Here is a 288,358-nt window from a genome sequence, read left to right as displayed (position 1 = left end):
AGAACTGAATCCTGAGCAGGTCCCTCCAGTAGCACGCAGACAGCACCAACCAGAACACAGCCAGCAGCACGTACACTATGCACATCACCATGTAGAACTAGAGAGAGGAACAGGAGGAGGAGAACAAGAGGAGAGGTGGTCTTTATTTACCAAAACACCCTCTAAAATGTGTACGTGCATGCATGTGTGTGTGTGTGCTCACCATCATGAGTGGCCATTCTGAAGCAGATATATAGTCATGGGGACCTTGCATACTGATCTGCACTGGAGACAGAGAGATAAACACCATATTAGACATGACCTTATTTCATCATGGGTCATATACCGTACTGTAAATTACTGGAGAGATAGAGAAACACCATATTAGAAATTATTTCATCAGACTTTACACACAATTATTACATAATCGTAATTATTTGAGCTAATTGCAATTATTGTTGCATAATCGTCAATCGTTTCCATGTTTCTGCTTTTCCCCCCCTAAAATAGCAGGTCTACAAGCTTATAGATAAACAATTTCTGTATTTTGTAGATTTTGGGAAAGAAAAATATATATAACAAAATATTAAATGTGTCTGATGATTTCTTTGTATATTTTAAGTTATTTGTCATATCATCCCTGTGCAATTTGTGATTACGAAGCCTAAAAGACAATATTTGACCAGACACCAGATGAAACATTTTGTGCCAGGTGCCACCATACAATATTTGTGTTAAAATATATTAAAATAATGTCAATATGTCAATCGACCCCCTGGAAATTATTCAAGGAGAACCACTGCTGTACTGTGCACGTGCGTGTGCGTGCACACTCACACTGCATGCTCCAAGGAATGGGTGTTGGGCCTGGATCGGGGGCTCTGCTCTTGTCTTTAACCTCCACGATACGGAGAATAAACATGTACGGCCCGTCCTCCCAGCTCTTTGCTACCTGGTCTGAATGAGGGTGTTCCCCTGCCATCTACAAAACACATACACACAGAGTTGGAATACACAGTGACAATAGACAAGAGGCAGAACACACAGCTGCGTTGGCGAGGTGTAAGGAAACAGGACAGGATACCTGAAGAAGTAACAGCTTTGATGAAAGAAAACGTTAAGATATCAATTGGCTCTTTTCATTAGGATGAAGGTTCTGTGATAGTGTTTAGTTTACATGAGCCATCCATGAAGGGTTAGGTTACAGTGTGCCATAAAACAGCAGACATTTTGTGGACTCCACAACCCTGAGAACCACTGCTCTACAATGTTCAGTATATCAAAGTTTCTTGTGTTGTCTGTTGGGAGCATAGCATCTTTATGCCTATTTGCAAACCGGCACTGGTTTGTTCTGGTTTGTTCGAACAAAATGTTCGATGGAATGCAATGAAATCAGTGAGAGCCGGCAGGACAACAAGCTTATGAATAAACACTATCTCTTAATGATTGCAACCGTTGTTAAATAAAACAATCTGTGACTGACAGATCGGTGAGATCCAATCAGGGCGTGTGCAAATCTCTGCCGCGACCCGCCCCTCTAGACCAGAAACCTAAGACATTAGCTCAGCCTACATACAGGCTAGAGGCACAAATGTCAAATTAGATTTTCCAACTGACTTCAGTTCATTCGACAATATCTGACAGGTCACATTCATTACAAAATATTGTTTGTTCATGGTCCAGTCGACTCAAAGTCAAGATTTTGATATAAATGGTGTGTTATTCGAAAGACTAAATCAGAAATTGCTGTCAAAATGAACACTGGTCGGCTCTCATTCTATTCAATGCATTCCGTTGAACATCCCAATTAGCATCCGAGTGCCTCTATGGCACATGCTACGGGGTAGCAACACCTAATTCTTCACATTTCCTTGGGTTTCATGAGGTGGTATGACAGTGAGGCTGTATGCCATAGCAGTCCATACCTTGGGCTTTGGAGGCTGCGGCACCACATCTCTCCTTTTCCTGCTTGCAGTTTTCCCTGTGACAGGCTGAGAGAGAGACGGCAAGACAGGAAGAAACAGGATATGACTTACTTATGCTGCGGTCATCATATTAGCATTAAGACACGGACATGTTTTTTTCTTAAATTTTAGTTTGCCTACAGTACATATCAGTTGAATGTGATGTGAACAACACATTAATTACATTAACATTTTGTATCGACATCATGCAGGTTTCAGCCATCAACAAACACAGGGAGTATGTATGTATGTATGTATATACAGTAGATTAAGCAGTCAGTTGGGAGGGAGAAAAATATGTTAAAAGCATTGATACATACTTGGTACTCTGGTTGTTCAACATTCTTTATGTCTTGCTGCTGATGTTTTTGAATAGTATTGTGTATATTTGTCTATCATAAATGTTTTAGATCACTCACCTCTTCCGGTTGCACATCTGTCAGCATGGTGGGCGGGTCAAACTCAAGCACGCTGAGCTGAGGGGAAAAAACAACAACTGTATTGCACTACATGTTTGCGAACGCAGTGAGCCACTTACTATGACAGCAAGGGCTGAATGTCTGTGTGTGTGTGTGTGTGTGTGTGTGTGTCTGTGTGTCTGTCCCGCTGTTACACCACCCGCCCGCCACCAGAGGGCGCAGCTGTAGCACACACACACACACAGGGCGCAGCTGTAGCACACACACACACACACACACACACACACACACACACACACACACACACGAGCTGCGTTCGCTTCCCGCGTTTGCGCGTCTTACTTGTGTATATGCTATATATCAGTGGTTCTGACAACACACACACACACACACACACACACACACACACACACACACACACACACACTAAGGCTGTCCCCGAACATTCGGAGGTTCGAACGTTCGCTCGTTAGGGTTGGCACTCGAATCTTAATTAATGGGCTTGAAGTTTGAACCATTCGTTTTTTGGTTTTTTTTTTTTTTTTAACTCGAAAATAAATCCCACTGTTGGAAATATCTTGTCTTATTAATACTATTTTGGATTTATATAGGCTTTTATAAGATTTAGATGTACGTGTCCTTAACCCTTATTTGATAGTCTATGCAATGTCGCATAGGATCTATTTATGAATTGCAGCCTGGTTAAAAGCACTCGGTTCGGAGCTCGAAGGTTTTTTATTTAAATTAATTAGAAACGAATGGTTCGGATATTCGCTTGAAAATTCCTGCCGTAATTCGAGTCCTTAAAACAGGGCTAGGGTAACACACACACACACACACACACACGTGTTTTTGTTTTTTTCTAGCATCTCAACTAATGTTCATGAGTGCATGGTTAGGCACCTTTTATATCTTATCTAAGGCACACTTTGAATATGTAGATATGTTGTACTTTATACTGTGGTTACTTTGCGTATGCCCCGTTTGATGCTTATGTATTGTAGCAGCATATGACGTCAGGGTATAACTGGTACAACTAGCTCTCAATTATGACGTAATAAAGATGTGGATTAAAGGACCCAATGCCAGGGTGTAACTGGTTTTCGATGGTGACGTAATGACGATATGTTTTAGTGTCGGGAAGATTAAAGGTAATGCCCCTATGTATACATGTATGTAATCTGACACCACTGCCATATCAAGCACGTAGCAAGTAGTCATTACGTCATACGCTCGCACGGCGCATACACATCGAAGCACTGGACGAAAACTATTACTTGCGCGCTCTGCTTGCGCAAGTAATAACTTCCGGGTATGATGATGATGTCACGCACATACCCTCTGTTACAGTATACTACTTATTGTCATGGTTTGTGTTACCAGATCAGGGTTGATGATGTTGGAGGAACAGTTGATCAGGGGGTACTGGTGGAAGACGTAGAAGCCACTTCCTCCTTCCTTTATGACGTCTGTAGACCTGAAGTAGCTTCCTACCCTCTGTGGCTGCAGGGAGGAAAGCAGACCAAAGCACATACTGTACAGTGCATCCGGAAAGTATTCTTTTTACCACATTTTGTTTTGTTACAGCCTCATTTCAAAATTAATTAAATTGGTTTTTTTCCTCATCAATCTACACACAATACCCCATAATGATGAAGTGAAACTGGAAAAACACATGTACATAAGTATTCACACTCTTGACTTAGTACTAAGTTGAGGCACCTTTGGCAGCAATTACAGCCTTAAGCCTTTTTGGGAATGATCCTACAAGCTTGGCACACTTGAATTTGGGGTATTTTCCCCCTTCTTCTCTGCAGATCTTCTCAAGCTCTGTCAGGTTAGACGGGGAGCGTCGCTGCACAGCTATTTTCAGGTCCTTCCAGAGATGCTCACTGGGGTTCAAGTCTGGGCTCTGGCTGGGCCACTCAAGGACTTTCACAGAGTTTTGCTAAAACTAATCCTTCGTTATCTTAGCTGTGTGCTTGGGGTCGTTTTCCTGTTGGAAGGTGAATCGTTGACCAAGTCGGAGGTCCTGAGCACTCTGGATGTCTCTGTACACTGCTCCATTCATCTTTCCCTCTATCCTGACAAGTCTCCCAGTTCCTGCTGTTGAAAAACATCCCCACAGCATGATGCTGCCACCACCAAGCTTCACCGTAGGGATGGTATTTTCCAGGTGATGAGCGGTGCCTGGTTTCCTCCAGACGTAACGCTTGGCATTCAGGCCAAAAAGCTCTATTTTGGTTTCATCAGACCAGAGAATCTTGTTAATAATGGTCTGAGAGTCGTGCCTTCTGGCAAACTCCAAGCGGGCTGTGACGCCCGGCTGTCATGTGCCTTTTATTGAGGAGAGGCTTAGGACTGGAGGAAACCAGGCACAGCAAAAAAATCATTATCCACTTTCTTCCTCCATCCTGGATACTGGATAGCATTAGCCTGTCCTACATTTACTCTGTTTGTTTACACACCACTGGGTAGCTACAGTAGCTAGGAAGCACAACAGATCAGACAGATTCAGCACCTCGATTAGAAATATTAAACATATTAGCACGTTGACCATTTGCTATAAATAACACCGGCTGTGTAGATGACAGCAGAACTTGAAGCCAGAACAAAACAGAAGAGAAAGGGTCTTACATCAAGTCCATCCAGTTGAAAGACTTCATCAGAACAATGGGAGTTCCTGAGATACCAGGAAACATTCAGCTGGACAGGAGAACTGCCACACGTCTCTGACGTCCCTGGAAAACACACACAGGTACACAGTGGACCACTAGCTTGATCATTATGAGCCTATCAGCTGTCAGTATAGGGCCGTAGGAAAGGGTTAGTAGTGTCAACACCTTAACACAAAGGCTAGTGGAGCCTGGGATCTAACCGGGGACCTCCCAAATCCAAGACCGTTTTACCACTGCCGCCCCAGAGCTGAGGTCATCTTGTTATATACACATAGGGCAGGGTGATATGACCTCAAATGTAATCAATATCATTGTAAATTTCAAACTTTTGCCTCTATTGCGATTAATGAATGATAAAAATAAATAAAACGTGAAAATAGCAGCTCTATATGTTCAACGCATTGCGATGTAACAAGTTGTGAGCTTGCAGATCGCCTAGTTTTTCATGCATCCATTGCACAACAAAGTATAATACAGGTGATTAATCAGACAAATCGATTTAATCGATTTCTTTTTAATCAATCAATTACAATATTTTCATGTTGATTTTCTCCAAGAAAAAAACTATTGCTTCTCAATTATCCGATTAATCTACATGAGCAAGATGAAGGCAGATATTGGTTGAGTTCTAAATTTCGGCATTGATACATTTTCAGTCAAATGCCCAACCCTACTCTCGTTATAGAATATATATACATACAAGCACATACATGCACACATACCAGACCGACAGACATCTCAAAGGTAAATATTGTACTTTTACTCCACTATAATTACTTGAAAACTTTTGTTACTAGATAGTAGCTTTGTAGATTTTGATTATTATTACAAAACTACTTATATATCTGGCAAGTTGAATATTGACGATCTATAAGCTCACAACCTTGTAGATATGCTATTTTAAAATGACTTTTTTCAATATTAATTTTATAGTTTATACATATGTAAAAATAACCACCGCTCATCTGCTGAAAAAACTTAAGTGAGGTGCTGGAGTCAAAGGGATATTAAGGTAAGCTCAGCACACTATCAAAGCAAAATAAATACTGTGCGCAGATCTGAGCAGAGCTTCCCTTTCTTTTTGAGTGGTGCAACCACTCCAAGGAACAGCTTTGTCCCTATGGGACTATGTTACTATGGGACTATGTTACTATGTTTAGAGTACCAATAGGGGGTGCTGTTGCACCACTCGCTTCAGACTGGTCAGATTTTTCTCATTATAGTTTATACATTTTAAAACTGGGACCTTCTGCATAATGAGTACTTTTTCTTTTGGTAATTTAAATATAAGTCAATACTTTTATACTTTTTTAATAGGGTATTGATACTTTTACTTAAGTAAAAAAAATAGCACTTCTTCCATCACTGCTTACCTTTGAGTTTGATGTAGGTGTTGTTGAAGAGCGTCTTAGTGAAGAGGAAAAACGACTTGTGTAACTTGAGTGTCTCCTAAAACACAAGTGACACAGACAGACTGAATCATCACACTTAAGCCTTTAGCTGCTGTTCTACATTAGTTTCAAATTAAATGGAAGAGGAGAGACATTTTGGGCATTAACCATGGAATTAGAATGACCATGTAGGCCGGGATTAGAAAATGATCATCAGATGTAGCCAGTCACAAACCATTAATTTCTAGCAAATACAGTCTGGAATTTGGCCAACACTTGCTAATTTAAAAAGCAGATAAAGTGAATGGTAAGAAGAAATCACAGTGGAGAGCGCACAGAAGCAATTGTACACAATTTCTATATATTACATACTAGAATTTCGCGGTCGCTTTGCGGCCGCTCATCCCAGAGTTACGTTGCCGCGCACTATGGGAAGAAGGAAATTGCGGGAGTTGACTCCACATGTAGTAACGGATGGGTTATTAGTTATTATTATTATGTGTCCTTATTAGTGATGTAAGCACAAGTGATTAGACTTGCTGGGCATTTCTGCCTGACGCACCTCCGACGGTGCCATGGTGCTGGCTGCAGGGTCATCAGCCGGGAGCCACCCTTCACAGATGTTTCGCTCCATTAATCCCGGAACATCTCTGGGTGGTGGAGCAGCGACAGGGACGTCTCCCTGCCGCCCCCTGCAGCCAGCCGAAGGATCCTTGTTCTCCCCACACTCTGTCCCAGTGTTATTGCTTTTGTGGTTGTGGAATGAGTCCCAAGGGACTATGCATGGCAGGGACGTCCATCTCCCTGAGTCAGGCGTGGGCTGACCGCATACCACAGCATCTCAAGGTGGTGAAATATAGCAGCAGGAAAGGTTCCCTACTGCCCCCTGTCTACGCTCCTTGTTTTCCCCACGATTTGTCGTTTCTCCTGAGCCATAACCAGAAACTTCCTTGTTCTGCCTCCTCTGCCAGGACTTTGAGGGCATTCTTCAGCTTGGAGCCTTTGATCCCAAGGGACTTTAGTAGCCGCTGGGTGGATGCTCCAGTGTAGCCTCTACACCCGACTTCCACTGGGTATGTGAAGGCTCTCCACCCTGCTTGTGAGCACTCACTTGCCAGCTCTGAATATTTGTCCCTTTTTCTCTCAAAGGCAGCCTCCATTCCCTCCTCCCAAGGAACTGTCAGCTCTACCATAATGACTGTCTTAGTAGAGGTGGACCACAACACGATGTCTGGTCGTAGAGCGGTTGTGGTGATCTCTTGCGGGAACTTCAACTGCCGGTCTAGGTCAGCCCTCATGTTCCACTCGCTTCCAGCTGACAGGAGGGACTGTGGGCTCTTGGTGATGCTCCGCGGCTTGCCACCTTGCTGGACAAACTGGATCGACCGCTCTGCTGTTCGTGAACTGGCGCCATTTGCTTCTATTCTGCGTACTTCCAGGATTTCAGCTAGCTTCCGCAGAACGCGATCGTGGCGCCATCCATATCGGCCCTGCGTCAAAGCCACCTTACAGCCAGAAAGGATGTGATGCAAGCTTGCGTTCTGGGTGTCACAGAGCTTGCAGGTCACCTCTGTCCCGTACCACACATGCAGATTCCAGGGACTGGGAAGGGTGTCGTATGTGGCCCTGATGAGGAAACTCAGCCTCGCTTGGGGTATTCTCCACATGTCGGCCCATGTAATGACCCTGTTGACTACGGCCTCCCAATTGGTCCATCTCCCTTGTTGCTGTTGGCCCACAGCCTTGATCATATAGCTCTCCTCTTCCATTTTCACCACTTCTGAAACCACAAGGTCTTTCCTTTCCTTCTTTGAGGCTTTGGACCACTTTGTGGGTGCTGTTCCCCAGCCAAAACCAGCCCTGCCAGACTGCACTTGTCCTACCATTTCCTGATGTTTCAGTCGGCCAATGGCCTGGTCTACTGTCTGCATAGCATTCCATTTACGTCCAGTGCGGACTTGGACCTTGGCGTTGCGGACAGTTGGATCAGGTGAGTCTCTCAGCTCGAACACAAGCCTCACCTTCTCCTGTTTGTAGCCCAGGCTGATGGATTTCAGTGGCAGCTTCAGGGTGGTTCTTCCAAACAGAGCTGTGTTGGAAAGGCATCTGGGAAGGCCCAGCCACTTACGGATGTAATTGTTGGCTTTTGAATCCAGCTTGAGGACAGTTGTGGAGGTGATATCACACAACTTCAGGGGCCACATCAAACGATGGAATAGGGTGAACTGGTAACACCAGACCTTGAGTTTCCCTGGGAGAAAGCTTTGGTCAATTTTGTTCAGGCCGTCCAAGAGCTGAGATGTGACTGAGGCAGCCATGTGCTTGTCAGACAGGTCTGCAGTGTAAAGCCTTCCAAGGCTCCGCACAGGTTCATCAACCACACGTGGGATTTCCTCACCATCCACTGAGAATGTGATGTTGTCATTCCTGACTCCTTTCCGGATGGAGAGGCTGCGTGACTTGGTAGGTTTTATTTTCATCCGAGCCCATGCTAGAAGCTCCCCGAGTCTTTTCAGGAGTCTGGAGGTGCACACTGCTGTCTGGAGGAGAGTGGTGACGTCATCCATGTAGCTCCGTAGGGCCGGGAGTCGCTGACCTGATTGGGAACGGACTCCTCGGACCATCTGTCTTCCACCAATCAGGATGATCTCAAAGGCTATTGTGAAAAGGATTGGAGAAATGGAGCAACCCATTGCTATCCCCTTCTCTAGCTGGTGCCAACCAGTTGAGACCTCCTGAGTTGTGTAGCAGACTTGGAAGTTGTTAAAGTAGTTCACTACGAGGCTCTGGATGCAGGGTGGAACATGGAAGAAGTTCAGTGCAAAGCTGATGAGTTGGTGGGGAACCGACCCATAGGCGTTTGCGAGATCCAACCAAACCACGTGTAGGTCTGCTTTGTTGCGCTTGGCTGTCTGGATTTGCTCCCAGATCATAGCAGAGTGCTCCACGCAGCCAGGGAAACCTGGGACGCCTGCCTTCTGACAACTAGTGTCGATGTAATTGTTTGCCAGAAGGTAGTTGGTCATGCGCTTTGCCACCACAGTGAAGAAAATCTTCCCTTCCACGTTGAGCAGGGCTATGCCTCTGAACTGGCTGATGTTATGAGAGTCTTTCTCCTTTGGGATAAAGGTCGTGATTGCCCTGCTCCACGCTGATGGCATGGCTTGGGTTTTCCAGGCAACACCCATCAGCTTCCATAACAGTTTCAGGAGTCCAGGACAGCTTTTGAACACCCTGTATGGTACTCCATTCGGGCCGGGTGCTGATGCAGCTCTCGCTCGCTCAACCACCTGCTTGACCTCAGCCCATTTCGGGGGAGTGGTGTCAAACTGCGAGGAAGGCTCAGGTGGCTGAGGTACATGGCCTGGTGATCCGAGGGGGTTGTTCTTTTGGCTGTCGCTGAGCTGAACTGTGATGTATTCCTCCAACTCCTGTTCACTGGTCTGCAGTGTCCCATTCTTCTTTTCCTCCAGCAGGCCTCGGGCATACTTGAAGGGGTCCCGGGAGAAGCTAGCCCTTGCTTTCTCCTTGCGGCTTCTGCGTTTCCTGATCCTTTCAGCTCTCCTCAGGTGTGCGAGTTTTACTTTGATCTGGTTCCACAGGTTCTTCAAGCCGTCTTTATCCTGGTCATTGGCTTTTCTCCATTGTTTCCGTAGGAGGCGTCGTTCCTTTACGAGCTGGAGGATTTCCCTCTCCCGTCTCCCGATCTGTTTGGGAATAATCCTCCTCTGGGGCATTTCTCCAAATCGCTCTTTGCCTTCCTCGTAGATGATGTGTCCCATGATGTTCAGTTTGGAGGTTACGCTGCCTCTTAGCGTACTTTGGAGGGTGGTGCATAGATTATCATCGAAGCTGCTCCAGGATTCTTTGTCATTGGCTTTTGGCCACTTGACTTTGGCTTTCCGGATTAGCTTCTCTGGTGCGACTCTTGTGGGTTCGCTGCTTGGCGTTTCGTTGTGCTGTGGGCTGTGCGGTTGTTGCTGCACCTCATGCTGGGAAGGCTGGTCCTCCTCTCTCTCACCAGTTGCAATGGTTGGATCAATAGCACTGTGGTGCTCAACCTGGCTATGATTCCTCCTTGTCTGATCTGCTTCTGCAGTGCAAGCTTGCATCTGGTTGCGGCCGCCGCCGCATTTCATCTTCCCCTGATGAGTTCGCAGGCCCCGGTAGGTTGTTACTTTGGCCCACCCACAGCCACATTCTCTGAGGATCTTCATATCGTTCGTGATTGTCATGTCAGTCGTTTCCGTGTTATCCGTCCTGTTTGGTCCATCTTCCATCCCGCCTCTCGGTGGACCGCCGGGCTGTTTTTTCCTTATGTTGCTCGTAGTTGAGTTAGGGAGTCCATGAAGCTTGCTTCACAGACATGTGGAAAGGACATGTTATTAGTGTAGTGTAGTCAACACGTTATGGCTCATACACACTGCCCGGTATTTGCTCCGATTATGCTGTCGGGGAGCATTTTTGGCGCTGACCGACAAAACGGCTGATCTGACGTTAAGCGGTGCCCAAAAGGTAGATCAGGATCTACCAGTATAGATCACAAAGGCTTTGCAGGTAGACCACATGACATGGCCCTAAAAATATATATAATTTTAATATAAAAAACGATTTTTGCATCTGACGCTTGAGATGACTTGATTGATTGATATAAAAAGTAGACCGTCTGAAAGATGTGAACACACCAAAACACATGCATGACCAACGGAACAGAAGGTGGTGTTGTTGAACAAAGAGCTTCAGATTTGCTTGTGTTATATTTTCACTCCAAGACAAGAGTAATTTTAGATTTAACTGACAAAGTAGCTGAACTACAAGTTATAGTCCGCATTTTGAGGACAGATCTACTTAATTGCTCTGATTTTCCTGTGGACTGTGATGTAACAGTCCACAAATTCCATATATGATATTACAATTTGCCAGCAGAGGTCTGTGCAGTCTGTGCAGGTGATTCTTTTTCTAGGTGTTGGAGTTTGGAAGTGCTCGCTTTCAGTGAACGTCCTGCTGCCACCTGCATTTATTATGTGCAAATTAAAAAACAGGTGGTACGCAGGGCCATTGCATGATATCCAATGAGCACTTCCAAACTCCAACACTATTACCTGCAAAAACTTTGACAAAAGTAGCTCTTAACATGTCTACAGTGGATTAACACTTTGCAGATAGAAAGAGGATAAGTCATGCTTTAAATAGTAGCGGTTATTTTTAAACGGGCGTTTTCCAGGTATTTCGTCCCGGATAGAGAATTTCTCACAGTTCCCAAGTTGTTCATATTATTAGCCAAGAACAGTAGAGATATTCTCTCCTAAATGAAGTGCACATTCACATAATATGGGATGAATAAGTCGTGGTTAGACATAACCAGAGAGATATTGGCCATCTGTCAAAAGCTACAATATTTGGAATAGTTTTGGGGGCTTTGAACTGACCAAGTTATCCATGATTATTAATTAAAACAAGTACCGTTGGGATTTCAATTCCCAGATGAAAGCGAACTCCGTCCTCAGTCCTCATGCACACCTAGCAGGCAACCAATGCCCAAGCACCGGGCACTAGAATGCTCGCCTCAAAACAGTCAACTGGGCGTACAGGCCGAACTGCTCAGCCTGGTATTCCTAAATGTAACCTAAAACCTACAGTATGCTTAAACGGTTACATCTGACCTTTTTCCTAACCTTAACCTCAGTAAAACAGTGCCAACAAAACCTAACCCTGTTCCTAAACTTAACACCGGTAAAACTATGCCTAACCTTAAACTTATTTCTTATCTTATTCTCAGTAAAAAAATTTATACAAGAACCGCCCCACCTGCCCAGGCGGTGGCGTAACCGTCTGGGCACCCGACTGGTAATCCAGTCGCAGTGTGCCGCGGGTTCGACTCCCGAGCCCGACACGGCCTTTACTGCATGTCTTCCCCCATCTCTCTCCCGTTTCCTGTCAGCCTACTGTCTGTCCCTTCAAAAAAACAATAAAAGGCGTAAGCCGCAAAAAAATATCGTAAAAAAAAAAAAAGAACCGCCCCACCGAGCAGTTGGCGTGAGGTGACAAGTTGGCGGGGGAATAAAATAGGGTGAGCATGTTTTAAGGCGAGCCTTCCAGTTACCGAAGCAGCTGCCCGGGCCGATTGTCTATATAGGAAAAATTGCCTTTTTTATGGGTACAAAATAATTGTCAAACCACAGCTGCTCTGTCCACCCTGATTCAATACAAAGGTTATGTCATTTTGTTTCCCCCTCCTGATATGAGTGGTAGGCTTATACTTCATTGTCAACAAGAATTAAAATAACTGTCGCAGTCAACTCAAAAGTCTTCAGAGTGTAATTGGGTGACATCCTAAAAGGCATAACAATAACAAATGATTGTCACGACTGAAACAAATCGTATTGTATCTAATCTAAACACTGAATAACACACAAGCAGATGGAAGCAAATGTGTTTCCTCAACATTTCAGAAAGTTTACATTCCCCACCCAGAAGAGAACTTCCCCCAGCTGAAAACAGCAAGGTGCTCTTCAAACGGTTATACAACATGTTGAAATGGAAAATATAAATATTGCAACCCTGTGCGAGATCTCTCTGATAATGATTGGGGAATAGAATTAGATAGTTCCCATAAGCTCTTGCTTAAGTTCTTTCTAACATCCGTTATACAGTATGTCATATATTACGAATGATGTGTTAGAAATAACATGCTGTCACTGTGAATGTTAGCATATATTATTAAGTCACAGTCAGTGACTGTTATCAGAATAGAATGCTATGATTGTATTACCTAGCGCAATTACTGTATGTATACCAATCACAATGATATTCGAATTGGTGATTGTATTTGTTATACTGTGATTGGCATCATCATATTGTACTAGCCCAAGATTTAGAATTGTACTGCGATTTGATAGGAGCGGCTGTTAACAACACCAGAGAGCCGAGGCAACATAAAGACAGCCATTCACACGGACGGTTAATAATTCAAAATAGTTTACCGGTATGACTATGAACAAATGTGAACAAACCGGTGTATCCGATTTGGATGAAATCAGATCAAAATGAAATGACGTCTTCCGTCGCCGTGGAAACGGCGTCTTCGGCGCAGATGTTCTAACGGCGACAGAATGCGTAGCTGTCCTCGCAAATGCCACTTTTTTTCTTTCACAATGCCAACACATACCCAATCCGTTATCCGATCCGATTCTTGGGCAGACGGACACTCACATTGCGATAGCCGCAGATCAGTGTAAGCCTGGGACCGAGGCTACTCAGGCTAGCCGTATGTTTTGTTGTTATTAAAACAGGAAGACAACCCCGTCTTCCTGTGACTGTCTATCTCCAACAATACTATAGCCTGGCTACATTTTAGAAATGCACCTATCACCATTGTTGGAGTAGCCTATAGTATGCAGCCCATGTAATGCGTAAGCAGCGTAACAATAAACGCATCGATGAATGAATGAATAAATAAATAAACGTTTGTTTCTGACGGGGTTCGAACTTTCTCCTCCGTTTGTCGGCATAAAGTTCCCCAGTCATGGAGCGTATGCCTACTACATTGAGCCATTCTAGCCATGACATTTTGTAATCATAATCAAATCATAGGTTATAAAAGAAGCCATCACAACTCAAAACGAACTGGGAACTAGATCAACTTGAAATCTCTTTCGTCACACCGATTTCCAAAACGGCTGTTTAATAAGCCTACAGAATTGTTTTTAACATCACCATCTCACCATCATCACCTATATAAGTTCACCTTATGGTAATTAATGTTATACAGGCCACATAGAAGTAGTAAATATGATGCATGATAGGTTAAAGTAACAATTTCTTTATAACATGACCTAAATATGCCCAAAAGCTACACTGACGTGACTTGGTCAGTCAATGTGCTCCAAATTATCAAAGCGAATGGTGTTAATGTTTCAGTTTCACACATAATATTCTGCCCATTTAAAGCGTCAAAATAAACGCATCATGAACGGATGACTGAATAAATAAATAAATAAATAATTGTCAACATCTCACAGGATTCGAACTCCTCCCAATGTCAGCAGGAGCACACCAGTCTGAAGCATAGCCCAGTGTGCCATTATGTGCACTTCATCTCTGAACAGTAAATAACTCATAGAGTACAAATCCAGTTATCACAACTCAAAACAACAGACAACAGAATAGATTAACTTGAGATATCAACACCACTGAATGACTGAGGCCCCTGGCTCCTCTGTCTATAGGCCTACCTTTATTCCTTCTATCCCAATTTCTATTTGGTCTTTGGCATCGTTTTTGTTTTCAAAAAGCAAGATTCTGTAGGCTACCATGTTTTTTTAAATATTTTATTTGTTCTCACTTTCTGATTGATTGATTGATTGATTGAAATATTTATTTAACAGTTTGCAGAAACTCTGTCGTCGATCCTAAGCCATTCCAGCCTGTCAATGGGCAGGGGTGAGGTGGGTTCTGGGGGTGAGGCCAAGTAGGAGCCTGACCTGTTTTGGGAAGTCTGGAGCCTAGTTTGGCTGAATGTGTCATTTCCAACTCTATTGTCGGCGCATGGAAACTAAGGGCTACTAATATATACTATTCTCTGCCTATCGGGACGTAACTCGGACGGCGCTGAGTCGGGTCTGGTGGCCGTCGCAACGCTCGGCACGGCGACTCGCTCGGCTAGCGCCTCGCTCGGCGGTGCCTCACGTGGCTCAAGGCCACCAGACACGGCGCGCCTCCGTCATTGACATCAGTGACATTATCACATACTGAAACACTGAGTATGCCAGTATACCCATATTGGCCCTGTTGAGGTGCCGATAACAGATAGTGTGTATAGAATGGCGCACGTTGCTTCTGACTGGTGCACAGGTGCTGACAGTTCAAAACTTCGAATCCCATGATGAGAGCCTTTTATTTATATTAATCCATCCGTTGATGCGTTTATTTTGACGCTTTAAATGGGCAGAATATTGTGTGTGAAACTGAAACATTAGCACCATTCGCTTTGATAATTTGGAGCACATTGACTGACCAAGTCACGTCAGTGTAATGTGGCTTTTGGGCATATTTAGGTCATGTTATAAAGAAATTGTTACTTTAACCTATCATGCATCATATTTACTATTTCTATGTGGCCTGTATAACATTAATTACCATAAGGTGAACTTATATAGGTGATGATGGTGAGATGGTGATGTTAAAAACAATCTGTAGGCTTATTAAACAGTTTTGGAAATCGGTGTGAATCTGCTGAGATTTCAAGTTGATCCAATTCCCAGTTCGTTTTGAGTTGTGATGGCTGCTTTTATAACCTATGATTTGATTACGATTACAAATTGTCATGGCTAGAATGGCTCACTGTAGTAGGCATATGCTCCATGACTGGGGAACTTTATGCCGACAAACGGAGGACCAAGTTCGAACCCCGTCAGAAAAAAACATTCATTTATTTACGGTATGTATTTATTCTTTCATCGATGCGTTTATATTGACGCATTACATGGGCTGCATAGTTAATGTATGTGACACATATGTTTACTCATAGTTGCATTTATAAAACGAATTGTTGTACATAGACAGTCACAGGAAGAAGAGTGTCTTCCTGTTTCTCAACAACAATCACAACAACAAAACACAGGGCTAAAGGGTGTGCAACCACAACGCAATGTGAGTGTCCGTCCGTCTCCCCGACGCTTCTTAATCCAAACCAGAATCAGATCGGTATGTTTTGATAAGTTGGCATTGACGAGGACAGCTACGCAGTGTAGGGTCCGTGTAGGACCACAATGGAACATCAGCCGTTACTAGGACGACGGAGACGCCATTTCAAGTTGATCTGGTTTCACGTTAATCTTTGTCACCGGCTTCCATCAAGCGAACTTTGTTTACATGTCACATCATGAGTGAGTGTACACAGTCTATGGTGTACACACAACCAAGGCAGACAGACAGTAGCAAACGTTAATCGGCGGCAATGAGTCTTTCTGCACTATAGGACACACAATTAAATTAAGGTTTATATAAGAAATGATAACGTTGAGCTGTGTGATTAAAGCTATAAAGCTAACAACAACAACACCAACACTGTAATGCCGGATGTGTAGCCATGCTACGTGTACGTCAGCACCAGCGACACACAACAACGCAGACAGTCACACATCGTCCCCGACACCACCGTCCACGACACTCACGCTATTGACGTCCAGGACCCACTTGCCCGGTTCCGAAACGGCATTTGACGTCCCGAGAACACCCATTAGAAGCAGCAGCAGCCTGGCCCAGCACACAGAGCTCGCCATTTCTAGCAGCCGCCAGCCAGGAAACAGCGTCCCCGGAACACAAATCTAGCAAATCGAGCTAATCTAGTGAGCTAATTTAAGACTTCCGGTGGACGATCTCTTCAAAATAAGAGTCCCCTCTAGAGTATTGAAAAAAAGTTTAATTTGCACATTAAAACTACAAATTAAGCATTTAAATGATGCTATATGATGCTATAAGACACACATTATGTTTCTGTGTAAGAATAAGTAATTAAATCCTTATAATAATAATAATAAAGTTATCTAAATGGATAAATGCTATTCACTGGAGTGCATGGACTTTATAAAGTGGACACTGGACAAAAGACGGCTCCGCAAGGCAACTATCTGGACATACCCACGCGTTCGGGGAGATGTCCTATACCACACCCCACTCTCCGCTAAGCGGGAGAGGTGTGAAATTCACAGCAGCAGACCTTCTACTGGGGTCAAGGGCCAAGGCTGACAAAAAGTACCGTTTCCGGACCCAGAATGGACACTGGACAAAAGACGGCTCCGCGAGGCAACTATCTGGACATACCCACGCGTTCGGGGAGATGTCCTGTACCACACCCCACTCTCCGCTAAGCGGGAGAGGTGTAAAATTCACAGCAGCAGACCTTCTACTGTGGTCAACGCTGAAAAAAGTACCGTTTCCGGACCCAGAATGGACACTGGACAAAGAGGCCTCCGCGAGGCAACTATCTGGACATACCCACACGTTCGGGGAGATGTCCTCTACCACACCACACTCTCCGCTAAGCGGGAGAGGTGTAAAATTCACAGCAGCAGACCTTCTACTGGGGTCAAGGCTGACAAAAAGTACCGTTTCCGGACCCAGAATGGACACTGGACAAAAGACGGCTCCGCGAGGCAACTATCTGGACATACCCACGCGTTCGGGGAGATGTCCTGTACCACACCCCACTCTCCGCTAAGCGGGAGAGGTGTAAAATTCACAGCAGCAGACCTTCTACTGTGGTCAACGCTGAAAAAAGTACCGTTTCCGGACCCAGAATGGACACTGGACAAAGAGGCCTCCGCGAGGCAACTATCTGGACATACCCACACGTTCGGGGAGATGTCCTCTACCACACCACACTCTCCGCTAAGCGGGAGAGGTGTAAAATTCACAGCAGCAGACCTTCTACTGGGGTCAAGGCTGACAAAAAGTACCGTTTCCGGACCCAGAATGGACACTGGACAAAAGACGGCTCCGCGAGGCAACTATCTGGACATACCCACGCGTTCGGGGAGATGTCCTGTACCACACCCCACTCTCCGCTAAGCGGGAGAGGTGTAAAATTCACAGCAGCAGACCTTCTACTGTGGTCAATGCTGAAAAAAGTACAGTTTCCGGACCCAGAATGGACACTGGACAAAGAGGCCTCCGCGAGGCAACTATCTGGACATACCCACACGTTCGGGGAGATGTCCTCTACCACACCACACTCTCCGCTAAGCGGTAGAGGTGTAAAATTCACAGCAGCAGACCTTCTACTGGGGTCAATGCTGACAAAAAGTACCGTTTCCGGACCCAGAATGGACACTGGACAAAGAGGCCTCCGCGAGGCAACTATCTGGACATACCCACACGTTCGGGGAGATGTCCTCTACCACACCACACTCTCCGCTAAGCGGGAGAGGTGTAAAATTCACAGCAGCAGACCTTCTACTGGAGTCAAGGCTGACAAAAAGTACCGTTTCCGGACCCAGAATGGACACTGGACAAAAGACGTCTCCGCGAGGCAACTATCTGGACATACCCACGCGTTCGGGGAGATGTCCTGTACCACACCCCACTCTCCGCTAAGCGGGAGAGGTGTAAAATTCACAGCAGCAGACCTTCTACTGTGGTCAACGCTGAAAAAAGTACCGTTTCCGGACCCAGAATGGACACTGGACAAAGAGGCCTCCGCGAGGCAACTATCTGGACATACCCACGCGTTCGGGGAGATGTCCTCTACCACACCACACTCTCCGCTAAGCGGGAGAGGTGTAAAATTCACAGCAGCAGACCTTCTACTGGGGTCAATGCTGACAAAAAGTACCGTTTCCGGACCCAGAATGGACACTGGACAAAGAGGCCTCCGCGAGGCAACAATCTGGACATACCCACGTGTTCGGGGAGATGTCCTCTACCACACCCCACTCTCCGCTAAGCGAGAGAGGTGTAAAATTCACAGCAGCAGACCTTCTACTGGGGTCAACGCTCAAAAAAGTGCTGTGCCTTGGGGCATTGACATGAAATCACTTTCTCTACGCAAGCTAAGTCAGGTCAAGGAGTTACCTCTAGCTTTGGAATGGGTGTCACTTGTGTGCGTTGATTGCATCTGTCTGTGCATTTATGCATTTGTTTGTCCTGACGAAACTTGATTATTTCTCGACTGTTTATTTTCTCGTATGACACGACATAGAAACTACTTGTGACTACTGTCTTTGTGTGCTGTCGAGCGGATGTTCTTTGCATCAGCTCAAAGGTATAGCCTGCTGTGTCATTCGATTCATTTGTCCAGATATGCCATTTATGATCTTTAAGGATGTACAATGACGCATATGGTGGCCTGTCGAAAAATACACACATACTGGTCAAAGCATACTCATTTTGGTGGTACAGACAGGATAAATTGAACGTTTTTGGAATTTTTGTGCCAGCTCTTAACAGGAGAAGTAAGGTATGTGGGCTGTTAATTACTTCATATGTTGATAAGCTCTTTTCCTGCTGACATGTTTCACATTGTTCAGATTGAGCAGGTAATATTTGTGCAATAGTGTCTAAGATGCCTTTTTGTGACACGTCAAGTGGCTGCACTATGAATTGTGACATGTTCTTTGTAGATGGTAAGGCCTTGTCACCACATTGAGTACAACTATACAGACTAAGACTTTTCAGGCAAAGCAGGTCATCTCCAAGGAAAGGAGACCGAAGTGTGTATTCTACAAAGCTGTTTAATATGGTGCATACTTCTGTCCTAGAACATTTCTGAGACACTAATGACACTGATGTGTTGGCTAGATTGAATTTCTCAAGTTTCCGTCTAAATGTTGAGTCCTGCGCTGCTGCTTCTTCAAGCCGTGTGTGACATTTTTTGATAGCAGATGTCTGTTGTAGAAATGTTAGAATTGGTAATGGTATAGCTTCACACATATTGTCATTTAGACTTTCATTGCATAAAACCACATCATCATCATCTTCTTCCAAATTGTCCTCCGTTATTGTTCTGTTAATTGCTTTCAACTGTCCAGGCACAGAATGTACAGATGTCTGTATGTTTTGCTTGAACAACTGTGTGGACACCACACATACTCAACCAAACTACTAGTTTGTGTATAAAATCTAATGGGTCATTGTGCATTCCTAAGGCCAAGTAAGATGCTATTCACTAGTTGTTGAGTGACACCACAGATTGTTTTGCAATCAAATGTGTGACCTGGATTTTGAAAAAACGCTTGAATGAGACCTGCTAAATTCCCCGGCATAGATGACAACTGAACCATCGAAGTAGGTGTCAATGGTTTCAATTTATCTTGTACTACTTGTAGATGCAGTATACCCACGCGTTCGGGGAGATGTCCTGTACCACACCCCACTCTCCGCTAAGTGGGAGAGGTGTAAAATTCACGGCAGCAGACCTTCTACTGAGGTCAACGCTCAAAAAAGTGCTGTGCCTTGGGGCATTGACAATTATTTAATTAACAAATTAAATAACCTTATTTTATTCTGAAGGTAACCGGATGTCTTAAATTAGCTAGCTCTCAGACAGGAAGTTCTAAATTAGCTCATAAGACGGAGCCAAATATCTGTCTGAGAGTGGAGCCTGCCTGGCAAATGACATGGGGGGGTCCTTTTTGTGGGCTTGGCCGAAAGTGGGCGTTACCAAAAGGTGGGTGTGGCCATGGCCGCCAGAAGTCTGTCAGATTTTGACAGCTTCAAATTAGTGTTAAACATAATATAACCCAATTGACTCCAGTCCTCTCTGTTTAATATATCTATAATGAAACTATATAAACTATGCATATACCATGAAGTGCTATGACTACTAGCTCTGGTCCATAGCTCTAATGCGTTTCATTTAGAGCTATGTTACTCTAAACTTCCCCGCTCGCATGAATGCAGACCAGCCTCTACTCTTTGGCGTAAATAAAAAGAACGTTTTTGCTACACATAAAAACAAAGGCGAGTTGTGTCATTAGAAAGCCTACTTTGGTAATTGGTTCTAGTTCTAGTGAACAGAAATAATAAATAAATAGACTTGGTAACCTAACTGTAGGGAGTGCAAACACATTAAAGAACCTGGGGGTTATCATCTATGAAAAGGCAACACAATGAGCAGAAAATAAAAATGAACCATGTAAATACAACAAATTGAGCAGAGCACTGCAGGGAGTTGAACCCCATTCCGGTAAACCAGAAGTACCACAACCAGTGCCTTGGTTTTTGTTTTGTTTTACGAGGTCCATTCGTTGAAATGTAAATTTTGCATTGCAACGGTAAAGTAATTTCACAATTGACATTGTAGGCAATAATTAATAACGGTATGGCACCAGGCCAAAGCCATGGGGATAGAGTATATGTTTTGCACTCTGAGTGAGTGTGTGTGTGTGTGTCCGTCAGTTTGTTAACAGCTAATCTCCAGCACCATTAACCCGGTCGATGCCAAATTTTGCACACACACTCCCTGGATGCCAACGATGAACCTCTGTCCCAAATTTTCCAGAACGGCCTGTATAGCACCACACATTTTTGTATGCCCTCCGAGACTATGGACTATAGCCTTTCGCTTTTCCGCGATTTAACCTTTTTTCAAATCGTGAACAATGATGAAGAATCGCGCACTATAGCATGCCACTTAATGACCTTGGGGTCATCAAGGTCATTGATATTGATCAATAACCTTGAGCAGTATAAATGACCTTCAATAAGACTAGTAAATGACCTTGACCAGTATAAATGACCTTGACAAGTACAAATGACCTTGACCAGTATAAATGACCGTGACCAGTATATGACTGACCAGTATAAATTACCTTCATGAGACTAGTAAATGACCTTGACCAGTATAAATTACCTTCATAAGACTAGTAAATGATCTTCACCAGTATGAATTACCTTGACCAGTATGCGGTCCGTGACCATGGACTATAGCCTTTCGCTTTTCCTTGATTTTCACCTTTTTTTTAAATCCTCAACAATGATGAAGAATCGCACACAATAGCGTGCCGCTCAATGACCTGAGACCATGGACCAATGAACCATGTAAATATAACACATTGAGCAGGGCACTGCAGGGAGTTGAACCCCGTTCCGGTAAACCAGAAGTCCGACACCAGTGCCTTAGTTTTTGTGTTGTTGTTCATTTACAGGTCCAGGTGTGCATACGCATGTGCGCCTGTGCGTGTGTAGGTGCATTTGTGCATGTCTGTGCACGCTTCAATGACCACTGTTGGACCCCATGGGGATCAAGGACCTCAGGGAGCCACCCATAATTCACAACGGTCACAGCGAACTCTGTTGCATCACAACTGGTGGCCAACAGTCGTAACCAACACCGCCACCGACCCACAGGAGAATACCATCGCACAGTGGTATCAGACCAACCACAATCAGCCAGCCCTCAAACCAAACCCTTCGACCTAGAAGAACTCGAAACTGCAATGGGAAAGTTGAAACCCGGAAAAGCAGCAGGGATTGATGACATACTGGCAGAAATTATACAGCACCTGGAACCTAACGCAAAGACCTGGCTCGTAGGGATGCTGAATACATGCATGGCACAGAAAACCATCCCTTCTGTCTGGAGAACGGCCAAAGTGGTTGCAATCCCTAAACCTGGCAAAGACCCATCATCCCCAAAGAGCTACCGACCCATTTCCCTCCTCTGCATCACCTACAAGAGAGGCTGCTACTCCAACGCCTCATGCCACTCATAGACACCAAGCTGACTAAAGACCAAGCTGGTTTCCGTCCCGGCCGCTCCTGTGCTGGACAGAGCTCAACCTCACCCAACACATTGAGGATGGGTTTGAGGGAAAACAAATAACTGGAGCAGCAACTGGAGGGCGAAGCAAGCACGCAGGCAGCTTGTGCCTGCCTGCGTGCCTGCCTGCCTGCCTTCCTCATGTGGAAGCTGCGTAGTTGAGTTTGTGTGTGTCTTTCTTTTTCTGTCTTTCTTTCTTAGGACGAAGATCAAGGTAGACGCCGTTGGAAGGCTCAACACAAGCCGATGCCCCTAGAGATCCATCCCAAAGCTTCCCTCAGGGAGCCCAGCAAGCCAGCTAGCCAGCAAGCCCGCCCAGTCAGCCAACGCAGCCAGCCAGCTCCGCCAGTCAGCCAGTGTAGAAAGTCAGGCTGCCAAGCCAGCGCACATCAGCCCTTGCAGTCAACCATTGTAGCCATACCAGCCTTGCTCAGTCAGCTCAGCCAGGCCTCTCTCGAGGCCTGGCTCTCTGTCTGCCTGGCCCGGTCTGCCCCGCCCTGCCTTGCAGCAACAGAACCAGCCTTGCTGGCAAGCCAGCCAGCTCAGAATACGAGCTCAGCAAGCCAGCGCAGCTGGCAAGCACGCAGTTAGTCTAAACCAGTTTCAGACCGGCAGGCCAAGGCAGACAGACAGGAAGACCGAGGCGCCTAGGCAGGCAGACAGGCCAGGAAGGCAACGAAGTGCAGGCAGGGGGACTATCCGGCCTAAGGCTGCGCTGCAAGGGTTGGAGCCTGGCTTGCTCCTGCTGGTCTGGGCTGAGTGGCTGTGGCTGCACAGTAAGGCTGCAGTAACCTAGTCTGGGCTTGTTGCTGCACTGGCTTGCTCAGCTCGCATTCTGAGCGGGCTGGCTTGCCAGAAAGGCTGTTTCTGTTGCTGCAAGGCAGGGCAGGGCAGACCGGGCAAGGCAGACAGAGAGCCAGGCCTCGAGAGAGGCCTGGCTGAGCTGACTGAGCAAGGCTGGTATGGCTGCAATGGCTGACTGCAACGGCTGATATGCTCTGGCTTGGCAGCCTGACTTTCTACACTGGCTGACTGGCGGAGCTGACTGGCTGCGTTGGCTGACTGGGCAGGCTTGCTGGCTAGCTGGCTTGCTGGGCTCCCTGAGGGAAGCTTTGGGATGGATCTCTAGGGTCATCGGCTTGTGTTGAGCCTTCCAACGGCGTCTACCTTTATCTCCGTCCTAAGAAAGAAAGACAGAAAAAGAAAGACACACACAAACCCAACTATGCAGCTTCCACCTGAGGAACCGAGACGCGAAAAAAGAACTGAGCGTCACTTGGGATGGCCACAAACTCTCCAACCATACCCACCCCATGTATCTTGGAGTTACACTGGACAGGACACTCTTCTTCAAAAAACACCTGGAGAACATAAAAGCCACGGTCAACACCCACAATGACATCCTGTGAAAACTAGTGAACTCCAAGTGGGGTACCACAAACAATCCGTGCAACTGCCATGGCCCTGTCTTTCTCTACAGCAGAGTATGCCTGCTCAAGCTGGAGCTGATCACGTCACACCAAATTGGTCGACACAGCCCTAAATGACACCTGTCGCATCATCACGGGATGCGTCAAGACAACACCTGTCCCTGTCCCAGCACCTGTTTACATTCGAGGGTCGCCGGTCCTCTCGAACGGAACAGTTTAACGTCATGCCCAGGACGAAAAGATATAGAGAACACCAAAATGACAAATAACAGCAGGAAGGCATGGGCCACAATCCACCGTCTTGGCAAAGACCACACCACCCATAATTCACAACGGTCACAGCAAACTCTGCTGCATCACAACTGGTGTAGGTATTGGATGGAGTCCGCACACCACAGGTATAAGAAAGACGTTCTTTATTGAAATACTGACAACGTTTCGATCTATTTGATCTTCATCAGGTCATGTGTACACAAAACATACACTTTTATACTAAGGGAGTGCCCCCATTAAACAATCAAAATACCACATTGTGGTGCCCCTCCCATCACTGCAGGTGTGACACGTCAACCCTGAGTGAGTAGGTGGGGACTCAGACATATTGATGTAAATATAGTCTGTTCAGAAATTTTAGTGCCTCTCATAGAGCTTGTAGGTGATGCAGGAGGGAAATGGGTCGGTAGCTCTTCAGGGATAATGGGTCTTTGCCAGGTTTAGGGATTGCAACCACTTCGGCCTTTTTCCAAACAGAAGGGATGGTTTTCTGTGCTATGCATGTGTTCAGCATCCCCACAAGCCAGGTCCTTGCGTCAGGTCCCAGGTGCTGTATCATTTCTGCCAGTATGCCATCAATCCCTGCTGCTTTTCCGGGTTTCAACTTTCCCATTGCAGTTTCACGTTCTTCTAAGTCGAAGGGTTTGGTTTGAGGGCTGGCTGATTGTGGTTGGTCTGATACCACTGTGCGATGGTATTCTATGTGAGTCGGTGGCGGTGTTGGTTACAACTGTTGGCCACCAGTTGTGACCAAGACCGCCACCGACCCACAGGAGAATACCATCGCACAGTGGTATCAGACCAACCACAATCAGCCAGCCCTCAAACCAAACCCTTCGACCTAGAAGAACTTGAAACTGCAATGGGAAAGTTGAAACCCGGAAAAGCAGCAGGGATTGATGACCTACTGGCAGAAATGTTACAGCACCTGGGACCCAACGCAAAGACCTGGCTTGTGGGGATGCTGAACACATGCATAGCACAGAAAACCATCCCTTCTGTCTGGGAAAAGGCCAAAGTGGTTGCAATCCTTAAACCTGGCAAAGACCCATTATCCACAAAGAGCTACCGACCCATTTCCCTCTGCATCACCTACAAGGCTATATGAGAAGCTGCTACTCCAACGCCTCGTTGCCACTCATAGATACCAAGCTGACTAAGGACCAAGCTGGTTTCCGTCCCAGCCGCTCCTGTGCTGGACAGAGCTCAACCTCACCCAACACATTGAGGATGGGTTTGAGGGGAAACAAATAACTGGAGCAGCATTCAGAGATCTCTCTGCTGCCTACGACACTGTCCAACACCGCACAATGGTCAGGAAAAGCCTCCTCAACAACAGGCGCTTCTATGTCCAGTTAAATGATGGAAAGCCCAAAAGAACGGCCTCCCACAAGGTAGCGTGCTCGCCCCCCTCCTTTTCAATATCTACACAAACGACCAGCCACTACCCAATGCCTAATGCCAGCATTTCATCTACGCTGACAACCTCTGCATTACGACCCAACAAGCAGACTTCCAGAAGATTGAGTCTGTCCTTGAAAGTGCCCTCCAAGAAATGTCAAGCTACTACAATACAACCACCTGAAACCCAACCCATAGAGAACACCTCACACACACATAATTTCCTTTCGTGGCTGTTTACATTCGAGGGTCGCTGGTACTCTCGAACGGAACAGTTTAACGTCATGCCCAGGACGAAAAGATATAGAGAACACCAACATGACAAATAACAGCAGGAAGGCATGGGCCACAATCCACCGTCTTGGCAAAGACCACACCACCCATAATTCACAACAGTCACAGCAAACTCTGTTGCATCACAACTGGTGTAGGTATTGGATGGAGCCCGCACATCACAGGTATAAAAAAAAACGTTCTATATTGAAATACTGACAACGTTTCGATCTATTTGATCTTCATCAGGTCATGTGTACACAAAACATACACTTTTATACTAAGGGAGTGCCCCCATCAACCAATCAAAACACCACATTTTGGTGCCCCTCCCATCACTGCAGGTGTGACACGTCAACCCTGAGTGAGTAGGTGGGGACCCAGACATATTGATGTAAATATAGTCTGTTCAGAAATTGTAGTGCCTCTCATAGAGCTTGTAGGTGATGCAGAGGAGGGAAATGGGTCGGTAGCTCTTCGGGGATAATGGGTCTTTGCCAGGTTTAGGGATTGCAACTACTCCAGCCTTTTTCCAAACAGAAGGGATGGTTTTCTGTGCTATGCATGTGTTCAGCATCCCCACAAGCCAGGTCCTTGCGATAGGTCCCAGGTGCTGTATCATTTCTGCCAGTATGCCATCAATCCCTGCTGCTTTTCCGGGTTTCAACTTTCCCATTGCAGTTTCACGTTCTTCTAAGTCGAAGGGTTTGGTTTGAGGGCTGGCTGATTGTGGTTGGTCTGATACCACTGTGCGATGGTATTCTATGTGGGTCGGTGGCGGTGTTGGTTACAACTGTTGGCCACCAGTTGTGACCAAGACCGCCACCAACCCACAGGAGAATACCATCGCACAGTGGTATCAGACCAACCACAATCAGCCAGCCTTCAAACCAAACCCTTCGACCTAGAAGAACGTGAAACTGCAATGGGAAAGTTGAAACCCGGAAAAGCAGCAGGGATTGATGACCTACTAGCAGAAATGATACAGCACCTGGGACCTAACGGAAAGACCTGGCTTGTGGGGATGCTGAACACATGCATAGCACAGAAAACCATCCCTTCTGTCTGGAAAAAGGCCAAAGTGGTTGCAATCCCTAAACCTGGCAAAGACCCATTATCCCCAAAGAGCTACCGACCCATTTCCCTCCTCTGCATCACCTACAAGCCTATCCCGTCACACCAAATTGGTCGACACAGCCCTAAATGACACCTGTGGCATCATCATAGGATGCATCAAGACAACACCTGACCCTGTCCCAACACCTGTTTACATTCGAGGGTCGCCGGTCCTCTCGAACGGAACAGTTTAACGTCATGCCCAGGACGAAAAGATATAGAGAACACCAACATGACAAATAACAGCAGGAAGGCATGGGCCACAATCCACCGTCTTGGCAAAGACCACACCACCCATAATTCACAACGGTCACAGCAAACTCTATTGCATCACAACTGGTGTAGTTATTGGATGGAGCCTGCACACCACCAAAAAAAAGAAAAACAACATACTATAGTATGCCCTCCGTGACCATGGACTTTAGCCTTTCGCTTTTCTGCAATTTAACCTTTTTTCAAATCCTCAACAATGATGAAGAATCGCGCACTATAGCGTGCCACTTAATGACCTTGACCAATATCAATGACCTTGAGCAGTATAAATTACCTTCAATAAGACTAGTAAATGACCTTGACCAGTATAAATGACCTTGACAAGTACAAATGACCTTGACCAGTATAAATGACCTTCACCAGTAGAAATGACCGTGACCAGTATATGACTGTGACCAGTATAAATTACCTTCATGAGACTAGTAATTGACCTTGACCAGTATAAATGACCTTTAGAAGACTAGTAAATGATCTTCACCAGTATAAATGACCTTTAGAAGACTAGTAAATGATCTTCACCAGTATAAATGACCTTGACCAGTATGCGGTCCGTGACCATGGACTATAGCCTTTTGCTTTTCCTTGATTTTCACCTTTAAAAAATCCTCAAAAATGATGAAGAATCGCACACTATATAGCACCGCTCAATGACCTGAGACCATGGACCAATGAATGAAATACAACACATTGAGCAGGGCACTGCAGGGAGTTGAACCCCGTTCCGGTAAACCAGAAGTCCGACACCAGTGCCTTAGTTTTTGTGTTGTTGTTCATTTAAAGGTCCAGGTGTGCATACGCATGTGCCCCTGTGTGTGTAGGTGCATGTGTGCATGTGTGTGCACGCTTCAATGACCACTGTTGGACCCAATGGCGATCAAGGACCTCAGGGAGCCACCCATAATTCACAACGGTCACAGCGAACTCTGTTGCATCACAACTGGTGGCCAACAGTCGTAACCAACACCGCCACGACCCACAGGAGAATACCATCGCACAGTGGTATCAGACCAACCACAATCAGCCAGCCCTCAAACCAAACCCTTCGACCTAGAAGAACTCAAAACTGCAATGGGAAAGTTGAAACCCGGAAAAGCAGCAGGGATTGATGACATACTGGCAGAAATTATACAGCACCTGGAACCTAACGCAAAGACCTGGCTCGTGGGGATGCTGAACACATGCATGGCACAGAAAACCATCCCTTCTGTCTGGAGAAAAGCCAAAGTGGTTGCAATCCCCAAACCTGGCAAAGACCCATCATCCTCAAAGAGCTACCGACCCATTTCCCTCCTCTGCATCACCTACAAGAGAGGCTGCTACTCCCAACGCCTCATACCACTCATAGACACCAAGCTGACTAAAGACCAAGCTGGTTTCCGTCCCGTCCTGTGCTGGACAGAGCTCAACCTCACCCAACACATTGAGGATGGGTTTGAGGGAAAACAAATAACTGGAGCAGCAACTGGAGGGCGAAGCAAGCACGCAGGCAGCTTGTGCCTGCCTGCGTGCCTGCCTGCCTTCCTCATGTGGAAGCTGCATAGTTGAGTTTGTGTGTGTGTTTCTTTTTCTGTCTTTCTTTCTTAGGACGAAGATCAAGGTAGACGCCGTTGGAAGGCTCAACACAAGCCGATGCCCCTAGAGATCCATCCCAAAGCTTCCCTCAGGGAGTACAGCAAGCCAGCTAGCCAGCAAGCCCGCCCAGTCAGCCAACGCAGCCAGCCAGCTCCGCCAGTCAGCCAGTGTAGAAAGTCAGGCTGCCAAGCCAGCGCACATCAGCCCTTGCAGTCAACCATTGTAGCCATACCAGCCTTGCTCAGTCAGCTCAGCCAGGCCTCTCTCGAGGCCTGGCTCTCTGTCTGCCTGGCCCGGTCTGCCCCGCCCTGCCTTGCAGCAACAGAACCAGCCTTGCTGGCAAGCCAGCCAGCTCAGAATACGAGCTCAGCAAGCCAGCGCAGCTGGCAAGCACGCAGTTAGTCTAAACCAGTTTCAGACTGGCAGGCCAAGGCAGACAGACAGGAAGACCGAGGCGCCTAGGCAGGCAGACAGGCCAGGAAGGCAACAAAGTGCAGGCAGGGGGACTGTCCGGCCTAAGGCTGCGCTGCAAGGGTTGGAGCCTGGCCAGCTCCTGCTGGTCTAGACTGAGTGGCTGTGGCTGCACAGTAAGGCTGCGGTAACCTAGTCTGGGCTTGCTGCTGCACTGGCTTGCTCAGCTCGCATTCTGAGCTGGCTGGCTTTCCAGAAAGGCTGGTTCTGTTGCTGCAAGGCAGGGCAGGGCAGACCGGGCCAGGCAGACAGAGAGCCAGGCCTCAAGAGAGGCCTGGCTGAGCTGACTGAGCAAGGCTGGTATGGCTGCAATGGCTGACTGCAAGGGCTGATATGCTCTGGCTTGGCAGCCTGACTTTCTACACTGGCTGACTGGCGGAGCTGACTGGCTGCGTTGGCTGACTGGGCCGGTTTGCTGGCTAGCTGGCTTGCTGTGCTCCCTGAGGGAAGCTTTGGGATGGATCTCTAGGGGCATCGGCTAGTGTTGAGCCTTCCTATGGCGTCTACCTTGATCTCCGTCCTAAGAAAGAAAGACAGAAAAAGAAAGACACACAAACCCAACTATGCAGCTTCCACCTGAGGAACCGAGACGCGAGAAAAGAACTGAGCGTCACTTGGGATGGTCACAAACTCTCCAACCATACCCACCCCATGTATCTTGGAGTTACACTGGACAGGACACTCTTCTTCAAAAAAACACCTGGAGAACACAAAAGCCACGGTCAACACCCACAATAACATCCTGTGAAAACTAGTGAACTCCCAAGTGGGGCGCAGACCCACAAACAATCCGTGCAACTGCCATGGCCCTGTCTTTCTCTACAGCAGAGTATGCCTGCTCAAGCTGGAGCCGATCACGTCACACCAAATTGGTCGACACAGCCCTAAATGACACCTGTCGCATCATCACGGGATGGGTCAAGACAACACCTGTCCCGTCCGTGCCTTTATGCGCTAGCCGGCACCTCCCCCCGCACATCAGACGACTGTTTAACGCTCAAGATGAATGGAAAACACAGGAGATAGACAGTGAAGTCTGGAATGAAATGATAGAGAACACCTCACACACACAGTTTCCTTTCGTGGCCGTTTACATTCGAGGGTCGCCGGTCCTCTCGAACGGAACAGTTTAACGTCATGCCCAGGACGAAAAGATATAGAGAACACCATAATGACAAATAACAGCAGGAAGGCATGGGCCACAATCCACCGTCTTGGCAAAGACCACACCACCCATAATTCACAACGGTCACAGCAAACTATGTTGCATCACAACTGGTGTAGGTATTGGATGGAGCCCGCACACCACAGGTATAAGAAAGACGTGATGCAGAGGAGGGAAATGGGTCGGTAGCTCTTCGGGGATAATGGGTCTTTGCCAGGTTTAGGGATTGCAACTACTCCAGCCTTTTTCCAAACAGAAGGGATGGTTTTCTGTGCTATGCATGTGTTCAGCATCCCCACAAGCCAGGTCCTTGCGATAGGTCCCAGGTGCTGTATCATTTCTGCCAGTATGCCATCAATCCCTGCTGCTTTTCCGGGTTTCAACTTTCCCATTGCAGTTTCACGTTCTTCTAAGTCGAAGGGTTTGGTTTGAGGGCTGGCTGATTGTGGTTGGTCTGATACCACTGTGCGATGGTATTCTATGTGGGTCGGTGGCGGTGTTGGTTACAACTGTTGGCCACCAGTTGTGACCAAGACCGCCACCGACCCACAGGAGAATACCATCGCACAGTGGTATCAGACCAACCACAATCAGCCAGCCCTCAAACCAAACCCTTCGACCTAGAAGAACTTGAAACTGCAATGGGAAAGTTGAAACCCGGAAAAGCAGCAGGGATTGATGACCTACTGGCAGAAATGTTACAGCACCTGGGACCCAACGCAAAGACCTGGCTTGTGGGGATGCTGAACACATGCATAGCACAGAAAACCATCCCTTCTGTCTGGGAAAAGGCCAAAGTGGTTGCAATCCCTAAACCTGGCAAAGACCCATTATCCACAAAGAGCTACCGACCCATTTCCCTCTGCATCACCTACAAGGCTATATGAGAAGCTGCTACTCCAACGCCTTGTTGCCACTCATAGATACCAAGCTGACTAAAGACCAAGCTGGTTTCCGTCCCAGCCGCTCCTGTGCTGGACAGAGCTCAACCTCACCCAACACATTGAGGATGGGTTTGAGGGGAAACAAATAACTGGAGCAGCATTCAGAGATCTCTCTGGTGCCTACGACACTGTCCAACACCGCACAATGGTCAGGAAAAGCCTCCTCAACAACAGGCGCTTCTATGTCCAGTTAAATGACCAGAGGAGTAAATAGAAAGCCCAAAAGAACGGCCTCCAACAAGGTAGCGTGCTCGCCCCCCTCCTTTTCAATATCTACACAAACGACCAGCCACTACCCAATGCCTAATGCCAGCGTTTCATCTACGCCGACAACCTCTGCATTACGACCAACAAGCAGACTTCCAGAAGATTGAGTCTGTCCTTGAAAGTGCCCTCCAAGAAATGTCAAGCTACTACAATACAACCACCTGAAACCCAACCTATAGAGAACACCTCACACACACATAATTTCCTTTCGTGGCCGTTTACATTCGAGGGTCGCTGGTCCTCTCGAACGGAACAGTTTAACGTCATGCCCAGGACGAAAAGATATAGAGAACACCAACATGTCAAATAACAGCAGGAAGGCATGGGCCACAATCCACCGTCTTGGCAAAAACCACACCACCCATAATTCACAACGGTCACAGCAAACTCTGTTGCATCACAACTGGTGTAGGTATTGGATGGAGCCCGCACACCACAGGTATAAGAAAGACGTTCTTTGTTGAAATACTGACAGCGTTTCGATCCATTTGATCTTCATCAGGTCATGTGTACACAAAACATACACTTTTATACTAAGGGAGTGCCCCCATTAAACAATCAAAATACCACATTTTGGTGCCCCTCCCATCACTGCAGGTGTGACACGTCAACCCTGAGTGAGTAGGTGGGGACCCAGACATATTGATGTAAATATAGTCTGTTCAGAAATTGTAGTGCCTCTCATAGAGCTTGTAGGTGATGCAGAGGAGGGAAATGGGTCGGTAGCTCTTCGGGGATAATGGGTCTTTGCCAGGTTTAGGGATTGCAACTACTCCAGCCTTTTTCCAAACAGAAGGGATGGTTTTCTGTGCTATGCATGTGTTCAGCATCCCCACAAGCCAGGTCCTTGCGATAGGTCCCAGGTGCTGTATCATTTCTGCCAGTATGCCATCAATCCCTGCTGCTTTTCCGGGTTTCAACTTTCCCATTGCAGTTTCACGTTCTTCTAAGTCGAAGGGTTTGGTTTGAGGGCTGGCTGATTGTGGTTGGTCTGATACAACTGTGCGATGGTATTCTATGTGGGTCGGTGGCGGTGTTGGTTACAACTGTTGGCCACCAGTTGTGACCAAGACCGCCACCGACCCACAGGAGAATACCATCGCACAGTGGTATCAGACCAACCACAATCAGCCAGCCCTCAAACCAAACCCTTCGACCTAGAAGAACTTGAAACTGCAATGGGAAAGTTGAAACCCGGAAAAGCAGCAGGGATTGATGACCTACTGGCAGAAATGTTACAGCACCTGGGACCCAACGCAAAGACCTGGCTTGTGGGGATGCTGAACACATGCATAGCACAGAAAACCATCCCTTCTGTCTGGGAAAAGGCCAAAGTGGTTGCAATCCATAAACCTGGCAAAGACCCATTATCCACAAAGAGCTACCGACCCATTTCCCTCTGCATCACCTACAAGGCTATATGAGAAGCTGCTACTCCAACGCCTTGTTGCCACTCATAGATACCAAGCTGACTAAAGACCAAGCTGGTTTCCGTCCCAGCCGCTCCTGTGCTGGACAGAGCTCAACCTCACCCAACACATTGAGGATGGGTTTGAGGGGAAACAAATAACTGGAGCAGCATTCAGAGATCTCTCTGCTGCCTACGACACTGTCCAACACCGCACAATGGTCAGGAAAAGCCTCCTCAACAACAGGCGCTTCTATGTCCAGTTAAATGACCAGAGGAGTAAATGGAAAGCCCAAAAGAACGGCCTCCAACAAGGTAGCGTGCTCGCCCCCCTCCTTTTCAATATCTACACAAACGACCTGCCACTACCCAATGCCTAATGCCAGCGTTTCATCTACGCCGACAACCTCTGCATTACGACCCAACAAGCAGACTTCCAGAAGATTGAGTCTGTCCTTGAAAGTGCCCTCCAAGAAATGTCAAGCTACTACAATACAACCACCTGAAACCCAACCTATAGAGAACACCTCACACACACATAATTTCCTTTCGTGGCCGTTTACATTCGAGGGTCGCTGGTCCTCTCGAACGGAACAGTTTAACGTCATGCCCAGGACGAAAAGATATAGAGAACACCAACATGTCAAATAACAGCAGGAAGGCATGGGCCACAATCCACCGTCTTGGCAAAAACCACACCACCCATAATTCACAACGGTCACAGCAAACTCTGTTGCATCACAACTGGTGTAGGTATTGGATGGAGCCCGCACACCACAGGTATAAGAAAGACGTTCTTTGTTGAAATACTGACAGCGTTTCGATCCATTTGATCTTCATCAGGTCATGTGTACACAAAACATACACTTTTATACTAAGGGAGTGCCCCCATTAAACAATCAAAATACCACATTTTGGTGCCCCTCCCATCACTGCAGGTGTGACACGTCAACCCTGAGTGAGTAGGTGGGGACCCAGACATATTGATGTAAATATAGTCTGTTCAGAAATTGTAGTGCCTCTCATAGAGCTTGTAGGTGATGCAGAGGAGGGAAATGGGTCGGTAGCTCTTCGGGGATAATGGGTCTTTGCCAGGTTTAGGGATTGCAACTACTCCAGCCTTTTTCCAAACAGAAGGGATGGTTTTCTGTGCTATGCATGTGTTCAGCATCCCCACAAGCCAGGTCCTTGCGATAGGTCCCAGGTGCTGTATCATTTCTGCCAGTATGCCATCAATCGCTGCTGCTTTTCCGGGTTTCAACTTTCCCATTGCAGTTTCACGTTCTTCTAAGTCGAAGGGTTTGGTTTGAGGGCTGGCTGATTGTGGTTGGTCTGATACCACTGTGCGATGGTATTCTATGTGGGTCGGTGGCGGTGTTGGTTACAACTGTTGGCCACCAGTTGTGACCAAGACCGCCACCGACCCACAGGAGAATACCATCGCACAGTGGTATCAGACCAACCACAATCAGCCAGCCCTCAAACCAAACCCTTCGACCTAGAAGAACTTGAAACTGCAATGGGAAAGTTGAAACCCGGAAAAGCAGCAGGGATTGATGACCTACTGGCAGAAATGTTACAGCACCTGGGACCCAACGCAAAGACCTGGCTTGTGGGGATGCTGAACACATGCATAGCACAGAAAACCATCCCTTCTGTCTGGGAAATGGCCAACGTGGTTGCAATCCCTAAACCTGGCATAGACCCATTATCCACAAAGAGCTACCGACCCATTTCCCTCTGCATCACCTACAAGGCTATATGAGAAGCTGCTACTCCAACGCCTTGTTGCCACTCATAGATACCAAGCTGACTAAAGACCAAGCTGGTTTCCGTCCCAGCCGCTCCTGTGCTGGACAGAGCTCAACCTCACCCAACACATTGAGGATGGGTTTGAGGGGAAACAAATAACTGGAGCAGCATTCAGAGATCTCTCTGCTGCCTACGACACTGTCCAACACCGCACAATGGTCAGGAAAAGCCTCCTCAACAACAGGCGCTTCTATGTTCAGTTAAATGACCAGAGGAGTAAATGGAAAGCCGAAAAGAACGGCCTCCCACAAGGTAGCGCGCTCGCCCCCCTCCTTTTCAATATCTAAACAAACGACCAGCCACTTGAAACCCAACCCATCAAAAACCCAAATATGCAGCTTCCACCTGAGGAACCGAGACGCAAAAAAAGAACTGAGCATCACAAACTCTCAAACCATACCCACCACATGTAACTTGGAGTTACACTGGACAGTTTAACGTCATGCCCAGGACGAAAAGTTATAGAGAACACCAACATGACAAACCCTACACTTAAACCCTCTATATTTAATAAAAAACAATTCTGGACAGGAATCCTGTATTGCAGGGGTGCCCAAAAGGTACATCGTGATCTACCAGTAATCACAAAGGCTGTGCAGGTAGACCATATGGCATGCCCCTGTATATAATCTATCACTTGAATTAAGGTGACTTGACACCAGCTCAAATGTTGCACACAAACATCAGTAGCAAAAGTACAAAGTTATTTTGACAGTAATAATTGCTATAGTGTGTGTTCAGTAACAGGAATATTCCTGTCTCTCCAGCTCTTTAATAAATAGAAAAGGGTTTAATCAGGAGTTGTAGTAGCCACAGGATAATCAAAGCGGTGGATATTGCTCTTGTCTTCATGTCTTTATGTATGTAAATTGTCTTGTTGTTTGTGTTATGTCAAATGCGTGTATACGTGTTCTGCATATACTTGGCTGCTGTGTTGCAAGATAATGGGAGTTACTGATACTATGGGACTGAATGGGAGTGAAAGGGAGGTACTGTTACTATGGGACTGATACTATGGGAGTGCATGGGAGTGGATGGGAGTGAATGGGAGGTATTGTTACTATGGGACTGATACTATGGGAGTGAATGGGACTGAATGGGATGTACTGTTACTATGTGACTGAATGGGAGTGAATAAAAGTGAATGGGAGTGAATGGGACTGAGTGGGAGTGAATGGGAGGTACTGTGACTATGGGACTGTGTTTAACAAAAAACTGGAGAGACCGGGAGACCTCTGTTACTGAACAAACACTATAGCAATGATTTTGTCACAATATAGAGCTATTTAACACTGTTACTGAACACACTATAGCAATGATTACTGTCACACTATAGAGCTATTTAACACTGTTACTGAACACACTATAGCAATGATTACTGTCACACTATAGAGCTATTTAACACTGTTACTGAACACACACTATAGCAATGATTACTGTCACACTATAGAGCTATTTAACACTGTTACTGAACACACACTATAGCAATGATTACTGTCACACTATAGAGCTATTTAACACTGTTACTGAACACACACTATAGCAATGATTACTGTCACACTATAGAGCTATTTAACACTGTTACTGAACACACACTCTATAGCAATGATTACTGTCACAATACAGAGCAATTTAATTTAGGTAACCAAATTGACCCCAATAGTAGATCTTTACACTCTCAATAGTTCAATTGTTGTTAAGCATCTGCTTAATTTCCAAAAAACTACACAATTAGAGAATGTAGAAGATTGCTACTTTTGATCCTTGGATTATATAATGCTGATTGTAGCATAGCGATAGTGGTTAGTGACTGAGCTTTGTTAACATGAGTGCCCGGGATCGTTTCCCACCAATTTCAAAGAATGTTTGTTGCTTCGTGCCAATTTTCACAGAATGTTTGTCCTTTTACCTACCAGACAATACTCTTCTCACCTCTAGTCGATTATTTATTCAGCGTTTGAGCCACGGACCAACATTTGAGGCCATCTAGTCTCTCAGACCCATTTGAGCCACTGACCACCATTGTGAGAGTCTATTAATGTGAAATGGTGGTCTGTGGCTCAAACATGTTATCACTTTTGAAGTTACTTGTTGTGTTTAGATATGTAAATACTACTCTTTAAAGCCGTGTTTCGGTAGTCGAGTGGGTACTGTCGACGGTTAGTAAACATTGAGGCCGGGCATAGTTGTTTATAAACCTTCGACACTAACCATTCGGCTACTGAAACACTGTTTTACAGTTTCGTACAAACATCATTTATAAACATCATAACAAGTAACTTCAAGTGATAGACGTTTGAACACACAAACAACAACAGCGTTAAGTATTAAATAACATTTAATCACTTACTTGCTCCGAAGACGGACCCGCGATGGTGACGTGGCACGTTCCAAACAAACACTGACCAAACCTACCTCCACGCGTCTCTTCCGTATTTGAGGGCGGCGGCACTTCCTTCCGGTGTGAGGCCACGCCCGCGAGATTTAACCGCGAATCTATTGTAGTCCTCTTACGTTACATCCGGGTCCCTTGGTCCCATCCGCTTCTAATGCAAAATAGCTACATATGAACGCGTGAATTATTTTTTTTTACAATAACGTTATTTGTCAGAAAGGAAGCCATTGAGGGTTAAAATGGGTCTTAATGCTTCCAACTCATATAACTGTCACCAACAACACTTTTAATGATATTACATGAAGCAGACAGCCCTGTGATGAAACCTTTAGCATTACACTGTGGTTAATACGTTTTTATTCACAATGGAATGTTATTGTACTCTTAATATATCATGGTGTAGCACAGCACAGTAGATTCATATTTCAATCGATCTGGGATGTTAAAATTGTGCAAAACTCTGTTCAATGAATGGCCTCTTCTGCTACATTAAACATTACTAAACATTAAACGTTACTTATACCTGTTATTGAGACTCCTATAGAGCATGTTGACATGGATAGCTTGGTAGTAGTATCTCTGTTAGTTAATGCAGTTTGATTGATTAAATTAATAGCCTATTTTATTAGACAAAAATGTAGAACAGTAGTGTCATAGAGTGGAAAATGCCATTTGGTTTAATGTCACAGAATGCAGTGCCACGTAGAGCAGCATGATAAATGGTTAACTTTATAGTGTGTTCAAAAATGGCAGATCTGCAAGTTCAGTGTCTTGAATGACATGTGCTGTGAGTTTGCATATCTGCTATTGTCCAGCATAGGACCGTTGCACAGTGAAGTATAAACAAGGCTTTAGGATTTATAAGTCGTTTTTAGAATATAATAGAATATTCACTCCAGTGAATTGATTGATTGATTGAAATATTTATTAACAGTTTGTAGAATTTACAGTACATTTTAAGCACAAACTCAATACAAAGACTGTCAACTGTGAGTGGACGACCCAATTAAGCATTACACTTGTTTACAACAGGGTCCACATTGTTCAATTCATCAAAACATTTAAGGACATACAACCATTTAGAGACATACAAATAGACATTTCTATGTAGCTAAAGAACAGAACAGGAATTCATCATATGGGAAGCAAAAAAGGGAAAATATACAAGCACTGGGAAAATATACAATATACAGTGAGGGAAATGGGGTGGGGGGGTGGGGGGGATTCAGATTTTACAGAGGCCAGTTTCGAATTGCAGCCATCCGTAGGTGCCCTTTGAGAGCGGTTTTGAAGGAGTCAAGGGATTCACATGTCTTAATGACTGTTGGTAGGGCGTTCCACATTTTGGTGGCATAGGAGCGAAAAGAATTTAGTCCCTTGTTTGTGCCGAATCTGGGTTGTACATGGTTTGTTGCACTCCCTCTGGTGTTGTGGGTGTTTGATTGATTGATTGATTGAAATATTTATTAACAGTTTGTAGAATTTACAGTACATTTTAAGCACAAACTCAATACAAAGACTGTTAACTGTGAGTGGACGACCCAATTAAGCATTACACTTGTTTACAACAGGGTCCACATTGTTCAAATTCATTGTGGACTTCGTTTACATTAAGGAAGTATTTAGACAGGTACATGGGTATCTTGGTGGTGTATCGAATCTTGTGGACCAGACCCATTGCAAGATGCTGTACTCTGTCGACGACCCTAAGCCAAGCTTGTGAACTTGGAGATCTATCTGCTATTTAAAAAAAATAAAAAAAAGTATTGGGGGGGGGGGGGGGGGGGGGGGGGGGGGGAGTGACAAATGTGGAATCTGGTATGGGATGGGGACTGGGGTGTCCACAAAATATTTGTAGATGTATGGGTGGACAAATAGGCCTACCGGTACATGGCGTTCCTTGACATGGAAATGTGTGTGAATCAGTAGTTAAAAACAACATTATGAAACAATAGACAAGTGGAATTTCTGAAAAATGTGAATGTTAGAGGCATTTTGGGGTAAAAGTGGGGAACCAGGGTATTTAACATTAAATAATGTTTCTCTAAAGGTCTACTAAACCACAGTCGCCTAAGTGTAACCCTTTAAATAGCCTATTAATAGCCTTTAAATAGTAGTGAAGTGATGCAGTTTGCACTTTGTGGAGATTTAAACAGCCACAAGATGGCAGTGTTATACATGGAATTACAGTCTGCCTGACTGCTTCCATAATAAATCTTGTGGCTTTGCAGTGGTTCTCAAACTGTGGTCCAGAGACTCCAGGGGCCAGCTATATTATTGCGAACGCAGTGAGCCACTTACTATGAGACCCTGCTGCTCATGTCTGTGTATGTGTGTGTGTCTGTCCCGCTGTGACACCACCCGCCCGCCACCAGAGGGCGCAGCTGTAGCACACACACACACACACAGGGCGCAGCTGTAGCACACACACACACACACACACACACAACCACACACACACGAGCTGCGTTCGCTTCCCGCGTTTGCGCGTCTTACTTGTTGATAGATACTGTATGAACCTGTGTGATAGTGAAACAGCTGAAACTCATGTTTAACATCAGTGGTGCCGCACCTTCTAGACGGCTTGCCCAGGCACACACAATGAATGAATGAATGAATACAAAAATAAAGAGAGAACAGATCTGCTATTTTCACCAAATATATACCCTGGAGCAGTATGGGTTTGCGCCCCAGCCTGCATCCTCCGTGAGGAGGAAGCCCAAAAACCTTCGATGAGGCCTTTAGGAGGGCCATTCGAGCCGCAAGTGGAGTCTGCAGCACTACCGTTGCCCAGTGATGGAGCCTGCAGTACCATTGTGGCTCAAGAATCCACCACTCCTGAATGAAGTGTCTGGTGCTGGGCCTGGGAGTCTGGTGCAATGCACAGGTTCCTAACAGGAGTGGACCTGGTGAGACTTAGGAGGGGCCCAGACAGAAGGCAACCCAGAGAGCCTAGTCCCTCGACATACCAGAATTGTACCTCTCAGTCCCGGCATAGTAGTTCCGGAGTGGTTCCAACGGAATGTGCGGCCCTGTCTTTCCCTATAGTGGGTCTGATCGAGTTGTAGCTACTGGGACGTAAGTCGGGACTTGATCATAGCAAATTGCAGCTAGTTGCCATCCTGCCATTAACTTAATGGCAAGATGTGTGCATATGGATTGAGTATTCAAACATTGATATTCTGACCATTTTGTGCACCGGTTTAGAAGATAGAGCCATGTTAGAATTCACGGTTATTTTGGGGTATTTCGACCATGATTTTCCCTGGGGTCATATTTGCCAAGAACAGTTGAGATATTCTCTCCTAAATGAAGGGCATTGTGCATACATATCTTAGCCAGGTCCTCTACTAGTATCAATATTGGTCACAATAGGGCCAGTGTGTACTCGTTTCAAGGTGCCACGAATGAAAAGCATAGGTCAGTATTATGTCAGCACTGTGTCTCAGTTACAATTTTGACAGTAAAATTCTGGATTTAATAGTCATAGTCTTTTAACTAAAATGTCAGTTAGTTCTAGTAATTATAGTAATCTAGTAGTTTTAGTAATCTGAAATATTTTAGTCTAGTTTTAATTTACTTAATCTACAACTCGACTGAGTGATTTTACACCGGCGCTATAGTCATTCAACAGTGGGCATTCATAGTGTGTCTGTCTGTATTGGTATTCCGAGGCCAGTCTATGACATCCACTGTCTATGATGTCAGCACTGTGATGTCAGTGCTGCGAGGTCAGGCATTTCCATATTTGGGAAAAACCTGGCACTCAGGGAGTCAGGAGTGAAATGGGCACAAAGTATTTTGAGGCCGGTCTGTGACAGGAGTCTATGACTGACTGTGACATATACATGTCCATATTTGGGCATAATCCAAGCACACAGAGAGACACACACATATGCAAAGCCACTGACAACCTCAACTTTACATAGTCGACAAAGGGCATCTACACAAATTGTGTGACATCACTCGTGAGACCAGAGTTCAAGGTCAGTATATAAATTGTCGCAGATTGGTTTTCTTTCTGGATCTTGTTGAGAAGGAAGACAGTAGTAGTTGAAGGTAATATTGAACAGCTGTTGCGCCTGAATAATGGAAACGGCAAGGTTGGAACACAGAGATGTCGACTTCAGCATACTGATGGCGACCGATTCTTACAAGGTGACGCATTACAAGCAGTACCCTCCCCACACCAGTAAGGTGTACTCCTACTTTGAGTGCCGCGAGAATTGGACAGACCCCGCCAAGAACAGAAAAGTCAAGTACGATGAATCCGTCTTCTATGGACTACAGTATATTCTCCACAAATATCTCAAAGGGAAGGTTGTGACTCCAGAGAAGATCCAGGAAGCCAAGGAAGTGTACAGAGAACACTTCCAGGATGATATCTTCAATGAGAAAGGCTGGAACTATATCCTGGAGAAACACAATGGCCACCTGCCCATAGAGATCAAGGCTGTCCCCGAAGGCAGTGTGATTCCTCGAGGCAACGTTCTGTTCACGGTGGAGAACACAGACCCAGAGTGTTACTGGCTTACCAACTGGGTGGAGACCATCCTGGTCCAGATCTGGTACCCCATCACCGTGGCCACCAACTCCAGAGAGCAGAAGAAGATTCTAGCCAAGTATCTCCTGGAGACATCTGGGAACATGGAGGGCCTGGAGCACAAACTGCACGACTTTGGCTACAGGGGAGTGTCTTCGCAAGAGACTGCCGGCATAGGAGCGTCTGCCCACCTGGTCAACTTTAAGGGAACAGACACAATAGCTGGCATTAGCATCATTAAGAAATACTATGGCACTAAAGATCCCATGCCTGGGTTTTCCGTCCCCGCTGCAGAGCATAGCACCATCACAGCGTGGGGCAAGGATCATGAGAAAGATGCCTATGAGCACATAATGAAGCAGTTCCCCAGCATTCCTGTTTCCATCGTCAGTGACAGCTATGATATCTACAATGCCTGTGAGAAGATCTGGGGGGAGGAGCTGAGGAGTGTAATAGAAAGCCGTGGTGCAGATGCCCCCCTGGTCATCCGACCAGACTCTGGAAATCCTCTGGACACGGTCCTGAAGGTCTTGGAGATTCTGGGCAAGAAGTTCCATCCCACTGAGAACTCTAAAGGTTATAAGGTTCTACCTCCGTATATCAGAGTCATTCAAGGGGATGGAATTGATATTAACACCCTGCAGGAGATTGTGGAAGGCATGAAGCAACACGGATGGTCCATTGAGAATGTAGCGTTTGGTTCGGGAGGAGCTCTGCTGCAGAAACTGTCTCGAGATCTGCTCAGCTGTGCGTACAAGACTAGCTACGTGGTCACTAACGGCCTGGCGGCCAATGTGTTCAAGGATCCGGTGGCACAACCTAACAAGAGGTCAAAGAAAGGTCGCCTGTCCTTGCACAGGATGCAGAGCGGAGAATTTGTAACGCTGGAAAAGGGAAACCGAGACCTTGGGGAGTACGGTGCAGACCTGTTGCAAACAGTGTTCCAAAATGGAAAAATCATGAGGACGTGCACGTTTGATGACGTCAGAGACAATGCCAAGCTCACAGATAGAGATATTGGGCTTCCCGGTGGTACGGCGGAAAGTGTCCTGACCCCCACCGTCGGTTTGAACCCTCCGCGGTGCATCCCGCTCTGCCAGACGCAACAACGGACACAGCCGGCAGGAGAGGGTGATCTCTGTCTGGTGACAGAGAGGTGTCACACTGGTGACACCTACGGCTTGGTCAGGGCGCCTGTTCAGCAGGGAGAAGAACTCAGTCGGCTAGTGTGATCCTCTGCGCACGTTACACCCTCTCTGTGTGAAAGCCCCACTGTCAGCTGAAGAGAAGCAGATAGTGACTTCAGAGGGGTCACGTGATAAAAGACACACTTCACATGGGTGGGATTTTTTATACTGGTTAAATGGAGGAAGAATGTTGCCAAGCAATGACGGTGTCTATCAAAATAGGTGATGAGCATAAACCACTGGGGACTCCGGTCAATGTTGTGTCCCTAACATGATCAACTGAACACACAGTGACTATGTGTGTGGGGAGTGGGGACATAAAAAGAGAAAAAGAAGGAACGGAAAAGATTTAAAAAGGACGGTAGGGATGCAACAGCAAATTGAACTAATCGATTGAATCGATGATAAAAAAAATGATAATAATCGATAATGTAATAATGTAATCGATCAATAATCTCTCCCTTTTTGGCATGCCATTAGATTAAAATATTTCCAAATTTTTAAATAGCTGACCTACAAGTTTGCGCGTCTCATTATGATGCATTGTGTGTGACAAAATGGGGAGGGCTTACCTAATTAATCGATTTGTTGATCATAAAACATAATTTCTTTTCTAAAAAGACGTTGCTTCTCGATTATTCGATTAGTCGAAAAAGTAACAATTGTCTATAAAATAATTGATTGTTGCAGCTGAGATGAGCCCTGTTTGTCTCTGTACATCACACATGTAACTACAATCTGTCCTGTCCACATTGATGTTTTTCCCCATATATAGTTGTGGCTGCTGGGGGGAAGTTTCTCTATAGTGTTATAGCGTGTCCATTTGTCCGTCTATAATGTAAGGGGTGGGACACGTGAGCTTGTAGCCTACATTGGCTATTTCCCTATGACATCACATTTCACTATGGCCTTAATTCTGCCAAAAAGAAATAAATAATAATAGTCATTTTATTGGTCTGACCATCCATCCATCCATCTTCAACCGCTTATCCGTAGTCGGGTCACGGGGGCAACAGCTCCACCAGAGCTCCAGACTTCCCTCTCCAGAGCAACATTAGTGACTTCCTCCTGGGGGATTCCGAGACGTTCCAAGGCCAGTGAGTCTATGTATTTCCTCCAACTGCGCCTTGGTCTGCCCCGGGGTCTCCTCCCAGTGGGACGTGCGTCGAGGACCTCCCTAGGGAGGCGCCCGAGAGGCATCCTAACCAGATGCCCGAACCACCTCAGCTGACTCCTTTCCAGGCGAAGGAGCAGCGGTTCTACTCTCGAGTGACTGTACTTCTCACCCTATCTCTAAGGGAGATGCCAGCCACCGGTCGAAGAAAACTAATTTCGGCCGCTTGTATTCGAGACCTTATTCTTTCGGTCATGACCCACACTTCATGACCATTTTCTAAATATATATACATATATGGGGACAAAAACATTGCACGTACGTTTCTCGCAATGTCTTGTGCAGCTTGCATGCTGATATAGCTCAATTTGTGAAACTATTAACACATTGACATACACGCGCACACAGACCTGAATCTCCACTGTGGCTAGAGATTCAGGGGCTGGAGCTAGGCTAAGTAAAAAATAAATAAATCTAAAATCTATTTTCAGAAATAAAAAAATCACACTCATGAAATCAATGATTCACATCACATTCTGTGCTCAACCAATCAAATCATCACTATGTGATGTGGTACACACAAACACACAAAGCTGGGCATAATACATTTCAAACCATTTAAGATAATTTTAAGAATAAAAAGCAATTAAAAAAAATCACACTCATGTGAAGTGTCATACATCATCATACATCACATTCCCGTGCTCAGCCAATCAAATCATCTCAAATTTGGTACACACTAACACACAAAGCTGGGCATACATCAACTTAAAAAGTAGGCTAGTAAACATGTAGAGCTAATAGTTTTACTAGCCTAGTAAAAATATCAGTCCCCCACAGGAGACATACTGTAGCAATGCAGTTGAGACGAATAACAGTCCAAGTCCACACTAATTTTCCATAATGTATAAATCATAGATAAGTGGTCAGGACAGCTAGGCCTTTTCAGGGAGGGGTCAGAATAAAGTATGGACTCGGACTGTTATTCGTCTCAACTGTTTGTCACTTCATCTACTGCCACCATCTCTCAACTGTTTGTCACTTCATCTACTGACGCCATCTGAAGCGCACAATCAAGAGTGCTCTTTTCCCTTCGGGTTCAGCTGGGAACTGAACTTTCAAGAGATTAAGAAAAGGCCAGACACGTTGCTCTTGATTAGGATCGTATGGACAAGGGTAGTCTACCCAGGGATTAGGGCGGTTCAGGCCATCCCTCGGAATGGTCCACAGAATCTCCAGATTCCCGTCCACCGTTTGATCGTCAAAATACAACATCTGGTCAGGTTTGCTCTTCTTGTGTTCTTCCGGGACCTTGTCTTGATCAAATTTGTCTTTGCATGCTTTCATTAGGAGTTCCAACGGATTGTAGTTGGGCTCGCCGAGGTCGTAACATGGGAAAGTATCATGAGCCATCCTGTAAAAGTCACCAACTATTTCTTGGGTCGGGTCCTGTGGGTCTGGCCACATGTAGAGAACGTGTACTTCAATCCTGGCAGTCATCGCGTTCACGCGCCGGTTCCCCTTCGGTAGTATTCCTCGGTTGTACTGCGGCTGCTATATGTATACACAGCGGATGTTCAAATACAATGCGTGACGTTGACTCTGACGTCAAAACCCTCTAACGTCCGTCGTTCTCCTATAACGACATACACAAATACAGTATAGCGCTCTGTTTGACCTATCAGAATGCACTGATTGACATATCAGAATCAGTCTCTGTGATCTCAGGCCCCATACACACATTTCAAACACTCTGTGTTGGGCCTGATTCTTCAACGCGCTTCCGCTTATATATTGACGTGACGCTAGCGGAAAGGCATTTACGTGGATTTCCCACATTAATTTGGAATTCATGAAAATGGCCGTGAACTTGACGCTGCCTTTGGTTTGTCGGAAATTCCGCTAAATCCTCCGCCACCTCTTTAGGTGGCGGAGAAATTTTCGGAACCATACACTTGCGTATAGATTTATTCAGAAGGCTTTAGTCTTCATGCTGAATCAATAAATTGTTCCCAAATCTCAGATAAAATATGTAGGCATGTGTCCCCAACATATTGGTCATAAAAAAATGATAGCTTATATATATATATATAAAAGCCGAGTGCACTTGTATGCCTTTAATGCATGCATTAGGATATTTCTATCATGCGCGATTGGGGCTGCTCACTTGACAGCTTTCTACTCGCAGTGCAACGCGTTGTGAGCTTGTAGATCGGCTCTCGCGGACTCGCTGCATGTTAAAAAACAAACTCACAATTATAATAAGAACATAGGCCTGGTTAGTGTTGTATAGTTAGTGAGTCAGTTCTCTGACTGTCGGTGTGTGTGTGTGCGTGTGTGTGTGTGTGTGTGTGTGTGTGTGTGTGTGTGTGGGGGGGGGGGGGGGGGGGGCAGGGGGGGGCAGACAGCAGCGTGCTGCCGATCCGATTCACATTGGAAAAAAATAGAAGACCACATTAGCCTAATGAATGGCATCAGCGTGTTTGAAAGTCGGCCAGTCATATCATAGTTTTAAGCCAGCTCACCTGCACTCGCACTTGTTCACAAACATGACGGGCAGACTTTATAATAATGTATATTATTGATATTGATCACATGCATGGATGCCACACACAGAATAGTTTAACTCACTGGATAAACTCACTGGATTATAATTTCTTCAGACAAGAGGATCCCAGGCCTACGAGGTAGGCCTATAATTATTCACTTATGAATGTATAGGCTACTGTTCTTTATCGCGCAAACCAGTGTCGAGGGCCCATGCCCCCCTCCCTCTCTCTCTCCTCTCTCTCTCTCTCTCTCTCTCTCTCTCTCTCTCTCTCTCTTCACCACCAAAGCCTCTTGGTGTGAGTGAGCACCCGCCTTGGTCCAGAACTTAATTAAATAAATTATAATTATATTGCTTCAGCGGAGCACGCACCGTTGTACATAGTTTGTACATATATAGTAGCCTACAGTGGTAATATACAATGGTGCAAAAACGACATAACATAAAAGCCCTAACTGTCCTGCTCCTACATGTGTAGAATTATTAAATTAATAGAGTGCGGGCTATATTCATAGCAGTGACCGCGGCTGTAATTTCTTTCCAGCAATCATTTTTATTGTAATTTGTGAAGCCGCTATATAGTCTGCGGCTGCAAAGCCTTTTTTCTTTTTTTGACAGACGGATCTCAGACAAACTGCTGTCTGCTGAGTCATGCTTGAAGCCTTTTATGGTACGATATGGGGCGTGGATCTATGCAGATGAGGTTGTCGGTTGCTTTTCCGATCACTTTGCACCCGCTGCATTCAGTATGACATACACCTGCGATACGCCTGCGAACCTGTGGTACACACCACTCTCTGAATAACACGTCATCTCAACTTAGCTTGATCGGACGGATAAATACGATATCTGTTTCCGCCACCGTTACACTCTGGCGCATTTCGTTTTTGAAGAATCAGGACCTCTGTGTTTACTAGGCAGAACACAGCCATCAAACACAATGTTTGGTCAGACTATGTGACTCCCATTGGAAAAGCATTGTGGTGGCCATTAAACACAGACAATACACAGTGTGTTTGATATGTGTGTATGAGGCCTAAGAGCGCTGCCCATTTGAGCGGCCAAGTGTGGCTTTGTGTGTGCCCTCCTGTGACATCATGTGGCAGCCATTTATGTGGGCTTTTTACGGAACACTTTATTCTGTGTAAACTTTTTAGGTCAAGTCAATGGCAAAATACATTAACTATGACGAAGTGGGTGCCACAGTGTGTGGCACATGTGACCGTGACGTCATGTGGCAGTGGCAGCCAAGTCTATGGACTATGATGACATTCATCATTTTGAATCTTTCTCCAGCGTGTGGCTTTGTGATGTCCCCCCGTGACTTCATCCTCATACATGGTCATCATGATAATGCTCCGCTCACCTAAGTATAAGTCCTTTGACCTTTTCCAAAGGAATTTGGAAATGAGTCATTTTCCAAAGATAACTATTTGTTATTGATAAGTGTGAAGATGAAGCCACTGAGGTGTTCTGTTCGCAAGCTATGGAGTCGATCTAAGACTCTATGATTGATTAGCATGAGGCCGATGTTGACACAGCTGTGGAGCTCTATGGAGTCCTTTTTCAAACAAAGTTCTGATTGATAAGCGTGAGAACACTCAGGTGTTCTATAGTGACGCAGGTTATCACAGCCCCAAAATTAGTTTTCCTACAAATCAAGTTCTTAATCTGGGAGATAAGTGTGAGAATAACAAGCTGAAGTGTCTGAAGTGTCATTGTATGCTGAAACAGCTCTCAAAGTCAGTATGTAAACAAACACAAACAAAGTTGATTCAGACAAGCATCACCAAAACTCATACTGTTTTTTGTTATATAAAAATAAAAATGTTAACTTCCTGTTGATTTTACGATTTGAAGATGTGGATCTGGGTCCACGGCTCCAGTCCGGGTTTTCTGTTAACATTTTTATTAAAAAACAGTATGTTTTGGTGATGCTCTATAATATCTGAACCAACTTTGTTTGTGTTTGTTTACGTACTAAAAAGAGTGACTGAGAACTGTTTCAGCGTACAATGTAAGTCAAAATGAGGAGCATATTTTTAATTATCAATTTCTAATCACTGGAGCAATTATTTTTGATTTCTTGTCCACATTTTGTCCTCTACATCAGTGGTCCCCAAACTTTTTTGGCCGTGCACCCCATTACCTCCTGACCTAGCTGACGCACCCCAACACTCAGTCCCGTTGTATTTGGCTGAAAATTATACATTTGTTAATATGATTATGGCAAATAATACCAGATTGTCACTGCACTGCACTGTCTGAGAGACATGCAGCTGCTGTATACTTTATATACCATAAAACCACCATTACCCCTTTCATGTCACGTACCCCCTAGAGGGCGTTTGTGCGCCACACACGCACCAGAGTTTGGGAACCCCTACTTTATACATTCTGGCGCATGTCATAATAACATTCTGTGAAAATAGGCTTAGCACTTATCTAAGCTCCCAGATTGGTTATTCTCACTCGCCCCTACTAATACTACTCCTATCCCTAACCCTAACCGCATGTGAAGCCACATAGTCGTAATGGTATGACGGAATTATGGGCAGTGCCCACTGGACTCCGGTCAGCAATGTATATAGATAGTAGGTTTTGAGTGATTAACCTGTGTCTCAATAATGCAGGCCTCAACTATCAATCACATTTTACAGAGTGAAACTTGTATCATAATATATAGTAGTAGTAGTAGTAGTATAGTATAGCCTACACCTACAGTACCCATTCCCAAAGAAAATTACCACATGTACAGTATGATGTGGGCCCAGGTGTGCCCCATTCGCACTGATGATCCTGTCCAGCTCCACTCTGCCAATAATTGTTTTCCAGCTGCACCCTGCCAATCCTGTGAGTCCCTACAACAAGCAAAGCAGTCAGGGTCATCACAGGGGATTTAATAATTTTGCAAGGTATTGTATGTAAGGAGTTTTGATTTAATATGTAGGTAGAAAGAAAAATTCAGTCAGTTAATTACATGCTAAATTTATTTACCAAAACTAACAGAAACATCAAACAATTTCATATATATTTTTACGTAGAAATATTGATATTATTTGGTGCATTGCTTATGCCACTGTGTATGAGGCCAGCCTGATATTGTTTTGGGGCTTTTATGCCTTTATTGATAGGACACAGTGAAGGTAGACAGTAAACAGGGAGAGACATGGGAATGACACACAGCAAAGGTCGTCAGGATCGGGACTCAAATGTGCCTATATGTGGTATGCCTGGACCGCTAGCCCAGCGGGCGCCCCTTTTGTAGTTATCCTTGAAAACAAACTACAAATCAGATTAGGGTTTTCATTAATTCCAATTTGAGCCACAATTATTTCAACAGAATGACGGCCACGTGTGAATGGTGCATTTATATAGTGCCTTTTCCAAGGATTGTGCACATTCACCCATTCACACACACATACACTGATAGTGGAGGGAACCATGCAAGGCCCCAACCTGCTCATCAGGAGTATAGTCTCTTGTGGCCAGACTGTTTCATATATAGCATTCGGAGATTGTGGAATAGTCGTCTTGGCTACACGTGACGAGACTACATCAGGAGCACTAACTCTGGGGGAGCGTTTCCCAAGCGGCCACTCTACCTCCTGAGCCACTGCTGCCCCACGTGTGTACAAGGGCTCCAGGAAAAAATGGTCAAGTACAAAGTACAAGTGCCATACATGAGCCCTACGTGACCTTGTTCTTCATGTCTTCATTCTTCTGCTTGGCAGAGAGAAAAGTAAACAAAGACGCTTTTTCTCAATTAGTTTGTATTCTCTTCTTCCTCCCTCTCCCATTAGTTTGTCTCCTCCCTGTGCTCTTCCTTAACAGTGCCTTCCTTTTCTCCTCTATTTCCTACACTTCCTCCAACCTCAGGAGTTCTATGATATTTATGGCCCCCTTCTCTTTCTCTGTGTCTTTAAACTTGTCTTCTTGCAAGAGGGGCCTTTCAATCAGCTCATTCTTCTCCTTGATGAAGGTCTGGTTCATTTCCTCCAAGGAGGTGAAGGTCAATGGATCTTCGGACAACGGTTCACACTGGGCTTGAGTAGATGAAGATTGAATAGTGAGGATGTCTATGCTCTTTGATTTGCCAAATAAATGCTTCTTCACCCGCCTCACAAAATGGGCACTTTTTCCTGTCCTATCCTCGTTCTCATAGCTGAAGGAGTAGGAGCTTGGCATGACATATCTTTTCTCTGCAATGTCCCTGGCACTGCACAGTGGGGTGCCCGGAACTTCGTACGTCTTATGAAAGTGAGAGTAGTCCACCCTGTAATAGTTCTTCTCCTCGAAGAGTATGGGCTCGAACCGGTGACCCCAGAGGATCTCACTGGCCAGGTAGGAGCTCCGGCACTGCGTGGTCATGCCAGTGGCCTCCACCATGCCCTCCAGGATGACCACTATTTCAATCTTGGACGTCTTCAACTCCTGCATGCTCATGTCATAGAAGGGGCTGTCCTTCTCAATCTCATGGACAATTATAATTGGAAAGACCAGAAGGATGCGGTCAAGTCCTCTGTCAAAGCCCACATCTATGTCCGTCTGGTAAAGGGGGATGTACTCCCCCTCAGCCGTGGTGCGGGATCTCAAAAGTTTCGCCTGCACATGTGCCTCAACCAGTTGACTCCTCCTGAGGTTGCCCACACGCCACATGAGGCACAGTTTGTTGTCCCTCATAGCCACCGTAGCATTGTGACTGAAAACCAAAGTTTCATTCCTCTTCTTAGGCTTGGCTATCTTTGCCATGACAGCGCCGATGAAGAACGCTTCAATAATGAAGCCAATTAAGCTTTGGGAGACAACAATGAAGACAGCGACTGGGCACTCATCTGTCATGTACCTGTAGCCGTAGCCAATCGCCGTCTGAGTCTCTAGGGAGAAGAGGAAGGCAGCAGTGAAACTTTTAACGTTGACAACACAAATGTGGGCATCACTTTCTAAGTCCCCATGGAAGATTGCCAGCAGCCAGAAAACATAAGCAAAGAACAACCATGACAGGACAAAGACTAGGCAGAAAATGATAAGCAACCATCTCCAGCTAAGGTCCAAACATGTGGTGAAAATGTCAGCCAGATAACGCTGGCCCTTTTCAATGACGTTGACAAACTGCACATTACAGTTACCAGCCTTCTTCACAAATCTACTTGGAGGCTGGTGTCGTGTGTGCAGCAAATTGACGGTGCTTTTGCCGTTTGGAATGGCCGTTGTGGGAAGCATCATTCCGCACTCCTCGCTAAAGTGATTTGCTCACACACTTCCCGTCGCCTTTTGTCTGGGACGGCGGTGTATGCTTTGGAAAGGTTTCTTGAAAATATGTTGGTAGATTTGAAACAGTAGGGTAAACACCCAAACGGGAATGCTGTTGGGAGAGGCAGCTCTTTACCTTTTATCCTTTACCTTCAGCACCGATCAGTGCTCAATCTTTACTTACAGTAGTTTTCAGTTCTAACACATTTATTGATATATTATCCCCAACACTAGTATTTTGATGATGTCATGATTGCTGTCATGATTGCTATGGTATCATAGTAAAAGAAAATCCAATGCTGTGACTGTGTCCGTGTCTAATCTCGCAAACCACCGCATGTCTTATTATTAGACCAATGAAGTACCTCTCAGAATATTCTTCACATTGTTTCCTACTTTGAAATATTTTATTTTTTCAGAACTTTAAGGTAATTCCTGAAGTCAATGGAGAGACAAATAACTCCATATTTGGAAGACAGTATGACGTCACATCAACATGACATCACTGTGTCAATATTGTGACATCAGTTCATCAGATGTCATCAGATGTAAGTTCACCCTATGTACAGGGTTTGATTTGGGTTATGCTTGCTGTGTTTGGTAGACAGTAAACAACATGGCCTTGAGTCTGGTCCGGCTGATCGTCCCATCCAAAGCAGCCACGTTCAAAGCGGGGACAGCAACACTACGGACGGCTGGTATCCACACAAGCTCAGAAAGAAGTCTGCGGTATGGCTGGTGGGCCTATGCCCTGGGTGAGAGGACAACACCAAGATTCAATGAGTTCAGTAAAATCATCTCTGTTGATGGCAACCTGGCCTCTGGGAAAGGGGCACTGGCTCAAAAGCTGGCAGACAAGCTGGGCATGCTCTACATGCCCGAGGCTGATACGTTCTACTTGGACAAGATGAATGGAGATAAAGATCCCCTCCCTGTCAGGTTCAACGGGATGTGCAGTTTGGAGAAGTTCTACACAGACCCCAAGGCCGCTGATGGAAACTCCTACAGGCTGCAGCTCTGGATGTACACCATGAGACTGCTTCAGTACTCCAATGCTGTCGAACATTTACTCACCACAGGCCAAGGAGTAATCTTGGAGCGGTCTCCCTTCAGCGACGTTGTCTTCCTGGAGGCCATGTACAAACAGGGTTACATCAGGAGGCAATGTGTGGAACACTACAATGAAATCAAAGGCATCAGCATCTGTGAGTTCCTGCCCCCGCATGCGGTTATCTATGTGGACGTGCCAGCTGAAGAAGTGCAAAAGAAGTTGCAACAAAGTGGAAAGGCATATCTTCAGAATGTGCCTCTATCATATCTCATGAGCATAGAGGACGCCTACAAGACATCATTCCTGCCCACAATCGGTGAAAATGCAGAAGTGCTGGCTTATGATACAACACAAGCACAAGACATTGACAAGGTGGCAGAAGACATAGAATATCTGAAGTTTGACAAAGGACCTTGGCTAGAGCAGGATGATGTCACTTACCACCACATGAGAATTCTGGTGGAAGACAAGCGGAAGGTGTTGAGCCTCGTCTGCATACCAAAGTTCCTGCCAGAAAACACCATAGGGGCTCATGAATTCGACCAAACCTACTACGCCTATAGATCGCTTCCTGGAAAGAAGTACGCACTGGGCTACAATGCTGACGTAGGGGACAAATACATCTGGCTGAAATGAAGGTGTAGGTATGATGACTGTGAATCAGTGATTCTCAAAGTGGGGTCCAGCGACCCTCAGGATTCCTTACCTTGAGGGGGTTACAAATTGATCCCATGTGTACACTCTCAGAGTCATGGAGGTCCTTGAAATGAAAAGGTTTGAGAACCACTGCAGTAAATGAAGTGACCCATCTGTAAGCTGGAAGGTTACCAGTTAGATCCCTGGGTCCTACATCAAATCAAATTAATCAAATTCTACATTGATGACATTAGCCAAAAACGTACATAATATGTACATAAACAACAATTTCACGTATACATTAACTCAAGTCTTTATTTATTTTCCATTTATGTACATTATTTAAGATGATCAGGGCTGTGTGGTATATTGTAGTAGTATCGTTACTGTTATTGTTGGTAAAAGAATCAAGCAGAGCTAACACAAACTTCCCGAAATCGACCGGAGCATGGCTGAACACTGTACAATACATGTATTTAGGCAACAGGAGTGATTTGGTATGACGATTCGGTATGACGCATTTTAATATTGTTGCCGCCGGGTAGAAACCTTGTATCTCCAAATTTAAACGTTTTTTTTTTTTTTTTTTGTGAACGAATGCCCTACTTTGTCAAACTACAGTGTCACACAAAAGTAGCAAAAATAGCGGATCTACAACCTCACGAGTCACAAGACTCGTTGTTAGCTTGTACTTCTCTATTTTTGCTATTTAAATAATAATAAAATATAAACGTTCTGTCTTTAGATTTTATAAATATTGACCCAAGGAAAAGTATTAACAAGAGCTTATTGTATGACTAAATAATAACTCCATTGGAACACGGGTCCTTTCTTCCATTTCCTGAAAAGTAACATTTTTGGACATTCAACTAAGGTTTCCAGTGAGGGCAATATGCTTGTCAGTCTTTATGTAGTCATGTGTAGCAATGATTATTTTTCCCTTTTCCATATTGTTCTGGCTGCAACCCAGCATAACATAATCAAGCAATCTCAGAATAAAATCTAAATGGCTAAATGGCTTTTGACATGGAAGTGCATTTTCAACAATGACTGATTTGATGCAGATCTGAAAAACATTGAAAAACTGTTTATCAAGAAAAGAAAGAGAAGAGAGAGAAAAAAAAGTCTGTTTCTGCACTCTGCAGACTTCTCTTCCTCCATTAGAACAGATCATTTAGTTCGAGCCAGGCTTTTATTGAGCCCACTATTGAGCTTTTTCTATTCTTTTGTGGAAAGACAAAGGTGACAAATTCTGAACAGAACTGGTATTTTATTGGCCAGTTACTAAAAACAACATAGAAGTTACTTAAATTGTGACAGAGTTTGTGGCTGACCACCATGTAAAATGAAATGAAGATTTGCAGGTATCAATAGAATTTTAGACCGACATGGTTATGCCAACGCCCAACGTGGATGATTGGATTTATTTCTTGATCGCCTTTTGTCTTTCATGTTTAGACATGACGTCATGGGCTCAATAACAGGCTCGACAAGCCCAAAGCTAATTGATACAGAGACAAAATAAATGTGTTAATGAGTATGTAATGGGCTCTGGTTTTGAGCTCCACCCCTTAGTTCTACAAGCTCATGACATGAGCTTGTAGAAGATTTTGCTATTTTAGGAAAGCAAATTAAATTCTGGTAGAGATCTTCAGAGTTAGTACTGTACTACCCTCGGAAACCCAGACGTTTTATTTCCTGGAAGAAAGTAGGCTACTGTACCACCTCCTGAGCAGGACTCAAAGTTCTGAGAACCTTATCTGAAACAGAACCGTAGCATATGGAAACAAATCCCAGAACCTGTGAACTACGTTTCACGGCACAACACGGTTTGCTTTAGTTCTTTAGTTGAAAAGAGCTGTAGAAACAGCTGCTGTGTGACCAGAGTTGTTTTGATCGGACATAAATGTAAGTCTCTCCATCTGTCTCCAGTGTTATTGGACCTGATTTTTAACCGTGATCCTTAATAACCACCTTCAACCTGGCATCCCGATTTTGTGTCATTATAGGCCAAGATAGCCTGATGAAGGCTGCATAGGCCGAAACATTGCTGTTTCCCTAATAACGTTTTTTCACTGCATTTGAAGACATTGTGCGGCTGTTCTTTTTCATTGTCGGGCACCTTACCCTCTCCTACACACCTGTCGTCTGTAGGTGTGCAAAAGCCTTGCTTTTTATTGTGTCATTATAGGCAAAAATTCTCAAAATATTTAAAAATATATATATTCAAAGATTTCCAAAAAATAGCCAATCTACAAGTTCACGACACGTCACATCATCGCAACCCATCTGGCACGTTGTGTAGCTTGTAGATCGTAGTTGAGCCATTCTTGGATCGTATAAAATAGAACTTAAGGTTAAGATCATCGGGAGAGGGAGATAGAGGCAACACAAATTCAACTCAAAGTCCTGAAATCGATCTTTTCAAGCGGATCCGAGTATCTCTGATGGACTTTTCTTTTCGCGAAGACATCAAATAACTTATGAGGATTTCGTATAATATAGCAATGTTTTCTTCCTCTCAGTAATGTCTCGGAGGTTCACAGGCGGTCTCGTTTCCCTCACACTGAGGTCGCTCCTTCTGCTGCTGTTCCTCTGGCAGGACCTCTAAGGTCTGGTCCGCTGCTGCCTCCTGTGGTCCTGACGATGTCTGACCGTCTGGAGAAGCTCTGCCTTCCCCGGTGGCGCTCTCCGACACCGGGTCTACCTTGTACTCTGCCTTAGTACGGTCCTTCTCCTCGCCCCCTCCTCTCCCCTCTGGCTCTTTCAGAGTGTCCTGGGGTTTAGGGTCGTCCCGCCGTCCTCCTTGCTCCGGTTCTCCCTCCCCCCCAGGGCTGTCGAAGACGTTCTCCTCGTCCCCGTTTGCCTTCGGGCTGGGCGGATCACCGGGGGACAGGTTGTCCCCGTCGCCGCAGGACCTCCGGTGCTGCCTCGTGGGTGGGCGCCTCTTGAAGGACAGCCGAGCGCGACTCTGCGAGGAGGGACAACATGAAAATATGAATCAAATGTATTGTCATATCACACAATTGCAGGTGTAAAAACATTCCCTATACCCTACCGCAGACGGGCAAGATTATCCTCTATATCCAATCTTAAGCCTCCTGATTTGCTCACTCACAGTCAGTCAGTCCCCATCATTTTGTTAAACAGGTTTGATATTTATCTCCCTACTTACTGTCTGAGTGGAATGGCACGGTGTGTGGTGTGTTACGGGAGAACCAATGAAATGTAATGCTGACCTCAGAACACATTGTAATGAATATAAATCTCCTGTAAGCAAGAGAGAGGCAGTCTACAAAGAGACGGACATGAACTGAATGAGAAATGTTTTACATTTTTTACAGCAGTGGTGTAAAGTACATTTACTCAAGACTCAGATCTACAAGCTCACAACGCCTCGAGATGCTTGTACTGTAGATCGGTGTAGCGGGGAAAATAGCAGACCATGTGCGGAACCAACGGTCAAGTTGACTAAATATTGAGGCTTTAAAGGTTAACTATATGAAAATTAAAATACACAGCAACGTGAATCCAGCTATCTATGAAATCTATGAAAACGTTGAATCTGCAACACAATTGTATACATGTTCATGTTGTGAGGGTCCCTGGTTGCTTCATCTCTAAGATGATCCAGGAGTGTGTCTGTGTGATGCTGCCAGATTTTGATATCATAAAAGACCTGTAATCTAAGCCCATCTTTAAAATAAAGAGAATAGAGAAGAAAGGAACACAGAACAAGGAAAATAATAGGAAGGCACATCAACTGTAATATACAAATCCAATATACATAAGGTGCATGAATTTGAAAAATAGCAATGGATAGATGGCACAACGGAAGGCAGAAATGCTTCTTGTGGGTAGGTGGAAGACATCCTTTTTTATATTTTGGTCGTAGTACATTTACATATGTAAGGAATTTGACTCAGCAGTTGATCACATAGGTCGACTAATGAATAAAATGCTGAACTGGAAATTACTTTTCTTTGAATGTTCTGCCTCGGTGTATTACTTTAATATCTGAGAATGCCATAGTAACAGAAAATTATAAATCAATATCAATGTAAAGTTTTAGAAGCTATATTCATATTCTAATAAACAAAAGAGGGAGTGTGAAGAACCCTGCACACATTCCTCCCCAGAACTCTGAAGGAGAACTGGGCTAAAAGGATTACATCGTCAAATCCCCCTGGTTGCTGCTGCATGCGGGCTGCCATCGGAGGAGCTTCCTCCAGCTTATCTGAGCATCTACAGTACGTACTTAAAGCCAGGACACAGCAAGCACTGGGACACGTGAGCTGTGCTACCAGGGAGTGGCCATGTGGCCATCTACCATGTCACAGCTCCATAGATGGTGTGGCCTCCCAGGGATGACGTGAGAATTCTTCTAGGACCCTGCTACAGTAACTGTGATGACATTGGAACTAAGCTCTGTTTTATTCTTTTGACAAATATATGGTCATGTATAAGTATCCCCCCCCACATTTAAAACATCAATCAATTATTTCCTTGCTTAAGTTACTCAAGCAAAGTGCATATGTGAAGTTGTGTTACTGCACAGTTATTGCAACTGTTCCTCAGCCTGCTAGTGTGGGCTTTGGGGATCTTATATCCCCTTTACTCTTTGGGCATACCAGATGTACTGTATGTGTGTGATTGTCTTCTTCGTCTCCAGCTTCCAGGTATGTACGAACATACCTTGTTTATGTTCGGTAGTGGAGGACCTTCGGGACGGCTCTCGAAGCTGACGTGTTCCTCCTCTTCACTGGACAGCAGCGAGGGCCTCGGGGCGGTTGGGGACAGGGGGCTAGCAGGGCTGGGGTTGCTGTTGGTGGGGGACAGTAGTGGGGGCTGCAGCTTGGCTTCAGGGCTCTTGGGCGAAGGCAGCAGGGCAGTGGGGGACAGCGCAAGGTTGGCCTGAAGGGAAACAGTCATGTTCGACCAGTTAAACCCATTATACTTACCGTAGTTGGCTGAGGTTCCCCCACGGCTCTGTATTTATAGTATTTCCCTCCATACCACATCTCTTTACCAAAAATAGCAGATACAAGACATCTCTATAGACTTGTGATGTGTTGTGTTTGACGAATGTTCACCACAGTGGTTGTAACATGATGCAGTCATACTCATAATACAAACTATACATAGTCAATTTAAAGACCCAATTTAAATTGACTGCATGTAAATAGTGCATGTTACCAGATAACTGCTGTAAAATATGGTGTAATAAATACCTAATAGCTAATTATCATAAATTAAAAAATCACTTACTCTTTAAAAGTTATGAATATTGTAACAAGCCAAGGGACAGATGAGACTACACTATGTCAAATCCATTAACCACTTAAGCCCTACTACAGTATTGTATTTAATTGTATGACAGATAGCGAAAATAGCCGATCTACAAAGTCGCAATGCATCGCATCTGCTATTTTCTCAATTTTTGACAAACCTTTGGACATTTTTGCCTATAATGACATGCCCAAAAAAGGGACACAAGATTGCAAGTTCTACTACATTTACAGTGAGAAACACTCAACTTGGCCAAACATGTTAAAACCTACTTGCAAATTCGACTGATAAGGAGAAGAAAATGTGCTTAAACATAAATGGAACAACAATGAGGGGCGCTTTATCAAATCCAAAGTAATTATTAGTTATAAATCTGACAGCACTGAAAGAGAGAACATAATTAGCTCCAAACATGAATGAATTGTCATTGTCAGTAATATAGTTTCTCTTACAGCTACATGTCTGCTATTGCTGCCTGTTAAATACTGTAAGTCCAATTTTGACCATGAAAGGTGTGTAACAAATGAAGGATATCATTATGATTGATTCTCATTATTGTTGTGATTATTATTTCCCTACCTGAACCGGAGAGAACAGGAAGAAAGAGAAGCGACAGCCCTTCTGCCCCATGGCCGGCCACTGTGTTAAGTGTTGAACTAAAGGAAGTGTGGTAGCTTAGACTAGAGGCTAACAGGCCCCTGTGAACAACCTCTTTAGCTCATCAATGTGAGCCGATTGAGAGGCGATCATCACGCATGCCCCTCCTCTCTCTCAGCACTCATTCATTCAAGACACCTACAAGCACCTACACTAACTGACCAGAGGGTGGCAGCAATGCTCTAAATTTTAAAAGACATACTGCAGCAACTCATAATGTAATAGCAACTCATAATGTAATAAGGGCTCAAAAAGGCTCATAATGTAATAAGTTAAATGTAATAAAAACTCATAATGTAATAATCAGCTCATAATGTAATAAAATCATGAGCGCATAACGTAATAACAGATTTTTCAAAAAAAGACGTGTTACATTATGAGTTGCCTTAAATAGGCAGCTCATAATGTAATAAAAGTTCATAATGTAATAATGGCCCATATTGGTGAGAAAAGTCTTACACTGTCATTGTTATTACCTCTGTTGACAAATGTAGACTTTCATATGGCCCATAGTCTTACACTGTCATTGTTATTACCTCTGTTGACAAATGTAGACTTCCATATGGCCCATATAGTCTTACACTGTCATTGTTATTACCTCTGTTGACAAATGTACTTCCACATGGCCCATATAGTCTTACACTGTCATTGTTATTACCTCTGTTGACAAATGTAGACTTTCATATCGTCACCTTATTAAACTAATTAAACTAAAAATATGAAAAAATATGACTATTGACATACAAATAAAGGTGTATGTCAATCATGTAACATGTAAGGATAAAATGACTTAAGGCCAATATCTGAACATGCCATTTTAACTTAGGCAATTATAAACGTTATTTAGGCCAAATTACTTCTGCAGTAAGTGACTTAGGCAAAATGTTTTATTCCAATTATTTTTAATGAACCATGGTTTAGGGTCAGCCACAGAGTGTTTAAAATAATATCAGAGAACAAAGACATTTGACACTGAAGGGGAGTGAATTTGGAGTGAATGGGAGTGAATGGGACTGAATGAGAGGTACTGTTACAATGGGACTGAATGGGAGTGAATGGTACTGAATGGGAGGTACTGTTACTATGGGACTGATACTATGGGACTGAATGGGAGTGATTGGGACTGAATGGGACTGAATGGGACTGAATGGGAGGTACTGTTACTATGGGACTGATACTATGGGACTGAATGGGACTGAATGGGAGTGACAGTCCCATAGTAACAGTACCTCCCATTCACTCCCTCACTCCCATTCACTCCCTTTCACTCTGAATGGGAGTGACAGTCCCATAGTAACAGTACCTACCATTCACTCCCATTCACTCCCTTTCACTCTGAATGGGAGTGAATGGGAGTGACAGTCCCATAGTAACAGTACCTCCCATTCACTCCGATTCAGTCCCATTCACTCCCCCATTCACTCCCATTCACTTTTATTCACTCCCATTCAGTCACATAGTAACAGTACACCCCATTCTCTCCCATTCAGTCCCATTCACTCCTATCGTGTCAGTCCCATAGTAACAGTACCTGCCATTCAGTCACATTCCCTCCCATTCAGTCCCATTCACTCCCATAGTATCAGTCTCATAGTAACAATACCTCCAATTCACTCCCATGCACTCCCATAGTATCAGTCCCATAGTAACAGTACCTCCCTTTCACTCCGATTCAGTCCCATTATATCAGTCCCATAGTAACAGTACCTCCCATTCCCTCCCATTCAGTCCCATGCACTCCCATAGTATCAGTCCCATAGTAACAGTACCTCCCTTTCACTCCCATTCACTCCCATTCTATCAGTCCCATAGTAACAGTACCTCCCTCCCATTCAGTCCCATTCACTCCCATTTTGAAAGATGTGTTAAAATGGCCTAAGTCACATTTTATTATGACTTAGGCAAAATAATTTGGCCTAAGTCTCCCTCTTGACATAGGCCATTGTTTTAATAGGGTGTAACAGGAAGGCCTTTTACATTAGGGCTCGGGCGATTTTACCAGAGGTGGCCAGCATCACCAGGTGGTGATTTAGGCCAAAAATGACTTAGGCAATTAGTTTAATAACTTATTACATTATGAGTTGCTATTACATTATGAGTTGCTACACATACCTCTGGAGATGAATGTCTGAGTGGTCTTGCAGTGAAAGAGTGAGCTATAGTTGATGACAAGTGGTATCTGACTATCTGTACCTGTTTTGTACCTCCATTTTTGTTTTCCCTGTGCAATGCAATGTACTCTATTGTCTGCTTTTTGTTTTACATTACATTGATTGTATTCATTAATATAACGTGATGTAATAATGTAACTACAAACTCAAGGACCTGTCGCGTTCCTTACAGTTCACTTCACACATAATCATTCAATCAGTGGTGTGCAGACATTTAGAGGGGCAGGTGCTCAAGTGAAAAAAGGGCACCTTGTGCAGCGCGTGGAACTGGCCGGTTGCCTTATAGTGTGAGATTTATAGATTTTGGGGCCTAAATAATATATTAGAAACTTTTTATCAAGAATTGATCAATGTCACCATGGTCCACATTATACCACATAATGTACAGTGTACACAGTACAAAAAAGTAATAATCAAAAGGGCACATAACATTGCTGTCCTAGTGTCTATCTGTGCACGCCACTGCATTCAATCTTACAACAGAAGCCTGTTTGCCTTTGTTGTGTGGGTAAATGGCATACAAGCTCACAACGCAGCATGCTCTGCGAAATGTTGTGATTTTGTAGAGCGGCTATTTTCGCCATGCAACAACGGTGTGCAACAACATGTAAATCAAGCCATTCACCAACCTGTAGCATCTCAATCATGGCCGAGTTTCTCATCTTAACCTTAAAGGGAAGTGGGGAGACGACCGTAGGTTTCTGCAAGATAAACAAGACAAAACCAGCCAAGTCAAGAAAGAGACCGTTGAAGGTATGGTTGGCATGTGTGGTTTACGTGGTTGGATGCAACAGATATGCAATATAGCAGAAAAGGCAATTGCAAAAGTGAAAAATAGATTTGTAATATTTAAATGAAGTGGCCATTGTCAGAATCAAATAGCTTGGTATTTGGGAACATAGAAAACGACTTACATCTGAATCCCCATCATGGTTGTCTGGGTGTTTCTGGGTGTTCAGCCTTAAGGAACATGGAGGTCTTCGTCGAATCGGCCTCTACAAAAGTATAAATGAGTGTGAGGTCTCTCTACACAAACTGCAGTCATACTGTAAGTGTTTCTCTACTGTGGTCCTAGCGACTGAGACAACTGCTAGTGTTCTATTCCATCAGCTCATTCCAATCAAATGGACTGAAGTAAATATTCCTACTTCAAGTACACTATCTAACTTGACTAAAATTAGACAAATAAGGACGGAGAGTCTGCATCAAAGTCTCAGGCGGTCGGATGAAAGGAAACAAGCAGAGAGAGGTGAACTGAAGATCCATCGATGTATTTATTTCATGATATTGGGTTATCGCTTCATCTTGGAGCAGTGACTGTGTTTTTACGGTAGATTGACTTTTTCTCAAACGAATAATAGATATTAAACAAAGTTAAGAGACAATGTTTTGCGACACTAAAAGAGTTCATTTATAACAGATGGAAGAGTTTCAACAATCTATCTGTATTCAAAACGTTTGTGTAATGTAAGTTTATTCAACATATATGTAGGCATGTGTTGATATGTGTTTTGTCGAAGTTTAAATTAGTTAAAAAAGTTGATTAAAGAGCCTATGGGTCTTGGAAATGATTAAATAATGTTTAGCTCGATTGAAACAATTGTATGTGGCTGTGTCAGTCGGACGATAGTGGCCCTATCAATACGCGTCAGTACGTAATTCGTCTTGGTATTAATAGAGCTAATTATTGTTTTCTCGTATGAAATTTAGTGTGCGAATACTAGTCAACTAAGAAAAGGCAGTTAGGTGCCGCGACGTGCGAGGTTTTGCTGTTAATATCGAGATAATTTAGCCTGTAAAGGTGAGATAAGTTAACAGTAGCAGCGTAGGTCGATTCGTCATTTACCAGGCCTTAAAGGGGTACGGAATAGTGAAGTTGCGGCGTGCTGTTATCAAAATCGAGGCTTTCGTCAACGGGACCAATTTCAAAATAAAACGGGATTATTAAGCATGTCTGTAAAAACTTGTGTGTTTAAAAATGAAAACACAGGGTAAGACAAAGGGGTGGTGTGTTTAAATGTCAGTTAATTGTGCTAAATCATGTTCCATTTTTTCATTGTTTGAGGATTACCTAGTTGTCAAGAAAGCGGTAATATTCAACTATCAGCATGATGCCTGGAATTATCTTTGGGAACTTTTAAAGTGTAACTTTCTGTTGTTTTTTTCTTATGTTTAGTATGTCATGTGATTGGGTCAAGGGGGGTGTAATAGAATTATTGTTCCATATTTTTATGTGACCATCATCTAGTGATGGTCAAGGGGGGAAATGTCGTATATGGACTCGATAATTCTATAACTGTAATCATTCTTTATCAAACTACATTTCTGGGTTAAAGTTATTGTGGGAATTCAATCTGTAGAGGCAATGTGGCAATCTGTAAAGTCTAGCCCATTGTGCATATGAAATAGCTTGGCTCGACTAGGTGTGACAGGAAGTTTGCATATGCTATTGTTTCCACCAAGAGGCCAGTCTCATACGTCACTCTATCTGCATCTCAAAGACATTCGTATGTAAAAATACCGTCTGTCCCAGGAACACCTCTGTTGTAGACCACATATATATGTCTGTAAATACAATGTTGAGTTAGTCTTGTGGGGGCAGCTGACCGTACTGGTCAGGTGTGCTCTAGGGCTCCGCGGCTCAACTCAAGGGCCGCGGGAAGCCCTCTGTCTTTGTCTCGGTACTAATTGAAATAAATACATCGATGGATCTTCAGTTCACCTCTCTCTGCTTGTTTCCTTTCATCCGACCGCCTGAGACTTTGATGCAGACTCTCCGTCCTTATTTGTCTAATTTTAGTCAAGTTAGATAGTGTACTTGAAGTAGGAATATTTACTTCAGGACCACTGACAGAGAATGCTGCCATGCCTGCCTAGCTCTGTCTGAGCAAATGGAACCTTGAGGGTCGAAAGTCACTCGAGCGGGTCTGATATGGACTTGGATACATATAATCATTACTCAAAATTGTTTGTTCAGACACAGGAGTCTTGCCATATCTCCAATAAGCGGTTGGTGGGTCAGGTGGGGTGCCAATTTAATCCAATCAGGGAAGAGTACACATTTATCAGTTCTCTCTCCTGATTGGATAACATTGGCTTCCCGATCTGAAAAATGCATTTTCTGTTAAATAAAGAGCTGTCTATTATTGAACAAACACTCTTTAGCAATCGGAATATAGGTATTTAACACTTATTTTATGAAGACATAGCACTGCGTTCACTTGGTGCCCTGGTTTAAGTTATTCCCTCATTTGGACGGCTAAGACCCAGCTGTGCTCTGGGCCCCTGGGTCCAATAATCTTTTATATAACGAGCTTCTATATTTGGGGCAGTGAACAAAAATAAACTTAGGATCCAGTAGGATTGAAATGTGTCGAGTAATAGTCATTACAAACCATGCCGGGACATCTGCAAAACAAAACATCAACGTTTGTGTTTCAGCATTGTTTTTTTAGCACTCAAGTAGTTGTAGAATGTACTTGATTATTAATTATACTATACAAGAGTACCAAACATGGGGGGTGGGGGTGGGCTGGCCATTGTGTGGGTCAGAAACCATTACTGTGCTATATAGTCCAGTGGTTTTATTTATTATTTATTATGGTTTTAGTGGCTATAGTCCAGCGGTCCTTGAGGGGGTTCCACAACAAAAGTATTGATAGTTAGGGAACAAATGGACACATACAGAGAGTACAGAGTGTACACATTTTCAATTCCACTTGTACACTGTCAGAGTTATGGGGTCCGTGCAGCATACCAAACTGTGGGTTCTCCACAGTCCACACCACCGCTATAATCTATGGCTACACTGCTTCAAGCAGAATGTCCTAGATATAATCTATAATCTATCTATGGCTATGTGCTTCAGGTAGAACTAGAGACACACTTTACCTCCTCATTTGAGCCGGGCATCGGATGGGCATGACCCTTGAACCTCCCAGCAAGTTCAGCCACAGATGGCTTGGATGGAGAATCCTGCTGGGGAAGAAAAAAAACAATGAAACAATGTAGATTTAAATCTCATTCACAGTCATTCAGTATCTTATAACAGTATATCTGGCACTCATTGGCACTTTTTTGCTCATTAGAGAGTGGTTACTCTAACCACTAGACCACAACTATAACCAGTGTGAATTCTAAGCAGCATCCAATGGACAAATCATGCACAAATGAAACCAAATCGCTTCATTAGGTTGCAATGTGTTGTATTTGGTTCTATTTTCATTTCTCTCATTGTGCAACAAAGTATAAAATATGTCTTAAGAGATTTGGTTAACCAACAATACCCTTTGGAAGAAAAACAGACTCCCATTGAAAAAAGGCTTATTTTTATCGAGCTTCAGGAACATTCTTACCACAGTTTGTGTTGCAAATTAGTTTAATGATGCAGTATACCAATTGTGTTTGTGGTTGAACAAAATTAGGCATATGGTCTGAAAAGAAGAATGGTATTATTTGTTGAGTCTCATCAACAAAGTTGGCGATATATTTTCCAAGATACAAGTTACAAACTTACACCATGCCTCAAGCCAGTTCAGACTGCTTCATTTACTTCTATCACATCTATATGCATGTGATGGAAAAAGCATTCCTCAAACTGCAAAAGGCTTTTCATGTTGTCCAACAAAACCTTTCTCAGCTAAAATTGGTAATAAATGCAGACAAACTTAAAAAAGGAACCTCTTACACTACCGAAAATAGTCAGTCAGTCAGTTACCGAAAATAGTCAGTCAGTCAGTCTGTCTGTCTGTCTGTCTGTCTGTCTGTCTGTCTGTCTGTCTGTCTGTCTGTCTGTCTGTCTGTCTGTCTGTCTGTCTGTCTGTCTGTCTGTCTGTCTGTCTGTCTGTCTGTGTCAATGTGATTTCTCTGGTTATATACAGGAGATACATAATGAATGAATGAATGAATGAATGGTATTGACTTTGCAATACCTGCTATTATTGGTTACTTGAAGCATTTTGTGCAAATGTAAAGTGTGCCTGAGTCACTATGCACATGATGAAAACACTAAACACGGGGGCACGGTGGCACAGTTGGTAGTGCTGTCGCCTCAGCAATACCGATCGATTCCCGCTCGAGACGCTGTGGGCGCTGGCGCATACTCGGGGTTGGCGAAAGGGCCTTTCTGTGTGGAGTTTGCATGTACTCCCTGTCCTCTAGGGTAGGTACCCTCACCAAAATAATGCAGTAATCCTGGTCTCTAAACTGCCTCCCCCTGGCCAGCCGGGGCACCTGACGGAGGGGGAAAGGAACTGGTTGGAATAACGTGTTCCTTCTACGCGTTACATCCAACCAGGGAAACTTCCCCCTGTCAGGTGTAAAGGAGCAACTCAGGCATGAAGGAAGCATGAGTTCAAGTCTTTTGCTCTCCCCATGTCCCCCATATATGTTGGTCATTTCAAACAGACACACATGTGCCAACGACTCTGTTTCACAATCTGGCTGAAGTGAACTGTACGTTGCTTGAGAAATACAACGTGTTTCAATCAGTGTTGCCATGCCTGCTTATTATAAGAGACTTTGGGCTTGTTTTTCTGTAAACTCGCTTGCAAATGTTGGTAGTCGCGGGTTGCGGTTTTCTTTCGCTAATTTTGAAAGTATAGTTGTGGATTTGGGGCTTGTTTCCTAATGTGTAAACCAGTGGTAACATTTTCATGTCAAGGAGTCCCCCCTTTCTGAAAATATGTTGTGTCAGAGACCCCCATAGCAGATTTGTGTGGATTTGAAACTATTCAACAATTTTCGCATTTATTATACTTTTCTTTGAAAATCTACCTGATGATCGGCTATTTTAAAATAGCCAATGGGGTTAAAGTGCTCGTGTGGCCTATAGTTGTTTCTTTTGGACTTCTGTTGATTGCTTATTCCTTTTACAAAATCTGGCAACACACTGGTTTCAATTCCCTCTCTCAACAGGATGGCGACTGTTGAGAAACATGCAGCAGGAAGGAAGCCATGCAAAGAACAGCACAACCTTCCCCTTTTTTCTGACAACCTTTATTTGTACCAAGACAGTGAATTTGTGTCTAATTAGCACGCGGGACATAAGCCTTCAAGGCAGGCTGCCAGACATACAGAGCCCAACCCCTTGCATCCAGCAGCCCAACCCAGTGAGTGGCAGTTGGGGCAAACGCACTCCCCACAACATTATTTACTATCTCTCTAGGTCGTTCTCAGACGAGCCCTCCATGGTCGCATTCAGTCATCCCGATTCTCCATACTGTACATCTCCATACTATTCTGTGCCTCTCAGGTTGCAACTCAGACGGCGCTGAGTCGGCTCAGCCGAACTTGAGCCGACTTTACACCGAGTGAGCGAAAGCGAGCAGGTTGCTGTGCCGAATATTGCGAATAAAAATATAAATAAGCAACACATTAATAATGGGTGTGATACATTAACGTGTGTCCAGAGACATGGGTGTGCCAATGTGCAAGCATAGACAGAATTGACATACCCTAAATATATATATTTTTTAAACACACCATACATTTGTTTAGCTGCAGCTGTGTTGCTTACATCACTGTGTACTAACTCAAAGTTAGTCTGTAGGGCTTTTCAGACAGGGAGCGACACAGCATCTGTAATGAAGAGAGGTCCCATCGAGACAGGCTTCAAGCACAGCCAGGGTATATTTAAAAAGCCTTTAATATAGCATCGGTTGGAATAGCGGGGTCACACACTGCACTTCTTCTCATGTGAATTGAATACATTACACAGACAGACAATCGCTCCGCGAGTAAACGTTTGCTCGTCTGTCAGACTGCCCGCGCCTCCCCACTTCCCCACTTATAAATGACTAAATTACTAGCCATGTCAGTCGTTTCCCAAGTTTCCCCTTATGCAGCCTGCTGTAGTTTTTTAACTGGAAAACTACAAAATCAGCCCATGGGTTTTTTTCCTCCCATTTAACACTTTCGTTTTGAAAGTACAAACTGGTAACAGTATGTTACCACAGCTGTCAATTATGGTGCTCCTCTCCTCTCCTAATAATGAAAGCGGAGGGTTTGTGGGCCCAGAGTCCACGGGACAGGTCTCTCCAGTCAGAGAACATCTGTTCAGCATCACACCACCGCCCCTGACAGCACAGACCTGCTGTCCTCGCAGCCTTTTCGCTCTTATCACCACTTGGCTGCTTACTCTCTCTGTCTCTCCCTCCCTCTCGGTTTCCCCCGACCCGGCAATTCCCAGGCTGATTGCAAAACATCACTCCTCTGCGTCTGTCTTTGATGGCTGTTAGCTCAGTCTGCGCACATTAATTAACATGTGTCCGTAAGGCTTACGGCACATATCAGAATGTGCGCACTGAGCCAAGAGCCATGACTTTATCGTGTGTGTTATGCCATATCACCTATGGCATAACATAAGCATTGAAGTCACCTGATGCCGATATGGGGGATGAATTCCCTGAAACATGTCACATGATGTGTCTTGGAAATCACAATATCGAGCATTATGCCAGCCCGCAGGGTTATTTCTGACAGTAAATTCAAAGTCTTTTGACTAAAAATGTATTTAGTTTTAGACATATTTTAGTAATCTGAAAAGTTTTAGTAAATATCTAATCATACGCTTTCAGATCATAAGATTGACAAAAAATATTTTGGCGGGCCTTGGTGGCATTGTAATGGCTGATGTTACACTTGGTTGCATGCTGAAAATAGCTGATCTACAAGCTTGGTAGATCTCTTATTTTCAGAGGGCAACACCCGAGCATCGACGAAATGAACACCGGTGATGCCGGTATATCTAAACTCCCTAGTCGTGCTGCTTCCATTCCTCCAATGAAAGATTTAGACCTTGGTGTCGGGGTAGGACAGACAAGGATCTAGTAGTACCGCCTGCCTGAAGCTCACAAGAGCACTATCTCCCCCCAGCCAAACCACCTGGATAGAAGTTTGGTTTCATTGTAACCTAAATCTGCTATCACCCAATAGCAGATCTACAAGCGTGGAGATTGGCTATTTTAGGTGCACGTGTATGACACTGGCGTTGAACTAAGAATAAATCGTAAGCGGTATTGTCAGGAATGTTGCAAAGACAATATTGTAATGATACTGCAGCGCATATATACATTTGTTTAAATTAACAACACACATTGTGTTTCTGGACAAACCAAGAAAATCACAGAGAACGTTAAACTCTCTGTGTGTGTGTGTGTGTGTGTGTGTGTGTGTGTGTGTGTGTGTGTGTGTGTGTGTGTGTGTGTGTGTGTGTGTGTGTGTGCGTGTGTGTGTGTGTATGTGTGTGTGTGTGTGTGTGTGTGTGTGTGTGTGTGTGTGTGTGTGTGTGTGTGTGTGTGTACATGAGTGGAAAAAAATGCGAAAATAAAAATGCAAGTGGATACTGTATATCTGTGCATGTGTGGCATGTGCATAAGATTGTTTGCGTGTCCGTGCATGACTGTGTGTGCGTACGTGCATGCGTTTGCGCTTGTGTCTCATAAAAAGATCTCTCTCTCTCTCTCTTTGCCTGTTTTTCATACTCCATCTCATTTCCATCCCATTTTATTTACCAGTAAATGCTTCATGCGTTTGGGCTGCCAATTGTGACACATTTCCTGGGTGTGCTCTGACTTCTCCCCCACCCCACCCTTCACTCCTTTTCTGCACCATTTACGCCGTAGCTCATGGAAAACACGGGGCTCTCCCACCACATTACTACAACTCACATCATAGCTCAGCACTGGTGGAAAGTAGCTAAGTACTGTAACTGTATTAAGTCAAACTTTTAGGTACATTTACTTTACGTGAGTGTGCCCATTTATCAATACTTTTATACTTCTACTTCACTACTTCTCATAGTCAAATATTGGAGTTATTTACTCCATAACAATTATTTGACATCTATAGTTACTAGTTACTTTGCAGATTTAGATTAATATACAAATTATACATTAACCACACCCCTATTTTATACTTAGGCTATTTGAAAATCGGCGATTTGAAAAAGTTAGACAAAATTGTTACTTTGGTATTGCAAGTATATTTTGATGTCAATAGTACAGGATATTATTATGGTGGTATTGCTACTTATACTTAAGTAAAACATATGAGTACTTCTTCCACTACTGGAAAACAACCTCCGCATCGCTACGACTCAAATCGTAGCTAAGTTACACACAACATTCACACAGCATTCGACATCTTAATCACACGCTTTATTTTTTTCCCCTTCTCCCTTGTACTGTTTTCAAGATGACCTCACCACCACCACCTTGCTCCCTTCCTCCTCCCCCAAAATGTCTTCAACACAGAAACTGATAGCCTCAGAAGACTTTCTCCTCTGCAACTACTTTTCAGTGCCGGCCTTTTAGGGTCATGCGCTTGATTGATATTCACTCCTAATGTACGACGGTGTCACTCTGGCTGTCAGTGTCACCATGACAGAAATGTTTTATTTGACCAGAGGATACGATCTGAACATAACCATACTGTATGACTAGACAAGCCAGTTCAGGTAACCTGGTAACACTTAAACCAAGAACAGGGATGGAACACATTGCCTAATTGCATAACCTATATAAACACAAACTATTTTTTGCCAACCACTATCCGTACCCCCCACCAATGGGACATTATATGCCAGCTAAGGATATATCCGTACCCCCCATCCCCCACACACACACACACTTATGGGACATTATATGCCAGCTAAGGATATATCCGTACCCCCCCACCTATGGGACATTATATGCCAGCTAAGGATATATTCGTACCCCCCCACCTTGATGAGCGGATGAGCACCATGATCTTTGCACACGGCCCCATAAATCTTATAACTCTGGAAATGGTGATCGGCATCCATCTATCAGTGCTATTGAACACCCTTTACGTCTGTGTGTTGTTTCGAAAATATTGAACCAATGGAAAGTAGTAAAAAAAGAAAACCTCATTGGACAAAAGTGTTAGGGTTGACGACAGAGTACAGCACCTTGCAATGCGTCTGGTCCACAATATTCGATACACCACCAAGATACCCATATACCTGTCTAAATACTTAGTTTCAACGAAGTCCACACCCACAACACCAGAGGGAGTTCAACAAACCATGTGCAACCCAGATTCGGCACAAACAAGGGATTAAATTAATTTCGCTCCTATGCCACCAAAATGTGGAACGCCCTACCAACAGTCATTAAGACATGCGAATCCCTTGACTCCTTCAAAACTGCTCTCAAAGGGCACCTACGGACGGCTGCAATTCGAAACTGGCCCCCGTAAAATCAGTATATGTTTCTTTTCCCTTTTTACCTCATATGATGATTTATTTTTGACTATATAGTTGTGTATATTCGTACTGTCTCAAAATGTTTTGATGAATTGAAAATGGTGGGCCCTATTGTAAACAAGTGTAATGCTTTATGGTGTCGTCCACTCACTGTTAACAGTTTTTTGTATTGAGTTGTACTTGAAATGTACTGTAATTCTGCAAACTGTAATGTAATTACTGTTTTTGTTTTTCTATGTCGGACCCCAGGAAAACTAGCTTTTGTCATGACATGACATGTTACTTTAGATTATTGTCTCACAGACGATGTGATTGCGATTAACCATTTAATTGTTTTTTTTTTCAGCAGATCTATACAAGCTAACAACGGTGCAAAATCTGCCTTTTCATCATGAACACTCTTCTCCTCCGTGATAAATACTGTTAAGTGCAACAGTTAAAAGTTAAAAAAGTTCAGAATAGGCCCAGGCCGTAGCATAACGGTCTGGGCACCGGACTGGTGATCCAGTCGCGGTGTGCCGCGGGTTCGACTCCCGGACCCGACACGGCCTTTACCGCATGTCATCCCCCCATCTCTCTCCCGTTTCCTGTCAGCCTACTTTCTATCCCTTAAAAAAAGGCGTAAGCCGCAAAAAAAATATCTTTAAAAAAAAAAGTTCAGAATAACAGAAAATCTAGCCTAATAATTATTTTGGAAATTATTTTAAGATGAATGGATGACACATAAGCAACTTAAACATTCCAAAGTGAAGGATTCAGACATTTTGCCTTTAAATCGAGTCTTGAGTTCCATGAATAACATTCACTGTGTCTTGTCACAGCACAGCTCCTTATCTGACATGACTGTAGGCAAGCACCCAAATCCTGAGTGTTTATTTGTAGAAATGGACCCGTCAGAGTTCAATTAACCCTGAGGATTTTACAGTACATCAGTGAGCTGAAAATAACTTCAAACTCAATATACAGTAAATGTGTCCATGACATATACAGAAAGGACCACATATGCAATATAACGTATACGTATATGCAAATTCATGGCCATCATAGGAAGTGACCATTTGTAGGGTATACTTTGACAAACATCTCTTTGTTTTGTTTGAATAACTATCTATGTGAACTCTTTTTGGCCTCAGACATTGGCCTCAGACATTGGCCTCAGACATTGTGATGATTTTGGATCATATTTCCCTCAGACAGTCAAATCAACACGTTGTGACACAGTCGTGCACAGCTGTTTTGAATGGATGTCTAATTGGGACATTAGCAATGTGCCTGTTTGAGTCAATGGGGTCCCCGAGCTCTAGAGAAGAGTGGGAAAATGAAAGGGAAGCCACAGCAAACGCTATTTCTGAGGCTCTATGTCTGGGAAAAGCCCCAAAGCAATCAAGTTTGCCTGGATCACTGGTTCCTAAACTCTGAGAAATGTGCCAAAACCAGTGGATCGGGACCCATAAACAGGCCACGAAATGCCCTGACCGTCATGGACAAAGTATATTCAATGGGAAGATGTTGTTATTTAACCTCATGAGCCAGAGTGTCTCTATTCTGGGCGTGTGAAATAATAGGCGAAACATTCTGCGAAATTAGCAGATATATGTCGAGTAGTGGAACACTGTGAGGTGTGAGTTTGTAGTTCAGCTAATTTCAGCCAAAAAGTTTGGTGTAGATTTAGAGGGAAAAAGGAGGGGTCCGACTGTATAGACTCCTCTGGGACCCAGTCAACAACTATAGTAGTTCAACTATAATAAGAGTATAAGTGGATAATATATTTGATTCTGAGCGTCCAGACTACTGCAATGCCTTACCAGCTGACATCCACTGCTAACAAGGCATTCGTTGGAAATCATTTATACTAGAGTTCGGGCCCTCACACCTACGTCGCAATGCCGATCGGACGAATATGCCTGATTCATAGTGTCGGGGGCTTTGTTAGAGCACCCAATGTACCATTCCATCTATGTCCCTCCTGTGCCCATATCTAGATATCTCTGTATCTGTCAGCACCTCTATGCCGACATATGGAGATATATGATATACTGATATCATCAGCACATATTATACTGTATTGGCATGACCATGTGTAGGCTATGGGCATATCGGCTGGATTAGCGGCTCTGGACAACTGGATTCATATAGTGTCGCAGTCCCGCCCCCTTTCATGACGACGCCAGGCCCAGGAAATTAATCCCAATGCATTTTCCCCATAGACATTTCAAAAAGTATTTATTTAAAGACCTTTTAAGTGCCGTACGAAGCCAACTGGAGTCGTGACAAATCATGACAACAAACACAATATTTTGGACCAAACTAATAATTACAAATAAGAAAAACAACACAAAAAGTGTTTCTACTTTCTAATTCTTTGTTTGGCCCAAAACATAGTGTTTATTGTCATGATTTGTCACGACAATCGAGTTGGCTTTGTCCGCGGCATAAACGTCTTTAACCCATTTTGGGCGGGAACCCCTTTTGGTGTTTTAAACATTATGTTATAATTTAGCTATTGAAAAATAGCAGATCTACAAGCTCATAGCGCGCCACCCGCGCCATCAAACCCGCCCACCCTGCCATTGTTTATTTTTATTTTTTATCCCACGATTTTGCAACCCATTTTTTTTACTCCGTGTCAATTATCTAATGTAATCCTGTGCGCTACACTTCCTCTGCCAACCTGTGACAAAGTCACTTTGTATTGTGACTTTATATATTGTCAATTAGTTGCATGAGAGTGGGAGAGGTGGTGGAGGTCAGGGGGTGAGGAGAGTTAAGAGGTTTTGTTAGAAGCGCTTTTTAATACTGGTTCAATATTTATTTTAACGTAAAGGGTGTTCAATAGCATTGATTTATGAGAAGAAATAAATAAAATAAGTTAGGTGGTTTTCCCCCAACAGTATGCATTTACATATATGTCTTTAAACCATGTTGCTCTCTTTGCTGCTGTGGCGTAGAAGCAACTATTTGTGGGTCTGTAGGCGTGGGAAAAGGCCCACAGGAATCACTGCAGCTTGGATGGGTGACCCCTGAGCTTCAGTTCTACGTGAGAGTTTCATGAACCAATGGATCGGAGCCGTAACAGTCGGGGGCCACTACACGCACAGAGGAGATAAGGGGCACGGGAATTGACTCAGACCGCTTGTGAGCTATGAGTTTAAATATGCATCCGTCCAACCAAACCATGATTTGAACTATGTCTCAAATAAAACAATTTAAAAACAATCCTCACTATGAATTGAAGGTCAAACATCTGTTCAGTTGGAACTCAACCTATTTACATACTACATAAACTTCTGCTTTGATGACGTCTTTGAAATGACACAAAAGTCAATGATGTCATATTGTGTAGTTGTCGGTTACTTCAACATACTGTAGTCTGTAGGACCGCCAATACCAATTAAGTGTGTATCTTTTAATCTCTAATATGTTTTGCAATGCATTGCATTCCAAATAGTTTATAAAATATATGTCTGCTGTCGGGAAGAAACCACCTAACTCCAAAATGTTCATTTCTCAGGAAATGAAAAATACACATTTTTCAGGAAATTAACAAAACATTATATTTTGAAAACAAACAATACTGCCTCATCAAAGTTGGTGTTGTGACTTTATATATTGTCAATTACTTGCATGAGAGTGGGAGAGATGGTGGAGTTATAGTTGAGCAGTTTGAGGGTCAACCTTTAATTGTTTCAATATTTTAAGTGGGTTAAGGGTTTTTAAATAGCACTGATTTATGAAGAAAAGAAAATCCCAAACCTCAAAAACGGAGTTAGGTGGTTTCCTAGTAACGACAGCAACGATATGTATAAAGCAAGTCTGAGCCTGGAGCCAGTGCTGGTGTAGGCCTACCCCGACTGCACAAGCTACGGCATACAGATGACATTCTGACAACGACAGGCCAGGGTCAAGTTCAACAAGATACAAGCTATTTATGACATCTTGGCTTCCCGGGAAATTCCCTCAAAAGTCCAACATTCATGTCAGAAAGTCTAGAAGGACGTTATGCACTGCACGTCACAGCGAAAGCATCTCTTCACTTTTCCAAACAAACAAATAAATGAATAAATGCAAGAGTGAGTTAACCCATTTTGGGCGGGAACCACTTTTAGTATTTATTTCAAAAATAGCAGATCTACAAGCTCATAGCGCGCCACCGAGAACGACTGACATAGAAACATAGCTTTTTCAGAAAACTGTCAGGATGTAGAAGATTTTTAGAATCTGATCATCCTTATAGGATACATAATGTTTTCAGAATAACATAAGTTGGCTTTGTGCAGTGGTTCTTAAAGTGGGACTAAAGGACCCTTAGCGTTACTTGAGGGAGTTCCAAATGGAACCTTACAGGTCTGTAAACCTGCCATTGGGACGTTGATTAACGAAAAAACACAAAAAAGGTCTGAATATGGAGATAAGAGGGTTCTGCCCTTCTGCAGCGATATACTGAATGTATGTAATCAGTGGCCCCCAAATTGTGAACCCAGCAGCTGAGTAGCAGCTGGACCTAAACCATCAATTAGTTGTGTTGTAACAGGTTTCATTTACAGTACCAGTGTTGTTGTTTTAAACTCTTTTGCTATTTTAGTTGTCTCTATGTCTCTGCTACACCCCCCACCCCCAGAGCAGATCTACAAGCTTCCAGGTCTGCTGATACATTTGTGTGATGCTGTACAGTATGGGATCAAGTAGGGCGTTCATTTACAAAAGAAAAAACAAAAGGTGTCCTTGAGTAAGGCGCTGAACCCCTAATTTGGTGCCTTGCATGGTCTCTTCCACCATCGGTGTATGTAGTATACGTATGTGTAAATGGGTGAATGTAATGCACATAATCTATGTAAAGTGCTATATAAATGCACCATTTACCATAAAAAACATCTTTATTGGAGTTTTCCCGGTTTCGTCTGTGTGGGGTGCAGCCAAACCACTGGTTGAGAAACACTGCATCTCACAGTCTTGTTGTGTTTGGCATCTCTCGGGAAGAGCTTATTATTTGAGATTCCTATTTTATGTTTTCACACCCTCTTCCCCCCTTGAGGGGCCATTTACCTCATCGTTGCAAGATGCTGCATGCACACAATAATACACATGTAGGTGCTTATATTAAATATATGTGTCAAGCACATGCTCACGTTCGGCCTTCGCTTGCGAAGATGACCAAGTGACTTCACAATGTGGTGTGGGTGTGAAGACGGCTGATCTGATGAGGCCAATGCTCACACAGAATGACCCAATGCAGTGAGGGCCTGATGGTGGTTGGGGGAAAGCAGGGGGGGGGGAAGGGGTGGCTCTGTGTCGAGCACATGCTACACGCAAGCATGCACGCACGCACCAACACACGAACACACACACGCACATTCCTACATAATGATGGTAGGCTTGCGTGCTTGAAAGGATACACACTCATGTTTGTAATACTATACAAGGTACAAACATGAGTGGACATTGCAACTTTATTAATGCCGTTTACCTTTTTTTTGGGGGGGGGGGGCGGGGGGGCATTTGTAACGGTAACCCTAGTGCTAAAAATATCCAATCTACAAGCTCACAACATGTCTGGTGGTGCACAACCCTGGCGTGCTAACACCCAACCCTAACCTCTAAGGGTCATATTTTCGTCAGTGCATTACCCCTTATCCCTACACTTCTTCGCCTTTTTTACTATTTTGAATAGTTCAAATAGCCGATCTACAAGCTCGTGACGTGATGATTTAGATCAATTTTAAAATGTTATTTTCTAAAAAAGAGAGAGAGAAATAAAAATAAAATGAAAATAAAATAAATTTGATTTTGAATTTAAATTGAATTCACCTAATGACATACACCAAACAGCCTATAGACGAATCCACGCAGGCGTGCCCGGGGCACAATCATAGCTGCGGTGTCACATTTAGCGCAGCTTGACACCTCAGCATTGATTGCATACAGCTGGCCTATAGGGCACGGCTCCGCAGATTTGTCTATTGAAAGTGGTTAAGCTCACATTGGGCGGGGTTAGAGGTCAAACGTTTTCATCAGCTCTGTGTCAGATTGCCTGGTTGACCACCGCTACTGTCCTACTGAGCAGATAGAAGGATTTAGTGAGGTTGATATCATGTGCCTCCCCTCCTCCCACCCCCTACATGTGGAGATGTTACGCAATCACACTTGTACAATAAGTCTTTGTGCTTGTGACGAGCCGTCCCGGGTCACACACCCAGCGTGGACAGCGTTCACATGACGACCAGGCACTGTTCTGCCAAGATCAATACCACCATTATTTCAAACCTTTGCCTCCATTACGATTAATGAAGGCATCATTTGAAGAAAACAACTGAATTGAACTAGATGATCAATGTTTTATATGTTTTGTCCCCCTCCATTGCACAACTATGTTTGGATTTAGTCGATTGCTTTATTATTATCTATCTATAAATGCACCATGTCTCTGTCTAACTTACTTAAGTGTGTACTAAGGCTAAGTGTGTACAGAAATGGATCTGCGACTCACAAATGTTTGGTGTTTGGGAACCAGTGCCCTGTAACATCCTGAGTGCTCATAAGTGGGAGTGTAATATAAGAGGGTCTTATAAAAGGTACATGTTTAGGCCAGTCTATGGTGTGAGTCATCTATGACATCACTACTATGACATCACTGGCTCTGGCCTAGTGATGTCTATACTCGTTGTCAGAGTACCAGGGTTCCAGTCGGGAAAGGTATAATTAGTACATTTGCTTAAGTACTGTACTAACTTATATTTGTGCTTTACTTGAGTATTTCCAATTTCCAATACTTTTAATTCTACTTCACTACATCTCAGAGGAAGATATTGTACTTGTACTCCACTACAATCATTTGAAAACTTTTGTTGTTAACTTGTTACTACTGTAGTTACTTGCAAAGTGGTTACTAAAACATACATTAACCACTTCAGCCTTATACATTTCAGCCATTTGAAAATAGCCAATCTACAAGTCTGAGCAAACTACGTATGCAGAATGTCCCATTTCACAAGTTTTCAAATGTAATGTAGAATGTACCATACTGTATATGTCTCCACCAGTACAGGTCAGGTTATTGTGGCCTCCTGGTGGCGCTATAATAGGCCAATGTGAAAAGGGTGCCATTTCTTCTCACGCCTTTGGATGATTTGATGCATTTTGTTCCAAAAATGTGTTTAGCAAAAATACACCTGTTGGTGGCGCTATAACAGGCCAATGAGAAAAGGGTGGGATTTATGCCTCAGCCTAGTAGGAAAGTGCGTGAAAAATTGCACACTGCGTTCATGTTATGAGGCTTTTAGTTCAATACGGTCCAATCCTGCAAACTTTGGAAGCCAATGTTAGACAATTAGGAGGGAATATGAAATAAAAAAAATGTTTTACAAAAGTCGGCCTCTTGGTATAGCGCTATAAAAGGAAGATGTGAAAAATGCAGGTCAAAGGTTTTTCCTTGGCCTCTAGGGAATGTGCATGCAATGTGAAAATATGCCTCATAATGCCACTATAACAGGCCATTCTGGAAAACTGCAAAGTTTGGCATCGACCGGGGTACCGGTGCCGGAGATTAGCTGGTAACAGACGGACTGACACACACACACACACACACACACGGACAGACACACGGATGGAGGGCAAAACATACTTTCTCCCTCTCCCCATGCTTTCGACCTGGTGGAGAGTGGAGACAAAAGATCTTTTGAAAATAGCAGATCTGTGCTATGCATTGTGAGATTGTAGATCAGCTAAGTACAGTACTTGAGTAAATGTACTCGGTTACTTTGCACCACAGATATCTACCACCACCCCCTTCTGCGGTTTCCACCCTGTCTATCTATGCTGGCCATGCCCTGCTCAGGCGGGCTGATGGCATGCCTGCAGTGCATGCCTAAATCCCCAGAAGGGAGACACAAGTAGCTGTCATTCAGGAGATAAGCACATCACATGCCAGCCTGCGTGTTCAACACAGACAGAGTGAGGCGAGCAGCCAAGATACCGAGTCCACTGACCGGCTGAGAGACCCTTGAGAAAGCAGGAAGACGATTACGGTTTAGTGTTTCACAAACAGTGGGCCGGGGGCCCATTTTTATGGGTCTCGACGAGTAAATACCCAGTTTTCTCGTTTACAAATTAGTATTATTTGAAATGAGTTTCAAAAAGAAAAACACAGCGTTTTAGGAAATTTAAATTATATTTCAAATATTAATTAAACGGAATTTCATGAATAGCAATGACAAGCATAATGTTTTGTTTATTTGTGCTCAATAATTGTCTAAACAAAAAGTTTAAAAAGTAGTATCACACTAAGGAACGGTTTGTCCATGCCTATCTTTAATTATCTTATTGCCGGCTAGCAGTTAGCATTTATGAAGTTCCAGTGCCACCAACGCGTTCACTTTAAGAGTCTGAGTCCGGTGGGGCGTTGCCATAGCAACTGGACCAATGTTAAAAGCTGCCGTGGGACTCAACCATTACAGTGCCGTCGCTACATATACGCGCAGTACGCGCTGCGAGTAGGGCAACACGCCGAGGGGGGCAACAAAATGTGCCAAAAAGTGCCCTCAAAATAACAATTTTCTCTTCATTTTGACAAGCGGCTGTGTGTGCGTCCTCACAAACAGTGAAAATACCCGATCTGGATGAGGAATAGCAACGCTCTCGTCGGGAGGGGGGCAGCACAAATTTCCTACAAGTAGGGCAACCAAATGGTCAGCTATGGCCCTGAACCATTATATAAACGGAGTATACATTGGGGCGCAAAAATAATTAATGAAGAGTACACGAAGGACATTTTCTGTGATATGAGTGCTGGCAGTTCCTCTCCTGATATTGAACACTTTTGAGTGGTGTGTTGTACCTCGCATTGTTCCTACTTTGAAACTAAAAAGTTAGGCATGTCTGAAAAAATGCCCCACCTTCAAAGAGCATGAAGTCACACACAGTTCAAGACATCCTGTCAAGAATTAACAGGAAGTGCGTGGGCCCTCCCCCCCAATCACATGTCAAAATGAACTGTGTGTGGGTTGGGATGTTCTCGCCAAGAGCACTGCTGGGATACTGTTGGGATGGGTACAACAACTAAATCAAACAAATCTATTTAACCCATCATGAGAAATAATCATTTAATAAAATAATTGATTAATAATCTATCCCAATTTTGAACATGTCACTGACTGTACGCTAAAAGTACAATAACTACATCTAAAATCAAGTGTTTAAAAAAAAGTAATTTGTAAATCTGGTATTTTCACTATTTTGCACAACACTGTTGTGCAATGAAATAGCACTTCTTAAGTGGTTAATCGATTCGTTGTTATGTTAAACTTTTTTTCTTTACATTGAAGGAAATAAAACTGATCATAAAAGTAATCGATAGAAGTATCACTAAGAAAATAATGGATATAGTTGCAGCTCTAGAGTGGGTTGTTTGTGAGGTTCTCAGAATTAAAAGTAAGTGCCCTGTAAGTTGGGATACTGTTTGGATTCTTTAACATGATGGTATGTAAACAAAACGCTTACATGTAGAGGCCTGAATCCTCCTCATGCCCTCATCAGCTTGCAGACCGAGAGCTCTCAAATTGGAATGCCATGCGGTTCTGCTCCTTCTCTGTGTGATATACAGTACACCCACTCAAAACAGCTTTTTACTTTTCCTTTCATGAAAATAGTCCTTTTGCACACCTACAGGGACAGCTGAATCTAGCCTCGGGCTAAACAATATGCTATTCTAAAGCACATTCTTAACATTTGTGGTAGAGAAAAACTAAAAAACTAATCTAATAGACAAAAGAACAAGAGAACAAATGACCAAGAGATGTCTACATTGTAGCCATATTATCTTGGCTAGAGACAGCTCTGCCATGAAGGGCTACCAAAAAACTATTACCAATCAAGGGTTTGTCTGCACCCTTATGCTCATCATGTTGTACACACATGCATGTGTGCACAACAAACCAGAGCCTTGTATTAGAGTTACGCCGACCCGGGGGCAGAAAACGGCACCGGTCATATGGCTCATGTAACTCGAAATAGTGACAAATGCTCCTAGACTCTAGTGCATTCTGTAAACTTCCGGTTCAGCAACTCTCCTTAAAAGGCTCTGACCATAAACTGGGTTCACACGCACGCACGCATGTACACACACACACACACACACACACACACACACACACACAGCTGATGTTGTTTGTTTGTTTTGCTCCTGTGAGACACATTCTATTTACGAAGGTGCCCAACAGGGGCCCTGCGGGCAACAACATTTCACACATCCGCAAGAAAACAATGTGCACACAAAAACATAAGTGAAAGGGTGATTTATACGACTGCCGGTTTCGCACACCGGAAGTAGCACATCTACAGGGCAAAGTTGTGAGCTGGTATTACCAGTGCTATCTACAGGGCAAAGTTGTGAACTTGTATTACCAGTGCGCAGCAAAATATAACTCAAGCCGAAGAAGTGCTGTAAGTGCTGTAAGTATAACCAAAGAGCTTTGAAATTACCAAGATAGCCAATCTTAAACAAAATAACAAAAATGAATGGTGTCATAAGGGGACACGGTTAGTGTGTGTTGACTTCTGGTCCCCTAAACCCACATGACAAAGATGAATGGAAGTATTTCCAATCTTGTTTTTTCGCAACGTGTTCTTCGGTATAACATACTGTGAGCTCAGCTGGTGTGAGAGCCCACCGTGGCACTGGTGAGGGAGCACAACCTCTGAATGCAACACAATCAGAGGCTTCCTGCAACAGCATGTGTTCTTGGGTGAGAAGAAGACACTGGATCCATCATCCCCCTGCCAGCTCACTCACTCTAAGTCTCTCTGGATATCAAGAGCCTCGATCCAAATGCCAAATGTAATGTAATTGTAGGCTAGACTCGGCTTTGATGCGGCATGATGATGGCATACATTCCACTGGACCCTCGGAGCTACGTGATCAACGAATACAGTGTCTATTTTTATGTTCGGCGCAGCAGAGCACATGATTCCTCGCACACTAAAAGACACCGCCAAAATACGACCCCTGTTGACCCCCTCAGGCTAAGACACTTATTAGGCACTCAGGAATTTGGTTGAGGCTGGGCCACTCAACAAGTGGCAGAGAATCAGATAAATTCCATGCTAAGGCTACTGTTAGTCAGTCAGTGATGGCGGCCTGTTTTGACAGCAGTCAATGTACGTGCCAAATGATGCCATTCTAATTGACACCAACATTGCTGCCACTTCTGCAACAACTACAATAGAGGGAGCAACAATACTACCACTATGCTACTAATAAATTATTAGTTTCTGAAGATGTTTTCCAAGTACTGTACTAGAAATGAAACAAACATGTCAACAAATGGGTGGAGCGGAGGGATTTCTCGCTTGTTATTGCGTTCCTTACTTCACTATGGATTACATAATAAATGTGCAAGCCATATGGTTGGCAAGCCAAACCCATACAGTCATTCCTCTACAGTTACTGCATGTTCTTCGTAAAAAAAAGAAAGGAAAATAAACTACCCAACAGCCAACACACACATGCATACACGCACACACACTCACACTCGCCTGTGCCACTGCCTGCTCTACCAGGTCTCTCTCTCTCTCTCTCTCTCTCTCTCTCTCTCTCTCTCTCTCTCATAAACACACACAAAAACTCTGCTCAGACAAACAGCCTGGACACACAGTGGGCACATATTTCTGTTATATTAGAGAGAAATAAAGGAGCTATTAAAGGGGAGGGGAAAAAAACATAACATCGAAAAAGCCACTACATAAGTGCCCACATAAATATGTTGCAGAAAAATTTGTCCTAATCCCCTGTTTTTAGGACCCACTGTAAAGTGAAAATGGACCCACACTTCTCCTCCAATGCTAGAAAAACCACCAGGGCAGTGATCTATGATCTCATCTAGACTTACAGCCTTGGAACTCTTCCATTGACGGTGAATAGGCGCATGGCTTCCAGCACTCACACAATGTTTTTTTTAAGGGCGCCCCTCCTATGCCCAGCTTTCCGGATCTGTGTGAATACAAACATGGCTTGTGATTGGCTGATCCCCCCATAGCGATGATTTGATTGGCTGAGCAAAGTACATTGAAGATAAAAGTGAGGGGAGAAAAGTGAAGACGCCAAAAGTGATTGGCCGGAATTACATTTGTGATGATTTGATTGGCTAAACACGGAATGTGATGTATGATAGAGTGCCCCTCACTTCACAAGAGTGTGATGTTTTTGATTTGTTTTTTTCCTCAGTCATTCTCAACCTTTTGAATTTCTAAATGTTTGAGATGCGCAGACCCACATTTGACAACCCTTTTTCCATCTCTGGGACCTCAATCTACACTGTGTAATATCCTCAGTGTTAATTTAACATTGAGAATGTTAAGATTTAACCAACTGGTTCCATTCCTAACACTCTCTGAGTTATATTTGGACCATTGGTGGTCCTGGCCTAGACCCTGACATTGAACCATTGTTTTTGACATTTTACATGAAATGGCTTCATTCTGTAGTGTTCTCAAAGAACCACTGGTGCACAGAAAAGATCATCTGCATCGATCACCAGAGAATAGTCTCTTTCATTTTTCTGTTTTACTTCTCAAATTGATTACCAACACCCATCTGACAGATTGGTCTGCATGTGGACTGTGGCAAATGTTGACAAATTAAAACAGCATATGCCCATGGGCAAAACAGCTAAAACGTGCATCCTATAAATTCAGAATGATCTTGTGAACTTCTCAATCTATCTATAAATATGACAGGCAGAAATGTGCTCTGTGTTTTTCCTATAGGCCTATTTAAACGCTCTGGACAAAATAGTTGTACTTTTGTTTTCACATGTGATTTAAATCTGTGGTTTATAAGCATTGCTTAAGGAGGCGTGTGGCCACAAACCTGCCATCATGAAGCAGCTGTGCATGTGTTTTTAACACGTGTTAACTATCTGAGTAATCTGACTAACATCCATCTGACAATAACAAGAAAGATAGATCTCTCTGAAAAAAGGGGAAGCATGGGCACATTTGATTTGCTGCTGTAAATACTGTATGCATACTTTATATTATAAGCCTGTCATAAACCTAGATCGTGGTTTATTAATGCCAACAAGATAGCCTGTGACGAACACTTAACCATAACATAACAAAACATTAGAAAAATGCATTCCAGCATGTCAAAGTGGCCCATTTGACATGTTCTGTGGTTTGCTACTTTGAAAACTGTTGCAAAGTAGCATATGTACTGTAGTTGTACACACCATTGCCTAGGCTTATAATTAACACAATGTTTATACAGGCTACTAATAATGACCTTAATCTTAGTCTGCAAGATTGTGTGTCATTGAGGGATTAATGTTATGGATAAGAAACCGCAAACTTTGTAATATGGGCCTAGCCTATGCCATGCTATGTTTACTGTTTTAGCACATTTGATCCATACATTTCATTGCCCCAGTTTCAAGTTTCAAGCATATGGTTTCAAGCTGGGTGAAAAACACTCAAATATCCCGCTTTTCAAAATTCATAGGACATTGGTTTTCGTCACAGTTAAAATAATAAAACAATTTACATTAGGCTATGTTTAATGTATCATATGTTCAATTCTGATGAAAGGTGCAAACTCCTAAAACAATATTGTCCCCCGGCCAGCCTAATGAAAACACCAGGTGTAAATATAAATAGAATGATAGAATGTCCAATTAAAAAAAAAGAAAGGAAAAGAAAATAAAAAAAGAGGGGGGGGGGGTGTCGCCAAAATAGCCGATTTACACACGAACAGGATTTAAAAGTTGTTGAAAATAATGGTCACTATAAAAAGTAACGTAGGCCTACCTCCATCCCTTAGATGTGTTAATTCTCCTCTGCTACTAGCGTCGGTCTTGGAGTGGATGTTGTGTGTGAGTGAAGTAGCCTAACTGAAGTTGAAGAGAGAGAGACAGAGACAGAGAGAGAGAGAGAGAGAGAGAGGGAGAGAGAGAGAGAGCTAGTGTATGAATTTACAGTTTTACACCGACCAAAGTGCTTGAAAAGGGGCAGGGTATGTTTATATCTGCAGCTGAGCCGGGAACACGCCGGAGGAGGAGCTATAGTTAAAAGGAAGCGTGTGTGTGTGTGTGTGTGTGTGTGTGTGTGTGTGTGTGTGTGTGTGTGTGTGTGTGCGTGCGTGCGTGTGTGTGTGTGTGTGTGTGTGTGTGTGTGTGTGTGTGTGTGTGTGTGTGTGTGTGCGTGCGTGCGTGCGTGCGTGCGTGCGTGCGTGCGTGCGTGCGTGCATGCATAGACTTAAAAAAAACTAAAAAATATGTAGGCCTAAATTATTTGAAACTGAAACTGAAACTCAACACCATAGCTAGTCATCTCCCTTCTAAAAGAAAATAAATGTTCTTTTCTTTTAACCATGAAACTGATGAAAAAATGAATAACCATACCTCGTGATCAGTGATCACTCCAACATCCCACACAGTTCAAGTGGACATTTGTCCACTTTGGACATGGTCACATGCAGTGACCTTGACCTTTGCCAACATACTTCTAATCAGTTCATCCTTGATGGTTGGGTGTTGTGCCATTTTGCCAAATGTTATCACATTCCCTCAAGGGGTTTGCTGGGCCGTACAGCCCGGACTCACACATCCACGAGCGGCAACCGGCAACGTGCCAGATACGTTTCGCCAATGTGTGAGTCCGTCAGTCTGGCCTCGAGCCAATGTGTTCACAAGGTCAGGACAGATGGACGGACGCACAGACAGACATACACATATTATTTTGTTAATAGATAGATGATTCTTACTGCTTTGATGTGGGAAATGTTATCACCATCACGCTTGCAATCAATATTCTTCGTCAAGTCATTCAATTAATTAACAGCTGGGCTACAACACACAGCCTACAAAAAAAGAAGGGAAAAAAAGAAAAGACCCTGACTGGAAATATATTTTCTGAAAATATTCCTATTTTAAAATATATTTATTGGTGCAATTTCTAGTTCTAGTATTAGGGAATAATTAGAAATATAGTATACCGGTAATATAATCAAAAGAACATTTCAAAATGTGTTTACTAAACCGATGGAACACGTTGTTGGAGTAAAGGTATACTATAAAGAAAGTGTATTTTCACCACAACCTGTAAGTATAGGCTAGTGTCCCAGTGAAGTCATCACATTTTACACAACGGTAAGAAACAGTCTTGAGGTGGATGTATCATATCTGACAGGAAATGGTACAACATTTCATGCGTTTCAAACTTGAGGAAGTGTCTGGCGGTTGGCAAAAAGCAGAATGTCTGTGGTTGTTGTTTAGTTCCATGTCAGCAGTCTTGCAAAACAAAATACAAGTTACATACGCATTTACTTTGCCCTGTGTTAACTATATATATATATGCCTAAACACACACACACATACGCACACACGCACGCACACACACACACACGCACGCACGCACGCACGCACGCACGCACACACACACACACACACACACACACACACACACACACACACACACACACACACACACACACACACACACACACACACACACACACACACACACACACACACACACACACACACACACACCAATCATTTCCACTGTAGTAGTGTGGTGGTGTTTATACTGTACCTGCAGAAACACACTGCCTGCTGTATTATGCATGTGTTTTTTCACTGTTTGTTTTGGTAGACACTAGACAGTGAGAGGGCAACGTGTTTCTGCAGGTAAACACCACACTACCCCAGTGGCTGATGACTGCTGATAGATGGACATATTGTGTATAAGAAAAGTATAATTGTTTAATGTAAACACAAAGTTACATGCCTTTAAAGTGGTTAAACATATTGATACTATACTATATAAACTATAGCTGGCGACCGCCTGGAACCGCCTCACGGATCCTTGAGGCTCCCCGGGCCCCACTTTGACAACCACACTGGGCAAGGGTCTTCCAGCAACCATGAGAAGATTGAAGATGTTTGCTCCAAACCCACTGAATGGACACACCTATGGAGTGTCCCTAAATGTGCACTCCTGGTCATGGAGTAAAGGTAGGCCTATGCCATTTTTGTGCTTTTGTTTTGTACATTTTATTTGTAGTGCACTTTACATTTTAAGCTAATCTCAGTTCTAAAACAACATACTACCATGAAGAAAATGGGAAAAAAGAAGGGGGGGGGAATCACATTGAGGCCTCAATGTAAGGTAAAGAATGTTTTGTTAAAAAAGGAAAGTCATCCGTTCCCTCTTAAAGACTTTGGTGCTCTCTAGTGGTCAGGGAGGGCATTCCACATTCGGGGAGCAGAATCTGAGCAGAGTGTGTGTTGTGTGCGTGTGTGTGCGTGTGTGCGCGCGTGTGTGTGTGTGTGTGTGTGTGTGTGTGTGTGTGTGTGTGTGTGTGTGTGTGTGTGTGTGTGTGTGTGTGTGTGTGTGTGTGTGTGTGTGTGTGTGTGTGTGTGTGTGTGTGTGTGTGTGTGTGTGTGTGCGTGCGTGCGTGTGCGTGCGTGTGTGTGCGTGTGTGCAGTGTTGGTGTTTCTGACATGGATCCTACTATGTGATGATCATTGCAAACAAGAAAAGTCCATACACTTGCCTGCCACGTCATGTCTGAAAGCCACTACATATCGCAAATCTCCACAGTCATGATCGACTGAAAGAAAAGGTCGTGAATACAGATGATGATGGACACACTTACTCCTGCAAGTCCCAGTACAGAGAGGACTTAATATTCGATCTGTACATGTTTTTTGTTTGGTGTTCATAATAGTAACTTTGGGAAATGTGTTTATTTGCTGGTTTCTCAGTCTTACGGAAGAGATGTTCAAGTACCAGTGCTCTGAAAAGAAAAAGGGAATATAAAGTGTTTAAAAATACGTTGTTGTCATCCTACTCCTGAAATAAAAATCACACCCGTGTGAACCAAGTGGTGCAACTCCCCTCTCTCTCCCCCCTCCTCTCTCTCTCTCTCTCTCTCTCTCTCTCTCTCTCTCATTAGCAGGCAACAGTCTCTCTCTCTCTCTGTTTCTGCATGGCACAACAGCGCCCCTACTGGTACTCATACTGGTGCTCATTAACGTCACATGTGTGAGTGTGTGCACGCTCAAGGGAACATGGCCGGCTTCAAGCAGGGCTCGAACCTGAGAGGCTCCGTGTACAGTAGACAGTACAGGTGGTCTTACCACAAGGACAAGCTGTCCATTTCTTAGAGAAAGATTTATAATCTAAAACCCAAAGAAACATGTGTGGGTGTCGTAGCCTAGAGATTATGCCAGTGATCGACCTAATGGCAATAAACTCTCCGGCGGTTGACAAATTGCCATCGCCATTTTTCTCTCTCTGTGAAATGCACTTAGAGCGACCATTATTTTGAATATGACTGTAGGGGACACTTGCTGCCGGTGTAAATCTAACTCAGGGGGCCAGGTAATATAATATCAGTGGCAGATTACATAAAATGAGCAGCACATACTGTACACAGCCAGCCAAAACCCCAGGGCTCAGCTGGCCTATGTATTATCAACGCACACACACTAGACGATAATGATCACATTTTCATATTTATCTGCTCTTTATTGAGTTTATGCTGCAAACGTTAATGCATGGGAGTAGGCGCGTGTGCACACACACACACACACACACACACACACACACACACACACACACACACACACACACACACACACACACACACACACACCCCTATCTGTTTGCAGAACCACACAACAAACACATCAACACGAGCAATGAGCCAAAGCTAATGGTATGCTGGTATATTTTCCATGTTTTAATGTATGAGATACAACCAAACAAAGGACATACAGTATGCACTACCGTTAACCACAGATGCACATAGAGCTACAATTTCATATCAATTCAACGTTACATCAAAACGTCACCCAGGCTGCTATTAAGAGTTTATCATTATTTCAATTTCCTTGAAAGTTCATAGACGTGGATGAATGACAACAGAATAGCAAATGTGAAATGGTGTTTAGTAAAACCAGTGTTAAATGTAACTTTTCTTAAACTCAAGACTAGTGTACAAATGTCAATAAGCAAGCATTGACAAAAAGCATTGGAAATATGTCTCAGTGCATAATATACATATAAATAACTCAACATTACATACCGTAGCACTGACAAAGACGATCTTTTATGAATATAAAAATCTATTTTCTTGATAATAATTCTGCTCTTAAAAGCAGGTACATCGACTATGAACAATGAAATGACAGAAACTGCATTACAAGACCAAATGATAATCCACTAACGACAGATATGTCTGAAAAAACACACTTGAAAATCAGTTTGTCATGTTTCATTTGCATTTAACACCTTTGCCCCAAGATCAGTGGCTCTGTGGCCCTGTGGACAGAGATTCCGAGTCTTCCTTAATGGGTTGCATTCTAGCCATCATTTAGAATGAGCAAGAAAGAAAGAAAGAAAAAAATAAACTTTTTCAAAAAACTATTTAATGAATTGTTTTTCCCCTCAGCGAAGATCTACAAGCTCACAATTAGGAGTAGGGATGAAGGGATGACCTATATGGGGATCTGATAAATTCATTTAATGAATAAAACCTAATTTTAACCAACCAGTGGTAGAGTAGCCTATGTTTACTTTACAATACTCTTCCATCGAGAGACCCTGGTGTTCATGGGTAATTAAGACCCCTGCAGGGCTGTATTTTGCGTGTCTTAAGTACCAGGTCTTATTCCCTAACTTGAGTAAACGAAAGACCTGGAGGCGTGGTCAATGCTCTTTGGCCACTCAGAATAGCCAAATGGCATTGATCACACCTCCAGGTCTTTAGTTTACTCAAGTTAGGGAATAAGACCTGGTACTTAAGACACGCAAAATACAGCCATATAGTCACCTAGCTACTTGTTGACAATGTCTCAACTAGATAGACACGCACGCTCAGTGGAACGCAGATCTCCGCCAGGCTAGATTGAACTCCATATTTCTCCATATTTATCTACGACATATGACTCAATAATTGGGTAAGGTTTCAACCTATAACCCAAACACCACTGACTCCAATAATTATAAAACAAAAGTTAGACATTTAAATGCATGGAGGTAGTTTCCGTGGCCTACTGGCAGCATGCATACGAAATCTGGCACAGATCGGTCCAGCAGCCTGCGAGATTAGCTCCAGACAGACATACAGACACCCAGACAGGGGCGAGTTGCGCACCAACAGTGTGAGAATCCGCTATCTATTTCAGAATGGCATACATACATACAGTAGTACTTGGCAATGAAAGTAAATGAGACTATGTTGAGTCAATGACATTTGCATCTTGTTGATATGAAATGTCACATGCTTCTGCTTTTAAAGTACTAATTTTTAAATGTGAAAACAATCAGTATAGAGCATCTGCATGGCCTTTACCTAAAATGTTATCAGAAACTAGTTTTGGAAACTATTTTCTGATAACAAAGACATCCGGGGCAGAAGGGTCGCTAAACTGCCTAGGTTGAAATATTTGATTGTGCTCCATATGTCTTTAGCCTCGCACTGACCTGACCTCCTAAAACACAACACAAATAGACCACCCTCTTGTGCAGTCTGCTGCCAGCAGTAGCCTACTAAATAACCTCATTCCACATTTTCCCCTAACAACCGCAAATCGTGTCCTTAACACAGTCACACCCTCTACCGCGACGGGTAGAGCAGGCCTGTTACAATTTACAAACACGGGCCAATAAACACGTCTTTCACACCCCAGTCAAGGTGGTCTCATTGAGGGTTGTGGTGGTGTCGTCTATTATGCAGAGCTGCCTCTGGCCGCGATGGGCTTGCCTGGGCCTTTGGTGGAGCAGGAACAGGCGTCGGGCCGCGGCGCGGTACTTGCGGGACATGAGGTTGTAGAGCACAGGGTTAATGGAGGCGCTGAGGTAGCAGAGAACCATGGAGGCCACATTGAAGTCCTGGCTGAGCTTGGCCGTCTCATAGGTGTCCACCTGAGCAAAGAGGTTCCTGCCGATGTGATAGGGCAGCCAGCAGATGGCAAAGGCCAGCACCACCACCACTGAGGACAGGAGACATGAGGGACAGGAAGGTGAGAAGGGTGTACTGTGTAAGTCTGCGTATGTATGTGTGTGTGTGTGTGTGTGTGTGTGTGTGTGTGTGTGTGTGTGTGTGTGTGTGTGTGTGTGTGTGTGTGTGTGTGTGTGTGTGCGTGTGTGTGTGTGCGTGTGTGTGCGTGCGTGCGTGCCAAGCCCCCCGAGCGGCTGGCCAACATTGAAGCCACCAAACTCTACTGGCCAAAGCTGGAACTGCAGGTGGGCGGTTTTTGCCCATGCATGTAGCACGAGTGAACCCCGCGGGGTTTAAAACTCATTAGCACTTCCGCATTTTGGACACCAAATGTTGCCAACAACCCACCCACTATAATGGAGCTGTGATGAAACTCTGAATAGACAATTTAGACAACATGCATGACGCTTATAACTGGTTTTCAACTGAAACCACACATTTTCACTTCCGTCCCTACAACTAAAACGACTAATGAACAGATGGATGTTGCGAGAAGAACAGACAAATTTACTGTGCAGAGTTGCAACAAGGACAAGTATGCACTTTTAATCTTCACCACCTGCTTTCACATTTTTTATTCCCTCTCTGACTGAAGTGCTATTTAAATTTAATTAACCACTTTTGGCTTAGAACAGCGGTGCTGTTTAATAAACCTCTTCACACTTGACAACAACAACATTCTAAATGGGTCCATGTTAATTTCCCGTTGCAGTGTTTGTGAGTCCATCAGTAGGCCTACCTGACAGGATATAAACGTGATTAATTTAGAAAAACAGAGAACCTGCCTTGCATAATAAAAAAACATAAAAATACTAGCAGGTGCCTTGTTCCCCTGTACTGGACAATCTTAGATAAACCTGTTCAACATTAAGGATTAAAATATGAAATAGTTTACAAACTCTTAAAGTTTTTAAAATATATATTTTATCTGACAAATAGAAACACTGGTATCAAACACACAATTATTGATACCAGAATCTCCCCTAGCTCTCCCATTCTCTCTCTCTCTCTCTCTCTCTCTCTCTCTCTCTCTCTCCCTTTTTTAAGATTGAGGGATGGATGACGGCTGCGTGACGACACATTATTAAAAAACAGCCGAGGAACTCTGGAACACTCTCTATTAGGGTTGATGCATGGAGGCCTCTGATGACAGTCCAATTACGGATTGGACAAATGTGGACATAAAGGCAAGCAGGCCCGATGACGGCATGAGCTCTGTGCTAATGAGCCACATTAATATCATAAGTTGATTAAAGAGTTGACGAAAATGAATTGGCTTGTTTACAGCCTGTTACTGTAAAAGCGTTGCATTTGTCCTGCACAACATGCCAGAGCTGCAAATGAAGAGGGCATAATCATTTAGCTTCAAACTCAAGAAGAAACTGGATATTGGGGGAAGCACAGTAATATCTGCAGTGTTCATTGAAACTCAAAAAGAGACTGCTATACTCCAATTGTCTACTCAGTCTCACTGTAGTGTGCAGTAAACGTGTTGTAGTACGGAAACTCTGGACTGAATTTGGTAACCAAGATATGCCATTTAAGATGTGGCTATAGGTGATGTGCAATATCACGATCAATCAATCAATCAATCTTAGAAAATGACAACTTTACTGTAATGCAGCCATTAACCACTTAAACCCTACTGTATATACAATAGGGTTCCCCAAGGTCTATCCTTTCTTTTTCCCTCTAGTCTACACCAAGTCTCTTCAACAAAAACAGCTGTTCTACAAGCTCACGTGTCAGTCACAGAGAATGCTCACCTCACCTATTTGTATTTATTTTGTATACGTATATGTAATATGTACAATGTACATCCATAATTAGTTTGAGGGGCTTTTGAAATATGGCACAGCCAAGTCTATGGACTTTTAATGTTTGTTTACAGCACAAAAACAAACATTACCAGAGCACCAGGTGCCCATTTCTTAATTTTTAACAAGATAAATAAAGAAGAACAAAATTAAACATTAAAAGTGAAAAAAATTAAACTAAACTAATCAATTTAATCGATTATAGAAAATAATCGATCATTTAATAAAAACATTGTGGAAATAGCACATAGAAAGAGCTTGCAGATCTACTATTTCCACTTTTTTCTCGACAGTGTTATGTGACAAAAGTATAAAATAGTGCTTATTTAATACATCGGTTAATCAATGTAAAACATACTTCTCGAATAATCACCAAGAAAATAAATGGTTGTAGTACTACTTCTCATAATCACTCACAGTAAGTACTTTTCTTAATATACACTTACTCGCCACTGCGTCTTAAGAGTCAAATATTGTACTTCTTACTCCTACTTACAATTATTAGAACATTTGAGTTACTAATTACTTTGTAGATTTGGATTATTATTTAAAAAAAACATAGATTAATAACCACCATATTTAAACATTGAAACCTGTGAAATGGGACATTCTGCATAATGGTTACTTTTGCTTTTGGTACTTTGAGTATAGCCAATACCTTTATACTTTACTTTTACGCAAATACGTTTTGAATACCATGCTTTTAACTGGTAACAGAGTATGGCTACATTGCAGCGTTGAGACTTTTATTGAAGTAAAACAAGCAAGTACTTTTTACCACCACCGCACTCACCTAGGATCTTGACTGTCTGCCTGTGGGAGCGCTCTCTGGCCACGGCGCACGGGCCGCCCTGCAGGTCCTTCCTGCTGTTCCACAGCCTGCAGCCAATGGAGCCGTACAGGAAGATCAGGCAGGACATGGGGCAGAAGAAGTAGGTGGTGGACACCCACAGCATGATGTGCAGCTGTCCTGAGCTGATGGCGTCCGCCGTGTGCTTGCACTGGCCCGTGTTGTAGTCCGGCAGCGTCATGTTGTCATACTCCACCCCCACCAGGAAGAGCGTGGGCGCGGCCGACACCAGGGCGAACAGCCACAGCGCCAGGATGACGTACTGCACCCGCCGCTTGGTCACCACCACCTTGGCACGCAGCGGGAAGCAGATGGCCAGGTAGCGCTCGATGCTGAGCGCCGTGATGTGCAGGATGGTGGCGTACGTGCAGCCCTCGCTGATGTAGTGGTAGAAGCGGCACACGGCCTCGCCGAACATCCACGGCACGTACCGCCACAGGCGGTAGAGGTCGAAGGGCAGGCAGAGGAAGATGGCCAGGTCAGACACAGCCATACTGGACAGGTAGAGGTTGGTGGTGGTCTTCATGTCCTTGAAGTGCTGGATGATGAGGATGGTCATGGTGTTTCCCGTCACGCCGACGGCGAAGATGAGGATGCAGATGATGGTGACGGGCACGAGGGTGGAGGTGGGGAACAGCGAGCCCTCGTAGTGGTGGGCGTCGATGGCGTAGGCGTAGGGGTCGATGGCTTCTGGGCCGCCGGAGTGGAGCTCCACCTGGGCTCGGGTCCAGGGCATGCTGCTTGGGGTGGCAGGGCCAAAGGTTAGGTTACTGGAGGAACCTTTGAGCTGTGGAGTAGGAACGTTAATATTATCAGTGTGCGAAGGGCTCCACATCAACAATCAATGAAAGACAGAAAAGTGAGATCAAACAGGAAAACCAGAAATAACTTTTAAAAAACTATCGCTAGCAATGTTACTCATTAAAAGCACCTTCTTTTTTAGGATGGTTTCTTTTTTTTTTAAATAGATTTTCTTAATACATTTGTCTTGTTTGTAATGTCTGAGGTCTATATTATTGTAATATCTGGTTTGTAATTGGACTGCTGTATTTCCCTTGCTGCAAAACAAATGTACAAGTACAAATAAAGAACTCTTGAACCATGATCCCCTTAAATAAACAAAACACCACAAATTCAGATGCAGGCAATATATATATATATACACACACACACACACACACACACACACACACAAAAGCAAGGCTTTACCTTTGAGAAACAACAAGGCTTTTTGTTCCCCCCTAGTCTCTGGTGGTCTTCCCCTTTCGGTGTGTCGATGAACAGAGTGGGAGTGAGAGAAATGAATGGAGAGGCTGGCACAGCCGATTCGCTGTGTTGAGATGACAGCCGAGCTCTGGCGAGACTAGAGGCTAAATGATAGAGCACCTCCTCGAATGCACCCTAAACAGTTAAGGAGCAGCCCCTGTGTGTGCGTGTGTGTGTGTGTGTGTTAGTGTTTGTGAATAAATAGTGTATTTATCCTCTGTGATGGATTGGCTGTATGTGGGGAAAGTGTCACCAAATTAAATCAATCAATCAAGGATTAAGAGATGAAGATAATTTTCTCAAACTGTTTCATGCCAATGATTCCCAAATGGATATGTATTTGGCCACAGGTCCAAATGGATATGTATTTGGCCACAGGTCCAAATGGATACGTATTTGGCCACAGGTCCAAATGGATATGTATTTGGCCACAGGTCCAAATGGATACGTATTTGGCCACAGGTCCAAATGGATATGTATTTGGCCACAGGTCCAAATCTGAAAATATGTTTAATATGGTTTCACACAAGAGATTTAACGATTTAAACTGCCACTGTCTATAAGAGGGATAGGAGATGCATTGGGTGTTGGGGGGGAAACTACCACATTAATATCTCCACTTGAGCATTATTTGGGTAAAGTGATGATAATATAAGCTCACATTCAAGTACCGTATCTGACAAGGTATGTCACCATACCGACTTTGATGATGAGTTGATTGAGTTCTAAAACTTTTTTCCCCCATTTCCTGACATATTATTATTATTACTACTATAATATATTATTTTGGACTGGTTTCTGCTTGACAGCAGAGATATGCATGAAGATGATGCATACTGATGACTGTTGATGCACCAACCAGTGCAGGGGAACAGAGTGGCATTCCGAGGCACCGCCATTCCGATGTACGTGGCTTCTGTGTGCGGTTAGCGTTACAGAGTAATAAGTAGTATTGCGGCGAGTCGGAATTGCAATGCGAAGTTATAGCGGGCATCCAGTCCTATGTCTGCCGCATCAGGAAGTAGCCATTGAAAATGAAAGCACTGTTTGCACTAGTGTGAGCGACACCGTCCCACCATGTTACGGAGTCAAATCACTCCCTCCAAACATACGACAGGAGAGAGACCAACTGAGTGACCCCACAGAACCCTACAATGAAGGTCAATCTCTGTTGTCCAACTCTGAGGTAGCCAGCATCATGAAAACTCAGAAAAGGTTCAGGAAGTTGACTGAATCGCTGAAGGGTGAAAGAGCAACCTGTATGACTGGATTCAAATTGCTGGAGGGAGGGGTGAGGGTGGGGGCTGCTTTTGATACCCCCTTACTGGCCAATCATACTTTTTTTATATTACTGGTGAGGATATGTTTTATATCTGCTTCTGGTCAGACTTAATTGGTCTCACACCACCACTCACAGCAACATGTACAGTTTGATGGTTGAGTCCTACCAGAGCCATGTCCCACATGGCATGAGCCTGACCTCAGAAGCTCTGTTTGTTAGACAGAGAGTGTTTACTCAGGTCAGAGTGACACGACAAGCAGAGCTTGTAGGACCATTTCTTGAATAATGCTTTCCCAATCCGTCTATCAACAAGACCTAAGCAGCATGTAGAGTGGAAACATTTGTCAACTGCCACTGATTTCCAATGCTATGCAATGAGACGTGGCTCATTGCCGCTGCCGGAGAATGCACTTGTTCCTTCTGCAGTCCGTTGCTCTTCCCAGGTTGGCATAGAGTCCTACTCCTCCTCCCAGCCAACACTCCCCACTGACAGGTAGTCGTCGTCCCCCAGAGGACGAAATAGGGCCTTAGTCCTACTCCTCCTCCCAGCCAACACTCCCCACTGACAGGTAGTCCCCCCCCCCCCCCCAGCAAGGATGATATAGGGCCTTAGTCCTACTCCTCCTCCCAGCCAACACTCCCCACTGACAGGTAGTCTCCCCCCCCCCCCCACAGCAAGGATGATATAGGGCCTTAGTCCTACTCCTCCTCCCAGCCAACACTCCCCACTGACAGGTAGTCCCCCCCCCCCCCCCCCCCCCCAGCAAGGATGATATAGGGCCTTAGTCCTACTCCTCCTCCCAGCCAACACTCCCCACTGACAGGTAGTTCCCCCCCCCCCCCCCCCCCCAGCAAGGATGATATAGGGCCTTAGTCCTACTCCTCCTCCCAGCCAACACTCCCCACTGACAGGTAGTCCCCCCCCCCCCCCCAGCAAGGATGATATAGGGCCTTAGTCCTACTCCCTACTTTTACCCCCCCACATTTTGTATCAGGATGTTGATATTCATTCATCAGCCAACACTCCCCACTGACAGGTAGGGAGTGCAAACCCCCCCCCCCCCCCCAAAACACACATATACCATCCCTATAACAATATGAGAACATTCAGCAAAATTAGACAAAAATGTACAAGCCCACAATGCATTGCAGTTAATGCCTTTCGGTGAAGAGATTCGGTGTGGAGGAAAATCACACCTGTGTGAACTGAGTGGTGCAACTCCCCCCCCAACCCTCTCTCTCATTAGCAGGCAACAGTGCAGCACTCTCTCTCTCTCTCTGTTTCTGGCACAACAGCGCCCCAACTGGTACTTAGTCATACTGGTGCTAATGTGCTCATTAACCAACACATAGGCACATAGGTGAACACGGACATTGCTGTTCCTTGGAGTGGTTGCACCACTCAAAAAAGGGGAGTATAGACCCCCGGGGGAGACCCAGGGTCCACCGTGGTTAAACAGCCTCCTTCTGATTTCCATCTGGCAAATTTAGAAGAAATTCAAGATACAATCACTAAGTGACGTAGTGGGTGCCACAGTAAAGCATGACGTAGTGGGTGCCTCAGTAAACCATGACGTAGTGGGTGCCACAGTAAACTATGACGTAGTGGGTGCCACAGTAAACTATGACGTAGTGGGTGCCACAGTAAACTATGACGTAGTGGGTGCCACAGTAAAGCATGACGTAGTGGGTGCCACAGTAAACCATGACGTAGTGGGTGCCACAGTAAACCATGACGTAGTGGGTGCCACAGTAAACCATGACGTAGTGGGTGCCACAGTAAACCATGACGTAGTGGGTGCCACAGTAAAGCATGACGTAGTGGGTGCCACAGTAAAGCATGACGTAGTGGGTGCCACAGTAAAGCATGACGTAGTGGGTGCCACAGTAAAGCATGACGTAGTGGGTGCCACAGTAAACCATGACGTAGTGGGTGCCACAGTAAACCATGACGTAGTGGGTGCCACAGTAAACCATGACGTAGTGGGTGCCACAGTAAACCATGACGTAGTGGGTGCCACAGTAAACTATGACGTAGTGGGTGCCACAGTAAACCATGACGTAGTGGGTGCCACAGTAAACCATGACGTAGTGGGTGCCACAGTAAACCATGACGTAGTGGGTGCCACAGTAAAGCATGACGTAGTGGGTGCCACAGTAAACCATGACGTAGTGGGTGCCACAGTAAAGCATGACGTAGTGGGTGCCACAGTAAACCATGACGTAGTGGGTGCCACAGTAAACCATGACGTAGTGGGTGCCACAGTAAACCATGACGTAGTGGGTGCCACAGTAAACCATGACGTAGTGCAGGGTTCCCCAATTAGCGGCCCGCGGGCCATCTGCGGCCCGTGGAGCGTCCCCTTGTGGGACACAGAAGAATCTTTTGGGGGGGGGGGGGGGGGGTCCCAGATATAAATGGCATTAAATTGGGGTCAGTAGCCTCTGCATGTCAAACTGGGGGTCCTTTTCAAAATGGGGTCTTGCCCTGAACATTAATTTCAGGGCAAGACCTCGACCTCGCGCGTGCCGACTCGGCCACCAGCCTGGTACCGTAGTCAAAACATGGCCCTTGAGGAAAATTAATTGGGGAACCCTGACGTAGTGGGTGCCACAGTAAACCATGACGTAGTGGCAGCCAAGTCTATGGACCTTTTACCAAACTTTGATGACACTTGATTACTTCATCATCAGACATACATCATGATAAAAGGCCACTCACTTCACACAAGTGTGATTTCTTTTTCCTCCATCAACTTCCACAGATGTCTTATGAAACCATGTTGCCACATTGATGAATACGCCAACATAAGAAAAAGCCAGAACTTCAAAAGGTGATTAAGAATTATAAATCTTTTATTGTGCATGGATCCTTTGTCAATATCATATCATGGCTATACAGATACACTTTAGATACATACCTATGATTATACATTTTTTTCCCATAACGAACATTTTAAAGTGATATGTCTGGTATTATGTAGAGTATAACAAATTTTCATTGGAATGTACGGTGTATGAGGTAACTGCAAACATTAAAATTACATAAAAATGGTCTCTTTTTGTGCATATTTTATTTTATTATATATATATATATATATATATATATATTTATATTTATATATATATATAAATTATTTTTTTGTAGCGTTTTGTTTTTGTACGTCTCCACAGCCAAAAGGTAAGTTTCACCTCCGGGGCGAGGAGATATTAAAATGGCACACGTTGCAATCACTATCAAAAATAGGATTTTCTTTATTCTTTAAATGACAAAGAGAAGACATTTTCTTTTTGCAGAATGTCTTGAAAAGACCAAATCATGTAATTCTCCAACACGTTTTGCAAGGTACCTGCATTTCATTGACGGTTGCAACAGCAGTTTTATTTTTTAAATTGTTTTTTTTTCCTGCCCATTAACCAAACACAACACTAGACCCTACTGTCAGATTACTACTGAAGACTCAGCGTCAGCAATCTGTTACAAATACTTAAACACACAGAGAGAAAAAGGCAAAAATTTAGATTCACATGAAGCACATGAGATAACACAATTTTTGTAATCTGCCGTTCGCTTTCCATGGTGCATGAGTACTCGAGGATAATTTTTCTCTGGAGAGTTACAGACTTATATTAACTTCCACATTATAAAAAATAGACTTCACACATGTATGACCTGACAAAAGAAAAGAAACAAAATGAATGCCTAGAACCTACATTTTCAAATTTATATTCTCATGATTATGCACCTTCACTAACATGAAATAAATGTTTTGCTTAAGAGTAAAAATAAAAAACAAAATTAAATACAAAAAGAAAAAGATTTAAATAAAAGTAATAATTATGAAAACTTAAGAGAAATAAAGTAAATGCTCCCAAGATGCACCCCCCTCTCTTCAATCAATTAAGGCCTCTGAAACAACCGTTCCTCATACGCTTCTCTTTTCTTGAGACAGATTGCTGTTTCAGTGACACGTGATGGGATACTACGACGTTTAAAAACACCCCCCCCCCAAAAGAAACAAAAACAAAATATGAGGGCTTGCACAATCTCAAAATGTGTTCTATATAAAATGTATCACAAGACCAAGACACGACCAGCCATGGTTCTTCTTTTCTTTCACTAAGGTGCAAAATCAATTAATGGGAACGAAAAACAACAAAAAGAAAAAAACAGAACATACATGTAAGCATAAATCTTTTTGTGCTGAACAAGGTAATTTTGAAGTAAAGCAGCTGCATGATTGTAAAAAGAAGCTACAGTATAACTATATGATAGTAAAAGTAATTAGGATTTATTGTGTTAGTTTCTTTTTTTTTCTTTTTCAACTCACTACCGAGCGATATTTTTGTTTAGTTATTCTCCCCAAACGTACAGGTCCTCGTGTCTTACTGTACAAAAATATACTAACATTTCTCCAGTCATTTTTGCATTCTTAAACATTCTCAACATCACAAACGTTTGGAAAGTGCTAAATGAATGCTCTATAATGCGAACAAGAATAATAGATTCCTCATCGCGCAGAGAACAGCAGATCGACAAGCTCACAACGCATCGCAGGAGCGAATGCTTTCCCCGCGATAACAAGAAAACAGAAAATACACTAGTATAGAGCCCTGAGGGACTCTGGCCGTATAGGGTTTAAGTGGTTAAGCCTCCAGTGGGGGGGGGGGGAGGCAGTTCCCTTCACCTGATCCCGGAGCCTCTGAGGGTCATGTGCTGTACCCTCCGTGGCATAAACTACACTTACATATCTGGACATCCCCCCACTGTGCACTAGCCCCCCACGGTCCCACCATCAAACAGTACATGGGCTGAGATCATGCCTACATAGTACATACACATAGAATTTTGGATCTATCGAAAACATTGTTTCAGAATCATACTAGACAACACGTCTAGTAATAACTATGAATAATTATTAATTTCTATGCACACATCATATGGTTTATGTTGCTATCCCATGTGAGGGGGAATGGAATCCTACCAGGCAATCCATCAGAATGGAATCATAGAGAGCTTGGTTGAAAACTGGTGTGTTGCCCAGTGGGGGTGAATCAGAGCACAAGAGTCACGGCTTTAGTGGGCGCTGTGTTTTCTCGCAACAGAAGTAGCTGATCTACAAGCTCACAAAGTGACGCGCCGCGACAAGTTGTGAGCTTGCAGATCTGCTATTTTCGTTGTGAGACACAATGCGCAACTTTAGTATGAATCAGGCTTCGTAAAGAAAGTGTTCCGTACAATTCCCCTACCATCCTGCTTCTGCCTCTATACCCCTAGCTCCCACTCGCGTACGGCTAACGCTATCAAATCTGTCGACGTTGGAAAACATTACAGTAAAAAAGAAGAAGAAAAGAAAAAGACAAAGTACGTAAAAAACGAATAAATCAAAGCAGAAATGAAGGGGAAAGTAAAGCTAATAACCCGCGTGGCGGCTCGGGAGGGGGGACACGTCACCTCATTTGATGACAAAGTACTGGATGATGAACGCGATGAGGATGGCGATGACGGCGAACACCATGAGGAGGAGGAAGGCGCACTGCTCGTCGCTGAGGCTCCGCCGGGGCCGGCCCGCCTCCGACGCGCCCCGGGCACCGGCGGGGCCCACAGCACCGCCGCCCTGCCCGGCCGGGTCGCTGCTGCGCTGGGGGGAGAGAGTCACCGTGGGGCTGTAGGGCCCGATCAGGTCCGGGGCGTCCTGGCACTGCCTGATGGCGCACACCCGGAAGCGGTAGTCGCTGTTGGGCTGCAGGCCGTGGACGTGGTGCGACGTGGCGGGACCTTTGTAGGCCTGAGAGCAACACACGGAATGAGGAGAGGCAGAGAGAGAGAGTCAAGTGAGAGAGAGACCATGAGGAGAGGCAGAGAGAGAGAGTCAAGGGAGAGAGAGACCATGTTTTATTCAGCGGTGTAAAGTGACTAAGTACATTTACTCAATTGAACGGAGGTATTTTTGAGTGGTGCTAACCACTCCATTACGTGACTTTCTGTGTACGGCTGAAATTCGAAACTGGCTATTTGTCTATTTGTACGTCTCTAAATGTTTTGATGAATTGAACATGGTGGATGTGGCAGTTCACCCTGCCACTGAGACTGAAGTTAACCAACAGAGTTTGAATTTGCAGAAAATTCGTTTTGTTTGACATTATTTATTGTGTATTTGTTGATTGATAATTGATTGTTGACTTCATTGAAGGGAGCAACTACTGTGGGGTATGGGTAACATGCCAACAGTGGGAGGGTTTGTTTAGAGAACTCTTTAATCATATTATGCGGATAATTTATAGTATTATGTGACACTAAAATATGTTATGAATTGTGATGTCTCTGGACATTGGGAATGCACTGGTATACTGGTATGATTGTGGAATCAATTGCACTGGTATGATTGTGGAATCAATCCAGGGTTGGTTTGGTCCATGGGAGGGGCCTAGCCTTTATAAGGAGCACCTGCCACTGCCCGGGCAATCAAGGTAGGATTGCACAGGGTGCAGAGCTGACCTTGATAGAGCCAACCTGGCCAGTGGGCTGTATAGGGTCTGCCAAAATCTCCCGGAGGGGGCGTTAACATATGTGTCACGTGGTAGCGGCCGCCATGTTGGCAGGCATTTCTGCTTTGTTTACAGTCAGCGACCATCCGTGTGCGTTCTAATTTTTAAACACCAGAGGGAGTTCAACAAGCTCGTTCCTGGCGACAACACAGTGAGCCAACACCAGGATGGAAAGAAAAAACGTCGGCCTCGACATACCTTACAAGGACAAGCATTAAATGTAGTCGCATTAGTGGTGGTAGAAGATCAAATCCTCTGTTCAGTCAGTGTGTTCATAGGGGTCGAGACCGTCAATATCCTTGATTTTGTTGAGGTAACGCTCCTTTTCCTCAAAGTTAAGCTTGTCCTTGTAAGCAAGGTATGTCGAGGCCGACGTTTTTTCTTTCCATCCTGGTGTTGGCTCACTGTGTTGTCGCCAGGAACAAGCTCGTTGAACTCCCTCTGGTGTTTAAAATTAGAACGCACACGGATGGTCGCTGACTGTAAACAAAGCAGAAATGCCTGCCAACATGGCGGCCGCTACCGCGTGACACATATGTTAACGCCCCCTCCGGGAGATTTTGGCAGACCCTATATAGTACTTATTTTTGTATGCTGTTTGTTGGAACGACCCTTTCATGTGAACTCTGCAAGGTGAATAAAAAACGTATTGATTGTGCATCAAAATACTTGGTTTTTCAGTACTTTTCACTATTTTTGAGCTGGTTCATTGCCATTTTTGGGCCCACACTATTTTCACACTAGGACAAAGTGTGACAGTGGACCCTCTTGTAAACAAGTGTAATGCTTAATTGGGTCGTCTCACAGTTAAGAGTCTTTGTATTGAGTTTGTGCTTGAAATGTACTGTAATTCTGCAAACTGTTAATACATATTTCAATCTGTCGGTCTGTGTGTATGAGCACGGAAGTACCATCTCAATACCGCTGGATGGCACTGTTGTGCGCGCGCGCGCGCGCGCACACGCACACGCACACACACGCACACGCACACACACACACACACACACACACACACACACACACACACACACACACACACACACACACACACACACACACACACACACATCCACTGAGCTGTCTGATACATTGACATTAGCATAATGGTACGTACATATGCTGGTGCCGGCGAGCATTACTCCTGGTTAAGACCGCCGGGGGCTACGGAGAGGGATGAGCTTGTCGTCAGACGCTAGACACCTGGGCCTACTCGTGGACCAATGACCTTTACATAATGGCCAATTTAAAGGCAGCGATGACCGATACAGAGCACCATGACATGGCGCCATGGGCTGCAGTCGCTTCAGTGGTGTTGGGTGAAATCAACCCTCAGCGATATCTCAGAGAAACCCTCCCCTCCCCTACTGGGCAGTGTTTTGCCTTACTGGGCGGGTTTTTTACTTTTCTTTTACATGACTCGGACATATTATAATGAAGTAGACTCTAGAAAAGCATTCCAGCAGCCAGCTCGTAGCATGCCTCGTTTAGGCAATAGACTTTAAATCCATATCTCCTGGGTTGAGTGGGTTCAAATCCTGATATCATATCATTTTTGTGTAAATTTTTCGCGGATAGTTAAGTTTGCTTTGATCTGACATGTATTGCGATGTGCTTGCGGTTATGTTTGGGCTTGGGGTTTGGGGTAGGGTTAGTAATAGTAATGTTTGGCATACAATACATGTTCACCCTCATGCGTTGTGATGTGCTTGCGGTAACCAACACAACAGCTACAGTCTCAAGAATACCACGTCAAAGGCCAACGACAGAAACACAATTAAATCATTGATTGCAATTATTTGAGTGACAAATAATCGTCAAGCAAAATGCCATAATGGTGGCCTACTTTTCATAATGCACAAGGTGGTTATACCTGTTTGAACTCTGAGTTTCCCAGCATGCTCTGCAGGGTGTAGATGATGGGGTCTCCCTTCATGGGGGGCAGGGGCTCCCAGGTGACCTCACAGGAGTTGTCCTCAGAACGCTCCACCTTTGGGGCTGAGGGAGGGACACAGCATTAATAAAAGAGTGAGCTGTCCACTCCATACAGGTCAGACAGCACACACAGTTTTTGGCAACCTGTTCTGAATCAGGTCTCATTGGGATTTTGAGTGCTGTGTGCATTTTCAAAGCATGTTTATTTTAATGATCAATCAATTGTGTTCTGGCTTGGATCAACGAAACTACAGTAAAAGTTCCTGTTATTCATCGGTATCAAGGTTTTAAAGCAAAACCATACTATGCTCCAATGAAGGGCAATGTGTGTCCCTATGTCTATTTAGAGTGCGACTCTGTCTGTTTATAGTACGATCCATTGACCCTTACAGATGATTGGGGTTGCATTCGGGTCACACTGTTAACAGTTTGACTGTTTTTTACGATTAACCCGCATTTTAATCAACCCCCCTTCACTGCCGAGATTGTTGTATTACCTTTAGAGCATACGCTGAATTATTTGGGCTTTTAATCCGCGAAAATCCATCAAAAAAAGCTCCCGTGGTTTGTTATGATCTGTGTGTAGCATCCACCATCTTGGTGCACGCGGAAGACGCACACAAGATTGGTTTCAATGAGGCGTTGCACCCAATGCATTTCCATTGGCCTCAATTTCCCAGAAGCCCTAGCAGCCCACAGCATGTGACGATTTCCGGTTTCGTCATCACAGCGAAGCCATCCAGTCTCATACTCCGCGACGAAGACGGATTTTCTTTTGATTCATTACATTACGGCGGATTAAACACATAAAACAAAAGGCGGGTATGTCCGATACGGCAGCGACATTAACCTGGAGTAATCCATTCAAGGCACGGAAACTGTTAAGCAGCCGGGCCATTCACACTGAGCAGTCAGCTGCCAAATGCGACCCCACTGACCACCAGCCCATCGTCTGTCCAAAAAACGCAGATGGACGATATATTCGTGTTATAAAAGTAAAGTGAGAACAGCTCACTGCAGCAAGATCTACAAGATCTCAAGGTGTCGCGTCCTGCCTGTTTTTGCAGCGCCGTTCACTACGCGTTGAGAGCTTGTAGATCTGTCTGTTTTTGCAGCACCTGTGTCAGGGTAACAAAATAAGATAAATTACAGGCGGAGATGAAGTGAAGTTGAACAGACAAGCAGCAGCAAGCTAAGCTAACATCACCACCATGGCTGGTGACAGTGTTGTTAGCTTAGCTTGTTGCAAAGCTAATACATTGTCACTCACTCCTTGTCTTTTCCTTTTCTTTATTTTTTTTTATTTATCGTGGGGTGCTGTGGGTACTGTACCTTTGAGGGGGGCGGGAGGAGAGCGTGGGGTGGTGAAGGTGTAAACATTTGAGAAGGGTCCTTCGCCCGCCTCATTAAAGGCCTGGATGCGGAACATGTACGAGGTAGACTCATTAAGCCTCTGGACTTTGTGAGTGTGGCATGGTCCTTTATACAAGGAGATAAATCTGTAACGAGAGAGAGAGAGAGAGAGAGAGAGAGGTGAGTGGCATGAAGGTGATGAATAACCGATAAGCCTCCCATCTTTAACCACTTAAAGACGCAGTGAAATTAAAAATATGCTTTTCACACTTTTAGAGCATATCCGTGGTCATCATTGTGGGGAGGGCATAAAAAGCCAATTTTAAGCAAAGCAAGCATGCTTGGCTGGCTGTCTCATTTGTAAACAAACAGTAATTGCTACACAGGGGTGAGATTCGTCCCATAGCCTGAAGGGATGGACCGCTCTGATTGGTTCAGAAATATATAGGCTTCCGTTTCAGACTGAAACTTCTAAATAAAATGACCAAAAAAGCCATTGCAGTCCGACTTTAAAACCCATCGTCCGTACAGTGGGGAAAGCTTTAGCTGAAAATGGACCTTGATGTGAAAGAGGTTGAAAACCACCGACATACTGTATAGTGTATACTGTACCTGCCACTCCTGTCCTCCATCTGCAGCTGGTACTGGAGGGCGTCGGAGGCGGCTGCTTTGGCTGGACCGTCGCCCCACTTGAGCTTGAGGGTCTGGTGGCTGAATGCCGTGCACTCCATGCGGGGCGGCGGAGGGGGGAGGGGCTTGGTCTTCATCTTGAAGCTGTGGCTGAAGGGGCCCGCTCCCAGGCTGTTCAGGGCCTGGATCCGGATCCTGAGAACAACACACACACACAGAGAACTAGTCACTAGGCTGAAGGGGCCCGCTCCCAGGCTGTTCAGGGCCTGGATCCAGATCCTGAGTACAACACACACACACACACACACACAGAGAACTAGTCACTAGGCTGAAGGGGCCCGCTCCCAGGCTGTTCAGGGCCTGGATCCGGATCCTGAGAACAACACACACACACACACACACACACACAGAGAACTAGTCACTAGGCTGAAGGGGCCCGCTCCCAGGCTGTTCAGGGCCTGGATCCGGATCCTGAGAACAACACACACACACACACACACAGAGAACTAGTCACTAGGCTGAAGGGGCCCGCTCCCAGGCTGTTCAGGGCCTGGATCCGGATCCTGAGAACAACACACACACACACACACACACACAGAGAACTAGTCACTAGGCTGAAGGGGCCCGCTCCCAGGCTGTTCAGGGCCTGGATCCGGATCCTGAGAACAACACACACACACACACACACAGAGAACTAGTCACTAGGCTGAAGGGGCCCGCTCCCAGGCTGTTCAGGGCCTGGATCCGGATCCTGAGAACAACACACACACACACACACACAGAGAACTAGTCACTAGGCTGAAGGGGCCCGCTCCCAGGCTGTTCAGGGCCTGGATCCGGATCCTGAGAACAACACACACACAGATAACTAGTCACTAGGCTGAAGGGGCCCGCTCCCAGGCTGTTCAGGGCCTGGATCCAGATCCTGAGAACAACACACACACACACACAGAGAACTAGTCACTAGGCTGAAGGGGCCCGCTCCCAGGGTGTTCAGGGCCTGGATCCGGATCCTGAGAACAACACACACAGAGAACTAGTCAACTAAAACTATGACGGAAAATGTTCACCGACTACCTTTTTTCACTGAGGAAAACAAAATGAAAACTAAGCTACGTGAAAAAAAGAAAGAAAACAACTAGGTGCTCAGTGGAGGTGCAAAAAGTTTAAAAAAGTACGGACGGTTCTTCAAATATCAAAGGGACTAAAATGCAGAAGAAAGAGTGGCGATCAGAGCACTCACAAAAAGTTTTTAAAAAAATAGGAGGGCGGATATAAAATCAAGGTACTTTATTAAAGACCTAGTGAAATGAAAAATATGTGGTCATCATATGGGCATACCTAACAATGGATGCCCAAAAAATGGAAAATTTCCATTTTTGTGTATTTTTATATCAAAAGTCAATACAAATCTAATTTAATTAATTCCTTTGAACAAAAACGTGATGCATGATGACGTGTAGAGGCTCACATGAATAAAAATGAAGCTTGATTTCATTCACCTGTTTGATTCCCATTGCTGCGTGACCGTCTAAACACAGGTGGTTTTGATTACAGAACAACTCCGTTTTTTGTCTCATTCAAAGAGGACATCCAGACAGCAGCATCAACTCGTTTTAAACCTAATCAGCGACATTAACATATGTATCTGAAAACATTATAGGTTAGAAATAAGCCATGAGCTTTGCTGCCCGTCTCTCTGTGACATGTAAACAAACCACAAGACGGAGGCAGAGCTACGTCCCATTGGCTGGAGGGATGCGATGTTCTGATTGGTTCAAAACACAACACACAGCTTTCCATTTCAGAGTGAAACTTCTAAATAAAATGCCTGTATTTTTCATTTCACTGAACTTCTTTAAAGTTTAAAACGCCAACATGTTCGACTCAAACAAGTCTTCATCAGGCGGAGTATATGATACTCATTTTGGCGTTTTAAACTTTAATAAAGTACCTTGATTTTATATCCGCCCTCTCCTCTCCCTCTCGCTACGATGTCTAAAACGAAGACTAAATATACGGACAATTTACCTGTGTACCGAGACCTAGAATTGCGTAGTTGGTACGCAAAATGTGTGCAGGTTGGCAAGTCTGCAAATGGTGGCTCAAATGCCCAATAAATAATGGACCTTGGTGTGAAAAAGGTTGAAAACCGCTGCCTTAGAGTAACTGGGAGGCTATTCCATCATAGTCTTCCCTTGATGCGGAGGACATTCATACCTGTAGCTGGTGTCGGGCTGCAGATTCTGGATGATGTGTCTGGTGACGGGGCCCACGGACACAGGCTGCCGCTCTCCCAGGTCGATCAGGTAGGAGGTGACAGGAGAGCCGTGGTCACAGGGAGGCTCCCACCACAGACCCAGGCAGGTGGAGGGAGAGTAGAACGTAGCCGCCAGACCCCGTGAACCGTCGTCATCTTCTTCCTCCTCCTCCTCCTCTTCTTCCTCCTCTACATCCACAGACGTGGCGGTGTAGCCCAGCAGCTCCGCCTCCTTCAGGGCGTGGATGTTGCTGACCGCCGCAGGCACGGAGCACGGCGTCTGGCACAGGACGGCATCACTGAATGGGCCCACGCCGGCCACGTTCACAGCCTGTACACAAGGGTGTATGAGGTCAGAATGTATATATACATTATTTCTTTACCATACCCTAGTTGGGTTTGGTCCTAGTTTGGGCCTTTCTGTGTGGAGTTCACAAAAAACATGGAGTAATTCTGGTTTCCTGGTCTCTATCTATACTGCTTAACCCTGGACAGCCTGATGGAGGGGAAAGGAACTGGTTGGAATAATGTGTTCCTACCACGCTATATCCTACCGGGGAAACTCCCCCCTGTCAGGTGATAAGAAGCGGCCTGCTCACTCCTCATGCATTGAAGGAAGCATGAGCTCAGCTCGTGGCTCTTCCCAGGTTGGCAGAGGGAGAGTAGCTAGTAGGTAGTAGATTAAAATGGAAAAAAGGGATGGAACAAACAAAAGACTTTTCATACATATCCAAAACGGTTGTTACTTCTGTAGTGGCCTCATTGTGACAAAACATTTCAAAAACACAACTTCCAAATAATGTAAACTGCTCATTGGAAAATACACACATGTAACCTGGCAAATGAAGTCCAGTTTTGTATTAGAAATGACAAAACGAATAGGTAAAGAAAAAATGTGTAGGTAGGGCTTGGTATCAAACTTAACATGAATAAATATCAGTGAGCAATGGAAAATGTCATAAATTAATCTGAACTCTGAATGTCCACACGTGCAGTGATCCCAAAGGAACACAAGGTGGAGGTGTCGCGTCAAACACCCAGGGATCTTTTAAGAGTTCCCGTTCCCACACTTCTGTTTTTAGTTTTCTGGCCAAATAAATAATATTACACCCCATTATATATTGCAAACATCAGTGTAGAGGCAAATGTTATGTCCATAAGTATTGCATTGTTACCTTTGTGTTTTTGTGATATGCTACTTTCAAAATGTAGATACATTTAATTCAGTTCCTTTGGCTTCCTACAGTAAAGGCCAAGTGATAATTGGTTGTTTTTCCTCCGAGACACTTTTTGAAAGGACATTTTACCGTATGTTACTTCAGATTTCGCAGTTTGGCCAAAAAGACAACCAAGATAATATGCAATGTTGCAAAACTCTTCCCAGCCTAATAGGCTAGATGATGCCAAATGACAATGTGATTTATCTATATCTACTATACTGTAAATAGCAGATCTACGATCTAGGTAGATCAGCAATTTATAAACACACAAAGCGCCATTACTGTAGATGTACGGCAATTGGTCTTTTAGTGCTTATGATCAATCAAGTCATAATGCTATACTTAAATTAGCATTGGGTTGCTAAGTGATGTTGTCAACAGCAATGGAGCTGTTTCTTTCGATCACCTTTATCTGCAATTCCTTGTCCCAGATGGCATTTCTGGTCAAAACAAGGTTTATTCTATGAACGATAGCCAACACTGTAATCAGGTCAGCCTTTCTCATCGTTGATCGGTAGATCCGGATTTGTCAACACACACTATTAAGTAACAAAAGTAACATCTGGTCGCAGTAGCCTACTAAAAACAGCAGCAGAATGCAGAGACAAACAGCTGTGTTTTCAAAGCACGGGTCACAGACGAGAGCTAGCCGCATACACAGCATTTAATGTTAAAACAACGTCAAATGTAACCTGTTGAAACCTTCATGTGAAACTAGTGCTATTGCTACTGCTAATCACAAAGACATGCTGCTGTATGGATACACGGCCTTGGTCACATCAGGCATTACCACTCAACGTAACACAAAATGTACAAAATGTTTCCTCATGCAGATCAGCTACTTTCGCCGTTTCATAACTTTGATTTGTCCTGATGTTGGTTGTTGGTCCTAATAACACTTCTCACTGCTAGACCAGGGCATGCTGAGGCTGAAGAGGGGCTGCTTGAGCCCTGAGGAGTGGACGTGCACACACAGATGCTCAGTCGTGATTAAGCGGCGGAGCCGCGGAGAAAATTATCATTATGAGGATCGGCTTGGCATAATTTGCTGCCCCTCAGATCACTTGACTAGCATAGCAAGCCTGCTGCGTTGTGACTGCTTCGTTCATGTCATTCACACCATGGCCATCGCTACACTGTACACATCCCCCCCCCCTCACGCTAATTACTCTTTTGCAGATCTACACTGAGATTGGCTATTTTCACAATGTTTGCCTATTTCTCACATAATATTTGACCATTTTGCCAATTTGGTAAAGGTCTTGACGGTCAAACCCTGTATACACTTATGCTGTATGTTGATTTGCTTACTGTTGAGTGAGAAAACAATGTTGCACATAAACCAAATCATCTGGGGACCAAGAGTGCAACACAGGGAGCTTGTATAGGGAGAATATTCACCTGTACTCTGCAGAAGTAGTTGGTTGCCGGGAGCAGGCCCTTCATCTCGTGGCTGAACGTTGGCCCGCTGTAACACGACTGCATGACACCCTCAGCGGCCCCCCACTCCACCCGGAACTCTGATACGGGGGCTCCGTTGCACGTGGGAGCCTAGAGGGAAGAAAAGAGCATGTCACCATGCAGTTAAGCTACCACAGAACCTTTTACACTATGATCTACCTCTACAAGAACACCTGTCCCCAGACGTCTAGATAGATAGATGCTTTATTTGACCTTGCGGAAAATATTTTTGCACCAAGCAGAAAGTCAGAAAATCAGAAAAATTCAGAAAAGTCTAAAATAAGCAACTATAGTGCCGACTGTCAAACATCATTGTCCAATATTGTTTTAGAGCAGTGGTTCTCAAACATTTTCATGTCAAGGACCACCAATATTTTAAAGAAGCTTTACAGATAAACAAGTCCAAAGTAGCTTATAATGGCTAGACTTGGCAACACTGAACAGTTCTACAAACTCACAATATGAAATATAAGGTATTAATAGAATAGTTGTATTGTTAATATCCATAATTAGGGCTCCATAATTAGGCCACCTGGCCTGAGAAACCCGTTCTCAAGGACTTACTTCTGGTCATTATTTAGGTAGCCACACATATTTTGAATGCCTTCGGCCATTTTAATCTAGATTAACTCCAGGATTGCAGTGAGATTAATCTAGATTAAAAAAATAAAAATAATAATAATATATATATTTCTTTATTGGTACTTATGGATCACTGTCGAGGCAAAGCCATGTCTTACCTCCCAGCTGATCACCACACAGCTGGGCGATTTGCATGTGGTGCATGGCGCCTTGCAGGCCTCTGGGGCCCCGGGTCCTGTCGTCACCTCACAGCGCTCCGAGAGGGGCCCGTACTGTGGGGCCAAAGAAAAGGTCAGGATCTGGACCCGGACCAACACCATCCAACATCCAGGAATCACATTTGTAAACAGTTTCCCGGAAACCAGGTATATGTGGACTTCACGTCTGCTATACAATTACAATTTCGGTAGTCCTCAGAATGTTTTAATTTCAAGGACCACCATAACTCTGAGAGTGTATAAATGGAAACAAATGCCATTTTTACACTCTGAGATACAAACCTATAATGGTCCACTTGGTTCCATTTGTACACCCTCAGAGACAGAGATACAGACCTGTAAGGGTCCATTCGGTTCCATTTGTACACTCATATTGTAGATACAGACCTTTAAAGTACCACCATAATAACTGATGTTAAAATACAGGAGCGTATACCTGCCCTTTTTGTTCCATTCCTAAGCCAATAATGCTGCTGCTCTGACAAAACTCTGTCTAATCACTAATCAGCACAACTAATGATATTTCTAATGTGATTAATCCGTTCTCAAATGTTCTATTAAAGGCAAGGTGTGCTTGTCATGCTCCCTTCAGCACGGCTGGATAGCCTATTTCTACCAATTGCTTGGTCAGAAGAACTACCTGTAGTAATATAAATATTTCATTCCACTTTTGTCTTTTTTCTCCTTTTTTGGGTGACTCCTCTGCATGTGTACCACCTGAGGGGGGCTCAAGCAGTGGCGTAGCCAGGAATTACGTTTTGGGCAGGCAAGATGTGTTAATTGTCGTCTCCCTGCGCACAATCGTAGCACTAAAGGTTTTCAAAGAGATATACCTGCCAGACGAGTAGGATACAAAGGCTAAAAGGCATGCATTTACATTCCAATGGGTGATTGAGGGTCGTGCTCTACCGCAACGGCCAATCAGCTGTCCATTAATAGTTCTCAGGTCTTGTTTTTTCTCATTGTATGGATTTTGGCCAGGCCAGAAATGGATTTGGACAGGCGGACGCCTGCCCTTGCCTTATTGTAGATACGCCTCTGGGCTCAAGTACCACCGGTGGTACTAGCACCAGTGGTTGGGAACCTGTGCTTTAAAAGGACCACTTCACTAGCCTCACGTAACGATATTAGTCCCTCGTCCCTCTCAGTGTTAGATATAGTCTAGTCCCTCTCAGTGTTAGATATAGTCTAGTCCCTCTCAGTGTTAGATATAGTCTAGTCCCTCTCAGTGTTAGATATAGTCTAGTCCCTCTCAGTGTTAGATATAGTCTAGTCCCTCTCAGTGTTAGATATAGTCTAGTCCCTCTCAGTGTTAGATATAGTCTAGTCCCTCTCAGTGTTAGATATAGTCTAGTCCCTCTCAGTGTTAGATATAGTCTAGTCCCTCTCAGTGTTAGATATAGTCTAGTGACTCTAGTCCCTCTCAGTGTTAGATATAGTCTAGTCCCTCTCAGTGTTAGATATAGTCTAGTCCCTCTCAGTGTTAGATATAGTCTAGTCCCTCTCAGTGTTAGATATAGTCTAGTGACTCTAGTCCCTCTCAGTGTTAGATATAGTCTAGTCCCTCTCAGTGTTAGATATAGTCTAGTGACTCTAGTCCCTCTCAGTGTTAGATATAGTCTAGTCCCTCTCAGTGTTAGATATAGTCCCTCTCAGTGTTAGATATAGTCTCTCTCAGTGTTAGATATAGTCTAGTCCCTCTCAGTGTTAGATATAGTCTAGTCCCTCTCAGTGTTAGATATAGTCCCTCTCAGTGTTAGATATAGTCTCTCTCAGTGTTAGATATAGTCTAGTCCCTCTCAGTGTTAGATATAGTCTAGTCCCTCTCAGTGTTAGATATAGTCTAGTGACTCTAGTCCCTCTCAGTGTTAGATATAGTCTAGTCCCTCTCAGTGTTAGATATAGTCTAGTGACTCTAGTCCCTCTCAGTGTTAGATATAGTCTAGTCCCTCTCAGTGTTAGATATAGTCCCTCTCAGTGTTAGATATAGTCTAGTCCCTCTCAGTGTTAGATATAGTCCCTCTCAGTGTTAGATATAGTCTCTCTCAGTGTTAGATATAGTCTAGTCCCTCTCAGTGTTAGATATAGTCCCTCTCAGTGTTAGATATAGTCTAGTCCCTCTCAGTGTTAGATATAGTCTAGTCCCTCTCAGTGTTAGATATAGTCTAGTGACTCTAGTGCCTCTCAGTGTTAGATAGTCTAGTCCCTCTCAGTGTTAGATAGTCTAGTCCCTCTCAGTGTTAGATATAGTCTAGTGACTCTAGTCCCTCTCAGTGTTAGATATAGTCTAGTCCCTCTCAGTGTTAGATAGTCTAGTCCCTCTCAGTGTTAGATATAGTCTAGTGACTCTAGTCCCTCTCAGTGTTAGATATAGTCTAGTGACTCTAGTCCCTCTCAGTGTTAGATATAGTCTAGTCCCTCTCAGTGTTAGATATAGTCTAGTGACTCTAGTCCCTCTCAGTGTTAGATATAGTCTCGTCCCTCTCAGTGTTAGATATAGTCTAGTCCCTCTCAGTGTTAAATATAGTCTAGTCCCTCTCAGTGTTAGATATAGTCTAGTCCCTCTCAGTGTTAGATATAGTCTAGTGACTCTAGTCCCTCTCAGGCTGCAACTAACGATTAATTTCAAAATCGATTCATCGGCCGATTATTTAAACGATGAATCGATGAATCGGATTATGGCACCTTTTTGCAATTACTTAAACAAATTAGCTTCAAATTATTTTAGGCATGTTGTAACTAACAATAAAGACAATAAAAATGAATACTCATTCAAAATTAATATTTTACCCCCTTTTTTATCCAATTTGATTTCATTGCCATTCCTACTTGTAATGATACTGTAATCTGTAATGTTGACCGTGTATAGCTGACTGTCTCTTTCCATTTCTATCTCTGGGACCCCAATTTAATTTTTTTAATTTCTATGGTAAAATCAATTTTGAGAGTCCATTTGGTTCCATTTTTGCACTCTCTGTTACAGACCCTTTAGGGTCCACTTGGTTTACTTCCTAACTATCTATAATGTAGCTGGAACTCCCACTATGAGAACCACTGTCCTACACAGTCTGTGTGGACACGCACGCACGCACGCACGCACACACAGTCACACACAGTCACACACAGTCACACACACACACACACACACACACACACACACACACACACACACACACACACACACACACACACACACACACACAGAGTGCAGTATGCACACAAGTTACAAGTAGGGGATAGGGGAAACCGTTCTTATTTAGCAGCCATATTGGCATGTTCTCTAGGGTCTTGGCTCTAGTATCACATATTGCCAAAGTTAAACAGCACTGAATAAACCATTGTTAAGCAAAAACGTTCACGGAGATTTTTGCCCTGTGCCCACTTCAATGCGCTGCTGTGATTACACAGGTGGAACAAATGAGGAGCTAACGATCGTTAGCAAGCTACACTGCTAGTGCTCGTAGCCAGCCTGCAAGCTCACAGATTCAGACATTGTGGAGCATTTTTTGTCATAAGACAAACAAATATGGACAGTGGCCGTGCTCAGAAATGCCATGTTTTGGGACCTGTTTGGGGCATTTTGCAACCGGTTGATGAGTTTGCAGATCAGCAGATCATCGCAGCCACAGAGCCACTTGGCTGACGCTCTCCCTCTGTGTGTGTGTGTGTGTGTGTGTGTGTGTGGGGGGGAGACTGAAGTTGGGAGAGAGAGGGGTAGATGCGGAGCGGAGCGCTCTGGTCACGTTCAAGACAATCTTGTGTTGTGTTTATACCGACCCGTTGCATATTGTTCGTTCAGCCTAGTGCCGTTACTGAACGGTAAAAAGAAAGCAGCTTTACGTTACATTTTAATGTTGGAAAACACCTGCGATAAAAATCGATAAGATAATTTGTTGGCAACGAATTTAATTATCGATTTTTATCGATTTAATCGATTCGTTGTTGCAGCCTTGGTGTTAGATATAGTCTCTTCCCTCTCAGTGTTAAGAGTTCCAGACCGAAAATGTTGAGAAATGACAGAGTTACCATGTGGCGGTCCCTCTACTGTACCCTCTACTGTACTGTACTGTACTGTCACTGTACTGTACTGGCACACCCGAAAGCATCATATACAGTTAATATGTGCGTGTGTGTTTGTGTGTGCGCACAACCATGCCGTTTTCGTGCTCATACCCAGCCACCCACAAACATAGCTCCGTAAGGGAGTGGTTGTACCACTCAACATTTGTCACAGGGAATCAGGGATATTTATAGGCATCTGATGTGACGCTGATGCGCTCCCGTGGTCAAAATCATCTCGCACATAATATGTGCATATTATGCGCTCACACACAGAGCCAATAAAGCACTGTTTGATTAAGCATCTAAACTTCTAACATTGTAACCATGTTACATTGTTTTTAATTGTGCGATTTTAATTGCTTGTACAGTTGGAAATCTCCTACCAATTTCATCGGGATGTATGCCTTTACAATTTTTTCACATGCATGTGTAATATTAATTTGTTTTATAGCTATACATTTTAGGAGTGAATACATATGTTTAGATGCCTTTCAGCTGGTCAGACAATGCCTGTCCGCTTGTCTATACGAAAATAAAATTGGTGCAGAGAAAGCCAACGACAGCTCCCGACCTAACGTGAGTTTTGGAGTATGGTACGTCAATGTTCAAAATCACACTGGAATGATATATGCCGGAAATTGCGGTGATCGCCGCGTTGATAAATGAGGGCCAGATTGAGTAGAAAAAATGTGTGGTATTTTATCATGAATCATGATCATTAGTGAGATCCAATTATATGAAGATAGGTTGAAAAGTGGTGAATTGGTCCTTTAAGGGTCCATTTGGAGTTCAGAGTAAAAGCGGCCATGTATTTCCGGCACCCCAGAGCTTCTATTTTGAAGGAATCCCGGCACTGATTGTGTTAACGATCCCAACATGCGGCGGTGTCATGTTTTAGCTTTAGCAAAAGCCAATCCATCATCAGTTATTCATAGAATATAATGGGAATGAAAAAAATCTTCTAACTGCAGATGTGATAAGTGGTTGTGATGTGTCTCTGAACACGATGCTCTGACTCATGTTCATTAAGCTTCATCACGATGAATTATATGACCCTGCCAGAAATATATTCCATCTCATTATTCGAGCGATTGGAGTTGTGCAGCCTGCCTGTTACTGTTACAGACAACTAGTGTGACAAAACAGGCAAACAGTTACATTAATGGCGAAAGGGCCTGTCTGTGTGGAGTTTGCATGTTCTCCCTGTGTTCCATAGGATAGGTATCCTCACAAAAACATGCAGTAATCCTGGTCTCTATACTGCCTCCCCCTGGTCAGGCACCCCTTATGGAGGTTAAAGGAACTGGTTGGAATAACGTGCTCCTTCCACGTGCTACATCCTACCGGGGAAACTCCCCCCTGTCAGGTGATAAGAAGAAGCGGCCTGCTCACTCCTCATGCATTGAAGGAAGCATGAGCTCAGTTCAGGGCTCTCCCCAGGTTGGCAGAGGGAGAGTAGCGCCCAGGATTACAGCTTAGGCAATTGGCACCGGGTGAAAAATGGGTTACAAAAATTGTGTGATAAAAAAGGACAGTTGGACAGTATGCAACAGTCTGGGTGCATATTATAGCGGCTTTAGCCGAAAAGGTGTAAATTCTCAAGTTCCCTGTTATTGGAAAAGAAATTAACAAAAAAATCCTTTCGGGTAAGGATTTTGTGTCGTTTCTCACCCCAGCCTTGTTGGCTGCCTTGAGCCGAAAGCTGTAGATTCTGCCTGGCAGCAGGCTGCTCACGGTGCAGTCCAGCTCAGAGCCTTGATACACCTCTCTGCCGTCTTCCTCCAGGCTGTAGCAGGACACCGGGCTGCCACCGTCCACTTGAGGGGGCCCTGAAACAACCCCGACAACTGGGAGTCAGTACAACGACCAAATTGAAGGCGTGGGAAACAACCTTCTTCTCCAAAGCCTGATTTATATTTAGTTGCACGTTGGTGTTGCCTGCGGTACATAGCAGATCTAACAAGCTCAGGTGTGGGTGAGGTGTGGGTGGTGTGGGTGTCGTGCACTGAATTTAGAAGAACTCAAAAAGCTCAAAATGCGTGGCAGTGTCGTGCGACACATTCTGAGCTTGTAGAACGGCTATTTCCGGGTGTGAGACACGCATCAATACCAAGTACACATCAGGCATAATGCCCTCTTATCAAAAAGGGAAAGTGACAGACAGGGTGACGGTTTAAGGCTTGAGTTTAGCTTTCCCTGAAAAGCCGCATGAACCGCAACATTATGGTCAGGCAGTGAGTGACAGGCACAACATCCTTCAAATAAAGTGGGCTCCCCTGACTCAGGAAGTGGCACAGCGGAAGCAAAAAAAAAAAAAAAAAAAAAAACGGTAACACGATGTGAAATGCACACACGCTCACACAAACACGACGTACTGCACTTCGCCCCAAGGCATCGTTTTACAAAACACCGACAAATGCATCAACGGTGGCTGGAATTCAACCCACACGTTTATCCGAGTCGGGGAGACAGAGAGCGCGATGATTTATGACTCACCCCAGCGCAGCTGCACCTCCCTGGCTTTCGGCTTGCCCACCAGCCGAGGCGGTTGACAGGGACCAGGGGGAACTGCGGGAGTCTGGACCTGCAGGGTCTCCGACAGCTAGTGGGGAAGACAACATACTAATTAAGACCCTCACACACACACACACACACACACACGTTTGTATTACCGTACTATACTTGTGAGGACATTTAGGATTTTCTTCCCCCCGGTGCTATTTTTAAACCTAAACCCTATTTTTGGTGCAACTCAGTATAGATTAGCCGCAATTCCAACCCTAACCCTTAAACCTAACCTCTAAATTCCTAATTGTAAGCCTAACTCCCCAAATGTGTTTTAACCATAAAACACAACATTTCGGGGTTGTGAGAACCAGGAGAAAGGGGTCCCCACAACGTCTGCTACTATACTTGTGGGGCTCATCTGGTCCTTACAAGTACAATAACATAGGCACGAACACACAACATACAATGTCTTTAATGTCATGCAGCTCCATTTTTTCCCAGAGAGCCTCATCACTGCGACCCATCGGGGGCATGAACAGCTGTAGGAAGGCATGTGAGGCTTATGTCATGTGGCGGCACGTGGCAAACGGAGGCATCACCAACATGAGTAATTTTTCCTCACAAGTAACATGCATGAGCCCACAGCTGACGAAGGCATGAATGGAGAGTTGTGTGTGTGTGTGTGTGTGTGTGTGTGGTGGAGGGTGTTATAATCGATTAGGGGTCTTGTTCTTCTCACACGCAGAGTAGTGGAGACTAATTCCCCCCGCTGAATGAGGATTTCTTATTAAAATTGGGGCCATAAATAGAGCGGACACCAAGAATTATTCATGTCTAATATATCAGGCGAGAGCCGCTGGGATGTTGAGTCCACCAATGCGTGCGAACAGGATGTGTGTGCTGTGCAAAACGTTGGCATTGTCTGTGGAGGGAGTCTTATGGAGGGAGAAACATGTTACAGAGAAGAAGAAAATTAAACATCAACCGCTCATTGCCTCAATTGACTCAACCGCCCACAACTCAATTGTGATATACTGTCCTTCCTTGCCTTGTAATTGCCTGATTGCACTGCATTGTAAACATGTATGTATGTCATACACGCCGATGCACTTTGCTGCTGGCTTTCTGATACTACCATACAGTATGTACCAAAGCAGACTCCCTGTATGGCCCTCAGAACTTTGACAATAAACTGTTGTTTCAGTTACACCTTCAGTATTTTATTGTTTTGTTTTGTTTTAGTATCAACAAATTAACATGGAAAGAAATGTGAATAGATGATTTTACAATTGACTAATTCGTTTAGTCTGATTAACCACTTCCAGCCCTATGTTATACCTCATTGTACAACATTGTCAGGCGGAACAACTGATTTACAATGCTCACAACGCATTATTTTTCCATCAATCCATCTTCAACCACTTATCCGTAGTTGGGTCGTGGGGGTAACAGCTCGGTTCCCAAACCTTTTAGCTCAAGACCAAAAGGATAAATTATATTTGCACGGGACCCAAAAAGTAAGTGAAAATAGCAAATCTGCAAGCTCACAACACATCGCTCCATGCTGCGTTGCGAGCTTGTAGATCTGCAATTTTAGCTACTTCTTAAACTTTTTTCCATTAGTTTTTAGCCCAATGAGTATTTTTGTGCAAAACAAATGGAATGGGTTCAAATGGAATGGATTCCCTAGTTTGACACGACACCTGCTACTTAAAGCATGATAACATTTTGACATTTTTGCCTTATATAGGATGTTAATGGTATGGTCGCATATAAACCCTGGACTATAATTCGCACCTGAATATAAGCCGCACCAGCTAAATTTAGGGAAAAAAACAAATGTGTACATATACAAGCCGCACTGGACTATAAGCCGCATAGAGGCCATAGACAGAGATATATTTAGAAGGTCCCCTAGTGGCCGTTAGCTGTAAAAATCCATAGATTAGCCGCACCGTTGTATAGGCCGCAGGGTTCAAAGCATGGGAAAAAAGTAGTGGCTTATAGTCCGGAAATTACAGTATACCAAATTTCCCACTCCACACCCTACATTTGTATGCCATTTGTATGCCAGGGAACCTCTCGTTATCAATGCTCCTAGGTGCAAATTAAAATAAATGCTACAGCTATCATTGCCTTTATTCAAGCCTAACCTTCCATAAGAGAGCACATTAGATTAGTATTTTCTCCTTTTATGTTCTATTCTTTCTTCTCTTCAAACAGCATATCGCACGAAATGTCTCTACGATTACTGTACATACAAGCATTATGGTGTGCTGTATGTTTCTGTTGTGAATGCATGCGTTTAGTGTGTGTGTGTGTGTGTGTGTGTGTGTGGTGTGTGTGATATTGATGCTGTATGACTCACCGGGCTCTGCCCTCCCTCACTCATGCAGTAAATGCGGGTCTGGTAGGAGCAGCCTGGCTTCAAGCCATCACATACATGCTCCGTGGCCGGTCCGGAGTATACCAGCTCCCACGACAGGCCTGGGTATGAGAGAAAGTGACAAATCTATTCACAGTGCCGATAGTGATGATAAAGAAAAGTTTACATTTTCAGTAAGGTCTAAGGAAGAGCCTCTCGACTCGTGTTGCGTTACCAATAAAAAATACCCAAGATGGGAGCAGCATGGTGTGCAGATTTTATTGTAATTTCATGTAAATTTGATCCAGCAGCCAGCCTAGCAGAACAGGATGTGCGCGTTCACTTTGTGACACCCATTTAAAAGAAAAGTAAAAAACAAACAAAAAAACCATTATAGATAGACAGATAGTTTTTTTTTTTTCTTTTTTTTTTTATATTCTTTATATTATTTGTATTTATTTTTGTTATTATTTTTAGTTTTAATACTGAAAATGGTAGCATGCTAATGCTAACTTAATGCTAACATGGTAGCATGCTAATGCTAACATAATAATGCTAACATGGTAATATGCTAGCATGCTAACATAGCATGCTAACATGATAATGCTAACATGCTAATTAGCATTAGAAAATGGTAGCATTAGCATGCTACCATTTTCAGTATGAAAAAAAAAATGACAAAAAAAAGAAATATATATATAAAGAATAAAATAAAAATAAAATAAAAATAAAATAAATCTATCTATCTATCCATCTACAATGGTGAAATTTTTCCTAAAATTTGTAAGAAATGTAGACATAGGCTAACATTTAGATGTGGCGGCCATCTTGAAATAGCACCGCCATATTGGATTCTTGGATGGCTCGGTTAAAAAAGTTAAAGAGGTGACCCAGAGGCATGTTCATGCCAAATTTCACGCTTGTATCACCAAGCGAACAACCGTTCCAATGATCTGCTATATTGCACGAATTTTGTGTGCGTGTGTACATCTGAAATCCCGAGAACCGTTCGCCCCATCGACTTCAATTCAATTCGACACACACGTTCCACACACCCACAGGGAGTGCAGTGCCCGGTCTCGAGTCGGCCGCACCCATGGTTGTCCAGAACCGCCACAAAAGGCCTTTTTTATTTGGCGGCCATCTTGAAAAATGACCGCCATATTGGATTTTTCGCTGGCTCGGTTAAAAAGTTAAAGAGGTGGGGGCACGGTGGCACAGTTGGTAGTGCTGTCGCCTCACAGCTAGAAGGTCCTGGGTTCGATTCCCACTCGGGGCGCTGTGGGTGCTGGCGGCATGTTTCCTCCTCCGCGTCATCAGTGCCCATACCCGAAGGCGGGGTTGGCGAAAGGGCCTTTCTGTGTGGAGTTTGCATGTTCTCCCCGTGTCCCCTAGGGTAGGTGCCCTCACAAAAAACATGCAGTAATCCTGGTCTCTAAACTGCCTCCCCCTGGCCAGCCGGGGCGCCTGATGGAGGGGAAAGGAACTGGTTGGAATAACGTGTTCCTTCCACGCGCTACGTCCAACCAGGGAAACTCCCCCCTGTCAGGTGTAAAGGAGCAACTTGGACACTCAAGCATGAAGGAAGCATGAGTTAAGTCTGTTGCTCTCCCCAGGTTGGCGGAGGGTGTGTAGAGCCCAGGATCACATTAGATGATTGACACAGGGGTGAAAAATGGGTTACAAAATCGTGGGATAAAAAATATATAAAAAAAAGAAAGTTAAAGAGGTGACCTAGAGGCATGTTAATGCCAAATTTCACGCTTGTATCACCAAGTGAAAGGTTCTCTCACAATATGGCCGCTGTACTATATTTTTTAGTATAAATTAGGCTTAAAAAAAGTGACAGCTTGTAGATCTGCTATTTACTGTATCTTTTGGATTGTTTTGAAAATGTCTGAACATTCAACATGGAAAACAATTATGACGATTATCTCAATTAATGTAATGTAAGTAATAATTGTGACATACCACTCAAGCCCTCCGACAGCTCCACCACATACTTGGTGACCTCTGCACCGCCGTGGTCTTTTGGTGGCTCTGTAGGAGAAACACAGCTTAGTTCTTTACGTTTCCTTCATAAAAGGCTGTCAATCTACTCAGTGGAGGAACGTAAACTACAGGTAAGCACAAGGTAAAGAAATGCAGTACTTTTTTTTATTTCCCCACCACTGCATCTAACTCTACTGTATGTTTGACAAGAGGAGCCAGAGCCCATTGGCATTGCAGAGAGGGTTGCGTGGTGGTCAACTCACCCCAGGCCATCTTGAAGCTGTTGGGCAGAACTCTGCCCTTGATGAGAGGCCTGCAGGGACAGCACGGCCGGTCAGGAAGCGTGATGAACTCGGCCACCTGGCTGGGGTTGCTCTTCCCCTCGGAATTGTACGCTGCCACCTGGAGGGGGGGGGGGGGGGGGATGGGTATACCCTTGCTTTTAAGGCTTTATATGTATGCTTTTGTAAAATGTATATCCCTATTATCTTACTGGTTCTCAAACTTGTTATTTATTTATTTCAATCTGCTATTTTTGAAAAATCTTGAAAATGTGGCGCAAATCTTTCAATATATATTCTTTCAGAGCGAACGTTTTTTAACTAAATTCTTTGCTTCCGGGGGCGTCCTTGGAACAACATATTTTCAGATGGGGGTCGGCGGCCAATTACATATAATACCTGGGGTCCTTGACATGAAATATTTTGAGAACCACTGACATAGAAACATAGATTTTTCAGAAAACTTTTAGGATTTAGAAGAATGGATTTAGAATCGGCCTCAGGTCTGGTGCAACGTATACTTTGTTCTACCCTTGATGCCGGCGCGCTCTCTGTGTCTCATCAGCTATTGCTATACGTGTAGCAACATAACTATTTAAAAAAATCATCCGAATTTGAAGGTTTTCAGAAACCTTAGGTCAGGCCCTAGAAGGCGTTCCCAGATTCGGCCTCAGGCATCAATGGGTTAAGACCTGTAAGGAACCATTCAGATGTCGGGACTCTCTCAAGGAACCCTGAGGGTCCCTGTACCGCACTTTGAGAACCATTTCTTTATTTCTCCCCAAGACTCTCTCTCTCTCTGTCTGTGTGTTTGCCAGCAGTTGTAATAATGGCCTCAGACTCGGAGTGAGACATGACAAGACATCACCATCATACAGCTTGGTCTCCTTTCTCTCCTCCGCCCATACATTGTTGACAGACACAGAGCTGCTTAGTCACACCTAACAAAAGCCTTAATAGAGCAGGAGGCATTGAGGGGAATGGTGCTTCAGTGGTGTGTGTCGGCAGTTTGGCGTGGCAACATTTGCTGCCATAATGCAAATCTCCCACCCACCCACGCTGAGCTTGCCGGGAGCTCATCCTGTAGCGCACAGGGAGATGCATGTGCACGGCAGCAGGCCCTCTGTGTTACACAGCGTGGGAAATTGGGGACTGCGATGAAATCGTCTGGATGTCCCCAGAGCTTATTTGGAGAGAGAAAATGAGATTCGAGGCCATCACATTTCACAAAAACAAACTTGGTCTCTTAAGTGGATATAGTCTCTGTCTGCTAGTCATACAGTAAGTCCAAAAGTGGGACTTTTCAGGATTCAAATTCCAAAGTATAAAAAAGGAGATCTACAAGCTCGAGCTTGTGGATCTGCTACTTTTGATGCTTTTGTGTGACGCTGTAGTTTGATCAAGTAGGGTAGGCTGTTGATTAACGAAAGAACACAAAAGCTTAGACTATGGAGATAAGAGGTAGTTTTTCAATTATGGTTGCATTTAATTGAGTGCTGCTGGTGTGTGCAGATGGAAGAAAAGAACTGGCCAGTTAATCCTGGCACAAGAAAAACAATGACATACAGTATGTGAATGGCCTTGGAAAAGCTGGTGCATTGTAAAGTGTGTGAAATAATTAATCAAATGAATGGCAGGTGTACAAGCTGCGACACACTGAGCTTGTAGATATTCTAACTTTTTGCACGACAGCTGTGACAAAGAAATTATTGTTTTTTAACACTTGATGCCTAGGACGTCTGCACGTCTTCTCAAATAAAACCGCGGGGTGCCTCAGACGTGTGGACACATCTATTTTTTATCAATATAAAAACGGGATCTCTAAAATGCTTGCCACTCGATCTAGTGCCTTTATTCAGAAGAAAAATCCCACCCGTGTTAAGTGAGGGGCGCTAAATTCTCCTTTCAATGTCAATGGCAAATGTGACACGAGTTATGACAAAAGGCTGCCCCTCAAAAATACCACACGTGAACAATGGTAGACAGTTTAAATACCACACGTGAACAATGGTAGACAGTTTCCTCATTCCAATTATTTGTATATATCATATTATATGGGACGTCACTATACTGACGTTCCTCAGTTATGACATCATCATCGTTATAAACAAGTTCCACAACAGTAACATGCTGAGGTAGGCTAGAGATAGTCAGTTAACGCTCTATTATTCAACTTTTACAGGCTTTTAAGTCTCGTCTATCTTCTTCCAAGTGAGAGGTTTGGTTCTTTGTTGCAATGCTTTCTACATGAGGATTACAGTGATGATTAAATGTTTAAAAAATGTTTTACTGCACACCATCACTATAGTAGACTATTTCTGAGGTTTTAAAAATGTCAAAAAGACCCATGGTTATACGTATATCACATTTTCCCAATTTCAATGCAGTCAAAAAAAAAAAAGAAATCCATTTCCTAGTGAAGTCTCTGATTGGGACTTGAGCCAGTGCGTGATGATTTGGTGTTTGTCAGATCAACCTGCCACCATGTTGGCACCAGGGGAATGAATGACTTGGTGTTTGTCAGATCAACCTGCCACCATGTTGGCACCAGGGGAATGAACGCCATTAGAGCCCCGCAGACAGATGAGTCATAGTAGGGACTCTACAGTATGTGGATGTCAGCCTACCCCCTACTCTCCCACCACCCCACTCCTTCTCGCTACCTCTCCCCAACACACACACACACACACACACACACACACACACACACACACACACACACACACACCCCGAGCTATCTGCAGTCTTAATTAAGCCAGCGCGCACACCTCCCCCCCCCCCCCCCCCCCCCCCCCCTATCTGTCTTGTCTCTTACCCGAAACTTGAACCTGGTGCTCCGGTGAAGGTTCCTGACGGTGCAGGTGAGCTCGTCTCCGTCGTAGCTGGGCTGAAAGCCGTAACCCTGGGACACACACACACACACACACACACACACAGCAGCGGCGTGAATAAAACCGAGAAGAAGGCATTTCTTGAAGAGACGGTGTTATTCCGTCTGTCTGTGCTAGCTGCATATTTATTTATTTTCAAGGGTGTGGTTCTTGAGACGGTATAGGGCCAAGTGACGGCTGAGACACAATAATAGTGAACAAAATGACAAATGAACATGGGCCCCAGGCCTTATAGTCTACTGATTATATCACTGTAGAGTGATATAATCAGCCTTATAGTCAGTCTACAGTAGTTAGAGCGATATAATCGGCCGCATAGTCTACTGTAGAGCCAGACCCATATATGGGCCAGACCAGGTATACGGGCTGATGTCGGTCTCAGGAGGGAACCTTGTATGTTCAAAACTGTTACTTTTCTAAATTCCAATGGATCCAATGTTGTTTATATTTAGTCACAAGCTCGTTAATATTTTTTCATTGATTCAATATTTATAAAACCCAGACATACTTTCACTTTTAAAATGTTTCAAAGGTAGCATACAATAATAGCAGATCTACTGTAGAGATCAGCTATTTTCCTTAGTTTAGCATGAAGAAATAAGGCATTGATTTAGGGAAAAAAGGGAAATATGGAGATACAAGGTATCTGCCCGACAGCAACGGTATACTATGTCTACAGTATGGGCGAGACCCTCCACCGCACTGCTCCTCAACCTTTTCAGGCTGTGATGCCCCAAAATAATTTGAACTGGAAGATATTAAAAAGGTCATAAAAAGTCATTAAATTGTCACTTAACTTTTGTAGGTACCCCGCTGGGGGTGACTCCCTGTTGAGAACCACTGGGTTCCTAGTTTCTCACACCCACATACTTTGTATAATTTAGCAACACTGACAGCATTGAAAAGGTGTGGGATGTAACAGAGTGTTCCTTACGGAGTCTTCCTCCTCCATCTCCAGGACATAGTAGACTTCGTCCTCCTTGGGGGAGGCGGTGGGCCGCTGCCACGCAACACACAGCCACGTCACCCCCGCCTTCACCAGCTCTGGAGGGAGGGGTGGAGACGGCACGCTGCACGAGGTGAACACATCAACCGCTTCGCTGAACTCACTGCGTAAGGGGAAAGACATTGGATTGATTTAAACCATTGTTAAACAGATTCACTGCCAGGCATTCTTTAATTCTTCCGGGTTTTTTTCAGTGAAGAGTCAGACCCTTATTTTGAAGGCCCACGGGTCACGAGACATAAAGCGGAAGTAAAGAGACGCTGTGTTGAGTGACGGACGATCGCATTTTCTTTCATAAAGTACCATGTTTAGAGCCCAAGTTTAAAGTGCTCCTAAAGCCAGACGTTGCCCCTCAAACATCTCAGATCTACAGTACAACGTCAGAGCTCTTTTGGCTGAATCCCAGAATGGGGACACTACGGTTGGAGCGCTAACGGCGGAGAGTGAGGAGACTCTTACCTCACACCAATGTCGTTTTTGGCCGCCACGCGGAAGGAGTATCTGGAGGCTGGTGAGAGCTTGGTGACTCTGTACTGCTTCTGAGCTCCATAGTAGCACTGCTCGTACTCCTCGGTGCCCTTGCCCTTCAGGGGGAGAAAGGAAATTGTGTTTTAGTTCAGGACAGGACAGCAACTCCATAACAGTTCCACTACAAAAACAAACACAAAAAAGAAAAGAAAAGCAAACTATACCTCATCCCATTGAAGAATGTAGTTCAGGATTTTGGAACCGTTGTCACATGGAGCCTGTGGATATAACATATACAGTAAGTCAGAGTTTCCCAAACTTTTTAATCTGGAGATCCAAAATACAAATTTGGTTTCTCTCCAGGACCCAAACCTAAAAAACAACATTATTAATGAACCATTTTAACCCCATTTCAAAAATAGTGTGATCCTGTATTTGGACTATTTAGTTAATAGTTGCCTCACACACATTTTAAATGCTTCCGTCATTGCCTCACACACATTTTAAATGCTTCCGAACGCGCCTTCTAGGGGGTGCGCGACATGAAATGTCTAATGGTGGTGCTATGGTTTTATTTTAAATATATTAACATATTATATATATTAAAAATAAATGGGAAATACAAAGTGAGGTCGTCGCAAACGTCATGAAGTGGACTGTGATGAATGCAATTAGTGTGCAATTAGTGTAGGCAGGGTTGTTATAAGCCTGACCAGCTGTACCTATTTTTTTGATTAACAGTAAAATAAAGCCAAAGTCATGACAGGGACACACAGAACAACCACAAAAGCAGCAGTACAATGAATGAATATGGGGTCGGAGTATAATTTTTTTTGGGAACCCCTGGGTTAGATCAGTGAAACTCAAACTCCGGCCCGCGGGCCACTTCCGGCCCGTGGAGCAGAGAACCTTGCGTTCCAGAGATAATGACCAAAACGGTGGCGATCCGTTTGGAGCCACCGTCATTTTAAGACTCAAGAGCAACCTAGAACCTGTCACTCAAACTTCACACGCACGCCCATTTACACACACCTCCGGAGAGGGGGAGGAGAGAAGGAGCAGGAAGTGTCGGGGAGTCACGCTGCAGAACGGCGGTGCATGTTGTGTTTAGTTAGCTTCAGTATTGAGGGAGGGCAGAATCCATTTGTTAGCTTACGCATGTTTCATGATAAATGCTTTTTATGTGATGTATTCCCATGCTTTTTTATTATTGCTTAATGTAAATAGCTCTGGATTAAGAGCGTCTGCTAAATGCCTAAATTGTAAATTGTATTAGAGGATGAACAATGCTGAACGTGCATGTTGTGTACCTTCCACTGGAGGACCAGGGTACTCTTGTTCCCACTGGCCTTCCTCGGTGCGTTGGGGGCTTCTGGTTCACAGCTAAGTGTAGTGAAGCTCACCGCCTCCGAGGGGCTCCCCTGTAAACAGTTACACATGGCCAGGACCCTGGTGGGGGGGGGGGGGGGGGGGGAAGACACGTTGGTGGTTAGGGCCAGCACGATCATGACATTTTACATGGAGATTAATATTGTATTTTTGTCATTGAACACTGGAACATATGAATCAAATTACATTTCCGTTTGCCTTTTAGGCTTCGTAATCAAGAATTTCACCAGGCAGATATGAAAAATAATTTAAATACACACTCTTTTCTCCATTTTGTGGAAGGTAATGGTTTTGGACATACAAGGTTTCTGCCCAAAAGTAATGACATTGTTGCCGTCGGGCAGAAACCTCTTTATTTTATTAACGCTCTACTTGATCACACTACAGTGTCACACAAAAGCATACAGTACATGGTATATTCAAAATGGAAAAAAAGCAAAAGTAGCTTGTGGAGCTGCTATTTTTGCTATTATTATTATTATTATTACTACTACTATAGTTTGCCTGTAATGACACCCGAAAAAAGTCAAGGCTTTGCATCAGCGGTATGAACCCTGACATCAACGTTTGGATTATACGCCAACCTGATGTGATAGTCTGTTGCTGGTCGAAGGTCTTCTAATGTTGCACTTAGATCTTCTCCACTGCAAAGGAAAATAATTCCAAACAAAAGAGAGAAAGAACTTAGATTACCAAAAGGAATGGTCTATGACTCATCTTCAGACATTGCGAGAGCCAGGTTGAGAACCCAGTTCTGTTCAAGGGAAACTCCGGCAGTAATTACTAATAAGACTACAGCCCGGCAAATTGGAAAGCGAGTCAAGTTGCCTCGACTGACTGGTCGGATAGGTGCGTCGCGAGTGTCAATCAGCCGGTCCCGTTTCACATCTGGTCCGTCACCAAAGGGGCGTGTCAAAACAAACAGCTGTCAACACAACACAGGTCCATGCTCTCTTTCTAGCAACAGTGAACTTTCATTTCCATCGCGGTCGCGTCAACGCCTGGTTGAGACGTGAGTGCCAGGCATTTAAATGTGGTGCAGTGTTTAAGGCGGAGATGAACACTGTCACACATCTCCCTAATCGGCCACTTGAATTTCAGGGTACAGCGGTAATCCGTTGTCACATTAAATTATTTACTTTATGTATAGTGGTTTAATTCCATTTAAACACCAGCTCATAGGCCACATTAAATTAATGATACTAATTGCTATGTAGGCCTCATAAGTTATTTTTTTAACTACTTTTGATCTTTTAAATTTCTCTCCCAATTTCTCTCTTCGTCATTATGCCAGTTCCTCCTACTTTATGTGCATAATCGCTGGCAGTGCCATGCCAACCTCTACTGTTGGTTTGGGGAATGCTAACTCAAGAAGCAAACAAGCAACATTATGCTTTGGACAACCCCTCTTTGCGACTGCGGTACTGACTCACCTGCCAGCGAGTAGCACCCACCGGGAGTCTTACTGCTCCCATGCAACATTCCCCGCTAACAGGCGCCGACACCGTAGCCCATGGAAGACGCATGTGTGTTTGTATCTAGACGCTCGTCCAAGCCGGATGCACCACGATGGATTGGCAACCCTAAACTCAGCAGTGGAGTACAGCTACTTGCTGTTCAGCCTCTTGTGACTCTTAATGTACGACGTTGCCCCACTGGATGGATTCAGGCTCGATGGCTCCCGCTCACCTGTACGTGCCCTTGTACTTCCCGTCTTTTCCGCTGACGGAGATGCAGACCTCGTAGCTGAAGGCTTCCGGGGGGCTGGCGTCATCGTCTGCGCAGCCTTCCTTACTCTCTGGCCTGGTGGGGGCGCTCCAACTCAGCGACAACCCTCTGGCCTGGATGTCCGACACCTAGGCAGTAGAGGTGTCTGGGTGAGTTCAATGCCTCACGTTCATGACATTACATGTATTTGACCGTGAATTCCCGTCTAAAATGCTAAATTATGCTATACTGTATAGAGGTTTTAAAATAATAATAATAGCCTACAATAACGTGTGAAATAGTATACTAAGATTGCGCACATCGTCGTCTTCTAAAATCTTCTTAGCCCACATTTATTTTAGGTTGTACGACGGGTCGTGTGTCGAAAATTGCAAATCTCCAATGTCACAACCCATCGAAATTAACGCTCCAGTTCGGTCTCTATCCTTTTATTATTCTATGGTGTGCATGCTAACTCCACACTCTGGCTAACTCTATGGCAGCGTGATGTCTAGTTGAGATCTAGTTGATCCGGGTGCCCCAACACCAAAAATCACACCCGTGTGAAGTGAGGGGCGCTAATATATTAAAGTCTAACTCATGTTGATTAGGTAATGGTGATGTAAAACAAACTGTGCCGACACAAACATTAAACGCCATTAACAATAAAGAGACAATATGACGTAATGAGGGACATTATGACATACATTTTCCCTTCATTGTCAATGGTGTTTGCAAAACAAACATTGAACTAAAGACAAACATTTAACCTTTGTATAGGAGGGGCTGGCGTCCCTCAAAAATACATTTCTCAACGGATTTGCATGAATCACACAGGTGCCCCATTTGGCTTAAAAACGGCGATTTCCGTCGAAAAGCTACACTTCTGCATATCTGTTAAAAGACAAAAGTCCACTGTAGAGAAAACAGCTAAATAAAATAGCAGACGTGCCATCCGTTTAGACGGCAACATCGTTATCGGGTGGTGAAAACACCTTCCAGAGGGATGGGGAGTGTGTGTGTGTGTGTGTGTGTGTGTGTGTGTGTGTTAAAAATTGCTCGCCCTCTTCCATGCTGCGGGAGCAATTTGAACTCAACCGGGTCAAGTGTGTGTTGTGCGCGTCTCCGTCCCAGGGGCCCAGTACCTACTCTGCACCTCCCGACGGTTCACATCAAACTCCGCTTCACCATCGTGATGTGACGTGAAAGCAAACCCTTCGATGTCATTTCATGTTTCACCATTTCCCCCGACAACCTTTCAAAAACACTTGTTTTCGTACTTTTACAAGGAGCCCACGGACCTTGGCGGGGGTGAGGAGTGGTACAAAATACAAATCACATCTTATATAAGGTCAATGGCGTTTCATTTCTACTAGCTCAACTGGGAACATCTAAAACTGGCCTTCACAGATCGAACGCCTCTTATATTGCTCCGAGCACAGCTGTGCAATCAGCTCCATGAACACAAAACAGACAAAGGCGATTCACAGAAGACTGAACTAGAATAACATTAGCTCTATGTATGACCTGAGAAACCTTTTCTAATGAACATTCTTTGTGATAATTAGGAACATATTACATCAGTTTCACTGATCCAATAAAAAAAACGAATGCACACAGCCCACCCATCAGACTACTTAACAACACAGCTGGACTAGCGGTACAGGCGCATACCATTCTCTAATGCAGCCTGACAGTGTGTTGCAGGTTCAAATCCCAACCCCAGTGACCAACCTTTGCTGCCCTGTTTGTCTATCTCCGCTGACTGTATAACATCAATAAAGGCAGAAAAGCCCCAAAAATATCATCATATAACAACAATGGTCACATAGGTGTCTGGTTATCTGAGAAAAGTATCTCACTGGGATGGTGCTAACACACAACGATGCACGTGGGTGGAGTGCTGAGAATAACTTTTTATACACGGTATGAAAAGTTAGCAATGATAGTATCATATTGTGAAAGTTTTCATTTTCTTCTGTAATATAATTCAAAAAGTTAAATTTTCATATATTCTCAATCCTTGCGCATAAAGTGAAGTATTTAAAATGGTTATTTTTTATCTTGATGATTATGGCATACAGCTCATGAAAATCGAGACCACAAAATAAATGATTTCTAATCGAGAAATGTCGACCATCTGAAAAGTATCACAGCCATCTACCAGGAGATTTTAGAGCACATGGTGCTTCTTTTTTATTTTCATGAGCTGTATGCTATAATCATCAAGATAAAAAAAAAGGTTTTAAATACCGGTGTTTCACTTTCACAAGCTTTATGGAGATGCAGATTTCCTTTTTCAGCAGCATTTGGCAAATGAGCTTACGGCTGTTATAAAAACAAACCTGGGCTTCCCTAACACCTCAAAAGTGCCACAGGCTGATAACCTCCATGCCATGCCCCACTGATGAAATAATTTGTTCAAAGGTAGCCCAGACTTTGACTGCATACATTAATATACTTCTCAGATGGTCAACATTTCTGTAGCAAAACATAGTTTTTTAGTGGTCTCGTTTAAAATTCTAATATTTCATCAAGATAAAAAAAAAGGTTTTAAAAATGCACTTTTTGTGCTATGAATCGAGAATATATGAAAGTTTCACTTTTTTAATTATATTACTGAAGAAAATGAACTCTTGCACGATATTCAAATTTTTGGAGAAGGAGCTATATATTATATTAAAGTCATTGTATCTCGCTGCAAAATAACTGGTGTAACATGACAGAGAGGGGTGGAGAACTTGGAAATAATGACCATCCTGTTGAAAGACTAGCAGATGCAGATGTTTGGCGGTATGTTTGGGAATAGATATTCTCCCATGGACTGCAGTCAGCAGGTTTGAATCATTAGCTACTGGAGCCGTCAGCAATAATTCATCAGAGATGCTGATAGGATACTTAATGACAGACATTAGCATATTTTACATTAAATGATGAATGGCTGGATGAACAGCTCGTGTGATCATTAGGGAGGAAATCTCTAGGTACCTGACAATTCGATTCCGATTCAGAGGGCTACGATTTGATTATAAATCGATTACGGATCTATCTCAATTCCAATACACGGTTTATTAACCCCTCGCAGCTCGCTGTGTGACTAAGTGCTTTCTAATGATCCATAATAAAAACAGATTAATTTACTTCCATTATCTTTTATTACACTGCAAACCAACACAAACATTAAGTAGCTTTCCTGTAGCTTTCCCGTAAACGTACATTTTGTAACCGCGCCCAGCGATGCTTTAGTTATGAGTTGTGAACATCGTCGTTTTTATCAAAACTTATCTGGGAAAAGGATAGAAGTGAGGCACCTTGGTAATACAGTCTGGCAGTGTGCCGCGGGTTCGAGTCCCGATCCCCCCCTCCCCCCACATCTCTCTCCCCGTTTCCTGTCAGCCTACTGTATGTCCTAACCTGACGCTGCCAGATGAGGGCGGTATTGGGTAACCATGTTCCCCAACACAGCACTCATCTGGGATCTCTCACGGAGTTGAGCTGACAAAAATCCGTTCCGTACCGGACCAATCAGCGTGAGCTAAGGGCGGGATATGTGCGAAACCGGATGTGAAGCTATATAGACACGTCAATATGATTGGTTGTGTTTGCACGCCCACACGGTGATAGACAGACGGTCCCATCCAATCATCTACCAAGTATCTTGAAAAAAAGGAACAGCCCCGTCATCGAATTTGCTTCCGCGATCCCAGATCCCAATAAGCTGTGAAACAAATTTGTGTAGCAAGCTTCTTGGATCTGGCAGCGTCAGGTTATGTATGTCCCTCCATAAAAGTGGATGGAGGGGAACCTTAGTTTTCACTAACGGACCAGTTGTTTATTTAGTGATCATCATATGTGCATATCGTCTCTGTCGGGTGGAAACCTCATAATGTATGTCCAAAGCTGTTACCTTTCAGCTTGTGGAGTATCCGGTTGTCTACAAACATACGCGTAGATAACACCAGTAGGTACCGTTAGCCTAGCTATGTTTATGAACGTAGATGGCAGCGAAAAAGTTAACAAGCTCTCTCCCCCCCTCACCGCTCTGCCTAAATTGTAAAGATGTGATGAATCAAATGTTATGGGATAGATATGATGCAAACGGTGGGTAGGAATACTAACCACTGGTTTAGGGATGGTACTCAGTAGCGCTTGTAGAGACTGGGCTTCCTCATCCAGCACTGAAAACACATGACAAACACTGAAATTACATTCTGACTCCTCGTTCCACACTAAAACATATTGGTTCTGTGTGCTTCTTAAATATCGGTTTGTATCATTATTACTATGACTAATCTCTCTCCTTCCTTACCTTCCGACTCGCCGTTCTTGCCCCTGCTGGCCAGCTTGTCGGAGCCAGTGGCGGCCTGCCCTCCATGCTCGCCCTCCAGTCCTTTTCCCACCCCATTGTGGATGTCCGCCGTGGTGGTGGGGCTGCCGCGCGTCTTCTGTGGCGAGGAAGGGGGGCTGTCCTTCATCAGCCCCCCTCCGCCTCCTCCAACACCTCCCACAACACCTCCCTGTCGCTCTTTCAGCTTCTTCTGCAGACGCTCGTAGGTTTTGCTCGTCCGTTCGTCCCGGTGGACGAACGGTGGCGGGCGGCCATGTTGGCCGTGGGAATCTGCCGAGACTGCAGGAGTAAAAAAAATGGAGGGGCGCTTGATTTGATTTGAATACATCATCATCACGCTCGAATTTAAGGCAGAATTTACACTCCATTGATAAATGTGGGCGGGCCAGAGAGCGAGAGAGATAGAGAGAGGGAGAGAGATAGAGAGAGGGAGAGAGATAGAGAAAGGGAGAGAGAGGGGGAGAGGGGCAGAGATATAGACAGAGAGAGAGAGACATAGGGAGAGAGATGAAGAGAGGGAGAGAGATGGAGAGAGGGAGAGAGATAGAGAGAAAGAGAGAGGGAGAGATAGAGAGAGATGCAGAGAGCAACAGAGAGAGACCACTCACTCTGCTCTGAGTAGATGTGAGCCGGGTGGTACTGGGAGATGTACTGGGAGCCCATGTCGCCCACGCCGCCCGCCATGCCCGTGTACAGGTGGGGCGGCGGGTGCATCATGGCAGGGTGTGGGATGAAGGCAGGCAGGTGGGCGTGGGGTGGCGGGTGGTGCAGAGGCGAGTGGCCGCCCGGGTGGAACTCCGGCTGCTGAGGTAGGACCAGAACCCGGCGAACTCCATTCTCCTCTAAGACCTGCCGGTGGGAAAGGCATGGGGGGTGGGGGGTGGGTTGGGACATTAGCAAGCCTTTGGAATAAGGCTCAATGGAATCTCACGACTGAAACCTTTTGTCAGGTCAAGTCCTAATCTGTGATTTGTCAAACAGCAAGACAGGAGTCCATCCGTCCCCGAGCCATACACAGACATACAGTACACTCAGCATTCCGTTTCCTAAACAATTGGCACAATATGTATAATTATGACGTTTAGGTATTATCGTTCTAATCTAAACCTACAGTATGTTCCTGATGTTCTACGTACAGTACAGCCACAACCAGTTGAGGAAAATCGCAGATTGAGGCTTTAACCTTTGCTTTTATGAAATAAAAACTCAGCAATAGCAAATTAAAAATGGTCCGGGATGGTCCAAAAAGCCTGAGTAGACGACAAAATTACGTTTTTATTTTACGTGAAATATCTCTTTAAAGTGAAAGTGCACAGCAGGGCAGATACGTGACAAACAGGTTGAATGTGTGGGGGGGGGGGACGTGCCTGTGAGATGTATCCAGGAGGCACATAGATGGGAGGCACTGAACCATTGGGAGACATCATGGGAACCTGAGCAGGACCTGGAGAAGAGAAACACAACCACAAATGCACAATGTCTCGTTAGTCCATGGATATCTGCAGTGGTGGGGGGAAAATAAGTACTCAAATGTTTTAGTCAAGTAAAAGTATCAATACTGAAATGTAGAAATACAAGTGAAAGTCCGGAATTAAAAATGTACTTGAGTAAAAGTACAAAGGTATTGGTACAAGCTCACAATGCATTGCATCGTGACGCATTGTGAGCTTGTAGATCGGCTATTGACGATATTCAGTTTGGGAGCGCTCGTTGGATATCACTCAACAGCCCTGCGTATCACCCGTTTAGAATTTGCACATAATGCAGGAGGTTGCTTTATGAAAAACGAGTGCTTCCAAACTCCAATAAATTGAAAGAAAATCACCTGCAAGGAATTTCTTTACAGGAAGTAGCTCATAACATGTCTACAGTGGATTTATATGAAAGAAAAACTTTACAGATTGAAAGAGGATAATTCAAGCTTTCTGTACAGCTGCAATGTTGGTGAGTTTGATGTTGTTTAATACAATTAGATAGGACTTTTGTGTTTGGATGAATGGGCTGTTTATGGGAAGTTGCACCTAGTTAGCACCTTGCTGGTAAGATGGCCGCGGTCTGAATATCGTCAATTGTCAAAGGGCTGACAAATGATATAGGGATGAAGTTGTTAATGGGCCACTTCACCCCTTTTGCAACCAGATCTTATTTTAATGATTTTTGGGAGACAAGAAACACTTTACGTGTATTTAGCTATTTTTGTATTCCAAAGTGTCAGTGATGTCATGGACACTGGTCTCACTTCCTTCCTGGACTACATGTTGTCTCAGTAAGTCAGCCCTCTCCCTCTCCACAAGGCGGGGTGACTGAAGCAAAACATTATGGTCATTGTAGTAATCCAGCTGTGAGACCAGTGTCCATGACATCACAGACACTTTGAAATACTGGTCTGTGTTACTAAATTGATCCGGTCGGGAGCGGATGATATTGTTACGTCATGTTGTATACATTGTTTTGTAGTCATCAGGCCGGAACCCTCTAAACCAGAACATCCTTTCCCTCAAACCGGAAGAAGAAAACCTTCCCAATAAAAGTGTGACTCGCACTACGCAGCATCAAGGCTTTTATTGTGTATTAATCTTCCGATTTGAGGGAAAGGATGCTCTGGTTTAGAGGGTTCCGGTCTAATGACTTGACTACAACATGACGTAACGACATCATCCGCTCCCGAGCGGATCAATTTAGTAACACATACCAAGCTTTCCTCCGAAAACCCGAAAAGGAATGCTGCCCAGGCTACGCTTGCATATGTTGACATTTTAAGGAACATGTGTAGCAGTGACACAGAGCAAACCACAAATGCAAATGGACTTGATGAATGTGATGCCAAATAACCAAATGATAGGGATAGTCAAGTTTGCTTGACTAGTTAAAGACCTGGTGTGCAGATGAACAGATGTTTAAAAGGCAGCAGGCAAAATCTCTGAGACAAACTTAACAATACCACAATAGTAATACCCCTCCGATGTACTGTGCACCTTTCAGTGCTTTCTGCCCCATGCCCAAAACAACTCCATTCCGAAAATACCTGCGAGGGGAATGAGCTGCAATATAAACCCCCTTATCCCTTTAAAGAAAAGTTAAAAAAAAAAAAACTCCTGGCAAACACAAGGATATGACAACTTTACAAAAGTGCTGATAAACAACAAAGTTCCTCTGTTGCAGAGAGGGGAGCCAGCGCGGCAGCTTAGCTCAGCCTCAGAGAAGTGACAGCTCAGCACAAAGCCTGGGAGAGAGGGAGGCCTTTGGCAAGCTCGCACATTCACACGTTCCTCTTCTTCCCAAAACACCTCCGGGGAGAGAAACACCGGAGGCCTGACGTCCAGATTAATAAGACAAGGGAGAGGCGCTCAAACTGACCTCCGGCTTCTCCGGTAGACTGAGGGCTTTCCTTCATGCTGAGTGAACGTACACTTAGAAACAGAGGAGCAGAGGGGTGGCTAATCAGCGAGTGTGGGCATACAAAGGCACACACTGGCCTCTGTTGCAACGGGAGACTTTGCCCTCCCCTTCCAGCTCTCCACTCTCACAAGAGACATCCAGGCTCCACCTTCCAGAGGTGGAACAGAAACGTGCAACAAGCGATCGTGGAAATGCACCTCGGCACAGAGTGGACATACTACCAAACCAAGGATGATGATAACACTGTTCGTGTTCTCAAAACTCCAGACATCATGGAACGAGGAACCAGGGTATACGGAAACTATTCCGAAAACCCATTTTAACTGACCTGGAACAAGCCCTATGTGAATGTCAGTTCCTGGAAGGCATATGTGATCAAGCGGCCTTTAAAACAAAAAACGACTCCTCTCTGAAGCGGAGAGGGCTTACACAGAATACACACCTGCAGAATCCTCAATTAAAGGGACAACTCATTGACTGCCACCATTGACTCCGGTGCTGCAACTTTCCTACCGGCATATACAGCAGGGTATTTTACAGTCAATATTGTGAATTTGATTGCTGTGTGATTGGGATTACTCAATGCAGCCCTGTTTTGCTTTAGATGGCCAAGCCATCCAGAACAGGATGATGAATGATATTGTTGCTTATCTCCCTCTCGCTAAGATGAGACTATTCTGCTAATGGTTATTATTAAATTTCGGTGTGATGACAACCTCACTGTTAACACATACAGTATAAAAGTGGTTTTCAACCTTTTTCATATCAAGGCCCATTATTTATTCGCCATTTGAGCCACAGACCACCATTTGATGAGATTTAGCCTCTCAAAACCAAAACGTCGAATATTTTGTTGTCGTTGAATATGATTTTGTCCACAATTCCATGCAGTATTGATTTGGTACGATTAGCAGATATAAGAGGCAAACGTTGATACAAACATAAAATAAATCTAAATTCTCTAATTGTGTGCCTTCTTGTAAATTAATAAATGCAATGTTTAACAATAATTTAACTCTTGAGAGCATAACATGAAACCAAATGGACCTGTAAGGGTCCATTTGGTTTCATTTTACACTCTCAAGAATTACAGCCCCTAAAGGACCACTGGTGGTCCCCGGACCACTGGTTGAAAACCACTAGTTTAATAACCCATTAAAAAAAAGAATTAACCCAGTCCTAGCACAGCCAGTTTCAGCACTGGTAGGAGATTCCGTTAGCGCCCGAATGGAACTCGGACGAAATGCCGCGTTGAGCAAATGTGTGGCAATTTTAGATGCCTGTGACTTGTTCACTTTTCATGTGATTACCAAAGTGAATAATATCATTGCTGTTCGGCATAACCCTTGTGAAATATGGACTCATGGACATATTTCATCTTTTTATTGCAACTGTTTTTCATAAATCAATGCCAATTTTATACTTTGTCACATTGCATGTTCACAAATGTAGCCAATCTACAAGTACACAGGGAGGTGCAAAGGCAAGGTTTGAAATAATTGATATTGATTTGAAGTCACACTAGAACCAACACTGATTCTGTGGTATAGCACTTGTGGTTAAAGGGACACTTCACCCTTTTTGCAAAAAAAATATATGTAAATGATGTTTAGAAGCTTTAGATCACTTTCCTGGGGGTATTTATGTGTGTAATATGTGGTTTTAGTTATTTTAGATTGTAGCAGTGAGCCTGTTGTCTCTGATGTCATGGACACTGGTCTCACTACCTTCCTGGACTACAATTCCCATAATTCTTTGGTGCACTGCTCCTCCTTGTGTGCTGTCTTACTGAGACAACATGTAGTCCAGGAAGGAAGTGAGCCCAGTGTCCATGACATCAGAGACAACAGGCTCACTGCTACAATCTAAAATATCTAAAACCACACATTACACACATAAAGATCTCCAGGAAAGTGTTCTAAAGCTTCTAAACGTCATTAACATATATTTCTTTTGCAAAAAGGGTGAAGTGTCCCTTTAAGCGTCTCTGTATAAAGTGCATCATCTGAATGCCTAAAATAGAAATGCATTTTGTGGAAGGAACATAGTGTTCTTCTCTTCAACTGAGGGCTGCACTTTGATGGTACTTATCAGGAACCGCAGACCAACAGTGAGCCACATCACGTCCTGACATAAAACACTCAAATCAGAAAACAGCAAGATATTGGGGGATGATCAGTATCGATCAAAGTCTCTGCCCTCCAAAACAAACCCACATAAAGTTACAATATGGATAATAGGATAATAGGAGGTTTCTACACGACAGCAACGATTTTTTATGGAAAGGGGGAGAGCGATGGGCGGCAAAGGCCGTCGGGCTCGGGAGTTGAACCCGCGGCACGCTGTCCGGCTGGCTTGGCAGCCTAGGTCCCAGACGGTTGAGCTAACCGTCCGGACCATAATGATTTTTTAAAATTGGCATTTAATGAGTTTAATTTGTCGCCATTTTGGGAATAAATAACCGAATAAACAAAACAGCCCCTGACAATTCACCCACAATACCCAACTAAGGCATGGGTTTTCAACCGGTGGTCCGGAGGTATTGCAGGTGGTCCCTGGCCATGCATGTTTTTTTATTTTAAATAATTACTTTTTCTTTTATTTAGGGACTGAGTCATCGCTACGGATACCCAAATGCCGTTGTCGTGCAGAGGCGGAAAACCACTGATGGGATTTCTCAGTTCAAACCTGACGAGGGCCGACATTTGAAGGCCCGTATGAGCGGGCTGAGTCAATACACTGATGGACGGTGAGTCATCACCACACGGCCTGAGAACAAAGACGCTGCAAGGACAGCACACAACACCATAACATGGACGGGCAAGGAATAGTAGTGGGTACTGCCTGTAACCTCACGATAGATATGTATCACGATACAGAGGCCACGATACCATATATCAATATAGCGATTTATACGTCGATTCCAAATAATGACCATTAGGGCTGGATATTGCCAACAACCTCACAATCGATACGAATCACGATACAGAGTCCTAGACTACCGATTGCCAATGTTTTCTTGTTTTGTTTTTGTTTAAGATTTGTTTTTGGCTTTTCTGCCTTTATTAGTAGATACAAGTGGAGATCAACAGGACAGGGGGAAAGTGAGATGGGGGAGACATGCAGCAAAGGTTGTCATGAACGGGTCTCGAACACACTTTCAGGCCAGAGCCTATATTATGTGGCATGCGTCTGGACCACAAGGCCAGTGGGTGCCCCCCGATTACCGATGTTTTGACAAATATAGTGAGAATTTTTAACTTTTCCAAATCATCAATTTTGAAAAACTTAGTGGATAACATTTAAACAGAAAAGCAAGGAAAAAGATAAATAATAATGTTTTGATGGATACATGCAAAAGATTTAATCATACATAACGTGTAACTGTCAGGCAGAAAGCCACATCACACACAGCATTTCCTGCCATATCAATATGGCACGATACGATACTCGGAAAGGAATACAATTGATAATTGCCATATCAATTAATTGAACCCACCCCTACCAATGATATCATGATTAGGACAGTTTACTTAATGATTTATTGTCGCTCAAATAATTGCGATTAATTGTGTTTCTGCCATTTGAACATAGAAACATTAATGTGAATTAAAAACATTACTTTTCTGTTTGGCTTTTAGACTTCAAGAAAGATATGACAAATGACTTACATCATTGAATAACACAAACAGTATAGTGAAAATAGCCGATATACAAGCTCAAAGCGTGTCACATCGTGAGCTTGAAGATCGTCTCATTCCACAATGTTTTTCTATAAACCTGTCTGACACATGACATAATTTCTGAAAGCCAGAAGTTGGAGGGGCTAGCGCACCTCAAAAATGTGATTATGTCAAAAAATTGCGATTAGGTGATTATGTCATCGGTAATTGCCAATAAAGTAAAATAATGGCCAAAATAACGCTCAAACATACTTTGGCGAGTGGTGACTTAGTACAGCGGCTAACAGCCAAATTTTGGGAGAATCGTTCACATGGTGATACAAGCGTGAAATTTGGTACAAATAATATTTGAAGGTCACTCTTTGACTTAAGAAACCGGGGCCAAAGAGATTCTATATAAAGAGGCTACACTCCTCAAATACTTGGAATCACCACTAGATGGCGCAGCGGTAGCGCTTTGGTCATCACACCAAGATGGCACCTTGCCGCTCCCGCCACCTAGTGGTAATTCCAAAAACTGTAGTCAGAACGCTACTTATCCAGTGATAACTGGATCATATAGTTATATATGGCTAGTCTGCTCATATAACTATATATGCTCTGCTGTCTGCTCTAAATGAATGTTACTAAAGTAATTTCAGCTTTGATCCATTCATAAATATGATAAATGAGTAAATAATTAAGTAGCATGCATATTTTTAATACCTTTTCGCTGTTCAACACAGACCAGTCCTGAAGAAGGATAATATTAGAAGTAGAATAGAATGAAAATGACTTTTTAATGTTTTTTAGAGCAACCGGTAGTTGCGTCATCACACCAATATGGCTGAGGCACTGGGCGCTGGTTGTTACTATGGGGTTTAATGAGAGTGTCGCCTCTTTATATAGAATCTCTTTGCCGGGGCACGTGAAAATCAAAGATGAATTAGACTGATTTTGCATTTCAGCAGATTATCTTTGGCTATACTTTTATGATGTCAATCACCAAATAGCACTCCCATAGTATGTTTCTGAACATTTGCAAACGGTAGTTAACTCTTTGAGTGGCAGGTATTCATTTAATCCATCCGCCTGTTTTCAACCCCCCCCCCCCCACCACCCGATTTCTGATAATGTCCTTCCTTGTCACTCCTATAGCTCAATTCTGCCACCTCCTGCTGTGCCTCCTTTTCATCAGTGCCACAATGTCCAAGCCGTACAGCAGGCTGGTCTCACTATCATCTAATACATCTTCCCTCTCACTGGTACCCTTCTGTCACATAACTCCTGTCCTGACACATACGTTCCATATTCTCAACACACTGGCTTCGCTTGCTAGAACATTTCCATCTGTCACCTTAACCTGTTGTATTAATGTCCAATCGGTACAAATACTTTTCTCCCTCACTACTCTTCCCTCATTTCCTTTTACTCCTGCTTATGCTGCATTCACATGGAATTAGGCAAGCGGTAGATGGCCTTCATACTCTGGCTGCCTTTCTCATCTCCTACCTGAACTCTTCATCTTCCACCATTTGATATTTTTCTCTGTTAACACATCTAACATCAGCTCCCATCACTTACCACAGGACTTAAGCCATGGTGCTACAGTGAGTTCAAGGTGCCCGGGTTCGAATCCATGACCTTGTTGTCCAAAGACGAAAGCTCTGCCCACTGAGCACAAATGCTCATCACACACACGTAGAGAATCTGACGTTCTCTTCAACTCAAGCTGTTGATATACCTTTCCTTTAGGATTATACTGTACCTATAGTACCCCCTTTCTCCTCTCCTTCACCTGGATGGCCTGGGTAACAAAGTTAAAGAGATGACCCAGAGGAATGTTCATGCCAAATGTCACGCTTGTATCACAAAATCGTTACTCTTAGCCGCTGTACTAACTCTGCTTTGAAGTATTTTGAGTAGCATTCAATGTATGACAGGTGCTATAATCAGGTTTATCATTATTTATGGTCTACCAGGACAATCAGTTCATTATCGTTTCCTTATTATTATCAAACTAGGCTTGAACGTGAACCCTTGGGCCTTGACTATTTTCTGGAGGAGATTTGGTCAAGAGGGAAACAGAATGGAGCCAAGTACATATCCCTGGGGGATCTCAGTCAACTAAGCAGTAAGCAGTATTAAAGGGCTTTAAATAGTGAAAGGCCCAGTTTTGCATCTATCTAACCTCACTGATCTAGACTATATACATGCTACAAATAAATCCATGATTATTATCAGCAGCGTAGATGCATGCCTAACCAGGCCATGTGAATGCAACTCAGCCGGCAGACCAGTACAGCAGTCCTTCTGTTTGCGGGTCAGAACGCTGTACACTTTTGTTTGTGATGGTGGGGGTAGGGGGGTGGGGGGGGAGTGCGTGTTATGAAAATACTGGGGGTGAGGAGTAGGATAGGCGTGGGGAGGAGGCGGCGAGGGAAGGAAGAAAATACAACCATCAAAACACAAAGAAAACCCACCCACGCTCTTTTACATCAGACTGACGCACGAGTGCTGACAGGGATCAGACAGAAAAGGCCACATAACCCCTCCCCTCCTGGAGCTGACGTGGCCATCAGCTCCAGCAAGCAGCCTGGCTGCAGGAGGAAGAGAGAGAGAAAAAACACCAAAACAAAAACACATCGGGGGCACACGCAGTCACGTGTGCGTGTGCTTCCCAGACTGAGCCTCGAATAGCTCACAAACAAACGACAAAAAGCTAAGCCCGGGCCACCTCTCTCTCCCGGCCGTGTAAACAGGCAGAGCGCTGCAACACGTTGCGGGGGGAGGGTGGTGGTGGGGGAGTTGGCATCGACAACATGGTCTATCCGACCGTGCGCCACCTCCAGTGTGCCGGGTTGAGAGGGGGAGTGTTACAGCTTACATACAGTGCAGTGCATACAATAACTACAAAGTACAAACACTTGTTCGGTGGAATGTCAGCTTGTGCTTAAGCTAAGACATGCCATCTGCGGTTTTGTGTACCATTTTGGCTTTAGCGGCTCCAATTGGGATGGTGTATCTTGCCTTCCAGTGTTGCCATTGCCATGTCCGCTTACTGTATTAGAAGCGACACGGCATGTTTATAAAGTGTAGTTGTTTATTTGGGGCTTGCTTCCTAATGTTTAAACAAGTGGTTGTCAAACATTTTCATGTCAAGGACGATCCCACCATCTACAAGTGTTTTGTGAGCCCTTTCCCAGATTTGTGTAGTTTCACAACAAATATTCAAAATGTTTCACTTGTCTCCAAGATTACTTTGGACTATAGCAAATCTAAATTTAATGTAAAGTAAAGTAACAAATTACTTTTTTAGATAAGTAACGATAACTATAATTCCTTACTTTTTAAAAGTAACTTCCCCAACACTGATCTTCATAAATTAACCATCTTTGGCTGCAGCCCCACATTCAGAACCCAGGGTCCGTGTCCACCAAGATGTTATTTCCCTGAGGGCAGTGTACATGTTTTTTATTTACTGCACCGCGCATTTACCCTATGCTGGAAACACCAGCTGCGTGATAAGGCGCTGAATTACCAGGAGTTGAAATAATTTCAACTAGGGTGTTTAGAAGCTTTTTTAGAGCACCTGGCACTTTCAGGCTTTCGTGAACTGCACCTCAAAAAATGGGATCCACGACGCAGACTATATGCTGCAGGAGACATGCTGCAGTGGGTATCTGTGTGTGTGTGTGTGTGTGTGTGTGCACGTATGCCACACACGCACGTCTTACCCTTACCCACGGTACTTATCAGTGCCAGAGAGGCTCAACAGGCTGAGCTGAGCAAGCGAAGCGCGCATGTCTGGACGATAAAGGCACATTTTAACTTAACGAGATAAAGAGATTGAAAGACGAGGTGCACTTTAATCATGTCCACGGAGGAGGGGTAGAGCTGAGCACACAGTATACATACCCAGACACATACAGTATATATATATATATACACAGAGAGAGAGAGAGAGAGAGAGAGAGAGAGATTTTTCAGGCCAAAAAACCCTTATCTGAGAGAGATGAAGCAGGGGCCCCCGCCCCCCACTACATATATTGGATTCATGTTAAATGTGTTTTGCAACGACTTAAGACAGTACGATTGATGCTATTGCACTCTTTCCCTTTCCTACCTAGAGATGGAATGCGCGTGCAAAACAATTTCATACACTTGATTTGACCTGAAAATCTCTGATGTGACAAATGAAACAGCCTAGCAGGACCAACGGTAGGATGACATTTGAAAACATGTCTTTATTCACTGAAATCTGACTAACACATGATAGTCACATTTGCACTGGGGGGAGGGGGGAAATATTCGTTTTACTTGTCATCAGTAAACTATATTGCGTTTTTACGCATGTAGTGCCAAGTTCAAAGGGAAAATGGGATACACAACAGCTTGCTGCTCAATGACCACATTTACTGTGTAAAACCCAAATACAAGATTGCCAAATTGTAAATTGCCTTAAAACCAAACACTTATTACACATGGGCTTATGTAGCCCATTAGTTTTTCTACACATGAGCACACACAACTGAAGCACGTTGCGCACTAGGGATGGGACGATAATATGAACATTCATGTGACGTCACAGTCAGTCATTGCAGCAAAAATAATCAAATTATGCCCCAAAAAATGTACACTCTTGTAAACCCCCTCAGCATCCATATTCTGGGGCGAACATTATCCAAAAATAGCAAATCTACAAGCATCAGTGTTGGGGAAGTTACTTTTAAAAATTAAGGAATTATAGTTATCGTTACTTATCTAAAAAAGTAATTTGTTACTTTACTTTACATTAAATTATGAAAGTAACTACTTTACTTTACTTTAAAAAATAATAATATAAAAAACGTCCGAAACCGAATACCGAATATAGGAATCGCATATCAATAGGCCTATTTGACCTGAGCAGTGAGCTTTTTTTCTACATAAGCATAGGCAATAAAACAAGTAGTAATAATAATAGTGATAATATTATTTATATAAAGCTTCTTTGAGTACTAAAGACACTTTTCAAGGAGAACATGAGAAAACAAATAAAAACAACTTTATTAGAGAAAAACTGTGGAATGAGATAGCAATATTCCAGAGGTGGGTTTGAATTTATAGGTGGTGGCCTATACTCTAAGGTGGTGGCATGTCTCTTTTTGTCTGTTTTGGGAAGTGCATCGTTTTGACAGGTCTGCCTGAAACCTGCCTGAAACCCTGACCATTAAACACGGGCAGACGCAACGATACAGTCTGCCCGTGTAAACGCAGCAGCGAGTGTGAATGTGAGGGGTTGGGGAAGGGGATGGAAAGTACAGTGAAACTAACGTTAGCTCCCATGCTAGCTAGTAGCTTCCCTCGTCAACACTGCAGAACACCACCACAGATCGGATGGAAGCTGCAGCTGCTGATATCACGTTGCTTGTGCCCGTGGATGGGAAATAAGATTTAAAAGGCTATGGAAGCGTGGATGAAAGGCAAAGCACAGATGTGTGCAATAAATTTGTGTCGGATCTGCCTGTGCATTCCGTCTGCTGCAGTGCGCGTGTGTTCTGTCAACTTCTGTGTTGCGAGTCTGTCACTGGCTGCTGAATGCATAGTTAAAGAGCGTCAAAAGCATGCGCCCTTCCTGCGCTTGAAGTAGCAGATCTACAAGTTATCTACCCGTCGCAATGCCCAGCGTGTTGGGCTTGTACATCTGTGTTTCTCCCGCAGTTTAGTTGAATTATATCGATTCACAACTTTATTTGCCCCCGGCCCCTTCACTTCAGCAGCACAGAGACGCTTGTATGATAGACTCACGGAGCTGCATGGCGAGACTTTTTTCACTGATCACATAAGTTGACATAACGCCATAATGCAGGTAACGCTCGCACAATAACTATAAGGCCGTTATGGAATGGGGAATGTAAAGCGTTAGGTTACAAGTTACTGCAAATAGTAATTACGTTATGTAATGTAACGCGATGTAAGGGCGTTAGTCATAACACTGGAAGGCAGTGATGAGACATCTCCTGATATACCGTATATCGATAGTAATCCCGACGATTTTTTTAAGGGGGTTAGTGTGTGATGTGAAATGTGAGCTTTAGTCATATTCCATCATATTCAAGTGCTTTTGGAGAGAAATGATAGTCACTTTCAGTAGTAGAGCACTGTAGGGAAATGTGTGTGTCTATGACTGTACCCAGGTGATGATGGTCGTTGATGCTCATCAAGGAAGGTAATTATGTTTCTGCACTGTCAAAAGTAATGCTACTTCTTTTGCAATGTAGTTAAATAAAAAATCTCAGGGGGGGGGGGGGGGGGAAGATGAAGTATATAAAATAAAAAAACAATTTTTTCTTTAAAATATATTTTAAAAAAATATCGTGAAAAATTGTATCGTGAACCTCATATCGTGAATCGTTACATGCCTAGTAAGCGGACATGGCAATGGCAACACTGGAAGGCAGTGATGAGAGGGTTTAGCAGTGTCGCCGGGAGGGAAGGAAGAAAGCTTTTCTGTAAACAGCAGAACAATTTAAAAACACAGAAATAGCTCTGTGAGTCAGGTGCACGTAAACTTTGAATGCTAAATATTCCATGACTTCCTCGTGGCCTCTGTGACGCATTAAAGGCATTCCCCAATGGTATGAAAGGAAGAGTGAGGTGAACGAACTTAAGAAGCCTGTACAATGTGGCGTTCCTCGAAACTGAACTGATGACAGAGCTGGGCTTCCGAATCGATCGCTTAACCCATTCTGACCGGGCACCCATTTTGGTGACAGCATCATGTTATGCTTTAGCTATTTAAAAATAGCAGATCTACAAGCTCATATCGCGCCACCGAGTGGCGCGATACGAGCTTGTAGGTCTGCTATTTTTGTAAAAATCGAAGAACGACTGATATTTTTAGAATCTGATCTCGGGTCAGAATGGGTTCATCAGACCAGTGTGTGTCCCAGTGGAAACCTTGTATGAATCTGATCCCAGGTCAGAATGGGTTAATAAAAAATAAAAAATAAAAAAGGAAAAACAAGACATATATGATATTACTATTATATTATTTTGGTCAAGTCTTCCAATCACACTCGGGCTGGTTGGTTTAAACTTGAATATCAATGAAACCCTGCCTTCTATGGTTAAGTGGGCCTGCCTTCTGATTATAATCGCTATTCTGTGCCACATCTTTCAGTGCAACTTATATTTTAAAGGTACTATAACATGTGTCGCGCCATTTCACTTTCTCAAAAGTAATACACTGGAAGAAGCCACCTTTTGTGTGTATGTGCTAAAACGATGTTTTTCACCACGCAATGACAGATAAGAGACAAACAACAACAACTCCAGAGTCAGGGCCTCTCCTGGAGTTGGTCCTGAAATACCAACTAAGCCACACAACAATTTGTTTTCACAAAGCCAGTTTAGTATCCCTTGTAACACTAAAAACGGTCTTGCTTGCCTCATAACTAAAGGAATACTGAAATATACAGTATTGACTTGGTGTAACATTGTAGACCTGCTGTTTTTGTCTAATGTTCCGACCGGAATACTTGTGGTTAATTACCACAGATAATTAAGGGGTTTTGAATGTGAATGCAAGAGGAAGACTAATTATTTTCTAATTATGATTGTCATTGTTGTCATTATTATTATTATGGACTGCCATTTAAGTAACATCGTTACAAATTGTGTATTGTATTGACGTCATTATCATTATGATTATTCTTACCTTTATTATTGTTATCACTTAATTGTATTACCATTGCTAGAACTTGAAGCAATCAGCATTACTACCACGATCACTTTTGTTGGTCTTCATTGTGGGTTTAAAGAGATTCAAGGTCTTCTAACAAGTCTAATTGTCTGTTGGACGGTAAATATCGCCATGATCAATACCTCTGCAGAGCATCTTTGAAGTCACTAACACCTGAGAATCGTGAGAAAAGACTGCGATAAGAGTGTGGGAGGTTTCCTTCTAACCATGCCCAGAGGGAGTGTCAATGGGAGGCTTCCTTTTAATCATGACCAGAGGGAGTATCAATGGTTAACTGGAGAATGTTGACCCTGAGGTATGCTTACGCGGTTCCAAGTTATCGACCATTAATCGTTTGATACACTCCAGCATTTATTGATCTGTATAGGAATGCGTTCGCACGTATTCTACAACTCACACACACAGACCAACTACTATGTTCTACTGTTGATGTGCTGCATTTCTCACAATGATTCTGCACCAGGGGTCTTGGGGAGGGGTTCCAGGGGTGCCCAGCAAAAGTAGTTAACGTAGCATGTCAGCTATTCAAAAATATCAGGCTCTACAAGTAGAGATGCAACGATACTGATTTTTCAATTCCGATCCGATCCGATATATTAATTTAGAAATTTCCCGATATCCGATATTTGCCGATCCGATATTTGCTGTAGGCTATATAGCAAAACAAATAAATACAAAAAAATGTATTAACTTTCAATAAGCCATTTATTAATTGTACAAATGCCTTACATTTAAATTCAAAGGGGATGTTTATGGTTAAGTGTTTAACCTGTAAAAATAAGAATAAGAAGTGTTTAACCTGTAAACCTTAAGGAAATGGCAACCTGTTAATTAATACTATGGTTTATTATTATTATTATTATGTGCAAAGGTACATTTTTACCCCTAAAGTGATGCCTGCATGTAACCTGTTAATTAATACTATGGTTAATAATAATAATACTAATAGTAATTATTATTATTGCTATATACACGTGGTACCTTTTTACCTCTAATGTTATGGCTGGAATCAGCTGCGCTATTATGTGACAAAAGCCTTGAGCCTTACCTTAACTCGGGGAGAAAAAAATACCTCAGGACGTTTGTTATGGCGCTGGTGTTGTGTTGCTACTATAGTTTGCAAATTCTGTCTTTGTCTTAAGAATTGCACTAAACTTACAATCTGAATGAATATTTGAGCTTCTGACAACAATGTCATGGTTTGATAACTGAGCCAATTATATAAAGACGGATTTAACCGCGACGACGACGCGTGCTTATTCTTCATCATCATCATCGTCACAACAGCCTTTTTTCCCAATGGCAATAATAAAGTTACAAATATTTAATCACACGCTAAACGGCACGTGTGTGCAGTTATTATATAGCAGAAGAATGGATTACAAGAGCAATCTCATCAACAACATCAGAACGCAGCTATATGATAGGCTCCACCACACTTGACTGATCCGTGCGACGACGGGTAAACTTTATTCTTTTAATACTGTTAAGTCTGTACATACTTGAGGTTGGATTCACTCACTGCACTGTCTGTGCAGGACGGACTGTAGTAAACATTAAACACGTGTCCCCCTCCTGTATCGGAGCGTGTATCGGTGGTAAGGTTGGGCGATATGCCAAATTTTTTCAATCGCCAATCGTCTGTCTAAAAATCGGCGATTGACGATGTATTCGTGTCATTAAAGTAAAGTGAGAACAGCTCACTGCATGTCGCAAAAAAGCCAGATCTACAAGCTCTCAAGGCGCCGCGTCCTGCCTGTTTTTGCAGCTCTGTTCGCTACGCGTTGAGAGCTTGTAGATCCGTCTGTTTTTGCAGAACAACTGCGCAGCCAGGGTAACAAAATAAGAAATAAGTTTAGATGAAGTGGTTGGAAGTTGGAAGTTGGAACGGACAAGCAGCTGCAAGCTAAGCTAACATCACAACCACTGGCTGGTGACAGTGTTAAACATGTAGCCTGCCTGCCCTAGTAACTTCTCCTGGAGAAGTCTTGCCTCCCCGGCGTCGGAGGCTCAGAGGGGCGCCCACAGGCTGCTGCTGATTCACAGGCTCTGAAGGCGCCGCGTCCTGCCTGTTTCTGCAGCACCGTTCGCTACGCGTTGAGAGCTTGTAGATCTGTCTATTTTTGCAGCGCTGGCTAACGATCCCCGAGCCTATACAGTACAGTATAGGCTCGGGGATCGTTAGCTTAGCTTAGCGTTGGCTTAGCGTGTAGCTACTGATTCAACACACTGAACTTCATCTATACTAACACTACCAGCCTGTTTTTTATTTCCCCCCCCCCAACTTCACGGGTGGCGCATTGGGATTGTGATGAGACACGAGACAGCAGTGTGCATTCTGTTGTGACTGTATATTATTAAACTGCATGGGTCTGGACTCCGGAGCGTAAACAACATGTAGGCTACAGTACAGTAACAGTAGCCTTCCTCGGCTCGGCTCCCTCGGCTCACAGTGAGCAACTGAGCATCACGGCTGCGGGGACTGGGAGTCGGGACCATACCATTATAACGGGAGGAGGGGATTTCCACCCGGCCGCTGTTACTACTTTGCTGGCCCAAATTGATTCTGATGTTGCGCACACTTTACAGGTTAAAAATCGTCCCGAAAAATCGCCTAATAAAAATATTCGGCGATTGGATTCGTATATTCGCGATTGACGATGTATTCGTATCGTCACCCAACCCTAATCGGTGGTGTCAAATCCGATCTCCGATACATTAATTAAGCTGGATCAGAGGCCGATCCCGATATAATATCGGATCGGTTGCATCTCTATCTACAAGCTCACCGCATGGCACGAAGTGACGAGCTGAAAGCTTGTATATCTGCTATTTTTGAACATTTCTGAAAAATCTTGAAAGAGTTGAATAATTACGAAAATGTTTGAGAACTGCAGATTTAGAAGGCATTATTTTGTAGAACTAGAATCACCCTCAGGTTAAACAGGCAGCACTGGGTGTAATTCCTGGGCATTACGGGCGGTTGATCTCTGTCTGCCCAGTGTGGCAGGTGTTCAACACAGCGCCATCCTGGCAGCGCACGGCAGACACAAGTCTACCTAATGGATGGACCAGCAGGGATGTTCTAGCTCCTTCTGACTGTGGCGTCATTATAGACACCACATGTATCTATATGACATTCACAGGTCCACCAACTACAGTAAAAGACCTGAGGAGCATTTTACAAATGCCTTCTAAACCAGTAGTTATCAAACGTTTTCGTAATTCAAAGTTATTCAATTATTATTATTAATAATTTATTTTAACAATCAAAAAGATGTTTCAAAAATGTTCAAAAATAGAAGATATACAAGCTGTGAGTGTGCTACATTGCAACGTGTGTGTACTGGTAGCCAATGCAAAAATCTAAAATGACATACTTTACCAGTTTTAATGGGTTAAACTGCCCGATTATCAAACACTGTAAAGAATGCCATTCCAATTACTTCTCACTGCCACACAAGTAATGCAGAAAAGTCAAGTCACACTTTTCCGTTATTTAAAAAAAGGGCTTAGTGGTTCATATGACATTTGGATAATCCGAGTCTGGATATATAGATCTAAACAGACAATTTGGAAGGATGTTTTTTTTTTTAATAATTCACTTTTATCGACCGACACAGGGAAGCACGGAAAACCAAGTCCATGCAATTAGAGAAAGCAGCATGAAGTGGGCCTGTATCCCAAGAGTGATTGAGTGGAGCACTGGGCAGACACACTGATGAGAGGACAGATGGAAGGATGGATGGAGAGGACTGGCTGCAGCCACAGTCCATCAGGGTGCTACTGGAAGTAGGCAGTAGACCATTATTAATTTAAAAAAAAACATACTCCCATGTTTAATTAAGTAAAACTAAAAGTATCAATACTGCAATGTAGATATACTCTGTACTTCTTTTACTCAAGTAAAGTTTGAATTCCAGACTTGTATATAGTAACAAAAGGTATTGGTATCAACATGTACTTAACGCAATGAAAGTAGAAAGTTCTCATTATGCTAAATGTATCATTTCACAAGTTCAAAATTTACAATAAAATATTTTGGAAATAGCCGCTCTACATGCTCACAATGCACCGCAATGCCAAAGACAAACTCATAATACTCCAATGTTCAATGACAGAAATTAAATTAAATCGTTAATCACAATTATTTGAGTGACAAATAATCGGCAAATGAAATTCCACATCCTAATTACAGGTCCATTTGATTTCCATTTTGTACACTCACAGACCCGTTAAGTCTCCATTTGGACCCTTAGTGGTCCCCTGAACCAGTGAAGCCAAGATACTAGTCAAAAGGCCGTTGCACACACCGTGGAGATGAGAAATGAGAGAGAGAGAGACATGCAGACAAAAAGAGAGAGACAGACTGAGAAAGAAAGAGCCCGAAAGAGACAGAAAGAGAAAGAGAGAGGGGCAGACAGAGAGACAAAGATGAAGATAGACACACACAAAAAGAGAGAGTAGGGAGGGAGAAGCCACAGTACTCTCTTTAGCCCAATTCACCCTTTGTCAAGTCCCGCCCGTTGTTGTGCCCCTCTTCGCACCCATTGGTTGCCGTTTTGTTTTGTGGTTGGACAAAAATCCTCTCTCTCCATCAAAGACTGTAAAAGATATGGACAAAGCGTTCCGAGGGTCTAACATGAACGTAAAATGAAGCCTGTCAGTCCTTGAATTGTACATCGCCATCTTTCTAGATCCGTTTGGGCCCAGCTGGCCCATTGGCTGGCCCAGACAACGAGGCGGGACTTCCCCCCTTCTTCTTAGTTGGTTTTTATTTTGACTTGAGTGGGTGGGGAATCCCGATCATAGACTGTAACGGTAGCCACGCCCCTCAGAACATACGCGCTTTATGGTAATTTTTTTAATAAATGGGACCATAATTTTCCAAAAAGAATATTATGACATTAGAAATGAGACTTTAAACTAGTGACTGGAAGCAGAAAGTATTCATGACCATGTTTATTAAGGTAATACAGTCTAGGTGAAGTTGGGCCCAAATACATGGACTTCTATGGGGCTATGGGTTTTTTTTGGGCCCAATGACAGCGCCACAACAGGCCATTATATGAACTTTCAGGAAATCCCAATTTCCTTGTGGCTTCACAAAATATCTGTCTGACTGCCCCCCTGCTCTCCATCCACAAATAATGTTTTTCAGTAGCTTCATATTGATATTCTGTGCATTCAACTCTTATTTTAAACTTGGTGTCAGTAAAAAGGAACATCACAGGTGCAGCATGGTGACAGAGCATATCATGTTTGTTTTAGCTAATTCAACATAAACAAGGTAGAACCAGGGCGGACAAGGCAGAAAGAGCCTGCTGGTTAGTCAGTCAGGGACCAATCAGAAGGCTGACAAAGGGTGAATTGTCAATGTGCCAGAGAGACCGTCTTGGCTGTTGTGGCAGAAAGCACATCTCTATCAGGCTCAATAGAAGCTCAGTGGGGCTGGAGGATGCTTTCAGCCATTATGCGCAGGCTGAATCATCCACGGTGATGTGATTCAACGGTGGACTAAGTCAGATACTAATCAGCCTAAATGGTCCCGGTGCTGAGTAGCCCTCAGTGGCAGCCAGAAGTGCAGCCAGCACTGGGCAATGCGGGCAGCTGCCCACCCAAGTGAGCCATTGCCCCGCTGCTGAAAGACAAATGATGATAATAACCCAAAGTCTCTGCTTAAAGCTCTTCTGCTAATTCTGAGAGCTGTGAGGTGACAGCGCCACCGTGACCCCGTAATTATGCTTTTCAAAGTGACTTTATTCTGACGCTCTCTCACTTCGCTTTACTGGACCATATTGGTCCTTCAGTACGGTCCGGGTATCTGTGAGGTCGTGTGGGCGTTTATAAGGCCTCCTCTTTGTGGACGAGGAGAATACCTGAGGGGGAGCGATGCTGCACTGTCCCTCTCTAATTAGCCTCCTGCTCACCCAAGCGTTGCTTTTCTTTTTAAGTTTCTATTTAACCCATTAGGACCAGGGAAGGCAACTGTGTCATTTTTTATTTTAACCACTTTTACCATTATATTATGCTATAAAAAAATTGCAGATATAAAATATCATGCGCGCCACAAGCTGTAAATGTGCTAATTTTGAAAAAGGAAAACATTATAATAATAAATAACACTTGTGTGAAGTGAGGGGCTCCTCACTTCTTTAAAACAAACATAGAAAGTCCATAGACTTGGCTGCACTTTAATGTTTGATTAAAACTGCTCCTTCAAGCACTTTAACTGCTTAATTAATGAATCTTTAACCCCCTTTGACTGAAAAAAAAGAGTTAGAAAATAGTTTTTTTTAAATAAAGTTAGAAAAACAGAGGAGATCATATTGCGCCGCTTTGTCCCATAGGATTCCATTGTGTGGGGGGTTTCCACTGGCTCCCACAGGCAGGGGGGTCATGTGATCCACATGACCGTCACAAAGAACCAGAGCATGTGAGCGGAGTGGAGCGCGGAGCGAGGGGATTTTGACGTGAGCGTGGAGCGGGTTTTTAAATGGGTCAGATTGACTTCCGGAGCGAGAACTGTCCTCCTCTCCGAGCCGCTCCGAGCCGCTCAGTGCACACGGCACGGCACTGTGCAAGCTTGGCTAGCAGTTTACATCAATCATTGCCTCTCAAGCAGGCCCGGCACCACGGGGGGGCAAAGGGGATATTTGCGCCCTTAAATCAACCTCTTTGCCTTTTGTGCCCCCTCAAAATCTCAATTGCCCCCTCAGTTTTTCATCCTGGCGCCGAGCCTGCTCTCAAGCCCATACCCGTAATCTGCTTCACGGACTGTCCATGAGAATAGACAGACATTGCGTGTCGACAGTTTACATATCTGTTCTTTTGGATTTGGACACAGGACGATGGGTAGCCTACAAACTTGCGGCATGGTGCTCGCAGTGGTACATTAAAACAAATGCCATACTTCGGTTGATACATTTGAACTGGGTCTGTTTTAATTATTCTATGATATTTTAAATAACAAAATCAAGCTAATTTACATCATGCTCCAAAAAAGAAGGCCTTCAGGTTTAATTAGCCAATTTCAGGAAAACAGCATTTTATTTTTCCCCCCGTCATTTCTTTCTGCTGAGCGGAGCGGGCATCTGAGTGGAGCCTCGGAGCGAGCACGGAGAGGGGAGCGCTCGATGCGTAAATGAAGGTGAGCGCTGAGCGAGCGGGGAGCGGCGTGGGGGGAGATGAACGTGAGCGTGGAGCTGCCATATGACGTAATTCTATTCTTATTTTAAATCAAACATTTTTAACTCAAATCTTTACTTCTGGGAGTCCCTGGAACAATATATTTTGAGCTGGGGGTTGGCTGCCAAATACATTAATCCTGGGGCTCCTTGAAATGAAATGTTAGAGCACCACTGATAGAGCAACATAAGTGTTTCAGAAAACTGAAAGGATTTAGAAGAATTTGTATTGTATTGATTTGTAGAATCTGCCTCTTAATGGATTACGATCAGGTTTTAATGGGTTAAAAAAGATTGCCTATTCACATTAAGCAACCTTGTCACGTACCAATTACACACATCCAGCTGCTAAAAATACATGAATGAATACACGAATAGGCGGAGGATGGAACAGTAAGGGGTGGGGGGGGGGGGGGGGGGGGGGGGGGGTTGTAGAAGCCGGTGTGATCCAGTTCATTCTAGCTTCACCATTCCAGGGTTAAAGGTTCAATTATGCGTGCACAAAACACCTACTCCACACACACACACACACACACACAGAAATTCCCATAAATTCAACCCGTACCACGCACGTTAACACTTCCCCCTCTCCTTGCACACACACACACACACACACACACACACACACACACACACAGCGAGCGGTGAGTCATCGCTCCGCACACGTCACAGAGAGACGAGAGCACCCTGTGACAGGCCAGTTAGCGGCAGTCACACAGGGTGTACTAGGCTTCCTCTCTCAGGACCCTGCTGTCTCAGCTCACCGATGGAGGGGCCATGTTTTATGTCCGTCATCCCTATTAGGGGAGCTTTGCTCCAGCTCATCTCGGGGGCTGACGTGGGAGTGCAGGGGAGGGAGGACTGGGGGGAACTCTTGAGCCTGGGGTGAGGTGTGTGTTTGCAGCCCAGTAACATTGTTGCCAGATTGAGCGAGAGAAATTTGCGAGGAAGCAGCTCTATAAAAACAAGCCTGAATGAAGACAACAACACAGTACCTATCCTATATGCATTGGCTAATTGGAAATAGCCGATCTACAAGCTCCCAACATGTCGCGATGGAACAACGCGTTGTGAGCTCATTTGGGGAATTTTTGGACAAAAAGAAAGTCAAGGGCCCAGGCCGTGGCGTAACGGTCTGGGCACCGGACTGGTAATCCAGTCGCAGTGTGCCGCGGGTTCGACTCCCGAACCCGACACGGCCTTTACTGCATGTCATCCTCCCATCTCTCTCCCGTTTCCTGTCAGCCTACCGTCTGTCCCTTAAAAAATCAATAAAAGGCGTAAGCCGCAAAAAAAAAAAAAAAAAAGAAAAAAAGAAAGTCAAGTAGGGTTCGTCCCGAATTTTCGAATCACCACCACTTGAAAGCACAACATGAACCAGCTAAATTGTATACTGCGTCATTTATAGGCTCTGAAAGCGTCATTGTTACGAATCCTAACGTTCGTCAAGTATTCACCCTGGAAGTGTCAAATCGTCTCTATTTATGGCTGTGTTTTTGGCTATTTATGGCTGCAATGCTGCATTCATTGTCACTTCACGTTTTGCATTGAGCCTTCGTACCTGCCTTCTGTAAAGTCCCACATTGCTCACCGTCTTCCTCTTCCCTAGCAGTCACAAAACACATCGTCTACCATGGTGTCACTGTGGCACTCATCCATTTCTCTGTGTGTCATTGAATATAAGCTATAAGACACAAAAAACACCAACGCAGGCACGGAGTCCTACTGACTGATGACCCGTTCATCAGACAAAACTATCCTCCATGAATTCAAGGCTTCATGGGGTGTTGTAGGTACCCTCACGAAAAACATCCTATCCTGGTCTCTATACTGCCTCCCCCTGGCCAGCCGGGGCGCCTGATAGAGGGGAAAAGGGCCAAGGATTACATTAGACAATTCACACTGGGTGAAAAAAGGGTTACAAAAGTGTGGGATAAAACTGCAAAAGAAATGTTTACCACTAGCTTTCTCAACAAATGTCTTCATAAAAGGTGTCTACTATCACCTATCAATTTGTTCCAAGCCAACTCCCTTGGGAAACTTTGTGACAGCTGAAAGGGGTGCCTTTATCAACCTATATAAAAGGCAAAATTCTAAAAATATCATTATGCTTGCATGTGATGTGAAAGTTCAAAATATTTACCTTGTAGGTTGTTAAGTGGTACCTCAACTTTCAGCAGCCGTCACAAAATGTGGAACAAATTGATAGGTGATGGTAGACAGACCCCTTTATGAACACATTAATTAATGTAAAGAAAGCTAGTGGTAAGCATTTTCTTTTGCAGATTTCCACACATTTCGCAAAGTTTCCCTTATTAAAAAGAACTAATGAAAACAAGTAATGTTTTGGGTGAACAACTCCTTGTACCCCAGCACCCCAGCAAACATTTGCAATCAACTGAGTTATGTATATATAGGACTTAAAGTGGTTAAATTAAATCTAAATCAACGTGAGCTGAGCTCGGAGGAATGTCGAGGCTGTCAAGCAATGCCAAGCCTCGTGTTCATCAACACGTGTTATTAAATCAGATTGATAGAGAAAAAAAGGCTGGTGAAACATTAATACGAGGAGGAATGCGACTGGAGCGACTGATAATATAAACCCTGCAAATAATTGTACACTTAAGATTCCAGACAGCTCCTCCTTGAGCTTCTACACAATGTGCAGCATTGAACTAACGCAATAGCAGAAGTATTTTGGATTATTTGTATTCATTTATTTTTTATCTTGAAAGTGTGAGAACCATCGATTTAGATGTTTTTCTTTTGTAGAGCATACCTATTTACACGCACCTCGACAATGGGTGCAGGGCTTCAGTCTTATATTAATAGGTTAGACAAAGAGGACTGCCGCAAATCATCCGCACAAAACACATCATTGTCGAATCAATACCAGTGGGGGCGCGACGACTACAGTTCATCATAATCCTTTATTTACGATTACAATTACAGGCCCCGCAGTTCCACTTGTCACCAGCTGCCTTCCCCATTGACTGTGCCAACATTGTTGTCAGGCGTCAAGACTTCATGGTCACAATACCAGCGTGCTCACAGACATCCAGGGGCGGGTAGAGCGGGCTGTGTGGATTGCCATCAGGACAAAATAACCGCATGTAACACATCTCACTCAAACACCCATCCTTTATGGCACACTGCAATTACAGAAAACGTTGATTTTACATCATGATAGTGTATCAGCGTGCGGCCAGCTTGTCATATCATCTGTCAAATTAAACGCACCGAACAATAGGGGGGGAAGCAGAGTCGGTGACTGAAATGGGATGGATGGCAGTTTGTTTTGGTTATTGCCTGGTAGTACAGCAGATAATAGGAACGATCTTTCACTTGGTGATACAAGCGTGAAATTTGGCATGAACATGCCTCTGGGTCACCTCTTTAACTTTTTTAACCGAGCCAAAGAAAAATCCAATATGGCGGTCATTTTTCAAGATGGCCGCCAAATAAAAAAGGCCTTTTGTGGCGGTTCTGGACAACCATGGGTGCGGCCGACTCGAGACCGGGCACTGCACTCCCTGTGGGTGTGTGGAACGTGTGTCGAATTTGAAGTCGGTGGGGCGAACGGTTCTCGAGTTCGTGGATTACAGATGCACACAAAATTCGTGCAATATAGCAGATCATTGGAACGGTTGTTCGCTTGGTGATACAAGCGTGACATTTGTCATGAACCTTCCTTTGGGTCAACTCTTTAACTTTTTTAACCGAGCCATCCAAGAATCCAATATGGCGGTGCTATTTCAAGATGGCCGCCACATCTAATTGCCATGTCTACATTTCTTACAAATTTTAGGAAAAAATTCACCATTATAGATAGATAGATTTATTTTCTTTTTTTTTATATTCTTTATATTAATTTTTTGTTATTTTGTTATTATTTTTAGTTTTCATACTGAAAATGGTAGCATGCTAATGCTAACTTAATGCTAACATGGTAGCATGCTAATGCTAACATAATAATGCTAACATGGTAATATGCTAGCATGCTAACATAGCATGCTAACATGATAATGCTAACATGCTAATTAGCATTAGAAAATGGTAGCATTAGCATGCTACCAAAAAAATAACGACAAAGAAATAAAATATAAATATAAAGAATAAAAAATATATATATATATATATTATTATTTTTTATCTATCTATCTATCTATAATGGTGAAATTTTTCCTAAAATTTGTAAGAAATGTAGACATAGGCTAACATTTAGATGTGGCGGCCATCTTGAAATAGCACCGCAATATTGGATTCTTGGATGGCTCGGTTAAAAAAGTTAAAAAGGTGACCCAGAGGCATGTTCATGCCAAATTTCACGCTTGTATCACCAAGCGAACAACCGTTCCAATGATCTGCTATATTGCACGAATTTTGTGTGCGTGTGTACATCTGTAATCCACGTAACCCGAGAACCGTTCGCCCCACCGACTTCAAATTCGACACACACGTTCCACACACCCACAGGGAGTGCAGTGCCCGGTCTCGAGTCGGCCGCACCCATGGTTGTCCAGAACCGCCACAAAAGGCCTTTTTTATTTGGCGGCCATCTTGAAAAATGACTGCCATATTGGATTTTCCGCTGGCTCGGATAAAAAAGTTAAAGAGGTGACCCAGAGGCATGTTCATGCCAAATTTCACGCTTGTATCACCAAGTGAAAGGTTCTCTCACAATATGGCTGTTAGCCGCTGTACTATGGATGTGATGAAAAAACAAATGAAATGGTGTGGATCTAGGAATCCATATGGTATCAGCTTAAACAGAGTGGTTCTGATGTGGATCAGACTTCACGTGGCCAGTGTGTGATGCTTTGCTGTTTTCATATGAAGGGCAAAGTTTCAGCTCGATTCAAATATATACGTCATAGTACATATGTATAGCATAGTAGTATATATAGTTTATTGCGAACGCAGTGAGCCACTTACTATGACAGCAAGGGCTGAATGTGTGTGTGTGTGTGTGTGTGTGTGTCTGTGTGTCTGTCCCGCTGTTACACCACCCGCCCGCCACCAGAGGGCGCAGCTGTAGCACACACACACACAGGGCGCAGCTGTAGCACACACACACACACACACACACACACACACACACACACACACACACAACCACACACACACGAGCTGCGTTCGCTTCACGCGTTTGCGCGTCTTACTTGTATGTATAGTTTCATAACTTTCATTATATAGATATTCCACTGTTACTTTCTTAGCTTACGCATGTTTCATGATAAATGTTTTTATGTGATGTATTCCCATGCTTTTTTTTGTTCTTGCTTAATGTAAGTCGCTCTGGATTAAGAGCGTCTTCTAAATGCCTAAATTGTAAATTGATTCAGACCTCATTGACTTCAGTCATAACATTTAAATTAAATATTTCAGAATAATCACACTTGTGTGAAGTGAGGGGTACTCTTTCATCATACATCATCACATTCCGTGCTCAGCCAATCAAATCATCACATTCCGTGGTACACACAGACACACAAAGCTGGGCATAGGAGGGGCTAGCGCCCTCAAAAACATAAAACATTTGGTATGTGAAAGAAACATTGTGGAAGTATATACTGCAGACATTAGGTGCTTGTTGACTGGTCCAGCGCCAGCGGTTTGTTTCAGATTAGCTCTAGACAAACACACAGGAAAAGCCTCTTATAGATGCCTAGAGTCCATAGACTTCTGCAGAAGCATGCTTTGAAAACCAATGCCATATTCTGAACAGTGTATGCATGCAGTGAACGAAAACCTGTGCCATATTCTGAAAAGTGTATGCAGTGGGCAGTGCCACATTCCGTGGCACTGCATTAGGGGCTGTCAGAACATGAAAACATTTTACAATCTTTTAATTTTCAAATTTAGTTTCCTCCATAAATCTAATCACGAATCTAATGACTCACTTCCTGACCTACCGATGTGAAAACAAAAACGTTTTTATCACGTCACGCATGACCGAAAATAAAGTGTCAGTGCATGCATGGCACACTAGCAATAATAAATAAAGTGTCAGTGCATGCATGGCACACTAGCAATAATAAATAAAGTGTCAGTGCATGCATGGCACACTAGCAATAATAAATAAAGTGTCAGTGCATGCATGGCACACTAGCAATAATAAATAAAGTGTCAGTGCATGCATGGCACACTAGCAATAATAAATAAAGTGTCAGTGCATGCATGGCACACTAGCAATAATAAATAAAGTGTCAGTGCATGCATGGCACACTAGCAATAATAAATAAAGTGTCAGTGCATGCATGGCACACTAGCAATAATAAATAAAGTGTCAGTGCATGCATGGCACACTAGCAATAATAAATAAAGTGTCAGTGCATGCATGGCACACTAGCAATAATAAATAAAGTGTCAGTGCATGCATGGCACACTAGCAATAATAAATAAAGTGTCAGTGCATGCATGGCACACTAGCAATAATAAATAAAGTGTCAGTGTATGCATGGCACACTAGCAATAAACATTGTTGGTGCCTACCAATGCGTCTGCGTTTTGCACACTTCTATTCAAACACACTCTAGTATTATCATCGTTTTGAAAGAAAAATGTATAGGTGCCTTTCTTTCATTATGCTCGAGGCAAAAAAAAACAAACACCTGTCACAGTCCCTGCACATGTGTGGGGGGAGGGGTGGGGGTATTGTCGCAAATAAAAACAACACATGCTAGTTTTTTTTACGGCAAAATAAACTTCAGCTTTTATATCTTAAGGATTTTAAGGACGTTGTGCTGAATATACACAGACACAAATCTACACTTACTTTTTTTTGACCTGGTGGTCTGATATAAATGAAATAAATACTTTTAATGTGCTCCTGCTACAAGAAAGGACAACTATAACTATCAAAATGTTAATTTATTCATCTGATAGTGTCGCCCGCCGAATATAAACATAGATGCCGATGGATCTCCGTGTCATTTATGCTTGTAGATCAGCTGTTTTGGGCACTTTGCTAATTTTGATGCCGTGTTGGGTCAGTCTTGCTCCCGTTGCATTGATCGTTCAGCCTAGTGTCAATTGAATGTTGTAGTACTCGTCTCAAAGTATCGGGCCCGGTTCCGATACAGAGTACGAGTACTTTAGGGTGGTATAATAATAATAATCTTGACTTGTAATTTCCATGTCGTTCCATTCCTACCAATAACCAATAGGCTACAGAAGTACCTCCACTAATGTTTCTTCTTTTTCCACGATGACTGACTCACTCTAGTTGTATTTATTCTTTAATGCCGTTCAACCACCAAAATGGACCAGGGGATGTAACGTAACAAACACCTGTATGGAGGCAACACATTAAAAACATAAGATTAGTAAGAGAACGTTCTTACCTGTGATACACTGAAACTGACCATCCTCTCGTCGAATAGTGAAGGCCTCACCTGGGTTTACCTGCACCAGGATTACCTGTAGAGACGCAGAGGGGACAGTTCAACAACAATAATATATAAAAAATAATCCATTCATTGGTTATGGTTACATTTGTAACAATTTAGGTACATGTTGTCTTCCGTGTAGTTTTGCGTAGCCAGACAACTATTCCACAATCTCTGTATGCTGTATAGAGTCTGGAACTACAGTACACCAATCTGCTGTATGCTGTATAGAGTCTGGAACTACAGTACACCAATCTGCTGTATGCTGTATAGAGTCTGGAACTACAGTACACCAATCTGCTGTATAGAGTCTGGAACTACAGTACACCAATCTGCTGTATAGAGTCTGGAACTACAGTACACCAATCTCTGTATGCTGTATAGAGTCTGGAACTACAGTACACCAATCTGCTGTATGCTGTATAGAGTCTGGAACTACAGTACACCAATCTGCTGTATGCTGTATAGAGTCTGGAACTACAGTACACCAATCTGCTGTATAGAGTCTGGAACTACAGTACACCAATCTGCTGTATAGAGTCTGGAACTACAGTACACCAATCTGCTGTATAGAGTCTGGAACTACAGTACACCAATCTGCTGTATAGAGTCTGGAACTACAGTACACCAATCTGCTGTATAGAGTCTGGAACTACAGTACACCAATCTGCTGTATAGAGTCTGGAACTACAGTACACCAATCTGCTGTATAGTGTCTGGAACTACAGTACACCAATCTCTGTATGCTGTATAGAGTCTGGAACTACAGTACACCAATCTGCTGTATAGAGTCTGGAACTACAGTACACCAATCTGCTGTATAGTGTCTGGAACTACAGTACACCAATCTGCTGTATAGAGTCTGGAACTACAGTACACCAATCTGCTGTATAGAGTCTGGAACTACAGTACACCAATCTGCTGTATAGAGTCTGGAACTACAGTACACCAATCTGCTGTATAGAGTCTGGAACTACAGTACACCAATCTGCTGTATAGAGTCTGGAACTACAGTACACCAATCTGCTGTATAGTGTCTGGAACTACAGTACACCAATCTGCTGTATAGAGTCTGGAACTACAGTACACCAATCTGCTGTATAGAGTCTGGAACTACAGTACACCAATCTGCTGTATAGAGTCTGGAACTACAGTACACCAATCTGCTGTATAGAGTCTGGAACTACAGTACACCAATCTGCTGTATAGAGTCTGGAACTACAGTACACCAATCTGAGTAAGGAAGCTGGCATTTTCGTTCACGAAAATACTTTTTTAAATATTCTTTAAAATATTTTTTAACTTTCCTTTTTTCCAATTTCTGCTAAGCAGCAAGCTATATATGCTTAGAGGTTTTCTATTCATATTAGGATAAATTTGCGCGACTGTAAAGACAAAACTGAAGTGTAAACAAGGCCAGTCTCGGCTCCGTTGAGCGTCCTAGGATAAGCTACTTCCGGTACACTGGAACTGTGGCTTTTCAAAATAAGAGCTCAACTGGAAAAAATACTGGCGTGAATTAGATCCTTATTTTTCAATAAATGCTATCGGGGTTAATATTATACAACCACAGAACCGTCTTTGTATATTATATTGTTTTCATGGCAAAAATACTTTCATGTGGCAGCAAAGCACCCACAGTTCAACAGTGAAGAGAATTGGCTACAGCCTCAATGCTTTGTGTTGAGTTCAATGAATTGACTTCACAAAATGTTTCGGCCTACTCCTAATTAGCCCTTTGCAAAGTCCCTACCCAGTACCCAACCAGTCCTTGTCCAATAGGCACGTTATCAGCGAGGAGACAGGGCAAGCTGTCCTTCTCACCCATTGAGATGCATGTTAAATAACGGGATTTCTCCATATAAATAATTGATCATTCCAGTAGCAAGAGCATCAAAATGTCTTCTAAATTATGCACTGGACACATGTGCATGACATTTAAATGTAGCTTTTAGCGTAGGTTCAATAAGGAAGATCTTAACCGTCTTCCTGCCATTGCCGAAGCCCTTCGGCAATCAAAGCCTCAATTTGATAATACACCTTGCTGCCATTGCCGTAGCCCTTCGGCAATTATACTTTTATAGTGCATATGATCGATCGAGCCATAATGCTACTCACGTTAGCCGGTTAGCTAGCAGTGTTGTTAGCACTGCACTGGATCGTTCAGATTAGATCGCGGTCGCCATAAGAATCCATTCTATCCGTTTCTTTCAATCGCCTGTATCTCCTATTCCTTGTCCCAGATGGCATTTTTGGTCAAAACAGCGTTTCTTTGACGGCACAGAGCCGACGTTGTGGAGTGCTATATGTACCGGCATTGATTCGATTATGTAAACAAAGGTTGTCTTGGCAACGTAAAGCTGGCAGGGATAAGCTCACTTCCGGTTGAGGCAAAATGTGGCTTTTCAAAATAAGAGCTCAAATTAAAAAAATGCTGGCATGAATTAGGTCCTAATTTCTCAATAAATGGCAGCAGTAAAAGGGTTAACCAATGCTTTCATTCGGCCTTTCAGCACTTTCATGGCTCAACATTATCTGTTCTCAAATCGTAGCACTTTGCAGCAGCCAATCAGGTGATTTGACTCCGCCTTTAAATATCTCCGCCTCTGACACTTTGCCATTCTCTTTTCAGTCTGCAACAAGCAACCCACCTCCATCCTCAACTCCACCTTGCCATCTAGTGTTGAGAAGGAAGGAGGTTCATCTGCTCAGCTGCCACCACCAGCATCTAGACTTCAATGCTCCAATGGGGGGGGTTCTCCCTATTAAAAGCTAATCTTATTAAAAAATGCAATTGGAGTCTAATCGACAAAATAATGCTCTGCCATAATATTGCCGTTTGCCATTTTGCTAAACTGCTGCCAAATCTCTCCTTGCTAAACTGCTGCCAAAATCTTTCCAATAAACATTCGCTTATTCCATATTTAGTAAGGCCAATCTGGGAACTAAATCGTTAGCAAGAAATTTCTTCACCAATGTGTTTCTAAAGGTGTCTAATAACATGTACTAAAACTTTGAAATTCAACTCCCGGGGGAAATTGAGTCATTAGCATAATATGTGACCATACCCATAACATCCTATATAAAGAAAAAAAAGTCAAAATTTCATCATTCAGTAGCATGTGACATATGAAACTAGGGGGTTTTCATGATTCTGAATCCATTCCAAGCATTAGTTTTGCACAAAAAACACTCCTTGGGAGGAAAACGGCCATAGCCGTCATCACAAACGTGATGAGGTCAGCACATTTGGTCAAGTGGATATGGCCTAATTTAGCGTTTAGAGTGTTTTTTGTGCAAAACTAATGCTTGGAATGGATTCAGAATCATGAAAACCCCCTAGTTTCATATGTCACATGCTACTGAAAGAAATTTGGACTTTTTGGCCTTATATAGGATGTTATGGGTATGGTCACATATTATGCTAATAACTCAATTTCCCACGGGAGTTGAATTTCAAACTTTTAGTACATGTTATTAGACACATTTAGAAACACATTGGTAATCTTGGTAACGATTTAGTTCCCAGATTTTCATAGATTTCTCTTACTATTGGTGTGTTCTCTCCTTTATTGAAACTAGACATACGAGGAAATGACAGAGGGAAAAACAGTAACCAACATCAACTTTTAACGACCACTCGACAGGAGATTTCATGTTGCACGGTAAGACTACGGTCATTAGTATAATTGCCATCACCTGGGCAGGTCAGTCGTGTAACTTTCCTGACGTTAAGCTGCCTACTGTATGTGTTCGACAACAACACAGCCATGCAAAATAACACCAACAGCTATGAGGTGACGAAAGCTTGTCTTGACAATTTGGATTGGCATTGGACAATCGCTTTTTGGGGTGGGGTTTAGCGAATGAGTAATTGGATATTTGGATATTCTGAAGTGTGAACTAAGTGAATAAAGATATATACAATATATAATATGGAAGCTCATAGTGGTATCAATTAAGCCATACCTGGCCATAATAAATTGTGCTCATGAATATTGTGTGGCGTTGAAGGGCGCTAGACTGTCTGAGAGAGGAATTTAAGCATTCATACCAGCCTGCACACCCGTGTGCTGAATGAAACATTTCAATTTATTCAAGACAGCTGTGCTTTCGACACATGAAGGCATCGGACTACTTTACAGTGACATGTTGATTGCGTAGCCTCTTGATCAAAGGATGGGGAATTGTGTAAAGAGAGCTACCAGTGTGGTTAAGGAGCGCAATGAGCTGTGATTGGTCAGCAAGCCAAACAACTTCTCTGAAAGAAAACTCTGTTATTTTAAAGTGGGTCTCAATCTTGGCGGCCAAACTAAAAGTAAAGTGTGATAAGTGATTCCAGTTGAGAAACACTGTGGCAATGTTGGATGACTATATTACATGATGCAACCAACCAATATTCACTAAGTGCATGTTCATACAAAAGAAAAACAAGTAAGATGGTTACTTTATTCCATTATAATAATTTGTTTGCGCAGACGTGGAGGGAAGTGGAAGTGTAGTTGAGGAATGGAGTGAGTGAGCGAGTGATACAGCTTTATTCACAAAACCAGCCAATTGTTCAATATTATTTTCATATTAAATTCAATACTCAAATGACCACAAAACAGAGTGCTGGAATGGCCCTTTAAATAATTGAAGCAGTAAGGTTCATTCAACTCCATTCATGTGGTCAATGGCAATAAACTGTACTGACAGAAATCACGACCTGGAGTTCTACCTATCACCGGAATGGAATCTAACACCATTGCATGTGACAAGGTAATGAGAGGATGGAGTTTCCAGCCTCAAACAAAGCCTTTATAATTACAATGTAGACATTTATAAAAGGTGTCAAAAGGTGTTAAAGGTGTCATGTCAATACTACTATCAAAGTATGATACTTAATTTTTCTTTTTCAATTTCACAACAGCAGCTTTTAGGCACACAACCATTATCCCAAACACAGCTGTTCATATTCATGAATGGCGTTCACGTCACAAACCCGGAACACAATCCAAGACCAATTCAAGGCACACCTCTCTAGAGATTCCTGTACTGTAGCATTCCAATTGCTACCAATGCAAGCATCTCTAGCTCTTTGTCCAAAATCCAAGCAATATTCAAGGCCTTTTCGATTATAGCATAATCAAGAACATTCCAACGCTTTTTCTAAAGGTTATTACACATCACCAGTGCGGGGGGGGGGGGGGAGGGGGGGGGGTGTGTAAATTAGCTATTTGCATCTTTAAAAAAATATATGCCGCACTGGGTTTTGATATATTGGCAGAATCTGGTTTGTTTGTGTTCATTTATGTGCTAAAGGAGTGCATTTGGGACCATCAACATGAGACTAATTTTTTTAGATATTTTCGGAGAAAGATATTTGTTCAATGTTTGAAGTTACATCAGAGCAAGGTAATATCACACCTGAAAGTGTTATTTTAATGACACTATTCTCCCTGTATGTATGACCATTCCAAACATGAGGCAATTATCATGCCAATAGAAATAAAAGGAAGTACAGCAGTTTATCTCCTATCTCCATTATCTTGTTCAGTTCATCCAGAATGATCATAGATTGACCCAAACTCTGCCCGTCTATTCCAACTTACAATAAACCACATCCTTCTTCTGGTCGCATCTACTCCAGAAAGGTGCACACAATAAGGCTTGCGGGGCTCTGTGCCATGCTGCGTATGGCTCGTGTTAGTCAACGTCACAAAACCACCTACGCTCCCATGGCAAAGGGCTTCAGCCGTGGCTCTCTCCCAGCACGGCGGTCATTAGCACTTCCATCTGACATGGCCCACTTCCATTCATGAGCTCGGTAGGGAGACGGGGGGGCACACTCACTGCCAAGGCACGGTGTGTGTGCGCACGCACGCACACACACACACACACACACGGTCGCGAGTGTAACAGTGTACAGGTGTTGAGGGAGGGGGGAGGGAGGGCAAGGAGGTCTGATTGAATCTCGTCGAATCTACGTCTCACGTGAAGAAATGCCTCTGCTTTCTTCTCCAGTTTAACCTGCACTAAGAAACTAATCAGAGACATAAACCTTGTGCCTCTCCTCGGCATACAGTAGATAATGAAACAAAAAGGAAATGACAGTAAAACGTATTGTCGCAAAATAATCTCTCTGCTACTTACTGTTGCCCGCATAGCTTTTTTTCTCATTCAGATGCGGCTGTTCATGCAGTCACAGCGAAACAAGGACCAGGGGTGCTCCTGGGTCCGTCAGACCCCTGTCCCCGTCCCCCCCACGCCCTCTTTCACTTCTTCACGCAGCCCTCATGGGAAACCAGTGAACCACATGACCCTGCCGGGTTCAACCTCTCACTACTGCTGCTCGTCCTGCTTTCCACCGACTCTGGCACAAAGTGTCCAGGAAGGTTGACGGGTCGCGTGGTGGTAGTGGTGATGGTGCAGGAGAGCAGGAGGACGCGGACAGGCTGCGTGGCTGGCAGCGGCGGCAGCATTCACGGAACGTGTTGTGGCGTGGAGCCCATGTTTACGGAGCCTGGCTCAGCCCCTCGTCTGCTCCACGGCGATGGTTGCTCTCTGCAGCGGCAGACGGCTCTATCTCTCTCTCTCACTCTCTCGCTCGCTCGCACCCTCCCTCCGGGCTTCAAAACGCAGCCTTCCCACACAGCCAGTCTCCCCGGCAACCCCTTCAACAAATAAGCCCTGGCGATGTCCGCACCACACCGCGCCGTCACAGGAGGGACCGCAGCTTAGAAGAGGATGAAGCCTCAGGAAAAGGTTGTAGGAGTGGGTGGGGGTGGGGGTGGGGGGGGGGTCTGCTTCAGTTTATTCAGTTTCCTCCTTTGCCTCTGTCAGCGGCGACTGCGTGTGCTCTTGGGAGTGACTGCTGTGTACATTAACGTGGTTGATTTCAGAAGCATTCCACCGGTGGCTGATAACGGCACAGAGAAAGAGCCAGCACAAGAAGAAAAAAATAGGCTACTGTAGCCTCCTGGGGAGTCCTTTGTTCTGCCTTTTTTTCTCTCTCTCTCCCGCCCACTACGACAACGACAATGACGAGACGCGGCTGAGCGACCCACGCAGCTACGGAGGCTGAAATATATAACTATACTAACAGTCTCCTCTTGTCCTCCTCCTCTGACCCACCCCCCCAGCTCACACACACTTCCATTCAGAGAACACAATGCCATACATACAATTTGTATTAATACTTTTCGCAGGTGTGAGTAAAAACAAGTTGGCGGAAGGTGGAGTTTCAAGATTCAAGATACCGAGATGTTTGTGTAACGACCCGCCCCCGCCTGCCTCTGATTGGACTACCAAACGTCCCCTTCTGTGACGCAAGCCGAACTGCTTCGCCTCTAGTCATGTGTCACATTCGCGAGCATGGAAATTCTGCCGGTATCACAGTACCACTAATGATGATGGCTCCCTTGCGACTTTCCCTACTTGCAGGACTCTGGGGGACGAGGACTTACTATTCTGTCCATATCGGGTTGCAACTCAAACGGGACTGAGTCAGCACAAGCAAACTTCACAATGTTTGACACGCCATCAGTGGTGTCTCTCGTGGCTCAAGTTCGCTTGAGACTAGGGGTGCTCCGATCACGTTTTTGGGGGACGATCAGCTTTTTTGCTTCAATATATCAGACAAAGTGTTGAATGAAGAGAGGGTTGAATACAGTAACAAAAAAAAACTCTTAACCTAGACCTGACTAAGGTATAGTAGGCTATAGTAAAAGAAAAACAAATTGGGACATTCCATATACCGTAATTTCCGGACTATAAGCCGCACCTTTTTACCCATGATTTGAACCCTGCGGCTTATCTATGGATTTTTACAGCTAAAGCAGAGCCATCTAAGGCTCTGAGCTAAAGTAACGGCCACTAGGGGGCCTTCTAAATCTATCTATGGCCGGTCCATGCATGCAGGCTCTTTGCAGCTGCCGTTCTGATTGGCCAAAATTCACAACAGCTGTTGTCAAAGTTACAAGTCTACACTGCCTCACGGATGGACGCCTTGTGAGCTTGTAGATCTGCTATTTTCGTTGTGCAAGACGTTTCTACGGAGCAGCATAGCATTATCATGTTACGTTACTTTGGAATGGATTTATATATTATAGGCACGGAGGAGAGGCCAGCGCTGGTTGAAAAACAATGGGATGTTATTCATTCAATTCATACAAGCCTAAATGTTCACATCAAGTTACAACCACAGTTCCTTTGGTCTTTATAATGGCTAGGTTATTTAATATTACATGCTAGGCTTGCTAGCTAGCAGGCTACATTTGGGCAAAGTGAGGAGGGACTGTGTCTTGAATGCTGCCACTGCAGCCCACACGAGTGGCCGTGACAGCAAAATCCACGTACAGTAGGCTTGTATATGATATGAAAACAATCAGCCAGGATGAATGGATTAGTACGTAGGTTGGAGAAGTAGTCGATCTCTGTACTAATATTAAGAAAGAATAACATGACACAGAGACGGCCACTGCTTAATTAAATTAATTTAGGACCTTCCTTCTAGCAGTTAATTTCGTTTTATTAAACACATTTCTTCTGATTTAGCCCATTTTTTGTAATGGCATCATCATGCTATTATGCCCGTGGATATGCAGAGTGAACTTAATGATAAATTAATATGATAATACTTTTTATATAATCAGTATAATAGTGGGGCAGGATGGAAAAGGGGCGACCGTGCGGAAACCTTTACATATGGTAATTAAACATTAAAACACCTGCGGCTTATAGTCCAGTGCGGCTTGTATACGTACATATTTGGGATTTTCCCTAAATTTGGCTGGTGCGGCTTATATTCAGGTGCGCCTTATAGTCCGGATATTACGGTATTATATGATAACTAGTCCAAGCTAAGTTTTCATAGACACGTTTGCTTGGAAAACAAACCTGGCAACCTGCGCCCGCGGTCAGTTTCACTTTAACAAAACAATGTTTTCATAGTCATAGACCCAGCTTGGAAAGCTAATGGAGATGTTTTCCAGGATAGAATCTCTGTAGCCTATCTAGAGATGTCTCGATACTGTATCGGTATCGGAAATGTTCTGAAAAAGAAAAGAAAAAGAAAAAAAGAAAGCAAAAGAAGATATTCTTTCTTTTTTTATTATTATATATATATATTATTCTCTGGTATCGGTTTTCGGTATCGGAAATTGTGGTATCGGATTGGAAACGAAAATCGGGACATCCCTAATATTGTGAACTCAGCCACAATATGAATTTACCTTTTAATTAAACTTGCATAAGTGTAGGCTACTGCTGCTGTGTGAACAACATGGATGATGACTGCAACTTGTGACTGCAACTTGTTCCTGTTCGCAGATGACTCAGCACTGCTGGTCTCGGACAGGAACAAACTGCAGGGTGAAAAGGCCCTCAGCTCTGAACTCGGTAGAATCTGCACCTGGCTCGCGGAAAACAAACTATCTTTACACCTGGGAAAAACTGAATCCATTCTCTTTGGATCAAGCAGTAATCAGCAAGGCAGATGGCTTCTTGGTTAGAGTGGGTGACAATAGTATCACACGAAAAGATGAAATTACCTACCTAGGTTCCATCCTGGAGGCAAATCTTTCCGGTAATCAAAAAAGTCAACCAAAGAACAAGATTCCTATACAGGATCTCCTCACTGGTTGACAAAAACACCTTTACCAGTGGTAAAATAGTGGCGGCAGCGGGAGGTGTGGATTGGGAGTCTAATGACTAGCCAGTCACGCAGATTGGAGTTTTATAGCTGTATAAGAATGTGAGAATGCCCCGATACTACTAGGAGCTGGGCCAATCAGAGGCAGCCGGGGGCGGATCTATACTCAACCCTAACCCGAATGACGCAGTTTGATCACATAGCTCAGAGGCTGGCATCAAGAATCACATACTGTATGCGTCTGTCGGGAGTTCTTCCCGAAAATAGTTGATTAAAAATTAAATATTAACGATTACTCGATTAATCAATAGTCAACGGAGGGGGGGCATCAGTTGTGTGAAAAACGATGGTTTCTGCTATCCATCTAAATGTTGCCTCAATCAGACAGGCTAATAACAGATAACATTAGCTAACAAAATAAATGCCATCCTCTAAAATGTGGTTACTATGGGCCCATAACAATATAGCCTTTGCAACAGATTTTTAATAGATTTTGATCATATTAACGATTAATTGATTAATCAGACCCATCGTTATTAGCAGAGAGCAATTATACGATGTGATCATGTAATCATCATCATACTATAATTCAGTCAATGTCTGTCTGTCTGTCTGTGTGTCACTGTGACTGCCGTATCTCCTCACCGCCTGCACCAATCGCTCCCACTTTTCACACAGGCATTGACCATAATAATATGGAGGTCTTAACAAAGCCCTTTTTCCAATTTAACAAATTATAAATTAATAATGTATTTATTAGTGATTTAAAAAATGCGAAAAAGCACCCAGGGCACATAAAAATAAAGAGAAAATAGCCAATCTACAAGCAAGCTCACCTGATGCATTGCAATTAACTTTTATAATCAATTATGTTTGATTAACCGTTGCACCGAGTGTGTGTGTGTGTGTGTGTGTGTGTGTGTGTGTGTGTGTGTGTGTGTGTGTGTGTCACAGCATGCATACATAAATGCATGCACGTCACCTTGAAATGAAGGTAACGTTTCCATAGAGAAATGTCTTCCCTTATAGGTGCAGGCTAGCGTCTATGTAACGTTACACCAAATAAAGCAACCCCCCTTTTTTCTGTGTCAGCTAAATGGTTTCAAATAGCCATTCTGCTGTTGACTTAGGTTGTTTTGGATTCATCCCCATTGTCACGGTCAACAATGGGGAGAGGATTTGGATTAAGAAAGCACTGCTACTGTAGTTTCACGATTAATGAACTGGACCGCTACAGTGGTTGTGGTGGACACTATACCTGACTAATCGAATAAAACAATAATAAAAAACAAATAATATTTGCTTAAAATCCCAGAAACGGTTAGTCCCAATCCTTGATTCCGATTGGCTGGTGGTCACTCTGCAATACATACAAACCAATGATTGAATAGAATCAAAGGTAAGACTAGAGACAGAGAGAGAGATCGCTAAATGAAAATGAAACAATCTGAAACCTTAGATACAGTCAGCAGTCATAAGTCATGCAGTTAAAAACATTTCCAGACACTAACAAGCCTGCAGTTCACACCTTGGTGTTACTATGTGTCCACATTGTACTATAGGTATTCACAGCCCCCAGTTTCTCTCCACTTTCACTCAACAGGCTGTATTTCTTTTCAAATTATCTTCATTAAATTGCTCTAAATTACTTTTGCATTAAGTCAGCTCATGTCATCAGAGAGAGAGAGATACAGAGACAGAGAGACTGCATTAGTTCCTGCCTGGGCTCCTACGTAGGTAGCACTCGTCCACACACGTCACTGGCTTCCTGTCGTTTCCCGTCCGCCCAGCTGCCGTGCCACATCAGCGCACGGTAAACAATTAAAGAGGAACAAATAGTGAGAAACCTGAGCCCTTGAGTCACCGGCGAGAGAGGGACGTCAGAGCCTAACAGCCGTGAATGTGCACAGCAGCAGCAGCCCTGTTCTCTGGGGTAATAAAACACAGCAGCAGGCAGCGGCCAACTCCGTGGCGGTAGGGCGCGAATCAACCTGCAACTCTTATTTTACCTCCCTCTATGAGCTTGTATATCTGCAATTTTTGAATGGCCAGCGAGAAACATTCGCCCAACAAACCTCAAATAAGACACACGTGTTGCACGCCACATCAGGTTATTGGGTACCGGCTTTAGTTCCGACATACTAACAGTCCGACAGTCATTAGACCGACATCCTACACCAAACCCTAACGGCCTAACCTAACCCTAAACGCAAGCACGATGCAACGCATGTCGTGCACACCCCACTTTATTTACTTCCTCCCACAGGCTGTGTATCCTATGGATTCAGTATACTGTCAGCTGTCAGGCAATGGTCTGGCTCAAGCCTTTTTCCTAGCAGAGGAGCTACTGTAGGAAAGCCGGGGCTGCACCTGTAAGCAGGGATTGTTAGGTGGAAGGAGGACGAGGACGTAGGACAAAGGGGCGGCCCTACGTACTCCTGGGGGAGGCTACTCGCTAGCAGGTTATTTTTTTATATATATTTTCGATGACCCAAAATAAATTTACGACACGGGAACCCCTGGTCTAGGGAGTGTCAGGAGTGTTTCACTGATTAGTTGAATGCGTCTCAAAGCTGGATTGAGGCAGCACAGTGAAAATCTGTACTAGATTCCCTGAAAGGTGTTTTTTATAATTGGGTAGAGAACAACTTGTACCTGTTAACAATTTGTCACAATGTAATTTTCATTACTCTATTTTGTTTTTATCCCACGATTTTGTAAGCCATTTTTCACCCCTGTGTCAATCATCTAATGTGATCCTCGGCTCTACACACCCTCCGCCAACCTGGGGAGAGCAACGGACTTAACTCATGCTTCCTTCATGCTTGAGTGTCCAAGTTGCTCCTTTACACCTGACAGGGGGGAGTTTCCCTGGTTGGACGTAGCGCGTGGAAGGAACACGTTATTCCAACCAGTTCCTTTCCCCTCCATCAGGCACCCCGGCTGGCCAGGGGGAGGCAGTTTAGAGACCAGGATTACTGCATGTTTTTGTGAGGGTACCTACCCTAGGGGACACGGGGAGAACATGCAAACTCCACACAGAAAGGCCCTTTCGCCAACCCCGCCTTCGGGTATGGGCACTGATGACGGGGAGGAGGAAACACGCCGCCAGCACCCACAGTGCCCCGAGCGGGAATCGAACCCAGGACCTTCTAGCTGTGAGGCGACAGCACTACCAACTGTGCCACCGTGCCCCTTCGAACCCAGGACCTTCTAGCTGTGAGGCGACAGCACTACCAACTGTGCCACCGTGCCCCTTGCCACAATGTAATTTTCATTACTCTTGGCAGAAACTCCCACGTTGGGGATCTAAGACTCTTACTTGGCTAATAACGAGTGTCAAGACGAGAGCTTTACATGAAGCGAGAGAGCGACAAATTGGTTCACAACGTTGGACAACTAATGCAAATGCACACAAGACGAAACAATGACATTCCTGTCGTATACATTAGTTCAAGAGTAATAGGGCAGCGGGGACTGGGGGGGCCCAGAACCAGCCAGGGGAAAACAGCTTGGTGACTAATGCATTAGTTAGACACAAGTATTGACAAACAGACAGATTCATCAGTTTCCAACTCGCTCACAAACTAAAAGGCCAGAGCAGGAGAAATGTTGGTCTGGGGGAGGATTAAATGGATGGAAACAGTGAATCATGCCATGGCCAAAGTCATAAAAAAAGCAATTATCTCAAGTAATGACCCCCTTGGCAAAGCTTTCTCTCCATTACGTAGGGTTGCTCAACTGATCAAAATAAAACAAAAATCTTCATTATGTTATACAATAATCATGAAACTTTACTCAAATATCTCATATGGCTAGCTGTTGCGCCTTACCTTCGTCTCTTCACCATTAAAGAAGGATTTATAACCACAACACTGTACAGCCCATCACCTCATCCATCAGACTGACAGAGGAACAATACAATCACAGAGGCCATTACATATCATTGGGCCAAAGATATGACACTGATGAGTGATAATCACATCAATCATAACTAATGGGGATTACAATATTATATATTATATATAAATAAGTGTGATCATTATTTTAGTTGTATTCGTGCAACCCTACCCTACCATGACTCACAGTAGTTGGTCCAGTCTCTAGTTAATACCAGCCAGAGGCTGCAATAGGCACCAGGTACAAAGAGATTAATTAGTGTCCTAGTCGGTAGAGCTCTCGTCTTTGGAACAAAAGGTCATCATGGTTCGATCCCGGGCCCCGCCAATTTAGTGTATGAGTACTAGCAGGGCTTGTGTGTGGAAAGTTGTGCGGTAAGTCCTGGAGAGCTGTGTGGCGCTCCACCTCAACTATCCATCTCCCAGGGGTCTAGCGCATTGTAACAGGGATAGACTCCCATGCTCTCGGCTGATACCGATAATAAAGCTCTACGATCTATACTTCAAAAGAATGAGGTGTCCTTGCACTGTCCCCATGCTAAAAAAGCTTAAAGGTGGAGGGGTCAGCTATCGCTGTGAATTCTCTTCACTGTCACTACAGTGCTGCATCACACTGTCAGGGGCCAGAGCCCTCCGGTGGTCCCTACTCCTCACTCCCCAGCTGTCACTATATTCACACGCCTCCTCAGACAAACACAAGACCCTCGCAAAACCTCAGACAAGGGCCAGGTGGGTGCTAAGGTCAGGTCTCCGCCTGGTTCTTCTTGTAGCTCTGAGGTCTTCCGCAAAACAAAACCCATATGCACTATGCATACACCCTGCAATCAGCAGTGAAAAGCTTGCAGCCTAAATCATCAATATTTTATCTGGTGTTGCCAATAAAAACTCTCCACCAGTAGTCGTAAACAAACAAACTGCGTTGATAAAAACATTGTTTTGAAAAATGCAATAAGCATGAATTGTTCCTCCTCATCAGAAGTCTTGTCAAGTCATGATGTAAATAATAAATATACATGACCCCAAGATGCAAGTGCAGCAATTGTACACGGCAGGGAAAAAGAGAGCTTCACTTTTCTGCATTTTCTAAAGTTCCCAATAAACTATGATAGCTATGGGCCTGGGGACTGCAGTGGCTCAGGATGTAGAGTGGTTCCCAGTTTGATCCCTGGCTCCTCCTGACAACGTTGTGTCAAAGGGTCCTTAAGCAAGACACTGAACCCCTAACCGATGCATATTGTCACTGCCTTCAGTGGCTGAATGTGAAACACCTATTGTTAAAAACTTTGAAGGCCCTGTAGAAATGTAGACCATTTATGTAGGCGGGGGCCACGTGACCATACAGAGATAAGGTATCTAAATTCCATGCAGGAACACCAGCCATCACAAAGCAACACAACAGGCACAATTTGATATCTACATGAACAAAGGCCTTTCGGAGGCAGGGTGACAAGGCAGTTGGAGAATGATGTTTGTTGTGGCAATGCTAATATTAGTGAGAGCCTTATCTGTGCAAACGTGAGTCAGTGGAGAGGCAAATGGTGGAAAAAGACACTCCCCCACTGTGGGTGCCAGGCCGCCCCTAGGCAGTCACGGACACTTAAGCAAATCAAAGTGATGAGCGTCAAAATGACAGGGAAATCACCCAGGCTTGTCATGGCCACTCAATCTCAGCCAGACACCGAAGGGAGATGAACGGGAGGCATCACCTTCTATCTTTAACTCAGATGGTTGACAGCTAGTATCAGGACAAAAACGACAGACAGAGAGAGGGCTGATAGTCAACAAGCACCTGTCACCTCAAATCTACTTTGCAGAGGCGGTCAAGCAGACAGAGAATCACATGAGGGTACTTTCGGTACAGAGTTACACTCTGGAACTCTCCGAAGGCAGTGAGCATTTCTAGTTCACACCTGAAACAGACAGGCCACCAAAAGGCATCAGGTTTCATGTGTAATTCCCCAGAGGTGGCTCATTTACATTGGCCCAACACATCACACCCACACTCTGGGGCAATCTAAAGTCATACAAACAGGTTGGACAATGTTCAGAATGCAAATGCAATGACAATCTTCCAGATTATTATTGTGGAATATTGTAATCCTCCACGATTATTGGTGAATACTGATCAGTGACTTTTGGTGGTAAATTCAATATTTTAGAATATATACAGTAGGCGCTTGGGTGGCACAGTGGAAAAGTGCTTGCCCAACCCCTGCAGAGTTTGTGGGTTCAAATCCAAGGTGGTCCGAGCGTCTACAGTACACAAACACAATTAGCACGTGTTTTGGGGCAGGAAAGCCGGGCAGGGAGGGTGACAAACATCACTGTACGTATTCCTACAGGCTGAGTTTTGGGCGGGACTGGTAGGCGAGTCAGTAAGATACAACAGCAGTGACAAATCAGAAATGTGTGTGGAGAGGAACAATTTGGCATAATGACTGAATTGGGGGAGAAAAAGGGGTAAAAAGCTAGATTTAAAATAGCAATAATGCAGTTGTTGCTCATTGTGGTTCCCAGTGTCATGTCTTTGGTCACACACATACTGTCACATGTAATTGCCTCACTGATTTTATTGTTCCTCTGTGAGCCTGATTGGAGAGACAAGTTATTGATGCTCGTTTAATTGATGGTGAAGAGATGAGAGCAAGCTGACACTAGACAAAATAGGTTATTAATAGGCAATTATGATTATAAACAGAATAACTACAGTGGAGGAAATAAGTATTTGATCCCCTGCTTTTTTTTGTAAATTTTGTAAATTTGCCCTAATACAAATAAATGAGCAGTCTATAATTTTTATGGTACTTTTATGTTAACAGATAGACATAATATCAACAAAAAAGTCCAGAAAAAAACATTATATAAAGGTTATAAATTAAACTCCATTTGATCAGGTGAAATAAGTATTTGATCCCCAAGCACATCATGACTTAATACTTGGTGGAGAAACCCTTGTTGGCAAGCACAGAAGTCAGACGTTTCTTGTAGTTGGTCACCAGGTTTGCACACACCTCAGGAGGAATTTTGGTCCACTCCTTTTTACAGATCCTCTCCAAATCCTGAAGGTTTCGAGGCTGTCACTTGGCAACTCGAAGCTTCAGCTCCCTCCACAGATTTTCTATGGGATTAAGGTCTGGAGACTGGCTAGGCTACTCCATGACCTTAATGTGCTTCTTCTTGAGCCACTCCTTTGTTGCCTTGGCCGTATGTTTTGGGTCGTTGTCATGCTGGAAGACCCATCCACGACCCATCTTCAGTGCTCTGGTTGAGGGAAGGAGGTTCTTGTCCAAAATCTTACCGTACATGACCCCGTCCATCAACCCCACAACGCGGTGAAGTTGTCCTGTAGCCTTAGCAGAGAAACACCCCCAAAGCATAATATTCCCACCTCCATGCTTGACGGTAGGGACGGTGTTCTGGGGTTTGTATTCAGCATTCCTCTCCCCCCAAACATGACAAGTCGAGTTGATGCCAAAGAGTTCAATTTTGGTCTCATCTGACCACATCACCTTCTCCCAAGCCTTCTCAGAATCATTTAGGTGTTCATTGGCAAACTTCAGACGGGCCTGTACATGTGTCTTCTTGAGCACGGGGACCTTGCGGTCACTTCAGGATTTCAATCCATTACGGCGCAATGTGTTTCCAATGGTTTTCATCCCCACCGTCAAGCATGGAGGTGGGAATATTATGCTTTGGGGGTGTTTCTCTGCTAAGGGTACAGGACAACTTCACCGCGTTGTGGGGTTGATGGACGGGGTCATGTACGGTAAGATTTTGGACAAGAACCTCCTTCCCTCAACCAGAGCACTGAAGATGGGTTGTGGATGGGTCTTCCAGCATGACAACGACCCAAAACATACGGCCAAGGCAACAAAGGAGTGGCTCAAGAAGAAGCACATTAAGGTCATGGAGTAGCCTAGCCAGTCTCCAGACCTTAATCCCATAGAAAATCTGTGGAGGGAGCTGAAGCTTCGAGTTGCCAAGCGACAGCCTCGAAACCTTCAGGATTTGGAGAGGATCTGTAAAAAGGAGTGGACCAAAATTTCTCCTGAGGTGTGTGCAAACCTGGTGACCAACTACAAGAAACGTCTGACTTCTGTGCTTGCCAACAAGTGTTTCTCCACCAAGTATTAAGTCATGATGTGCTTGGGGATCAAATACTTATTTCACCTGATCAAATGGAGTTTAATTTATAACTTTTATATAATGTTTTTTTCTGGACTTTTTTGTTGATATTCTGTCTCTATCTGTTAACATAAAAGTACCATAAAAATGATAGACCGCTCATTTCTTTGTATTAGGGCAAATTTACAAAATGTACAAAAAAAAGCAGGGGATCAAATACTTATTTCCTCCACTGTATTTCTGATTATTTTTGATTAATTGTGCAACAGTTAATCAAACTATTCCATTTAAAGGGCCACTTCACCTTTTGCAACCAGATCTTGTCTTAATGATGTTTGGGAGACACAAAACAGTTTTCTGTGTTTTTTATGTAGGTAATGTGTTTTAGATATTGTAATATTTCAAAGTGTCTGTGATGTCACAGACACTGGTCTCACGTACTTCCTGGACTACATGTTGTCTCAGTAAGACTCCCCCTCTCCACAAAGTGGGGTGAGTGCACCAAAGCATTATGGTCATTGTAGTAATCCAGCAATCCAGTCAAACCCTAGTCAAACATACGTACTACATATTTTTTCTGGCAATAGAGTGCAAAATTCTAATTGTGCTACTGTTATCTACTACAACCACTATTAACATTGAGTGACTGGAGTTTCTTCCAGCTTTGAAATGTCCCTTTAAGGTGCTGTGATGTTTATTAAAATAAAATAAAAAAGTAAAATAGCTCTACATTCCTATAGTAATCATAGAGTGTTTGTGTCAGTAACAGGGGTCTCCTCGTCTAATTTACAGGAAACACTGACAAAATGTGCTTTGAAAATATTATGTGGTTTCATCCTTTAAGTGCAAATTAAATTCAACATACCGGTATTTGTCTGCCCTAAATCAAAGTTCAAAGATAGTTTTGGACAGATATCAACTGGAGAAAGAATATTTGTTTCACTTAAGGTTGAGCCCAATACGAATAAGACCAAATCTTTCAACCGAACAAGACAATTTATTCAATTAATGTATCATCATTGCAAACAAAGTGTGTGATGAGTAAAGAGCAGGAGTTTTAACTACTTAAGCTCCAATTCTATATGAATGTAACCGACCTACAAGCTTGCGTTGTGAGCCTGAAGTTTGGCTTTTTTCGGTATAACCAAACCCCCATGAACCCCAGGTGGAAGTGGTTAAGCCTACCTGTTGGGGACCCTCTCCGTTGACCATGGCTGGTGGCGGTGGTGAGGCCAGGAGAGGGAGTTCAGGGCTGAGAAGCTGGCCGGACTCCAGAGGTGGTGTGTGGTCTGCCATGTTTCCCTCATTCACACCACTGAAGAGGTACTCCTACAAGGACATGTAGAGATTATTAACAGAACAGTAAAGGCCTAATCGCATGTCATGATTAAGAGGGGTTCCGGCACATGTCATTAGGCCTTTGTTAAAGGTATATTCAGTGATTTCACTTAATTCAAATATCACTTATTTTTTTTGTTTTGTTGTGATAATCCTCCCTACTGTATAGAGTGCTGGCCATATAAGGAGTTCCTCCCTGTCCCCAGTTAACCCCTGGGGGTCAAAAAACCTTAGGTTTCGTTTTTGACTCTCTATCCTGATTGGACGAAAGGCTGGGTCCCACAGCCAAAAACGAAACCTAAGGTTTTTTGAGTGAAATCACTGAATATACCTTTAACGGAACAGTCAACGTTAAAGACCTATGGTACAACTCTCATGATTAAGAGGGGTACCACAGGCTACCGGCACGTCATTAGGCTTGGTTAAAATAAAAATCAGCTAGGCCACAGGTCTGTCTTATCCACATCAGAAGATGTGGATAAGCTGTCGAAATTCAAGATCCGCATCGAGGACCCTCCCAGGTGTAAACACATTGATATTTCTGGGCAGAGCAGTGCTCGCTGACATCATGAAGGACAAGGACAACTTCTGGCTTAGTGGCTTACCAGAGAGGAATACCAGGAGAAGCTAGAAGTCACTGTCAGATAAAGCACCACCAGTCTCTGAAGCCCGAGTTATTCTGGTATATTCTGGCATTCTGGGTGCAGTGTGCAGATTTTCATTCCAACTAGGGATGCAATCATGCAACGATCATAGATTTTAATGTATTTTTTATGCATTGATGAATTATTGTTTGAGGGTAAACTACAGTTTTGTGGTTTCATGATCATTTTACACGTTCATTTATTCCACTGCACTATAAAATCACCTGAGTAAAGGTTGAGTGATACTTCTCAACCTTAGGCTTCACGAGCTACCAGTCTACCTCAAAATGACCTGATTCTCCAAAGGGTGACCACCAAGGGTTAAAGAGCTTGATACAGAAGACAGTTGTTTGTACATACAGTATATTGAAAAAAGGTGGAGATCTGGTCACACAAAATAGTTAAAAAAGGAGGAAAAACTTTATTAAACCAACATGTTTCGACCTATACCGGTCTTCATCTTTTTATTCATACATATATTGTTGCGCATAGTGTCATGCACCGAAAATAGCAGATCTACAAGGCAAGCTCAAAGCACATCATGCGTTGTGTCATTGTGTGAGCTTGTAGAAAGGCTAAACACCTAAATCGGTCTAAATTAGCTTTCAGTTATTGAGCCTATTGTAGGTTTCCATTCTGGGAGTATCCATTTTGTATGATGCAAGTTAACATATAAATAGATAATGAACTGCAGAGCAAGAGCAAACACATGATTTGGCTCCACATGGGACCAGACCAATTCCTAAAAGACAGCGGTCGGCAAGTAGCACACTGGGCTTCCATGAAAAATGGCTCTATTGGAAATCTATATGTGCCCAAGCTTAATTAAGCAAATCCATATGTGCCCAAGTTTAATTAAGCACTAGAAGGCTTTTTGATTTCTCTCTTCTTTTTTTGGGGGGGGGGCTGTTATTAATATAAATTAGGCTCACTGGGTTTTTCACATGTAAAATCTTTCCCTAGCCATTTTGAGAAATAGCATCCAAAATCCTACTTCAATAAAAGGTCAGCTTAATAATGAGCAAGGTAATAAAAACAACTGAGCTGATGGTATTAATGGAATGATTGTAAAGCTTAAAGGGGAATACCACTCATTTTCAACATTTTACTATGTCATAATGACATCATCAAGATGTGATTCACCATGTTAATGATTTTTTTTCAGACCTCCAGTTCTAGGAAACACAGAATGGGGGGGACTTTTTTATTAACAGCTCTAAGGTATATTAATGACATAGTCAAATGTTGAAAATGAGTGGAATGCCCCTTTAAGTAAATGTGATTGTCGTCTCCAACAAGTGACATTTAGGTTTGGAAAATCATTGGGGAGTTTTGCAATCCTTTTTGCCAGGGTTTGTGTGAGACAAAACACTACTAGTATTTATGCTTGCAGTCTAGTAGCCTGACTCGCCTCTAGTCTAGACAACACAACCTCCATTAAAGCACTCTTTTGTAGCCTCAGCCAAGCAATTTAAAACAGGGTTTAACAACTTAAAATTACATTATTTATTCAACTAGAAATTTTCTAGCTCCCCTGAAAACATGTCCAGTGACTTGGACATGTTGGAGAAAGTAGTTGGAGGAAAGGAAATGAAAATAAATGTACCAGAGACTATATCGTCAGGTAAGAGTGAGCAACTCTAGCACCTTAGTTTCACCTTTAGCAAAGAGAAAAGGGAAAGTGGGAAACTACGGTAGGTAATATAGCATAATTTTCAGTAGAGCTATATCATGATGAAACCAGACATGTGAAAAAACGATGATAGCGTTAATGTTGTCTAGGGCTGTAACAATCAATTATCTTCTTAGTAATTATTCTATTGATTCCTTTATCGATGAATCGGATAATAGTCAGAGAAGAGAGTTCTTCGGATATGGATTTTCATATTAGACTACATTGATTACCGGTAGTCTGGTCAAATATTTAAGCCATATTGTATACTTTGTGTACAACAGTATACCCCAAAAATAGCTGATCTGCAAGCTCACAATGTGTCACATGGGTGACGATACGAATCTATCGTCAATCGTGATTTTACGAGTCCAATCGGTGATTATTTTTATTAGCCGATTTTTCGCAGCGATTTTTTCTTTTGCAAAATAATATTAACCTACAGCGAAATAATGTAAGTGTGAGCTAAATGCTAATCAATTTGGGCCAGCAAAGTCGTAACAGCGGAAATCCCCTCCTCTCGTTATAATGGTATGAGTCTCAGCAGCAGTGAACGAACACCAGCGCTGCAAAAACAGACAGATCTACAAGCTCTCAAGTCTCAACGCGTTGCAAGCGGGCTGCAGAGACGGTCGCGTCTGCGGTTCTCAACGCGTTTGTTTTTGCAGCGCTGGTGTCGGGGTTCGTTCACGTTGTCAATAACAGACAGATCTACAAGCTTTCAACGCGTTGCAAACAGCGCTGCAGAGACAGGCGCGTCTGCTAATGCGACGCGTTGAGAGCTTGTGGATCTGTCTTTTTCTCGACTCGCGACCCGCTGTAAACTGTATTCACATTGCACAAATATATCGTCTATCGGCGAGTTTGGGCCAGACGATGGGCGATAGGAAAATGTTGCTATGCTATATCGCCCAACCTTACTGTATACCATCTAATAAAGGCAGAAAAATGCCCCAAAACAATAATTAAGTTTGAAATTAAAAACACCTTAAATATTGTATTTATTATATTAATAGTCTGTCTTTCACTCAATAGGGATCGCTTGCATCAAAGGTTGAGGATGTCATCCATGTGTTGTCCAGCCCTATGGAATGTATGGAATGCATGTGTTCAAAGCAATATTTAAAATATCCACATGGGACCAGACCCATATGGAGTGTGCTCTACCGACTGCTACCTGGACACAAACGGCAGATCTACAAGCTCACAGCATGTCATATTGCTTGTTTCGAATATCCAAAGTATTAAGTAGTTAACAGTCTTAACTAAAAATGTATACATCACATTACACAGTTTAGATCGGAGTGCAGCACTGCAGACCCGTGTGAACCTGTACTGTAAAAATTGCACGTTCATGGAATGTTAATCTACATTGCTTCCTGTGTCGGAATAGCTCAATAGGAAGAGCACTTCCTATTCTCTGAACCACAAGGTTGTGGGATCGAATCCTGGCATAAGCAACTCAGCATATGAGCAATTTGGCTCCCTGGGCTCCCCAATCTGGCTTACAAGAGCATTGTAAAATAAATAGACTTGTGTTCTTTGCTGTTGCTACCTTTTAAAATGGCCACGGCCATTGACAATGCATTGGGCGCTTGAGGTTAAATATTTTAAAACTGCAAATTATTTCAAGTGTGCATGTCCATCCACAGTAAGGTGGATTTTTTAAATTGGTAATAGTTTCTCTGTGAAATTATGAAGGAATGGGGAGGGTCCAAAGTTTCATCACTTAAGTTTTAAAAGTTACATATCTAACAAAATGACAAAACATTTCAAAGTAAAGACTATGCAGATTTTTGAAATTGTGAATGGTCATGTTGTTTCAGCGACCCCACAACTAAAACTAGAACATCAGATGACTAAATGGAAATTTATTCAAAAGAATATGACTAAAACTAAATCAAACTTTTCTGTCCAAATGTAACACTGCTCAGAGCTCAACCTGACCCATTGCATTCCTTCTTAAACACTTTTATAACATGTTGTTGTGATGTGGAAGGTTATGCAACATAATAGCCAGGAAGGGAAAGGGGGGTACAAGTTCACACAGTCCAGACTACAAATCAATACAATGACAGCCTACTGACAGCTATATTCGTGGAGTGAGGTTAAAACATGTGGGAAGCAGTTGTGTGAAGTAGCCAAGTACATTTAGTACTTAGTACTAGTAACACTGATGTTGATGGTTTGTTCAGTTTGTGTGGTGGAGAAAGGGTGATTCTGCTGAAAACTAAATACTACTAACTAATCAAAAAGCTACTCAACAGGACTCTGTTTATTTAGTTTTTTGCAAAACAAACGTGTCCCAAGGAGCAAAGCGCAGGGGGAAACGGAACATATGTCCTTGAACATAATTATAATGTAGCGCATGCGCCCCTAAACCTTGCAGTGATCTGGCTTATCTGTTGGCTTTAGCCACTCCCCCTCCTGCTTAAGCTTAAACAAAGTCAGTTTGCAGTCAGTGTGATGGTCAAGGAACTGGGTTCAGGAGAGCTACTGCTACAGTAGAAGTATGGCAAGAGATTAGCCTAGTATTACTGGCTGGCTCAGAGGGTGGTGGTGACAGGCTGCTTCGGCTGTCATTTAGGCCTACAAGTCACACACTGGAATAGGCGAGCAAAACATAATCGATTCAATCTATTTATTATAAAAAACAATAGATTTATTGATAACTTAAATCATTGCTAATAATCGAAAAAAGAAAAAAGTAATTTGGGCATGTCATTGTAGGAGAAAAGTTAAAACAAAACATCCAAAGATAGTGAAATATAGTGAAAATAGCTGATCTATAACTTCACAACGCATCATGATTTGATGCATTGTGAGCTTGTAGATCTGTTATTTTTGTATTACTCTACTATTCAAAAACATAATCGAAATAATAATTGCTAAAAACCAGTTGCAGCCCAAAACTGTTTTTTTAAACAGTATTAACACAGTCGGTAGAGGGAGTGGGATCACACCTTTGACCCCTGGGGTAAACGAAACAGAAGGTGGAGGATTTCAGGATTATAGTCTAATGACAATTTTCCTGTGGACGTATGATGGATCCACAGGTCTCTGGGGGGCATATTATAATACAAAGTCCATTTATTAAATATGAATTGCATAGACCACCTTTGTATCACCTGTAATTGTCTACAGTTGCCGGTTTAGTGCCATCTCCCCAATGAGGAATGAGAATTCACTCAACACTGCACAGTACTTTTGTTTCACTGAAACAAACAAAATAGCATCTATCCAAATTAGCGACACATCTGTTTTTGCTCCGACTGTCAACTCACATTTGACGGTCACTTAGATAGCAGCCAGTAACCTGAAACCAAGTGTTTATCAGTTACGGATTTCACTTAGCAAGCAGAGGGGACACCTGGGACAGAATCTCACCAGGGACATTCTGACAAGACAACATGTTTTTAAACCGTTAAGCATCATGAGTTGGAACAGCATCAATGGCCATGGATGTGGCGATGATAAGGATTTAAAAATCAAGGCTTAACTGTTGTATAAGTGTTCATCCATCAACCGTCAACCTTGTAAGAGACCTAGCAAATGTAGAGAAATGCTTTCCTGCCACTGCCTTCATTACAAACCAAACATATTTTGACTTAAGTACCTTCCATCATGAGATGAATGATGGTGGTGATGATGATACTGTATGGGCCTGGCTAACTTGTTATGGCTGCTCTGGCTAACTACGTACATAGTTAACCTCAATCCGGTATCGGGTACAAGCATCCATCCACCAGTAATGAATATGATTGTATCCATATTATAGCTCCAGCAGGTTTTGAGTGAAATGGATTATTTGACTGTGAGATGAGCAGCCAGCCACCATGGTCTGTTGTCCCATATGGTATTTACTAGTTACTTGCTCGTACTCTGTAGTCCAGACTTCTGTCTGTCTGTCTGTCAGACTTCTGTCTGTCTGTCTGTCTGTCTGTCTGTCTGTCTGTCCGTGTGTCCTAAATGCTAGCTGACGCATAATGTTACACCCAATTAGCCAATGTTGACGCTAGCAAAAGAAAAGTTTATTTTCGTTCAGACACCGTGCTCGGTGCTTTTAGCATTTCTCATTACATTAGCACCAGCTAGAGCAGAGCAAAGACAGAGAGAGGCACTTTAGTTACAGCCGCTTACCTCGTCAGTCGGTCGGCGGCAGCAGTCAGTCTCACGGTGTGGGACGAGCCTGCCTTGGGCTTGCGGAGATTCCCCACACACACCGAGACGATCAGACTGATAAGCAGCCTGCAGTTTCAGCACCGCCGATATGGACAGCTAGCTTAGCGTTTAGCCAAAGAAGCTAAAGCCCTGCCAAGTCAACGGGAAGGGGGAACATTGTAGCGGCTAGCCTAATGCTAACCTAGCTTAATAGTTTATTTTAATGCGAGATGGGAGCTTATTTTCCTCCGGCTCGTTCTTCTTCCTCAACCGTGTTGCGGACGGAGTGGCTCAGTGGCGACTGGCGGGCGGCTCGTCTTGAGTTCGCACACTATAAAAGCGGATCCTTCCCTCCTTCCTTCCTAATTAAAGACGTGACGCTTCAGAAATAAATACGCAAATACACAACGTGAGGGGTTTTTCTTTCTTTTTATCCTTTTTTTAATCGCCGATTTGATCGAGACGGTTGTTTCCAGCCATCTAGCCCCTTGTTGTTGCTGCTGCTGCTCTAACCACCACCGCGTATAAAAGGCTGGACGGTCGCCATCACTTACAGGAACTGTTCGCGCATGCGCGCTATACACACACCACCAACCAGCATGACGTCTTCTTATTCCAAAGGAAGTACAGTATGATTCTGGCCCTCTGTGGCACTGTTGAGGTGTTATGGAAGCCCATGTTTGCTTTGATAACAGCCGTGAATGAATTTGTATTGTTCAGTCTCATGTCTCACACTTTCCTCTTTACAATAGAACCTAGATTCTCTGTGGGGTCCCAGGTCAGGCCAGTTGGCTGGTCAGTTAAGCACAGTAATACCAGTCAGTACACCAGTTACTAGTAGGTTTTTTTTCGCTCTGTGGGCAGGTGCCAAATCTAGCTGGAAAGGAAAATTAACATCTCCATGAAGCTTGTCAACATACTGAAGCACAATGTACTCTAAAAAATCACACTTGTGTGAACTGAGTGGTGCAACTCCCTCTCTCTCTCTCTCTCTCTCTCTCTCTCTCTCTCTCTCTCTCTCTCTCTCTCTCTCACACACACACACACACACACACACACACACAAACAGTGTGGGGTATGGTCGGTGCGGTGGTTGCAATGCAAATAGACTGTGTGATAAATAATAAACAATGGGCGAGATAATTTTCAGCTTGTTGTCTGAATTTGTCATTTGTTGATCATTCACACAGTGATTTTTTTTTAAATAAAGAAAGAAGAAAAAAGGAAAAAACTTAACTTAAAAAAAAAACTTTAAAAACACTTAACTTCAAAAAACTTAACTTAAAAATAAAATCTTAAAAACTTAAAAAAACACAAAAAAACTTAACTTAAAAAAAAACTTTAAAAACACTTAACTTCAAAAAACTTTACTTAAAAATAAAATCTTAAAAAAACACAAAAAAGATAACTTTAAAAAGAAAACCTTAAAAAAGTATGTAATTCATTCTAATTGTTGTTATTGCCATTTACGAGCTGCGTTCGCTTCCCGCGTTTGCGCGTCTTACTTGTTAAATGACAAAGAACTCTGTTTTTTATGTCACAGGGGAAACTTTATTTAGGTAATTTGCTATTTGTTTGCATTTCTACTTGTCCCATAGCACATGGAACCGCGGCGGAGGGGCTATTTCCTACCGTGTTTTGGTGTGGTTGCTTTGAAGACGGTGGAAATGGCTGTTTATGGATATCGAGTATTTTTAATATAAGCCTTCCATTTCCATCTAGGGTTTTCTAGTAAGAGATGCAATTCTAGTGTTTCTATTCATCTTTAACAACTTGAAAAACTTTGTTTCACAGGATGCCCTGCTTGATTCACTGCATAATACATTTAAAAAAGAAAGGAAGCTACTTGTGTCTAACAATGAAATGGCACGAATAACAGAAAAATGGACTGGAAGGAAGCGACCTCGTCAGACAGAGACAGCTGAGGTTAATCCAAGCACCATGGTAAAAACTGTCAATCTGTTTTAGCTGAAAACTAGTCTGTGCAGAATGAACGTTGGGACCTTTATGCTGATACATTTAAAGGTCCAATGTGTTTTTTCAACAATCTTATGCAATTTACTTAATCTGTAGAACTTGTTTGATTTATAGATTACAAAAGTGAATCACTCACTCACTCACTACTTGACTGACATTTGTTCTCGTGATTTTAAAGGATTATAAAAATAACATTATTATAATAAATTATTGTATTTTTTAAGGCCTCCAATCGGAAGCAGCAATTCTGCTCTTGCCTGCACTATTCAAGGAGAAACCAGAGTTGCTGTTGCAGTTGAGATGAGCCATGAACCGTTCACTAGTGTGAGAAGCACTATGTAATTGAAGCACATTGTATTATTGCATTAGTTTTTATATTTTGGTTGTTTCTGTTTTTGACACAGTGGCTCTGCAGGAGACTAGCCAGAGGGTGTGCGTTTCTCTGATGGTTAATGGTATTCCCTCTCCCCAGGGCCAAGCTCAGACCAGCACTGACATGTCGACACCAAAGATGATGCTGAAAGGCTGCAGGGGTCACCCCAAGAAATATGACCACATCATGCTGTCGATGGATGACCAGGTAATCACAGAGGAGAGTGTGGACATCTCAATGGCACTGGGACTCCTACTGTGCATATATTTTGTGTTCAGAATCCAGTACCCTAAAGGACTGAAAAAGACACTGACATTTTTGGAGTGTGTTGTTCTGAAATTGAAGGATGCAGGCTAGCCTGAGCTAACGTGTTAGGTTTCTGGTCTAGAGGGGTGGGTCGCGGCTCAGATTTGCGCACGCCCTGATTGGATCTCATCGATCTGTCCGTCACCCCCGGCCCCTCCTCTCCCCCCTAGTGCAGCGCTACGTCACATCATTTGGAGCGACGCCCACCCGGAAGGGTTGACTCCCACTTTTAGACCAGAGCGGCCAATGCGTTCCTCCAGGCTTTCAATTTTTGCACCAACAAAAATGAAAGCCTGGTACCGAGGCTAGATGCAGGCAAACTTCCTGTCACAGTGAAAAGAGTGTACAACTCCATCTATGAGTAGCATGTATGTAGGAGTCAGTGTTCTCTCTCCATGTCTGAAGAGAGTCAGCTAAAAAGCAAGGACTTTGCCACTGGACTGGGCCTCTTCTAATTCTGGAGTGTACATTTTGTTTTGGAAATCCTGAAAGACTGTCAAAGTGTCAAAAACAGTCAAGTGTGTTGTTGACAATTATATATGTTGTTTCACTTGTTATACATATGTTGTGTGTGTGTGTGTGTGTGTGTGTGTGTGTGTGTGTGTGTGTGTGTGTGTGTGTGTGTGTGTGTGTGTGTGTGTGTGTGTGAGATGAAATGAAGGCTCTGTGATGTTATGTGTGTGTGTGTGTGTGTGTGTGTGTGTGTGTGTGTGTGTGTGTGTGTGTGTGTGTGTGTGTGTGTGTGTGTGTGTGTGTGTGTGTGTGTGTGTGTGTGTGTGTGTGTGTGTCTCTTTGATTAAATGAAGGCTCTGTGGTGGTGTGTGTGTCTCTTTGACGAAATTAAGTTATTTTTGGTCATTTTAAGGTCTGACGCATTCTGTTCATGTATTATTTATTTTATTTATAATTTGCTTTATGTATACTTATTTGTTAGTGTTTACTACTTTTTATTTTATGTAAGCACATTTTACATCTAATTTATTTTTGTCATTATTTATTTTATTTGTTAAACAGTATTTGAAGCTGGTGTATTTTACATTTAATGTGCAGCTTGAATAAAATGCAGTGTATTAGAACTTGTAACCTGGATTTGGTCTTACTTTATTTGTTTGCAATATAGTACCTACGACCTAGCTACCTAATCATCCATCTTCAACCGCTTATCCGTAGTCGGGTTGCGGGGCAACAGCTCCACCAGAGTGCTCCAGATTTCCCTCTCCAGAGCAACATCAGTGACTTCCTCCTGGGGGATTCCGAGACGTTCCAAGGCCAGTGAGTCGATGTATTTCCTCCAACTGTGCCTGGTCTGCCCCGGGGTCTCCTCCCAGTGGGACGTGCATCGAGGACCTCCCTAAGTAGGCGCCCGAGAGGCATCCTAACCAGATGCCCGAACCACCTCAGCGGACTCCTTTCCAGGCGAAGGAGCACACAATTCTACTCCGAGTCTCTCTCGTGTGACTGAACTTCTCACCCTATATCGATCTAAGGGAGATGCCAGCCACCCGTTGAAGAAAACTCATTTTGGATGCTTGTATTCGCGACCTTATTTTTTCGGTCATGACCCACACTTTAGACTTAATATATTAGTGCCCCTCACTTCACACAGGTGTGATTTTTTAATACCATGGGACCCTGGCTGAAATTCACCAGCAAGACCTAAGCCTAAACCCAAAACAAACTATAAGCTGGTCACCAGCTGAAACCAGCATAAACTGGTGACCAGCAAAACCATCAAAATACCAGCTAAGACCAGCATAAACTGGTGACCAGCATAAGCTGGTGACCAGCAAAACCATCAAAATACCAGCTAAAACCAGCATAAACTGGTGACCAGCTACCAGTTTAAACCAGCATGGACCAGCAAAGCCTAGCTGGTCAGTCACCAGCTAAGACCAGCAAGATGGCGTCCAAAACACACTCTAAAGCTGGTCACCAGCTAAGACCAGCAAGAAAGTTGCTGGTCCAGCTTATGCTGGTCTATGCTGGATTTTTCAGCAGGGTAGATAGATAGATAGATAGATAGATAGATAGATAGATAGATAGATAGATAGATAGATAGATAGATAGATAGATAGATAGATAGATAGATAGATAGATAGATAGATAGATAGATAGATAGATAGATAGATAGATAGATAGATAGATTTTCCCATTTTCAATCATTTTCTCAGAAAAGAAAAATGAGAAAAGGACATGTTTTGTGCTTTGAAGAAGCGTTAAAGTACTCTATAAGTATCACTTAGCCAATATTGCATTTGCTAGAGCGTGTTATACATACACAAACAGAACATAATCATGCATGACATTGTCAGAGCTTTAGGGACATTTTGCTCTCTGTCTCCATCTACTGGAGTTTATGCAAATTGTATATTGTATACAGGACAGCCAACTTTCTCAGCAATAACAGGTGTGTCAAATAGAGGTGAAATTGAAACGCTTGGCAGACAGACAAGAGAGACAGTGGCGTGCTGGTTATTAGTGGTTTTCAGTCTGATAAGTTGTGGGACGGACCCACATTCCACGTAACTCGTTTTTATAATTGGCTATTGGCTTTTAGAATCCTCCTCGTCAGGAGCATATCCACGGATATTAAAAACGTGCATATCCACGACAGATGATGTGTCAAATGTACAGAGGGTACCCAGATATGTCAAAAATGAATTAATAGTTGTAATAAATGTTGATGAGGATGAATGGGATGTCATATGGGGCAGTGTAGACAATATCAGTGTGCATGTATGTTAGACTGCAGCAGTTAAAAATCCTGCTGTGCTGTTTACTTTTCTAGGTAGTTCACCTTTTACCTAGTAGGCCCTATGTGTAATGGAGACCAATGTTCTTTTGCTTAATTAGTAATTCTCCTCACCTGGTAGCTTCACAAGGGTAGATTTGAGGTGATTAGTTTGGTCAGAGTCAGATCAGTTCAAGGCAAGCCAGCACACTGTCAAGAGCTCTCTCACTGCATATGTTGAGTTAACCCTTTCTATCAGGCCTTGGACAGGATAAGTCTAAGTTTGTGTGTTTTTTGTTAAACTTTATGGCTCTTTAAGCATATCTTGGCTCTTAAAGCAATATGTCTTTGTATTGAGTTTGTGCTTAAAATGTACTGTAAATTCTACAAACTGTTAATAAATATTTCAATCAATCAATCAATGCTTGATATTTTCTAAAATGTTGATTGCATTTAGTACAGTGAGTACAACATGTTCTTTTTCATGTGTGATGCATACAAATAACTAGCCATGGTTCATGACTCGTATTCATACGAGAGTCATGAAGACACTTCATCCTGTTTTTTGCGCTCGCTGCATTTACAAGATTTCCGTATATATAAAACATTCAGATTTCAAATATAAAGTACTCACAATTTGTCCCACGGGTGTTAGTTAGTTGCAGCTCCAGCGATTAGAATTTCTGCATCCCGCGTTGTTTAATAAAAAGCATTTTTATCCGAGGTGTTATTTTGCCATTGGCTTTCAACTACGCGCCCCTATCGGTCGGGAGGAGGGTGGCACTCGGTGTGTTCGATATAGGTACGCTGACCGCCCTGCCAATACAGACTAATAGGCGAGTGCGCTCCCGGTGTGCAACTGTGGATTTCCCAAACGAACCCCGTTTGAAAAGTAGCGGGGGAGCTCGGACAAAAATGCTTTTTATTAAACAACGCGGGACGCAGCAATTCTAATCGCTGGCGCTGCTACTAACTAACACCCGTGGGACACTTTGTGAGTACTTTATATTTTAAATCTGAATGTTTATATATACGGAAATCGTGTAAATGCAGCGAGCGCAAAAAACAGGGCAAAGTTTCTGCAGTAGAGCAGGTGCGTTCATTTTAAGTGGAAGCTGGGACGTTTCTGCGTCTTCTACACTCCGTTCAGGATTACAGGAAGTAAAGCAGAAGGCTCTAGTGCGGCTGGTCACAAACTGTTAGGCTAGGGAGACAGACAACCACTAAACACATACCACCATGATGTTCCTGCTGTGTCACAACAACCATAAGAAAGACACTGCTGGATTATAATGCGCACACGGCCCAGATGATGCGATCAGTAACACACTTGATTTGACAACGATAAATTGAGAATGTCGCCACGGAGAGATCGGCAACGTCGCTAGCAGTTTTGGAAGCTAGGAGGAGGAACAAGGTAAACAAACGTCACCTCGATGCATTATGTTGGCAGTAGTAGACACAAATACTGCTAGTTATTTACAGCACATTGTAAGTATTATTGTTGTTCCCTGGGTGCTAGCCATGTTTCACATGACGCTCGTACTTCGTCATGGCAGAACTATACCCTGTTTTTGGCACCTTGCTATATTTACAAGTGCATTAGCCCTGAAACATGACTGTCATGATGATTACGAGCGTCATAAATTAATGTGAACCATGGCTAAGTGTGCATAAACGTTCAGATTTCAAATATAAAATGCTCACCCCCGGGGCCACTAGTCTTAGAATTTTGTACGGGCAGTTATTATAAGCACCCGGGGCCGTGCATTCCGTATTCTTCAATAAAAAGCATTTTTGTCCGATCGGTGGCCATTTCTCAAAAAGTTATAATCTATCACTGAGTGCAATACACATCCCAACCGAACCGCGTAGTTGAAAGCCGGGCGAAAAATACAGAGAGAAACTGGCCAGCGGTCGGAGAATACGGCATGCACGGGTGCTATATAATTATACATGCCCATGCAAAATTCTAACATCTGTGGCCCCGGAGGGAGCACTTTATATTTTAAATCTGAACGTTTATGTACACGTTAGCTTTTGTAAATGTAGCAGGGTGAAGTATAGCGTCATGACTTGCATATAATTTATTAACAGTTTACAAAAAAAAGCACAAGAGTACAGTTAATACATTTACAATGCAAAAAGATTGAAACCACTATGGCTTGTTTTCATTAGGCAGATTTATGATAATATTTTGTTTTTTATTATCGTGAGAACGATTGCTTCCATTATGGCATTGCAACTTTTCAGGAATAGAAAGCCTGCAGTTTCTATTAGCTTGAATTCCTCATGGTTGATGTCACTGGTGGACGGTGAAGTGGTCCTTAAAGGGCCCCTTCCCAATACTTCCTTCACAGAGGTCAGGATTTCTGTTACCCATGATAAGAAGACACTGAATATTGCCCCCCCCCCCTTTAAAACATACACAGTATTGTTACTGTTTTTACACTGTCCAGGAGATTGGCTATCTTCACTGAAGACATTTGTTGTCGAGAGAAAAAGGAAGGGGGGCAGATCCCTTTACTGTTTGTCTCAAAGTGTCTCCTATTGACCCGTTCATCAAAGTATTTGGCTTTGGAATGCGATAAAAACAAAATAAACCTCCACAAATTCAAACCTTCATGGGGTGTGAAATTAATAAAAAATAAGTATTTTTTTGGGGTGAACTCAACACTGTTTAAGTTGGGGTCACAAATGTTAGCCATCACTTTCACGGCTTCATTTCATGAAGGATGCAGCTGGCATCTGGTAAGTCGGATCCGAGTCTCCTCCTAAATATTTGACGGGCAATCGATCTGTTCTTCTTTTCATTGGGATTACTTCTCAGTTGTTGCTGTTCCTGGTCTCCCAGCAGCAGCAGAAGAGCATGCTGGACATTGGCAAGTGGCCAGTGTTTGCTTTGCTCCTCCCAGAGGAGCTGCGACTGATCCGCCAGGCGTGTGTGTTTGGCAGCGCTGCAAACGAAGCCCTCTATGTCACTGTTAATGATGAGGTAAGGCCCATGAGTGACTGATATTGAGACGGGTTGTTACACACCAGGGGTATGGAACAAACGGTCAGTCAGTACTTTATCATCACCATGTACTCTCATAGTGAATCACACTCACTATGATTCACATCCTTTTCTGGATCAGTGGCCACTTGAAAATCTAAAAAAGTGTTAATTTATAGCTATATTAATACATCTTACTGTTTTGCCAATTATTTGGGAGCCCACTTGCAAAATCCTTACGGCCCACAAACTGTATTGTACTTTCCACTTATGAATGAATAGAAAAGTCATGGCAACGGGCATCTCACTCTATGGTATTCTGCCCCTCCAACACAACACACAAACACAGGTATAAGCAGATCAAATGAGGTTATATTTAGTCACAGTCAGAGGCCTAATACCCGAGTGAGCCTTGTTTGCGTCCCACAGGAAGCTGTAGTAGGAGTGTCCTTTATACTACCCTGCTTCCTTTACAACATTGTGTGGGTCAGGAAAACAATCCATTCTGGTCAGTGGAGTAGAGTGGTCTGTTTTATCCAGCTCGCTTTGGCTGTAGTGCTACATGAGAACTGTGATGATGAAAACAATGTGTGTAGCAGTAGTAGTATATGTAATTGCAAAGTTTTCCTATTGTCATACTGTAGCTAGCTATGCATCCATCCAGCACCTGCCACATATAAAAAAACAAATGTGTTATCCCACAGCCAGTGATTTGCAGGCCTTTCATATTTTAATGTGTGCGTGAGTTCTTAAATAACGGGACAGGAAATAGCCAAGATGTTACAACTGACAAAACAGGTGGGGAGTCAAGTAATAAAGTGTGCCACTTGGGATACTAGTATTTACATTATGAAGAGAGGATATGATTTTTGAGCGATGGAAATAAGTGGATTAGCACAACACCTCGATGCCCAATCCAATTCAATGAATTGAATATAATAGGGGGAATAGCCAATAATGCACTTTTGCACAAAATAACACCTGGACCTCTTTGGTGGGGACAACTACAAATAAAGGTAAGAAAGCCTTCTATCATCTCCTTTAACCAGAGCTGCATGCTCTCTCTTGCTCTGTGTTTCCGAATATGAACAAGCGTACATTCTGCTGTCTAGGTAATTGCTCTGATGGAGAAGTCAAGTTGAGCCAGCAGTATCCTGGGTTTGGCTCAAGTGGGCTTGACTAATCTTGTTTTTACAATAAATCCTCAACAGCCATAATCTACTGTGGCGGTCTGGAGTCCTGTCTTCTGCTAAATCATCCAGTAGAGCCTGCTACATATTAGTATTTATTCTGCACATTCCTCATCTTTCCTACAGCCCCCAGGAGTTAATACCATGTAAGCCATACAGGCTTACAGATCTGTCTGCCTCCTCCTGGATAATAAAAAGTAGCTTCTCAAAACACAACTCGGAGTGGCTTTTGGACTGTAGTTGAGAGACTGTCGCCCATCACTGCTTGCTTGTGTGTGTGTGTGTGTGTGTGTGTGTGTGTTTTCCCAGTATGATTTAGCCCCGGAAGGAACATGTTATTCCAACCACTTCCTATCCCCTCCATCAAGCTCCCAGGTTGACCAGGGGGAGTCAGTATAGAGACCAGGATTACTGCATGTTTTTGTGAGGGTACCTACCCTAGGGGACACGGGAGAACATGCAAACTCCACACAGAAAGTCCCTTTCACCAACCCCACCTAGGGTATGGGCGCTGATGACATAGAGATGAGAACACGCCCCCAGCATCCCCGGCAGGAATCTAACCCGGGACCTTCTATTTCTAGCAGTGAGGCGACATCGCTACAGACTGCGCCACCATATATATGTGAAGTTTGAAACGGATGTAATACATTATATTAGTGGTACTATTGATTGATTGATTTTATTTTTTATTCTCAGGTTTTTGCTCTGGGTACCAACTGCAGTGGATGCCTGGGACTTGGGGACCTTCAGAGCACCATCGAGCCGCGAAGGATTGATGTGCTGTGTGGGAAAAAGATTTTGACGCTTAGCTACGGAACAGGACCCCATGTGGTTATCGCTACAGCAGGTGAAATAAATTGATAGTGTGCTGTTGTACTGAAGGCAAGACAGTGTCTTGTTTTTCTTAGTTTTTTGCAGTTGTATAATGCGATTAGTGTTAAGCTACTCTGCATCTTGTAAAGTAGTTTCTATAGTCTTTTTCCCTGCTTTGTTTTATTTTGTTTATCCACTCTTTAAGAAGGCTGGAAATTAATTAGAACATGACCCCATTTGCTCCAGTGGAACCCAATGCAGGTTCACAGTACACAGCTCCTTGTGTTGGTCCACTGAGCCCATGAGCATACCTTTGCTCAAGGGGTATAAAACAGTAGTGGAGATGAGACCAGCGATTCCAACCAATGACATTTTAGTCTAGTTTGCAATCCACTTCCTTGTGATTGCGACCAAGCAGTTATCATAAACCACCACTCTTGGTGGTTCAAATTGTTCAAGGTTAGCTACAATATAAAACCATTGATGGTTATTATCCATGTGTCCTGATTGGCTGAGAGGGCACGCAACACGAAACGTTTTTAACATGGATCTAAATGTATTAAAATACATGATGGCTGACTTTGTAAATGTGGCTGATCATTTGTATTTAACTAACATTAAACAAAAAAAAAGTTCTGTAACTTGCGACTGGGCGCCTGATCACATGCTTGCTTGTTGCTCAGATGTTGGCTCAGATACTGAGATCTACAAGCTCACATCGCTTCGTGCCGCGTTGTGAGCTTGTAGATCGGCTATTTTCACTACTACTTAATCATTTGTTTTCTAATTCACAGAATGTCTTAGATTTTTCTTTTTCTTCATGAAATTACTGAAAAATATCATTGAATCAACATTGAAGGAGATATTGCTCTTTGTCCCCTTACAGATGGAGAGGTGTACGCTTGGGGCCACAATGGTTACAGCCAACTGGGCAATGGGACCACCAACCATGGCATGACCCCGGCCCTGGTCTCCACAAACCTCCTCAGCAAGAGAGTGACGGAGGTGGCCTGCGGCTCCCATCACACTATTGCACTAACAGCAGACGGAGAGGTGACCGCTGTCCTGTCACACCGCAACTAATGGAAGAATGAACTGCAGACTGTACATTGTACAGTCTGCTGTTCGAATGAGTGTTTGTTTTTAATCTATTAAAGGGACTACACGGCCCAAAGATATCATATAGGATACATACTGTACATCACGTGGTCTCAGTGAAAACAGTCTGATAACACTGCTCTGCCGCTCCGTCTCATCTCACACGCCACTCGCTACTTGTTAGCAATGTTAGGCTAGCAGTTGGGCTTTTGTCGTCTGGTTATAATGAAATGGTGTAGATTAGGGGCACGGTGGCACAGTTGGTAGTGCTGTCGCCTCACAGCTAGAAGGTCCTGGGTTCGATTCCCGCTCGGGACGCTGTGGGTGCTGGCGGCGTGTTTCCTCCTCCGCGTCATCAGTGCCCATACCCGAGGCGGGGTTGGCGAAAGGGCCTTTCTGTGTGGAGTTTGCATGTTCTCCCCATGTCCCCTACGGTAGGTACCCTCACAAAAAACATGCAGTAATCCTGGTCTCTAAACTGCCTCCCCCTGGCCAGCCTGATGGAGGGGAAAGGAACTGGTTGGAATAACGTGTTCCTTCCACGCGCTACGTCCAACCAGGGAAACTCCCACCTGTCAGGTGTAAAGGAGCAACTTGGACACTCAGGCATGAAGTTAGCATGAGTTCAAGTCCGTTGCTCTCCCCATGTCCCCCATATATGGGGACTAGGTTGGTGGAGGGTGTGTAGAGCCCAGGATCACATTAGATAATTGACACGGGTGAAAAATGGGTTACAAAATCGTGGGATAAAGATTATTTAAAAAAAGAAAGAATGGTGTAACCTTTGAAGAGCCACTTCACCGACTTTGTCCTTGCTTGTCATGAAAATCCGCTTTAAAAGCTTGTCGTAGTGTTGAAAAGTATTCCAAAGTGGCGATCACAACACCAGAGCGGAGGAGGAACTGCAATGTCTGCACCGCCGACATTGTAATGCATTGGGCCTCAATTTCCCATAACGTGTTATGTGTTCTTTCGTTTGTGTGCGCATGTTCCAGGTGTTTGCATGGGGCTACAACAACTCAGGCCAGGTGGGTTCAGGGTCCACCGCCAACCAGCCCACGCCACGCCGGGTCAGCAGCTGTCTGCAGAACAAGGTGGTGGTGAACATAGCGTGCGGCCAACTCTGCTCCATGGCCGTGCTGGACAATGGAGAGGTAACCCCGCTTCTTTACAATACCAATTTACTATTTAGGCATTTAGCATAGATTCCCCTTCCGTAGCAACAACTTAAATTAAGACCTGAGACCGATTTCTACAAATGTCTTCCGTTTTCTGAAAACGGTTGCTATATCAGTGGTGCTCAAACCTTTTCATGTCAAGGACCCCCAAAATTCTTGTATTTTGTCCGGGCAGCCGGTCACCTACGTAGGCTCAATGTAGGCTGACAGCGTGTCGCGGGTCCGATCCTGACGGCCTTTGCTGCGTGTCTCTCCCTTTCCTGTCAAACTACTATACTATCAATAAAGGCATGAACGTTTGTGAAGATAGCCGACATGTTGCATTATGACGCTTTGTGAGTTTGTACGCTGTAAAGTATTAATGAAAATCGGTTATTTTAATTATCGGTTAAATTGATTGCACCTGACCTTGCATGTGCTGCATTTGACTTGCAGGCCTACGGATGGGGCTACAACTGTAACGGGCAGCTAGGCCTGGGGAACAATGGCAATCAGCAGACCCCCTGCAGGATCGCTGCCCTCCAGGGCGTCAACGTTGTCCAAGTGAGTGCCACACGATGTTGATTCTGTCGACCAAAACTATGACGAATGATTTTCACTGATGATTTTTACCTTTTTTCACTGACAAACTAATAAAAACTAAGCTATAATGACTAATACTATGACTAATATATTGACAATTTCATCAACAAGCGTACCGGAAACCAATGGAAGCCTTCCGGAAAGTCTCAAAAACATGGAACTTATTTCATCGAAATTGTGAATTCGTCCATGAATTCCACAACAATTGTTTATTAGTAATAACTGTTTATTCATATTCCATTTGTATTGTTCACTATACAGATTGCTTGTGGCTATGCCCACACACTGGCCCTTACAGATGAGGGGCTTGTTTACACGTGGGGTGCCAACTCCTACGGGCAGCTGGGGACCGGCAACAAGAGTAACCAGGCTCTTCCCACTCAGATCAACACAGACAAGGAGAGGTTAGTTATATGGACCTTACGTGTGTCTGAGGAAATATACAGTATGACTGACTTACAGTATTCACCAACATGGGGATTGGGAAGAAAAGCGTGATGGTGCATTAAGAATTCAGTTTGAGGTACGCGTAAACGGGCATTTGTTGTTTGGTGTGGGAGCCCAGGCATTAAATGCCAAGTTGCCAACAAACCAAATTTTGGTTGATAGATCTGCTATTTTCAGCATGAAACCTAGCATAAAATTACTTGTTTTTTGTTCTACTGGATCTCTTCTCCACTAGTCCCTCTCTAACATTTTAGTCTAGTATTTGTTGATAAAATTGTCAATATATTTAGTTTTTGTCATCATAGCTTAGTTTGTATTTCGTTTTCCTTAGTGAAAAAAAGGTAGTCGATGAAATGTTGTGGTTTTAGTCGACGAACTCAACACGGCGACCATTTTATTATTTGTCCCAGGATGGTGGAGGTAGCTGCGTGTCACACCAGCCACACATCTGCTGCTAAGACCCAGAGTGGACAGGTTCTGATGTGGGGTCAGTGCCGAGGCCAGGCCGTGGCCAGCCCGCATCTCACCCACTTCAGCAGCACGGACGACGTGTTCGCCTGCTTCGCCACGCCGGCCGTCACCTGGCACCTCCTCACCGTGGGTAAGAGTGGCACAGTGTCCAGTACAGCATCCTTTTATAAGGCTGTCACACCATTACAAATTTTAAGTTGACGATTAATTGTCACACAAATGATTTCCATTGGCGATTAAATTGAGGTTTTGGCATTGAACATTTGAATATATAAATACAAATATACCGGTCATTTGTTTGGTTTTACAAATTGCTCAGGGCAGATATTACAAATAAATTAAATATACAAAGGAATTACTGCATTTAATAATTCAAAAATGTTATTTTTCAACATGAAAATGACTATGCAAAATAATCACGCTTATCTCAAATAATTGCGATTAGATGATTTATGTCATAAATGTGACAGGCCTAATCCTTTGCGGATGATTCTCATCAGTGGTTCTCAAAGTTCTGGATTTCAAGGACCCCCACAACTCTCAGAGTTACAGACATAACCACTGGATTCACATATTTAAAGCAAAAATGACACCGTTGAGTTAAATGGTAGGCTTCTGGAATGGGTATTATATAACGGTTATACAATAATAATTTATTATAACCTGCTCATGGGAAATCACTGAATCAGATAATTGTTTCCACTCAAAACATTGTGTTTCTAAATGGTATAATGGTTTCCAACAAAACCTCAGAGGATTCCACTAATTACTTTCTCCCTCTCTGCTTGAAGATGTGCTAATTAGTGTAATAACCTGATAGTGTTTTACATTTGACGCTTCCTTCTCTGTGTGGCAGATGGAGATGACTATCTGACCGTGGCTCAGTCTCTGAAGAGGGAATTCGACAGCCCAGAGATTTCAGACTTGAAGTTCCTGGTTGATGGGAAATGCATCCATGTTCACAAAGCCCTGCTCAAAATCAGGTACACAAACCATGATACTGAGGTAGCCAATTAAGTTGCAGCTACTTTTCTCTCCCAATTTTAGTTGTTGTGTCCCAACCATCCCGCACATTTCTGTCTTACAACAAAGGTCCTTGATCTGCAATTGTTGATAAATCCGGGAAGAAATTGCAACTCTTTGAATATACAGTATATTTGCTTCTGGAGGTCTCTGGCACAAGATATATTTGCGATGAGGGGGTCTGCAGCCAAATGCAATAATGCATATAATGTTGGGGGTCCTTGACATGAAAAGGTTTTAGCACGCTGCACCACTAATATAGCAACATAGGTTTTTCAGAAAACGTAGTATTTAGAAGACATATAGAATCTGCCTGAGGTCTTAACGGGTTAAGGGCCCCCGCTTTGGGTGTTATGGCCGCCCTACCCTTTCCTGTTGATGTCACGAGGATGCGTTGACAGGGCTATAGTTTCCCCTTTTTTCTTTTTATAACACACATGGCCCGCTGCTAGGAGGAAGGAGTCTCACCGTCTGCAGACACCGGCTCTCAGTCCACTCTGTCCAAACAAATACACACAATCATGATCTTCTTGATCCTCTTTGATCTGGTCAGAGAGTTAATCATGGAGAATGACAATCATTCTTCTTGCAGCTTCAAGCAGCGTATTGGAGGAAAACAGCGGCACACACCGGGTGACATTTAAACCCATTTAGACCTGAGGCTGATTCTGGAAATGGGTCGTCGGTTTTCTGAAAATGATGTACAAGTATGTTTCTGTCAGTGGAAACATACATAAATGTGTCAAGGACACCAGCCCCGGCCCAGGCCGTAGCGTAACGGTCTGGGCACCGGACTGGTGATCCAGTCGCGGTGTGCCGCGGGTTCGACTCCCGGACCCGACACGGCCTTTACCGCATGTCATCCCCCCATCTCTCTCCCGTTTCCTGTCAGCCTACTGTCTGTCCCTTAAAAAATCAATAAAAGGCGTAAGCCGCAAAAAAATATCTTAAAAAAAAAAAAAAAAGGACACCAGCCCCTCATCTGAACCCCAGAAGCAAAGAATTTAGTTAAACATGTTTGTTTTAAAAGGTGTATATTCAACGATTTGCATCCCACCCTCAAAAAAATCTACAAGCTAGAGTGATAAAATGACAGATGCTTTTTGACCATCCATACATGCCTGTTCATGTGCTACTGATGAACTGTATCTTGGAACTATTCTGTTGGGTGATGAACACCAGTGTATATCAATTATAAGAAAAAACTCCACTAATTGATAAATGCCCCTGAGTTGTCTAGAGTTTGCAGATGTTTTTTCATGAAAGTTTCAACTTTCCAGAGTTCACAGAGAACCGTGTGATAAATTAAATGAGAGTCAACACCTTAATTCTTTCAGCGCCATTGCCGTAGATGTAGGTCAATTGAAGCCTATGTTTTTATACTACGCTTACCGCCATTGCCGTTGATTAATGGCAATTGCGTAGTACATTCGATCGATCAAGCCATAATGCTACTTACGTTAGCATCTGGTAGCTAGTTGTTGTTGTCACAAGACTCCGGAGCCCATCTTAGATCATCGGCACCATAAGAATCCATTCTATCCGTTTCTTTCAATCGCCTGTATCTCCTATTCCTTGTCCCAGATGGCATTTTTGTGTGGCTTTTCAAAATAAGAGCTCAACTGGGAGAAATGCTGGCGTGAATTAGATCCTAATTTTTCAATAAATGCTAAGTGTTAATAAGATGTCGGAGGAGAATGATCGTGCTCGTTCAAGATGCATAGACGGTAGAGAGAGATGCACGATATTGAAATTATGACCGATCTCCGATTATTTACAGGGTCCTATCAACCGATACGATATATTACATTATTATATTTATATTGAACTGATTATGATATATATATTTTTTGCTGGTAGAAAGCCGATAAGCCCCCCTCCCCACTAACAGCTGACACTCTTAAAGAAACAGGCAGACTGGCTGCTCTGCGAGTACAAAGCCAATGACTGTCACATATTATTGCGTCATCAATATCGGAGAAAATAATCTGGATTATTTTGAGATTCATTGGTTCAATATCGATATGGCATTTTTATGGTCGATTTCGATACGCTACCGATTATATCGTGCATTTCTAATAGAGGGACATATTTGAACGCAATGTGTCGAATTTTGAAGCAGATCGGTCCAATGGAGGAGCCAGTAAATGTAACTTACAAATGCATGTGATGTCATGTTTATGTATCAATATCAGCATGACCTCTTCAGAGTCTCCCTTGATGTGTTTCAGGTGTGAGCATTTCCGTGCACTGCTGAATGAGAGCGATGAGGAATCGATTGAGATCCACCAGTTCTCATACCTGGTGTACAGAGCCTTCCTAGAATACTTGTACACTGACAGCATCAACCTGCCACCAGAGGACGCTATAGGTAACCTCAGCCTGTGTGATCACTGATGTGATCACGGCGCATCTTTTCCGGGACTTACAGACCCAATACACACATGCTCATGCTTCCGCGTGGCTTTGCAAGGGATCTCAGGAATTATTTGCCCTCCCTTGAGCACATACGCTCCAAGGGTGAAAGGGGCTATATAGGACCTATATATGTCTGTGTGTGATCCCTGGTCTAGAGGGGCGGTGGATCCTATAGTGTCGCAGTCCCTCCCCCTCGAGAGACCCAGAAAATAAATCTCTGTTCATTTTCCTCATAGACTTTTTAGATTTTTCTTTAGGTCAGGGGTCATGGGTTAAATGCATACAGTATTAGCAATTTATTTTGCATGAAACTATCTGTGAATAAGTGTCTCCAACACAGTTTTATACAATATATTGTGGAGGTCCCTGTATCATCTCTCTGGTAGGGGTCCTTGGGCTGAAATCGTTGAAGACTCCTGTAATATGCTGTATGTAGACCAAATCTCAATGTTCCACAGTTTGCATTAGGCCAAGGACCCCCATTTGCTACAATTTGTTTGACATCTCTGGGTCCCCAATCTACACAAACGTCCTGTGTTAATTTAACTCTGAGGGTGTGCCGTACAAATGGAAACAAATGGCCAATGCATTATCTATGTATACCTGTGAGCTCCGTTACCTGAGGACGCTATAATTTAGCACGGCCACCAGAGGACGCTATAGGCAAGCTCAGCCAGGTACAGGCAAACTGTTTCTACTTTTTCTCAGGCATACTTTACTCTCATTTAACATTAGACAGTTTTATGTGGTTTCCACCCGACAGAAATGTAAGGTATTTATACTTTAGTATTTCCAATATTTTTACCTCTACTCCATTACATCTCAGGCAAAAACAAAATATTCATGAGTTCAAGTCCGTTGCTCTCCCCAGGTTGGCGGAGGGTGTGTAGAGCCCAGGATCACATTAGATAATTGACACGGGTGAAAATAAGTTACAAAATCATGGGATAAAAAAAAAAGAAAAGCGAGTACTTTATCCACCACTGGCTGTGTGTGCACTCACTGCAGGGCTGCTGGACCTGGCCACGTACTACAGAGAGAACCGGCTGAAGAGGCTGTGTCAGGAGACCATCAAGAGAGGCATCTCTGAGGAGAACGCCATCACGCTGCTCTGTGCCGCTGTCAAGTACGAGGCGCGGGTGAGTCACTCTGCTGCTCCCTTCCTGCACACCACACCGCAGTCAACAACAACACGGATGGAAGCGCTTTTGTCACTGTGATACGATCATCATACGATGGAACTTAATTGCTCCCTGGGGGGGGGGGGGGGTTGTGTGTGTGTGTTCCATAGGGAAGATATGGCAGTTGACCAATCAGCACAAGCTGATGCTCAGTCCTTTAATGACTCTACCAAGCCCAGGGAAAATGAAGGCTGGGTATCTGATAAATATATCTGTGCCATTGAAAATGTATGCTCAATAATCCCTCTAATAGCGTGAAATCAGACATGGGCACATGATCCAAACTGGTTTTAACTCTATTTATGTTCAAGCTACAGTAATTAAGTTCTCACTTAACTTCATACTTGACATTTAACCACTTGAACCCCAGCATCCCTATTCTGGAGGAGCAATTGCCAAAAAATAGCCGATCTACAAACTTGCAACATATCACAACGTGACGCATTGTGAGTTTGTAGATCAGCTGTTTTGGCGAGGAAGTTTGGTGGTCCGTCTTACTAAGTATAGACTGTTTAAGTGGTTAAACTGAAGGGATATTGATAGATTATAAATCTACCCCTGGACACTTGCGTCATGGCACCCTAGCGTGACACAGCACCCACTTTGAGAAGCCTTGGCATAATGGCTAGCTGCTCAAGAACTTTACGGGCACATCCAAAACATTATCAATACATTTGGCTGGACTTTTCTTCTTACTGAGAGCACGCACTACACATACTGAGCACAAGTGCTCGTTTTCAGCAACGCCCTGCACATACTGTAGAGACCCACAGACACACATTGTTTACACCCATCACATATAGTTTCCTGAATTTAGATTGTCTAACTTGAAATGTGCAACTTTAAATTATTATATTAGCTTATCATTGACAATGGATGATGTGTGTATTCTCTGTATACGTTTATGCCAAGATGTCTTCTGATGTCTACTCTAAATTGAGAAGCTTATATATTCTTTGAGTTTGCATAAAATAAATTAAAATGATGATCTGGCGATACTACATTTGCTCACCAGTTTGCAAAATGATTGTCTACATAAAGATGTGATCCCACTCCTAGACTATGCACCAAAATAATGCTCAATCAAAATGTGGTTTGTAACCATCGGAGCAAATGGAGAAGAGTTTTTGTGAGGTGCTTGAAAAGAGCCTGGACTACATTTACTACCTCTAGTAGCGACCGTAGTGGACACTTTTTCTTGCACTTGTCTCTAGGCTGCCTCTAAGCCAATGGGAGACTTAACCATAAAACCCATAGTCTGAAGGCATAAATTCCATACTCTGAACATCGCAACGCGAAGCTGTGAGCTGAGGCAGAGGCTGCGGCACACAAACTGATTATACTGTAGAATGTACAGTATAGTGTGTAGATGTTCATAAAAGAAAGCTTTCTGTCATTCGAGTCATTCTTTAAATGCAGGTAGTCTTTTTAAAGAAACAACGGAGGATCATTGAAAAGAAAAGGCGCTATTTGAGGAACACATTGCCTTGAACAGGCAACAGAGTGGAGGACAATTCCCAGACAGCATCATGAGCCTGTGACCTGGAGTCCTTGTATGAGTGCACACCCACTCCATTTCAAATGAGCCTGTGACCTAGAGTCCTGGTAGGAGTTCACCCCCACTTTCGGAAATCAATTCAAAGCTAGGTACAGCTACATACTGTTTTTCCACCAGCCGAAGGCTTGGGGAGAGAGTATGTTTAGCACTCCGTCCGTCCTTGTGTGTGTCTGTCCGTCTGTCTGTGGACAGCTAATCTCTGGCACCGTTGGCTTGATCGCAGCCATACTCTGCACACACACTCCCTGAATGCCACAGCTGAACCTCTGCCCCAAGGTTTTCACATTGGCCTCTTATAGCGACACCAGGAGGCCGCTTTGTGCAAAACACTTTTTTGGACAGTACACCTTAGGGCATTAAGCAACTAGTCGACTAATTTACTAGTCGACCTTGTTGGTACTAGTTGATTTTGTAGGCCTCAAGATCAGGTAGATTATAGTTATCGTCACCAATGTACACAGCTAGTGGCCAGTTTCGGCACACACAACCCTGTTGTCTTTAAGTGCACTAGCTGTTTCTATGGGCCAATGCTACTCTGTTGTTGTACTCCGCAGCATTGACCAGTCCAGCCCTCTTCATTTTTAGGACCTGGAGGATTTCTGCTTCAAGTTCTGTGTCAACCACCTTACGGCGGTCACCCAGACGCAGGCTTTCGCAGACATGGACCACGAGCTGCTTAAGAACTTCATCAGTAAAGCTAGCCGCTACGGCGCCTTCAGAAACTGACTAGCAGTGGCACTGGTGAGATCAGACATGGGACAGGATGGAAACAAAACCGAGCCAACATCCAAAGACTAAAACATCCAGCGTATTGGCTTTTGGTGATCTGAAAAAACAGTAAAAGCGAGAAAAACAGGGGAGCCGGTTTTCCCGGTGCGGGAGGCCGTGGCTGTGTTCAGGGTCTTTGAGGCCGGAACCCCCAAGGGAGTGCAGCCACGGCCCGAAACCCGGCGCTCCTCGCACCGTTTTTCTCACTTTCACTGGTTTCTCACTTTTACTGTAACATATATACCGTACTTGGTAGCTCACCAGTGTCACTCACTGAAAATAACACGGCTACAAGCCAAGTTAGTTGTTACCTAGTGTGGATAGATTGATGCTTGTGAGAGCGACAGTCAGCCATGACTCCATGACTGTAAACGAAGACAAACAAAGCGTTAAATATGAGAGGAAGCAGAGAAGACTACGGTATGACTGGCCTTCATCTCAGTGTGTTTATCAAAATTATTATTTTTATAATGTCAACAACATGCTGCGATGCGTTGTGAGCTTGTAGATCGGCTATTGTCAGTGCACAGCATCGGCATGCGACTAAGTATAACTCACCCTTCTGTTCTAGTCGTCATGAATGAATCAGTCAGATGTCACTAAATACCATTTGAGCTTTATGCATCGGAGGGCAGAGGGGGGTTCAAAGAGGCATGGCCCATTCCACATTACAAAACAGCAACCATATTCACATTTGATAAGCTGCAGGGTTCTCACGAATCCCACGGTCTCAAGAAAATCCTGGAAAAGTTAATGGAATTTTTAAATGGGGCCTAGAACATTTTTGGGAAGATGGACATAAATTATCTATGACATTTTGGAAAAGCTTTTTGAATTGGACATGAATGTCTCATTATTAGATCCAATAATGTAAGTAAATTAGAAATAAATCTCAAGGTTGATCTTGCATTATCAGATGAATTAAAGTAGTTGTTTTGACTCGTACATGCAGAACCTTGGCTAATAAGTTATGAAAAATCATGGAAAACTTGGTGTTTCTTTATAGTGGTAACTATGCAAGCACTAAATATAAAACTTGGAATGTCATTGGTATGTCACTGGAGTTGCCAAGCAAGAAATGCTTATGTGGCAGACCATAATCCCTCAAAGGCCAAAACTCTGCTTTTGATTTAAAATAATAGTTGTTTTTGTCATTGGATCTGGAAACTTACAACCTTGTTTATGTGAATCATCTCTCACGCATACATATTTACACATGATGACAAAACTCGGTTAAAATCGGACCATAATCCCTCAAAGGCCAAAAACCAGATTTTGACATAAAATATTGTCTTTCAGTTTTTTAACTGATTAGTTTCCAGAAAGCGATTTTGTTAACCCATTAAGACCTGAGGCCAATGCAACATATCGTCTCTGTCAGGTGGAAACCTAATGTGTCCAAACGGTTACTTTTCAACATTCACAAGTAGCAGATCTATCTAAGTTTCAAACTTGTGGATCTGCTCTTTTGATGCTTTTGTGTGACGCTGTAGTATGACCAAGTAGGGTGTTAATTTGGAGGGAAAAAAACTAAGTTAGAATATTGAGAATGAAGATAAGAGGTTTCTGCCCCAAATCAACAAAATGCCTGCTAAGTCCTAAGAGTTTTCTGAAAAACGTATGTTGCTATATATATTTTGTAAATAAAAAATAAAAATAAAAGATGCTGCCACGGTTTTAATGGGTTAAAGCTTGAATAGTCTCACGAATATTGGGATGTCGGAACTTCTCTGAACACGTTTAGTTGCCCTGGGCCCGTACAGTACATGTAGTATTGTCATGTTAACAGTATAGATTGTCTAACTCGACTATTTACAGGTATAAACATACAGTAAAGCACTGTGTGGTCTAATCGTTTTACATACAGTGAATAAATCCTGCACATTCTATATTACCCTGGCTTCTACCACCACAAAATCCAATACATCTATAAAATACAGACTTTGAAAATAAGAGCAATAATGATGACCTTCACGACTTAAACCCTATAGACATACTGGTTGAATGGAGTCACCCAGGGCTCTACTGGGACCGCTAGTATTAACCTCTACACCAAATCACTTCAGGGAAAATACTAGCCAATCTACAAATTTACGTCTCTCATTGTGACTCATAGTAATCTTGTAGATCACCTATTTTTGCAGATTGTTCACGCTAGGGTTGATTGGTTAAGTTGTTTAAAAACATACTGTCAGAATATGCTTTTCTTTTGTTAAGTGCTAAAATTAATGTTTGAGATTGTTTTTGCCATGCAATGAGGGTGAATGGAACCACCACTCCTTGGTCACAGAGCACAGAAGCCACACATGGATGGATACTAGATGGACTACAATAGTTGGACTTCAGAGTTTCTATAAATCACTTTAAAGATGTTGAACAATCAATGTTAAAGTTATCAACCACTAACCATTTGCATCCCAATTTTGGGCATAGGTGATGATTAAAAAAATCAAATTAATAAATTATACTTGGCAGATGTACAAGCTCAGAACGCCTCTTGATCGGCTATTTTGAAAATGGTGTGTATCCTTTGTGTGATTACGTCTATTGGAGAGAAATATTGTATGTCTCTATCAACTGCCCTATCTTTTGAATGCAAAACGGGTACATTATATATTTGTACTGTGTACTGTATATTGTACTGTAATGCATACAGGAGCTGGACGTACATTATACAGTGTACTGTAATATGAACAGGAGCTAGAGGAAGAGCCTTTATTCACACATGAATGAAGAAGTAGCATTTTTGTGATCAAATGATACTAGCTGGTTCATTACTATAGGGATATGCTTCATAATATCATTGCATTTTTCTTTTTCTTTTTTTTTTTTTTACTTAAAAGTTATTATGGTCTTATCTGACCAATGTGATTGTACTTTTTTTTTGTCTAGTATTTAGCCACTTATTTTGTGTAACTATTTGCTTTTGCCATCCTTACCACCGTTTTCGATTAATGTTCACACACTTTTGTTTTCTTAGCAGCAGGCTGGAAATTAGACTTCCCACACTAAACAGACTGCCACTGTCAATTCACTGTCACATTTACATCCTGTAGAGTGTAGAAAGATGACAGGCACACAGGAAATTGCATCCCATACCCACTGTCCTCTCATAAAAGTTTGTGATGAGTTATATTTTATATTGACTTACCTAGTTTTTGGTCAGTTGCCTCGCTACTTTTTGACTTTGCAATGCTCCCTGTATTCCCGCCTAAATATTCCTTTCCATGCACGCACAGTAGCTGTATGTGGTATTGTGATTCACACTTTGCTCTTAACATGGACAAAATGTCCTATTATCCTGGGAGGCCGTTTGGTGTATTTTACACCTCAATTTTAACCACACAAACCCTAGAGTCCCTATTCTGGGAATGTCAATAATGGAACACGCCACATTGTGAAGAGGGTGAAGAGATTGTAGATGGTGGGAAAAAAAGTACAGACTTAAGTGGTTAATTCCAGTTATGTGTAATATGCTCTGAGTGACACAGGCTACCAACGTTCATAATCGACCCTCTGCTGTATGTGCAGGTGGAAATGCCATATGTTGACACATGCATACTGTCTTCATGTATTACCTGTCTGTGATGTTTCACTGTCAAATGCAACCAATGTGCTTGGAGAGTTCTGTATGTTTACAAAGAGGTTCACCTGTGGTTTCACGCCCTTTGTTTACAGGATAGCATGGTAGGGTCATCACTATGTTCCTAGTGCCCTGTGTTCCCCTAGCGTTGGGGATTAGACTGCCAGGGGTCCAGCGACCCTTACAGCTCTCAGAGTTAAATGAACACTGACGATGTTAATTTAACTGAGAGTTACAGACCCACAAGCGTCCATTTGGGGTCCCCGGTCCCCACATTGAGAAGCAGTGGGTTTAGGGTTTAGGGCTGGGGTCAACAGAGGGCGGAGGGAACATGGATAAGTCTGTGGTTGTTTTGTATCACTGTATTACTCTCCCTGCTATCACCTTGTACTGAGTCCACATGACTGCATGTCTGTTGTAATTGCCAACTTGTTGAATGCTGTCGTGTCCCAACTGGGCAGTTTAGAAATTATTCCACATAAGCTTCGCTCTCGCTTAATCAAATGATATATACCGGTATATATATATACACTTACACACACTGTATATAAAATATGCTTTTACTTAAACATGCCAATTAAAACATTTTGAATATTTTGGTAAATATTAAGTTGTCTTGTATTCTCATTGAAAATGCTATAGCCTATGCTATGTACATTAGCCTCACGTAGTGCATTTGACAGACTGAAGGCAAGTCTACCAAATGATTAGAAGGAGTTGAACATTTAGGCAATAACTGCATTTTGCAAAGAGCTTTTGTTGTTGTAAGATTCATTGACAAACAGACCCTCAGGCCACAGCTAAAGCACCATCTCCCATCAACTGAATGCCTACAAAGTTAGTAAGTTACATGTAAATGTAATATTTTGCTCTTGACAACAAAACATTGAAGCTGGGGGACGACCGTTCTGAGCCACAGAGAGGCAGTGTTTCCCACTGTAAAGAGGATGAGACATACTGTAATTGGCTGCATAGCTCTGACTTACAGGTGGTAGCTTGCAGTGTGTGCATGTTGCCATGTTTTTACATTGGCAATGCTCCAATTAAATTGCTCAAGAGCTTCCTGATTAGTACATTTTGCAATAGGCTTCCTGCACAAACAAGTTATTACAATAGGCTTCCAGTAGCCTGCTCAAACAAGTTATTACAGACACAGTTTTACTGGATTTGATGTTCCCTAAATGTGTCAAGAAACATTTCATATCGCTGCTGTCCGGTAGAAACCTCATATCTCCACATTTCCGCTTACTATGCACCCCCCCAACACACACACTCACTATGCCGCTGCCCCCCCAACACACACACACACACACTATGCCGCCGCCCGCCCCCCAACACACACACACGCACTAATACACTATGCCGCCCGCCCCCAACACACACACACACACACTATGCTGCCACCCGCCCCCCAACACACACACACACACGCACACAAAAACCATTGATCTGATGTGGTTACAGTAAGTGACGACTTGCATGGATTTTTGAACATAAGATATTTGCACTTACAGAATATTTAGAGAAAACATGGGACACACGTGGCACAAAAGTTATGAAAATAGCAGATCTACAAGCTCAAAGCTTGTAGTGCAGCTATTTTCACTACTTTAAAAATGATGTGGACAAGGTTTCCACCCGACACCGATGATATGAATGTTTAGACATTTACTCGCTGGAGTTGGTACTATTCCCTAAAAATGTACCAAGAAATATTTCGCAAGGCAACGTGCCTTTGTTTCTTCATAATGAAAGCCAAATTGGTTTCCTGCCATTCCACTTAATGTGTGCACTGTGCAGACCTAGCCCAAGATTTATACTTGGATTCGTCAGAATCTGAAAAAAAACTCTACAATCTTGGGCTAGTGCAGACCCAGAACTTTGCTGTTCAGTGCTGGGTCTACATATTGTATATTGCAGACAGTGCTTCTTATCTGAATCATGGGGAGAACCCTTTATCAACCATGAAGTCAGGATGCAAATATATTTCTCTAGGCCTATCTGTTTCTGAGCCCACACTCTGTGGTACCTATTCCGTGCCCACAGGTTTAGCAACGTGTTCTGTTGAGTACATTTACTCATCTACAGTATGTACTTACGTACTGTAAGTACAGTTTTGAGGTACATTGACTTAACTTGAGTATTTCCATGTTGAGTATTTGTGTGTACCAAATTTGAGATGATTTGATTGGTTGAGCACGGAATGTAATGTATGACGATACGAGTGCCCTCACTTCAAACGTGTGTTTTTTACTACCTGTGAGTGGGGAGTGTTGGCTGATGAATGAATATCAACATCCTAATACATCCTAATACACCTAAATTCCTGCTGTCAAAATATGACCCCCCAGTCAAAAAACACTTTGTTTGAAATAGACACTCATGCTTTCCAAGGTGTGATTTGGGGTCCTAAGGATGAATACAAAATTAATATCAACATCTTAAAACCAAAATGTTGAATTGTGGGTTTGAGCTCAGGGGGGTAACTACCTGGCAGTGGGGAGAATTGGCTGGGAGGAGGAGTAGGACTAAGGCCCTATACGTCCTCTCTGGAAATACTTTGTACTTTTATATTGTTTTATTGCTGCTTTTACCCAAGTAAAAAAATATGTGATTACTTCTTCCACCACTGTGTGTTGATATCTCTGTAATGGCTTCTGTTGGCAGTAAGTGGGTTGTGGATCATGATAAGGCTCAGTGCCAGTCCCAGAGCCAAACACTTTGTTTTGGTACACTGTGATGCATGCCAGATCTGCAGCATAGACTAGAGGATAATCCTAGTTCTTGCTACTCCCTAATGCTTACTCCCCAAAACAAATGACTTGACGACCTGTGTGGGCTGTGCAAAAAGATAATTCCCTCTGATTTATCTTCTTTTTCTTTGATCAGAGGGCAGTGCATGGTCGTTTTCAAACATTTTCATGTCAAGGACACCCTGATTGATATGCATTTAGTCGCACACCCCCTTCTGGATAAATACATTGTGCCGAGGAGGCGAGGACCCCCATTGGAGAGTATTTGTTTTGTTTACAATTATTCACAATGTGTGCCAACTTTTCAAGTTTTGTATATATTTATTTGAAAATAGCAAATCTACAAGCTCTCAATCTCAACCCATCGCGGTAGATAGAAGAGCGAGCAACGGCATACACAGAAAGGTTTTGTTTGATAAAGGAAAGGATGACCAAGGCTTAATGAAAGGAAGGACGGATGCCCAAACCAACTTTGGAACAAAATGCCACTTGCACATTTATTGCCACTTTATTAGTGCCGAGCTAGAAGGTGAAAAAGGTGATCATTTTATTTGTCAAACTTGTACTGTCATTGAGGGATATTGGCCTTATTGTTGCATTGCATTAGGGATATTGCTATGGTTTTTCTAATAATATGGTTATTGTGTAGATAGTTTTGTGATGTAGGCCCATAGGTCTTATGGGAACATATTGTGCCATTTGAGTTTGTTTGGGGTGGTGCAAGATATAGCCCATTATTATTATTATTATTATTATTAGTAGTAGTAGTAGTATTGTAGCTGGACATGGCAATTGGCTTTAGAAAAATTGAATTCTTCAGGTATTTTACAAGAAGAATTGGAACTCAGCATTTTGTCTCTGGCTCAAATGTTGAATAAATAATGGTCATTGATATGAAAAGGGTTGAACTCTAGTTGACGCAAAATGCAAATGATGACATTTGGTCCTTATGCTCCCAAGAGTTAAATTATTGTTAAACATCTCCATTACCGGTAATTACTTATTATAAGTCTACACAATGACAGACTGTAGAGTTATTTTGTTCAACTCTCTACTATGGTACCAACATCAATACAGGATGGACAACAACTAAATATTCTAGGTTTTGGGTCTGAGAGGCTATATCATCATGGTGGTCTGTGGCTCAAATGCCGAATAAATACAGTAATGGGCCTTGATATGAAAAAGGTTGAACTCTAGTTGAAGCAGACGAGTTCTGTCAAAATTGAGCGGTACAGTTTATTGTTACTTGGTCAACGGTTTTCCACAGAGGGAAGTAGACATGGTCACAGTTAACTGACAGCGGTGAACCGCAGGGAGATGCCAGAGTATATTGGAACAATGCCACACAGCCTTACATGACACACAAGTCGTTTTTTGCTTACACAAGCACAGACAGAAAGGTGGTTCATCACCCAATTTTCTTAACTACTGTACAAACCCATTTATAACCGGGAAAGCATCTGTGTCATTTTAGATTTTAGCATGAAACGTTAACCATTAATAGTGCATCTTTTTGGATAAAGCTGACAGTTTGATAGAAGAGGACTGTCTGTGCTTATCTTTTTTTTATATTCGTCCGCTGTCTTTATTTGGATTGTTTGATTTTACAAGCAGTTTCTGTTCTCACCAAGGTTAGTTATTTTTAGATAGACTTTTATGGATCCTGCTGCTGGGAAGATTCAATTGTCACGGCATTACAGCAGTTATGAATCACAGATTAGATGCAGAACAAAGAGTGAAAGGGCCTTTCTGTGTGGAGTTTGCATGTTCTCCCCGTGTCCCCTAGGGTAGGTACCCTCACAAAAAACATGCAGTAAAAGATGCTTTTTATTAAACAATGCGGGATGCAGCAATGCTATATATATATATATATGCTGTATATTTGAAATCTAAATGTTTATATACACGTTTGCAATGTAAATGTAGCGATCGCGTAAAACTGGCTTCAGTTGCGTCATGACTGTCATGATAATCATGACAGGCATGTTTCACGGCTACTATTTTCAAAATCTTTTTATTCAAGTTTTTGTTACAAACCCAGGGGCAAGTATTAAACAGACATAAGAAAATAAAAAATAAAACTCAATCCCCTATCCCACCCACCCACAATCCCAAGGATAGTCGGAAAAACAGTCAAAACTAGAAAAAGTGCCCTTCTGGGCACAGGTCTCCACCAGGTTATCCACAGATCCGTGCAGTTAGAGGTAAAAACACTTTTCGGCCAGTTATAGCGCCACCTTGAGGCTGAGTTGAAATTGTTCATGTGGCATTTCGTCCTCGGCCTAGTGGGAATGTGGGTGCACAATTTCACGGAAATCACGCGATGTGTTCATGATTTGCAGCATTTTGTTTGAAACTGAGCACTCCTGTGAACTTTGGAATCCAATCTTAACCAATCAGGATGGAGTGTGAGAAATATGAAAGACCGGTTTGGTTGAATGGCTCTAGAGAGACTGTGTACCAATTTGCGTGATGTTTGGACAAAATCTGTATAGGTGTGCTGTGCAAAAACCTGTTTTGCACAAAGCGGCCTCCTGGTGGCGCTATAACAGGCCGTTCTGGAAAGTTTGGGGCAGAGGTTCATGGTTGGCATCCAGGGAGTGTGTGTGCAAAATTTGGCATCGACCGGGTTAACGGTGGCTGAGATTAGCTGGTCACGGACGGACGGACACACGGACACACGGACGGACGGACGGAGTGCAAAACATACTCTCCCCATGCCTTCGGCTGGTGGAGACAAAAATACATATATCTATATACACATATACACGACATTCATGCATACATAATTACAAAAAAATTAAAATAAAGCAGATTTTTATAGCAGAGCAGATTTTGTTTCTGTTGTGGTTTGGCGTTGGCCGAGGCATAGGCACGGCACACTATACAGTTTGTGTGTTGTGGTAGAATGTCATAAAGGGACCCCAGGTCTTGTAAAACTTTTTTTCAGAGCCGGCAATTGATAACCTTAAAATCTCCAACTCGAGACAGGACATTATATCACGAAGCCACTGACGGAGCACGGGCAGGGCAGCATCCTTCCATTTGAGCAGAATGGCACGCCTAGCGAGCAATAAGGCAAAGTCGACCATACGACACTCTATGCGTGTTAGAGGAAGGTCATCCCTTCCAGCAGTGCCAAGGAGAGCCACTAAGGGAGCTGGGTCTAGATTTTGGTGTAGAATGTTGGATAGAGTATTGAACACATTCCCCCAAAATGGTTGTAATTTGGGACACATCCAATACTGATGGAACAAAGTTGCATCACCGCTCTTGCACTTGTCACAGGTAGGAGCAGGGCTACTTTTTCACTACTTCTTCTTTTCTTTTCTTTTATTAATGGGAATGATTTTGTTTTATTTTGTTCATGCAATACCGGTAAAAAATACCGGTATGTTGGAATTCATTTAATTGATGATAAGTTGTGATTATGTTTTGTTTAATCCTTTTAAAATCTACAATCTGTCCTGGCCCACTGCACTGTTCTAGACTATAATCACATCACATCCTACATGACAACGATTCACATGATGGCAAATGCCTTTTTTGGTTGATAGTTTCATCCTATAGTGTCTGCCATGGGAACTTTAGCAAAGGAATTGTGGCCAAGTTTCTCAGGCATGCTGTGCTACCTACGTTTATCCCCTAGGCCTAGAGCAAAGGTGACATAGTTAAACCTGTCTAGTTTAGTCTATGCTGAGAACAGAATTTTGAAAGTTGTTTGAAGAGGTGTAAAGAAACCTGGCTGCTATAAGTGTGAGTACGGTTTGTAGCCTTTGTTACTTCTCATTTTGACACATGACTCTTGTCATGTGTCTCACTCTCCAGACAATATTCTTAATAAATGATGAAGCTCATTAGACCTGTGGTCTAGTCCTGTGGTTCTCAGAAGTGGGGTCCGGGACCCAATGCTTTTATAGTTCTGGTCCCATTGTGAAACCAGGTGAACTCCTATCGATTTAAATAAGTGCATACAGGTCTTGTCTGTCAACACTGCTGTCAATACTGAGTTAGCAGAGAGAGAGCATTTATTTTATTTTTACAACTGTTCCAGCATGACAGGACATGTCACACTTTATCGGTATACCACAATGCACTAGGGCCAGTGGTGGAAAAAGTACTCAAAAGTAGAATGTCCCATTTCAAGTTTTCAAAGGTTTTAACATCTTTGGATTGCCTGAGGATGAACCCTAACCGCCTTTGATGACCCTTTGACCTTTTCTGTAGCACCACCACCCCTCAGGCTATGAGGTGGAATGATGAATGAGTGTGTGTGTGAGTGGCTCTAACTGTTCCAGCCCCTGCCATCTGACCAGATTCCTCAGGGCTCTATGCTAGTGTCATTTCTGTTTATCTGCTATTTTCGTCGAAGATCTTCCCAGAATATGGACACTTGGGGCTCGAGTGGTCAAATAGGCTAGTAAATAAGCCCTACAACATTGATGTCTACCTTACCAGGCAGTGCTATGGCTCACTATGTTAGCATGGTAATACTGGAGCACACAGGAAGTGTGTTTATTGTGTTTTTGAATATGGGAATGCATTGGGGCTCTGGTTCCCAAGCAGTGGGTCACAGACCAATTATTATGGGTCACTACTTGAGTAAAAATCCCATTATCTTTTCCTACATTGAGAAAAATACATATATTTCAAAAAAACAAATGAACCTAAGAAATTCCATAAATAAAAGTAATAATAATTAAAGAAGTTGTGAAAAAAACGTCTAATCTCTCTTTTGATTATCGACCTGAAAACATGATCCCCCCTCACTGCATTGGGGGATCATGTGTTGCTTTAAGTGAGATCTTGTATTATGGTTATTCATGCAGGTATGTGTTTTGGTAACACTGTGACTGTGATGTATTTTCTTTCTGATCACCACTTCTCCCTTTTTCCATTCATGTTGAGTTCAGTTGGTTTGTGTGGTCATGTTGTGTGCAGTTGCCACAATAAAGAACACATTCCTTGAATAGTCATTGGCACGGCTTGTTCTTCATGTGGGCAGAGCTCAGGTCATTGCAATGCTATACAAACAAAGATGGCCGCCAATTATTTATTGTTGTTGATGCTGTTGGGCCTGGCTCTCTGCTTGTGCTGTGAAGCAGTCGTTTCTACACTAGACCAGGCAGCACGCACCCCCTGCCCCTTCGCCTCTCTGCTCTTCTGCCCAGTCAACACACACACACACACACACACACACATACAGAAGACTCCGCACACGTCAATGAACATGCACAGGCAACAGAGAAGAATATGAAATAATGCGTTTAGAAAAATCGGATATCACCATTTTGTAATTAATGCACAGATTAGCTACACAGTACATTTCCATCTACCTTTGAAGAAAAACAACAACAACAGAGAACTATATATTTCTATTTTGATGGAATTAGGTGCATGTAGCCTATGGGGTGGGGGGTCGTATAGGCTCTAATAATTGCCAATTGTAATGGAATTAGAGACGGGGGCGGGGGGTGTGCTACCCCAGGGGTTCTCAACGTTTTTGGCGCCAGGGACCCCCGAAAATGCCATGTCGTGCGTTTTTGAAACAAATAGCAGCAATTTTCACAATATACAAAACGAGCCTCAGATTTAAGATGTGTTTAAAGGTAGCAGCTCTGTTTACATGGTACAGTGTGAATGGCTCATAATGCACATTGTAAAGCACTTTAAAAATATGCATTTATTATCATTCAAAGAATTTGACTAAGTATATGAGCTCAAATAATAATCTTGAATCTAATAAGGATGGCAGTGTTGATCGGTTGATCTTGTTAATGAATAAGGAAGGCAGGGCATTCTTTTTAAGCCTTAGTAGTTGGAGAGTAGGGGAATTTCACAGCAAAAATGGTCCAGCCAGGATCATCAAACGGGGAATGCGCTGATCAGGGCATTCTGTGTCCATAACCCATATGGTATGTACCGTAACCACTAGCTATCAGGGCGTCCCACACTATGGCATATTTCAGGAAATCTCAGTGTACTTCAAGGGGAATATGAAGCACCCGTCCCATACTGTATTATACAACAAATAGTACTAATATCAATGCAAACAGAAAAAATCATAAAAATATACAAAAACAAGGGAGAATTTGAACGTTGGCAGAATGAGAGGAATGTCATGTTGAATTCCACACATTCTGTGTGGACCGGTGGTGCCAGGAAACTGGATGACCCTGAAGTGAACACAAATGACTGCATGGAACGCCTGCAAGACTGTGGCTGCATGGAGTTGGCCTGATGCAAGTCTGGTAGCTCAGGGGGCCCAAGCTGTGTTTACACTTGAATAATAACGCTACAACAGTGGCTGAGAAATAAATGAAGATAAACTTCTGGTATAGGAAGGATACCTGCTCACATGCCCTCCTTAATGGTTCTGTATACTGTAATGGTGAGGCTGTTCTCACATAAGATTAACCCATTAAGATGTGAGGCCGATTCTACAAACGCCTTCTAAATCAGTAGTTCTCACACTTTCAAGAGTTTTCAGAAATGTGTGTGTGGTATGTTGTTGTTGTGTGCAGGAAGCCTTCAAGGACATCATCATGCGTCACAGAGTCTAACACCACACCACAGCCACCCTCAACAGGCTATCATTCTGAACAACCATATCTCCATATGGGTCTATATTTAATGCCAATGTTGTATACTACACATCTGGCACCACGCGTCGATTATTTTAAAAATGAATTAATAAAAAAATCACCTGTAACCTAACATGCCTTGCACTGTGTCGACGTGCATGTCACGTGATCAGCCACAGCCAATCGGAAGAAGCAAACACAGCAGTCCACTTCATGTTTCTGCACCGTTTTGAAATCCTTTAGGCAGGATTGTTGCACGAGCTCTTTACTGTTTAATTTAATGCTTGAACCGCTCGCTTGCTGCCTAAGAAAGCATCTTTCCCCAAAGTATCTGTTTAAATATAATTTTACTCCGCAATTAGATAAACTTAAGGCAGACATCGAACTCTGGAGAACATTGCCCCTGTCTATGATAGGGTGAGTGAATGTGATCAAGATGGTCTCTCTCCCCAGGTTTATGAATGTATTCCAAAACATCCCAATTAAACATCGATTCTATGATATTGTCTTTTATTTGGGGTTATAAGACCAACCGTATCTCAAATAATCATTCACAGAAACCCAAGTTAAGTGGGGGGCTATCACTCCCTGTATTTCAACACTATTACTGGGCCACCAATCTCAGAGCCTTAATTAATTGGCAGGACCAGCTTCCTCATTCCTCTGCTGATGCTCCTAATTGACTCCAGTTCGAATCCCAGGCAGTGACGGGTAGCTCTCTTTCAGCTCTCTTGTTTTCCTCCAAGAAGTATCCAGCGCACCTACTGGGAGACAACTTTGTTCTGGTAAATTTAATTAAAATAAAAAAAGAGTGTTGCACATAAAGGCAGAATTGAAAAATGCAGGCCAGATGTTTTTCCTTAGGCTGTAGGGAGTGTGCACACATTTTGTGCATGCAAAGTTTTATGCAGATCGGTGCATGTAAAGACTTGGGCTGTTATAGCGCCACCATGAGGCTGATTTGAAAGAAAAAAAAATGAAGTGGCATTGCTTCCTCAGCCTAGTGGGATTTGCAGCATTTTGTACAAAGTACAAAAAATGCAGTTATAGGTAAAAAAACAGGATTTGGCCTGTTATAGCGCCACCGTGAGGCTGATTTTGAAAAAACTAAGTGGCATGTCGTCCTTGGCGGAAGTGGAAATGTGCCGGTCGAATTCTAGTTGTAATAATAGATGGACATCCCTGATGTCATCGATATATGACCGTATATTATATAATATAATCCCCCCTTGAAGGATTAATGAAGTCTTATCCTATCCCATACTGAGAAAGAGTGCATACATAGATCATTGGTTCTCAAAGTTAGCCTGGGAGGTCCCCAGCAAGAGTAGTTACTTACCGCCGGTAATATAGCATCACAATCATTTTAACTGCTTCATCCATTTATTGTACAGTATATGTTGGCTTTTCAAAAATATTGAAAGTGTTTGGAAAAAAGATTGAGAACCACTGGTACCGTATATAGACGGTGAGAGAGACGATACATCCTGAGACGGTCCACGTGTGTGGACCTCATACGCAGCACACTTCCCTCTCATACGTGTGAGCGTGGCTTTGGTGGTGGCGGTGGTGTGAATCTCTGACGCATGATGAGGTCCTTGATGACTTCACACATAAACAACACACCGCACGCACGCACACCACACACAAACAAACATACACAAAATGTTACTCACTCATTGAAAATCAAATCAAATCAATTTTATTTGTATAGCACATTTAAAAATGACTCTCATTGTACCAAAGTGCTTCACAGGTCAGAGAAAACAATACAATACAGTGCAATACAATACACCAGTGTAAAATGAAGCAATAATAAAATAAAACAATGCATAGTTTTGATACAGTAGACAAGAGAGACGTTAAGAGCAGTTTAAAAGCAGTACGGCAAACATATCCTATATGTATAAAAGTGCAAGAGCATCAGGGGGACTGGAAGGCTTGTGAGTATAGGAACGTTTTGACAGAAAGATTGGGTATTGGGTAAGACGTTATGTATCTTTCAGGACCTTTCACTGCTTTGTCTCAACCATTACTCTATGGCTCTGGGCTCAGCCACCGCAGTAGATATTTTGACATTCATTTTTTTTATGTTCCCACTACTGTTGGTAAATGGTGCATTTATATAGCGCCTTTATCCAAGGCGCTTTACAGAGATTGTGCATTACATTCACCCATTCACACACACATTCATACACCGATGGCAGCGGAAACCATGCAAGGCACCAACTAGCACATCGGGAGCAATTAGGGGTTCAGTGTCTTGCTCAAGGACACTTCGACAGTAACTCTGGGGGAGCCCGGGTTCGAACTGGCAACCTTACGGTTACCATCCAGGCACTCTACCCCTGAGCCACCACCGCCGCCATAAACTACACAGGTTCATCCCGATGTTCTGGGCATCTTTGTAATGTTAGTGTTAGTAAAAAGCAGGTAAAAGAGTAACGTTTGAGGCAGACTAACATCAGTCACTTTTCTATTCACTGTAGTAGAAGAGGTGCGGGTTTAAACTGCAGATATGTCGTCTCCGCCTATAGGAAATACGTTGCCTGCGACCATGAGACCCGTTTCTGAATCGGTCTATATGCAGCTGTATGGGGCCGCTAGAGGCGGGATCAACGCGATACTTATGACATATTGAAGCTGTGCCACAGTGCAAATGTAAACACAACATTTTATGTAAACAAGACTACAACTCGAAATTATTATGGAGATATCAGATTTTTGTCCCGCTACTTCCGGGTTCATCGTTTCCGCCTGAGAGATGCAAATGCAGGCAGGAGGGAAGTTGTGAACTCAGTACTGCCGCAATCTGGTGGAGTCAGGTTATAGGTACGTAGCACATAGCTAAACCTAATAATTCATTATTAAAACCAATATTTCACAGAGAGACTGAGATTTGAAAGTTCGTAGCGGTCGACAGTACTTGCGCACTCTGCTTGCGCACGTGTGCAACACGCAAGTAGGCACTCGACAGAGTGCAGTTCTAGTTGGCCATTATTATCTGCTTGTTCAACGCACAGGGGCTGGACCTGGTGAGAGCAGGAGCGGACCTGGTGAGACGTAGGAGGGGCCCGCAGAGCCTAGTCCTTCCACGCGCCGGAATAGTGCCTCCCAGTCCCGGCAGAGTAGTTCAGGAGGAACGAATTGTGTGGCCCTGGTTTTTCCCTAATGGGAGTGATCGAGGGTAGCTACTGGGACGTAAGTCGGGACTTAATCACCCCGGCTGGGTCACCTGAGTGAGGGGTATGATGTTGGGAGACCCGAAAACCCTGATGACCTTGGGAGACATCAATGTAAAAAATAAAGTAACAAATAGTTGTAATAATCGTGCACAGACACGCACACATACAAATGAATGTTTTTGTATCATAGAGAAAATGTTATGTGGCACACTCTGTTTTTCTGATGCACACCCAAATTATTTTTTCTGGCTACAATACTGTATCTACTGGTCTGAGGCAAAGGACTACATTATTTCAGGAATGTTTTGATTATATTACTGGAGTGAATATATTTTATATTTATTACAGTATACTATTTCAGCAGATGGTAGCCTAATGCAAAGTACAGTTTAATAACTGACACCTTCAAGTTCTTGCTAACTGGTACCATGTGTAATGTAGCTTGTTCAGCATTCTTCTAACTGAGGAGTTTTAATGCATCTGATCCATTCATTCTATAACCCAATCCAAGCCATCCACGAGATATCTCAAGGAAAGCTATTACCATCTGCGCCATCCATGAGAAACACGAGATTTGATAAAAGAATATTAGCCTATACCCCTTTTTCTGTTTCCGTTAGCTTCCGTTGCTAGCCTCCCATTGTAGAAACAGCCTACATGCTAATCCGTGGTGCAGTTATTAGTGTTTTTCTGCTCAAAATGGGATAAAGTACCATGTTTGGGACTTATGAATCATTAATCCAAGCTCGCGCTAATAAATTGTATGTCCACGAGTTAATACACTCAACAGAGTGAGGCTAGACTACAGATATGGAGGGCTATCACTTCCGGGTCGGGTGGATGTGGTTCTTCTTATTTGCTTATTTTGCGCATTCCACTGGCCCTCGCCTCACGATCCCGCCTATTGGAATGGCATTGAATCGGTTTCTTTCAAATTAGTTGTTCACTTTAAACCCTACATTTTCACACAGCCAACACTGTCGAGTTTCAAAGGTACTTATCCCCATTTGTTAACTTACAAGTTAGCTTATCACCACATGGCATACTTGGATACTCGGATGTGTGGCTCAAAGAATATGATTATTGGCAGAATCACGGAGTAGTATAAAATATTTGGCGGGACTGTTTCCATTTTTCACTGCATTGGTGGTTGTTGCACTCATAATCACCTGCACTACAATACTTGTTTTCACCCCTTGAAGCAATGGCTGATTCGGACACGCCCTGAAATACCCGTATGTGTCTGAAAGAAGGTACTCTCCACAAAGGTTACTGCATTTACTGCATAATCCCACTTCCTGTGATGTGAACGTGGTGGGTCAAGGCCTGTAATCACGCAAAGGTTACTGCACTTAGTGTACAAAATCACACTTGCTTCGATGTGTGTAGCTCAGGGCCTGTGTGGCGCATACCTTTCTCTCTGCGCGCAGTTCTTCCTGTTTCTCTTCGCTTTACTTTCAAAATGCTGAGTTTGTTTTGTTGGTGATAAGAGGTACGTGTGAAAAAGCCTCAGTTCGGGTTCTTCTTTTCATATCCTGTCGCCCCTGTCAAACAAACACACGCACGCCTGTATGACATGTACACACAAACACAACTGCACACACGCGCACACACACACACGCCTGCACGACATGTACTACACACACACACACACACACACACAGTCACACACACACACACACACACACACACACACACACACAAAGACACACAAACACACGCCTGCACGACACACACACACACACACCAGGCTCTTCTTATGTAAGCCTCAAGTTTCATACTTCTGTGTTCTTGCAGGGATACATGTGCTAGTGTACAGTATCGAGTGTTATTGAAACAGTCCGCGTTTGCCTCCGTACATTTTCACATTAAGTTCTCTACGTAGCGTCTAACTTCAGCATCTACCTGGTAGACGCTGGAAGGGTCACAGTTGCATGAAAACAAGCCCCTTTTCAACCTGGGGCCTGTTTCACGAAACTTGGATTAACTAATTCAGGATTTAGGCCAAAACCAGGCTTTTTCAATCCTGGTCTTTACAGCCTGGTTTATTCCGTTCCACTAAAGCCAAGCGAGGCTCAGAATTGGCGGATTTGGCGATAGTGGATAGACTAGTGGATAGTGATAGTGGATAGACTGAATGATTAACTACCCCAAAAATATAGTTTACATTTTACCACTACTATTAACTTAAAACAGAATTCTTAATATGGTAAGCATAATGATATTGTCGCATTGTGATATTTGGCCATAACTCCGTCCTCTGAGGGAGCTACCTTTGGGGAAGGGGGTTGTTGTCCAGACAGGGGCCAGACTGGTGAACTGTGGGTCATGGGTTCAATAGTGGGTGAAACGTTACAATGGTAATATATGTTGTAAAACAATTAGTAATGGTAATATTTAGTGGTTTTGACTTTTACAAAAATAATAATATAATATAATATAATATAATATAATATAATATAATATAATATAATATAATATAATATAATATAATATAATATAATATAATATAATATAATAATAATTAATGAATAATAATTCTTCTTAACCGTGCACATGCACGACAGCAAACCTATTCTGGGGAACATTTACCAAAAGCAGCTGATCTACCAGCTCACAAGCTGTCATGATGTTGTGCAGCCTATATATTTTGGTTATTTGATTTTATATAGTGCTTAAATTAGTCCTTTAATGCAGACCGATACAAATAAGGCAACATAAACCCATAATAATTGAATAAGTCTGGAAAACATCATTGGTTTGTGATCAGTTTGACTGCTTAAGTTAAATAACTCAGAAACTACAAAACATTTCAAAGTAAAAAGTTCCAGCATCTGTCTCCACAGTAAGCTGAATTTTACAAAGTGTGAATGGAGTTTCTAGGTGAAAGTGATTTTTTTACATGCCACTATCTGCCTATAAATGTCTCAAATTTGAAAGCACTATATTTCTAAAACTATGAAACATTTAAAAGATTCCTTTTCAGGCAAACATGTCCACCGTAAGATGAACCTAAATAGGTTTGAACTTTGAATGTGGTTTCTACAGTAGGTGTAAGTATGTAGGACTAGTAGCATGCCAAAGTTTGTGCTATTGCCATTGAGAATTGCATTGGGCGTTTAATGAACAGTAAAGACATCAGGATTAGGTTAAACCTGGCTGTTAGCCTGGTCCGGAGCAGGCTAAATCCAAAGCATTAGTTTCCATGGTAACTAATGTAGCATCACTTTCATGAAACCGAATCAAGCCTCAACATATCCAGGTTAACTGGTTAAATTAATCTGGCAAGATTAACCATCTTTCATGAAACCGGTTAATCGCTGATCCAGGATATATTAAGCCAGGATTATGTGTTAAATCCCGGTTTAATCTCTAATCCAAGTTTCGTGAAACAGGCCCCTGGACAGCCAAGTCAAACAAACAACGTCAGTTTGCTTCATATGAATGAAATACATACAAAATAAAAGACAAACATTCTAGAAATGCCTATGCAAATTAGAATGCAAAAGAGTAGAGGGTACCCAGCTAGATCCATAGTATTAATTTAACTAAGAGAGTGGCTCAAAATAAGGGGAGGGATTGAAGTTTGATCGCTTCAGCCTGTGATGAATATCCAGTCAGTTAATCTGCCCAGATGCTGTAACGAGGGAGTTTGTGTTTGTCATGCATCTTTCCCAGCTTTATTGAATCTGATCTGACTATATATCAATGTACATCTGGCTGTGTGGGTCAGATGATCCCACTCTCAGATCTATTCCCACAAGAGAGACGAAAGCATGTCTTTCACACTGTTCAGAATCCAAATCAGAAACACTTGATAGCTGAAGTCTCAGATCTATAAAAGTGATTTGCTTTGGCCCACACGGTGCAGCAGTGACAGCCCATAATAAGACGTTATGTCATATGAGATGCATGTTGGTATTTGAAGGCCTTGGGCAGGGGGTTCCACCGACAGTTTCCTGCCATTGTGGGATGTTCCAACAGTCCAGGGATTCCGACCTAATGTTTTTATTTAGCAGGCCACATGCTTGCATGTCAAGAACATGTTTTTTTATGCGCTGGATGGAAGAGTTCTGTGTGTGAGGGGACAATAGTGTGTATGCCTTTCTATTTGTCTTGAACATTTGGCTGTGGCCTTGATGATGTTTATTTTGGTGCAGACAGGCAACAAAGCGGCCGGGGGGACAATGGTCATAAAACACCCACTGTCTCTTTGATCGTCTGCAGATTATGTTCCTTCATTTGTTTGGCTATTCTGTGAAGTCCAAATCAACGCCTTCACAGAAACCAAATGTTACTACTACCAGCCTCCAAATGCTGGAACATTCTTCTGAAACCGATCACATCCCTCGCTCTTTGGAGGCTGGACTTTTGTATTTGCAGTTATATTGTTGTTGTTGAATTTTATATACTTGCCTTTTTTATCATTCAAAATTATTTGGGTTCATGGTTCATAACACATCATTATGTGGTGTTATTACTGTATTTAACCAACTCCTTTTAGGACTGCTATAGATTTGTTTGAAGAAAATTAGAAAGAGGCTTTTTAACCCTTTAACCCATCTAGACCTGAGGCCGATTCTAAAAACGCCTTCTAAATCCACCACCAGTTTTCTGAAAAACTTTCATTCAAAAATGCCGTGGCCTCAAGCATATCAAATTGGAGGACCTTGAAATGAAAAAGTATGATAATTACTGGTTTAATTAGCCACTTGACATGCAACATCCATAGGAACATTAGCCAAAAATAGCCAATCTACAAGCTTACAAGTCACAAGCTTGTAGATCGGCTGTTTTTGCTGAAGAGATTATCAGTGTAGGTTGAGAAAAGTGCCTAAATACAGATCCTGTTTACTAAACATATACAGTATACAGTAGTAGGGTACATTAAAGGATGTAGCCCTGTTTACCCTGTGGCCTGATTCCTGCTCGGAAGCAGAATAGAGCAGCTAGTGTTCATTCACCATGTGACAAAAATAAAATGTAATCCAACACAAACACTGTAACACAGCTCAAACAATTTACAGTATACTCACAGTCACACACTGTATGTAGATCAAGAAGCTGAAGATACTTTCAAGTAGGCCTGAGGGACTAATTAATTGTAAACCCAGAATTCCCCCCTCCCTCCCTCCGGCCCTAAGCTACTTCATAACAAAGACACCAATGTGTTTACGGACTGCAAAGTAGCCACTTTCTGTTAAGAAGAACACTACCGGGCCGTTTTCACTGGGCCTTCTGGAACTGTGTGGGCTACTGAGTACTGGCTGACAAAGGACTGAGCCCAATAGAAATGCTCTTTATTCTATTATTTCAAATGTTCCTTTCAGATGAAAAGTAAAAGAGTGGGGGGGGGGGGGGGGTTCTCTTTTGCAAGCCAGCAGTTGCCAGCACAGCCAAGCAAGCCAGTTAAAAACAAGGATAACGTTAAATGCAATTCCTTTCTTTACACTTTCTGTCAGAGCATGGAATAAACGGTCCAGGCTCCTTCAGTTAATACTTTTAAGAACAGGCTTGATACATTTTGGTCAACACAAGATTTGTTGTATAATTATTGGTAAATTAGGGATTTTGTAATTGTATTAATTTATTGTATGTGCGAGTGCACATGAATATTATTTTTTATTTTCAAGTGTAAGAAAAAAGAAAGAAGAATCAGGATGAAAGTATGGGATTTATATGTATGTGGGATTGTATGGGGTTGTGGACAAAGTGTGGGGTGGGTGGGGTCGTGCGTTGTATAAACTTGTGAATGTCACAATTTTAAAATGTATATTGTGTTTGTTTTTGAGTCTGGCGAAGAGGATCTTATCAGAAACCTTGTCATTAAAAAGATTAATTATCCTATTCAGTTAGACACATCTCTCTCTCACCAAAGTTTGTAAGAGTATGAAATGGAAATGAACTGTTGTCATGTTTTGAACATAACATTCTAAACACATACTGTAGTAATCAACTTGATGTGGTGGTTAAGCACCAGCTGACACGCTGAAAGCAAAGCGGCGTCATTGTGTTTTGGTGCCGGTGGTCTGTGCCACATGTCGCCGCTCCAAAATAGCAGCCATGCTCTGAAATGACGCGCAGTCGACAGGTTTTGGCGCGTCCACTCGGCGCCTGCACCAGTCTGGCTATACGGCCGTTAAAAACAATGTTTGATGATGCAAGTGACTGACAAGTTCAGTGTGTCAAGGCCTTTAGAGTTAGCCACTTGAACACCAATGGCCATATTCTGGGGGGAACTCCTCTGGTGGAGTTAGCTGGTTTAGCAGACAGTTTGAGGATCCAATGGAGTTAGCTGGTTATGTCATTGGTTCAATATTTTATTTTGCAGATGATGGAAGGAGCCCGCACACCACAGGTACAAAAAGACGTTCTTTATTGAGAATCTATTTGATCTTCATCATTATAGTAATTTTACTATAATCAGCAGTGTCAATTCGTTGTGTCCATTGTCTATTCAAAAAAGTGATTAGATTTCTTCCATGCATTGTGCTGGATTCCATTCACTCGTTCAGTTTCATCACTCCATCCATTGCGCAGCAAATAATTAATGGATTACAGTAATATGAAATTCCCCATAATCAGTAACACGTAGATGATACTTGTGTCAACCAAATGTGGTTTTATTGAAAGGTAATTAAAGGCTAGATGGTAAGGAAGCAACAGGTGTCATTTCCAATGTTATTTGTCGGTTTAATTAATCCGAATCCTTTGCTTTTTGCTTGATGCCGTTTCATAGAGAAGCAATACAATCTATATACTGTAGACCTACCAAATAAAAATTAAAACTGTCTGAAACCTTATAGATTATACAGAGCTTGACAGATTTGACCGAATTATGGCTTAATTAAATAACGAGTGTTCTTGGCTGTTATGCATCCATATGGTTCTGTGCGTGATGAAGGCACAACATTCACAGGTCTCGTCCTGCATGAGGAAACAGCAGCACTCTCCTCGGTGGGGGGGTTGGTCGCGGAGTGGATGATAGATAGAGGAGCTACTAGACACACAAAACAACCCTCTGTATCAAATATACATTTATTCAAAGCCAGCGACGTGTGTGGCTCTTCCATGGAACATAGTGTAAGTAAGGCAACATTGCATTGGGGATAATGGGTAATGCATAACGGATTGCGCAGTCTTCTCTCAAAGGCAATGGCATGTGGCACAGTGATTGGTTTCATTATTGTGAATTAACCACCACCTATGCATAATGTAACGGGTAGAAGATAAATCTGTACTAAAACAATGAGGTGACAGCTAGCCTACAGGCTTGCCTACCTAACTAAAGCTTACTTAGTGGAGTAGAGTAGGCCTATAAAGCATCAGGGAATTGAAACACTCCAGTAGAGTAAAAGTGCCTCAAAACCGTACTTAAGTAAACAGTACTAGAGTAAATGTACTTGGTTACTTTACGCCACTTCTTCCTGCATGTTTTTAACCTCACTCCACAAATAATGTAGCTGTCAGTAGGCTGTCATTGTATTGATTTGCAGTCTGGACTGTGTGAACTTGTACCCCCCTTTCCCTTCCCGGCTGTTACGTTGCATAACCTTCCACATCACAACAACATGTTATAAAAGTGTTTAAAAGGTTGAGCTCATTTCATTTAGTTGTAGTCATATTTTTGTGATCTGAAATGTTTTGGTTTTGTCTAGTTTTAGTCGGCTAAATGGTTGATTTTACACTTGGTTGCATGCTGAAAATAGCCGATCCCCAAGCTCACAAAGTGTTGAATCGCAACACGTTGTGAGCTTGTAGATCTTCTATTTTCGGAGCGCAACCAAACATACAATTAATTGTCTTTTAGTTCTCTTCTCCAGTAGTCCCCCCTAAGATTTTAGTCTAGTTGTTATTTGTTGACGAAGTTGTCATCGTCATAGCTTAGTTTTTATGTATAGTTTTCTTCAGTGAACAAATATTGATGCACATTTTTCGTCACAGTTTTAGTCGACGAAATTAACACTGTCTCTGAGCGACGGATGATCTGACGGACAAACCCCCCACCCCCCAACTCCCTTTTTGTCTCCCCCATAATGGTGGCGTCTGCCTGGGGACTTAACCACACTCACGCACCCCCACATTCAACTGCACACAAGTGTATTTGTTGTTGTACAGTATTTGTTGTTTGACATATATACCTCTGATTGATTTATACTTACTATTTGTTTATTATTTTAGGTGAGAACCATGTAAAGCCCTTTATGGGTTTCTTTTCATTTTATCATACCCTGAAGAAGGCATTTTGTTGCCGAAACGTTGGTTTCATATTAAAAGTGTTTTGCATCGTGACCACGAGCTGTGCAACCTCTCTTTCTTTTTTCATGAAACATTTTTAACAATAACACAAATCTTATATGGGGATCCCCTGGCACACAATATTTTCCAATGGCGGTACACGGCCAAATACATGTTCATTTGGGGGTCCTTGACATGGCAAAGTGTGAGAACCAACTGGTTTAATAATGAATGCATGTTATGCCTCACTAAGTTGCTCATAGTACATGACAGATATGGACTGCACACAGACACAGGCCTGTTTACCCCGTGGCCCGCTTCATTTCTCCTCGGGAGCAACAGACAAAGGGAAGGAGGAGTTACAAGGAGAGGCAGAGCAGAGGGAGGAGTTCCCACAACTGGCCTCTCCTCCTCCTCCTCCTCTCCAGCCAGAAACATAAAAAATAAAAACTGACAAGCAGCCAGTCTGTCTGACCGTGTTCCCCAACCTGGATGTGAGAGACGCCCGGGGCTGTCAGTGCAGAGCGTGTGGTGTCTGTGTGTGTTGAGAGAGAGAAAGAGAGAGAGAGAGAGAGGAGTGCATGATGCTGAATGAGTCAAGAGAGGGGCGGGGGCAGGAAACAGAGGCTGGACAGAAACAGTGAAACACACTCTCACATTGTCAAAGTACAAGACAGACAGAGAGCTGAGGCTACACTCCAACCCTTGCTTAAAGAAAAAGGACCTATGGATCGTGCCAAGTGACTTGCACTGACGCAACATCTCCAGGACTAACACCTTCTTGGCACTGGGCTTTCTCTCAAGGATACAGCTAAGTTGTTCAATTGTTTAGCTTTTTATTTTTTCAAAAAGAAGAGTTTTCCCATCAAGAAACTGCATAGTGGAATTGGATATATCAATCTGTGGATTTGCCCGGTATTTTTGTGCTGTGGTTTGACAAAACGGGAACAACTGACTGACTGAATGAGTGACATTTTGAGTAAGTAAAGCTGCTTCTGCAACATTGGGTTGGTGAGTAAGGGGGAGGGTATTGGGCCTCATGTGGAGGGAGGGGGGGTCCTTTCAACATGAGCAACTGACCCTCAACTTAACTTTGCCCCAGCAAACGCATCAACAGAGATGGAGAAGGAAAATGTGTGTTCTTCAATATCATGAATCCTAGCATTGGACTGAAACCTCCTCGTGTAACGGGCCACGCTCTTGGATGAACATCTTGCAGGGCTTCAAGGCATCCTGTGTCGGGGGACGTGCTGCTGTGTCCCGCTGTCCATTCATGGTGCATTCATGGTGCAGGGCAAGCCTCTCATTGTATAGCTGTTGCATAACAGACGCCCCTCTCTGCCGCCTCGTTCCCATCAAATAATGTACAATATGACCACCCTCGGTTACAGTCTCCCCCCACGATGGGGGGACGGCGTCAGTCTCCCCCCGCTGCTGGGGAACGTCACCCCTCCGGACGGCTCCAACTGCACCAAAAACGACGGGTTCAAATACCCGCTGTACAGCACGGTGTTCAGCATCGTGTTCGTGGTGGGCCTCATCACCAACCTGGTAGCCATGTACATCTTCACCTGCTCACTGAAGCTGCGGAACGAGACCACCACGTACATGATTAACCTGGTGGTGTCCGACCTGCTGTTCGTCTCCACGCTGCCGCTGCGCGTCTTCTACTTCATCAACCAGCACTGGCCGTTCGGCCCCGTCCTCTGCAAGCTGTCCGTGTCGCTCTTCTACACCAACATGTATGGCAGCATGCTCTTCCTCACCTGCATCAGCGTGGACCGCTTCCTGGCCATCGTGCACCCGCTGCGCTCGCGGTGCATTCGGACGAAACGCAACGCCAAGATCGTGTGTGCTGCCGTGTGGGTGCTGGTGCTGGCCGGCAGCCTCCCTACGGGATTCAAGCTGGACACCACCTTCCCTCAGAACAACCACAGCAGGACGTTCTGCTTCGAGAACTTCTCGTCCAGCGCGTGGAAGTCCCACCTGTCCAAGGTGGTGATCTTCATCGAGACGGTGGGCTTCCTCATACCGCTGCTGCTCAACGTGGGCTGCTCCTTCATGGTGCTGCAGACCCTCCGGCGGCCGCAGACCATCAGCCGCGGCAGCAAGCTCGACAAGACCAAGATCCTGCGCATGATCATCGTGCACCTCTTCATCTTCTGCTTCTGCTTCATCCCGTACAACGTCAACCTGGTCTTCTACGCCTTGGTCCGGACCAAGACCCTCAAGGGCTGCTTCGCAGAGTCCGTGGTGCGGACGATCTACCCCGTGGCCCTTTGCATCGCTGTTTCCAACTGCTGCTTCGACCCCATCGTGTACTACTTCACCTCAGAGACCATTCAGAACTCCATCAAGCGGAAGTCACAATCACAGCAGGGAAACCGGTCCTTCGACCACAAGTTCTCAGAGGCCTTGCAGTCGGAGAACAACTCCCACCTGCATTGCAGCCTGAAGACTCTGAAAGCCAAGGTGTTTCACAACGAGTCCTCAGTCTGACTGTTAGGGGTTCGTATTGACAGTACACAGGGTATTCAAATCCAAGTGGTTTGGACTTTTAGGACAAATGGAGGCGGAAGTGGATTTTTATTGAGTGCTTTGTAAAGCACATGTCTGCCAAAGAAGTATTATGATTCCAATTTCAATCTCAGGGCAAACGCACGGATCTGTCTTATTGATCCTGCCTGCTCTGCTGCACACTGTACTTTGACTTTTCTTTTTTGTTCACATTAATGGATCTAATATGACCACTTACTAACACACCTGGTGGAATAAAATGGTGTTTTGAGCAGTGTTGTGCCAGAAAACTGGAACGGAGTGTGAACACTGAGGAGCAGGACTTCCATCATAGTGAATGCTATATCATTTCATGTACCAATGTATCTGTGCGTTTTTGTGGTAAGTTGTGGTGCTCACTCCAATATGTATTAATTTAAATGTAAAGTAATATCAAGCTATACAGTAGGTTATTACATCTGATACCGGTTTGCTTTGTGAATCTTGAATGGAATGGTCTCGGAAGTGCCTTTATTTTGCTATAGGGTGCACATAACTATAGAACCTATACATCCTTATTTGCAATTGAATGCACTGACAGAACGAAATGCTGCACTCATGCTTCAATAATGAATAAAAGTCACATACTGTTTGGAAGAAAAAATAAATAATGCATATGAGACCTTTTGTTAGTCAAATGAAGAATTGCTGTTACAATGGGAAAGTATAGGCTACATGTCATTTTAAATTTTGGACTGACTGTTACTTAACCTACTTGAAAGAACACAGATGACTTAACATCAGTCAGGTTAACATGACACCATGCTGCCTTTAGGCTTTAACTCTAATGACAAAAACAGCCTGCTTTGTGAACTATCAGATGAACACAGACAGACACAACATGTAATTTGTCCTAACAAAGACTTGTTTCGCAAAATAGGAACATAAACCCCGTCTGAATCCTTGTTGTTTTTTCACTGTCAGTTATAGATGCTGTCCTGCTGGCATACCTTTTCTGCCTGACAGCAACGATATGCTTCATTTATGCTCCATCACACGACAGTGTCACGCGCTTAAAATAGCCGACCTACAAGCTGGACGACAGTCTCAGGCTTACCATCCCACAGCTCCTGTGTGTCTGTGACCCACAGTGGTGGAAAGTAACCAAGTACATCTACCCAAGTACTGTACTCAAGTACAATTTAGATGTCTACTTTTACTTTACTTGAGTATTGCAATACTTTATACTCCACTACAGTTATTTGAAAATGTTAGTTTCTAGAATTACTTAGAAGACTTTGGTTATTACAATCTAATCCATTCCAATAATCAATTTTATTTATATAGTACATTTTACAACTCAAGGTTTACAAGTGAAAATAAAAATGAAATACACTATATGTAAAACACAGAAAAATAGCAAGAACAAAAAATAAATAAACAATACAAAATGGAGACACATCACTGGATGAACACAGGACGCAGCAGTGTCAGCATAGACAGTGAAACAAAACATTTTCAAAAGATTTTGACAATTTTATAACTTTGACAGAACTTGTTAAGTGGGACAATACTTTTGTACTTTTACTCAAATCTTGACTTTTACATTCTACAGTACATTGTGGTATTGCTACTGAGTACTTCTTCCAAGTCCACCATTGCTGACACACAAAGAGAAAGTGTCAGTTGCCAGACAGTGCAACACGTGCCCTTAAATGAGGTCCTGCATGGCCTAGCCTACCGGCCTGACAGACAGACATACATTATGCACTATTACTTAAGAGGATGACAATGACCTCACCATTTAGACGGCCATGTCCAAAGTTCTTGTTGTTCTGTTATAATTGCACCACTGTTGTAAATATATATGGCATCATACTGTAGTGTACAATAGTCTACTCAACAGCTTCATGATTTAATCCCGAGGCCGATTCTACAAAATATCTTCTAAATCAATCAAACTGTTTTTCTGAAAAACATGTATTGCTATATCAGTGGTGCTCAAACATTTTCATGTCAAGGACCCCCCAAAAAATATATATTTGGGGTCTCAAAATATTTTGTTCCAGTTAAAAATAAAATAGAGTCAAATATTTGCACAACTTTTCACAATTTTTCAAAGATAGCAGATCTACAACCTCATTGCACGGCACGAAGTGACACACTATGAGCTTGTATATCTGCTATTTTTGAATAGCCAACATAAAATATGGTAAAAGTGGTTGCACAGATGCTTTCCCGGTTTTAATGGGTTAATATTCTTTAATTATTACTTACATTACTGTGTGGCCAGGCCAGGCCTTCAAAAAATAAAAATAAAGTGTGTGTGTGTGTGTGTGTGTGTGTGTGTGTGTGTGTGTGTGTGTGTGTGTGTGTGTGTGTGTGTGTGTGTGTGTGTGTGTGTGTGTGTGTGTGTGTGTGTGTGCGTGTGTGCGTGCGTGCGTGCGTGCGTGCGTGCGTGCGTGCGTGCGTGCGTGCGTGCATGCGTGCATTTGTTGCACATACACATAAGATCACATGCATGAGTTAAGTAAACTTTTCAGCCACACTCAACCACCTCTTTATCAACAGTTCAACACTGACTCACCCAATGTCTATATTTTTAATCCTAATCTCATTGCAAGCAGTACAAATAATCAGCTTGCTTATCAGGCAGCTAAAACTGGTCACGCTTGCTGACACATGTAGGCCTATTGCTATGATATGTATATACCTGTACTATACTAACACAGTATACTTTGTTGACCAGGGTCCCCAGGCATCGGGATGTTATTGTTATTAAATGCATGAAATATAAATACAATGTGTTAATGTGAGCTCTGTGTGTAAAAGAGCACCCGGTGACACCTCTCCAGTCCCTCCCCAATCTTGTTAAGGCAGCTAGGAACAGTGATAGGCACTGCTCAGTCGGTGCAGATAAAAAAAGAAGTGTGTTAAACCTACACAATAGATTAGTAGTCACTATACTGAGGCCCTGCAGTAACTAACAGGCTACTTCATGTCAAAGTCACTTAGACAAGAATTCCATCACTTAATGTGTGCTGCCCCCCCACTCCCGAAGACATAGCGTTCTCTGGGGTGTTCTGCACTTAATATCTCCACTTTGACACGTGTGGTCCTCCCTATACTAAAACGTTAACATCTAATGTCTGCTCAATAAATCAACACGCTTTTGTTGAGTGTAATCCATCACAGATCCATACAGCCTGCATGCCAAACATCTAAAAAAGGACAGTTCACTCTGAACGTCTGAAAGTTGCATTGTACCATAGGAAAAAGCATTTAGTGTATTACATATAATCAGAGGAAGGCACTCGCAGCTTGAACAGAAATGTTTTGAAAACACAGACAAATGTGTTTGTTGCGTCAGTGAGGCGACTAATTGTATGTGGGAGGAAGGGTATAACATGAAGCACATGGCGCTGCTATACAGCATTTACTATTGACATAACCTCAAGGTCTTTCTCCACATAACTCCTGTGTCTCTGAGACCACGTGAGTGAGCGTGACAAGGACAAGCGGCGTGCATGCAGACAGCAGCTGTGTGAACAAACGCCACATTTTGACTAAAAACATTCGTGGCTGGTGGTGTCTAATCTTCACAGGAAGTTGCACTGAAATGAAGAGGCCATTAACCACTTATCCCCCTATCTTTGTGTTGTAGTGTCGTGCATAAAATAGCGCATGTGCTGTGCTTATATATCTGCTATTTTAACTGTTAGAGCGAAAGCTTTCAATGTGTATTAATGTTCTCATTCAAGATTCACTCATTCACTGATTACAATGCAATGCAATCTACACATGTAGGAAGCAATGTCAAAACATCATGTTTACTGAGAGAACTCTGGCACTCCAGTAATAGTAATGGTCATCATTGTTTAATTGACAAAAGACTGCCACACATCCTGATTACATTACTTGTTCTGAATGTAAAGTGTAAAATGTAAAGTAGCCTAATCAGAAGCTGGCTCTTATCAACACCAGCCACATAGGCTACACCAGGGCGCAGGGGTTCAGGGTTCAGTGTGTTGCTCAAGGACGCTTCATTCTTTAACTGTTGTTGATGAATAATATTGGCTCTGTCTTGTGGGTCAACCCGCCAAACCGGTGACCTATATTACACAGGATGTTGTCTCTGACCACTTCTAGACCCACACCTTCTCCCCAGAGACCAACAAATTCAATCTGCTACGTTCACGAATGACATTAGAGCCATTCTGCTACCCAGGAAGCCTAAGAGACAGGGACAGCACGATTATTGAATTAAATGGTTTTGCAGTGGTGGTGTCATTAATACTTATTACCTCTCTTAAAGACCCGCTCTTCCAACGATCTTTTTTTGTTAATTTGTTTGTTTTGTTTATGTCTCTGCAGTCTGCGCATCTCCAAAGCATTAGCCTGCCCTACAGTGTTCTACAAAACCAAAACAAAATAGGTCAATGAGGATCTTTTGCCACAGTGCTTTTGGTCTTTGTCTCATTTTTGTTTTCTTCTGTTTGAATATTTCCTGAGGGATTATTATTATTATTGATTATGATATGAATGAGACTGGGGGGGCTTGCCTCGTTCATGAGGACGAGGATACTTTAAAGCTCCTGTAGGGATGTTTGGGGGGCAGAAACAAACTTACATTTGTTGACCAGAGATCTTTTTTTGAAAGGATTTAAACCACAACAGGGGACATAGTGGGGAAGTGGACTTTAAAATAGCGCACCCAACTGTGATGATCACCAAAATAAATGTTTTTCAAAAAACGAATTGAGTAATGCAAGCTGTGCTAATCATGGATAGAGCCAATATTTCAATATGATATCCAACATAAGAACAAGCATTACTCCCGATTACTAAACTACAGAGTAACTAAATCCTTGGTTGTTTATCCAGACCAGGGGTGGATTACTGAAGGGGCCTTGGCCCAGGGGCCCAAGAGTTCAGCGGGTCCCTATAAGCCACAGCCTTTGCCTGATTGTCATGGTTATTAAATAGATTTCTTGTCAAAGGGCTTAGTCATTCAATAACAGAGCTACTGAAAACCGAATAGCCTAAACATTCACTTTGAACATGTCACAAGAAACAAATCATGATACCATTGAAGTGAGAGTTGAGTGTTTCTTATGTCTTATTTATACTTCGTCATATGACGGTGCCGAACTTTAGCTGATCTACCAGCTCAAAACGCATTGTATTCACGACAGGTTGTGAGAACGCAACACCATCATACAACGGAGCATAAATTAGGCATTCGTTAATACGTTTCGCAGTTAATTGTGTGCTTGTGCGGATTGTGCGCGCTGTTGATCCTGTTAGCTATCGTTCAGGTAAAGTTATTGTGTTGTTGGCAGCAAGTCAGTGTCGGTGGGGGGGGGGGGGGGGGCTTTTACAACCCCCTCATAATCTGCCTGTGATTCGACAGCTGCCAAACGAAACTGAACCAGCCAGATGTGGACAAGGCTTCTAACAGAACAATGCCCAGAACAATGCCCAGCTTCCACATTTAGGAGGTACATGCTTCCTCAAACACAGCGATAATTTCCAAACGGCTGCTTGTGGTTGGCATTCGATAATGTTTAGAATGTTTCCACAATCTTTATTCATAGCATTATAGTCTTTGTCACTGTGACCCAAGAGTGAGACAGTAACATAGTCACTCAATGACACTGATACTGATACCGTAGTAAAACAAACAGCTGCTGTGCTGTTAAGCATGCGTGTGAGCCCCCCCCCCCACCACACGTATCAACGGTCCTTTTTGCAAGGGGATTTTGTTTCCACCGGAAAAAAATACTTTTAGTTACTCCACTGCGCCTTCTACCGATATTGCCCATAGAATTGCCTCATAGAGAATATTTTCCCCCGGAAGTCGAGAGTAACATAGTTCTAAATGCATAAGAGCTTTGGACCAGAGCTGTGTGTGTGTGTGTGTGTGTGTGTGTGTGTGTGTGTGTGTGTGTGTGTGTGTGTGTGTGTGTGTGTGTGTGTGTGTGTGTGTGTGTGCCATGCAGGGGGGCAGGTTGCATCAGCATCACGCCTCAGGGACAGGACCTCTCATGTGAGCCTGCAGCAGACTGCGTCTCTGCATGTGTCTCTGTTATCTAATCGCACTGACCTCTCTGTCCCAGCAGGCAGTATGGTGAGAAAACACAGACATACATTCTGCTCTCCAATGTGTGGGTAATATTGCCCGGTGATCTGTAGAGCAATTATACTCTGGTACGGCTCCAGTGTATTGTACAATGTAAAGTAGGCTTTCCATCAACTGATAATCGAACTGATAATGCAATTGTTCCCAAACATTTTCATGTACAGTATTTGGCCATGCACTGATACCCCATCTGAAAAGAGTGTGTGCCAGGCACCCCACAAGAGTTCATTTGTGCAAATATTAAATGTTTGAATAATTTATTCAAACATTTCCAAAAATGTTCTAGATTTCTCTAACTTTAAAAAAAATATCTACAAGCTCACAACGTGCTGTGAGCTTGTAGATCGGCTATTTTTGAATAGCCAACTAACAGGGTCAAAGTGGTTTAACTGATTATGATTCTGCATGAAGTAATTTAGCTGAGAACCACCCCCAAGATCGCCTGGGGGTCGCCGGGTCCCACTTTGATGAGAACCACCGGAATAATGCACCAAATAATTACACCTGAAAGTATTAGGATTTCTCATGTGAAATGAGAAACTATACAAAGGCTGTGATTGTTAAGAGATACACCACATTCTGAATTGCCATGGTAACATGTTAGCCTAACATCAATAAGGCCAGGCCAAGACAAATCCTTGAGGAGATGAAAACAAGTGGTAAAGCGATCATGCATCCACAGGTTTAACCTCAACTGGGGCGTTGTAATTCCCCTGTGGTGCAATGTAGCATGTTTCTCAAATTAACCTCTCGAAATCGCCGCTTTGAAGTTTCGTCCTAGTTCAACGGAGAAGCCTGTGAAGGAGAAGTTGGGTCACGAAGAGTAACTATCTGCCGGGAACTTTTCTCAGGAGGAGGGTCTGGTGGTGGTGGTGGGAGCATGTCCGCATTTTCATCCTCAGATTGACTCTGGAATCACATGATGGGTGCATGGGGAAGGCGGCGGACATGCCTCACACACACACACACACACACACACACACACACACACACACACACACACACACACACACACACACACACATTTAACATCTTTATTTGTATTCACATTTTACAAGAAATTTCTTGAACACAAACAATAGTGGATGCGCAAACTTGAGAAAACTCTACAACAAGTGCTTCAGATACAGATCACGGGTACAGAAAGCATCGCCTTCTCCATATATGGCGACTGCCAATTATTGCAGACACTGAACAGAATTTTGCCGATGCCTTAGCTCTCGGCTTGGGCATGCCTGCAATCTGCAGGCCCCTCACGACTGATTTGTGGACATTAACGAGGCTTCCAAATATGAACACAAGTAGTTTACATCTGTAGCCAAGCTGTATGATAGCATCCTTAAGACGCTGGTACTTAAGCACCTTCGTAAGGAATGCCTCTTCCAGACTGTGGTCAAATGTACATGCCACTTCCAAAATGGTCACTTCTCTACTGTCCTCATCAATAACAACAATATCTGGTGTATTAGCTGTGACATCTGAAAAAGCATAATTTTCATTATTGTGCATGAACATGGCAGTTGAAACACGTGAGTGCTTATACATTTTGGCAGATGATGAAACATATGCCCTTAGCTAATAGGTCAACAATTCGGTCGTGCCTAGCAATGTACATTCCCTTATATACATAGCAGCCATTAAGAATATGTGACAGTGTTTCTGTAACTGGAGTGTGGTCATGGTGCAGACAATGAGGAGGAAACATGTTAGGGTACCACAGAGAGAGATTGAGTCTGGTTGGGAGGACCTGTAATCTGGCTTTGACTGTAAAGGTGACTATGTCCTCATCGACTGCATCATTCTTGAATATCGTATGAGATACGGTGTGGTCTGCATCGGGAAGGCAAGCTAGCTTCTCCTGTAGTTTTAAACCAGTCCAGTGTTGTTGTTGTTTTTGCTGTTGTAACATTATAAGGTACCTCCGTGCATTGACTGGTGATACATGGTGTTCCGTATCAATTACAGTACTTCTTACTGAGATCAAACAGTTGGTAATAATGTCCTCAGAAACTTCTACAGATTCAGAGTCAGGTCGAACCCAGCACAGAGATACTCCAGTTCTCACACAGAGGTCATTGAGGTCAGGCCAATCTGACGTCACCCCAAACCCAGTAGCATGTGAGTCCATTTTAAGGTTGGGCTTTCTTCTAAACCCCAGGAAACTTGGCTCGCCCTCTGCTGCCAGTGGCACTTTACGCCGTTTCATATCTAGATATGAAAGCTCTTCACACACACAGGATTTAAGCACTTTGTGATATGTAATGCATGCAAAGCACTTAGACCTTAGAGTATATATTAATAGAGACGGCACCCGGAGGAAACCCTGAGGCAAAATGGACATAGTGGCCGAATTTGGTATTGCAGCGCTGGCCCAAACACATGAACGTGCTGGTCCGTTGACTATCATTGCGCATGTTCATGATGACACGTGAATGCTGTTTCATACGTGAACGCGTGCAATGATAGTCAACGGCAACGCGTTCATGTGTTTGGGCCCAATCCATCCCAGAAGGAGGAGTGAAATCGCCTCATGAGCTTTTGAGCAACTTAATGCAAGTGGATGGGAGGAGAAATCCGGTGCCGTCTCTATTAATATATACTCTAAGACACAGACAGACAGACAGACAGACAAGACAGACAAGAAAGAAAGAAAGAGAGGCAGGCAGGCAGGCAGGCAGGCAGGCAGGCAGGCAGGCAGGCAGGCAGGCAGGCAGGCAGGCAGACAGACAGACAGACAGACAGACAGACAGACAGACAGACAGACAGACAGACAGACAGACAGACAGACAGACAGACAGACAGACAGACAGACAGACAGACAGACAATTAGGAACAAATATATAGGCTGTGTATAACTATGTGTAAGTACATTGTATGAGAATCCGATTAATTTCAGGGCTGGCTTACTAGGCTTTACATTGTGTTGCAACTTGCACACTGGAGTTTGCTTGTGGTGGAAAAGATGACACATGAGTACACCTTGACCCACAATAAACAATGCGCTTGAATTGCATTCCATGTCTCAGACAATCACCCCTCTGAGTGGCACTGTGTTTTTCAGTAAACAGTAGTTAATGGTCTATAAAAATGTTTGCCATCCTCGAGGGGGGAGGGGGGAGGCATCATTTGCTTGTTCACAACCTTGAGGACAAGTTCCCTGGACTGGAAAAGAGTAAGCAATAAAAACACGCTGGGCCGTGTGGGAGACAGAACATTGTGTTAAGTAATGGGAGGAAGCGGTCAAGGAAAACAAGGCCCTCTGTCGTGTGAGCACAGCAGTCTCCGCTTATTCCAAAATCAGAGGCACCACCAGACTAATTTCGAAGGCCTCGGAATGGGCTGAGTATGTGCAACGAGGGAGCGATGGAGACAACATAACTGCACCGAACCTAGTCGCATGTAATTCCTCCCCAGATTCTGTCTCGGTGGGCCATAAACGCGAGCCTTATCAATCCCTGTAGTGGAGTTATTTTAACAGATCAGCACTCTGTTGCGTAACGGCTTCGGAATGGAACAGAAAGCATAAGCAAAGTGTTGATAAAATACACTCCCTTTCTTCCAGAGGGCGAGGCAAGGCCCTTCATATACGAAGAGAGGGGGAGTGTATGGCACCAAAGTGTCTATCCTCATAGAGATGAGAAAATGTGGTTGCAAAGGTCAAGCGCGTTATCTCGCACTCGCCTTACTTTCACTTTTGTGAGCTTGACGGCTCGTGTCGAGTGCGTTATGGGAACGGTGACATTACTCATCATAATAATGATAGTGCAGACAAGGATAGTCACATGAGGTCTTTCCTGAAAAGTGCAAGGGCACATTTTCTTGATTTCATTTTTTTTTCTTATTTCAATTAAAAGGTTTGAAAACAATTTACAATTACAATGTAGGCATGTAGCAGACACTCTTTCCAGAGCAACTAGAACAACACATGGTAATACTGTACAATGTACATCAAATACATAAATATTTATACTGTAGAAATAGTCATCAAGGATCATAAGCAAGCCAAGAACCTAAAATCCATCTAACAGTAGAATATCTGTATAATGCACCTATGAGTATGCACTATAGAGTGCTATGTCTACATAAAATGCTATAATTACATAAGTTTAGCATATGCCTGTAACGTCATCGACGCTAGTGCAAGTGATACGGCAAGTGCTATGTTCTAAGATGTCTGCCACAGTCCAACAAGCAACAATGCCCTAACCAGTGGGTTAGGTTTCCCAAACAGTGGGTCGGGACCCATTTGTGGGTCACAGACACATTTTTATGTAAAAATCCCATTTATTTTCCTACATTATTATAAAAAGAATATATTATTATTTTTTACATCATTTTAAAAACAAACAAACAAATCTAAAATTTCATAAATAAATAATAATAAAGAAGTAGTGAAATTAGCCGACCTACATTACAATCTCGCAACATGGCGAGACTCGTTGTGAGCTTGTAGATCGTTACTTTCACCAGTTTGGGTTCCGAGTAGCTCAGTCGGTAGAGCTCTCGCCTTTGGACCACAAGTTCATGGGTTGGAGACCAGCGGCACCTCCAACTGAACACTGTATGAGTAGCACGGCTTGAGTGTGGCAAGTGGTACTGGGAGCTGATAGGTGTGGCGCTCCACCTCAGTGATCCACCTTCCAGGAGTCTAACGCATTGTAACAGGGACAGTCGTACTGGGAGCTGATAGGTGTGGCGCTCCACCTCAGTGATCCACCTCCCAGGAGTCTAACGCATTGTAACAGGGACAGTCGTACTGGGAGCTGATAGGTGTGGCGCTCCACCTCAGTGATCCACCTTCCAGGAGTCTAACGCATTGTAACAGGGACAGTCGTACTGGGAGCTGATAGGTGTGGCGCTCCACCTCAGTGATCCACCTTCCAGGAGTCTAACGCATTGTAACAGGGACAGTCGTACTGGGAGCTGATAGGTGTGGCGCTCCACCTCAGTGATCCACCTTCCAGGAGTCTAACGCATTGTAACAGGGACAGTGGTACTGGGAGCTGATAGGTGTGGCGCTCCACCTCAGTGATCCACCTTCCAGGAGTCTAACGCATTGTAACAGGGACAGTGGTACTGGGAGCTGATAGGTGTGGCGCTCCACCTCAGTGATCCACCTTCCAGGAGTCTAACGCATTGTAACAGGGACAGTGGTACTGGGAGCTGATAGGTGTGGCGCTCCACCTCAGTGATCCACCTTCCAGGAGTCTAACGCATTGTAACAGGGACAGTCGTACTGGGAGCTGAGTATACTAGTATACTCTCGGATACTAGAGTAATGTAAAAGTAAAGTACTTACTTTACACCACTCACGGCCGTGCATAATGATCAACCCGACTCATGCGTGTAATGTAATCTGGTCTACAATGAATGAGATGTATAAAAAAAGAATGTGTCTGCTTATTTCTGTCCTTGAGCATACAGTTTTATGTATGCATGTATTATTTTCTGTATAGGCTGCACGCGGCAACATAATCATTGTTCACTTCCCCGTTCTGAAAGATGCATAAGCACTAAGGACTACTGGCCATGTGCTTTGTAAATGAGGTTTTGGATGTTCAGCCATGAAAATGACATGCAATCCATTCCTGTATATACTTTATGATGTCAGGTTCAGTATGTTAAACCCTGACCAGTGACCACAGTGTTTTTGGATGGCTTGGACATGACAAAATGCATTCCATTCCACAGGATCTTTCTCTCCTGTCCCCAGATGACAGTGACGTGAATTTAAGTCCAGTTTAACACCTTTTAGATGGCTTGGAAATGACGAAATGCATTCCATTCCAAGTGCTTGGAATGCATTTGGGACAGTTAAAATAGTTACAAATATGCCTGAAAAGGTTGAGAAGCACCTAGACCACTTTTCCAAAAATGCCATTTGTAGGTTTTGTGAATGTTTACATTCTCATTCATTAAAACCGAACTTACCTGGTTCTTCCACTCACTGTGACTTTAAAGATACCTATTCAAGATAAGATTTTACAGCTCTATCTTTTTTCTCAGGCACGTAATCATGCTCAATGGCTCATTTGACTTAGATAGATACAGTAATGTTGGTGAAAATAAACGGTACCATGGTTTTCCATTAGGCTAAATTAGTAGTCTCACGGAGAGATGTAGCTTGGAATCGAGCAGCGAGGTTTAGGGATTAGGAGTTAAGAGTATGTTAATAGAAATCACCTTTACCTGTATAGGTAAGTGATGTACTTTCAAACTGGTTTCCCTATTTTGGGAATGGCATTTTATTACTCAAGCTCCACAAGCTCACATCGAGCTTGTAGCCTAAACGCCATTTGTTCTATTTTAAACTGTCGTATGACAAAGCATATACTGTAACGGTTGAAGTGGTGAAGTACAGTAGCAGTAGCACAATAGAAATAGTAAATCAAGCCAGCATTAAAGTATAATGCTTTACCACTCTGACTCTTTGACTAGAATCATTATTATGTCTGGCTGTCAGAAGCCGTGGAACAAATTACAGCCGTTGATAAGGCGTGTTCTGCCTGGTGACAAAGACGTTGGGATTTTCCTGGAAGTGAGTGTTGTCATGGGAAATTCCTGAGGTAGAGACTGACAGCTGCCGTTGTGTCCTTACTAGCCCTCACCCTGCGGCTACCTATACCAGTCACATTAATACATTACATTAAATTAACATTCTGGGATTTTTCTTCCTTGAAGTGCTGTCAAGCTGAACTTCCGGCAGTACTGATAGGCCTACTAATAAAAAAGGGTACTTTTCCCACCACTGCTATCCACGTGGTTTTTCCCCGCCAACGTACTGGGGCTCCTTGTGGCTTGTGCGCTTTGCTTCCTTCAGGCCGTGTTGCCATGTCTGCTTATTATAAGCAATCTTTGACTTGTTTTTTCTGTAAAGGCAGATAAATTATTGGTAGTTGCTGGTTGATGTTTTTTTTGGGCTTGATTCTAAAGTGTATAGTAGTTGCTTATTTGGGCTTGCTTCCACATTTCTTCACATCAAGGAACCCCAGATTAATATGTAATTTTCCACAGACATCTGAACATATTTATTATTTTGTGCCTTTTTGATTAAAATATTTCGATTTATTCTCAATGTGTTTTTAAATAACGGATGTACAACCTCACAATGTGTCGCTGTGAGCTTGTAGATCAGCTATTTTCATTTGTGCTTATTTTCATAGACCTGGCCACTTGTTTCTCTTGCTAAACTGGCAACACAGCAAGATAAAGAGGAACTTATGCACACACAAAGTCACAAACGCAATGCACTATGGGCTGTAAGAAAAAGCTGAATAGTGCCACATCACAAAGAAAAAGCACACATATTCACAGAATAAGTATACTGTAGGGGACAGCGTAGTGACGTGTTTGGTAGGATTTTGACTTATTTGGGCGCCATCTTCCTGCCTAAATGTAGGCTAGTAGGATGCTATGCTACTTGGCTGCCAGTCTGTAGTTCGTAATTTTGCTTGTCACTTGTCAGTGACGCTGGTGTACGTACACTGTCACTGCAGTACACCATCTTCCATCTCTCCTATCTTTGACTTGTCACAACTCTTCTACTCTATGCCTCTGGATCGACGTATTATTATTATTCGCTGTTAGAAAATGTTCAGGTGTTCTGATCTGATAGCCGCCTCCCCTCCCCTCAAGTCAAAACAGTTCTCAATGTTTACATCTTACTTGACGAGTAATGTGGACATATCCTTATGGAACCAGGGAGAGGGGGAAAAACACCACGAGAGTGACGAGTGATCAGTCAAACATTTTGTTCTCTCCGCAGTAAATAAATAATCTGTTTGTATGCGATCTGACCATTATTATTTTGATTACACTGTCATGCTTGTGGACAGGTAGAGAGCAGAGCATGTGTTTGGGAATGTTGCTGCCATGTTGCTGATGGAATGGACAAGTTAGGGTATAAAAACGGACAGGGCAGACCCATTACTGTTGTGGATCAAGGTATGTTATTTTGTCATCTGACACCCAAACCATACAGTGTTTATTTAATTATTTTATATCTACAATGGTATATGTCTCCACATGTGAGGCTGGAAAATGTAGCCTAGCAGCCTATAACCTAGGAAAATGGCAACCAAGTTCTCAGCTAAACTCCTCTCTACGTTTTGGCCCAAGTGGGCCTTCCATTGGCCCCCTAACCAACCATGATGAGCCCTTAAGGGGGCGTCAAGGCCCCCTCCTCTGCAGGCTGACAGATTGAATGGAAGCAGATTTGCCAAGAGGATCAGTTTTACACAGCAGCTGTGCTGCTGAACACATGTTTGGACCAGTGAAGTACTCAATTAAGTAAAAGAAGCAATACCACAGTGTAGAAGTAAAAACTAAAACTAAAAACAGGAAATAAATAAAAAACTCTTGTATTCAAAATGTTATTCGAGTAATAAAGTATTGGCATCAAAATATACTTGTCGATGCGACGCGTTGTGAGCTGGTATATCTGCTATTTTTAAAAAGATTATATATAAATTATGGTTAATTAATGTTTTGTAATAATAATCTTAATCTACAAAGTTAACAAGCAAGTAAATCTTTCAAATAATTGTAGTGGCATAAAAAGCACAATATTTCCCTCCGAGATGTTGTAGTGTAGAAGTATTGAACAATGGAAATACTCAAGACAAGTAAATAAGCACCTCAAAATTGTACTTAAGTACAGCACTTGGCTACTTCACACCACAGACAGACAGACAGACAGACAGACAGACATCTCTTTCATACCAATGTTGTGCTCACAATCAATTTCAAATCAGTTTGCCGATTTTCCTCAGCTATTGGTAATGCATCAACAGATAAGCTCTGTTAACACTGCGCTACAGACATAATTTTCCCCTAATATAATGTAATTTAGAATGTATTTTGATACACGAGGCCCTAGAACTTTACATGTGAACTCGTAAACAGATTCCCATGACACTTCCCATGGCACAAACACAAACCACACATGAAGTTGGAATTGTACAGGCCAGCCGTGAGGTCATCTGCTTTCCCATGAGGAATTCCCATATTGCCTCTAACACCCTGCAACGCATACTTTACATTTTCATATTGCAGAGTCCTTTTTACCACGCAGAAAATCATCCGAACAAAAGCTCATCAGTTGAGTTCTGGCATTGTATTGTACATGTACACAACTCTGTCACGCTTCATCCCTGGCTAGCAGATCCCTAACCCTTAAAGAGGAATATAGGAACTCTGTTCAATTTATTGTTATTTAATGAAAAATTATTTTCTTTTTTTGCCAGGAAGTCCCCGTAACTACATGAACCATCGCATTCCTATTCTTAGGGGATCATCTGGCAAAAGCAGCAGAGCCTGTTGATCGGCTTTTTGGGGCGAAGATGTTTGCAGTAGAAGGCCCCTCAACTTGTGATTCAAATTTGGGGACGATTGTACAATACGTTCATGATTTTTGGCATTTTCTGTCAAGTATCCCCTACCCCCTGCAAACTTTGGAAGGCAATTAATGGCCTATATCGCCTATATCAGTGAATCAAACTTGGGTGGAGTGTCTTCCTTAGCCTACTGTCAGTGTGCATAAAAAGTTTGACTCAGATCGGTCCAGCAGTTTCTGAGATAAGCTGCGACATCACCCACACATTGACACGCATGCACGCGCGCACACACACACACACACACACACACACACACACACACACGGGCAAATTATAATCTCCACATCACAGCCTTCGATAAGAATCACATGCCTCCATCATCACATCCTTTATGATGCCCGTGATGCATTTAAAATGCTTAAATGCATAATGCTTCAATGTCTCTAATTGTCTCTAATGTCCAATAAATGTCTCTAATTACTTGCACAAGCAGAGCGCGCAAGTAATGTTTTCGCCCGGTCTCTTCCGCCGTGACAGCTGTCCCGCCATTCGATGTTTATGCAGAAAAACATCAAATCTGTGCCTGTTTTGCTGGGACCAAATGACCACAAATGACCATATTTCTTACGTCATCATTTAGAGCTAGTCATACGTATACTATATACATAATCAGTAAAAATAAAATAGCTAATTGTGCCTGATCTGCTGGGACCAGAGTACGTGGTGTGTATACTGTATGTATGACTAGCTCTTAATGATGACGTAAGAAATATGGTCATTTGTGGTCGTTTGGTCCCAGCAAACCAGGCACAGATTTGCTGTTTTCTTGCATAAACATCAAATGGCGGGACAGCTGTCACGGTTTTTGGCGCAAAGTAACCACAGTATACCGCTAATCAACTTACAACTACACACTCTATATAGTATATAAGTATACGTATATAGTATATGCCTATATACTATATATATATATATAGTATATGCCTATATAGTATATGCCTGCTTTGCTGGGACCAAACGACCACAAATGACCATATCTCTTACGTCATAATTTAGAGCTAGTCATACGTATACTATATACATAATCAGTAAAAAATAAAATAGCAAGTTGTGCCTGATCTGCTGGGACCAGAGTACGTGGTGTGTATATGTATGACTAGCTCTTCACCCAAACTTATATAGATATAAACTTGAATCATACTTAATAATACTAGGTGTTTATATGCATAAAGTAGGTAGGTAGCAAATAGTTACATCTAAAAATTATACATTTCAAACGTTCCTTCACAGAGATACTGAGATTTGACAGTTTACAGCGGTCGAAAGGACTTGCGCGCTCTGCTTGCGCACTAGTTGGCCATTTATGGCCTACTAGTGTGCAACAAGCAAGTATGCACTCGACAGAGTGCAGTTCTAGTTTTAGATATTTTTCCATGCCCAAGGTGCATAGTAGCAAAGTGCAGTTTTTCCCAGATCTGTCATCTTGGCTTTATTCCTTTATTGTCTATAAAATTTTTCATTCCATCCTAATTGACTAAGATTGGCACCTTAAGTTTGCAAACAGGGGTGACTCATTTGAACAAAAGGCCTCAAATCGTGAATTCAGCTTCTGATTGCCATGAAACTTCACATTGGACTGTCCTGCACCAAGAGGCAGATTTTTGCTAAACAGATTTTTTGCTATTCTTACAGACAAAGTCAAAGTCCAAGGGTGTTTATTGAAAAAACACAGGATGAAAAAAGGAGCTTGTAGATCTGCTATATTCGGTGTGGTCGAGCAGGCAAGGCAAAGAAGCTGGTCAGAATATCATGAGGTTGTGAAATGATCTGGCATCAGCGCGGGGAGAAGACCAAACATTTATAGACTGGAGGATGATTAGCTGATGCCAGGCAGGTGAGGGACATTAGGGAACTGGAACCAGGTGTGCCAAGCTGGGAGCTGGAGCCAAGCCTACGCCCAAAACACACGCCCACTCACAAAGAGACACACACACACACACACACACAAACACAGACACTGACAGAGACTGTGAGTCTGTGACACACACAAATTGGTACACAGTATAGTCATGTCATCAAGACGGAGATTGACTTCAGTACAGTATAGTACAGTACAGTACAGTACAGTACAGTACAGTACAGTACAGTACAGTACAGTACAGTACAGTACAGTACAGTACAGTACAGTACAGTACAGTACAGTACAGTACAGTACAGTACTGCTGAAATTTCTGTGGTGTTGTGAATATTCGTTGAGTTCTTGGTATGGCAACGGTTACGGTTTGATATCGAAATTGTATCCTCCTCATGTGTGTATACACATGAGTACACAGCAAAATCCGGACTTCTAATTTGACTTTATTACGTTGTATTTTATTGACTTACATTTATCATTCCGTCATCACTCCACTATTGTGTTATTGTAAAAATCACACTTGTGTGATTATCATCGTACATCATCATAACGTAAAATAGTAGTAGTAGCGGCCTTCAGTCTCGAGAGACCATGGCCGCACAAACGCACTTGGATTGGATCAGGTGGTGCTGAGGGAACAGTACTTTGTGTGACTGAGCAGCCCAACAGTCTCTTTGGCAGTGATGGCATTTGAATGCGCTGCCGTCGCCTGCTGACGCCGATTGAGGTGCCTTTCGCCTACTGTAGCTCCCCCTGCTGCTGCTGCTTTGTTCAGCTCCGCTTCGCTCTTCTGGATTCCAGTCCAGACCTCATGCCTCCAGCAGGCATGATCACTTGCACTATACTCCCAGTTGTCTACTCCTATGCCCATGGATTTCATGTCACGCTTGCAGACGTCTTTGAACCGCAGGTGTGGTCGGCCCACTGGCCTGGTGCCAGTGGCAAGCTGTCCATAGAGCAGGTCCCTGGGGATCCTCCCGTCTGCCATGCGGCGGACGTGGCCGAGCCATTTAAGACGTCACATGGTGTAGAGGCTGGGCATCTGAGCCTGTTTGAGGACTTCCTCATTTGTGACACGATGCCATTTGATGTTAAGGATGCGTCTGAGGTTTCGCATTGCTCAACACATGCCTCAACACCTTGTGCTGTTAATGTAGTTGTAATTTCACTTTTCATTGCCCTGGTTCCTGTAAGAGTTCTCTCTCCTGATTGGCTCAAATACTGTAGGTATCTTGAATGTAACAAGGAATGTTGTAGGGGTCTTAGTCACTTAGTGCCTGTATTTATTAACTGTAAAATACATAAATAAGCACATTTCTGGACTGGTATACCTACATAATTTTGCCACAACTTGTGTGAGTGTCGGGCGCCGACAGTCACAAATAAAAGTAGTTTACAGAAGTTGTCAAAAAAGAAACTACCTTTTTTTGTTATTTGACTGACGTTTGATGCAGTTAATCTGTTCTTCTCACTGTAGCCTCAGGGTTGGAAGGGCTTGACCTGCTGGTACCATCCTATATCTCCACCCAGCGTAACTGGGCTAATTGTTTACTTACACAATGTATTTTTACTTACACAATGCATTGTGTAAGTAAAAGGCCTGTATTAGAACCATAGACTGTAAAAAAAATATGGACAAAGCGTTCCCCGGGTCTAACATGGACGTAAAATGAAGCCTGTTATTCCTGCACTGTAAGTCGCCATCTTTCTAGATCCGTTTGGGCCCAGCTGGCCATTGGCTGGCTCCGTTTTGGCCCAGCTGGCCATTGGCTGGCCCAGACACGAGGCGGGACTTCCCCCCTTCTTCTCTGTTGGTTTTTATTTTGACTCGAGTGGGAGGGGAATCCCGATCATAGACTGTAACGGTAGCCACGCCCCTCAGAACATGCGCGACTTTATGGTCATTGTTTTAATAAATGGGACCATAATTTTCCAAAAAGAATATTATGACATTAGAAATGAGACTTTAAACTAGTGACTGGAAGCAGAAAGTATTCATGACCATGTTTATTAAGGTAATACAGTCTAGGTGAAGTTGGGCCCAAATACATGGACTTCTATGGGGCTATGGGTTTTTCTGGGTCCAATGACAGCGCCACAACAGGCCATTATATGAACTTTCAGGAGTTTCAGGCTTCACAAAATATCTGTCTGACTGCCCCCCTGATTAGAACACATCCCCAGGCAGCTATTAATTAAATAATTCTCTCTTAACCGCCAGCATTTTTCAGTGAAACCCTTATGTTACGAAGGAACGTAGTGCCTCTCTGACATCACAACCAGGACGTCGGGAGTGACATCACTCTCGACACCCCAAAACCATAAATACATGCCTACCGCAGGATTAACTGGAAGATAGCAATATAGCAACAGCAGTAGACTTAGACACCACATCTAACACTACTAAACCTGCGGCTCAAAGGGAATTGGTTACCAGACGATCCCTTCGGCATCTCACCCCCTGACCATACTCAGGTCTCGGCCACACCTTATTTTGAAGGTTCCACCGCAACCCAAAGACAGACCCTTGGATTTATTTTATTTTTTTACCCGGAGAAGACATTGTATAACCCCCCCCCCCCCCACACCACCAACAAAAAAGAAGACAAACAAAATAAACACACCACACAATTAGTCCAGCATGACGCACTGATAATACATTACGCACACTGTATGTGTGTATACAGAAGTACAATTTTGTACTTTGCAGATTTAGCTTAATCTTACAAAAATTGTAATTAACCACTGAAGCTCTAATTAAGCCCATATATTCTAGTTGTGAGCTTGACTATCTAGTTTTGAGAAAGTTTGAGTGAATTTACTTTGGTACTTGGAGTATATTTGACTTACTTTTTACTCAAGTAAAATACAGTGTATAGCCTGCAGGCAATTTACTGGGAAAGAGGTAATGGAAAAGTGGAGGCGCAACGAGATGCCAAACAGGTCCTGACTTTGTTTCAAATCCCAGATATTGCAATTATGTTGTCAGGTCGAGCCATCAGGGCGCCTGCGCAATAGTAGCCTTGGTTTGACCACAGACCACTGTGATTACATCAGGCTGTGGAGATGGGTGGTTTCTACTCGACATCATCAGGGTGTGAAGATAGGTGGTTTCTACTCGACATCACTGTGATTACATCAGGGTGTGGAGATAGGTGGTTTCTACTCGACATCAGCTATCTGCAAAGGAAAGGCAGCCAAACTCTGTGTGTTTATTTTCACAGCAATTCGAACAGATACAATCACTACAATAAATCAAAACTCAAATCTGAGACTCTGGGAATGCTGGGAACCGGGTTTCTTTTTGTCCCAGGTACAGTCGCAGAGATAACATGTCAGTTGAGCAGCTTAAAGGAAGGGTTCATCCCAAAATTAAAACTGTGTGTCATTATCTACTCTACTGCCTGGAAGCAGTGGTCTAAAGCACAGGGTCGGGACCCATTTGTGGGTCGCGGACAAATATTTTATGGGTCCCTTTATTATTATTTTTTTGTTAATTTAGTTCCAGAAAACAAATAATTTAGAAGTAGTTCCCAACGCTGCATGAAGCAATGTGTTGTGCGCTTGCAGATCTGCTATCTAACCTCAATTGGGTCCCGGCCTCCCGGGCAAATATCTCATTTCTCTTTTGGGTCACAGGCTAAATAGTTTAAGAACCACTGGTCTAAAGTACATTTACTCAAGCACTGCAATCAAGTACAGTTTCAAGGTAAGCTGTGTCCCTCCCAACATGCAGTCCACTGTGTGACGTAATTAGCGGGAAGATGGCGGTGCTATGGCTAGGAGCGATATGTGCCGAAAATGGAGTAAAGTAAGCTAGTGCATGGAAACGGTTGCGTCTTGTAAACAGCACACATTGAGGTGGGAGTTGGGGGGGATTTTTCGCGAGGTCCCAGGAGGCTGTCCGTGCTCCGTGTGGTGTCCGTGTAAGTCTATGGTGTAAGTCAGCAGCAGTGTTGCTCGGCAGCAGTCTTGCCCTGTGCTAATGTGACGTTGAGGATTAGAATTGTATAGAGGATCATTTGATTAATTATTAATTTATCATATAACGCATCACATCGTGTCGTATTCGTGACACATTGTGAGCTCGTAGATCGGCTATATGAATAGCCAAAGTACAACATAGCTTAAGTGGCTAATGATCAATAATGTTATTTGTAGTCTAATAATATGACATTTAACATTCTGAAATGGCGATTCTTCATAATGAGTAATGACTACTTTAACCTTTCCTACTATATATTATATTATAGTATATTTTGATGCTAATACTTTTGTACTTTGGCTTAAGTAAGTGCAAGTTGAGTGCAGGACTTTTACTTGTAAGTTTGTAACAAAGTATTTTTACACCGTGGTATCGGTACTTTTACTTAAGTCCAAATTCTGAACACAGAAGTAGCTTGCCAGAAAAACCTTGCTGTATTCTCCAAATGAACTGAAGTCAGTGATGAACACGCAGATCTTAGGAGTTCCAACAAAAATGCCTCCAAACAAAACAGCTTGTGCACAATCAAACTGTGAGAGCAAATTAATATTCACTACAGCTGTTGTTTTCAGAAAGGTTCTGTGATTGCACACACCCAGGCCTGGCAGGGCTCTTAAGGTCTGCATGACATTGACATAGCCTAGAACTGCAAACATGTGGGGGAGATTTAGCGTTCTTTTTCAGCAGAACATGAATGTGCGATCGTTTGGCTTTTTGGCGGTAGGCTATGTGTTTTCCTTTTTTTTTTTGTAGTTGTTATTTCACTAAAGGCCTGCACTCCATTTCACCAAGTTCATAAGATACATTGAACAATGTTAGGAGGTGTGCTCCCATTTTCTACTTAAACCATTTGCACCATACAAGGTTAAATACAGTCAGTAAATTGCACATACTGCTGTGTACTGCTTTTATGAGCAGGGGAGCACTTTGGATAGTATGTCTAGAGAGCACATGCATACGGAACATTTATTGATGCCTGCAGCGTTCGAATCCTATCGACCGTTGCTGTGCTTGACAGTCATTGCCCCCCTGGAACCCCCTTAAAATCTGGGACCCTGACACAAAATATCTTTAGATGGGGGTCAGCGGACAAATGATGGTCCGTTTGAGAACCAATGCACTAGGCATACAGTACACTCTCTTGAGACCACCACTTGTCTTCAGATGGACAGAAATAGAAAAACATAAACAAAGTTTTAATCTAAGCAGTTGTGGGCTTTTTTGCCACCAACAGTCCAACACCACTATAAAATGCTTATCTAAGTGCTTTTTTCCCCCCAACGAGAGCCTTCGGTCAACGGTCAGCCGTGTCTGTTATTGATCTATTATTGGCTGAAAGGAAGGAAGGCACTGGGACAGGGTCAACAGAGACAGTGGTGCAGAAGACAACACAGTCTGCGCCGAGGGTGGACGGCCCCATTAGGAGTCAACAGGCGTGCCAGACACAAACAATGGCAGTGCATTATCTAGCCAGTGGCCCTGAGAGCCAGCATGGGGCCAGCCCTAGCTGTCCCACTTCTCATAGCTCACTGTCCACATTTAACCGCCGACAAACTCTTTCTTTCGTGGAGCGTCTGATGAATTACACCCGTTCTGCGGCGATCCCCCGGCCACGTGACCACACCAGTTTCTATTGTCTATAAAGGACAGCAGCAACCAAACCCTGGCTGTAGCCAGACAATGCAGGTCAACACATTATAACTGAGGCGACTGGAAATAATCATAACAATGACAGTAAGGTTATTTACAGTATCTCCTCCACACTCCGGCTTCAGAGTCTAAGACTCTAAGTGGCGTGTTATTAAAGGGAAGGGCGGCTCCCATGAGGGCCCCGTTAAGCCACTTCACAGGGTGAGTCACGGCCACGGGAGCTGCATTTCATTGTGTCGCGCTCTCTGTGTGCAGAACAGATCAGTGGGTTCCCACCTCCTCCGGACACTATGGGGACCCGACCCAGAGACGACCGTTGGTTCTCGTCCAAGCCGTCATATCATGAGGTGATTTAGGGAGTCTGAAGTCCCCCGCCCCCGCTGGTCATAATTTTTTATCACCGGTGAGGAAATGTTTATCTTGGCTTCTGGTCAGATTGAATTAAAACCATGCATTTACTTTTGGGAAATGAAGTCTGTTTGTGTTTGGTATGTTTGTTTCATAAAAACGTTCAAAAATAGTGAAAATACTAGATCTACAAGCCGTGCGACATGTTAGCAGATGTGCTAGCAGATGTGCTATCATAGGCCTACTTAAATGGTTAAGAAAATGTTTATTTTATTTTTTATTTTATTTAGTTTTTTCATTACAAATCAAATGTAAACAATGAATGAACTCAAATGGCTAACTGAAATCCCAAATGAAACCGTTATTTGTCAGAGAAAACAGAGGATAAAACAAAGACGACTAAACTAGGACAACAAGAAACTCATGCAGTCACAACAGAGCGGCAGGTACAGTATACAAATGTACATTTCTCTCAGTGGGACTCTTAACCCTCTAACACCCAGCGTTGCTTTTTAGCAACAATTTTATTTTATTTTATTACTAAATTATTATAATTTTTTTCTGTTCTTTTTTCACCTAAATGTCATCAGTGATGTTCATTGCAATGCCATTTCAATGACATTGGTCATGATATTTGCATATAAATACCCCCCACAGAGGCTGAAATTCACACAAATTAAAAATGTCTGGACTCTGTGCGATTTTGAACATTTTTTAACCTAAGACTTTTGACCTTTACCCTAATAAAAGTAGGTAAAATAATTGTAATATATGTTTTTTTGTGATCATTAGAATGTCTAGAACATGTTTTATTCATTATTGTGAAAGATATCCCCCAAATGTAAATTATGATTTTTTTATATTATTATATAATTATTATATAATTATTATAAATTTTCCATCAAACTTTATTTTTTTATTTTTTTTAACATATGTTTTAGTGTCAGTCCTAGTAGTACAAAGTAGTAGTAAGGTTGAAATCTATTTTTTGCAAGTAGAAATTAATGCGGGTGTTAGAGGGTAAAAAACGAAATCATGGGCACAAAACATCTTCCTGTGCATCGTTAGCCAGACACAGATCAGCAGGTCAGCTTGCAGCTGCTCAGGGCCTTCCTGACAGAGAGGCTGAGGATGACAGACACACACAGAGCCCTGTGATGGATGGATGCACCACACCACACACCACACAAGGACAACCGTCGGTTCCTGGGACCACCAGGGGTCCAAATGGACTCTTCTTAAAGGCGGAGTGGCAATCCCCCCCCACTAAAAGGTAATCCAGCGCAGCGATAGTTCATTACGACTGCAGGCAGGAGTCTACTTCTAATTATCTCTTCCCGTAATTAATTCACTAATAGTTAATTATTATACTCCCACTAATGAGTCTGTCTGTCTGATGCCTCAACATCATCACAAACTGCTTGAGACATTGGTATGTGGATACCAACGTCACAAGCAGGTATGTATGTAGCACTGCCCCTTTAAGGGTAGTGCATAAAAGGGGTACAGGTTTGAGGACTCATGTTGTACTTGCGTAGATGTAAACAGACGGCCTGCTTTGAAATCTATCAATAAAGGCATAAAAACCCCCAAAACAAATCTAAAATAAATAAATAATAATTACCAGGAGTGGAATCGTGAATATATATTGCATGAATAGAGACCAGGCGGAGAAAGTCGTAGCAGGGAACGGAGTTTAAAGGGAGGCCAGTGAGCATCTTCCACTTGGGAGGAAAGCGAAGGTACGAAGGGAGTGATGGGTGGCGTGCCACTATCAATGGAATTAGAGCAATTTTTGGAGGTTGAAGGAGTTTGTGGTGCTTTAAGGAAGGAAATCAGGGGGACACTAAGTCAGTGTGCTTGACATTTGATGGGGAGATACCAGAACGAATACATGTTTAATATATGAGTTATAGGGTGAGGCCTTATTAGAGAGCTCAATCTGCATTCAAAGGTGTTCCTAGAAGCTTTGTCATTGGTTGGGAAAAAATCCCTGCTGAAATGTCTAACCAATCAGGAAGTACGTAGACAGTCAAATCGACCAATGACAAAGCTTCTAGGAAAATATTTGAATGCAGATTGCGGCCCCTAGATGTGTCACAGAGACTACTTTTTTGGGTAGCGTTTTAGCTATTGCTGGCTTTCCGAATACCAAAAATAAAAAGTGCACATATTATTGCTTATAGCATGTACTTACAGTAGTTACTTTCCACCACTGGTTGGTTACTGTATCGCATACTTGCACTATGCATGTGTACACTGGCGTTGTGATAAATCATCAAGTGGACGTTTCGTTATTGCTAAAGTTCTATGTCAAGTCTATAAGGTAGATAGGAGGTACACAAAACAATAACATACCGTTCAGATTCAAACGTGGTGATGCTGCTGTGTGATGCGAGAAACAGGAAGCTAACTCATAAAGGTCCTAATAGCTGGATATGCTGCAAAAGTAGGCGACCGTTTGGTGCAAAATGGCATATCTACTAGTGTTGTCTGTAAATAGAGTATTTTTGGGAACGATATTTGGTGTAGGGAACTACTGAAAGGGACAAAGATAGACCCCTAATCCTGGTCAATGAAGTATAACAGAGTTTTAATTTACAAAAAAAAGATTTGTAAGTCTGTATGGATATTATGTATTGTATACTGTCTATTTATGAATCTGTGCTCCACACCATGTGAACATGGTCTTGAGTTGAATAGATGATGATGATGATGATGATGATAAATAAATGGGTTGGTATTTGAATAAGTGGATATGTTTGGTAATTGGGTAAAGTTCAAGGCTATAAACTGGTGGTGGGGGAAATAAGACATCAGTGACATAAGCAACTCAATGAGGGGGTGAGGATTGATAGCGAAAGCCCTGTGTGGGGTGTACACGGTACAGCTGGCAGCACGCTTGACCGTTATAAAGGCTGAGCAAAAACGTGCAAAGCGGAAATCCTCGCCTGTGTTTGTTAACACTCAGCCCAGTGTGACTGTTTCTTTTAAGTTCCTTATTCTGAGAATCGGGCAGACACAGGCGTTGAGCTACACGTGAGCTAGCACAGTGCAGAGCTGTTGCTCACCGCCACCCCCTCCACAACAAAACACAACAACACAGAGTGATAGGCCTCATACACACATATCACATGCATGTTCTGTGTTCTGTCTGTGTTTGATGGCCGCCTCAATATGTTTACAATGGAAGTCACGTGGTTTGACCAAACATTTTTGTTTGATGGCTGTGTTCTGCCAATCAAACACAGATGGTCAAACCACACAGTTGTCCACTGCAGCTTACAAGGTGCTGCAGTGGAATTGTGCATTTGACTTGCTATATCGCTGGTTAATACTGTTACAAGTATAAGTAAGTAAAAATCTTGCATTCAAACTTTTACGTGAGTGCATCCTGAAAATAAAAAATATCAGATTTTGCACAAGATTTGACTGTGCAGAGCCCACTAGTTTTTTTTACTTCCAAAGTAAGTGAAAGTACAAAAGTATTTGTTCCAAAATAGTATTTACAGTACTCATTGTACAGAATGTCCCATAAAACGTTTCAAAAATGATCCTATCTACAGGTTGTGAGCTTGTATAGATATTTTAGAATAGCCGAATATACATAGAGAAGTTTAATGTATGTTCTATGCATACATTAACAATAGTAACAATAGTATGTATAATAATAATCGAAATCCGCAAAGTCACTTGTAACTAAAGCTGGCAAATTATTGTAATCAATTGAAAAGTAGAATATTTCCCTCTTAGAGTATAACGTATTGAAAAATATTAACCTTCAAGTCAAGTAAAAGTACCTCAAATTGTCAGATTTTAAGAACCCCCACAATGGCAGCCTGCTCTTGGCCCCCATTGTTATTCCTGAGTGAAGGAACAATTCATTCAAAGAGAAATAAGTCATTTGATTCACTTATTGGTGCTTGGATTACAACAGACATGACTTCCTGTAGGAGGAAGTTGCTGTTAATCTATTTAAGCTGCCTGTGTGTTATTGCAGGAGTCCTGCTCCGGTGTACAAAAGCAGATCTATACATCATGGCTACTCTAAACTTCCCACTGGAACCTATGCCAGAGTGACTCAATCGGCGGGGCGTATATGACCCCCAAGAAATGACCACAAGATCACCTCGCTGAGAACAACTTTGGGAAAAAGAATAGTGAGTTTATTTAATGTTCATAATCAACACTAGGTGGGGAACCACCCTCAACCCGTTTCATCCACAGCCAAGACATCAAACCCCACAACCCAAACAAGGTGTTGGCTGCTTTGAAATACCTCACAACAGAACTTCATTTCTGTTATACATTGTGTAGATCTGTCAAATATCACCCTAGTTTCCAAATATGTACATAGTGAACATATCCTTGTAAAGGTCCTTGGCCATGATGATGTTGCTAGGTGCTTCTACTTTGTTTAGCCAACTTCCATATAGACAGCAGTCACGTCACCCTGAATTTACTATAGCCTACAGTATATTAGTGGTTCTCCGAGTGGGGTCCGAGGACCCCAACCAAGGGTCTTTGAGGTGGTTCCAGGCCAGGGAGTCAACAGAAAAACGATTAATAGTTAGGAAACTAAATTGACTCTTACCGTTCTGTAACTCTGAGTTTACAAATGTACACACTCAGAGTTATGGGGGTCCATGGCCTAATGCAGGAGTTCTCAACCTGTGGGTCGCGACCCCATAAATTTCTAATTAGAAAGCATTGAACTCGCATTATATCGCTTTTGAACAGTTGGATAATCACAGATGAGTTTGCAAAGCTGTGCTTCGAACGAGGATGTCATGTTGTCCTGTTTAACTTTCAATGTGATCTATCCATGCTGATGGTGTTTACGTTTACTCGTGCCGGCGGAAATGTCATCCTCTTTCAGAAACAGGGAGAGCGCATGCGCAGGATGTCGGAGTAGACGCACGTTTCACCGCTCCCATCAAACACAGTATATTATCCTATTTTAGCCCTATATATCGTTCATCAAAAGTTATTTTTTCGTGAGTAAATCGAAGCCTCTAACATAGCCGACATGTCGGGAACGGGGAAAAAGAGAAGCAAACACCCCAACGTGAGTGAGAAGCCGGCGGGTGACGACGACAACACAGCCGCCATGACTACTACGCCGGTTGCGGCCCGTTCGGGTCCTGTGACTATGGCCCAAATAGCTGCATTGCTAGAGTCTAGCCTAGACCAACACAGAGAAGCACTCGCGGGGGACATTAAAGCAGCGTTTACCACCCTGGAGAAGAAAATAGACAGTATGAAAGCCACTGTGGTCGACCAAGGCAAGAGCATAAGGAGTCTCGAAACAAATGCCGAGACGATTGCACAACGTTTTGAGCAGCTTGAAGCGGCTAATGCTAAGCTACTACAGGACAACCAATGGATGAAGACAAAGCTGTCCAGTCTAGAGGGACATAGCAGGAGGTCCAATGTCCGCGTTGTGGGGCTACCAGAATCGTTGGGGGAGGGGACACGTCCAACAACCTTTTTCTCTCAAATGTTTATGGATGTTCTGGGAGCGGATGTGTTGCCAAAACCCCCTGAGCTGTGCAGAGCTCATCGCACCGGTGCTGCTACACCCGGCTCCAAGGATAGGCCTCGCACCGTCCTCGTCTGCTTTCATCATTTCCAACTCAAGGAACTGGTAATGCGAGAGGCACGTAAGCGTGGCTCCTTGGAATACAACGGCCACAAAATAAGATTCTACGAGGATTTTACAGCGGACGTGCTGCAGCAACGCGGAGAATACAAAACCCAGATGGCTGTTCTCTACAAAATGGGTCTCCGTCCGTCTCTATTATTCCCTGCAAGACTACGCATAAGCCTCCCAGGCGGTGAGAAGAAGTGGCTTCATTCCCCCCTGGTGGCCACAAGCTTCATCCAGAACTACAGAAAGGACTCCGGTCGTGGTGGCTCTGCATCTGACGATTAATCACATATCACTGCCGTTTGTTTGGGACTATCGGGGCGCGCCGGAACACTGGGTCTTGACGTGAGTAGATCGAGAGTATTCTGGTAGACTGATCGCGCATATACATGCGCCCCACCTCTGATGGACATCATATTTGTTAGCCTCCTTATTTCATTGTATTTGTTCTCTCTTTTTCTTTCGTGGACTCTTGTTGTTGCTGTCATATAGTATGTATGCATGTGTCCTTGTGTATGCTCTTTCAGAAACAGAAAGAGGGGTCGAGCACTCTGCTGCCAAAGGATGCCAGGGGTACTTTTCTCTCCTTGTGTCGAGGACCGCTTCTTGCTTGCGTTGGATTGGAGTTCGTACCCAGACCGGCAGACAACTCGGTACGACGCAAGGGAGCTCAGCTGACGCAAGGGGAGACATTTCTCTCATCCTCCGTTGCTTAGTGCTTCTTGCGTCGATTACGTTCGACTGTAAAGCACTTCACCTGCCTTAAAGCCTAGCCGTACTCTCTTAACACTGTTGTTTAACACTGCCTTATGCCCTATGTCCTCAGCCTATTACAGTGCGTTTCAACCCTTTTCATATCAAGGTCCATTGTTTATTCGGCATTTGAGCCACGGACCACCATTTGATGAGATTTAGCCCCAAAATCAAAAGAATATTTTGTGTCGTTGGATACGATTTTGTCCACAATTCCATGCTGAATTGATGTGATAACATAGGAGAGATAACAAGCAAACAATGATCAAAATAGCAATTCTTCTACATTCTCTAACTGTGTAGACTTCTTGTAAATTAAATGTTTACAAGAAATGTTTACAAATGTTTAATAATCTAACTCCTGAGAGTAAGAGCGTATAAAATTAAACCAAATGGACCCGTGAGGGACCAATGGTGGTCCCCGGACCAGTGATTGAAAACCACTGGCCTATCAGAATGCTTGTTACATTCAAAGACCATTTCTACCTAAAGTCACACCAAACTACTAACTTATGCAGTAGACTGTCACTTATTTTCAATGGGAATGGAACGGTTTGTTGCCACTCGCGGAATTCCGGGGGGGGGGGGGGGGGGGGGGGGATTATGCCTTTTCATTGAGAAGCATAGTCAGAAAGTGATTTTGGAATGTAACAAGCATTCTGATAGGCTGAGTACATAGGCAATAAGGAACTCCGGAACTCCGCGGAACTGCGCGGCCTGGCACTCCTTGTTGTCTGCATTGTCGTAATGGTGCAGGCTTTGTGCCGTCAGAGAAACAGCCTTTTCAAGGTTTTTTGAGGTGGAAACACTGAACAACCTCAGCTGAGCTCTATGCTCTTTTATGGAATGTTGCTGTGTCAGGGCAGCTGCCTGGGCTGGGACACAGTACTGTACTGACCTGCTGGTGGTACTGTATAAAAGGATGACTTCAGTCAGTTCACCCACAGCCACAGCAACAGTATAGCAGCAGCAGCAACAGCAGCTGAAACAACTCTCACACAAAGATGACTTCCGGCATGAACATGATGAGCAAGATCATCTTCTACGAGGAGAAGAATTTCCAGGGCCGCTCCTATGAGTGCATGAACGACTGCTCTGACATGTCCTCCTACATGAACAGGTGCCACTCCTGCAGGGTGGAGAGGGGTTGCTTCATGGTGTACGACCGCAACAACTACATGGGCAACCAGTACTTCATGAGGAGGGGCGAGTACCCCGACCACATGAGCATGATGGGCATGAGGGACCACATCAAGTCCTGCCGTATGATCCCCATGCACAGGGGCAACTACAGGATGAGGATCTACGAGAGGGAGAACTTCGGCGGACAGATGCACGAGATGATGGACGACTGTGACAACATCATGGACCGTTACCAGATGAACAACTGCATGTCCTGCAACGTGATGGACGGCCACTGGCTGATGTACGAGCAGGCCCAATACAGAGGCAGGCAGATGTACATGAGGCCCGGCGAGTACAGGAACTTCCAGAACATGGGCATGGACAGCAGCAGCATGAGGTTCATGAGCATGAGGCGCATCATGGATTCCTATTACTAGTTTAAATATCAGGAGATGAACTGAACTTAATAAAGTTGTTATTAAGTTGTTAATTACCCCATTGCCTGTACTGTACAATGTCAATGCTGTATCCTGTGTGGATGTTCAGTATGGGGTATTTTATATGAAGAGTGTAGAGGGTGAAAAGAAGCCTCTACTGTATGGTGTCGCTGGTGAAATGCAAAACATTTTTGTGAGTGGAGGGTTACTGTAATTTTACAGTTGTTTGCAAACAAACAAAAATGATTTGCAATGGGAAGTGTCTTTCCTTACAAAATTGGCACATTGCTCATGTTGCACTATACAGTATAAGAGTATACTGTAGGCAAACAACGCTGATGTCAGTCAAGTCTTTGTCGTACGATAATGAAACAGCAACCATGGTGAAACCACAGTGGCACATCGTCAATTGCCATTGTTCCCGCGTTTATGAGATGTGTCGAAAAACCACAGGCGGAGGGGGGGGGGGGGGGGGGGCTTGTGTGTGTGTGTGTGTGTGTGTGTGTGTGTGTGTAGGAGCCTAGGAGGGTAGGGGTCCAATGTGCGTTTCAGATAAAGGATAAACAGCAGTCCCAGGCTTCCTCATACTCACAGCCATAGGGAGTTATCTGGAAGGACAATTTAGTCCCTCCATCTCCCCAAGGGAGGCTCAGACATGTCATTTTCCCAGATGCAGAACAGCCTCCCTCTCTCTCCCTCCCTGCTATAACAGCCTCCCTCTCTCTCCCTCCTAGAACAGCCTCCCTCTCTCTCCTAGAACAGCCTCCCTCTCTCTCCCTCCTAGAACAGCCTCTCTCTCTCTCCTAGAACAGCCTCCCTCTCTCTCTCCCTCCTAGAACAGCCTCCCTCTCTCTCTCCCTCATAGAACAGCCTCCCTCTCTCTCTCCCTCCTAGAACAGCCTCCCTCTCTCTCTCCCTCCTAGAACAGCCTCTCTCTCTCTCCCTCCTAGAACAGTCTCTCTCTCTCTCTCCCTCCTAGAACAGCCTCTCTCTCTCTCCCTCCTAGAACAGCCTCCCTCTCTCTCTCCCTCCTAGAACAGCCTCTCTCTCTCTCCCTCCTAGAACAGTCTCTCTCTCTCTCTCCTAGAACAGCCTCTCTCTCTCTCTCTCCCTCCTAGAACAGCCTCTCTCTCTCTCTCCTAGAACAGCCTCTCTCTCTCTCCTAGAACAGCCTCTCTCTCTCTCCCTCCTAGAAGGCTAGAACAGCCTCTCTCTCTCTCTCTCCTAGAACAGCCTCTCTCTCTCTCTCTCTCTCTCCTAGAACAGCCTCTCTCTCTCTCTCTCCTAGAACAGCCTCTCTCTCTCTCTCTCCTAGAACAGCCTCTCTCTCTCTCTCTCCTAGAACAGCCTCTCTCTCTCTCTCTCCTAGAACAGCCTCTCTCTCTCTCTCTCCTAGAACAGCCTCTCTCTCTCTCTCCCTCCTAGAACAGCCTCTCTCTCTCTCTCTCTCCTAGAACAGCCTCTCTCTCTCTCTCTCTCTCTCCTAGAACAGCCTCTCTCTCTCTCTCCTAGAACAGCCTCTCTCTCTCTCTCCCTCCTAGAACAGCCTCTCTCTCTCTCTCCTAGAACAGCCTCTCTCTCTCTCTCTCTCTCCCCCTCCTAGAACAGCATCTCTCTCTCTCTCCTAGAACAGCCTCTCTCTCTCCCTCCTATAGAACAGCCTCCCTCTCTCTCTCTCTCCTATAGAACAGCATCCCTCTCTCTCCCTCCTATAGAACAGCCTCCCTCTCTCTCTCCCTCCTAGAACAGCCTCTCTCTCTCTCTCTCTCCTAGAACAGCCTCTCTCTCTCTCTCCTAGAACAGCCTCTCTCTCTCTCTCTCCCTCCTAGAACAGCCTCTCTCTCTCTCCTAGAACAGCCTCTCTCTCTCTCTCTCTCTCCTAGAACAGCCTCTCTCTCTCTCTCTCTCTCCTAGAACAGCCTCTCTCTCTCTCTCCCTCCTAGAACAGCCTCTCTCTCTCCTAGAACAGCCTCTCTCTCTCCCTCCTATAGAACAGCCTCCCTCTCTCTCTCTCTCCTATAGAACAGCATCCCTCCCTCCCTCCTATAGAACAGCCTCCCTCTCTCTCTCTCCTATAGAACAGCATCCCTCCCTCCCTCCTATAGAACAGCCTCCCTCTCTCTCTCTCCTATAGAACAGCATCCCTCTCTCCCTCCTATAGAACAGCCTCCCTCTCTCTCTCCCTCCTAGAACAGCCTCCCTCTCTCTCTGCCTCCTAGAACAGCCTCCCTCTCTCTCTCCCTCATAGAACAGCCTCCCTCTCTCTCTCTCCCTCCTAGAACAGCCTCCCTCTCTCTCTCCTTCCTAGAACAGCCTCCCTCTCTCTCTCCCTCCTAGAACAGCCTCCCTCTCTCTCTCCCTCCTAGAACAGCCTCCCTCTCTCTCTGCCTCCTAGAACAGCCTCCCTCTCTCTCTCCCTCATAGAACAGCCTCCCTCTCTCTCTCTCCCTCCTAGAACAGCCTCCCTCTCTCTCTCCTTCCTAGAACAGCCTCCCTCTCTCTCTCCCTCCTAGAACAGCCTCCCTCTCTCTATCCCTCCTAGAACAGCCTCCCTCTCTCTCTCCCTCCTAGAACAGCCTCCCTCTCTCTCTCCCTATAGAACAGCCTCCCTCTCTCTCTCCCTCATAGAACAGCCTCCCTCTCTCTCTCCCTATAGAACAGCCTCCCTCTCTCTCTCCCTCCTAGAACAGCCTCCCTCTCTCTCTCCCTATAGAACAGCCTCCCTCTCTCTCTCCCTATAGAACAGCCTCCCTCTCTCTCTCCCTCCTATAGAACAGCCTCCCTCTCTCTCTCTCCCTATAGAACAGCCTCCCTCTCTCTCTCCCTCCTAGAACAGCCTCTCTCTCTCTCTCTCCCTCCTAGAACAGCCTCCCTCTCTCTCTCCCTCATAGAACAGCCTCCCTCTCTCTCTCCCTCCTAGAACAGCCTCCCTCTCTCTCCCTCCTAGAACAGCCTCCCTCTCTCTCTCCCTCCTAGAACAGCCTCCCTCTCTCTCCCTCCTAGAACAGCCTCCCTCTCTCTCTCCCTCCTAGAACAGCCTCCCTCTCTCTCTCTCCCTCCTAGAACAGCCTCCCTCTCTCTCTCTCCCTCCTAGAACAGCCTCCCTCTCTATCTCTCCCTATAGAACAGCCTCCCTCTCTCTCCCTCCTATAGAACAGCCTCCCTCTCTCTCTCCCTATAGAACAGCATCCCTCTCTCTCTCTCCCTATAGAACAGCCTCTCTCTCTCTCTCCCTCCTATAGAACAGCCTCCCTCTCTCTCTCTCCCTATAGAACAGCCTCCCTCTCTCTCTCTCCCTATAGAACAGCATCCCTCTCTCTCTCTCCCTATAGAACAGCCTCCCTCCTAGAAGAGAGAGAGGGAGGCTGTTCTATCTCTCTCTGTCCAAGTCTGTCCAATGTTTGTTTAGGACACTAAATGACGACGTAAGAGTCAAGACATCTTGTGGGCTGATATAGTGTGCGCCCCTCACTTCACACAAGTGTGATTTAATTCCATTTCAAGAAGGACCCCCAGTTTGATATTCATTAGGGCGGCCACAGACCCCCCCCCCCCCCCCAAGGGCCCCAGGATCAAACGTTATAAGAACCAATGTTATAAATATAACTACATCCTGTTGAGCCCACAGTGGTAAGGCTACACCCCACTGTGTGGTAAGTCATTGTGTTGCTTCATCACACGCATACATACACACATACAAACATACAGTAGACACACATGCTCTGTCATTTTCAATGTGTGGTCCAGACGAGTACAATTGCCAACAAAAAGCTTTGGCAGCCGGGGGGGCTGGATGACAAGGATCTCGTGGTCTTGGGTTTTACCGAATGAAGTCTTAATTAACGCTATGTCTGAGTCCATTTCATTCTCCCAGGAGGAGTTTTGACTGTCTCACATCGCTGCCCTCACCAAGGCCCCCTAGTGGTGTGTTATGGGATGAAACACCAACAGAAACACTGTTTGTGTTCTTCTAGGACAGGGGGTTTCCACTGATTATGAACCAGGGACCACCACCCTGACTAAGAATCAACCTGGGGACCACCACCCTGACTAAGAATCAACCTGGGGACCACCACCCTGACTAAGAATCATCCTGGGGACCACCACCCTGACTAAGAATCAACCTGGGGACCACCACCCTGACTAAGAATCAACCTGGGGACCACCACCCTGACTAAGAATCAACCTGGGGACCACCACCCTGACTAAGAATCAACCTGGGGACCACCACCCTGACTAAGAATCATCCTGGGGACCACCACCCTGACTAAGAATCATCCTGGGGACCACCACCCTGACTAAGAATCAACCTGGGGACCACCACCCTGACTAAGAATCAACCTGGGGACCACCACCCTGACTAAGAATCATCCTGGGGACCACCACCCTGACTAAGAATCATCCTGGGGACCACCACCCTGACTAAGAATCAACCTGGGGACCACCACCCTGACTAAGAACCAACCTGGGGACCACCACCCTGACAAAGAACCAACCTGGGGACCACCACCCTGACTAAGAACCAACCTGGGGACCACCACCCTGACTAAGAACCAACCTGGGGACCACCACCCTGACTAATAATCAACCTGGGGACCAATGTTGTGTTGGGTGGGGGGATATGGGTGTGGTGTGGGGGGGAAAGCAGGAAATTAAATAATGACACTTAAGGGCTTCGTTTAATTTGTTAATTTGAGGTGAATTAAATCAAACCCTTAACAGTAATTTGACTGATGCTAGTCGTCCACAGCTATTCCTTTCCCATGGTTGCCCTTACTCTTTTCTCTTAACCTTCCATATTAAACTCATAGATAGCAGACACATGCGATTGCATGATTATATGGGAACATTTCCTAATATACTCAACCAGTCAATCCGGTTCACTTTCCCTTGAAATTCAAACTCCCTTTCTGTGGAAGTTCTTTATTGATGTCATCATGCATCACCAGGTAATTTAGTGAACTAGTTCGTTTCCCAACTAGTGGTCGATAAAAACCATAATAAATGCATGGTCAGGGACCACATGCAATACCTTCACAGTTCACGGACCACTAGTGGTCCACGGACCACCAGTTGAAAACCTGTTCTATGACACGACAGACTTCCTCATTTTTGGATGCAAAACATAACTACCTTAAAATATTCTCTTTAAAGTCGTTTTTGTTTCGGTTTATTTTTTAAATAAACATGCCAATATTTTAAGAAGGTGATGAAACTCTGGTTCGAGCAGCAATGTATACGTATACAAAAAGGTGCAGTTAGGCTGGGACCCACGTGACCTCAAGGAGACACAGCTGCTCCGGGATTTCCTGCCTCCTAGAGCCAAGTCAAAGCCCAGATGTCCAGTGATTTCAATCTGGCATGGACATTACCCACTATCCAGGCAACCGGAATGCCTCACAGCAGCTGTTTCAGTGTAATATGAGGGGCGTGGAGCATGTACACAAACATCCTGATACGATCACTAGGTCGTTTTTATTGTATTGAGTGCTGGTTGAAACAATCCAAGTAATAATCAACAAGCAGGACAGCATTTTCACTGCACTGTTGGTGCATTAATAGCATTATCAAAATGTAACACAACACACACAAAGAAATAAGAAATAAATATCAAACTGATATTGGCATACTAAGGGAACAGATCATTTTGGGGCAAAACTTTACCGTAGTCCAAGTATTGTAAGTGACATAATGCATTGGTCCTGTTTCACCCTGTCAGGGTTTCTTTTTGCAATAATGACTGGTTTGTTGTACATTATCTTTACGCATCTCTTTCCGTCCATCAGTGTAGAATAGATCCACATGGACCCTCCATGCATCCATCAGTGTTCCAGAGATATGTTGTGGAGTTCCTCTATCCAGTCACAAGGACATTCATCCTCAAAGTCCCTGTGAAGAGAAGGTTGTTAGTAATATTGACCACTGCTATTTCCTAACTGCAGCAGGTGGTAATTCCCCCCATCCCTTTAAAAGAAAAATCATATTATATTAAATATTGTATTACTGTATATGTTAAATGTTTGTAGTACAGAGACTACAGACTTCATGGACTACAAATTAAGTTACACAAATTCTTACTCATCAAAGAATATTAGTTCAGTCTCACTTTCTCAGATAAGTAAGACAATTTTCTGCGTATTATCACAATTCCATTCGATGGAAAGACAAGCTATGCTTAACCCATTAAAACCGTAATTTTTTATTTTAGCATTGGCTATTTAAAAATAACAGATCTACAAGCTCACAGGGAGCTTCATCTGTTATTTTTTAAGAATCTTGAAAGTGTTTCTGAAAGCGTTTGGAATCATTTTAAATGTGTTTAGCACAATCCTTCTCTTGAATGCAATGGCACAAAACATTTTCAGATGGGGGTCTAAGGGAGTCTAAGGCCTTATAATGTATATCAATTTAGGCACGAAAACGTTTGAGAACTAATGATTTAGAAGGCATTTGTAGATTGGGCCTCAGGTCTTAATGGGTTCAATGAGCTGTGAGTTGTAAATAAATGCGTACGTGTCCTCATCATCGGAGCGTGGCTCCAGCCTGTCCTCATCTAGGGACACTTTCTCCTCAGGCCCATCGGTCTGGTCAACGCATGGCAGGGACAGAGGCCCCACCAGAGGGTTGTCACCTGCAACAGATACATACTGATGATTAGGGATGGAGCTCGTTAATTGTTATTGATAACGAGCACCTTATCTAGCCGTGTTGTTATTGAGCCTACTATCATGCATTTTCTATTATTTTGTGGAAAGACGGGAGACAATACATTCTGAACAGAACCAGTATCTTTTACTAGGGCCTTCAAATACAGTACTTTTCTGACGGAAGGCAATTGACTATTTTATCAATATAATAATATTAAAGAAACACGTGTTAACACGTGTACAGTCACTTTAAAAGCATAATTTTGTTTACCCGGACAGTGCTGGTTGGCAGGTATCAATACACTTTTAGACGACATGTTTGTGCCAGCATGGATGATTACATTTATTTCTTGATCGCCTCTTGTCTTGATTGTTTAAACATGACGTCATGGGCCGCTATGCTTGATAGCAGGCTTGATAAGCCCAAAGCTTATTTATAACGGGTACTCAATAAGCTTGTTATCTGATTTTTTCGGGTATCAGTTATCGAGCTCCATCCATACTGATGATACGGCATAGCATGTAAATTATTTTATGTGAATGCAACAATGACTGATGGTCAAAAGCATTCATTCGTGCATTCTTATCCTAAACTTAAATACAGTATACGTTTTCTGGGAACACTAAAAACAGTAGTGTAACACCTATACGTTATTGTCTTTCAATCCAGGAACACCTTTTGGTGTAGTTGTTGCTGTATAGTAAACATTATAGCAACATTATTTCGAAAGCGTTTTTAAGAATCGGCCTCCGGTCTAAAAGGCCTAATTGAAATTACTCATTTATTCCCTGTGTCAGGCTTCTACGTATGTTCGATTTATTATTTTATCATGACCTACTTTTGAACTTACATTACTGCAAAGCTAAATTGTGTTGCATGTTAATCACTTGTTAAACACAACCCTACTACATCGTGACTCTTTTGTCAGCTTGTGGATCTGCTATTCTTGCCATTTTAGAATATTTCAGACAATTTGGGGAAATTTGAGAAAGCTTCTGAAGCTTTTCAACTATAATAAAATGCCCAAAATAGGGATGCCATGTTGAAAAGTAGGTCAATGTATGAAATCCAGAAAAGTTAAATTGTCTCTGTCACACTATTATTGCATGTTCCATGGACCAGTTGGACCACTGACCTCCTTCTCTGTGGATGGAGTAGGTTCTGAAGGCTGAGCTAAGCTGGACCTTCCCCAGTAGACTCAGAAGACGAGCTGGCGGATCCTTGTCCCACTGTCTCCTCTGTCTGGCATCCTGTTGCTTCCCTGACAACATTTAAACAGTCCAAAATACAATATTTAGCCATTTTATTTGCGACCAGTACTACCAAAGTCGCTTGGATGTACCTGAAAAGCATTGCTTAGGAAAAAGGAGAGTCTCAGCTTTATATTATATAGTCTATAGTCTTTTGAACTGCAGTAATAGATTGTTACATTTCATACTGTATAACATTACACAAGGTTAACTTATATTAATAACCAGCAAAACCCTCCTTTTCCCGCTCTACAACAAATTTCTTCGCCGATAATAGGTGATCTACAAGCTCTCAGTGCATGTAATTCGCCAAAGTTCGCCAAATGTCCACCTATTATGACATGCCCGAATGAGGACGCTGGGGTTCATGTAGTTAACCACTTTATTTCACGTTGGCATTCCTATGTTGGGCACGTCATTATAGGTGAAAATATAATATCCAGAAACATTGTGACCTGTGACATAATGTTTGTCCAACAAGCTTTAGACATCCAGTGGATTCTGGTGGAATAGTTTTGCTCAGGTACCATCCGATCTACAATGAATCGCCTCATTTGATGGAAAGGAATTGCATCCAAATGTCCCCATTCTATGGGGTGGAACTGCACAATCTCTACAACCCAGCTCAACCGGGTTACACAAGTCATCACCAACATTTGGATGCAATTCCTTCCAAGAGGTGATTCGTGGCAGATCAGGTGCAGGCACACATCAGAATGTAGGACAGACGACAGTGTAAATGCCAGGTAAGTAGAACCTGTGTGTGTTTGTCTGGTAGATGGCACGCTGTCAGACAAGAGACTGGCATCACCCAGTGCCCGTAGCGCTGTATCTGAGGGGACGGCCGACCACTGCTTTCGAGCGCTGCCGGGCTCCTCGCTCTCACAATGTGCCTCTATGTCTGGGGAAGAAGAAATGATACGATGTTATCATTAATTATTACTGTAACTGTGACCATGGGGGGTGGGGGACACAGCCTACCACCCTGCCTCCTCCTCAGCATGCATTGAGCAGAACACAACATACATTGAACAAGACGTCAGTCCATAACAGGGCTGCATAATATATACCATTACATTCACAAACTGACACAAAGTAACACAATGTGATTGGCATTACTTTATTACTTAAAGTACATTAATTATGTTGTAATTGTAATTACTATTGTAATGTTGTTTAATTTAATGCAGCTGCAAAAAACCCTAAAAAACAGGAACATCATATTGTTTAACTCGAGGGCTTCAGGGGGGGGTGACATTTTATAACCTCATAAATTACTGTGAATGTTAACTCGAGTAAGAGAAATGTCCTAGACTGCACCGAGGTGTTTTCCCATTTCCATCCAGTGCATTCAAAGCAGTGTCTTATCTGTGGGACATTGCTAGCTCACCTCCAGACGAGGACGTGGTTATTAAGCTCTTCTGTGCCAGAAAAGCCACCACCCTCTCTCCCTCTTCTCTGCTCCATCCGCCTGACCGCCGACGGCCCCGTCCTGGCGGCCATGCCTCCGTGGCCTGCGGAGGAGGGATCAAAGCGAACGTGGTGGAATGGAGAAAAACATCACGTCAGTTCACACAACCACCTGAACCAACAGCCAACAGGGGCTTGTCCGGGGTCAGCCCACACATGGGCTCACCACAGCTGGGACTGTTGTGTAACCCCCCTCTCATCCCTCATATAACCCCATAAGCCAAGTGCAAAGTTCAAAATGATGAACAGGTGTGCTGGTGAGAGCGCTGCATAGAAGTGTTTGGTTTGGTTTAGCGAGTGAGTGATTTAGTGAGTAAGTGGAGAAACTCGTCTCTTGTGGTCGATCGCCTATTTTTCGCCAAAAGTTTGTCTATTTCCGCCCATTATGAATAGGGACACTATGGTTCATGTGGTTGAATTGACTATGTTGAACTATAATGTTTGGCTCACTTGATGTAGTTAATTCCCCTGTCCACATGGTGCCACTGTTCTGCCAGGAATGCCATTTTAGAGAGGGGGGAGAACATCATTATTACCTGGGAAGGCAGATGTGCAGTTTGTGCACGCAGGAGCTTGGCTATCCGGTGAGAGGTGAGGATGGTGCTGAGGGACGGCCGGTCCTTGGGGTTGGTTTTGAACATTTGTTTGAGCAGATAGTGCAGCTCGTAGGGCAGGTGGCTGGGGAGGGGAGGGTAGGCCCCCCTGCACACCTTCAGAATAAGACTCTTCCAGCTGGACGCCTGGAACTGCACACGCGCACACACGCACACACACACACACACAAACACACACACACACACACACACGACTGGGTGAGCAAGCCAGATCTTTGGGGAGAAGACAAAAAGCACCTGGTTTGTTCGTTTGGTTGTGTGTGCTTATGTAAACTTTTTGAAGGATCTTTTGGACACACAAACTCATCTGTTTGGAAATCTGTTAATTCTAGTACAAATTCCAATGTCATCCCTTCTCCTATTACTCCCTTACAGTGGTGTAAAGTAACTAATTACATTTACTTTATCTCAGTATTTCCAATTCCCAGTACTTTTACTTCTACTCCACTACATCTCAGAGTAAAATATAATAACCGTATTGTCCCGAATATAAGACGACTCGGATTATAAAGACGACCTCCATTTTTCAAAACTCATTTGTGGAAAAATAACATGTCAAATTGTCTAGTTCCCGATTATAATACGAGCTCATTTTTTAAGATATTTCCGCTGGAAAAAAAACATTAGGGTACTTTTACTGCACTACAATTACTTAAACTTTATTTACTAGTTACTTTGTAGATATACAAAAAAATCATTACCCACTTCAGCACTATATACATTTTGACCATTTGAAAATAGCCGATCTACAAGCTCACAAATCACAATGTGTCGCAATGCATTCAAGCTATTTTCAAAAGGTTTTTATACATTTTATTCATTTGAAAGCTTCTGCTGATCTACAATCTATCTATCTAAGCATGTCAATACTTTTTTGAAAGTGAAAAGAAAAAGAAAATTCAGGCTGACTGTCAGGCTAATAAAACAGGGCATTCATTTATGGGAAAAAAAAGTTTGAAATATGGAAATATAAGGTTCCTGCCCAACAGTGATAATTATACAGTATCAGTATGCTATGCATTCTTGTATCTACGGTACATGACAGTTTGCATGGTTTTCGCATATTTCACACCTGTTCTTCCCGTGAAGCCTGTGTATAAAAATGTGCTGCAGCAGCACACACATAACAAGGTTTTTCTTGACGTGGCCCGGCCCTAACATCCGTGCAAAAGAAAAAGACAAAAAGACAAAAACACACACAGTGAGATAATTCATCTCAGCTGAGCACACCGTCCTCCCTCTGTCATTTCACAACAACAGCTCACAGTATCTCTCACTGCGCAGGGAGATGTCTTGTCAAAACGCCTCGCGTACAATGATTCATTGACAATATTTGGAGAGGGGCCTGCATTGGCGGCCCAGGGCGTGTTGTGGAGGGTAGAAGGGGAAGAGTACCGGGTGGCGCAGGGTGCAGAGCTCGTAGAGGACACAGCCCAGAGACCACACATCACTACACAACACAACACACAGAGAGAACACAGCAAGGTTAGTCATTCACTACACATATACCTTATAACGTCTCTGTTGGGTGGAAACCTCATATGTCCAAAACTGTTACTTTGGACATGGACAGTATGATCAAGTAGGAAAAAACGCAAACAGTATGAACAGTGGTGTCATGTGACACGAGTGGCGAGTCGAGCAATTATGGTTATGATATCTACACAGATGAACGAATACACATTATTTACCCAAACCAAGCAATTAGCCAAAGCAACATGATCATACCTCTTATTGTTGTATGGCTTATTGTCCCAGATCTCTGGAGAGACATAATATGGTGTTCCCACATATGTATTAGCATAGGCCCTTGAGCTGCAAAAGCACACATTAAGAAAAACTAAGAATGTTGTCTCTGTATAATAACAAAAGGTGTTATATTTCTTGTTTAGAGATACTATGAAGCAGTGGTTCTCTAAGTGGGGCCTGGGGACCTCTAGGGGGCCTTGAGGGGGTTACAGGGGGTCCACAGCAAAACGAGGAACAGTTTAAACTGTTCAGGCCCCTTTTATTTTCAGGTTCTTTGAAAATAACTGATCTACACGTCACATTCCCAACACGTCACGATGCGACGCGTTGTGAGCTTGTAGATCAGCAATTTTTTTCTCATATAGGAGGGGGTTGGGGGGTCTTTGACATATAAATGCAATAAAATTACATACCGTGAACCAAAAACATACATCTACATATATAATGGGGGGGGAAAGGATGCTTATTTCTCTTGGTGATGTTTATTTATTCTTGACATTACTTACAGATTTTCTAACAGGATTCAAGGGGTGATTGGTTTTTTACCTATTCAGAACACACGCAGAGCCAAAGTCTCCGAGTTTAATCGTTCCATTAGCCGTCAGGAAAATGTTCTGGGGAAAGGAATACAAGACAAGAAATGATGACTAAACGTGGCGATACAGTATAAAAGAAGGCCAGCCAGCCGTGGAACAATGATGATATTGTGTCCAAGTGGAGATAATGCAGTAACTTTATCTCCATCAGCAATTCTATCATTGCTTGTTCTGTCGTGTTGTGTTGAGCACATACTGATGGGATTCTGTCAACTCACTGCACACAGTGTGCCAAAATATCTGCTGCTTGCTGTTATGGCTCTGAGGGTACAAACATCAAGAGGATTCTTTATCATATTGTTATTATATAAAAACAACAATGCTGCAAATAGAAAATAGAAATCTTCCACTACAAATGTGTTGTATATAAATTATATGAAGGATTTGCCAACAAATGAAAATGTGGTTTGTGTAGCGTTTACCCTTGAGAAACAAATTAACCTGTTGAACCCTACCCTAGTGTCCCTATTGTGGAAATGTAATAAGCAAACATTCTGTGAAAATAGCCGATCTACAAGCCATGATTTAGTCAGTAATACTGGTAAAGAATGAGGGAGCAAAGGATAGACACCTCGGGAACCCCTATCAACGAAGGTTGTAGGTGTAGGGTTTAAGTGACTTAACATAAACATACATCAATTATTTTATTGTTAATAAACGTTGTTAATTTACATGTCCTGGGAATCATGATGTGAAGCCTGCATGTCAAATGAATTTACTTCTTTTTTTAATTACATTTTATTTACTTTATTTTGAAGTTCTGACAACTGACAAGATTGTAAATTTACCTTGGATTTCAGATCTCTGTGCAGAACCTTTTTATCATGGACGTGCTTTGTGCCTGCACACATTTGAGCAAACCATCTCAGAATCTGTGGGGGGTTGGGGAGATAGCAAACCTCAAATAAATAAAAATTAGTCAAAACCAACAAATCACATTTTAGCTCATTTAGCTGACACTTTGGCTGCTGTAAATGTTCCACCGTCGATTAATTGCATATAGCTCACTTTATTCATTGCAGATTGAATGTACACATTGATCCATATCGTTACTGTTGGGCAGAAACCTTGTATCTCCAAATTTCAATTTTTTATGTTTTTTGGCGAAATGAATGCCCTACTTCTAATCTAAGAAATACTGTAGATCTAATGCAAATCACAAACCAGGATATTCCTTATACACCTGCTCTGTTTATTCTGGGTGATCCATCGCCATTAAAAACACCTCCCCGCACATCTAGCTGACTGGATTCATACAGCATTAATGGTGGGCATGAAAATCATTGTTAAGGAATGGAAGACTGAGGTTTTGCCTCCAGCACATGTACAGTATGGTTCACTCAGCTTGGTATTGTGGCTGCTTTGGAGAAGTTATCTTTTAAGATGAACTAGCCCTTATCCGTTGTGAGACGGGCGCAGTACCCCCCCCCCTTGTGGTCGCGGGGGGTACTGCACCCTGGGTGCGTTTTCGCTTTTTTAATTCACTAATAAATTCATTATTAATCATTAATGTGTCAAATCGAAAAAGGGCTTCGTTAAGACCTCCATATTATTATGGTCAATGCCTGTGTGAAAAGTGGGAGTGATTGGTGCAGGCAGTGAGCAGCTACGGCGGTGTTTCTGACACACACACACACACACACACACACACACACACACACAGAAAGACACACAGACAGACAGACACACACTGAATTATAGTATGATTATAGTATGATAATCAGTTAGATAAATATGATTTGAAGTGGAACGTGTTCCTCAGTCATGTCCTTGATGTGATCCATGGTCAGGCAATGCCCTTTTGATTGTTTACTGTCTTAGTATACATATACGGTTGATGATGCTGCGTGTTTGGTCGTGTAAACTAATTTAAACTTGTATTTACTTTATTTATATTTTTATTTGTTTATCTTGTCTATCCTTGTTTTATAATGTTTTTTTGCTCATACATAATGTCCATGCATAGCCTACGTATTCTGTTGTTGCTTGTGTTTGTTTTTTCTGTTTATTTGTAAAAAGAATATTTTCACTACTTTTTGTTTGACACTTTAAAAGTTGACTATATGGAGATATGAGGTTTCTGCCCGACAGCAGCAATATCCATGTTAGCGCTGATGCAGGACAGAATACACATCAAAGGGAAGAAGTCCATACAACAGCTTGCTGCTCTGACAATTTTACTGCAATTAAACTGCCTCCGTTTCACAGTGAAACTGTTGGAGCGGCGAGCAGTTTTGCAGACTGGGTGCATATCAGCCTCGCATCATCTCCACTGTTGGTAGTCTGTGCATGTCAGTGAGCATCTGTACGTACAGTACATAATGCCTACTGCGCTACAACATCTGCCTATCTACATCACGGGTTCCCAAACAAATAACAATGGGTCGTGACTCATTTGTTGGTCACAGACCAATTCTATTAAATTAATTTATAATTTATAATTTGTTAAATTGGAAAAAGACCTCCATATTATTATGGTCAATGCCTGTGTGAAAAGTGGGAGCGATTGGTGCATGCAGTGAGGAGCTACGGCAGTTACAGTGACAAACAGACAGACACACATTCAGACATTGTCAGAATTATAGTATAATGATGATGATGATGATAGTATGATAGTGTTCAGTGTGAATGGCTCAACAGTGCCACTTTAGGTCACTCAGCGGTATTGTAGCTGTTTGTACTCCAGACAGACAGACATACACAGACAGAGTACACACACGGCCAGTCATTGGAGTAGTTAGGCACCGATCAAATCTACAAGCTCGCAACGCGTTGTACGCTTCTTGTAATCTCTCTTTTGGGTCTCGACCTGAAGAATTTGGGAACCACTGGATTATTAGAGAACAGAGTCATCAACACCTACGTGTTCCACAGAGAAGAGTGCGTCTTTCTGCTGACGGATCCTCTGGAGCAGATCTCCAGCACCGCAGTACTCCATCACTATGCACAGGTGTCCATCAGCTGAACAAACACAGCCTTCTCTGTCATCCAATGTCTAAGTCAAGTCAACACGTCTAAACACCCCAAATATTATATTTTAATTAAAGATGCGCAACAGTTAACTGAACTGATTGATTTAATCGATGATAAAGACATTTATTAAAATTAAGTTTTTCTTTTTTTAAATAGTTCAAATAGACGAATTTTCTTTTTCTTTTAACTATTTAAGTATGAAATAATGCTTAAGTGGTTAATCGACTTCTTGATATATACAGTAAAAGCTTTAAAATAAAAATATAAGTGTACCCACCCCCCTAAAAAAGTAAACTATAGAAAATATTTGCTAAGAAAACAATCAATAAGTTGCATGACTGATTTGAAGAGAGTCTGCTGCATCAGCGTACCTTCAAACTCCTCCCTGAAGGTAACAATGTTGGGATGCTTCATCCGGGACAACAGTGCAGCTTCCCCCAGTGAGTTCCCCCGTTTGGACTGGTTCTGTCAAAATGCAACGAAGGCTGTTTGTCATTATGTATTATGTAAGACACCACTAACACTCTGCTCCCTCCCTGCAGACAGACTGCCAAATCATCAGTGTTTAACAATTGCAGTGGTGGAAAAAGTACTCACATTTCTTACTTAAAAGGAAAAAAGTCCAGTAATCAAAATGTAAGTCAGAGAACAAGTATTGGTATCGAAATATATAAGTGCCAAAAGTAGAAAGAACTCATTATGCAGAATGTCCCATTTCACAAGTTTTCATTTAAAAAATGTATAAAATAGCAGGAGCTTGTAGATCGGCTATTTTAAAATGGCTGGAATGTACTTGCTTTGTGTGTACTTGTTTAATGGAGAGGTTTACTACTACAATGTGTAAAACTATATTTTAAAGCTATTTTGTCCAATGTAGTAGATGTACATCATCAGATATTTAATTATAGCCAAAATGATTGGATGTTTTAGCCTAAGATGTCTTGTGCTCATACATACATTTAATACATATACAGCCTATAAGAACAGACATTCTAGGGCTAGTAGGGCTATTAACAGACCTTAATTGTGAAATGTCAAATAATGTTCTAACCATGTAGCCTTAGCTATGGGCCAGAGCTAATGTAGCCTATACTTTACTCTTACCGTGGGAAGCCGTATTTGTTTGAGCACATACTGGTCGCCAGTGTGTTTACAGAGGACCACCAGCGCCCTGCCGAAAGACCCTTCACCAATAACACGTTGCACTGAGTAGCCGTCCATGCCTCTGTAAACAAACCTCACTACGAGTATAACCACATGGATTTATTTGGTCCCCTTGGCTTTTTATACAATGGGAGTCTGGGACTGTACTTGCTCTATTATGTTACCTTATATTTTAAGATTTGATATACGCGATATATATGCATAAAATGAAACCGAGTCAACAGAGTAGTTTGTTTGTTTCTCCCGCTTTGATTTTCCCCATGGTTATCCCATTGTTTATAATTCGAGCCGGGGTACATCCTTATTATTGTATGACGTAGCCTACACGTACTATTGCGTAATTACGTAATACCTCGGGACCGCGTGCACTTGTATCTGCATTGTAAAACGTTTGTTACAGACAGTAGCCTATCCCTATAGTGTAAAGTTCAGACACTCAAAACCTTATAGGCCTACTATATGTACGTAGGCTAAATGTAGCCAGCTTCAAACCTGAACAGTGGTGCCGTGACCTGTATCAGGCTTATTTATTTGCAATGTAATTTATATATAATACCCCCTTTTCTCCCCAATGCCAATTCCTCCCCACTGTCCCCAGTCCCCACGCACTCCTGCCAGTGAGGAGCCGGCCCACCAGGAGGATCTACACATTTTGATTTTAGTTCTAGACTCTATACTAGTCATAGTCTCTTGGATAGTTTTAATTTATAGTTTTAGTCACCTGGAATGTTTTAGTGTTAGTCTTGATTTAGTCGACTAAAAAAGATTTGTCAGGCCTTGATGCCGTCATAATGACTGATTTTACACTTGCTGAAAATAGCTGATCTACAAGCTCACAACGCATCGCAGCGCTTGTATATCAAACCCCACAGTAGGTAGGCCTATAAAATGAATCTCTTGTTCACTAATCTCTTTCTAACATTTTAGTCTAGTTTAGTAGTTTTTATTTGTTGACAAAATTGTCAATCTATTTGGTCTTGGTTTAGCATAGGATGTGGTGGCAGAGATGGCATCTTCTGGACAGGGACCAGCAGAGGAACAGAGTTATGCTACTTCATGGACAGTTAGACCAGCGGTTCTCAAAGTGGGAGAAGCTGATAACGGTAGTTAAACATGATGTGTGTCATGTATGTATGGGC

General features: G+C 43.3%; 11 protein-coding genes across 19 annotated transcripts in view; 5 read left to right on the top strand and 6 right to left on the bottom strand.

Annotated features, from left to right (window-relative positions):
* Positions 1 to 16,753, bottom strand: part of LOC310864163 (transmembrane protein 87A) — a 62,265-nt gene extending 45,512 nt beyond the window's left edge. For all 4 annotated transcript variants that reach the window (XM_083772747.1, XM_083772744.1, XM_083772745.1 and 1 more), the window contains exons 1-9: positions 16,607 to 16,753; positions 6,414 to 6,489; positions 5,000 to 5,103; positions 3,743 to 3,865; positions 2,363 to 2,419; positions 1,905 to 1,970; positions 817 to 961; positions 203 to 264; positions 1 to 97 (exon numbers count right to left, since the gene is read on the bottom strand). The exon at positions 1 to 97 is cut by the window's left edge and continues 87 nt beyond it. In XM_083772747.1, the coding sequence (XP_083628873.1) occupies positions 1 to 97; positions 203 to 264; positions 817 to 961; positions 1,905 to 1,970; positions 2,363 to 2,419; positions 3,743 to 3,865; positions 5,000 to 5,103; positions 6,414 to 6,489; positions 16,607 to 16,714 (838 nt within the window). In that variant the 5' untranslated portion in view covers positions 16,715 to 16,753. The remainder of the gene's footprint in view (positions 98 to 202; positions 265 to 816; positions 962 to 1,904; positions 1,971 to 2,362; positions 2,420 to 3,742; positions 3,866 to 4,999; positions 5,104 to 6,413; positions 6,490 to 16,606) is intronic.
* Positions 16,754 to 41,581: 24,828 nt separating this feature from the next.
* Positions 41,582 to 43,267, top strand: LOC310864534 (nicotinamide phosphoribosyltransferase-like; the record flags this gene model as incomplete). Its single annotated transcript, XM_083773222.1, has 1 exon — positions 41,582 to 43,267. One exon carries the CDS (start codon positions 41,582 to 41,584, stop codon positions 43,265 to 43,267), a length of 1,686 nt encoding a protein of 561 aa, XP_083629348.1.
* Positions 43,268 to 50,742: 7,475 nt separating this feature from the next.
* LOC310864533 (inward rectifier potassium channel 2-like) lies at positions 50,743 to 52,107 on the bottom strand (the record flags this gene model as incomplete). The annotated part of the gene is made up of 1 exon (XM_083773221.1): positions 50,743 to 52,107. One exon carries the CDS (start codon positions 52,105 to 52,107, stop codon positions 50,743 to 50,745), a length of 1,365 nt encoding a protein of 454 aa, XP_083629347.1.
* Positions 52,108 to 52,753: 646 nt separating this feature from the next.
* LOC310864127 (NADH dehydrogenase [ubiquinone] 1 alpha subcomplex subunit 10, mitochondrial-like) lies at positions 52,754 to 53,824 on the top strand (the record flags this gene model as incomplete). Its single annotated transcript, XM_083772699.1, has 1 exon — positions 52,754 to 53,824. The coding sequence occupies one exon, from the start codon at positions 52,754 to 52,756 to the stop codon at positions 53,822 to 53,824; it is 1,071 nt and encodes a 356-aa protein (XP_083628825.1).
* Positions 53,825 to 54,149: 325 nt separating this feature from the next.
* Positions 54,150 to 86,094, bottom strand: LOC310864822 (capZ-interacting protein). Of its 3 annotated transcripts, none has more exons than XM_083773613.1 (6): positions 85,964 to 86,094; positions 65,833 to 65,919; positions 62,856 to 62,936; positions 62,571 to 62,642; positions 58,520 to 58,738; positions 54,150 to 56,795 (listed from the first exon to the last, which is right to left on the bottom strand). In XM_083773613.1, exons 1-6 carry the CDS (start codon positions 85,967 to 85,969, stop codon positions 56,346 to 56,348), a joined length of 915 nt encoding a protein of 304 aa, XP_083629739.1. In that variant the 5' UTR covers positions 85,970 to 86,094; the 3' UTR covers positions 54,150 to 56,345. The 3 variants fall into 3 exon arrangements, with proteins under 3 accessions (XP_083629739.1, XP_083629740.1, XP_083629741.1); XM_083773614.1 differs by having other exon boundaries at positions 65,833 to 65,916; XM_083773615.1 differs by lacking the exon at positions 85,964 to 86,094 and adding an exon at positions 84,049 to 84,138 and having other exon boundaries at positions 65,833 to 65,916.
* Positions 86,095 to 91,843: 5,749 nt separating this feature from the next.
* On the bottom strand, positions 91,844 to 95,568 carry mlnr (motilin receptor; the record flags this gene model as incomplete). The annotated part of the gene is made up of 2 exons (XM_083773629.1): positions 91,844 to 92,157; positions 94,776 to 95,568. 2 exons carry the CDS (start codon positions 95,566 to 95,568, stop codon positions 91,844 to 91,846), a joined length of 1,107 nt encoding a protein of 368 aa, XP_083629755.1.
* A 6,116-nt stretch (positions 95,569 to 101,684) lies between these two features.
* Positions 101,685 to 191,998, bottom strand: fndc3a (fibronectin type III domain containing 3A). Of its 2 annotated transcripts, XM_083773056.1 has the most exons (26): positions 191,441 to 191,998; positions 184,832 to 184,975; positions 165,944 to 166,019; positions 137,970 to 138,046; positions 137,211 to 137,451; positions 136,564 to 136,881; positions 136,374 to 136,432; positions 132,237 to 132,403; positions 131,132 to 131,191; positions 130,469 to 130,607; positions 129,383 to 129,436; positions 129,150 to 129,274; positions 128,619 to 128,793; positions 127,609 to 127,695; positions 124,776 to 124,914; positions 124,492 to 124,560; positions 122,524 to 122,642; positions 120,144 to 120,249; positions 119,319 to 119,476; positions 113,526 to 113,639; positions 112,726 to 112,875; positions 110,065 to 110,435; positions 107,827 to 108,039; positions 107,194 to 107,360; positions 105,800 to 105,924; positions 101,685 to 103,169 (listed from the first exon to the last, which is right to left on the bottom strand). In XM_083773056.1, exons 2-26 carry the CDS (start codon positions 184,940 to 184,942, stop codon positions 102,837 to 102,839), a joined length of 3,753 nt encoding a protein of 1,250 aa, XP_083629182.1. In that variant the 5' UTR covers positions 184,943 to 184,975; positions 191,441 to 191,998; the 3' UTR covers positions 101,685 to 102,836. The 2 variants fall into 2 exon arrangements, with proteins under 2 accessions (XP_083629182.1, XP_083629183.1); XM_083773057.1 differs by lacking the exons at positions 184,832 to 184,975; positions 191,441 to 191,998 and adding an exon at positions 172,124 to 172,215.
* Positions 191,999 to 198,010: 6,012 nt separating this feature from the next.
* Positions 198,011 to 216,686, top strand: rcbtb2 (regulator of chromosome condensation (RCC1) and BTB (POZ) domain containing protein 2). Of its 3 annotated transcripts, none has more exons than XM_083773770.1 (12): positions 198,011 to 198,265; positions 199,703 to 199,843; positions 201,733 to 201,883; positions 202,736 to 202,902; positions 203,943 to 204,101; positions 204,561 to 204,668; positions 204,969 to 205,111; positions 205,565 to 205,755; positions 206,482 to 206,608; positions 208,880 to 209,019; positions 210,075 to 210,205; positions 212,391 to 216,686. In XM_083773770.1, exons 2-12 carry the CDS (start codon positions 199,718 to 199,720, stop codon positions 212,529 to 212,531), a joined length of 1,584 nt encoding a protein of 527 aa, XP_083629896.1. In that variant the 5' UTR covers positions 198,011 to 198,265; positions 199,703 to 199,717; the 3' UTR covers positions 212,532 to 216,686. The 3 variants fall into 3 exon arrangements, with proteins under 3 accessions (XP_083629896.1, XP_083629895.1, XP_083629897.1); XM_083773769.1 differs by having other exon boundaries at positions 199,679 to 199,843; XM_083773771.1 differs by having other exon boundaries at positions 199,679 to 199,843; positions 212,360 to 212,476.
* A 20,721-nt stretch (positions 216,687 to 237,407) lies between these two features.
* lpar6a (lysophosphatidic acid receptor 6a) lies at positions 237,408 to 240,193 on the top strand. Its single transcript, XM_083772868.1, has one exon. The coding sequence runs from the start codon at positions 238,282 to 238,284 to the stop codon at positions 239,416 to 239,418; it is 1,137 nt and encodes a 378-aa protein (XP_083628994.1). The 5' UTR covers positions 237,408 to 238,281; the 3' UTR covers positions 239,419 to 240,193.
* Positions 240,194 to 270,197: 30,004 nt separating this feature from the next.
* On the top strand, positions 270,198 to 270,755 carry LOC310864701 (gamma-crystallin M2-like; the record flags this gene model as incomplete). Its single annotated transcript, XM_083773407.1, has 1 exon — positions 270,198 to 270,755. The coding sequence occupies one exon, from the start codon at positions 270,198 to 270,200 to the stop codon at positions 270,753 to 270,755; it is 558 nt and encodes a 185-aa protein (XP_083629533.1).
* A 5,456-nt stretch (positions 270,756 to 276,211) lies between these two features.
* Positions 276,212 to 287,507, bottom strand: nek3 (NIMA related kinase 3). Its single transcript, XM_083773612.1, has 14 exons — positions 287,384 to 287,507; positions 287,160 to 287,280; positions 286,427 to 286,520; positions 285,946 to 286,043; positions 283,871 to 283,954; positions 283,033 to 283,100; positions 282,466 to 282,552; positions 282,133 to 282,187; positions 280,660 to 280,869; positions 280,044 to 280,167; positions 279,411 to 279,554; positions 278,539 to 278,664; positions 277,269 to 277,386; positions 276,212 to 276,644 (listed from the first exon to the last, which is right to left on the bottom strand). The coding sequence occupies exons 2-14, from the start codon at positions 287,274 to 287,276 to the stop codon at positions 276,578 to 276,580; spliced, it is 1,392 nt and encodes a 463-aa protein (XP_083629738.1). The 5' UTR covers positions 287,277 to 287,280; positions 287,384 to 287,507; the 3' UTR covers positions 276,212 to 276,577.
* Between the last annotated feature and the right edge of the window lie 851 nt (positions 287,508 to 288,358).

This window comes from Protomyctophum parallelum (genome assembly GCF_964188405.1).
Source record: "Protomyctophum parallelum genome assembly, chromosome: 9".
Classification (NCBI taxonomy): domain Eukaryota; kingdom Metazoa; phylum Chordata; class Actinopteri; order Myctophiformes; family Myctophidae; genus Protomyctophum; species Protomyctophum parallelum.
This window is presented reverse-complemented; position numbering and strand designations above follow the sequence as displayed.

Excerpts from the sequence above, each read along its gene's own strand:
- LOC310864822 (XM_083773613.1), bottom strand. Across the intron at positions 58,739-62,570 it reads CCATGATTGAGATGCTACAG|GCCAACCTTGCGCTGTCCCC; the intron begins GTTGGTGAATGG and ends GTTTCCCTTCAG. Across the intron at positions 56,796-58,519 it reads CACTACCGAACATAAACAAG|AGTCGCGCTCGGCTGTCCTT; the intron begins GTATGTTCGTAC and ends CCCTCCTCGCAG.
- fndc3a (XM_083773056.1), bottom strand. The coding sequence starts at position 184,942 with ATGGCAGACCACACACCACCTCTGGAGTCCGGCCAGCTTCTCAGCCCT. Across the intron at positions 166,020-184,831 it reads ACGGAGAGGGTCCCCAACAG|GTAATCCTGGTGCAGGTAAA; the intron begins GTAGGCTTAACC and ends GCGTCTCTACAG. Across the intron at positions 127,696-128,618 it reads AGATGGAGGAGGAAGACTCC|GGTTACGGCTTTCAGCCCAG; the intron begins GTAAGGAACACT and ends TGTGTGTCCCAG.
- rcbtb2 (XM_083773770.1), top strand. The coding sequence starts at position 199,718 with ATGCTGGACATTGGCAAGTGGCCAGTGTTTGCTTTGCTCCTCCCAGAG. Across the intron at positions 199,844-201,732 it reads ATGTCACTGTTAATGATGAG|GTTTTTGCTCTGGGTACCAA; the intron begins GTAAGGCCCATG and ends TTTTATTCTCAG. Across the intron at positions 205,112-205,564 it reads ATCAACACAGACAAGGAGAG|GATGGTGGAGGTAGCTGCGT; the intron begins GTTAGTTATATG and ends TATTTGTCCCAG.
- lpar6a (XM_083772868.1), top strand. The coding sequence starts at position 238,282 with ATGTACAATATGACCACCCTCGGTTACAGTCTCCCCCCACGATGGGGG.
- nek3 (XM_083773612.1), bottom strand. The coding sequence starts at position 287,276 with ATGGACGGCTACTCAGTGCAACGTGTTATTGGTGAAGGGTCTTTCGGC. Across the intron at positions 286,044-286,426 it reads CTTCAGGGAGGAGTTTGAAG|CTGATGGACACCTGTGCATA; the intron begins GTACGCTGATGC and ends GTGTTTGTTCAG. Across the intron at positions 283,955-285,945 it reads CACTCTTCTCTGTGGAACAC|ATTCTGAGATGGTTTGCTCA; the intron begins GTAGGTGTTGAT and ends AACCCCCCACAG.